General features: G+C 42.3%; 4 protein-coding genes across 12 annotated transcripts; 1 reads left to right on the top strand and 3 right to left on the bottom strand.

The window, feature by feature from the left end:
• Positions 1-66,773: 66,773 nt before the first annotated feature.
• fgf13a (fibroblast growth factor 13a) lies at positions 66,774-155,659 on the bottom strand. Of its 4 annotated transcripts, XM_030115512.1 has the most exons (7): positions 155,198-155,659; positions 154,766-154,928; positions 115,728-115,895; positions 88,836-88,946; positions 83,310-83,413; positions 72,404-72,602; positions 66,774-68,308 (listed from the first exon to the last, which is right to left on the bottom strand). In XM_030115512.1, exons 2-7 carry the CDS (start codon positions 154,812-154,814, stop codon positions 68,172-68,174), a joined length of 768 nt encoding a protein of 255 aa, XP_029971372.1. In that variant the 5' UTR covers positions 154,815-154,928; positions 155,198-155,659; the 3' UTR covers positions 66,774-68,171. The 4 variants fall into 4 exon arrangements, with proteins under 4 accessions (XP_029971372.1, XP_029971390.1, XP_029971401.1 ...); XM_030115530.1 differs by lacking the exon at positions 115,728-115,895; XM_030115541.1 differs by lacking the exons at positions 115,728-115,895; positions 154,766-154,928; positions 155,198-155,659 and adding an exon at positions 93,350-93,961.
• A 12,028-nt stretch (positions 155,660-167,687) lies between these two features.
• On the top strand, positions 167,688-171,176 carry f9a (coagulation factor IXa). Its single transcript, XM_030114831.1, has 8 exons — positions 167,688-167,769; positions 167,930-168,111; positions 168,203-168,227; positions 168,370-168,483; positions 169,121-169,255; positions 169,346-169,647; positions 169,782-169,905; positions 170,587-171,176. Exons 1-8 carry the CDS (start codon positions 167,688-167,690, stop codon positions 171,174-171,176), a joined length of 1,554 nt encoding a protein of 517 aa, XP_029970691.1.
• Positions 171,177-171,545: 369 nt separating this feature from the next.
• Positions 171,546-187,643, bottom strand: mcf2a (MCF.2 cell line derived transforming sequence a). The gene is made up of 27 exons (XM_030114818.1): positions 187,573-187,643; positions 185,747-185,866; positions 185,290-185,406; positions 184,900-185,049; positions 184,664-184,779; positions 184,351-184,465; positions 184,080-184,199; positions 183,673-183,864; positions 183,395-183,586; positions 183,067-183,238; positions 181,730-181,806; positions 181,471-181,556; positions 181,243-181,309; positions 180,989-181,104; positions 180,722-180,791; positions 180,524-180,616; positions 179,935-180,027; positions 179,404-179,529; positions 179,027-179,248; positions 177,897-177,989; positions 177,160-177,238; positions 176,791-176,854; positions 175,245-175,345; positions 174,725-174,837; positions 174,189-174,301; positions 173,892-173,992; positions 171,546-173,812 (listed from the first exon to the last, which is right to left on the bottom strand). Exons 1-27 carry the CDS (start codon positions 187,636-187,638, stop codon positions 173,772-173,774), a joined length of 3,015 nt encoding a protein of 1,004 aa, XP_029970678.1. The 5' UTR covers positions 187,639-187,643; the 3' UTR covers positions 171,546-173,771.
• Positions 187,644-194,742: 7,099 nt separating this feature from the next.
• On the bottom strand, positions 194,743-239,426 carry atp11c (ATPase phospholipid transporting 11C (ATP11C blood group)). Of its 6 annotated transcripts, XM_030114775.1 has the most exons (31): positions 238,865-239,426; positions 221,732-221,851; positions 220,196-220,285; positions 212,497-212,577; positions 211,397-211,504; positions 210,513-210,641; positions 209,866-209,954; positions 209,517-209,567; positions 209,022-209,086; positions 208,859-208,940; positions 208,625-208,775; positions 207,822-208,019; positions 207,232-207,402; positions 206,646-206,857; positions 206,470-206,541; positions 206,289-206,362; positions 206,098-206,201; positions 205,833-206,014; positions 204,757-205,023; positions 204,498-204,675; positions 204,307-204,409; positions 204,084-204,229; positions 203,725-203,784; positions 201,871-201,998; positions 201,221-201,356; positions 201,070-201,135; positions 200,869-200,972; positions 200,605-200,761; positions 198,539-198,647; positions 197,396-197,427; positions 194,743-197,108 (listed from the first exon to the last, which is right to left on the bottom strand). In XM_030114775.1, exons 1-29 carry the CDS (start codon positions 238,889-238,891, stop codon positions 198,543-198,545), a joined length of 3,456 nt encoding a protein of 1,151 aa, XP_029970635.1. In that variant the 5' UTR covers positions 238,892-239,426; the 3' UTR covers positions 194,743-197,108; positions 197,396-197,427; positions 198,539-198,542. The 6 variants fall into 6 exon arrangements, 5 of the variants coding, with proteins under 5 accessions (XP_029970635.1, XP_029970658.1, XP_029970665.1 ...); XM_030114798.1 differs by lacking the exon at positions 198,539-198,647; XR_003933424.1 differs by lacking the exon at positions 194,743-197,108 and having other exon boundaries at positions 197,395-197,427; positions 198,539-199,613.
• Between the last annotated feature and the right edge of the window lie 48,932 nt (positions 239,427-288,358).

Genomic DNA, 288,358 nt, shown 5'->3' with positions numbered 1-288,358 from the left:
CCCTCAGAGGTCTGGATGAAACCTAAACCTTGTGTAAACATGTCAGTTCTGCGTGGATAGAGCTGGATGATATAACATTCAGAGATAAGGAACAAATAACAGCACATTGTTTATCTGTTTATCTCAAAACAAAATATACTTGCATTTCAATCAAAAAGCTGTTTCAGATTGCGTCTCTCGAAATAACAGCGAACTCAGTCATAATGAGCATGTTCACTGGAAAAAAGTACCTGAAGCCCACTGAGGAAAGGTTGTTCCAACCAATATTCAGAAACATGCGATAAAAGAAAAAAGATAAAAGAAGAGATCGTTGACTCTCCCTGGTCCGACTGTTTCTTCTCTGAATCTGTATGTCAGCTGTACAGCCTGTCTAACAAACCAGAGAAACACATCCAAACAAATCTGCTGTGAAACTTTTTATTTCTTTAAACGCAGCTGCAGCGGTAACAGCTCAGGAAATAGTTTCATGCGTCGATCCGTCTTCAGTCCCAGGTTGTGGGATGGAAATGGCTTCTTACCACAAAGTGCAAAATGGAAATTTTGATTCCAACCATTTTTTCTCAAGTTTGAGTTCATTTGCTTAAATAAATGATGCACCGTATCATAATTTTACAATTAAATATTCATCACTGCGAAGAAAAAGCGTTCCTTTCATTTGCTTTGAAGCCAATCGATGAAGATAATGATGTGACAGGTTGATATATATATAGGAAGCAGTTGTATTACTGGCAGAGGGGCGATGGCTTTGCCAGCCTGCCTGTTCGTAGAAAGGCTGGTGAAAGCTTCCGTGGCCCTCGGCGCCGGTCCTGCTGCCGTATGCGAGAGGGTGCAGCCTGCCATCGTGGCCCCCCTCCCCGGGGAGCGCTGCTGCAGCCGGCGGGCTACCTGGAGCAGGTCCGCGTCTCCACCTGCCCCACCGAGCGCTGACACAGCGTCACGCAGGGATGCGTGTGGGCGGACCCGTCTGCAGGCATGTCGCTGTCAGCCCCAGACACACACCAATTTGCCACCATCTTGGAAGGCGAACGCCGCACATCTGATGTATGCAGTGAGCATGTCCAAAACCGCAGCGTCAAAATAGAGATATTTCCCCCTTCTCTTTTGTAACACTTCACAATGGCAGCGAGAAATTCAATCCAGCCCACTTTGGGTATTTTGTGCATCTGCCAAGTAGCAGGCCTGAACAAAATCAGAAAGCCCTTGACTGGATTTTGGCGGCCTGATATTATTCTGCCACCCTGGGCAGCTCAGGTTCTCTTGTTGTGTAAAATAGAGCGAAGGCAACTTTCCGCTTCACATCTTTATGGCTTCATGCGCCGAGTGACTGGCTGTGAGGGTCTGAGTGCTGTGTACTTTCAGCAGTTGTCGTGTGGTCTCAATCTCTTTACACGTTTCACTGCCAGGCTCCTCTCTACCAGGCCTCCCCAAACTGTGTAATCAGCAGATGTCTTTATAGAGCAGCCCACCGCCACGTACAAACCCTGCATTCTTTGCCAATTTCATTTTGGCAATATATAATTTCTTTTTTTTTTTCTTTTAGATTATTATTATTATTCCTTCAAAGCCCAGCAGCCATGTTGATTCGGTACGGCCTGAGGTTGTAAATGTTGCTGCGCTCAGCAGTTTGAATTCAACAGCGAGGATGTTATATCTCTCGTGCACTTAGTCCGGTGTATTAAACTGCAGACCTGCTGATTTGAACAAACCGACGTAAAGTAATACATCAGAATCCCGCGACCTCCAGAAAGACGGAGTCAAGCCACCTGAGCAGGTTTTAGGGATCATCTCACAAGAGAAGGAATATTCTCTTATATAACGGTAGATGGAAAGAGACCAAGGACTCTGCTTTTAATAATGACATTCTGAGGACAAAGACAACTTCCCCAAGTTACTACATAAGCAAAAAAAAAAAGGCGATCCCGTAATACACAGATACTCACGAGTGTGTACCGCACGCAAGAGAAATCTAGATGGGAAAACAACGTGCGTGTGTATGACGCATCATGTTAAATAGTATTTTTCATCAGTCGGTGAAGTGATTTTACATCGCAACACAACATATTTCTAATATAAAATATAAAAGCATGTGGACGTTGTTAGAATATAAATTACAAATTTTTCACAAAAACTGTAACGCCGAAAAAGTATACGGAACGCAAAAATAAAATTCAATGCATAATAAAAAATGGACGTTTCGGTCGCATGTACATATGAGACATGCTGCAAATCGATTGAAAAACTTTATTTGTATATTAATTCCACTACAACCACTAATATTATAATAAATAGGGGAAATGTGTGTGTTCACTTGGAAATGTTTTTCCTTTTAGGTCACTTGCTTGTCCGTCGCTATTTATTTCTTAAATTTAAATTTTTACTTTTGCTTGCAGTTCATTCACAGACGGATCCGTCTCTAACGTTGGAGCTGCCCAGCAGCATTTGACACTGTTAGGCAGTTTGACAACTTACTCCATTTGGTCAGTAACTCTTTTTAAATACTTGAAATTGCTTCCGATGACATCGTGAAATGTGACAAAGTGTCATCGCGCAGACCCCGCTTTCTAACAGTGTTGCGACTCTGTGATAATGCTACTTTCACCCGAGTAGGATCATTTCTCCACCATGGCCCATTTAGATGTCAGAATCTTTTTGCAGAACTAACTTTTTTCATGGACCAAAGTCAACAGCCATCCATCCATTATGGACATGTGACAGCATGCCTTTTCAGAACCATGAGCACCACCTGGGCACCATCAGGGCACCACCATGCCAGGGTTTCTAGTCTGTCACCAACTTCAATATTGCTGCAGAGGGTGGCAGACTTGTTAAGGGTTGGGTACCCGTGAATCGAGTTGTCAAAATTAGCAATGTTTCTGGTTTGTTTAAAATGGGTCACGCACTGAGGCAACAACTATGGCCCAAGAGGGAAGCCATGAAATTCACTGCTGTGAAATTATTCATCACTGCATGTTGTCACATCAACAAGATACTTCCTGGTTTTTCCACATTACCATCTGAAATAACCTGGCAGTTAAAGGAACTAATTATTTCAGATAATTGTGGGACATTAAATCACAGAATGGTGTTGATACTTCTGTCAGTTACTTCTTAATGTCTAACCTGACCTTTGTTAGCGATCGCGTTAATGATGGCTCCATGAATTCACCTTTTTTTTTTTCTTCTTTTTCCTGGACTGTAGATTTTGCTAGCATGGTGACACGGAGATAAGGAGGTGTGTGTGTGTGTGTGTGTGTGTGTGTGTGTGTGTGTGTGTGAGTGTGTGTGGGTGTGTGTGTCTCATAAGTGGTGATGTTAGATTTGTGCACTTGGCAAGCTTTTTTTTTCCCGCTCCATTTGGTGACAGATTGGGTTTAAATAACATTATATCTTCACAGTTGTGACTCACAAGCCTCAGCGTTACAAAGTCAGGGTGAGGTTTAGCACATCAGATGAGGATGAAGGAGGACCAGGTCGCCTCACTTCGTCTTTTTAGTTTATCACTTGGCCTAATCTGGGACTCAGTGAACCAAAGCTTTAGCACCGTTTAAGCGTCTCAATCAATCCACTCTTTTATAACAAAACCATTCTTTCCCCGTCTTGTCACTTCGTAGCTTGAGCTTCTAGTGATAACATGGGCAGATGGACACATACTGACATGAATTGAAGCTGCTTGCAACCCTCTGTTGAAGACACTTTGCAGAAATGTCCTTTCTTTAAAAAAAAATAAATAAATAAAATTAAGACTAGTATTGAGTCCGCAGCTCAGCTGAAGAGAAAAGTTTGCAAAAAAGTTGCGACATAAATTCAGTGACACAGGTCTAAAGTGAAACAAACCAGCTTTAAGAGGAAAAGCAGCTTCATGCTGATTGAGAAATGTTGCATTGTGGGGTGCTAAGCATCACATTAATGCTTCTTAGCTAGCATGCTAACAACAATACAGTGTTTTGAATGTTTGAGCGGGGGACATAGCAGGGTGCAGCTCCTCTCCGAGCTCCTGGGAGGACGGCGTGCAGAGCGAGCTTTTTTTTATGTATACATCGATGCTCCTGGCTCACAAAGTGCTACAAAACAGAACCTCTCTGAGCCTGTATATGCTCCTGTCAGTCCTGACCCCCCTCATCAGCCATGTTTGTTTTTGCTGGTGTTGTGCTATCAAAGGCTAACTGCTTTACAGCACCTCCTGGTGCTCCCTCGGAGGAAACTTCTTCTTTCTAAATGAAGAATTCAGCCTACAGATTTAAAGGTAAAAACAACATCAGTTTGTGTACGTGTGAATTTTTTATTATTGTGTCCTTTCATAATTTAACGAAATGTTGCGCACCTGCGATGATTTCGCTGAAGGCGGGCGGTTCCTTACCACGGTGCCTTCAAAACAACATGTGAGGATTTGGGCGCATGGATTATTTTTCAAGTTTCTAGTTCAAAGATTGACTTCACATACTCCACAGGTGACTTCCAGCCCAGTTACTGGCCTTTAACTTTTTTTTCCTTTCAACCTAAACCCTGACTGTGGCAGATGAAGCATTAACTGTGACCTGTCTTCTTTAAGCAGTGAGTGCGGACGACTTGTTGTCCCAGAAAGATACACTGGAGCGCGGCCTTATGTTCTAAAGCTTTGCTTACGCTCCGCTTTGGAGCACTTGTTCTGTCCTGAGCCTCCTGTCCTTCAAATCCAGGGCTTAGTACGAGGTGGGGCAGAGAGGAGGGATAAGGGCTGACGCTGCTGCTACTGCTGCTGCTGGGAAGAGCAGGCCAGCAGTGCATATAAACTAATAAAGACGCACGCTGGCCGGACCCCACCGGCTCAGCAATGAGCTGTCACCATAAACAAGCTTCAGCGCACAGTGGAAACTTTCTGCCAATGGGCGGACAAATCTTACTTTAAAAATCCCCAAAAAATAAATAGTCAAGCCGAATGGTTATTTGAGCATTTTTCAAGATAGAAATGTCACTGTTATTGACAGTTCTTAGCTGTTTGCATTTAGAGGATTCTGTAATTTATCTAAAATAAACACTTCGCGACAATGAAGGAATTACATCTGCTGCAAACACGTATGTTTGGAAAAGAATTAACTAAAGTTTGTTATATTTGAAAATTGAACTCTTTAAAATAAGCAGCAGCTCTGAGACTGACCCGCACAGGTTGGTAAGCCTGCATGTACTATTAGAAAACAACGAATAACTTGCAAATAACAACAAAAATCGTTTTGTTACCTTCCTCAAAGTAATGGCCGAAGTCCTTTTTTTAAAAAAACAAAAACATCAAAACAATTAAAGAATAATTGAAATTAAAAAACAAAAACAAAAACAGAAACATTGTATTGGGATTTGCACTGAGTAAGTGACAAATGCTGAAACATCGTAACTATGGGCAAAAAAAAAGTGGCTAAAAAATACAATTTCGGATATCAGTGTGGGAAGAAGTTCATTTTTTGGCAGCGCGAGGCTAACATGACCGCTGTGATGTGTTTTTGTGGCAGAACAGATAAAAAAAAACCCCCACACGACTCATTTTATTTTACAGCTTCACAACAGTTAAACTGTTGATTCCTGAACATCCATGTTCAAATGCTAATTATTTTCCTAACTACTCTCATAACAGTTATTACTTCATAATAGTTTATTTACACATCACTAATCTTAAAACTTCCTGTAAGACACTTATCAGGATGTCCAAATTATAACTATGTCAGAGAACAGCCACCAAAAAGAAGAAAGAAAGAAAGAAAGTGCAGAAAGCAGGAATATCACTCATGGGCCTAACATATAAGGGTGCTTTAATTTGACGCTGTGAAATTGGAGCCTCTTTGAAGAACATCCACAAAACCCTTTTCCCTATTTATTTCTCATCAGTGCTGTGACTCCGACATGTCTCTATTGTGCTGTAGAATTATGGTCGGGCTAATTTAAGGTACATTCAAAGAAATATGTGACCAGAACCTTCAGGTGAATCGGTTTAATTCGACAAAATGAAAATGGGGCCTCTGTTGCATAAGCGGGCCTCCCACTTGAATACATTCTCTTAAGAGATACTGATGCTGCACTCTCTGAGCTCTCGCTCATCACCGTCATTGCCATCCACGCCGGTCTGAAACAATGAGAGGGATCGTGATCTATCAGCAAAACAAAACAAAACAACAACAAAACATCGTACTGCAGAACTTGGTTGTTTCCACACAGTAAAGCTGTGAAGCTGCTTTGGGTTAAAATAAACTCTTCTACCGAAGTACTTATGGTGTGAAATGATTATTTTGTAACTTTCATATGAATTCAGGAGTAATAGTTGATTCGCCGCAAGTGTTAAAAAAATGAAGGTTAAATTTGTGATTTCACAGCGAATTTCATAATTTTGGAATATTACTCCGTCGTCGATTTTATAATTTTGGAATCTGCTTCGTAACAACAAAATACAATTATTTTTAGAATTTTAATTAAATATGTTAATTATGAAAGAAATTAATTTAAATGCAAATATAACTTATATAAAGTACATTATTTATCGATAAAACACGGAATACCGTTTAAATTTGTTTAGTTATATTTAGATTTAAAAATATCGTATATATATCGTATAACGCACATTTCAATTTCAATTTGAAAAAGATTTCTTTGAATTTTTAAATCTCGTCCTCAGAAACTTGATGCCATGTCTCAAACACACCGCATCACACACGTTTCGCTCAGGAAAAACAGCCATAATTGCGCATCCGCGATTTTATTCTCATATCTGCTGACTGGGAAAATAAAGTTGTTTGACAATTGCTGGAAAGTTTTCCAGCTTATGTCAGAGAAATGCTCGCTGCAAGACAAATCAGAGAGTAATTATGCATACTTTGTGTTAGTTTAGCTGTTTGTAGAAGAAGCCATCTGTTTGTAAGTTTCTTTGTAATTCTTTTCCATTGTTTTTACATTTTCAAAACTTAATCAAACGATAATGAAATTCATTAGCTCTCTGTTTCAAGGTTGTGTCTAATTGGAGGGATTCTCTTGTTTCAAGTCTTTTTAATTTCTTCAATCGACATTGTCTAGAGTGGGAGGCTCTCATCATAATCAGATAATGTGCAGTGATAAATAAGACGCAGCGTTTTTGATCAAAAAAAAAAAACTGACTCAAATCAGATGTTTATCTTACCCTCAAATGTAAAACTTCTCTCAGTTTGCAAAATGAAAGGCCACCATCTGTTTTGAGAGTGTTTGTCTTTAGAGAGGACATTAAACTGTCAGCAGTGTCCCTCCTACTTAACAGGACAGTTACACAACTCCACAATACAGATCTTCAAGGCTTTATCTGTCTTTTGTTCGGTGTTTATATCGGGAGGTCAACTGTAGCGACAGTACCAACAATAAATATATGGATACTGAAATAAAAGAAGGTCATATTGGTCAGTTTATCTGATTATGCACTGTTAAGTATCTACAAAGTGTTTAATACACTGCTTCTTTCTTTCCATCCTAACCTCCTTTGACCTGTCAGCGAAACTTTACTCAGCATGCAGCTTCTTATGAAACCCAGAAATATATTCACCTCTGCAATCTGAACTTTAAAATCCATGATCAGTGGCAAACTACAGAGAAAGAAACTTACCAATCTTATCCTTTAAATCTCAAAGAAAACTACAGTATCTCTCACATGATTTCCCAAAGTTAACCTAACGCATAGGGAGAAAAGAGGGATAAAAAATGTGAAGGCTTTCCTTGTGTCTTACTATGACAGCTTTCAACTGAAACAACTCAAACAGACTTTTATATGAAGCTGTCACATTTTACTCATCTCATAACTCAAAATTCTGGCTGAAAATATTTATGTAGCCGCTCAATCTAATACTGAAGTCGGTTGAAGTGCGTGCTGTTGTTTTATTTACATTATTTTTCTCTAATTTGTGTAATTTTTAAACAATCCCATGCTAAGAAAGCTAAATTGCACGCGTTTTAAAAGTCAGTTTGAAGCTGTAATGCCAGGAAACCTCTGGCACAGCGGACCGCTTGTGCAATGCGGCATGTGTATGCAGTATATTGAGGGCAAAATACAGCGAAGCAATGAGCAACACCGCGAGAAAAATGTGAAATCCTGCACGAATGCAGCGAAAAGTCTAGCATCTACGTGCGGTTTTCCTGCAGCAGCAGGAGAATCAGCTCCATCTTCTTCCTCCCCGTTAGCTTAGCAACAGCGGCCATTTTGTCTGCATTTGCATTGGTCCAAGCGTCTTTCCTAGGTGAAGACCCATTTCTGTCACATTCGGGCGAGGAAATGCTCACGCAGCTTCCTTTTGAAATTTTGCCGGAGTTGTGTCTGTTAATTTGAGCTCTTAACAAGACATCCTGTGTAAAATGTGACTCAGCCACACGCTGTTCACGTTTCAGGCACTAACATTTATATTTCTCACCCCCCCCCCCCCTGAATAAAACAAACCGTTTTCCTCAAACCGCAGCGCTGCCACACAAAAGCTCGTGTTTATGGGACATCCGCGTACATGCACGCCGACTCCAAGTGCGCGCGTGCGCAAACACACACACACACACACATGCACACACACAGAAGATACGATGAGCTGATCCCTTTCTTAGAGTCTGCGTCAACCACCCGCTGCTCCCGATGCCACACTACGTAGACAACCAACCAGGATGTATAAACCCAGCTGTCCAGAGGTCACCTTGGCTTGTTTACTTGACTGGAGTGGATGCACGGTGGCAGAGTGGACCACCGCCAGCCACAGCAGCTCCTCTACTAACATGTGTTCAGCTCTCAGCTCCTTTACTGGAACCTCAGTCATGCTGTAAGGGTAAGTAGCACAATCTGTACTTTTTACCCAAGTCTGCTGCGTCAAAAAGAAGAAAAAAGAAACCTGTGGTGGACAGGATACTCTTCCTTATGTATTTTAGCTCTTTGAATAACTGTAGTTTACACCCATGCCATCAGCTAGTTGTCATTCTGCCAATTAACATCTTCGTTTTCAACTTTGAGGGAATAATTCACTGGAAATTAATACATTTTTAGTCTGGTGTTTCACAGTACCACTTGGCTTGTTCTACCACTAGACTACTGTAACATACGTTTCTCCAAGACTGATATGAGCCTGAAACAGCGGAGGCTGAGACAATTTCACTGCATCTTTATGAAACAGCAGCTGCCATACAATCACACAAAGATCAATAAATACTTTTTTTCGTCCGATGACCAAAACATGCTGAAGTGTTTATCTGTCCCTGCCTTTCAGAGGTTTCTGGGCCTGCTGTCACTTTGTAGGCCGACTCACCAACCCTGAACACTGTGACACCATTATGCAGACTGAACACTGGCTTGACTACAGAACGCTGTCGATGACATCCCTGCACACACACACAAACACACACACACACACTCAAGCATCCAGCATGCATGCTCAGACACTCACCTCTGCACTGCTGAAACGCCCCACTACAGAAACACTGGAACCTCATCTTATTCGGGGTAAAAGTCCAAAGTGCCCACGTTATTGGTACAGGGGGTTGGAACGGCTGCCGGGGTGAGGGACCCCGGAGACCGGGCTTTCTGTGTTTCCAGAGAGCTGCCCTGACCACCCTGGTAAATATAGGAGAGCAAATCCTTTTCAGGTCGAGAGTATGACATGGGACTGCCACATAAATCAGTGCAGGCCCAGCCCGGCACAGGCTGGGAACGCCATGGGAGTGGTAGGCGGCTCTACGGTGAGGGTTTTGGGGAAGGATTATGGATTGAGACGTACAGCTGGGAGGCTAAAGTTACACTTTTCATTACCACTTCGAGGGGGTCTTGGCTGCCTGGAAGCCAGTCAGATTTGTGAAGACCTCTTTCTCCCCCTGGAATGGTTGTAATTCTGCAGGCACATTCTTCACCTGAGGATAATTGTTTTTGATATGGCCAGAACAATTTGGTGAAACGCAATGGGAAATGCTGGGTTTTTTTCTCCCCCTTTTTTGCCAGTGGAAGAATATGAAAAAAAGAGAGCGAGAGAGAGAGAGAGAGAGAAAGGGAGAGAGAGAAAAAGGAGAGGGTATTGTGAAAAGTCCTCATTCACCAAAAGACCAGAGTAAAGAGAGAGCAGTATGCCCCCTTCTGGCTCTTTTCTTCTCTCCCTCTTTTCTTCTCCTTTTTTCCCTGGCGTCTGGAGATGTGAAGAAATGTCTTTTGATCAGCTCTGACAGAGCCTGGGCCATGTGAAGAGGGTGGCTAGCAGGACTCTGCCAATCCATGCAAGGCAAAAATGTTCCTAATAAGAGAGTAATAAGCTAACGAGTGCTGTGTGTCTGTCTGATCCACATTCTGGGTGTCGTCTGTGCCAGCACACCCAGCGCCTTCTGACGTGTACCCGACTCTCATCAGCCTTTGGACTGTTTGCCAGGTCACCGGATTTCACCTGCCCAGTCCCATATGCTCTCAGCAATGGTGCAATAGTCTGAAATGTAACAACCTTGTGGGCACAACAAAATTGAAAGTGGGAGTATTTCTATTTCTGATTTAACACACATTGCATGATTGTCAGTGTTTGGAATTTCCAATATGTGTTGTATTTGCTTTGCTGGAAATACACAGAAGTGGAAAATAAAGTGTACGGTTGGTTCCGAGCAAAGCAAATTTGTCTCACCTTGCCCACACAACATCAACTTGGGCTATTTCCACAACTGACTGCTTCCATTGTATGTGTGGGTTTGAAGTGGTCACATATCAAAGGGCTCTGTCTCTGCAGGGTGGATTCTCTGGTACTCTGTACAGCACAACAAGGAGATAGTTACCTCTCACAGCTTCTCACTGCAGCATCCCAACCCAAATAAACACATCACCTCCACTGCAGGGGGAGGAGGACAACAGCACAGCTGCCAACTCCCCCTCTTTATCCTACCCAGCAGCAGCACCAGCCAAGTCCACACTGCTGCGGGGCATCCCAGGCATGAACAGGTGCTCTGTTGGTGCAGCCGGGCCCGGTCTTAGGCCCGTCTCCGGGCCGCTGCTAAGATCTGGATGTGTGAGGGCTGGTGAGGATGGGCTGGCCAGACTTTAATGGTGTGTTGGTGAGTCTTGGGCTCAGCGCTGGTAATTATGGTGGGGAGAAGGCGATTAGGCAGCGCTGAGCGGCCCAGTGAGGGGGACGGGCCCACGCCCAGCAGGGAGGGGAGTTCTACCACAGGAGGGACCAATCAAGTGTGAAGCAGAGCGCAGACCCTGGGCCTTGGTTCAGTGGGAAAAGGCTTGGCTACTGGTTCAGAGCGCCGCAACTTTCACGGATTAGTAGAGACACAATTCTGAAGACTGAAAGGGGGAACACAGCACGGAGGCAGCATCAATGCATGTGTGCACGCACACAAACACACAGTCGCTCTCTTTCTTTTCCTCCTGCTCTCTCACACACAAAAACCCACCAACAGCTGGGAGAAGGACTACAGCCATCGCCATATTACCATAGCAACGGTATATCTTACATTTGAGCCTAAATGAAGACACTTTTAGCTGCAACGGGAAATTTATTTTTTTTTTCTCCAGTTAATGGAAGTATTTTAATAGTTTCTCTCAGTGCTCGCAGAGCGCTTCCCCCTGACTGAGTTAATGAGCTGCAATTGGAGGTGCTTAGTGCATCAGACAAGCATTTTGTCATTTTGCAAATTGCAGGATATCAACACTGCAAATTCAGCTTCTGCATTTATGTGGTACAGGTCTTCCATATCTGCTGTGAAGACTTTCAAATTTTTGTTAATCTCCATTTTCGTGCTTCAATCCAATGTGGAACTTTGTGGAACCAAAGAATCGAATTTTAGTGCTGTAGCTCTTTTACACAAACTGATTACAGCTAGCAAAATTAAACAATTTTCACTGTTTGATGTCTTTGGCAGGTCAAACTTTGAAGAAAAGTCTGACTCTGCTCTGCATGTATTATATCACGATTCTTTTCAGTTCAAATATATTTCTTTAAAAGCAGATAGGAAAATGGAGCACTATTATAGTGGAGCTGGATGTTGCATAAAGGACCCTAGTTATGAATAAATGACAAAAAAAAATGACAAATTACTTAAACATGAGTTTTGACTAACCTTTTTTTGTATTTTGGAAAGTATGAAGGTGGTGAAAATTGATTCTGACTCACTGCTTTCAAAGGACTTCACACTTCCTTATAACACTATTTATACAAATAAATAAACGACATTTTACCCCAATGAATTAACAACAATATGAAAAGGAATCAGCAGGCAACCTGGAAAATGGAGACTTTCCTTCTTTAAAACACATCTTTACGCACCATGTATGCAGTCGGGGTACGATAACTTGCACTGTAGTTGTGTTTTAATGGAGAAATGCACGTGTTAATGTACATAAAAGGTCCCTCTGGTATCCTATATATAGGGAAATTAAATTATGTCATATATATACGACGAGGATGTAGAGATGGACCATCGGCACATTAATTCAATTCAAATTTACATATGTTGTGCCAATTACAACACAGTCTTCCCACAGAACTCAACAAAGTGAGGTCGACACCTTACAATAAAACACAGAGCCGGTAATTCCCGCATGAGCAACAAGAAAGAGAAAAAAAAAAATTCCCTTTAAACGGGGAAAAACCACATGCAGGACCAGACTCGGGAGTGGACGCCTGCCTGCCTCGAGTACTTTGGTTCAGGGGAAAGCAACGAGGGACAAAGGGACAGAGAACAGCAAACAGTAAACAACAATCAATCAGCAGATCACAGGCTGATGAGTCCAGGAACCAATGGATCACTAATGCGCAGCTCCAGATACAGCAAACTAGATGTTAGGCTTTAGTATGGGGGACTAATGAGTCGTTTCTTTCAGTCGTGACGCTCCATAAACCTATAGTACACGTTTACCACATATCAGCATAAACTCACATCAATAATGTTTCTTTGTTCTACCTAAACCTGAGTAAACCTTTTTTTAATTCACAAAAGCATCACCTATTAATTGTTATTTTCTTATTTTTGGGACAATGGTATGTAACCAAGTGCATTTTCAGTAGAAGAACTAAATGTCGCAGTCGTCAAACTGCAAGTTTTCACCAATCGTGACAATGTCTTCAGTTTTCTGAGTGTGCTTATTTTCAGTGACTGTTTTGGTTCAGTTTTGTCCTCATTTTGAGAAGAGTAAACACGTAAATGGTGACGCCGGGTTGGGGTAAGATAGCTCAAGTCCTATTCTATTTTGTTTAATGGCTTCTCTTCCCAAGACGGCATGTGTGTGTGATTTAGGATTCTTTGAGATGAGGAGAGCACGCCTGTATCCAGGGGCCTCCCCCCCCCCCACCTCAATTCCCCATCCCATACTTGCTTTGGGTACCATCATCCTGCAAAAGCTTTCTCTCTCTCTCTCTCTCCCTCACTGTGTGACACACATATACACACACACTTCCTGTCTCTCTCTTGGTTTGTCTTTCTCTCTCTCTCTGCATTGCTCATCATGCTTCGACTTTGAAGTCACAGCTTTCTCTTTCCCTTTTTTTTGTCTCTGCTTGTCTTTGATGCACTAACATTCTGTGAATAGTTCCTCTAATGCCTGGATGCTTGTGTCTTATTCTTCCTACTCTGCCAGAGTAGGAACGGTGAGTCTCTTGCCTTTGAAACCACGTCCATAAATTACAACTTGTCAAGTGTCATTTTCCTTGTTTACAGCCATTTTGGGCTTCCACTCCCCCATGTTCCTCTCTTGTGTTTCACATTTAATTGCACCAATAACGTTGGTGGTGCTCACCAGCTCTGCACATGCAGCTTGTTGCCACTAAGGGGGTGCGGAAACTATTAAAATATTTTCCAGGCTTTACGAGTTTTATGTGTGTAATTTGTGTGGATGTATCCCACTGTGTTACCACCAACTAGGAGAACAGAATGAGATTGTGCTGCGGCCTGGGTTACAATAGTGACACGGAGTCAGGAAAAGAGGCTGGGGGAAAGGGCTCAAGGATATGAGCAGGAGCGAGAGAAGAAAACACGGCTAAAGGAAAGATAAAGAAACCAACAGTCCATACAGAAAATCTGCGCTAAGTGTTCATAAAGAGCCGATGCCTTTCCTCCCCTGCACAAACAGCCTAATTTATTGCATGTCTGTTGAAGTCAACAGCCCTTTATAACCCCACAATAATTTCCCATATGTTCCATATATCACCACAGAGAGAGGATGAAGGAGAGATGACTTGTGCAGAGAGAGAGGAAGAGAGGGGGGGGGGGAGAAAAAAAAAACACAGAGGCAGCAAATATGTTCAAGATCCTACACACGTCCGACACAAACGCACACACACACACACACAAGGACTTTCAGCATCATATCTTTGTGGGGCCACTGGCTTGCAGGAGCCCTGATAACCTAAACCTAATATAACCCTCGACCCAAAAACCACATCTTGAGCCGTAAATATATGTTAAATATTATATAATCCTTTATTTTGGTCCCTATCATACGTTGGTCCCTGCAAGTGTGGAGAGCGCTCACTGTTTTCAGGCCCCACAAAGAGAGAAAAAAAGGGCCACAAACAAATAAACAAAGAAGCACAAGCACACACACACACTCAAACACACACACACACACACGCACAGTTGGGACTGTGCCCTCATCTTAATCAGCCCCACATCGATATGTGTGGATGTATGTGTTATTCCCCGCACACCACTACACCTGTGGGTGGGCTATGAAATATTAAACACTCTTGTTCATGTTGTTTACTTTCATCATTAAGGGAGAGTCCTTGATAATAGAAAACTTCTCTCCTCTGGATCTGCAGCAGGGAGTACCTTGTAAGGTTCTGGCACAACTTCCACCTTTCCAGCAGGACCAGTTTGTTCTTGTCAAAACCCATGTGCCACGACGAGGCTGATGAGGTGTAGGAGTTGTAAAATAAGAGGGATTTGAGTCAGCGTGGCTTCCAAACCTCCTTCTTAGTTTTAATGTCTGGAGCGGTGCACCACAGGCAATGTTTTACCTGCCCTCTGATAGCCTTCAGCAGTGCGAATCTCACTTTTTGTGTGACTGTTTGGAGCCGTTTCACTTTATATCTGAATATATATGTGCACAATCTGGTTTTGTAAGTTCATTTCAATGCATTTGGACAATAAATAAAGTAGCAGTCATGAATTTGCATTAAAATATTGCATAAGCATTTTGGAAATTATGTACAGATATAAGGGTATCAATAAACATGATCATATTGTTTTAGGGATCTGCAGTATTAAAATATATAAAGCAGGTTAGAACAGTGGTCCATAAACTTAATCCTTTAGACTGCCTCAAGGAAAGGCTGCTGACAGACTTTCCAATCTTTGACTTATCAAGATGTTACCGTGACACTAAATGCTGGCTGACGCACTCGCTCTAACGCACGAATCCTCAAAGTGAAAACATAAAGCAGTTTCCCAGATCTGCTTTAGATCTAAAAAAAGTTATTTTTTTTTCTTTTTTACACAAATGTAATTTTTGCAATCTCAAAGTAGGCAAATCTTGGACCCCCAAAAGCCCTCTGTAACATGTGATGCCTCCATGAAGGTTTCTGAAGCCAAACTTAAAACTGCTTTCAGAAAGTGCTTTACTAGAATAGTGTTTAACCTTGTTATTCATCAGCGTGTTGTGCACAGCCTCAGTTCAATAACGAACATATTCTGACTGCTACAAATGCAAAACAGGGTGTCATACAATGTGTTTACATCTCTTTCATACCAGCTGTTAAAGACAAAGTCACAACCAATCAGAGAAAAAAGAAACAACAACTTTATTTTCGGTAACAGAAAATTTTTTTCCTCAAAACATATGGACGTATGAAAAAAAATATTTTTTTCCATATTTCACATAGCGTCTGTTTTTGCGGTGGTTTTATAGGTGTATGTGAGTTGGGAGTTTTAGTCAGCTGACGCTGGCGTTCATGTCCTTTGCACCGTCATGACACAGTGTGGACGTGAACTTCACTCTTACCAGAGAATGAAGAAACAGGCAGCCCCCTGTTGGTCTCCTTGATACAGCCCGGGACAGATGGGATTGTGGAGGTGGGGGCCGGTTAGTGGGGGGTTAGGCTGGGGCGCCAGAGAGCTGATCGATCCCCATCTGCAGGTGGCCGAGCCAGTGAACAGCACAAAGTAGTCCGAAACCTGTCCTGACTACCAAGCAATGTGCATACACAGGCACATTCACACACATGTAAGGACTGCACACACCTGCAAGGATTAAATAAGATGCAGGGACTTGAGAAAACAGTTATAATCATTATAATCATTATGATCTTTATTGTGGTTACACTGTAATACAATGACTTCATTAAGATAAACTGAGAAATGTGGAGTATGCAGGCACGATAAAAAAAAGCCATGTAAAAATAATTAAAAATGATGGAATTTTATTAAAAATATCATTTGCAGCTCTCAAAAATATTTCAACAAACAATTTGAATCTCTGCATGACGGTAGTAGATGACAGTCTTTAGCTCAGCTTGTGAATCACGGCCAGTGATTAAGCACTGTGTAAATGAACGCTTAAAAATGTTCTTCATCAAATAATTGGTGAATATTTCGCTCGAAGACTGAGATTACCATTTCCCTGGCCTAAACACAATGGCAGCATAAACACTGTGGTTGTTCACGCACATAAGATAAAGCCATTTCTTTCCATCCATCCATCCACAAATGAGTGAATCATCAAGTTATGTAGCGAGAGCTGCTGCATCCCCTCCAAGTGCTTATTCATAAAGAAATAGGTTAAGCCTTGATGTTTAAATCATAAGCTGAGTATAAATCTTCTAAAATCCTTTCGACCGTGTTAAGACAAAAGGGTCTTGTTTGGGAACATTTATATCAGACCATAGTTTGAGAAAGACAGCATCTAACATTTGAATACCAATAAGATGCAAACGGTGAAGACCAAACCGTGGGGAAAGAGGAGCGTATTTTTCTCTCGAGTTTGTCTAAACTGAGAGCTACGGCAGCTCTGCAGGCACACAAGTTAGCCTAAAATGAAGGGAATGATTTAGAGCTGGAGTCCCTGGGGATGGAAACTGCCTGGACACAGTGTGCACTCAATAGCAGATCAATATCTCTACAATATCAAGCAGACCCAACCTGGCTCCCTCCTCCCACTATTTGAAGAACAAACAACATGAAATGAAATTTTATTTGATGTTGCTCTATGGGCAAATGATTGAAGGTTGCCCAAGGCTAGAAAAGATTTGGTAGGAAAAGAAAACTTAAATACATTACCGCTGGTGTCTAATGACTTACTGTACTCGCCGGCACTGCAGTAAAAGGCACAGATGTGCTTATAACACGCACCGCCATGTCTAAAATTGAGTCTATTGCTCTTCAGCCTCGACACGATATATTACCTTGTTATTGTAGGCCGGTGCACGGACGGCCAGCAGGCAAAGGGGGAGTTTTACTGCCTCTCCAAAAATTGAACAAACAGTCTTTCTTTGCCCTTTCAAAGTGTCACACAGGGAAATTATTATCCCTGACATGCAGCAGTAAAGAAGTGATATTTAAGCAGTGATGAATCCAGTATGTTACAGCTGAGGCTACCAGTCTGGCTCACGACTGCTTATAGGAAAAGGAGGAAGAGAAAATTGGATCCTGCTCGAAAACGCGGCTGCTCACTGGATACTTGATGAAAGCCATTTCCTCAGAAATTTATATTAATGCCCCCAAAGACCGTAAGATGAGGGAAAGATATGTAAGGGGAGCTTGAAATGATTCAGAAAGTGCGACTGCCACTTGTGAGATAAGAGAATTTTTTATTTATTTATTTTTTTTTTTACTCCTCAAGATAGATTCCTGTAACAAACAAAGACACTATAAAAAAAGAGGAAAATCATGTAGTTGATTAGAGGAAATAAGTTAAATGTCAAGGACTTCTCTTTATTGCCAGAAAGGCCTTCTCAAAACTCTTTCTGCTGAATAAGCTTCCGTGAATAGGCTGAAGCATTCACTCACTATCCTATGCAAACAAGTTGTCCCAAGTACCGCATTGTTTCAAAAGACCTTGTGACACACAAAAAAAAGCTTGCAATGTCTTGGACACACATACGATCCCAGACTCTTTCATACCCGGGCTAAACGTTTAGCCACCCCGGCTAATTAACTGCTGTGAAAGAGTGTGCATCAAAGGGAGGCGGACTTTGGAGTTTCTCTGACCAACCCTCGGGTCCAGAGGTCACCCTTCTCCAAGACAGAAGTTAGGACGTCCTGGCCCCGGACCTCTGGACGCTAACCCTTAACCCCTGCCGGAACGTATCAAAGCTCCAGCAGTAGAGAGCTGCACAGACGTCACCCAACAATAACAGGAGGACATCAAAGACCCGGTTGGAAAAAGACGTGACGAAAAAAATAATAAAAGCGGGCCAATATTAAATTCCCTCTTATTCTGCAGATATTCCAAAAGATGAATATAATTAATCTCTCCAAGTTGTCATGGGTCTAAAGGGCTCTTGCTGTGCTGCAGCCTCCTTGGGGCACTTGAGGAGAATTATGTGATTAAACAGACCTGTGAATTCTGGACACAGGCGGAGAGAAGAAAGCTTTAGTCCTCTTCATAATGCCCCTAATGAAGTGGCTGGTGGCTCCGTCATCCCTGGCTGGGCCTTGTGCAGCCTGTTCACAATCTGTCTAATGACAGAGAGGGGGCTGCAGAGCGCACCAGTGCTTCCCAATGAGCCACAAAGGGAGATCACAGGCTCCATTGTGGCTACGCACAGGAGCTTTTGCACTCATCAGACCCAATAAACCTGTCTCTAGTCAGGCTAGGACACACCCCTCTGCCGCTAGCCAAGAGCCCCACACAGCACACTCCTTCAGTTGTCAGTCGTGCAGTCTGTCATTATGACATCAGGGTGTCACGGCCCTATCACCCACCGAAATCCAACATACACTCTTCCTCACTACTGTTTATATTTACGTGTTGACATTGGAATAACAGGCCTTTTAATCTGTCTTGGCCACCGCTGTTGTGTGTACTGTAGTTCAAATAATGCATGGGTATGTATCTGCCTACACTGGCTGTTTACTTGCCTGCCCTTTTGCCTCCATTTTAAACAGGGCCGCTCCTCTTGGCCTGTGCTGCCTCCTGGAGCTCCTGCCAAACGTATGCAAATGAGCCCGTCCACAATGGTGCCTACAGCTGCACACAGTCAGCCAAAGACAGAGGACAAGGCGGCCATCCCTTTCATCCGTAACCCCTGATCCCCTCTCAGTGACACGTCATGTTCACCCCAACACTGTTCCCCGCCAAAGAACCATGTCGCCTCCCAGTTCAGATACCCACTCCCTACAGCTTTCCTCTATACACACACAGATGAGCCTTTGGCCTGGTTCTTAGTATTGGACGGAGTGTCCAGAATCTGCTCAGACATTCTGCGTCGTGGTTCACATACCTCCACCCGGTCAATGGCCCTTGAACCTTTGTCAGGCCAAAGTGAAAAAGGAAATGTGAAGAAAAGTAAACAACCTCAGCCTTTTTTTTTTTTCCCCCCTCTCCACACTTTTTGAGCAGGCTTTTCCTCCCTGGTCATTATTTTGGCTAAAATTACTGTGCAGAGCGGACAAGGACAGAAAGAGGGAGGGAGGCGGGAGGAGGAGGGTTATCCAAAAAAAAGAGTGGGGGTAAAGAACCTGATTGCTTTAATCTCAGTGCTCGCGGCGCACCCCTTTTCATAAAGCTCTTTGGCCGTGTGATTCAGACCCAGGCCCCAGTGTTCTGCGCCCCACTATTGTTCTCACATGAAAATCAATTCCCTTGAAGACCCTCCTTAATCCCGTTTTTGGCGTCAACAATGGCCACTTGTGCATGGCCCTGATAGACTAAGAGCCGGGATGATGCGGCTGTCTGCTCTGATTCCAGCCCATTCAGGTAATGGCGGCCTGCATCACTTTGTAGTGCCAAGTGCAGGACTCGACAGGAAGACGTTTGCGATCATAATTTCCTGCAGAGCAGAGGCCCAGGCACCCTACACACCCACAAGACTTTTAATTAGGGCAGACAACCACAGAGATTAGAGATCAGCCTGTAACAATGACTGTCCCTTTGAACGGGCCTCAGCCTCTGTCCCCACTGAGCCCATATGGAGAGCATAGCGCCATGATCACGCTAATAACGATCACCTTAGCAATAGCACACAGCAGTGGTCTTCACACTGGACCACATGTTCTGCAGATCTGCTCGTCTCTGTCTATGCAAATGCGCAGGCCGAAACATGATATTGGCGTTGGCAGACAAATTCAAAGTTATCGGACTAAACTTCACGACAACACAAGTGTTAAAGAAAACATAAGTTAATATTTTTTTTCATCTAAATTTCCAAAAGAAGAACAAAGGTTCTTCTGAGGTGTCTTCTGGGCAACCGAGAATGGCTTCCTGCAGACGTCGGTTCAAAATTCTGTTTTTGGTTCCAGGTGGGTTTTTTTTTTTGTTTTTTTTTTTCAGATGCCAGGGCGTCTTGTTTGTGTCTGAAGACAAAGACAGCCATGTCTTGGTGTTTCAGGTACTAGTTTTCGACAAGTTCTGATGTCCGCTCTTCTTTTTATTGGTTTCATACATCAAAACAGTGCAGTTTCCATGATTGCTGGACTCCAGATATAAGCTTTGATGCAGCCTTCCTCTAACTCTCCAAAGACAAACAGGAAAGGCAGCAGAGAGCAGCAACACAGCAACAATCCCCCTTAATTACAGTCAGAGCTATATCTAAAAATCTTGATGAGCGATACAAAGGCCTAAGTCTACAGAGGAGATTTCATTACTCGTTCTTCTCCTTACCTTTTCTATGTTTGGCAAAGAAAAGGAACAAAGGAGGAACCCTACTGATTGAAAACTAGCAGAACAGTGAAACAACAGGACACAACTGATCGCTCATGCATGGCTGGGATTAGGATAAAAGTAGAAAGAGCATGGAGAAGAAAGCTCATAACAAAAGAAACAGGGGACTGACAAACTTTTTTTCTTTTTCTTTTGTGGTGAAAAGGATGGAATGAAAGGTCTGGTCATATGAAAAGATAGAGAGAGAACGATTACCAAACAGAGGCGGTCCTTTGCAGCCTCTGTACGCCTCCACTCTCGTTCCTTTTAACCAGCTACATGAAAGATGAAGCTCAGGTCTCTGGTGACCAGTATGACACAAACATACCAGATAAAAATGAATTGTTTATCATGATATTAGTATTAATTCATTCATTATTTGTTTAAAGGCAAGTCTCTTGCATGCCAGCCATCTTCAATGGGAATTTCTAAAAGCACAAGAATGGAACATTGTGATTCCCATTGACCAACTGGCTTGTGAAAGTTGTTCATTACACACTAACTAACAAGACAGCAGTCTTTTCAGCCCCTGCCTCCGCTAAGTGGAGATCATCCAACAATACTTTGAGTGCCTCCCCTGCTTTTGGACTCGGTTCAAATTGTATTCTATTCGTTATTTATCTCCCTGAACAAAAAAGGAGGGGAAGGCAAGTGATTAGAATTTCTGTCTTTGACTTCTCCCCATTTAAGGGGGCATTTGTGAATGTGGGGAGGTGATGGCTACGCCTCTATTGCGGCCGGCTTGTTTTAAGTGGTGCGCCGCTAGTCCTCCTTCAGTTTAGACCAAGGGTGAGTGGGGGGGACATAGTTAACTTGTCTAGAGGTGAGCAAGGTCGCAATGTGGGTGTGAAGTGAAGCGCAGCCTTTCTAGATAGGTATTGAGGACTTTTACAGCTATTGTGTGAACCCAAGTAAAGACTTCTCCAACAGCTAAAACATCAAGATGTTTGTGTTTGTGGATAGTCTGTAGCCAAAATAATGAGGTTTAAATGAGCCATACTGTACACAAACTTATTGTACGCGTTCCTTGTAACAGTTTTATCATTTCAAACTGTTGATTCTAAGAGTTTGCTCTGTCTCTGCACACAGCCCCAAGAAAATTAAAAACTCCGTCCTCACAGTCAGATTGCTTTAAAATCTTAATCATGTTTGAATCCATTGTTTCTTGCCGTTATTCACTGAAAACAGTCTAACAGAACAGATTATAAGTAATTATGATTCCATAAGCTTACTATACAAACATTCATTTAGTTCTTTGTTAATTCAGACGCTCCAACTGTAACAACATTTTAAATAAAGTGGTAAGAAAATGCTATTTAAGACCTTATAAACCACAGATTTAGAAATAACACTAAGTAGATATTTTGATTGTTATAAAAAAGAATTAGGGATATCTACTTTATTTTGTTCTTGTGAGCTGTACGTGACAAAAGATTAAAACATGACTGACTTCAGGACTGCTGAAAAAAGCTCTGTTAGTACTAGCCAGCGATAAAAAACTGATTTGTTATTCTTTGAGACCTGAAACAGATGTCACATGTCCTTTGCTGTTGAGTGTCCAAAATATTTGCTACAGCAATTTTGTGAAATTAAGACATTTATAGGGAAGTATCATAATGTGCTATGCTATGTAATAATAATAATAATAATAATAATAATAATAATAATAATAATAATAATAACAATTATGATCGAGAGTGAGAGGTCTTCAGGATCCAGATACTGTAACTCAGAGTTTTTCAAAAATATTGCAGGAAAAAGTAAATATGACAGCAGCCAGGCAATATACTGATCAAATCATGATATGATTAGTCACAAACAAGTTCAAAAACTACATAAAACATGGCTTCAGCTGAAAATAAACAGTAAAATTTAATTGTACCTTCAGAGCATTGGTAGATGACAAGAATAATAATAAAACTGCAACTCAGTTTGAGAGAGATTGTGTGCAGCACCCCACCAGCAAGCCTCAGGAGTGCATAGAAATCCCCAAAATATACCTCAGCATAAATGAAAGAGATGAGTTTTTAAGTGGCTGCTGGGAGAAAATAGTCTGTCTTATTGACCAGCTGTGCAAAAAAATAAATAAACATAAAACCCTGAATCCCGTGTGCGGTTGGGTTTGGATCTTTAAATAAAAGGCTCCGACTCTCATTAATATGTTGTTTTTGAGTTTTTCAATAGCTGTCACATATTACTATGTATGTACACACATTTTTATGAAATATTTCATGTCCCTGAAATTTCATGCTTGTATCTCTGCGTATTGCGCAAAGGTGTGAATTCTTTACAAAACTCCTCTTTGACATTTTAGTGTTTAGTTAAATAAATCTTATGTATTACTAGAAACTTACTTTGGCTTAAATTTTGCTGAAACTGCTTGGTCAAAGAGACCATGTGTTTGCACGCTTTTGTCGGCCACCAAGAAGTGACAAGGAAAATTATTGGTCCAAGTCTCCAGACCTTCAGTGAACGGCGGAGACATTGTTGCACGTTATTCTTGCGTTTCCTTAAGTGCTCTTTTCTCTTTTCAGGAAGTTCTCTTTATTATCCCGAAATATAAACAACACATGTCATCAAAGTGGCCTTTTGGAAAACAATGGTGTCTGTCCTCGAATTCAGGAGACCGTGGGGGATTTTGTTCTTCTTTTTTTTTTTCAGTGCCACCCCCAATTCTCTTGCATCTTGTAGATGGCTCCTCTAATCGCCATGACTGACTGACCTTTAGGCCAGTCCCCTTCTGGGATTTACAGCTTTCACTAGCTTGACCTTTGCCACCCAACACTCCTACAGACACTCCCTTCACATGAATTTCGGCCTGGAAGCTGGACATGAGCTACTGCCGGCCGATGCGTAGGCCGCCGCCGCCATCTCCACACGTCAAAGCCTCTCTAGGTGGTACGATTCAGCCGGTGGTTCATTAACCCCCACCTCCGACCATCTCATCTACCCCCCACCTGCATGAAGAAAGTCCCCCCCTTTGGCCCGGGGCATGATAGACCTGCTTAAGGCCCGGTCTAATGACGTGTGCCATGGTAGAAGAGGCTAAATGCCACCGCCACATGTGGGGATGATTACAGGAAGTGGTGCAGAGTTGCAGGGGACCTCGGGACTTTGGGGGCGTGGGGGTGTGAGCGACTCGGTCGGGGCATGGAGGCAGTGAATTCCCAGAGGCCATTGTACGGGGCAACTCAGCAAAAGCCCCATCCTGGCCAGGTCACGCAAATTTAGAACCCAATGAAACGGTGGACTGATGGGGGGTAGAGCTCTCTTTATTCTTTAATTAAACAACCCTCATGCTTTGTCTCAGCAGATTTAACAGACAAACAAAAAATGGATTCGGGAGCTTCTTTTGAGAGGTGAATGAGAGTGGGACGACGCAGCAGTTTTTGGGGGCTTTTGAGTGAAACGTGTTGGGCTCAGTCTCAGGTCGAACCTCTTAGTCTGCAAACCCACTCAGCACAACCCTCCCATTCTCAGAAACACAGTAGCTAAAGTAATACAGCATTTCCTCTTTGGGAGGCAGTTAATCACCCCTGAGCAAACATGTGTACTGGAGCGTGAAGGCACCATTTCTCACACACTTCATAATGAACCTTGTTTTACTCCACCGCTCCTCCCTGCACACAGGCCCGTACGACCAAACCAGAGATTGCTTTTCTGTGATTGCCTGTAATAAACCGGAAGAAAAACTGATAAAAGGTTTAAAAAAAAAAAAGAAAAATAGCCAGAGTGAGATAATGATAAAATGATGAAAGCAACAGGTTCATTGTCTGACTGGCAAACTGTTTCAACTGGAGCATCTGTGTCAGCTTTTATGGAAGCTCATTCTTCCCTCTTCTCGGTCTGTAAGACTTCAAAGGTCACAAGTTATTATTTATCGTCTTGTTTGACTGTGGCTAATGAAATCCCCAACGCCTTGATAAAGCAAGTTGGTACCCTCCTACCCAATGAAGTGGTCTTTTCTCCCTTTTCTCACAGACAAACAAAAACAAAACAACAAAGAGAAGCGGCGCATAAAGGAGCTTTGGTCAGATGGGTCACATGCTGTCCATTGAGTCCCCGGTCCATCAAGACCATTCAGCCGGCTCCATAAAACCGGCAGGCTGCTTAAATACCTGACAGTAAGAAAAGAAACAAAAACAAAGAGAAAGAGGGGGAACAACAGATAAAATAAATAAGACAGCCCCTGTGACTGATGTGTATAGATGGTGCCGGAGAGTCACTGACAATTCAAGAAATGTGGCTAAAGCCACAAAAGACGGCTGGAAAATACTGAAGGAGCTTGCTGGGCACATTTTTAGGCCTTTCCCACTTAGACCCCCTTTTGAGTCTTTGTCTGCACTCCAGATCCATGAGAAAAGTCAATCACAGGCACTTGGGTGTAGATTCTTAGTTTTCCTTTCCTCCTGGCAGCTATTCCCCAGTATTAAGCCACTTCCCAGATACTCGATGTTTACATAACTAATTAAAGATGGGGATCTTTATTCCAGCGAAGCAACAATTAAAGGAAATGGTAGAAATACAGAGCTTTTCCTGTCATACCCTGATTAAGATGTTACTCATATTTTAGCCTGAAAATATGGCAACATCAAAAGATGAGTGGAGAAGAAAGATAAATACTGGGCAGTCATTAAAATCCATATTTATGCAGCCCAATTTTCCTTGTGAGGGAATTCAATGTGTTGGTTAGTTGCCTCCATTTGATCTGTGCAGAGAAAAGAGATGTCTGAACCTCCAGGGCTTGTGATCCCAGGCTAATGCATGGGCAAAAACAGTCAATTATATTGTAAATTATGGGGAGTGGGGCATCAAAAATGTTTGAACGGCACAGTTTTTTATTGGTTGAAAAAAAAAAATTCTGCAGAATCGAAAAAAAAAAAAAGGAAAATAAATAGGTTGAGTCAGTGAGCATTCCAAGAATCAGCTTTTGTCAACGGTGACATTTAATTACGGTTGGGTAATCACAGATTTTTTTTGTGCGAGAGTACAACTCCACCCGAGAGGACAAACCAGAAACAACGCGACCTTAAAATATTTCCTCAACCCCATAACAACAATCAGCATTGACATAAGCATTCTTTCAGATTCTATAAGGAGCAAAGTTCACATCAATATCTGAACAACACGCCTTTTCATCCACGACTCTTTTTTTCTGACACGAAGAATGGGCTTAACAGTAAGATGTTATTTGGATCTTTTATTTCCTGATTCCAGTCAAGTAAACCCACTGTAGCACACACTCCCCCTTTTCTTTAATGGAGCCCCAGAAGGATTCAAGCTTCTCCACAACTATGTGCAAAAGATTTTCTTAGTCTGCAAAATAACAGTGGTGGCAAAGTTTACTCTTTATTTGAATGGGAAGTGTTTTCATGCTCAAGCCAAGGAATAAGTGTATAATTTCCCCAATGCCTCATTTTCCTCCAGTGTTAGCTATAAATCAGAGTGTATGTGCCCTTGGGTTGTGTGGAGAGCGTTTGTGTGTCAGGCAGCTCCGTCCATATCTGCAGCCTCATGGTAATTTTGAGACTACAGATATCCCGTAAATTACAAATATTAACTCAGTGTTGCTCTTGCTGTGGTAAAAACCAGCCTGCAGACTTTTTACACAAAGTCTGATTCTTTAATTCGGAACAAGGCATTACTGCAGCGTTATCACACTATAGTGAGCCATAAACACCAAGAATGTTTCTCCCTTTTTATAAAGACCGTCAAATATTTTGGTTATAAGCTTTAAACAGTCCTTGAAATGTTAATCAAGACGTACGGCATATCCCAGTTGTCTTTGAGTTAAAGTGTTTTGCAGTGCAGCGATGCCAAAGCATTAAAAGGAATCACTCTGCAAAACAGCTAAAATGTAAAGAAACAACAGTGGGACAAAAGAAACTACTGAAGCACGGTGAAGAAATGTTCCGCAAACCCAACTATTTTATGAAGATTAGCGTTAATAAAGAGACATTATTATGTGTGCACACTTTCATTAAGCTGGTTTGAGCCCCTCATTTGGGTGCATTTTACACTGTGTGCGCCAAAATTAAAATTCCACTGTGTGACTTTGACCACTGGGCAAAACCTAAATACCAGCTAATTCTCTGCTTGAGATAGCATATAGATGAGTAATCATCTGTCATAATCTGAGCAATGTTTTTCTGTAATGGAAGAGTTATTATGTTATTTCTTGCATGATGAAATGTGGTCGGCTCTTCCTTTGATCTTGTGCACTAACCAGAAAGAGGCAGATTAAAAGGTTCACGAAATCGAAATAAATCTTGAATTGTTTTTTAGGGGAGGGGGCTCAAATGAAAAAATATATAAAAAAAAGAAAATGAGCTTTATGCAAAAAAGGAAGGCACTTGCGTATGGTGTCAAGACCAACATCTGCTTCAGACTCATATAACATCATGTATTTGTGATGTTCTCATCTGAAATGTGGAGCCAGTCGGCCTGCTGCAGATTTATTAAGGGATCACATGCAACCTGAAAATCCACACTTTTAGGTTATGCTTTGACATGTGCTCGGAGATCACAGTCTATAAAATAATAAGCATGTCTTTGGTCATATTGCTGTGTGGTCAGAGGAAAGATGAGGGCTCCTTTTAGTGCAGGGCTAAAATCAGGGGGGCGGCTATTTGAAGTGTGCACAGAGAGCTGGGTTTGATTGGATAAATCTAGGGCTTCACAGAGGAGCTGCCCCTGGTACAGGAGGAGGAGAGTAGAGAAATATATATATATATATATATTTTTTTTTTTTTTTCTTCCTGTGGCATTTTTCCCCATACAAGAAAAAAAGATGGGCACTGGAGCTAGGCTGGAACGTGATCATAGGCCAACACCAGACCAGAGAGCTCCCCATTAAGGTTTTGGGTTATAAACAGCATCTGTTTCAAATGGGGCTAAGACTGGAGGAGCACTCATTCCCTCTTTCCCTCTGCCTGTGCCACCGTTCTGGCACAAACCATCAAGTCTCGCTTCTCACTGTGTCTCTACTCTCCCTCCTCTTTAGAGTTTTATATGCCTCCTGCTCGTTGGTGGCCTTTTTCTTTTTAAAGAAAAAGATTTATTAAGTGGGATGAAAGAGAGAAGAAAGCATAACAGCACAGAAATGTATCCTGTTCAGAGTTTGGTGACACTACTCTATTGTACATTTTTGAGGTTTACAGAACACTTGTCCTTATCGTCCCAGGATAAAACAGGACATTTCAGTCAGAAACAGAGAGGGAAAGTGACACAAAGAGGAGAAAATATTCTTCTCAGGTGCTTTTCAAATTAACAGTAAACAGCCTCATAACATTGTTACTTTCTCAATCATTGTCTTCAAACTGGAACTGGTCCGCCAGCTGAGGCCAAGTCTTCAACACGGACTCTTAAAGAGGCTGTGTGTCGCCCTCTGCTGGACAAATCATAAAACCCCCTCATTTTGTCTGCGGCGCGAATCCTGTCATCAGAAAGTCAAATTAATATTAACAGAACAGAAATGAGCCATGACTGATGATTGATGGATGACTTTAGATTTATTGGACGACATGAAGCTCGATAAATCTTTTCATGAGTTTTCGTGAGGTCAGTACGACACACATCAGCGTGCTTGTGTCAAATACTTTTTGCAAATATCCTGAGACACCACAGAGCTTGTGGCAACTTTGGGTATCTTCTGTGTGTGAGTGTGTGTGTGTTACAGTTGCACCAAGGCCTCACTAATCTTTCCTCTGCAGACTGCTATCAATAGAGTCTAGTATGAAAGTGTTCTTTGCAAAGTTTCTTCTTTCTTCAAATGACATCCATGAGAATATCACTAGTTAAAAAAGTAAAAATAAAAAAAAAATCTTAGGCACAAATGGACACATAAGTGCTTTAACACAAAGTATAGAAAGCATTGTAATTATTTAAATGGATTCACTGTGGAAATTACATGTCGCTGCATTAAAATCTATTGAGCCCTTTCTGCTAAGTGATAAGGTGGCTGATTTTCAAGTTGAAAGGCTGGAGAGCAGGTGAAGGTAGGTCTTTGTTCCCAGCTTGCTGAGTGTGTGTGCAAAGCTCTGAGCTGCACCTGTCTGAACACTTGCATTAAAGTTTAGAGCCGACTGAGGCCCCTGGAGTGAGAGAGGGAGTAGAGAGAGAAATGGAAGAGAGATGAAGAAATAAAAAGAGTTTTCAGAAGAAAAAAAAGAAGTCACTGCTTTGTCTTTTCAGAAATGATATGACACAAAGTTTCTGCTTTGTTCCTCCTGTTTCGCGATGTGACAGCTGAGAAGCAATAAGAAATTTGTACGGTACCCACACAGTTTCCTTAAAGTTAGTTGGAAAAGAGAAAAATCAAGCTTCAAATGTCCAGTGTGTGATTTAAAGGACCGTCTAAAGCCATAAGTCTACCACAGTATAATAGATTGGAAGTGATACTTGGCACGGAAGGTTGGATGAGGACTGGCTTACACTATCACAGGACCCTGTCTGGATTGAGACTGGCCAACAGATGGTCACCTGGCTTAATGGAATCAATTGTTTCATCCCATTATGTAATTAAGGATGGAGTCTGATGAACAGAGAGGGCTGGGCTTGACTTCCTAAGATGTTAAGCAATCTGATTTAATTCCTAAAAAAAGCATCTAGATCCAAACATTAATCGTCCCCCCACCATCAGTATCTGTATTGCATCTAGATAAAATGCTCCACGGTGTAAAGAAAACAAACAAAAATCTCTTAAGAATGATCCAAGATCTATTTAGTGAACTGTGTGACACATTTTCTGAACCAGGTTGTTATTCCATGTTGTGTTGTTTGAATGGTTTTACATTCAGTACAAGGAATGTTCTCCCTGCCGCCTCTGTGTGCGGATCCTGTTTTGCCCACTAGAGGACGCTCCAGTGTAAAAGCAGCAGCTCCCATACAGCCCTCTGATCTGCTCCCATGCATATATTGACTGGTTGAGTGGTGCAGAGGAGATCTGAGGTGAAAACAGTGTTTTGAGGGCACAGCTGATGAAATGTTCGATCACAGGGAGAAAGGCATGACATGAAAGTGTTGACATCTCACTGTTCGCCCCATGCCTTCCTTCCCCGAGATCCGAGAGCACATCCATTACATCTGGATACAGACAGAATTGAGCAGTCTTCATTAGGTGCCTTCCTGTGTTTTTGCAATTGCCTTTTTCAAGAACGTGGAAGTCTGCTTGCATGCTCCCGCTCGCATTATTGTTTAATTAAGCCAGTATTTGCTCATCTGGTGAGGATTTATAATGAGTATCACTGGTGGAAAAACTCAATGAATGATGTAAATGATTTCCTGGCAGGATCGGTGCAGCTGATCTGAGGCTGTCACCAGTAATAACATGTTTCAGTTAGAAATCTTACTTCGGTTAGGATGAAAGCAAACCTACAGCATGTGCACTGAAATGCAGGATGAAACCAGAAGACTTTATACAGATCAAATAAACTCTTTAAAGTACTTTAGCTTTATATTTACACCACTTGTAACAATTCATTTCAAACTAAATTTGTTCTTGACACAAAATACACACTTCAAAGTTGATCATGTCTCCTTCTAATAATTCCAATCCAGCAGTTTCAGATCGTTCACCGAAAAGTGACTCGGTGTTAATTTAGCAGAAGGGGTTAAGACACAGAAACAGGAAACCTCTCAGATATGAACCTTGGCGAGACATCTCCCAGTAGGGGGCACGATCAGTGGGGGGCATGTCCGGCTGGAAGCCTCCTGCCAGTGTGTGGGGGTCACACACACACACACACACACACACACACACATACACACTCAAGCATTTTGTAATCTCAGCTACTCCTATTAATTGCCACTGTGTAATCTCCCAGGGTTTTCACACATATGAAGGACTGGGACTGTGCTCATTTAATTTAATGTAGGTTAGGAGGAGAGGATAAGAGGCAGGAAGGTTAAGCTGCTCTTTCTTGCCCCAGTCCTTTCCTCTGCACCCCATCGAAAACCCGGGCCAGCCAGGAAAGCGGATGCTGTCTAAGACACGACTAATCTTGGCACAAACTCTCCGTCTAGCCAGCTCGCAAACTGTTAAGTGTCTAAGAACTACGCTGCATCTGATTCCACTGATCTTTCCTTTTGTTTACACAGAGACGAGGCATTCGGGGCCGGCTGGATTAGGATGCATGTTTACAGATCTGTGGAGCCTCAAGGTCTGAGTGATGCAAGAAAATATCTCGGACCTCAATGTGGCCAGCAGGGTGTGTCCCGCTGCCCTTTTACCGGATTGGATTCGCTACATCAAATGCATTCATTGCTTTTTCTAAAGCGCAGCTCGCTAGTAGGGAGTTTTGGAAAAATATGTTTATAGCTGCACAATTTAGAGGAGATGGAGAGGGGAAAAATATTATGCCCTCTATGTTTTTAATTGAATTTGTTGAAGTCAGCTGTAAATTCCATATTTAAGATTATAAAGCTTTCAATACACCAAATTGGAGCAGCTGGAGCAAGGAAAATCCAAAAAAATCAAGCAACAACCATATTTTCTTTTTTATTGAACCAGGTGAGTTACTAATAAGGCAGCTGTATCTGCGTTATAGTTAAACTGATAACTCAACAGCAGGGTATATTTATTTTGCTGTTTTCACATACAATTCACAATTAACTGCCATGTGACTGATAGAAATTGAACTTATCTGTTTAATGAAGGTTTCAAGCTGCACCATGATTTAGCGGTCAGCGCTATCAGACCCTGTTGAGAAGGTGAGAGTTTGGTTTTTGGAAGACTTTTTGGAGTTTACAGGTTCTCCTCTGCTTTAGCCTACATTCAGCTGGGATCAGATCCAGCCTCCTGCAACTCCAGGCGTCACAAAGTGATACAGAATGATGGACGTTCACGACAGTTAATGCTTTCCCCCAGAAGATGGCAGCATTGTACATAACATATAATTCTGGAACGTAGACACAAACATTCTGCAACATGTCAGAGTGACTTGAATTAATTCTCCTGCTTTCCTTGATGTATTTTTAGCCACAAGTTTTGTGCTGTTATCTGACACAGGTTCATGTGTTGGTGACAGATTATTTTAATGCCCACATAGCAATGACAGAAAGCATGGAGGCATGTTTTGACATGTTTCTCATGGGACTCCTGCACTGTGCCCCTCTGTCTCCCTATCATCTTTCTCCAAAAGTGACTGTGATCAATGACTGCAAAAAGAGAGGCTGAAACCATCATCTAAAGTTGTTGTTCTTTTTTTCCCTCCCCAGATTGTATGAGGTTCTCCGCTGCAGGAAAAGGATGGCAGTGTGTTCATTTGTGCGCTCTCTTATCAATACCCAACTTGAAATGAGGTCTGTATCTTCACCGCGGAGCCATAAAGCCCTTCACTCTTAAAGAGCCTCGACTTGTTCATGCGTCTTATCACACGGGCCTGCTTAATGACTGTTCAGTGTGAAATGGATTAGCCTGATAGGCTGCGCTCTGCAGGGAGTATTTCCACTTTGCGATGGCTAACCTTCAGGGCCACTTTGTGAAAGCACTAACACGAGCTGTGGCTGGACGTCTCTGGGCTCCTAATGCACCGGACAGCAAACAAGGAGGGGCGATGCAAAAATGCAGGACGAACGAGCTGATGTGGCGTGACGGAGGAGAAGGATGTGGCTTTAAGTTGAGTAGATGAAGGAGATGTAAAGCATGACCTCAATGCATTTTCACATTGGAAAGAAGAGTGTAAAGTTAAATTAGCTGTAGTCTCTGTAGTTAGTAGTTAATTGAATAGGTTTAAGTTTGGAAAATACAACAGGACAAGGTGAATGTCCATATAGATGTACCTGCTAAACCTATTTTTTATTTTATCAGATATCTGAGTTGTTTTTAGATCCCTCTGGGTTTATGCATCATAAGAAATAGGAGTCATATTACTCAATTTCTGCCTCTGGAGGGTAAGAAATTCTTGAAAATAATCTGAAAATGAAAGGCTTGCAACTTCTGTACTTGTAGATTTTGTGCTTACAAAGGAACTTGAAAACTTGGATGACTTCACAGTACAGCACAGTCATTAAAAAAAGACAGAAGGCTGCTGTCCCCGAGGCACTGTTCCATGCTACAGATTATAGCTTAATTTAATCATCACTTCTTAACATGACTTCATTTAAAAGAAGAAAAGGAAGAGTTGGTTAAAAATAATTATGTGAGCTAATACCAAAAGTGCAGATACACATGTTCAGACATGTATGCACACACATGGCTTGTTGCAGGATATAAAATGGCATAACTTCAGTGCATTAGGCAGCAAAGGTTAACTTGAAGTGACAAGGTTTTCTTTAAAGCATCCTCTACATGTGCTCTGTTTGCATCTGTCCGTATTCATCTCACCTTACAGGAAGATGTACTGCACGGTGAGTACCATCAAGCCACTCACCCCAGTCAGTCAGAAGACGGTTTAAATAAATGCTTTTTCATACACCTAAAGTCTGGTCCAATACCTTTAAAATAAAACTCATACGGCTCAGCAAAGAGAAACAGCGTGGTCTTTCTCCTCTCTTTAACTGTCAGAGTTTGCCTCGACTCATCTCACCCTGGCCTCCGCCAATTTCCTTTTCTGCCTGATCTATTAAACATCTGTGCAGTTCAGCTCAAGTTACTCTCTCCTGTTATCGGGGAGTCAAGCTCCACCCTCTTCACAAATACTACCTCGCAAATAATCTTAATTGATCCAAGCGATCAGCCTCGTTTCGAAGGTGCAGCCTGCAGAGACTTTGAGGTTTGTAAAAGCGATCTCTCTCTGCAGTCTGACATCCAGAGCTGTCAGCCTCCACAGACCAGGCATGCTGCGATTACATAACCAGAAGACAAGAAACGGCATATTGATAATAATTATCTAGCACTCCATCCCAGTACTACAACAGCTTCTCAACCCATTGTCTGTACAAGACAAAAGCTCAAGATTAATAATTCTTTAAGTTCTGTGAAAGGTGACAACATATTATCTCATTTGAGAATGAGATTAATACCAAAATAGCCTCTACCAATACAAAGCGGCACCGTTTATGACATTGTTTCAAATGATAATGAATCATTATTTTATCTGACTGAAGCATCACTGAATAATTAATGTGCAGTTAATAAAAGAATGGGTGGATAATTTGAAATACATTACAAAGATTAATGTAATTTTAGGTGAGAATCCAGCATCAATTAAAAACCCACACGCACTCAGAATGTAAAGCAAAAACGACACCAAAAAGGGAGCAATTTGAGTGTACTACGTGTGTATAACAACTTAAAATCTTAATAATTGATTTTCAAGTCTGATTTTCCTCATTTCAAGAACAAGTGGTGCATTGTTGCCTTCCCTCTGTTGATTGATGACAATAACTTTCCCATGATCCAGCTAAGCCACCTGCCATCCGGCTGGTGTAAAATCGAGCATGTGTCGCCGTCGTGGCAGAAATCTTCCCTTTGTAAACTGTGCGAATGCCAACTGTTTATATTCTGTTACCAACTGTGAATAAAAAACCCTCTCAAACTGAGTAGTTTTCATTGTCTTGTCAAAAGAAGATAAACTTCATGCCTGTGGACTTTTACAGAGTTTATGACACATTTCCTCTTCCAGCAGCAGTGTTTATAGGCCTCCCCGTCTCTGATTATGACCCGGCCCCGCTGGGAGCGCTGCATTCGGGGTTAAGTGCAGTCAGAGGTCAGGTTAAGCTTAAGGCCACGGCGGACAAGACTGGGCTTGTAAATCTCGTGAGAGACGCAACAAGACAGAGAGAGACTGAGTATCAATCTGTGTGGAAGGAAGTCAAGCATTTTATGCCCCCTCTGATGGATGTAAAAGTCTGCGACCAAAGGCTTATCGGCGCGACCGTAGCTTAGTGGGCCAGATGGAAGGAGAGGAAGGAGGCGCTGTCAGTGAGGAGCAGACAACGCCGAGACAGACCCCTGGCCTGTCCCCCCTGGAACTTAAAAAGCTTGTGTGTCACCATTAATCTCTGCCTATAAAGCTGTAACTACAGTAAACTTCTTGACTCGCAGACGGTATAAATCAAAGTCATCTGGTTTACACATGTAAATACTGTGCTGTCAAAATTTACTTACACAGTTAAATGCACATTTCACTTAAATACATGCATTTACTGACATAGCTATAGTTGCAGTAACAGAAAAAGGAAGAAAACACAGGATGTTTGTGCAGAAGCTGCTCTACTATAACGGTCACCTGGCCGTAACCAATGGCAACCTTGTGCTAAATAAAATTTCTGTGCGTCAGTGCAAAACTGTCGAAAATGTAACAAAACCTGCCATACGAACTGGTTTATAATCCAGCATTCCATCTCGCCATCCCGTATCCATCCACCTAGTGTCTACATCCTCTAAATGGGGTTAAAGCAGGCTGAAGCCAGCCACACCGCCCACAGATATCTAGACTGGCCAGTCACCTCAAATCATCTCTTAAAATTAAGCTGAAACACCTGGAGAAAACCTAACTCAGTACACGGAGAACATGCAAACCATACAGAGAGGCGCTGTACTTGCTTTCCTTTGAGGTGATGGTGCCAACCACTAATCTCATATTCAGCAGTCAGCAGTGGACTGTTTTTTTTTTCTTTCTTATTTTCACGGCTTGGTAACCGGGTGTGTGTCTGTAATAAGACAAACCGTTGCAATGATTCCCAAAATGTCTTCCCTTGGGACGTGATTGATGAGGTGCAGAGCACATAAAAGAGGGGTGTAACTGTTTCTCACAAAAGATTGGACACGTTGTTGGAGATTTAGCTCTCTTGCAGGCTGAGAGAACAAATGGTTTGAGCTCATCCACATTATGTCTTCTTATTCTGTCACATGGGCGCACTCGAACGCTGTGATTTATCCATAAACGGCAAAGTGCATCCTAAAATAATTCATCTAAAACGCCACAGTCACAATTCAACTGTTGTCAGCGTGGTACCTTCTCGGCAGTGTGTCTGTCCGGGTTTTTGATTGTTCTCGCTGGCGGACCACGCCCAACCCCCCAACCCCCGCCCCCCCTATCTGTTCCCCGAGCCTCGGTCCTCAGTGACGCCTGATCCTCCCACAGGAGTGGCCTCCTTCTCGGCGTCTCTCCCACTGTGGCTCCTCAGCTGCTGTGCATGTTGTCCTGGGTGACATGAATTAATGATAACAGCAGAGGCTTCACAGACCAGGCTCATCCATTACATAACCCAGGCAGGTCTGCTGCAGATACACACAGTTTTTGACACTTTATGCACAGCAGCGTACCGCACCTTCTCCAGCTGACCCTTTTTAACCTTCCCTCCTCATCCACTGCACACAGCATCTGGTGTGGAGGGTTTGCAGCCACACGGCAGATATTTTTCCATATCCAACACAGCTGTATTTCTGAACACCAAACCCACTGCAAAATGGACAGCACTGAATGCCTGACGCTGAAAACTCCCCTCCAGCAAATGCTGGCGATGCTGCGAGCAATATTTGAAAAGAGGCACAATTTCACTCATAATTAGATCAGCAGAAAACTGCAAGCCATCTCTCGAGTGGCGTGAGCCAGCAGAAGGCTTTAGTGTAGGACCATTAATAGAGTTTTATCTGTCTCAAAATCCCAGAGAGGCCTGAATGCCATGGCTTCCCCTGCACCTGGACTCATCTCAGAAATTTTTTTTTTTTTTTTTTTTTGCTGGATATCATTACTTCTGCAGGAAAGTCTTTTAAAACACAAAACGATTGTTGATAATGTTCAGCCTAAGGAATATTTTCAGCGGTGTTCACTAACGCATCAGAGTTAGTTTTCCACCTGAAGTAGGAATACCATCTCCTGATCTTTGCTGAGCCACAGCAGCGTTTTTATTTTTAAAAGTCTGATATTATGCTGTTAAAAAAATACACTCTCAAAAATCAAAATCAAACCATTGCAAGCTTTGAGGTCGACCACACTGAGGACGTTCTACAACATTGTTCCAAAGCAGTTTTGCTCAATCAGATTATTTCTTTTCATCTCACACGGACATTCTGCACAGCAGGCTGATAAAATATTGAGCATCTTCTTGCAGAATAACAAACTACATGCTGCATGCATTTGCTTTCTTGCACTCTTTTTACTTGTTTTGCAGGCTGAACTAAGTCAGCTAACAAAATCAGTTCTGCCCGGGAACTACCAGTGTGGCAGATGTTTAAATCAGCAGGTTGACTGCGGTTGTTCCTTAAAGGACTCTTCAGTTGGCAACAAGTCAAAGAGATCCTTCGAATCTCTTGTATTTCATAATTATCTTTTATCTGTATAATTTCTTCCTGCCATGAAGTGACTGCACTCTGCGATCTGAACAGAACAGAATATGTTGAATTTTCATGAATAAACAATGCACCCCGTTTTCGCCACACTGCTGAGTCAATTATTCTTGCATGTGTCACTGTGTTATTATTTAACACTTTCTCTTCCTTGCAGCTTTTTCTTTGTTTTGTTTTTTTACTTGCGAGAGTGTCAGTTCTCACTGACTTCATTCTCTCTTTATCTCACTTCCGCCCAGTTGGCAGGAGGCTCTCATCCCACCCTCACCCCTTATTCAGCTTTACTGTTAAAGACCACCATTAAAGCTGTGGGGAATGTGAGATGAGGCTATTAACAATGAATTAGCTCTTACAGCTCAATTTTGTCTTACTGGCCATATGCAGTTATCACAGAGTCAACTTGCAGTTATGGGCTCTTTGAATCATTGTCTTATCCGGGAGTGCTGAGCCCGAATGAAGCAATTTCACTGTAACTTACACAAGGCAAACGAAGTGCCAGTTAGTATTTCATATTCAGGCTCCTATATTCCCAATATTCTTTCCATAAAGCCTGATTCAGCTTGGAGTTAATGCGAGAGTAAGAAAAACTACACAGTGGCCTCAGTTATTTCAACCTAAAGAGCAGAGCCTTCAATACACAAACACACGAATGTCAAAAAATGATCTTTATTACTTCTGACCTCTTGCATGATGGTAAATTCGCGCGGCTGTTAAAAAGTAGGAAAAAGCATGAAGAGATACTGTGGCTGTAATGGAAATGTCATGAATAGTTCATTGCAGTTTTCCTGCAGGCGGTAGCATACCTTGCAACTTCTGGGTTGCTGCTCGGCTTTACACTGGAAACTCCTACAGAATTACATAATGCTTGAGAGCTGTTTTTCCTTTTTTTTCCTTCAACAGTATGCTGAAATGTAATCATGTTCATGTGAAACAAAATGAATGTCCCCTTGCTTTCTTGCTCATGTGAACCTACAACCATAAATACTCTCAGCACACACACAGGTACTTATACATATATATTTACATGTGGAGGCGCATGTCTCAGCAGGTGCGACACACTAGATTTATGTGTCCTTCAAGAATCATGGTTCTAAAAGCACAAAATGACATTTTGTACGTATGTTTGAGTGTACATGACAGGAGAAGAACATCATATGGATGCATTTGCGCAGGACTCCTGATCCGTGATACAGATATTTATCATCTGTCTGCATGCAGGGGAGACATCATGGAATCAAAGCTGATAATACTCGAGACAGCAAACCTCCAACGGGACAGGAAACTCAAATGAAGGCTGAACTAGAACCAGTGAGCATTTACCCTGAAATCCCGTGTCCAAATATTCCCATTAAACAAGCCACTATTTAAGCATTACTCAGGGAGGGGGGTCTGAATGTTTGCCCGAATGCTCTCTGAGGGGCTGAACCACAGCTGAGTGGGAAAGAAGTTAATTGAAACTTGAAGAGAGTAGTTGGGAAGCTGACTTCATTGCCTTCGCCACGGCTCGCTGCTTCATCCTCCTCCGACTGACACCATAAAATGGTCATGAACAGCGGCTGAGAGGTAACTTAGCAAAGGAGGATGGCGACGTGAAACCAGCATCATCAGGACAAAATGACCGGTTACTGCTCTGTCATGACTTCCAAATCAGTGTCCTGACTCTCTTCACTGTGCAAACTGATTGGTGAACAAACTTGTGACACTGTTTGTTTTTTTTTTTTTTTTAACCAGTTGTTTACCTTGCGTTGCCATTACATACGTGTCCTTTTTATAACTTAAGGTCATGTGGAATAGAACTGATTCCTGCTGATTGGGCACTCGAAAAGATTATATTATGATTTGTTTACATTCAGCTGTATTAGCATCACCAGCTGACACTTCTGAATAATGACTGAAAATTGATCCTGGTGCATTCTGGCTTTTTGGAGCCGTTTGTGCTGTAGACATGCAATACAAGAACAATTTCTTAGCAGAGCTTTAGGGTTTAAAAAAAGAAAACCAAGTTTGTAAACACTGCTTTCCAGAACACTGAAGCCGAGACAAAGTAAAATGATCTCTGAAAATACCATCCCTCTTAACTGCAACAAGATCCAAAAGAAAAGAGCAAACTGATCTTCTCTGGAAAGTAATCATAAGAAACAAACCAAAAACAATCCGCTCTAAGTTTTCAGTCAAGTCCAGTGGAGGATGCTTGACATGTGCACAGTTGCTGAGGGCAAAAACTGGAAAACCTGCTGCAGAATAAATCAAAATACTAAACACATGCTGAAATGAAATGGACAATTTTCATATTCTCCAAAAGACTCCGGTCATCCGACTGATCCAGATTACAAGACCTTCCCTCTAACATCGTTCCAGACACTGTTCAGAGAGCTTATTGATTGCGGTGGACAGCCAGACATCACAGATATATCCTCACTCATCAACAGAAACATTAATCATATTCTTTTGAGGGCAGGGTATATAATTGTAGTCTGAGTTTGAGAAAGAGAAAATCAAAAATGACACTCAGGTTTTACTTTACAGAATCAGATGAATTACTGCCAAATGAGTAATGCATTTTTTAAATGGGGAAAACCAATTACTTGACAACTCTGTCAACACAGTGAAAGTGCTGCTTAAGATTAAAGTAATGTTCAGTGTTTCTTCATTAAAAAAAACCCTTCAGTTGTCTGCTTATGAGAGATTTAAGCACTGCCTGCAAAACGTACCCAGTTTTGGCAGATTAACAGTCAAGTCACTGTCACTGTATTTTGCGGTTAATGTTTCCATCCTGATTCTTCATGGCTAATTCACTGGCAGTCGGCCTCATCGGTTTTTCACTACAGAGATGCTTGTCTTTGATTTATGCTAATTATGTGGAAGTCTGGCTTATCTCTGTAGTGTGACATTTTGAAGGCTGTCCTCTCTGCTGTACGTCACATACTGCACTTGACTGTGCTCACATCCTCAGACTTTATTTTTCTTTCAGTACACTAAGATGTGAGAAGGCTGCGACACACTGTATACTGAGTGATTCAGCACTTTATAGTGCATTCATGATTTATCTGTGTGCTGCCGATTCGGACAGATATATAATCTACGCAGCACATTTCATTTATCATCCTTTATAGTGGTGCTTTGTTTTTAAATCTTCCCTAAACAGGATTGTATTTACATTTGCTGCATTTGGAAATGTTAGTTTTACGTTTCCTCTGTTGACGCAGCGAATTACAATTCACTACTTTCAACTGAGATCATTTGCCACGACGACACGTTACACCCGGAATAAATTATCTCTGTGACACAGATATTTATCCGACAAAGCAATATTCTCGAGACAGACTGTAAGAAGAAATCTGAGGAGTCAAGTGTAGTCTCCATGACAGCGAGATTCAAAGGTGGGCGTCAAACTATCCACCAGGGTCTGGCCCCCGCAGTGTGACCCTGATCAGTGGAATCAGAGCAACCCAGCTCCTCGCCTCCGTTGCCCTGGACCTGAAGCCAGACTCCGGGACGCCTGCTCCTCTGCTCTCGGCTACATCCTTCTCAAAGGCATATTAAGTCTTGAGTTGCTTCATTATAGACTACAGTCAATGCACAATTACAGCTTCAGTGTGGAACACAGAAGCCAGTGGGCAGAGTGTGTGGGACTGGATCTGCATACTGCACTTAGCTTTCTGTGTGTGAGCTTTTCTTCCTTGAAATTGCTTGACATGAAAACATGCATTTTTTTTTCAAAAGTAGGTCAAGAAATGAGAGATTTGATAATATACATGCGTAGAAGGCATGCATTTTGTATGAATCTGTATTTTTAGCGCTGCTGTGTCCAAATGTTAAATCAAAAACACAATTTTTAGTGCCATAAATGTGTGTGTGTGCTGGCTATTTGAGAGCTTTGTTGATAATTTGTCCAGATGACCTGCGGTTCCTTCCCCTGAAATATCTGCACACACGAACTGCAGGTATCGCCGTGATGTTAAGGCGCCGCCACTCGGCTGGAAAATCACGACGCAGATTGTCTGGCAAGATCGGCTTCTTAGCTGAAGTGGGATGATGGACAGAGTAGGTTTTAGCCCCCCGTGGCGGCGCGGCAGGGGGGCATGTAAAGGTGAAGCTCTGGGTCTCATGGCCCACAATGCGGACCCCCCGGGAAGGGTAATCACCATGAGGCCAGCAACAGTCAGCACAGCAGTGGCCCCTCGCCACAAAGACACTTCTCTCCAGAGACATGGCTGCGCCTTTGTGCTCCCCACTCGCTGAGTGTGTCCCACTCCGGGGGGCTTGAGAGGCACCACAGGGTGCCCATTAAACAATTAGGAGTGGAGGACAGCCCTGACAGCCGGATATACAAACACGCACACACACACGCGCTCACATATGAATGCACAAGCATTCAGAACCTACACACGTACTGTAACTACACAAACGCAACAAAAGCCGAGTATTGTTCACTTAACATCGCTGTCAGCCATTAAGAGCAGAAATGGCAGAACAATCCGTCATTTTATATTTGTTCACTCTCTCATTTGCTGCCTTAATCACTCATTGACTCACTCACTCACTCTTTGTGCTCAAGAGTTTATCACCCAAGTTGACTCAGATTTGTTTTACAATGTAGATGATAGAGACAAACAACCATACAACATGATGAAAGAAAAGGTCAACATAAATAAGTTCCAACCCGACCTAAATCAATGCTACAGTTCACTTATGAAACGCCAAAAACTTAAGACAGAGCGGACAGATGCATCTCAGTGAGATAGAATATCATCTAAGTCTAATCAGGGGAGACTTGATGTAGATAGATAAGGTTCATTCCACACAGGATGATGCATTTCAATCTTGAGGGTAATTTGGGGTGGTGGCTGAGTGGTTAAAGAAGCAGACTTTATATCAGGAGTTTGTGAGTTTGCTGGTTCAGTCACCACTGAGGGTCCCTATTATCATTAATATTAAATCTTTACAGCTAATGAAAGTCAAAATCCAGTATTTCAGAAAATCTGAATACTGTGGAAAAAGTCTAATGTGAACTCGTGGTGTCACAGAGTGAAGCTTCTCTCTGCTGATGAGCTTAACGAAGATACTCATCAAATTGAAATAAATACATTTTTCAATTATATTTCAGCTCATTGAGATGCACCTGTATGATGCTGAATCATCAATCTACCCTGCAGCGGTGTTTAGGTTCAAAATCCTCAGTTGTCCATCAAAATGATCTGCAAGACAAACACTGCATCACGAACTGTGCCGTGCCGCTTGTGATCAAGGGCACAAACTCCACGTCTAAGATGTGTGTGTGGAGGGAATTAAGGGGGTCTCCATCACTGAGGCAATGTTGAATGTGGCTTCAAAGTCAGAGCATTCTCCACATGAAACTCACAATAAGAACGAACTGGATTTTCACAGTATGCACCGCCCTACCGCTGTCACCTCATCAGCACCAAGCTTCACTGAGTCAAACTGTATATTTGATGGAGCTGAAGTCTGTCATCCAGTTATAAGATTAGAAGCAGTGACTCTCATTAACAGGAGCAGATGAAGGCTGGTTTGTGTCAAATCCAAATCATTGTGGAATACATTAAAACTGTTGAAGGAAGAAGCCTCAGTGTTCAAACTCAGCTTGGCGCCGTGCGTTACGACGTCTGGAAGCTTTGACACTAACATCTTTTGCCCTGTAGCTTTGTCTCTAAAATATCTTCGTAGGAACTAACGGTTTTTCAGAGACTTCTGAAATTTGTGATTTCGACATTTATACTGCACTCCAGCTCGCTTCAAAAAGGCTTCAGTCTTCTGACAGCAATGCGACATCTGCCGATGGTGGATGCTCGTCAGTGAGGCAGCGCCGCTCACAAGTTTTCTCTCCGGGAGCTTAAATGAAATTAAAACTGTCCATATCAGCAGTGTCATCCTAATGAATCAAAATCTAACAGCTGGAAATGTTGGAAATGTAATTGCTGCTTTACTAAACCTGTTTTCTTTTAAATTCCCTTTGAAAGAATTCAAATTTTCAAGTATTTTACTGAAAATGTAAAAGCTTTGTGTATTTTATAACATGGAATTACCAAGTTCTTTTGTCCCTGCTTGTATTTTGTTGGAGTATTTTGTTGGAGCTCTGCTACTGCAGGGCTGCACAGTGTTGACGTAGCGACCACTCTGCATCCTCGGCCCTCAGCCCTATAGAACGTGATTGGGGGTCTTTTTATGTGGAGTTTGCATCTTCAGAAATCAATAATTCAAAACTAAAAGCTATGTGAAGGTGTTAAGGTGAGTTAGTGTCAGTCTCTCCGGGTGTCTCGTGAAGGTTTGGTGGAGCAGTGTCGAAGGCGGTTGGATGGATTTCTCAGCCTTTGGTGCATTTTAGTCACTGCAGCAGTTTTAATCTGATTGCTTGATTTTGCAAAATGATGATCAGGCAAGATTGTCACACTTCTGACTAACATCCTCACTAACCGAGTGTTGTTTATAGCAGATCATATGAACAATTATATAACTCTCAACGGCAGTTAATATTAACATTTCGGTTGCGCTGGCAGTGAGTCCATCAGCAACCTGCCTGCGACACTGTCATTTTGTTAAGAGAAGAAAAGCCACACTGTCTGCATAAGGAGTAAATGTCCCCTAAATAATGGCAATGAGACATCAGTTTGTTGCTACTATTTCACTATGAACTTGCCAGCACATAAAGGAAATCATAACATCAGTGCTAAAGCCTTGATAATACACTCCCAGTTCACAAATGTACGCAAAAACAACTTCTTTCTGATCTAATCTGAATTGTAAAAATTGAAGCATGCTAAATCCTTAACGTCACATCTACTGTTACTCTTTTGCAGTTGAATGTCTGGAGTATAAAGGATGAGTCTTAACTCATTAGAAAGTTAATGAGCATCTGCAGGCGTCTAATAACATGAAACACACTGGAATTGGCTACTGAATAATTTTAACGTTAACGAACTCATGTTTCTTCACAACTGAAGCAAAAGCAATGACAAAACATTCAGAGTTAGTTATAGGTTATTATACTCATTTCAATCGTCCAGCTCAGTGAAGATCAAATTGAGTGAGATAACTTTGAAATAGATGCTGAAATGAGAAATATTTTTCTCGTACTGGATTGTGCTTGATACATCTGATGTAAAATTCTCATAATGAACATTTACCTCCATTGAGATGAACATGTTTGATGCATTTCAAATTTAAAAAATGGAAAAGAAAAGAAAACAAAACAAAAAAAAAGTGAAAACTTTACTTTTAACATTTGGGCTTTTAACCATTTCAAACATGCTACCAGTACAACTAGTAAATCACGTGAGACAGCTTGTTTATGTTCTAAAACAATCACACAAGCATGCCAAATTATATTGCTATTTCATTTTGAAGATTCTACAGAAACGGCAAAAGTGAATAAAAAAAGCATGAACTTCTGCTGTGTATTAGATGTGTACGTGACCAATAAAGCATTCTTCTATTGCCAAACTAAGAAAAAACTGTAAGGGCATTCAAGTTTCTTAATGAGGCTTAATTTTTGTTGATCAGCACCATACACTTATTTTCCACCACCAAACAACAATAATCTACATAAATGTAGGAGAAAGTGAGAGCTGGGTCATTTGCACAGGGAATGTGAGACTTTATTAGGACACGGATCCCTCCGAGGGGTGAAGTTTTCCAAGCTATTACAACAAGCACAGCATAAACATAAAGTGCACGGAGAGCAATTTACAGTTGGTAAGACCAGTTTTCCAGAACATGGACACGTCGCATTTATACTGAAGACTGTTTGCTCTTATAAAGACAAACTACTCGCTGAAATGACCTTGCACAGACACGCTGTATCGCCATTTTCCACTTGCAAACATGGTTGCAGCTTCTAGCCTTTTATATAAAGGAGTCGTCCACGGATGTGTGCAGGTTAAGTTGTGCTGATCCAACAGACTGGATGCTTTATCTCAACCAATCTACGCCATTCACTGGTGCAAGTCCTTATCCAAACAGTCTTTGGAGGTACTACAGTGCTCCAGGCATTGTGCTGTCAAACAGGGCTTTGGCTCGGCTGCTTTCATGGGCTGATTTGTGAGCAAACCAGGCGCAGATCACACATTGTGGCTGTTTGTAGTAAAGGCAAACAAAGCAACAGCCTTGCTTAAAGTCGTGAATTATTAAGAAGAACACTTTTTCAAATGCCGGGGTGAAGTGGAACGGCTACAAGAGCATTCAATTACTTTATAAGACCATGGCTGGAGACTTTAAAACAAACTCCCTCACAGAGCAGTGTTACCTTAATACACCTCTCTCCATCCCACACCGGGTACTTCCACTCTTAGTGTTCTTCAGAAAGGCACACTCCTGCAGCCATGATGCCTCCATGCATGTACTCAAGTACAGAAATACCCAGTAGCTGCAAAATAGTGAAAACCTGAGCAAAACTACACGTTCCCTATCAAGGCACACGCCAAATTTATAATGGGTTTACAACCACTGGCTATCCAGATGACATGTGCTCATATACCGGTATAACTTGTGTCTGTCGGTCAGTGGAAAACTGACAAGCTTCTATCACAGCTTGCTCTGGATTGCAGAGTTGTGATCACAGTCTGCACTCATGGAAGAAAAGACAAACTCATCGAGATCACCTATACTTTATAAAGAAAAGAAAAGAAAGCACAATTATGTACTTTGGCCCTTAATACATTTTAATCTTCTTTGTCTTTGGGCTGTTTCATTTAAGGGTTACCACACTGGATCATCTGCCGCTCCACCAACCACCACATCCTTCACTTCTGGGGTCTTCCTCCTCCCCCACCTGCCAGCTCAATCGCCAACATCCTTTCTCCAATTTATTCACCATCTCTTCTCAGCAGTTGTCTAAACTATCTCAACCCGACTCTCTTGCTGTATCTAAACTCCTCAACCTGAGCCGTCTGTCTGTTTTATTTATTTTCAGTCCATTTCACCCTAGTCACAGCTCAATACTTATTTTAAACATAATAGCGATCATATGCTTGAATGCTATGCAAAAAGCATTTAAGAATATGAACCCAGGAATATAGACGTAACACTGGATAAGGATGAATAAGAAAATGGAATGAAGAAATGATGAAAAGAATGATTAATTTCGACAAAAATTAAAATATGGATTATTGTCTTTGACATCAATACTCTTTCACAGATATCCAACTGGGCTGAACTTGGTGAATGTATTATACCGTATCCCATCAGCTCTCTGAGTCCCACAGAAAAAAAAATCAGAATCTGTGCTGGAAATGACAAAAGGCGGGCTACCCTGCATATTACATTACTTCACGGGTCGATCTGTTTTAACCTCGAACGGCTTACAAAGCAGCAGAGAGGGTGCAAGCACACCATTTCAAATTTGCTATAATCTGTGCATTTATGTTCCAGCCGGAGCGGATGTGACCTTTCCAAATGGCAGATCTGTTGTTTTGTAACAAGTATGTGCAGATGTCAACAACAGCGATGATGTTATAGGCTGGCTCGTCCTGTGCTGTTGTGTTCACTGCAGGCGGGAACATCTGTTGACCAATATGCGTGTGTGTGTGTGTGGGAGGATCTGTGTATTCTCATGCATCATGGGTGTGGTCGCGCTGTGGCTTCTAACATTGAGGTTGTCAATGTTTTTTAAACCTTGATGGGTTATTGATGGGTTATTGCATCCTTGTGTAACATTCATTTTGTGCAACAAAGAATAACACAATTTCTGTCATTTCATATAAAGGGTAACATATCTGTCTGGATCACAGGAGGGATGGTTATTCATTCAGCATTATCAAACTATGAAACACATTTGTTCTGACACATCCTTTTATAATAAACAGACAAGAAAAGTATTTGTTGGGAAAAAAAAAATGCCTAGAGGTAATTTATAACCTGTGGCACAAAAAAATACCAGGGGGATTTTCTCTCTGTCACACAAACAGAAAAAGAAACGTGAATGTGAATCAATATGTATGAAAATGTTCCGTCAGCTCGGAATCCAGGTTTTGTGAAAAAGATCTGCAGCGGGCAATTACATCGCATGATTTATAGCTGTTTGGGAAATGCATAACAATCTATTGAAATGATGAATTGCCTGCTGAAACCCCGGTATGAATCGATACACTGGGTTCATACACCAGAGTACTGCACATATTCAGTAGAAGTGAATAAGTTTTCCATACACTACAGCATTTCCATGTCCTCTGTCCATGTACAACATCTGTAGGACTTGATTCTTGCTCTGGTGTAAAGTGCAGTTCAGCACTGGTTACCAGCAGACTGAGGCCTCCGGTGAATTCCTCAGCCTAATTTTGACCGGCCTCCTCCATCTCTGTCATCGCAGGGCTGTTTTTGGACGTGGCTACCACATTATTAATAACGCCGATACATTATCATTTTGGCCCACCGTGGGAAATGAATTATTCTAATGGGTGTAATTCCACCGCCGTTTCAATTCCTCCTGCCCGGCGCTCGGCGCAAGATGAATGAGGTGTGTGATTGAGTGGAACAGTGACGTGGAAGCGGCGATTAAATGTTCTTAAGCCGCGGCGCCGAGAGGGACTCGGGTGTTGATATGTGGTGAGGGAGAAAAATACTGTCCCTTCAGCGATATTTCACAACACATGTATTCAGAAACAGGCTTTTAAGTAGGCAAGTAATTGTTAAATTAATCACAATTAGTACCCATTATGGAAACTCCATGTCATTTTTTTGGAAGGGGGTAAAAAAAAAAAAAAAAAAGCATTTTTTTGGCGAGTTCAACCAATAGCTCACTATGAAGGCTGTAACATTTGGTTTTATAGTTTAATTCTCTCATATGATAAAGCTTTATTGATTTTCTGTATATTATAAAGACAAATGCTTTAGGATTTTATTATCAAGTACTTTAAAATACATCATATGTTTTTCTTTTTTGCTTTTTTTTTTTTTCCAAGATGCGTGGCGTCTCAGCCTCCTAATTCCTCCTGTGTGACGTTATATACAACACCAGGTTCATGTTTGCACAAAACTTGAGCTGCATGACAGCAGGTTAACATGGTAAATGGATTCTACTGCTCAAGTAATCCCAAAAGTGCTTTACATTTTTAATCACATTCACCCAGTCAGTCACTGACGGAGGCAGCTGCCACGCAGAGCACTCGGTCCACTGACAGCAACTCTGAGGTTCAGTGTCTTGCACAAGGACACTTCAACATGTGTGCACAGATGGGGAATCGATCGACCTGGAAGATTCCGATTGCGGGACAACCCACTCTACCAACCGAGCCCACCGGTTCTCACCAACAGCAAGTCAGAAAGCAACCAGCTGTCAGCTTTGTTGTTTTCATCCATTTCTTGTTGATGTGTTTTTGGGCTTGTTAAGTGAAATTCAATTTCTTTCTTTCCTCCCAGTGTCGAGCGGCAGGAAAGCTATTCTACTCCCGACTTTGAGGAATGCACTGTCAATGAGATATAATAAACCCTTGCTAACAGTTGGCACTGTTCAGACTGGTGCAGTGCCATATCCTAATTGGAAACAGTGTCATCGGCTGGACTCTAATTATGGTTTCCATAGCAACAACACTAAAAAAGGTTCTCTACAGTAGAGTCGTGAGGCAAAATATTAAAGACATGTAATGGTATTCTTACACCTACACATACACATATCAATTAATGATTTGGTGTCAGTGTGCATGGTGAGAAGATCACAGTCGATGAGGAACGATAGAACTTCTAGTATTTCATATCTCTCACTGCTTTGCTATGTTTAGACTTGTCTTAGCCACAGTGAGAGCAGAGGTCTGTGAAGTTATTAAAGTTCAGAGTCGTGGGTTCAGTGATCCTCTGGTTATTGTTTTTTGCTGCCTCCTCTGCTCATCCTCCTTTGTAAGCTTTAAAATATAACCTTGCACGCAAGCACGCATGAACAGGCTCACAAAGGCATACTGTACACTGACCTTGGAAATGGCCAGATGATTTAAAATTTTGCTCCTGTCAACCTTCAATTACAGCAGGCTTTTTTATTTTTTTTTGCCACTGTTGGTGCGTGGGTATACAGAGTGTGCATTTGTCAGAAGTCAGCTCAGTTAAATATAGTTTCAGCATACTTTCAGTGGTTTCGATTTCATGACTTTTTTTCTGCGTTAATGAGTTATTTCTAACATAATCATGAGCATTATCAAATGAGATGGTAAGACCTAGGTAGAGTAGTAGTGTGGTTCTTTAAAGTTTGAATGTTTAGATTTATTTCTTTATTGGTGAAATGAAACAGATAAATTCAGGCTACCATAGTTGTCAGATTTAAAAACAATGAACAGTAAACAGTCAAAATGTTGCTCCATTTATAGTGGTGTTCTAAATATTGCCCAAAATATGTTTGCATTCAGAGATATTGGAAGCATTAAATATCTTACATTTTAAAATGCTGTTGATTTTTAATAATTCCACCTCTGTTCTTACATCAAACTGTATTTCTTGCTCCTATTGTAAACTTAGTAAGAGGATGTCACGTCGGTGTGTTATTTGTGGCAAAGATGCTGCCACGTAAAAGGCTGAAAGTCTGCTAAAGGCAAGTCATCAGTCCCTGTGGTGTAGTCTGGGGTCTGAGCATGAGTGTGTGTGGAGGATAATGATGACAGGAATGATATGACACATGTAGGCGAGGGACAGTGCCTGTCTGTTCTTGGAAACCTGCGTTGCTCCATCTGCTGCTGTTAAAGCAACCAGCTGCCTGTCTCCCATCGGCCCAGCAACACCAGCCACAACTACTCTGAAACCATGGCAACCGGCTCCCTTCTGCATGCTGCCCAGAATGACCGACCCTCCTCCTCCTCCTCCTCCTCCACCACCTCCTCCTCCTCCTCTTTCACATCCTCTTTTTGTAAATAGTGTCAAGGGTTCTTCATTTCCAAGATGATCTGTAAACTCCTCGTGCTCCGCTCCCTCAGCATCTGCTTTCAGATGTTGAAAAGACAAAAGCGAACCAGGACGGCTCTGCGGATTATCCAGCACTCGCATTAAACATATGCACTGTGTCAACACAATGTGGCACTGGGAATGAACATCACCAAAAGCAACCAAGCGCACCCACAGGACACGCCCACACATCGCAGCCATCCACTCCAAGGCTCGGTTCCACTCATTTGCAGATGCATAAATTACAGCTATGTACACATGGGCACATTAACTCTGAATTAAATGCCATCCTGTCAGCCAGGGCTGAACACAATCTAATCAGGTCTCTTTCATTCAGTGATTTTGTTTCTGGATCCAATCTCAATTCATCTCTGACATGAAGATTCAATACATGTCTCTAAATAGTGATCGCAAACCAGGGTTTTATGAACCGGTTTGTATTTGCGCAAGAGAAAAATATTGACCGTAAATAACATTTTATCAAAGATAAAAATGACTGAGCGTCTTGTGGGACAGACACAGCTAATCATTCTGGTTCTGAGACCAACGTCACTCATTTCTCAGCCTCACCAAAGCACAATCGACTGGAAATGTCACAGGAACAGGCGCCAGCTGTCATTTTGGAATTACTGAACATACACTGTGCAGGACGCTGAATGATCATATAACTATTTCACACCTGGAAAAAGCCGGTGCTTATGCTCATCTCAGTATGCTGTACTTGTTTCCCCACAAAAATGACGAAGAGTATATGAAATATTCCCCCCAGAAATTAGTATTCCATTCACATTTTGCAAGCCATGAATTATTTGATTGAAAAAAGGGCCATTAAGCTCTGACTATCATTTGACCAGCAACACTCCGCTGAACAACACTATAAGATTATATTGTTTTTATATTGCCTCATTGCTTGGTCCTGTTTCCAGAACATTTTGTCACTTGCATACTGAACTTAAAAATAATTGTTTGTAACGTGATCTGCATGTGCTCTGATTAAACTGCGGAGAGAAATGATGTTGGAGCAGTTGAGGGAGAGTAAACAGCTTTTATGTGGACATAGGCTACGATTTCCTCCATGGTTGTCTGTATTATATGGTGAAAAATGAAAGCCTGACCAGCTGTTGTATTGTATTTGTATTCTGTGATGCTGTTGGGTTAAGCTGTAAATAATGAAGCGCTCTAATCAGATTTCATTATTATTTTCCTAAAGAATCATTAAACTATTCTGTCAAATGCCTTGACAGGCTAATCAACATCGTTTTATATTTTCACTTGGCATAAAACCACTTACAGTTCAGTGCATTATAGAGCTGGTATTGACAAATGTACCAACACAGTATGTCTGCACACACTCCTCTTCCCACGGCAGCAATCAAGCCAGTCAAGCCGATAAAATTTTTGAAATGCTTCTGTACCGTCAATAGCAAGACATTCATTAAGTGCATCCACCAACACTCAAACCTATACTGCAATACACTCTTTATTTTCAGCACACTTTAGTCATGTACTTTAATAAACGTTTCGGGTAAAAATCTTCAAACTTGTATTTTTCCCTGACGACATGGTGGATTTTTTTTTTTTTCTCCAGTAAATGCAGTAAAGACTTTTCACCACCTTCAAGTAACTGTACCAATGAACCAGGGTTCATTAAGTAAAAGTAAGAAAACACAGAAAAAGCCAACAGAGAAGAAGTTCATCACTTTACAAGAAAGTTGATGTGAAAATAACAATGCAAAGACAAAGGCAATGTTACTAGACTTCAGGAAATCGACTGTAACATAACAGAGCCTCTCGGAACGGTTTGTCTTTATAATAAACTCCAAAGAAACTGCTTTGCTGCATTTGACTCAGCGTTCAATGACTTTCTTCTCAACCCATCAAGAGAACAAAAGAAACTCTACGTGGTCGAGTAACTGCAGAAGTCTGGTCTTGAAAGCCCATTGCAAAACGACAGTGCTGGGCAGTCTCGTGTTTTTGTGTAGGCCTGTGTTTGTGAATCTTTGTGCACAAACGTACATATGTGTTGCTGATTAGCAGTGGGCGGCAGAGAGGCCGTCTTGTTGCCAGCTCACCCAGTGATACTGGCAGACTGCACTGCCTCTTGGTGAAACAAGTTAAACTCCCAGTTTCCAAATGTAAACAGTGGATGGCATAATGCAAACATGCGAGCAGATAATTCAGTGAAAACTAATTTTCAGATATTGTTTTAACTTAAATTAAAATAACTAAAATGACTGTCTTTTATATCACCATACATGCCATTAATGTAGATTTTTGAGGCACAGTTGAAGGCATTTTTTGTGAGACCCTGTTTTATTAGTTTGGTTTTCTCTATAATCATGAGTTGATTTTTTTTGTTTTTTAATTAAAATTGAAAGGAAGGTCAACTGCGCCATGGTGTGTTGCAGAGCACAGGAAAAGATAACGAGCGAGCTCTGTTTTCTCTTCTTTCTGCAGTCAACACGTAGGGAATTGGAGGAATATTGCTAACAAACATACTTTTACAAATAAAACAGCTGCTTCAGAAATGCATGCGGTGGGTTATAGCGAAAGACCGCTGTGGAGGACGCAACACGGGGTAGTCTCACGCATCCAGTGGAACATGGCGGGGAAGAGGATGACTAATCCAAGAAATTATTGGTAAGCCCCAACTCCAAGTCCATATTTTCCTTGGACTTAGTAGTTTTCTAGTTGAGAGTCACCCATAATAGCAATCCGACTTTGTTGTCTATCCATACGGATGTTCATGCACGCACCATTATTAATGTTTACAGCGTATTGTTCTGTGTGTGCATGTGTGTGTGATTTCATTACAAAAGCAGCCAACAGAGCCAGCTTGTGGTCTGGCATGCTAACTACATTGTATTCTGATGTTTCTGTGTAAAGGGAAATCATTTTCAAAACACAAAAAACACAACAAAAAAGTATATTATATTATATTATATTATATTATACTATATTATATTATATTTTTTTAAGGAATATACTCTTGGTTAGGTGTCAGAAGTGTCTCGTGTTTTCTGTGTCGATGGGGCGCAGGTCCCAGGGTGTGGCTCCTGACACTCTTTTGTGTTCTTAAAAGAGTTTCAGTGTGGTCACCGGACTCACATGAGGTCAAATGGGGTTCAAAAGAGGTCACGTATAATTGGCCATGACCCTTTGAAGTTGGATTATTACATTTCTTTGTTTGAGAAGAAATAACAATGTTGTAAATGGACTGTGGTGTACACCTCGTCTTCTGTTAAGAGGTTTTTTGCTTCTCAAACCATCTGTCGTCTCTGTTCAAAATGTGAACGTTTGCCTTTTTAAAAGAAGTTTCGGTGAGAATAGACAGCTGAGTTCAGACCTGACGAGTCATTCTTTGTTGGGCATTTGTTCGGTTTAGCATTGTACGGCATGCACCAAAAAGCTATTCAGTATATCCAACCTTGCACGCACATCTGTGAAGAGAGAAGCAATGGCTGCTGCTGTTTGGATTTTGCAGACTTCATGAAACTACGAGCACATTCCAGTTTTACATGTTTCATAATACTCTTTTTATTGAGAGAAAAAAGATGCAGCAAAGCTCCTCCTCGGAGTTACTGCTTCAAAGCAGGAGGTTGGTTCGAATCCCCAGGTTGGTGGCTTTAGCTGCACTTAGAAAGCTAATAGACTGCTGGTCAAGATATTGACATCGGGGTTCATTTAAACTCAGATGTTCAACTATTAATGGCTTTTTAAGCCCCTAATCTTCGAGCCATGTGCATTATTCCTACTACCCACAAAACCCACTATTGATCAGTGGAATCAACACCAAATTATCCGGGAGAGGAACGAGTCTCAGTGATGATGAAAGGAATTTCTACGCCACAGCAGTGCTCATGGGAAGCACAGAGACAATAATCAGGCAGAGATATCCACTACAGATATGACATACAAAGCACAAGAAAGCCGTAGCTGGAGGGAGGGAGGGAGAAAGTGTTTGTGCATGAGAGATAAGAGCGGGAGATGGGAGAACAGAAAGCCACGGGAGAAACTGACAATGGGAGTGTAATGGTGTGGAAGAGGAGGGGAGGCAGTGCCGAGTTATCTGATAAGGAGATGAGAAAGATGGAGATGAGAGAGAGAGAGAGAGAGAGAGAGAGAGAGATATCTGAAATGAAGCACACAATTTGACGTGTAAAGACAGATATTTGTTGTGTCTGATGGACTCATTATTCTGATAATCTAGGAAATGTGACGGATCAGATCAAGTTGTTGGACTGACTCAGAAAACAGCAGCTTAAGATGTTTAAGATGAGAACATGCACATTTGCTGTGCTGCCAATGAATAAGCAGTTGATGAAAATAATATAATACTGAACGGGGAAATCAGATGCAACATTTAGGAACAACTGACTGAAACCCTTGATACAACATGGATCCAGCCTGTTTTTTTGACTAAGTTTATGGCAACATACAGTTATGTCTATATTCTGTCACTGAACTAACAATGTAAAATGGTAGGAACCTTCACAACACCTGGATGGACGTATTCAGGACCAATGGAGGGAATAACATGGCGCACACACTGTATAATTTTGCAGGTTTGGCAGACAAGGCAGATACCAGCTCCCCTAACAGAACACTTTGATTGTTACAGGCAGACAACCTATGATCAAACAAAAAGCTTCCTTGCAGGCAGCTTGATATTTTTGCCCTATTTTCTGCTCTGCTCACTGCACACACTTCCTTCGTCTCCCTTCGCTCTCTTGAGGCTCGTATGGGTCTTAAGTCTCACTTTACCTTTTGTTCATTCACTGCCTCCCCTTGTTGCATGTTTATTGTTGAGGCCAATTATTCGTGTGGCGGTGTGTGTGTATATGCAGACGAGGAAATAGCCTTCTCAAACTGTCATGTTTTCTCGGTGGAACAAATTGCTTTCCTCAAATATCATATCGGTAAATCACGCCGTCCCACCAATACGATAAGGGGAAGCAGAATTGATTCATTGAGGGACCTCGGCTTGTGGTCGTCCAGCAGGATATTAAAGCAGCGCTTGTTGTTTTGACAGAGACAAATATCATAGACTGCCTGTTGTCTACACTCCCTTTGTCTTGCTGTTAACACGTTTTACGTCGTCAATGTAATATCAATACAGAACACTTTTTTTTTTTTTCCCACAACGTGTGCTCTGATTTCAGTTAACACATTATAGAGTTGGTACTTGTGTGGAAGAGATGGCAGGGAGATAAAGCACCGGGAAAAAAAGATATTCTCCCCACCCAGCTGTTTACTGAATGCAGTAAGTGTGCTGTGGCGGCGCGCAGGAGAAAAAAATGCAATTGTGCTGCAGAGCTTCATAAATACTGGATGCGGCTTTTGGCTGCCGACTGCTTCTCAATGCCGGGCTTATTGCTTGACTGCATGCTAAGAGAGGTGAGTGCTCGTTGTCTGACTCTCACTCCCGGTTACATAACGCCTGACCTCATCCACTGCAGTGAGGCAAGAGCTGGGATTCCCTCCTGCACATGGAAACGAGCAATGAGGACAAAGGGAGAAAGAGATGAAGGCGGGGAGGAGAACACTGTTGCACACAGATAAAATCAGGTCCTTCTCTTGGTATGTGGAGCGAGGCAGAAAGACGACTACACTTATCCAGCCCCCACAAAAAAAGGTCACATGCATGTGATCTATTGTAATTGCAGTGAATGAACATCATCAGATTCTTCTCCCTGATGGACAAACGTATTGTTCACTGTTTGAGTGACTGATAACACACACTCATATTGGAGAAGGAATGATAAACAGCACGACACTGTCATTATGTCCGTCAGGCGCAGGAAATGAGTGGCGCACCGAGTGTTTCCTCCGGTCCTGAGGGAAAGACTTGTTTTCTAGGGCTGAGATTTGATGAGGCTGTGGTTAAGCACTGAAACAAATCCAGGTGGAACAGGTACAGAGGTAGTAACAAAAATCAGAAAATTGTTTTTAATCCACCCCTATTGCATAACACTCCATGCTGGTCATTTGGGCATCTCTTGAATGAATCTAATTATAAAGACTTACAGAGTTTAAGGGAGCAAAATGAACTGCTCAGTGAATTGTATTTTTTTTTTTTTTTTTAAATCTAAATTGTTGAAACATGCCAAGAGATTTGATGTCTGATGATAGATGATGAGCGTACTAGAAGAAGCATTGTCACGACAGCGAGAAACAGCAGCACTGGCTTAAAGGAAGCATGTTAAGTGATCACTTAAATGCAATAATATGAAGATTTGTTAAAATGTGTGAAATTGAGGACAATAAGATGTTCTCAGTCTCATAGCTTTTATTAATTTCATGTTTATTGTAACTAATATAACTAAATGGGGAAATGAAATCATCCAGGAAAGTAATGAGAGTCTAATCTATCAATCTCATGGACTTCGCTCAAATAACAGGACTAAGACGTATCCCGACACTGGTTTAAATTTACATACAAGCAGCCAGCCCGTCACAGATCCAACACTGAAACAGACACACACTCACACGTTAAGCCAATTTCGATTCACCGATTCAATAAATCTTACACACCTGTCTTCGGGCTGTGGGAGGAAGCTGGAGTACCAGGAGAAAACCCACACATTCACGAAAAAGAACACCTAGGATCCACACAGAAAGGCTGTGAGCCGAGATTCCATCTGGAACCCCGTTACAGAGGAAAAACTCACGGTGCCACCATGAAGGTACATTTATTCAACACACGCAGTGGGTAACTGATAAAAAAACAAACATACTTACTGTATGTAAAATCTTCCTGACTGATTGGTGTGGAGGAGACTGCCTGAAAGGACAAGAGAGAGTGAGGCCACGGCCTCAGATAGCGGCTGCTATTTGAACTCACAATATCAAAGTAGAGCAAGTGTTTCTGATCTCATGCTGTCATACAAGACTCACAGCTATACACGTCTATCCTCGCCGTCCGAGCAGGTATTCATTTGTTTCTTTGTTTGTTTTAAGTAACACCATGGGGAAGTGAATCTCATAAATCTCACTAAAGCTCATATACCATGCATGTACCACAGCAATGAGAAAAATGATTATGCTTATGCTTGTCTGTGGCCTGTATTGAGATATTTCTCATAAATCACAATGAGCAACAAAGCTCAGATTCTTACCCTTTCATCTGAACTAACAGATTTCACGTTGGACATTCACACTTGGATACAGAAAAGGGAAATAAGGGAAATCCAGGAAAACGCGTTGGCCTCATGGACTGGCTCGATCAGGCCATCTTGGACCATTTCGAGTCAAACTCCTTCAGTTTTAAACTGTATTTTAATGCATCTCTCATTTCTCTCACTCTAAATCAGTGGTCTTGCAGCTTTTATGACCAAATGGAGAATTTTTAATCCTTTTCATCAAATAAAATGCACCTACAAAACTTGTTCATCATTTAAATTGAAAATATATCAGCTCTACACTCAAAAATTGTATTTTTTTTTTCTAGAAAGGAAAAAAAGAGTTGTTTTTTTTCTTTTAAGATTGATTCCCCTGGCTGCAGACCTCTGCCCAAACCCAAGTGGTGCAGCAGAGCCAAAGACAGTCTTTCCTCTCCACTGTCATATTCTTGTTCATGTGGGATTGTTGGGTTTTTCCTCTGGAAAAGTGTTTGCTGTATCTCTCATACTAACACCAACACCTGCCAAACACACAGCAAACATGGAGGAAGGATACTGGCAGCTAATTCAGTGACTCTTACAAACATATTGGAAAACTTTAACTTAGGCTGATGCACATTCCATTTCTTGTTATTGCACTGAGCTCTCACTCCCCATGTCATTTATTTGATGCTTAAAACTCACCTGCAGTTGCAGTTGTTTCTCTGTTGAGCTTGATGGAAGCACATGTCCTCTAAGGACCCCAGAAAGGTGGCTCAGCTGCCTGCCTGTGCACTTTACCTGTTGAAATGTCATTCTTCCTGGTACAGGTGTATGGTGCTTCTTCCAGCCTGCATGAACTAAATCTCAGCGTAATATAAATACAGAATGTGTCTTTTACAGCTAAATCAACAGAGTTTTGCAAACCGTAATCTTAATTAGTACAACAATGCAATCTAACATTTCTGAAAGTAAACACAAGGCATTAGCATTAGTTCCACAGTTTTAAACAGGGAGAAGAAAAGATTTTCCACTGACATTTAATTATCCTTCAGGGAGGAATGCATTTTTAATGAGCCAGAGATAGAAACTGCACACTCCACACCTAAACCTCAACAGACCAAGACAAAACAGCCACAAGACGCTTTAATAACTCTTCTTTGTGCAACAAACTACATTCCAGGCATTCGCTGATTACACATTTCACATTCAACCAAAGAAAAGCCACAGACACCGCCCACTGAAAAAGAGTGTTTCTTTATTTTATTTTTTTTTCTTTTTAATTTAAATATTTGCATGTGGCCTCTGCTGTTATTTCAACAGATAATTTTGACCATTCCTGGTTACTACTGATGTTTTCGGTGTTCCAAACATGGTTACTGAGCCCCTGTGGTCCGTGGTGTGATTTTGTTTTTGCTCATGGCAAAATATGGGTCAAACATGAGACATGCACTTGACTGCATTATATTTCAGAGTCTTTATAATATTACTGGGCTTAAATATCTCAGATAAATCACAGAAAATGTTGCTTCTGGTGACCAAGATTGAGTTACATGATTACTGATGAGTGTTTAAAATTTCAGACATTTTGGCAGTTTAGATAGTTTCGTAGTAACTTTGCCCAACCCCCGTCCATACCATTTTATCTTGCATGGCGCTGAAGACTCATGCACACACAGGGGGAAGATATAGACTCTGCACAGCTCAAACCAAGAACAGCCTGGATGTAGGGCAAGAGAGCTTTCATTTTCCTATGAAACCTAGAGGTTCTTAATCTCAATGGGACCTTCCTGGCTAAATAAAGGTTAAATTAAAAAATAAAATAAAAAATTACTGCAAAATTGTTTGCTTTGTTAAATGGCATAGTTTTGGCAGAATTTGCACCACTATAAATTAAGACTAATGTTCTAATGTTTTATGTTTTATGTTAATTGTTTTATATTGACCGCTGTAACTTTGTGTTTCTGCTGCCGACAGGGTCCCCCTTGAAAATGAGACCCTGGGTCTCAGTGGGGCCCACCTGATAAATAAAGGTTAAATAAAAATAAAAATGAAGACATGCACTCGACATATGCAAAAGTAGAGTGGACGAAGAGTGACGAGCACAAACACTCTGAATTAGTCTCTGGTTTATGTTGACGATCCACTCAGACATGGAGCTAAACTATTGACTGTGGCTGCAGTACGATTCTGCCAGACAGTTTAAGATAAGCTGTGTGAAATGTGGGAAGATAGTCTACGCTCAGGTGGGCACTAACTCAGTTTTCAACTCATGTTGAATAAACGCTGACATGCATGTTTCACCTGACTGAACAGCTTCTATCTGGTTAGATTCTAGGAGCCGATGGATCCCTGCAGAAGGAGTGTCTCTCTTCTCATTCTACACTTCACTGATGCCCACATGCAGCCTTGTATTCTTTTCCACTACTGAACCACTCAGTCGTGTCTTTCTGCCACCTCTGTATTGCAGGTCTCCATCTAGTCATTTATTTGCCTCTCTTGTTGAGAATAGTACTATGTTCATTTTTACTGTTGTCCATATCATGTTTTCACACATATTTGTCACTTTCACATTTAAAAAAGACACTGACGTGTGTTAAAGTGTTATTCTAAGTACATATAATGCAGACTATGTTTGTTAGAGTCACGGCAATACATGTGTATAACTCACCTCCCAAATTAAGTGATAGAGTTCATCTTAGTAAAGTGGTAATGTTGTTGCTTTCAGCCCCTTGAGTTTAATTATTTTTCTGAAGGATGAAAATGCATAATAAAAAATAATGAGATTGACATACTTGCGGAAAACAAACATACATTGTTTCCTCTTTACATTATTTACATAAAGACTTGATTTGTCTTATATTGTTTTTTACATGAGGATTGCATTATTCATTAAAGTAATGGGATGTTCCCATTGTCTGGATTATAATAATGTTAATCTTATTCCGAGCTCGTGAGTCTGTTTCAGTTGGTCATATCTCCGTCGGGCTTCTGTGACGCCGCATCAATCAATTACTGTCCTCCTCTCAGTCTAATTACTCATCATGTATTTGTATAATCTTTGATGTAATGACGGTCCTTGTCAAAACTGTGATCCAGACACCGTGTCCAGATGGTCCAGATGTGGAGCCAAACTACGACAGATGTGCAAATTCGTATCATCCATGGATTTCTGCAGAAAGTTACTGAAACAGCACAAAAGGCTTTTATTAATGGATTTCCAATCAGCTTTTGACAATGGTGTCTAAATGTGTTATCGAAAACAGACGCTGAAGCTGAAAGCTTCCACAATTATGCAATTTCCCCCCCGTCTTCCCAGAAACCCTCAGATGGGCTTGAGAGGAAAAATACAGTGATTGTAATTTCTTCTCTTGAGAAATGGCACCCGATATAAATTAGGTATATTCCAGCTGCACACAGCGCTTTCTACTTTAAACACAAAGAAGATTCTATACACTTAAATTGACCTGCTTCCACACTATATTTTGCTTTTATCGTAAATATTTCATTTAAAGTTTAATCTTTTTCAGCAGAAAAATTAGTTGCAGCAAAATAGGAGTACCAACACAGGCGAGGAGAGAGAGAGAAGAAAAAAAAAACAAACTTATGTGCCTACAGTTTTGGATGTGTGGGTAGACACGCATCTACAATACTGTGGAAAAGTTTGCGGTACTAAAAGTAGGCACAGCTCTCAAATGTAATGCCATAAATAGTTTATGCTTGTCAAAAAACTTCAAGTGAAGTGCAGTAAACTTTTTCTTAGCATGCGAGGTACACGGTGGAAACAATCCACACACAATGAATCACATCAATATTGTACATTTCGATTTATTTGATTAGTTTTCTTTCCACAATTTTGATAGATTGGTAAAGAAAAACCAACAGCTTTATATTAAACTTTGTTTAACACAGTTTTTTTTAGCACTCAGTTTGCTTTATATTAAGGAATAGATGCTCAAGATTCTGTAGTTTTGGAAGGTTTTAAATACAAACCACTGATTTACAAACTGAAAAAAGGAAAAATCTATCATCTGTTCTCTGTGTGTATTACTTGTGGAGAGACGTCTGACTTGGTTGAGTTCAGGGAAGGCTTCACTTGATAAGTCTGATCATTTCCATCTTCCGCAAATCAAACTATAATGATAATGGTGTGAAATATATTTTGATTGCAGCATTTCTCAAAACTGTTAAGATCTGCTGAGATGTGATGATCCTTCAAACTGCATTACAGATACTGCAGCTATAGGTTAGATGGAGGATTTCTTGAAACTTTGAAGAGTATTTCTGAATTTATGTAAGTTACTGCTAATTATTGTGATTTTTTTTCCCTAAATATGACTGATAATTGCAAAAGTGGAGCACATATTATCAGTCAATCGTGTTTCCTGAGGAAAAGTAAAAAAAATGGTCGCTGTGCAACATCAGTGATAAAGAACACAGATTTCTGCTCTTACTGGTTTGTAACAAAACAAAGAGACTGTGAAGGATATCTCCCTTGGAGTTTCCCAACCCAGAATTGGGAGTTGTACTTGATAAAGTCGATTGTCTGTTTATCTGATGTGGATGTAAATAGTGAAACACTGTTTAAATATTGCTTCAAGTCAGCCCTTTAATCTTCCAGTCATTATTCCATGTTAAAGTCAGTGTAGCATGCAGGACCTAAGTGCCAAGACATCCCAAAGCCTACCACTCTGTTTACTTCACTAATCAAAAGTTAGTGGAGCTCTCAGCCCTGATAAACAATCCTTATTAAACTGGCGCTTGAAGAACAAGCAGGAGGAGATGCTGCGGCTCTACTCGCCCCCCCCCCCCCCCCCCCCCCCCCCGCCCCCCCCCCCCCTTCCCCTCGATAATGGAAGCCGAGATGTCTGATGCTATTTCCAGACCGTGTTATCAATGTGAATTCTCTGGCTGGTGAGTTGTACCCATCTTGCCCGTCAGTCCCTGGTGCTCTGATGTGCTGGTGGCACCGACGAGCAGAGGTGTGAGACACTTTGTGCCCGGGGTAATCTGCTGGGAGGACTGCTACTTTTTCTTTGCCAACCAGTGGCGAATGGGTGGGTGGGGGGTGGGGAGTTGGGGGGGGGGGGGGGGGGGGGGGGGGGGGGGGTGGGGATTGTTGTTGTTGCAGGGGCAAAAAAGCATCCGCCTCTATTTGGATTGCGAGCTCTCGGAGGACACAGGGGTGATGAGGGAGCCGGGACACTCAGGGTTAGCAGCAGACCATTTCATTCGATTTCATCAGTTTCTTGACAGTTTTTTCCTGTGTGTGCTAAAGGCGAGCAAAAATGTTTATCCTGGGACTCCTGCCACCTGGAATGCTTGTTTTTTTTGTTGTTGTTGTTGTTGGTTTTATTTAAAAGCTAGGACATGTATGTCGCCGCTGAACATTGGTTAGTTTCACATGTTTCTTGGGGAGTGGTAATCACCGCCAATGATGAAATCATTTTGGCAATTCTGAATGGAATGAAGCTGATGACATAACTTGCCAATAAAATAATAAAATATAAGAATTTTAACAGTCCTGACTGAGAGATGTTGTAGAGTATGTATCTTCAATAAATGAATTATATATTGTTATACTACTGGCTGCAGTTACTGCAGTTTAAAGGGATTCCTTTAATGTCATTTCAGTCATGCAGCATCTTATTAGATTATTGTTAGGACAATGGAGGAGTAAGTGAGTCTGAAAGATCTGACCGACAGGATAAACCCATCCCTCATGGCAGCCAAGAAAGACAATGACTCCATCTTATTACACTATTGGCAAGTTATTGCATTCCGGGCTTTATTACATTGAATAATGTCAACATTACTACATCAGCAGGTATTAAATTATTGGTCATTATTACATTATTGGCTGTTAAAGGGAGACGACATGAACAGATTGGACGACTGTGGAATCCTAAGTCCTTCTTAATTCTTAATTAAAATAAAACGAGAGCATTTCAAAATAAAAGGTACATTAATTTGGATCCCTCAGTCAAGGGGAGGGAGGCCTATTGAAACACTATGAATTATTACGCAAGCTCATTTTGTCAAATTTATTTTTTTCTGATTCCAACTTATTTATTCCATATTTTCTTCAAACTCTTTCTTTGCTCTAAATCCAGACTTTTTTTTGACATTGTATCTCTTGAATTCACAGTCCCACAGTTTAGGATGACTCACTGTGCACTTGGTTTCAGTGAAGCCTCCAGTCAGAGACTATCACTTTTGCAAAATTAAAATAAAACACTTCACCTCTTTTTGACTCCCAAAATGTTTATTTGTCTGTTTCACATGCTAATGACATGTTGTCAGCATGTCAGGTAAATGATTTTTAAATAATAATAATAATAAAAAAAAGAACAGAGTAGAGCAGGAGGAGTGAGCGAGCTGCAGCTGCTCCTCGTGGGAGGTTCCTGTCTGCTTCAAACAGTCAATTACATTCACTTGTCTTTGTCTTCTTCCAAAGATTGAAATAAATAAATAACAAAATAAATTCTGAGAAGCCATTTTTACTTCATATTATACATTAAATTAAGTGTGAGATGCATGGCTGAAACCCAGCTTGTTTCATAATTACAGTAATTTTATGTGTTGACTTCTTGACTGGCAGATGGAAAATTGCTTTCTGCATGATGCCCCTCTTGTGACAACACAGCAAGGAAAAAAATATTAAAAAAAAAAAAGAACCGTGAGGCGAGGCCAAACTTCTAATCGTGATGGATTATCAATACATGAATCTCAAATGAATTTTTGTTTTCAGCTGTGTCTATGAAACTGACAACTGTGATTGATATCATGCATAATGCAATTTCTGTGTCCGCACAGGAGGTTGTGCTGAAAGTTACATCGAAAATACGATTGAGGACGATACGACAAAGACAAAACGAGACAGAAAGAGACCGGGTAGGACAGAAGGAGACTCAGCCTGCGCAGGCAGTGAGAAAGGGTAATGAGCTATAGCATTCACAGGTACACAGTGCTCATGTACAGTATATCACAGCTCGGTCTGATTCGTGACGGAATATTTTATCCCGAATTAACTGAAAATCTCAAACCCTATAGCATCCGGGAGCCGCAGCGCCTCTGTGTGTGTGGCTAGTTGTGTGTGCACATTGCACGCACTCACACTTTGGTTTTTGTCCTTTGTTTTTTGGGAAGTTTGTGATGAATGCTCATTAGTCCAGCCAAGCCAAGGGCAGAATAACTGATTGGTCAGTGAGCGAGCAAAAGAGGGGAATAGAGGAAGATACGGGCCGGGAAAAGTGGCTTCTCTTCACATCGCCTTCTCAGAACAAGGCTTGCAGCCTCTGTTAATGAATTGGACTGTCCCATGCTAATGAATGGAGTCTCGAGATGGGCAAAAAGGAAATGAAGGGAGTAGGAGGATGTCAAACTACATGAACGATGAAGTAGCTCATATCAGGGCCTATATTACAGAGGCCTATTAGTCCTCCTGTCTCTGCTGGCAATGGCCGTAATGAGGTAGTCTGCAAAGACCAGATTGATGCCCGCTCTAACACTCTCACTCCGAGGGCTGAAGAAGAAGTGAACGAAAGGCTGTCATCAGCTTTCTGTCTGTACTGGACTATTGTTCTGTGACGTGACTCAAACTTAGATCTTCAGATCCGTTTTAATATTCTAACTCATCCACTAGTCAGTACAGGTGTTGTGTGCTTATTCATTGTCCTTAATGAAGTTAAAGGACCATATTTCAATGGGTGAAAGTGAAGAGTGTGAAGTCTGGGATACTCTTCCTTTTTAGAATGATCATATCCTGTTATGCTTTTAACAGTAAAACCAGCTCCTCTGATCCAGGGTTTAACCCTCGCCATCTCACAGGTCGTCCCTCCCCAGTCAGGTTTTCTTGCCCATGCTGGAATTGTTCGACTATTGCTTCTTTTATGTTTGACTTGGCTTTACGTTTGATATTAACAAATGACTCTATTGTAATTGTCACTTATTAAATTAAAGGACAAATGCAATTATGAGAGTGAATTCACCGAACAGTTATGAAAGTACCAGCTGGAGCTCAGGGCTGATAGCTGCTCTGTGACAAATGACCGTTTCTGTTATGAAATCTCACCTGTGTGACATTATGTAATGTCCTCTCCTGTCAGACTCTGATCCACACTGTCCCTGTTATTTACCAAATACAATTCCTCATTATCTGTAGGCAATGTCTTCAAAACAATAAGAGTCTACGTGACTTAGGACTCACAATAGAATGTTACAAATATAATATCAAGAAAATACTAAGACACGATTTTAAGACCCATTTCAGCTGATCAATAGTGCAATTGTTCTTCTTTGCCTTGACATCAATGTGCAGTCAAATAGTGACACTTTTCAATTTATTTTATTAAAAAAAAAATCCTCACTTTAGTTTCGTAAACAGCTTTATTTTTTTAATATAGCTCCGGTGAGAGTGTTTTTTTTTTTTTAAAGAAGTAATAACTCACTTTTGCAAACAAATCTCAGACCAGCTTGATATTTTTCCACTGATTGTACCGTTCATCACATTCTGCAACCTTCAGCTCACATTTCCTGACACACAGCAGTCAGGGCAGAGTGATCAAGGACTTAAGCTCTCATTAGATGAAGTGATTTTTCGTGAGCTGACCGAGTACGACGGACAGAGCTGACCTTATTAACAACGCTCCGTCGGTGTCATGCGGCCGTTTATTTTTTCTACCAGCTTGTCTTACCGATGGCAGACTTGCCAGGTAATTAGTATATTCTGTCATGTCTTCTCTGCACAGACACGGACCTCGTAGCACTGAAGTTTTCTAATTTTACTCAGTTGATTTAGGCGCACGACTGGTTATGTGAGGATTGGAGGGTCTGCAGCGCTTATTGCTGACAGAACCGAAAGCCTCCGGCTCTTGTGTTTCATTCTTTAGGAAACTAATTTAATGTTTAGCCTTTAGGTGAAAAGTAATAGTACTTACTATTGAGCACTTACACAGACACAGGAAAAAGCTGCAGCAGAGGAGCATTTTCTTCTTCTTTCATGTCTAAAGGAGATATTGATTTATCAGATGGAATAAACCGTATAAGCCTGTACACCTGCTGTAACCCCGAGGCAATTAAAGGTATATCCCACTTCTAAAAGATGTATCGGCGCCCGCAGACAGGAGTGCAGCATAAGAGTATGTTCAGGAGTTTCTCAAGGGGGAAGGCGAGAATCCAGCAACTCTCCACCACCAATTATCGCCGACCACGTCAACTCCGGTGGATGGGGAAGGAACTGAAGTCATCAGATAAAGAAGAAAAGTCTGACACGTTTTAAAAGTATATCTTAATATAAACATTTTATTCAGTGCATTTTTGTGTATACAACAAATAATAAACAACTGGAAGTTATCAGACAGCTTCATTGTCTGCCTGTATATGTTGTTTTTTATCAGATTTAGCCTGGTAGTTTGGAACACATGATCCAACATGGGTTAATACACATAGCCTACATCATGCAGCTCTAGACCAGAGTTTCCCTGCTTTCTCCCATGCAACAGATAGGTTCACCTAATATAAACCACCTCCAGAGGAAACCAAAGAAAGGAAAGTCTTCCAGAAGCATGTACCAGAAATAAGTTATGTAGCTGAAGGGAAGAGTACATAGCCCACAAAAAGGGGTCCTTTTTGTACATGTTTGTGTTTGTACATGCCCTGTGCAAGAAAGGGAAGATGTTCATTTTTGTATGTTTTTCTTTTTCTTTTCTTTTTTTTTTTCACTTTTACAAATATGACATATCCTATAAAATGTTAAGCCACCTAAAAGTCCACAGTATTCTTTTTTTTAAATATAGAAAATATTGTCACCACAAGAAGTTACTCAAACACATAACAAGCATCCTGGGAAGGGTTTTTTTTTCCACCACGTTCTGTGGTGAACCGTATCAGTCAATAGAAATTGACAACAAAAAAAAAAAAAAAAGAAAGTCCGAGGGGGTCGAGTCGGAGAGTGACACAAGCACGGAGGGAGGAAACAGATCACGAGGACAAGAGCTAGAGACATCGTGACACGGTGGTGACGAAAGGAAATGAGGACACAGAAATATTGTTTCATACCTTGGCCATTGAGCATATCAGCAAAAAGCACAACATCAAGCACGCTACCAACTCCAAAGTGTTTAAAATCACTTCCTTTCGCCATTGTTCTTCTATTCACAAAATCCTTGCTTTTTCCCCCATCGAAAATGTACCAGAAAAAAAAAAAGAAATTCCAGCTTTGCCTCTACACTGGCTTGGTTTTCAGCGGCTTAAAGGGACACTCTTTCGTTCTGTCTTTGGTTTGCTGGAACCCATTTCAGTAATGAAATAAACAGAAAAATAACAAATACTGAACAATGGCAAGGGAAGAGGACAAGAGGAGACAAAAACATAACCAAATAAAAACTCTCGGCTAATTCAGAAAATTAGCAAAAATCAAGGTGCAGCTGTGGCATCTCTGGAAAAAAAGAAATCAAAAATCTGCAAGAGAGCCACGCTGTCCCTTATACTTCAGGTCAGTTAAACATAGGCTTCGTTTCCCCATGCTAGAGAGCTCAATCTCTGAGCGTGTGCACTAGGACGCAGGAGAGCTACCATCTGGCCGGCCACAGTCCCAGTAGCAGTAGGCTGAACCGCACCAGGGAGTTTATAGGCTTTGTATTCACAGAAGCATGGATGAGACAAAGATCAGGGCTTGTTCTTTACCACTGCAGCCTCGTCGACCAGCATCAGTAGCGGCTGCCCTGAACACCTGCGTGTCTAGCTCGCTGTCCCTGTCTGACAGATGCACGAGTGCTTGATGTCTGCGAGACCTTAAATAAACTTTTTGTCCACAGGAAATAAAGTTAGAAAGAAATATAAAGATGAACTAACCTGTATGCATCATCAAAGTGACTAAGATAGTAAATAAATCTCAAGCCAAAAACCAAAATTCTAAACTGTTTCTAGGTCCAGAATGATCTATGTGCTGTTTGTTTTTTATTTTTCCATTTTTTTCCCCCCTATAACCGTTGACTCTGTTTTACAGGTGACTGACTACAATGGATTTCTAACTGTAATTTACTGAGGGTGTCTGGATGTTGATGTGTGGTTTGTTGTCTTAGCTAGTCCTGAACCGCTGATCGGAGAAACAAGTCTGCTTGGATTCATGCTCTGTTAGAGGTAAGGTTTCGTGGTTCGGCCCCAGGCCTGGGTTTGGGCTGATGGGCTACGTCGACTCGTTCTGGCTCACGGCTTTTCCTCCGTTGAGGACGGCTGAAGCGCTCCGACTCTTGGTGGGCGTGCCGCTGCCGGAGCGGGAGAACTCTGTCAAGTCGTGAAGGGATGGCTCTCTGTACATCGCCACTGTGGAAACACACAAGAAGTCCAAGTCAGATGAAGTGCCATTTCTTTTAAATATTAAAGAAGTGACAACTGAGAACAAGACCAGGCATTCATGGCTTTTAACAGTTTGACAACATCTGAGTATGAATTTACTCAGCTTCTGGAACACTTTTTATTTAATCTATAAAACAGGATGGACAGTTTTCCAAAGATCTTAAGAACTCCTTCGCCCGGTGGTTGCTACTTTGGACCATTAAACTGTTGAAATTGAAATGTCTTGGATCTAAAATCATTTACAGAGGCTGAGTTGATCCAAAATGTTAAACGCCTTGTTTGGATGAATGTGTGTTGAAATTGATGAAGCTCTAAAACGCACTATGTCGAAAAAAACAGTCGTTTCTTCTCCTGGTTTTCTCAAGACATACAATCTAACATCAGACCCATCTCAGTCAAAAATAGCCTCATCCAAAAATAACACATTTCCAAATGCTGTTCTTTTCTGTCCATGCTCGTTTGCAGCTTCCTTTTCAAACTGTCGTTCTTTGAGTTTGAAAGTGTTTTCTGTCATCTCTCTCCTTGTGCACTCACACTGCTGAATATCTTTTCGAGGGCCTCACTTCACTTCGCCTTTTCCATTTATTGCCGGCAGTTGAAAACTCATAAAGCCTAATCTAAGTTGAGGTCTTTGGGTCTTGAAATGTTGCAGTACAACTGAGAACTCGCTCCACTCATGGCATTTTAATGCTTTCATAGAAATGAAACAAGCACATCGGGTGACGGCCATTCAGCCACCGTTACAGGAGATTAAGTTCTTTAAAACTTTTAGTTTTATGTCTTTTATCTTTATATCCTTTATCTAAGTCATTCATTGTTAACAGCACATCAAAAATGCTTACTAAATGATCAACTTCCCTTTTTTCAATATATACGTATTTTAGAAATCAATCAAAATTTTCAACTGAAACTTTATAGTTCCTACAATCTGCTGAATGGAAAGATCTCAGTAGATTAGCTTAGTAGTGAAGTTAAAAAAAAATAAAAAATAAAAATCACATATTCACAGCATGGCATTATAAATTCAAGAGTTGCTAGTGCTTTGGCTTTGCTGTGTGCGCAGCACCGACCCAATATGCATCTCAGCAGCCTTTTCAGAAAAAAAAAAAAAAAAAAAAAAAAAATCAGTAATCTGAGGTTCACAGTCTTTGGTTTCAGGATGTTGTCAACATCCTTCTGCCTAGAATGCTATTTGATGTTCAGTCCTCAGGGAGTCTGTGGCTGAAACAGCAAACGCAGGCCTTCAGACGCTTCACTTAGCCCAGCATTTTTATGTTACAGCAGCAATCCCGAGACAGGCCTTGTGTGCGTGCATCAATCATTGGCAGGATTTTGCTGGGAAACTGCTAATGATCAGTGCCAGCCTTGGTCGGGACAGCCTGATGTACGATTATGATGGTCGGCGACTGACCTCAGGATTATGGCGGCACCTTGACACTACGGCGACGTCTCGTTTTTAAACATTAATCCTTGAACTGCAACTAACCATCTCGTAAATTTCCACCGTTTCACTGACAAACAGAACCTGACAGACGACGCACTCTTGAGATAAAGTCAGCCGTTTGCTTCTTATTTCCAGACTTCCTGGAAGAGCTTTAAGAGGATTTTGCTGTTTGGGACTGAATGACACGAGGTGAACTTGCTTCATCTGGAGGACGACAGAATGAGAAGATGCGGACAGTCTTCCGGACTGGAACATGAAGAGTGGGGAGTAAAGCCTGGAGGAGACGCCATCGTCAACGCTCAGACAGCCTCCTAATTGCGCCCTGTAACACCACTGCCTCTTTATGAGCCTCTGGAACTTTTTTTTTTCTTCATTTATTTCTCTTAAAGCTGCCACTGAACTACGAGCTGCATCTGACATTTAAAATACAGGAGAAAAAAGAAAGTTTTTTTATATCGTAGTATGGATATACCAGCACGACATTTAATGTTTCCCTCATTTTTTGATTTTCTGCCCCTCTTTAACAACCTGCTAAATCTGGTTTAAGATTGCCCTTGACTTCATGCAGAAGTCAAGGGCAATGGTCTCTGTCATCTGTTAGAATTACCGTCTCAACCGACCTCATATTCATCCTTGTTGTTCGCTTCTCGTCTTTGAGTATTTCTCTCTCAGCTAAAGCATGGCAGCCGTTCTCCGGCTATTGCCTTTAAGTGTGCTCCAGACCCCCTGGAATGCCCGGTAAATGAAAGTGAAAAGCTATTATGGTGATCTCAGAGGGCAGATATGGATTCTTAATAAGATGCCGGCTGGAGAAGTGTCACTAAAGAAGAATGGAGTTGAAGCGGCATTTTTAACAAAAAGTCAAAAGAAAGAAAAAAGCCACTCCACATCAGACTGCTCAGCACTATAATTTCTGACGGATTACTGAATGAGGGATCTGATCGATGTTTAAACACAAATGCATTGTGTCTTTTGTCGTTAAAATTAAGGATCTGTCAGGCAGTATTTTGAATGGTGCTGAAGTGTTGTGGCTTTTTTTTGTCATTGAAAAACAAACACTGGATTATTGTTAACAAAATTTCTCTGTCGTGGGATATCTTTAAGTCAGCCTGAACACAAACCTTTTGCCATATTAGTCCAAGTAGACCACAGATTTTTAAAATAAATATAATGAAAACATGTACAATTAAACAGCATGTTTTAGTACTGTATTTTTTCAAATTCTGATATCAAGATTTAAAAGTGTGTCAAAAAGAGTGTAACTTTCCAGAACGTCTCAGTATGTTATACAGTTTGATTTATGCTTTCCAAATTACTTTAAATGTCAATTTAATTTGACACTTCAATTATGAATATTCAAATACACAAAGGTTCAAATGTAGTTAAAACGGCTTTCCTGTTTTGTGAGACGGAAGTCGCATTTTGACCACGTCTGGTCTGTCGTCTCCACTGTCCTCAGCCTCTTCTTCATCGCTCGCTTCATCCCTGATATCTTTGCTCTCATGCTGTGGTTCGACCTGCTCCTCTCACTGAGAGATCTTCACTGTACTCAACAATCGCCAAGTTGAAGGAAACACTATTTACTGCAAGCCTTTTATTTCTCCCTGAAACTAAAAAGAAGAGAACGAACGAAAACCTTGGTGGTCTGCTTTTGTTTCAGTGAAGAGACGGCAGACTGTCTCACTGTTTCTGCTCTGCTGACAGGTAAATCTGCATCTTGTTGAAGATGAAAGGACTGTGGCCTTTTCAGCAGAGACAACCGAGCCATTTCTCCCCGTTTCTTTTGTTATCCACAACCACACTGCCACACACACTGATGGGTGTGGCTCTGATCGACTGCACGGTCATGAAACCAAAGTCCTGGATGCTACTATTCATAATTCAGCTTATTGTCTCAACTGTATGCTTGACACTTGTTTTATTGTCATCATACTGAATACAAAATACTAAACGTGTCTGTTTTATGATCTATTGTGAGGAAAGACGTCAACGTTTATATTATATAGTGCAGTAAATATAGGGAATGTCAGTGTCCATTTCTTCATTGTCAAATATATTTAAACATGAACCCAAGCTTTGTAAATGCCTCATGCAGTTGGACTGACTGTCATTTGAGGAGTTTTTGGCCCTGAAAACAGAACCCGACACTCTTTTTTAGTCAGAATAGAGAGAAAGAAAAAAAGTCTACATGTTTTAGTTGCATTTCATAAATGTGATTTTTGAATGAGCTGCTATTTAGTTTCTGTCATATATTTTTGTTATTATAGCCAGGCTTACTTTAAGGATACCACACTGTAAGTCACCAAAACCAACTTGGGTTTCAATTAGAATCTCATCACTGGAAGTGATTTTTTTTTTCAGCCACATGAGCTTCAAGTATATAGAAAATCAAAAACAAGCTGTGGAAAGTAATCAGATCAAATTGTAGGTTGTTAGATTTCTTTTTTTACAATGTTTTACACCCACTCATCATTAACTATATACACAAATGTCAGAATAGTCAAGAAAACTGCCATAATGGATTTTTGAGTTACAGCAACTTTTTCCCAGATGCTGAGGACCGCATAGTTGATCTTTGTGGAAACCGTGAAAGCGCTGAAAGGAATCAGAAAAGTTACCTTTAAGAGGTTTGGGAAGGAAGTGGGCTGCTGGCTTGTTCTTCTTGACGTGGTTCCCCTTCATGATTTCTCCTTCCTTGTTCAGACCGAGGTACCAGCCCCTGCCCGACTGCTGCTGCCGGTATATCATGGAGGAGTATGTCACGTAATAGTTCTCAAACACCGACTCCTTGAATTTGCACTCTGGTGTAAAGTGTTCCTGCAGGGGGAGGACAAGCAGAAACAGTGTACACTGGTTGTCAGACAGTAGTTTTCAAAGTCTCGGGAGTCTTTGACATCCTGTTATAAACTCAAGCGTTTGAAATGCAATAGTTCATTAAGTTAAAGTGCAACTTAATAACGGTACGGTGCACGGCACATTCGGCACACACACACTCTGGAGGGGAGGACGGCGCAGGAACCATCTCCGGGCTCAAGGCCTCTGCTTTCAAATTTTTATCTCCAGAGAATCTTCTGGATCTATTCATTCCATTTACGGTGCTGAATAATGTAGCACTTTATAGCACGGATAACAGTGATATGACAGATACAGAGAGCCATTAATAAAACATTCAGGCAAGATGAATGGTATAGTCTCATTTGGTCCCAGCTTTTAATTATGCATGGGCAGTTCATTATCTTTTAGAGTTTTGTCCGTTGTATTTAAGATTTTGTTGCACAAGTGCACTTCTTGCTGCCATTTGACTTTATTGCTCTGTGCTTTAGTAATGTCCTTTCAAACGGCAAACAAACACAAAAACCAAAACAAAACAACAAAAACGTTTACAATGCTATTACAAGCTGGCTTTAATAAGATTACATGTAATCTAAGTGCACTTCAGTACTGCACAGAAGGTGTTTGTCCACCTTTCTTTTATGTGCTATCTGAGTCTTCCCCCCCTTCCTGCACTAATGTACTTGCTGTGAGAGAAAAAATCCTTAGAGACATGCAAAATTCATCTTCTGGACTCCATACTGTGCAAGAGTTCACTCGCCCTCCCTGTTCGGTTTAGCATCCTGTGCTTCAGTGGGATTTGACCATTAATGCAACAACAGTGGGGCTGAGGTTTATTTCCCCTGTGGCGAGATTTTGTGCATGTGCGTGCGTGTGTGAGTGTGTGCGCGACTGTGTGTTTGTTCAATTTGTGGGGTTGCTTGGGCACTAAGCCTACAGAACGAAGTCTAATCAGTTAGAAGACAATTGCCCCTGAGACACCTTGAGGGACGTCACTCTGAAGACAAGACAGGCCAGTCAGCGGTAAGCCCATTCTGCTTTTTATTTTTTATTCACACTCAGGATGTGCAACACAGAGTTTGAGTATCTACTGGTTCAAACTTGCAATGGACGCTAAAGGCTTGGATGTCTCTGTCAGTCCAAAACTCGTCTTGTTAGGCCAACCCAATTAAATCCATCACATTGGTGAGGCTGATGATTTGTCCCCGAGGCCGCAGACCCACCGTGAGATCAAGACAAACGGCGTGTCACTATCAGACGTGGAGTCATCTGCAGCGGCCTCTCGTCTCTTTCTCAGTTCGACAGCGTCGCCGTTCACGGACAGCAGCAACAGGGTTTCAAAAGACTGAATGAGGTCCGTGTTTGATGACGTGCTTCTACTGAGGCCTTTGTATGTGATGCTGCTAAAACACCGAAAAGCTGTTTGGTGCATAAGCAGCCAGCCGCAATGAGATGGAAAATTTTCACTTGTTGAACTTGTTAAAAGAGCTCCGCTGTGTCACTTTGAGTCTTTTGTCACACTATGCCCACTCGAGACACAAAGCTTCCACCTGCCTACAGTAACTGACAGTCACACTCGTTCGTCATCCCATCTTACAGATTTAGCTTTCACAGATCACAAGAGACGAAAATGTCACGGCAGAGGCAGAGCTGGAGAGCCAGCAAAGTTGTTTCTTGGTGCGCATCCTGTTGAATCAACCCTCTTATTTTCAACTGAGTTTCGGCAGTGGAGATTCAAAGCTCTACTGTTCCACAAATATTAAGCTCATCTAAGAACCAGTCTTAGCATAATGGTTTAATTAAAAAAAAAAAAAAAAGGCAATTGGCATTTATTTCTTAAATTTCTAAACTGTAAAGACATATAAACGCTAAAAAATTACAATGATCTTAAACAGATTTTTCCTTCAAGTATTGGTAAATACACTTTCATGCTTTGTCCCAAATAACACATTTCTGCTATAATACAACAGTCAGGCATAAGTGAAGGGTTATCTGAAATCTCATACTGTCATTAAGCACTAGAGAGGACAATTGTTTGTCAGCACAAGTAATCATCAGTAGAGTAAAACCAGGATCTCATACGATGCACTAAACCCATCACTTTCTCCTTTTAAGTGGGTGAAGAGTCTAACGTCCTCCTGTTATACCCTTTGCAAAGGGCATTAACACAAATAAAGCCAACATTTACTTTAACAACGCTGAAGGTGGCAATTACTTCTAGAAAGATGTTATTTAAACACTGACATCAAGAAAAGATGATTATGTGGATTACCGAGCAATTTCTGTTGTTTTACGACTAGATCTTGGAGAGGATGCAAGACATTTTCCATGACAGACATCAGCCTGTGCTGCATCCTCCTTTCCAAACTGTTAACAGCTCTAGAGCTGGTCTAACACACTCTGGTCTTTTTGATCGGAGTCTTTGGTTTGTTTGCATCTCTGCCACTAAAGCATATGGCCCAGCATCCTGCAGCCAACTGCATTCAAAACAACGCAAGCAGTAAAGGAAATGTGGCGTCTATCTGCGCATATTGAAGAAAGCTGCTCCATCAAGGGAAGGTAAGTGCCTGGACCAAATGAATTACAGGAAGTCTTTACATTTTTTCTGATCAAATGAGTCAGTTTGTCATTTATACAGCAGTGTGCTCACACTCACTCACAGCCTCACACACTTACAGACCCACTTAAATATTAATACACTTGCTCACATGTACTGAACACATAGCTACTGACATTCTCCCTGCTATACGCCGATACACATGCACTTACACACTTGTATACTTATTTACGTATTCATACACATCCACTCATCTATATCCTTATACATGCACACTGAATCATTCCAGTACCTACAAATGTGCTTGTTTTAGTCCAGAACACTGATTCAGTACTGTGGCTGTTTTATCACAAGGAAAGATCGCCTGGGCTCCGCTGACTGCTGGGAATGTGTCCTTCGTCACAAATCAGTCACTTGTTTCTCACTTTATAACATTTTTTAACACAAAGCTATTTGAGCCTCAGAGTTCCAGTGATCTGTGAGTCCTTTAATAAATAGCAGCATCATTTTCACTGTCTTGTACTTCGCATTAGTCTAATTTACTTTATTTTCGGTAACAAACAGACAAAAAGATGCTAACTGTGCTTTTTTTTTAAATACAGGATCATGATCACAACAAGCTTGGCATTATGCCCAGTGTTTCTGTGTACAAGGTAAAATAAATAATTTCTTCGATCCTCTCAACATATTTTTTAAAAACGGCTTTTAATCATTTTGCCTTCCTGTGTGTTTTTAATCTCTCTTCCTTGTTTGTGTCTTAACTGTTCACCTCCCTCAGCTCCTCATTGTCTTCCTTCTCTCTCGCTTTCAGACTCCTTCTTCAGCCTGATTAGCAGCAGTCTCAGGAAGGCTGCACGAGCTGCAGTTGGAAGCAAAACAACAGGCTGCTCCCAAGCCAGGAGTTCTGTTCTACCTCTAATAATGAGCTTATGTGGATTTGGCTGGTTACACTTGTCCTGGAGAATAAAAGAGTCTATTGATAAACAGACACATACAGTTAGATACAGACAGCGCTCCAGCCAAAATGGAGAAGAGGCTGCTGGCTATTGCTGCTGTATTGGAGTGGGTCTCTGGACAACAGGCTCACTCAGACTGAAGCGAGGAGGGGCCAAAATGGCAGGGGGATCCCCATTTTTATTCTTACAGTGACAGACAGAAACATTCAGATTCTTTTGGATTGAATCCGGTCACATCTTCTTCAGTCTAAAGCAGGTCCATTGTTCAGTGAAACCAATCACTTCATGAGGAAAAAAAAGCTTGTATCACTTTAATCTCGACTCCGGTGCCAGATGGAGTGAAGGGGAAACCACTTAAAAATGAAAATCAGGATACAATATGCATAAAAATGTTATCCGTTGTGTCGTCTCTCGCTGCACAAATCTCATGCTTCTTTGGGCCAAATGGACTTTAAATTATCCTATAAAACTAACTTTTTTTTTTTTTTGGTCCAAAATATACACGGCTAACAATGTCAGTCACAAAAACATCACTTTTTTCAAAGTTACATAATAGTGCAGGGGCATCAGTTTTGCGCCCTTTTTCCCTGAAGAAGCTCAATACGAAAACAAGATAAATAACAGATTATAAATGTAGCACATCTATGCATGTATGTTCTCTTGTATAATTCTGAAGAAAGCTTTAGTTCTTCTGTGAGATATCATCTACTCTTTAGTTTATCCTCATTAATAAAAGCTTTTTTCGGTTTGTTTTTAAAGTATCAGGGGTGAGCCATTGTTTTCAGCTCTTGGGCCTTCATGCCTCAGGGACAGAGAGATAGCAGAGGGCGGGAGTATTTAAGGATTTGTGAATTTATGTTTATTCCAATACAGCGTGAACTGCTTAGTTCATATCCATCCATCCCACTGTATGCTGATCAGGCTCAGCAATACATTCAAACTGATTTCCCACTTATGAAACCATTTTTATTTTTTGTATATTTCCAGTGCCTCTCGTACACTGTTTTATATTGAAAAGTACATTTAAAAACATCCACACCTTGTTTTACTGCATTTGTGAACCACTACATCGTGCCCCCCACCCCCACCACCACCCGCGGTTTGATGAGTTAATGTCAGTATTAAGAGCGGCTACAGGCATCGAAAGCTTTTCCTAACAAATTCAAGCATCCTGTTCTGAAATCACTCTGCTCTGTGGTGACAGGAACAGAGTCTGTGCTCACTGCAATGCAAACAAACTGTCAGTGTCTTCACCCCCCCCCCCAATAGCTGCTCTTGCAAACAGATATTTCTTGTACACAAATTCATTTACATCAGTATTTCGGAGGGAATCCCTGCTGGCATTGTGGCTGCACTGGCCGGGCGTTTCACTGTCTAACAGCTGCTTATAGCAAGGAGGCATTTAAAGGCTGTGCTGATCTTACAGCGCTGAAGGATGTCTGCTTGTCATTTCTAATGTCCGTGACTATAAAACACATGGGTGCACCAGCACCGTCGAACACACACAGCCCATCTGGGACACCTTTTGTTCTCACACACAGAACTGCACGATGCAAACGTGGGAATGGTAGCTGTGAAATGAATATTGCATTAGCACAGCAGTCTCATCAAGAAAGCCCTATCAATTATGATGCACTCTCATGCAGTGTTCTGTTGGCTTTAAGGGGGTAATTACACCCCAGTAATGTTTTTCTGATCCAATCAGCAGGGGGAGAAATACTGCCATACGGGATCGGATCTCCTCTGTAAAGATATTGGCTGAACTTCTCGCAGAACAAGCCAGATCAATGCTGTGCGTGGCCCCAGCGTCTTCAGCCGCCACACTGAAACTCAAATGACACCAATTATGCCAATACAATCAAAGCGGAGCGTTGCTCCAGTTTCGTTCCAGTCGCATCGATGCTTGCGAGACTGAGGAAAACTAAAGCTATTGCTGGGCAGTAAAGATAAATCTTGTTAAATCCGGCTTTTCACAGCTCCTGTCTCCTTATGAGAGTGGAAGTGGATTATAAAGCATCTTTTTCTTTGGCTGGAGATGAAGTACACTCAGTGTTGGAAAATAAATTGGAGAGTTTTAATCTAGTGGAAAAGACCCTTGCAAATACCAAACACAAATAGGCACACCCACACAGTGTACACATCCAACCTGGATATCTGCGCACACACACACACACACACACACACACACACACACAGCACAAAGTAGTTAATGACACAGCTCACTGGAGTGAAACCTCACAGCAGTGGTTATTTACCAGAGACATTGTGCCTGCTAAAGAGCTGAAAAGGCAGGGTTGCGGGCCAACAACGTGTCCAACATGAGTGCATGAAACGTGAACGCAGATTGTAAAACGTTGGGGATATACAAGCCTCTTTGGCAGTATATCTGTTTATTCTACAATCAAACTGAAAATAAATAGCATTCGGATTCATTTATGAGATGAGCCTCCTTTTATAAAGCACATTTGAAAAAAATAAAATGAAAAATAAAATCACTTACTGTAATCATTTGTAGAAGTATAAAATATATCTAACCTTAGACAAACACGTGAGGCTAATACTTCACATTGCTTGAGGAAAAAGTGCATTTCATTTTAAATAAACAAGATTTAGAAGATACTTTCCTCTTTTCATTTTGAACATTATATGGCACTTAATGCATCTTCAATGAAATGGCTCATAAAACTTATGTTTTATTGTACAATACTGTATGTCGTGCGTGATTGCACGAATTTAACTTGCACATTTGTTGGGGGGGTTTAACAGCCTGTAAAACCTGATAAATATCTCCACCCTGGGAGCGCCGAACTCTCCCTTTTACACACACTCACAGCAGTCTAGACGAGAATCAACTGGAGCCTCGGTGACTCACACTAATTCAAACATGACCCACCAGCACATTAATAACAGCACTCCACGGCACCTCGTCAGATATGTGCACACTGCTGAATTTAGGATATAAAAACAGACTTCTCATAAAATCTGGAAATATGTTTAAAAAAAAAAAATCAAAGCAAAAAACTTTTGTTTTCCTTCCAGGAAAATGATGTTGACTTAATTATAATTTTACTACTGATTCCACAGATTACACCAACTCACTTTTCCCATTTTGATCAAACCTTAAGACGCTTATGAAGTTCTGAGGGAAGACGTGACCCTCTGCTTTTACAGAATTAAAAAAGGCGAACAGAAAAAACAAAACAAAACAAAACAAAAAAAAACCAAAACAAGATAGTAAGTAAGACACATTAATTTGCTTCTTCCTCTCCCACACATTGACGCTGATGGGTGAATATATTTTCACTGGTACGTTCAGCCTCACCCACACATGGACACTCTTTTTCTCACTCATTTCTCTCACTCTGTTTCTCGGTGTATATTATCTGCTCTCTATAGTTTTCTGCATCCAAAACACGCTAAGCTTCAAACAATACGCGTGTGAGGCGGTCCAGTCAGCTCCAAAAGCTGACAGGTTTTTAAATGTTTGTGCTATTTACTGTTTGTGCGTTTCATGCATGCAGTTGATGCATACACACAACGCACGGCAAGTGCAAGATCCCAGCAGCAGGAGCAGCGCACTTCTCTCCCCCCCCACCCCGAATAATACGTCATCTGTTGTCTCTCCGCCGTTGATTGGGATTCTCCCCCGAATGCTCGCCAGTGATTGGCCGGTTTAACGTGCAGTCGCAGGCAGCACCACTGGCACGACGGGCGCTAATAGGGAGCCAGCTTCTCGTTGAGTTCAGCTCCCTGTCTAATTTAGCTGAAACAGAAAGCACTACAACCCATCCTCCCCCACTGCATTTGTCTAATTTAACACAACAACCTTATATACAGTAATGAACGTGAGGGCTGGTATTTAACACAGCACTGATGCTGCAGGCAGCTTTGGTGCTTACACACTGAAATTTTTCCACTATTGATTTTCTATTTAATATTTAGCTGAAATTTGAAATGAATTCATATCAACAATAATGATTATTGAAGTTGTACTTACATACATTAATGCACTATTAATAGAAAACAAAACAAACAGAGGGAGTTTTAACATTCAACAGCACGTCGGTGTCTGAGCTGGGCGTTGTGAAAATACTCACAGAATCCTAGCAGCAGCAACCTTGAGTATTTCTGCGCCACTGTGCAAATAAAATGTTATGGAGAACTTGGTGCAGAGCTATTTCTGTAACAGTGCAACAGATGGAAGCAATACTAAAACATATGAAGAATATTATGCCCTTTTAAGGAAGTTTTAAACTGTCTGACATCCAATATATTCCTGAGTGCTTGCCAGTGAACACAAGCTGAAAATACAACACTTCTACTGCAGCTACTCCAACTGTAGAGGTTTTATTGTAAGACTCTCTTTTTTTATTTAATCCCACAGCTTGCTTCAGATGCTTAATTACTGACTGTTTTTAAACACATTAAAATCTGTAACCGGGAGCTGTGGATTGGTGGGGGGGCTGCGTTCAATAAGTACAGTAATGTGAGTGTGTATGTGTGGGAAGGAGTTGATGGGGTGTGTTTTACTTCAATTAATTCTGTACATTCCCCTCAGGCATGTTTAGCTGTGGCAGTACCTATGGATATGTTGTCACACAATCACTATAGCTCATTATAAGGCAATCACAGACACACCAAACAACAGCCGCACAGCAGTCATTTGTTTCGCTCTACAAATGTTAATAGTTTATCTCGCATCTTGTGTCAGGGTTGCCACAGTGGATCATATTCCTCTGATAGTCTCTCTCTCTCTCTCTATCCTGTTCCCTCCTTCCTCAGATCGAACTGCATCCCCCTCTCTCTCTCTCTCACAGCATCCATGAGCTTCCTCACGTTTCTTCCGGGAAACTTCATCCTCAGTATTGTTGTTCCCGCATAGTGATCATCTCTCAACATGAGCTCTCTCTCTGATGTACTCTTTACTAATCTTGTCAGTTTTGGTTACTCGCAGTGAAAATCTCAACACATTCAGCTCATCTTCAGACCTCTCACTGCTATTGGAAAGTCCAAATTCTCCAGACTCTCATCAAATTGCTCCCCACTCTTACTGCAGATCACTATGTCATCTGCAAACAACCTCATACATAAAAAAAAGGTGTGTATACCTACTTAATATATTCACCAATTAAATTCAGAAAGGATTTTCTATGTCAGCATAAGTTGAACATTATGTATCCAGGTTGTAACAGAATTTGACTTTATAAGACCCTGATCGTAGCTCGATGGTTATTCTAATGCTCTTGGTCCCTTCTGGGTAAGGATGGGTTAGCTACTGCTTCCTTTCTGCTCATTAACGCTGTTTCATCTATTCTAACACCTCACTAGTGATACGTTGAACCTTTCACCCATCCATCCATCCTCTATCTATCCATGAGGAAAATCCATGTACACATGGGAAGAACAAGCAAACTCCAAATAGGAAGGCCAAGCTTGAATTCAAAACCCACCTTCCTGCTATGAGACGAGTGTGTTTACCACCGTGCAAACCCTGAACCCTTTACTGCTGTGGGGCTTCTCTTTTTATGCACATGATTTCTTTTCTAAATAATTGTTTTTTTTCTCAATTGTGTTGTAATGTTGAATGTCAGATTCTTGTTTACATATTTCATTTGTGCTGTATTCCATTCTTTATAAGACAGCTAGTCACATATTTATTTTATGGAAGCTGACAGAGGTTTTTGACTCCAGCTGTGTTACTCTTTTGGCTTGGAGGGATGATTTACATTTCTGGCAACATTTGGATTATCACAAAACTCATTCTTTCTAATCAGATATGATGTGGATATACCTACTGAATTGTTTTGACAGGGTTTGGTTGAATTGGGATCACATTCAAAAATAAATGGCAGTTCTAAAAGGGATTGCAGCTTGTAGTTAATTTAACAATTGTTTCACATTAAGCAAAAAATCTATTAATGTTGTGAAAACTGCATGTGTTTAACGCATTCACATTGATACCAAATATTTAATAGTAATCACAGATTAGCTCCAAAACGACAGCAAGACAAGAAAGATCAATGTTTCTGTCTGAGAGATCTGTCTGAGTCCGATCATATCAGGCAGCTGAGGGTTTCAGGTAGAGCCCAGCAGAATGGCATTCCCAGTTTGCTACATGTTTGAAGATTACTGCACGTTCCATCACCAGCCTCCAGATGACATTTTCCCTGAATGCCAGATGAGGTACAAACCACAAGCACTTCAAAAGTAATTTCCATATACACTCAATAAACTGTGCTGACTATCAAGCCATAAGACTTGGACATTGATGAGTTTTATCATCAGTCTTTTCAGTGGAGTATTTTGTTGTGCCAATACTTTCCCAGTATTAGCACATCTTGCTCCAGTAAAAGCGTTTCAGAGCCAATGTTTCCTTTTTCAGTTCAGGTTGTGTTTTTCCAGAGCCAGATTTTATTTTCAACACCAGAATTTAAAGTCAATATTTTGGCTCTTTATGAACTTGTTTCTGAAACCATGAGCAATTTTATGTTCATTTTGAAGAGCAAAATAAAGGCAGAGACAAAACTGCCCGGATTGAACTTTTTTCTTCTTCTCAAATATGTTAAATCATGAAAAGTCTGAAAAAATTATTACAGATTTTACTTGTTGCTTCTAATTTTATTGCTGTAAAACAGGAGACATTTACCATATAGAATAGTTCTATGAAGACCGTGCGTGCGTGTTTCCTGTCAGTGCGCTCACTGATGCCTTCCAACACAGCGCGGTGATGGCATTTGGGGAAAAAGATGACCAGGAACACTGCTCGGTTTGCAGCTGAATTATTCATAACCTTGCACATTTAATCAAAGATGAAGAGCCACCTGCCACAGCCAGATCTGTCACTGCTTAGCCTGCTTACACACTCTCTGAACTTTTTGTTGACATTGAATAATATCAGAAAATAATGTTCCCTAATCAGTCAGGATGATGTGTCTGAGTGGGAAATGTGAGATTCTGCTGTTAAGAGATAAAAATATTAAAAAAAAAAAAAAAAACAACACTTTGAGAAAAAACAAAATCTATCAGTCCTCCCTTGCACCGGTATGTGTTCTTTCTCCATCATGTCACGTTCTTTAATTCACACAGAAGCCACATTTTGTAAACACAACTAGGAAAGAAGATCAGGTTCATCCAATAAATGCGTACGTGCACACAAACACTCACTGGTAGGACACTCACCGACGTGTACAGGTAGCCCTCGCTGTTCATAGCCAGATAGAGTTTGGTCTGCACCCCCTGGATCGCCACCACTCGCAGCCCCACTGGAATAAGGTTGAACATGGCTGGAACGAAGCAAAACAGAAGAAGAAGAAAAAAATGAAGGAAAACAACAAAATGCCATTTATCATCGCCATTAAAAAAATTACTGGCACATTATTATTGGAGATTTTCTTACACACATATAGTATAATCATTTGGTAGCAACTCACTCTGTTTAGATTGGTGGATTGTGTAACACCGGTCAATCTAATAACAGAACAACAGCTGCATAACAGCTGCATTAGTGAAGTGCAGCTAACAAATCTGCAGCAACTGAGGTGTCATCATGTCAATGTCCGTCAAAACCTCTACGGAATGTTTCTAATACCTTGTTCAATCTTTAACGTGAAAAAAGGACTGGAAAGGAAAGTCGTACCACACAAAGTGGCGACATTTATTTCTGTCTGTGACCAGCTGGGTGAAACTTGGGAGCTTTTGAGGCTGAGACAGACGACAGCAGCAGCTCAGCTGGACAGTGAGGTACATCTCCACCTAATTACTGTGTGCCTGTAGAGTGTGTGTGTGTGTGTGTGTGTGGAGCCCACAGTTGAAAAAGGGAAAAACGTGTGAATTTCCTTTTTTTTTCTTAAAAAATATTTTAATCTTTATTGAAAACTCAAAATGGTGGCAGGTTTTGCTGACGAGAATTAAATTGCAGCAGTAAACACGTCGTTCTGTCCACGTCTTTATTTTGGAAGTTTGCTGCATTGATGTCAGAATTCCGTCTGTGCGTGTGATGTCTGTGCGTGCCTGCTGCTCTTTACATGTCCCCCTTATGCTCGTTATTGCTTTTCTGGCCACTACGGTCAGAATTCCAAATAATTAACATTTGTGTTTGTTGCTGTGGCATGTAGCAGGTGTGTGATAATCAGATGTTATATTTCTTCTAAATATAGCAACTTTATGTCTTATGTGCCAAAGAGCAGTTAGTTTTGGGCAGTCCCAAAATAGGTGGCGGTGGTTGACTTCTTGAGTCTGCCGCTACCATCCGTCCCGCCCTCTGGGTTCCAAACATCAGTCCTCTGTTCTGTGTGTCAAACCATTATGTGGATCGTCAGTGTCCTCCCTTACTTAAACCTTTCTCTCCCCTTGTGTTGGCCGGTTCATTTGCGTTCTTGCGTTGTGTTGTGTTCTCCTCAGTGTTTTGGTGTTGCTGCCATCCTCACTCCTTAATAAGAGGCACTTTAACTTCTCACTGGCTCCCAGTGGGCTCTCCGCCTCTGCGGGCTCCAATTTTCCCAAGTCTTCAGTTTTTCAATAGGCTCTGGGATGGCGCCTCTCCTCCAGGCCGGAGCTGTCCGGCTGAACAAACTGGAGTTCCTGGAAATCCTCTCCCTCCGTTTTAACATCAGACCACTTGAGGCCAAATTCCCTCCATACAGAAGCCACAGTCTGATGGCTCATTTCTCCCCACTGAGCATCTTCAGGCCTTTTTTAGGCGTTTATCAAAACATCACCCACCGGGGCAAAGATCAGGACAGACCCAAACCCCCAGTAACAAACAAACAGACACATTTCCACTGGACAGTCTACCTGCTTCTCTTTCCCAAAAAAAAAAAAAGGTAACTCCTGCAGTTAATATAATTCTGATTTCTACAAATAATGTTGCAAACAGAGTCATGCCGCACTGCTCGTATATATTTCATCAATTTTAGCATTGCATGTGTGATATGACGTGTTTATGCACATATGTGAAGTGAAAGCTAAGCTCCTGCATCTTTTCGCACTGAAGCTGTGAGTCATGTCCTCACTATAGTCGCTCTTGACGGTCACTTAGTCATATGCATCTGCAGAGTTTTGGTGCAAAGCAACATACTGTATACTGTAGTGGCTTCTTGATTGTATTTGATCTTATTACTTTCAAACTGTAGATCTTTTCTTTTGTCTGTCATTGTAAATGAGGACTAGGGGAATACTTACCATACTACTGGATTAAATGCACACAGTAAGCAGGCACTGCAGTGGAAGGGCACAGAAATCCAAATCACTATCTCCTCTTTGTTCACTTTTACCTCCACTTGTTCACATGGAAATTCTTAATGCAGAGTCTTCTAACAGCCTCGGAGAGAAATCTGAATCTATATACTAAAAAATCTACACCAATTACAGATTAATTGGATGATTGTATGTGCTATGAAGTGCATAAAAATGCAGCCATACACAAACAGTCCATTGTTGTAATCTCTAAAAGCAGAAGTTCTCAGTGAACATTTTTTTCTCTCATTATTTTTTTCTTTTCATACATTACATAATCAGACCTCCTGTTCATTCCTCCTGCAGCTGACTTCAGCTTACTGATACCGCTGCATCCTAAATTCTCAGTGATATTCTCAAGCACAGCGTGGTTGAGTCACGTTGTTAACCGAATTCAGCTCACGTTAAAAGTGCACCGCCCCTCAGATTCACAACAAATACTATTGCAGATATTCAGGAATGACCCTCCCTGGGGAAAGATGCACCACTCAGCCGTGAAGAAACTCAAAATGACAGATCGGTGTCTCTTTTTGAGTCTGCTGTTAATATTGATGCCTGCATCGCTCACAAGAAACTTTCAATGCAATAATGACACTGATAGAGACGATAATGCCGAGCCAAACTGTACTCAAGCCAATGAGCATGATTAGCTAACAACACATTAATACAAACACTCCGTTACTTCCTCCCTTCTAGCCATAAACATGGAGACCAATAGAAAACGGTTCATCAAGGAAAAGACGACTCTTGACCAACTTTATTTCTATTTTTTGGAGGATTCTTGAATGCTGCATTGCGGAGGCTCATGGGTTTCTTGCCAGAAATTCAGGCTACAGGTTACAGATGGCACTATGAGAAAAACTTTCTCCACAGCCATTGTGCAGATTGATCCATGCTGGCTTCGCTGTAAATAGAGCTAGAGGGGATGTGAGGAAGTGTTTTCATGAGTAATCTCTCGCTCTACCCTGGCAAAACGGCAAGATTTGTATTTATTTCGCTGTAAATTAGAGATGTTTGTATCGACATAAATCCGGTGTTTTTGTGTGTTCGTAAAATATTTCAGATTAAATAGTTTCAGTGAGTTGCTTTGTGAGAAGAACTGAGAAGTTCTTGTTTTTATAAATGCATCATTTTCACTTCAACAGAGCTTCCTCCCCCTGGGACTCCAATCACGACGCGCACACACACATCTGCGCTCCTTTCAGGAGGATTACCAGCCAGAGCACTGATGGAGATTTTCAAGAGGGGAAACTCAATTACTTCCTGACTCCTGGAAGCACCTGAGCACCTCGGAGAGGATGACAGGCCCGCCACCCACTTGCAGACCTTTCTGGTGCAAAGAGGCTCGAGGAGCAAGTAGGGTGAAGAGGCCTGAGGGCAGTTTTCAGACGGTCTTTGTGTCTCACTTCCACCTACTAACAACTGAGGAGTCATGACCAATCCAATGTGACAATAAACCAGAAGTCTCCCGACAATAACTAGTCACATTTGAAACATTTGTCACGTCCCTTACTCACTCTTTGGAGCAGCATGCCTGCAATTAAAAAAAAAAGCAATATGACAACAGGAGAAAGTGTTGTTGCTTAAAAGTAAGCTGTTGTGACAAAGCAAAACTCCCATTTAAACTGATTTGTGTCAAGCTGCAGAGGCTATTTGGTTGAAGAAATAACAGAGTAACTTAAAAACACAAGTTTGAGTCAGTTAATTAATGTGCGGCTCCAGTATTTATTTTGAATAACATTAAATATAATTTGCTTGCACAGCAAATCAAACAGAAAGATTCTGAAAAACAACAAAACAGCTTGACAATCTCTGCCCTTACTTCTGGAGACTGTAGACAAATGTTGAGCCATTTTGTACAAACAATTTGAGTCATTTTACAACGACACAGTTTGGAAGCACAATATCTGGGACAAGGCTGAGAACGGACCGCTTCTTCAACGCAGAAACGCTTCACTCAAAGAAATGAATTTCCAGTTGCCTCATAGCTCCTCTTCTCCTACATACCCAGTGGGTTTGCTTAGTCGTGATGCAACACAAGAAAATAGCTGATATTGTATAAAACAGGAGGGAAACAGTCAGATTCATGAGACTTGGATTTGATCTTGCTGACACTGTTTTCCTCTCTCATGAAAATGTCACTCTGGATGGAAAACCTCCAAAGTTGCCCGAGCAGGCTACAGTATCAAAGATCAAATCTTTGCTTTTATTTGTGCGTGTGTGTGTGCGTGTGTGTGTATTTTTGTTTGTTGGTGTGCACAGCCGTCGGAGAAGGTCCTCTCCCACCATCACAAGACACCAGTAGCTCCAAGAGGACTGCGCACTCCGTCACCATGGAGACAAGCGCACCCAGCACCTAACAATGCTATTTTTGGAGCCGTGCAAAGAGCTTCACTCTTTCTCCTTTTTCTATTCAGAAGCACTATTTAATTTTCTCCTCAAAAATAATGTCCATGTCCATGCAGGCCATTTGTTGTGTAAGTCAGAAGAAGGGTTTAGTTCATGCAAACTTGATGGGTGGGGTGGTCAGCGTGTGGAGAAAGGCTTAATATTGCCAGTGGGTGCACATTGGTTGTTATTTCAGTATCTTTGTTTTCGTTGGGGCAAATCTGCAGTGTGGACTGTGCTTTAGTCATCATCGCACATGTGTAGAGCTACTATTTACACTTAAGACAAACTCCATCTCCACACATGAATCTAATGAATACAGAGGTACCAATTTAGAGGCTCCAGAAGTGTTTGCATCCGCTTCGTGGTGGGATTAAACGGAGAGTATTGCATCAAAGCTCCCATTCAACGTCCCATTCAGATCTTTATTTCCCCCTGACAATAATATCATTTTAAAATGATGATAAAAGTGAATTTCTCCTCAGTCGCTAATGACTACGCTGCACCAATCTTTTAAAAACATGAAGTATTTATTGCGCCGTCTAATGAGACAGCAGTCTATTTCTCCTGTGCTGTCGGCAGACAAGTGGCTGTGCTGTCACTCTTCCGCTGATCTCCCCTTTAATTCATTTGAAAACAAAGAGCTGGTGGGTGTTGAGGCAGTGATAGGAATGCTTCATTACATAGTATAAGATCACAGAGGCTCCCAGCACCGAGGCAGTGTGTAGGTGAGTAAAAGCTGGTTGTGATTTGTGCTCAGATTGAGGAAGCAATGACTTGGATTAGATGAAATTAAAAAGGTACTTAGTCCTGCACAGTTGCCTCTGGATGTTTTTTTCTTTTTTTTTAATTTGTTCCATTACCACTGAATACCTCTAACTTTTTAATAGCAGGTACTAAGTACTAATTAATGAAAGAAATTTAAAATGCTGCACTTCTTTTAAGTTGAGGAACTTAGGTTGGATTTCAAAATGTAAAAAATATGGTTGCTTTGTAGAATATCTTGTGTTTTAGTTTAAGGAAAATAGCATGAAATGCCAGTGGCTGATAAACTGCAAAGTGACATATTTGAACAACACTCACTGTAACCATTGTCTTCCTCCTTTGTTCCATCAATGGTCCCATCTGCCTGCAGCTGCAGGTGGAAACCTTGTCGACTGTACAGCTTCGTCACGATCCCCTTCAGCTGGGGCTCTGTGAAAGCAAGAGAGACAAGAAGGCAGGAGAATGAAATGATGATGTCTTTTACTGCCTTCTAATGGGACAATTCCAAGCCCAACTTTCACTGCTTGCTGTCAAGTTAGGAGTTCAAAAACCAGAAGAATCAATTGTAGTCTAAAGGACAGGAAGGCTGGAACGAACAAGCGGCAACAAAGGGCAATTTGAACAACTGATAATGATGAGCTCAGACACCCGTCTGTCTGACAAACACATCACCGGATCACCACAACAACATGTCGGAGTAAATTCATCCATTTAGATCCGACCTTTGCAGTGAAACAAGTCAGACACTTTAATTCAATCATGCGCTACCGGATTACTATCGAATTAGTTTCTGGAAAGCACCACAGAAATGGCAGTTTTGCAATACTGGTCAGTGTTTGTCACCTACTGGCGTGGCAGCAGTTGAATGGTAAATGATTGAGAGTAAAACCTGATTTCATGTGTTAAAAAAAACAGGACAGGTTAAAAAAAAAACAGTTTTCCACTGTGGAACAAATGTGGCTAAAAAACATCAACTCCTGAGGCTTGAAAAGAAATGGATATTATCAAAATGATTTGAGGGCTTTTGGCAAATCAGCGGTTTACAACAGCATTTAGTTGCAATCAAAGCACTTCTGATACAAATCTAGAGCTGAACATTACAACATACTGACGAAGTAAGAAAGAAGCTGCATTATTCAAAAGTCATTTGCTTAATTAAATCAGAAAAGAATGCCTTCCATAAGTATAAAATCACAATAAGTGCTGGTCTGCCTGTCTGTGTAATGTCTGATAAAAGCTAAGTGCTCTTCATTCTCCGGTTACTGTGTCGAGTGGAGTGTCCTTTACTGTGGTTAACCACACCTTTCATCTCACTTACCGTGCAGCGCTGCCGTCACTAGCACCACTGAGCTGCACAGAAACTTAAAGCAGTTATCTGGAGGTATTGTCACGACTTTGCTTTGAAACTTTGCACATTTCATTGTAAAGATAAGATGTTGTCAAAAGAATTGTAGCCCAAGGGCCCGCGCACGCACACAAACTGTAAACGCAGAAAAAAAGATGATAAACTGCATCATATAGAAGATCATACACACTGTCTGCACTGCCTCTCCGAAGCATGGCAGTTCTTTGTGTTTTGATGAGGCACCATGTGTATGTCGCACACAGGCGGCACAGCTTCCTCTAGTATCTCATCGCTTCCTCCACAGGTTAGGAATGGAAAAATGAAAGTGAGGGGTATAAAAAAAAAATGCAGGATAAATATACTGTTATATAAACATTTGCAATTGCCTGAAGGTGCATCATATGGAGAGTTACAAAACAGTTTTAGGGAAAAAAAAAATGAATTGTGCTGGATAAAGTTTATACAGTCATGTTCACAAACATCAAGGCATGCTGTAGACTAAAAGTGAGCTTTTAGTCCGAGTAAGATCAGAGGAGATATCCAGACATGATCACTTCTGCACTGGATCCGTTGGGTCGTGGGTGTGTGGGCTTAAAGTACACTTTTAACACTGCAATAAAATGGCAATATTATCGACACCAGTCCTCACAGCAAAATAACAGACTCTCCACTGCTGTGCTCACATGTCTGTGATTGAGAAATATGGTCACGATGCTTTTTATTTGTTAACTTTATAACAATCAGGTAGGATTTATCTCTACTTAACTGCCAATTTCAGTTTTTAAAAGCTGGATAAATTTCAACAATAAAGAACTTGGCAATCGAGTGCGGGGGGGAAAATATAAAACTGGAGCTAATTGTGAGGTCTGCTTGCAATTCAGAATGAAAGTGAAGAAATAATTAAAATGAGTGCCAACCTTTGCCTGCTTTATTGTACTTTGATTATGAAACAGTCCTTCTATTTTGCAAACAGATATACAGATATTTTAAGTGTCCCCACGATGAACATCTAATAAAGTGATTATTTTTCAGTTTAATTTGAAGAGTGAGTCATGGCTTGTAAGTGAAAGTGATGTCTTAAGTGATTCACTTAATAAGCTCCTTTGTAATTTTATTCCTGTGTGGATGAATAAGTAGACAGTGAAGGATTACAGATCAGTCTAATATATCCCTCCGCACAATCTGATGAGCCAGAGGTGACTTCTCTGTGGATCAACTTGATTAAAAGTCCCCTCACTCTCATCCCAACTTTTGTAGAGTCATTAATCTTTAAAGAAACCGAGTTTGTATATTCCTCTTTAGGAAACTGTCAGATTAGAAGTCATTCTAAAACAAATCGCAAGAGGAGAACACCCGTCAAACAGACCTGGTCGTCTTCTTCGCCTCTTCTTGGAGCCAAAGAGTTTGACCCGCGAGAAAACGTTGAGTCGGCTGGGTTTTTCACAGCTGCCTTTGGTTTTACTGGGGCTGCTCACGCAGCGGCAGGCATTGGACTTCTCCCGCTCCCTCGCCTGCCTCTTTTGCCTAATGAGGGAGCTGGCGATCGCTGCAGCCATAGCCAGTTTGGCAGCGCGCTGGAGGAACAAACTTCCAGAGGTTGAATACGATCAGTCCCTTTGAATCCAGAAAAAAAAAAAAAGCTGGACTCTGAGGGGCAAACCTCCAGGCGCAGCTGCAACAATCTGAGGCGACCAGAGCGATGCGATAAGTTCAGATTTTGCAAAGTGCACCAAAACAGTGAAACGCAATAGTCCCAGCGGTGCGTCGGAGCCAGTTAGATAATGTCCAAACGGATCATTTTTCATGGGTTGCGGCGTTGTGCGGGAGTTGTCCGTTGTATCTCCGTGAAAAAAGTGAGGATTAATGAAAAACAAAAAGCACGCGTTCCACCCGAAGCTGTACAGAGACTTTCATCGCAGCACGTCGCACGCTCCTCCAAACGTCTCATTTTCTCGGTGTCACAACAAAGACGCGCCAAGCCGGTATCTGTGAGCGGGTTTGCTTCATCCCGCCACGCTGCATGGCCGCGCACATGGCAGCCGGGGACGCAGATAGTCGGCTCAGGACGGAAACACCTGTTTGCAGACGTGTTCTCTAATTCTATTTATCTGCTTTCACTAAGTCTACACGGAAGACTTCAACTGCGCTTTGGAAGTGCAACGCAGAGGATTCACACAGGAGTTTTCCATTTCTTTTCGGTCCTTTGTTGAAGCAAAGCAACGTGAGATAAAAGCAGGAGGCGCTTCATTGTGGATCAGGATCCGAGCGCAGCGCAAACACAGAGTCAGCTGAGCTGCTGAGCGCATCCCGCCTCCAACCAGGAGACGGAGCGGTGGGGAGGAGGCGGAGGACAGGCAGACCCCAGCCCATGTGCACACTCACACCATCAATCTCACAAACTCCAGCTGCCATGTAGGATCATTCATGTTAAATACCAACGGAAAGGGGCGTAAATGGAGGAGAGCAAGTGGCAAAACTACACAATCTATCAGATTTGAGCAAAAGGTTGCATTAAAAAAAGAGCCAAGAAAATCTGAGAAGCACTACTTTTAATTGAAAGATATATTTATTAACTCCTGGTGTAAAATGAGTGCAAGGTTATACGAAAAAAAATAGAGCCTACAGATATCTATGAAGAATAACAGCAGGTAGCCATTTGTCTGACATCAGCAGTGTTGCACATCAATATCAATAAGGATTCAATCATATTATGACTCAAACAGCATGATCCCGATGGATTTTACTCAAGAATAATAAATATTCGCATATTTTGCAAGACAAAAACCACTGCAATGATGAAGTATGACTTGGCAAAACAGAAAAGAGATACTTGACAAAGTGTGTGGTCAGAACTATTTCAAGAGCTTTGCAGTCTCACCCAAAGGTTAGGATCAGTCTTTTTTTTTTTTTCAAAGCCTCGGAGCTTCATTACTTTCTCAATTTCACTCCGACAGAGGACGGACCCATTTAATAGACTAACCAATGGTGCCATCTACAGTCCTTGACCAAAACTGTCGCTGACTTTTTATTTATTTATTTTTGCAATTTTTTTTTCTGCTATTCATAAGGGTCACAAGTACACACCTATATGTATTCTTTATCTATTATACATACTATAAAGCCTGCGTTCTTGACTAAAAGTAAATATGACAATTAAAACAATCTCTATGTTCACTTAGAAGATGATCTGAATAAAATTGAGGGGAAAAAAAACCCTTATCTAACGACTAGTCAATACATCTGCACTTCAGCACCATGGACAGCGACAGGACCAACGGCCATGGTGCAGCAGAGAAATGCATGGAAATACAATCAATAAAACACGACAGCAGGTGTTCATAAAGACTTAACAAACAAAAGAAAAAAACCAAATATATTACGTCAAATAAGTAAACATATTGCTTTCAATAATACGAAAACAATATCTGAAGTAAAAAAAAAAAAGACTAAATGTAGTTAATTCAAAAACGAAGATTATAGAGCCTACCTGAAACAGCTTTTCTCAAGGGAAAAGCCATATTTTCTTTACAGCAAAGAGTTGGACTCTCCTTTTGGGAAGCGAAGTGAGAGAAAGCGAGCAGACTACATCCAGCAAAGTTCAGACCGTCAAACTGTCAGAGGCGCAGCGGAGGAGAAAGCATCGAGGCGTGGCCATCAACAGGAAGATCATTACAGGACATTAGCGACATGCCATTATGACTTCTAAAATGCTCATTAAACATTCATTTAGAGGGCTTGTTTATCCGGCAAACACGACCGTGCCTTCAATTGCACTGCTGGGATCTGGCTGGATGGGAGGAAAGCGAAGGGATGGGGTTGGACTTCCTTCTTGGGGCACTGAAGACTTCGCTCTCATGTTACAAAAAAATCATGTAAAATGATCCGATAATGTGCTGACTAAACCGGTTATGCAGGCCCGACCACTTTCAAGTGAAAAATATCGACGAGCAATCAGCTGAGACTACAATGTACATTAGAGAGCTTTCCCCCCTCTTTTTACCGACAACTGTCTGAAACTCTATATTTCTCACATGGCTCAGATAAATACCCAGATTTACCAACATAGAACTTATAAATATTTATGACCGTCACGTCTCAGAAAGTAAATACAATATATATGAACTCTCATCCTGCTTTTCTTCTGCATGCAGCTGTATGTCGTACTAATCTAATTGTGCGCTTAAGTTTATAATATAGACTAAGCCTCTTTAGACTTGATTACAGATTTACGGATAATATCAGCTCACAAACAGTAGAGTCAACTGAGGGGCAGGATGGGTTGACCGATGGTGGCTACAAGTACAGATATGGACACTAGATGGCGGAAGCGGACTTGCTATGAAAAGTATCCCAGGCACTCAATGAAGTACGGTGACAGAGCTCACTGATTCCAAGCCTTAGTTTTTGTTTTTGCATTTGCTGATTGCAGTTAAGGTAAAGGCAGAGTACATCTAACACCAAGGGTGTCAAATACATTTTAGTTATATTTTATATAGTAGTGCCACAATAACCTTCATATTTAAACTTTAAAGTTTTTTGTTTGATGTGGTGCAGAATGGTTTTACAACCATACAGATAAACAATTACAATAGAAAATTCTCAATATAAAGCAAACCTTAATGATACTTTTTAGAGCAAAATGCAGTGAAATGTCCAGAAAGCTTCTCCTATAGCTACTGGACTATGCATTTTTTTATAAACAATCACCAAAAACATGATTTTGAGAAATGAGATGATGGGGTTTCATGTCAATTGTTCAGCTTTGGTCTCTGTTGTTTCCGCTACTGGTAAGATATTTCTTACAAACTCAGTGCTTTCTTTGAAATTCTTACAATTTTCTTGGTAGTTCAGCGAACCACATTGGAGACTCTAGGAGACTCGAGTGGGCTCATTTTGGCGAATGAGCCTTATGTTTGACACCCCTGTCCTAGACACATTCTCATCTAAAGGGAATTTAAAATAAATTCAGGACTAGATATCCACAATTTTGGACCATGAGTAGAAACTAAAAAAAACAAAAACATGCTTTCAACAGGGAGAAACAGTGAACTTGAACTCCAACAAGTCCTAACTGCCGGCCTACTGTGCATCATGTGCAAAGGTTGAAGAAAACATGGTTATTCATAATGTTCAGCACAGAACAGTCTCAGTAACTCTAAAACAGCACAATAATCCACAGCTTCCTTAAGATGACAGACTAATTTCAAATCGACAAACATTTAAAACATCATCTATCTTATATACCCACTTCAGCTTTGAAGGGAGGTGGTGTAAATCCCAGCTGACAGAGGATGAAATCTAAAGCACACCCTTGAAAAGCCCCTCCAGTCATGGGGAAATTAGAACATGCAAACTCAGAGAGAAAAGCCTCAAGGTTGGAATCAAATCGGTGCATTCAGATTGTAACGTAAGGCTCAACAATGCACAGTGACCTTCAAAGGCAGCACACGCACATAACTGAGTAACTGTGTGGAACTGCACTTTTATTTTCCATGATTTCTTAACAAATCTCTAAATCCAGCGGGAAGAAAATCAATGAGGTCAAGGCTGCAAGGAAATAAATATTTCACCCTGAGACTGACCCATAAAGTTGGACACAGAGCAGAAGAAAGTGCGCTGCTGTCCTTGTAAAAGGTTAATTAATTTTAGTGATTTGGTGGAGTTTGAAATGCAAGATAGAAATATGAACTGTTCATGGGTCAATACTATTATATTGATTTACAAAGGATGTGGTTCAAGTGACATAAAATATACTTCACCAACGGAAGGCATCTGTTTTCCCATTTAGCATCACCGATACTCTGCAGATGGATTTTCATAGCAATGAAGAGGAAATGACCTTTGACCTATTCTGAGAGGAGAGGTTGGAGAGGCTGTTTCAAGGTTGAACTCAGTGAGATGCGATGATTTTCTCAAAGCAACTTGTGCCCGATTGTACACTGATATCTCAGCTATTTTTAACTTCACATGTCAAATAATGTCCTAATCTGCTGTCAGAACCAATATGCACAGTTTCCACATTTTCTTTCATTTCCTCCAGCTGTGAATAATTTTATACTCCGGAATGACTGAGAAAAGAAATCTTTTCTGATCAAGTAGTCGCTTTGTATGTGAAACCCTTTCTTCCACTTTCCAAAAGAGCAAAAATAGAAGATAAAGATGGAGTGGATTTTTTTTTTTTTTTACAAAAATAACATCAATCAGCACTCTGTCTTGTTAAGTTTTTTTTTTTTAAGGATTATTTTTATGGCTCTGCATTCACTCGATGACAGTGAGAGATGACAACAAATGTTGGGGGAAATGTGCAGCAGAATGAATTGACTTGAGCAGCTTGCCTGAAGTAAAATTAGCAACAATATTGTGAAGGGGATTTTCACTCATCTGCTATGCAGCAGGAGTTCTGTGATGACTGCTGACCTGTCCAGGTTGTTTCCTTCATTTGGCCCACAGTCAAACTAACAGGCTAACAGGCTTCAGCTCCTCTTGATGCTAAGTTGGTTGTATTTGTAATATGATACACATTATAACAAGACAATATGACACATTTCAATCAAAGCTGGTGTTTGATTCTTTTAAGATAAATAAACTTGCAGTATGGTTAAATTGTAACACAGGACATCAACATGAGGCAGAGGTGGACTAGAGGTCAGAGGAGAACACTTCCATAGCAGTCCAGTGTGAGGAGGCTCAACTATGAATAGGATGGATTACATGCAGGTTAGACATTTCTTTAAGGGGATTATTAAAGTATACTTATTTGTCCACCAAATCCAGCTATCACTGGTTTTACTAACTTTACATCTGTATCTCAAAGTTAAGCTAATTCATTTTAGAAATTACCAAAATAATCACAAACTTGAGCTGTCTGAACGATTCCAGTTGGTAAAATAGAGGAAGAAATAGATTTGCTTTAGTGGTGTTTCCTGTGTGTCATGCAGACATTTGTATGTGTATGATCATTTTAAAAGTAATTCAGACTGAAGCATGACTGAACACTTTACTGTACTCAGATTAGACTAATGCCTAACTGTGATGTAATAGTGCCTCAAAGCAAGATTCATAATAAACCTTTCATTAAAATAAATAAACTACACAAAAGAGCTGTATCGTTCATAAATATCCCCTTACAGCTAGAATATTCCCAGTTCACATCTTGGCTTGGGAGCTTTTGTATGAGGACTTTGAATAATTTGTTGTGCATTCATGTAATCTATGGCTACTCTGGTTTATCTTCCAGATTTGTAAATGTGAATGTGAGTGTGTGTATTTTTCGGTCTCTGTGTTTGACTGCATGAGCCCCGACACCCAACCACCCTCAGTTGGAGAAGACTCTATAAAGAATAAATGGACAGATGTTGCGTATGCTGTCTCTGCCTCATATCATTCAAAACCCTGAATTCTTCCACGAGCGAACAGCTAAACAGCCCTCTCAAAAGGCCGCTGTTTCGCATCACTCCTCCCTCTGCTGATAAATCCAGGCCATCATTCAAGCAGACAGTGAGGCCCTTCAGGAAGACGACTGAGTTTATCACTGACAGTTAGCAAGACGGAGGGAGGTGATGAGAGTCAAGCTGCAATGCACAACAGTGACACTAATCAAGGACAGAAGATGATACCAAAGGAAGAACAAGTGTGCTCCGTCTTGATAATGTACCGACTGCTCTGATGGCCGAAATGCTAACCAGCGTGTTTTGTCTGTTTAAAAGAAATACAGGAAGAAAAATTATATCGGGCTGATATGATGGGTTAATAAACTATGCTGTCAGATATGAGACCATCAAATATGAGATCACTCAACAGTTTCTGTGGTTTTCATCCTAAAACATAAAATGTTTCTGAGTCGAACAGACACAAACATCAAGAGCAGTTCTGCTACCAGCAAGTGTGGATGCAGTAAACAAGAGAGGCCGGTGTACAGGAGAACACACGCTATCAGTGAAACTGCCAACATGTACGGTCCTTGTGTGTGTGTGTGTGTGTGTGTACAATTTGATTGCTTGTGCAGCAGTGTGCCCTGGGTACATTAATTACTGTAGTGCCCCAGATGCCAGTCTACTGTGGCCTCTCAGGGGCACCTTCACCACACTGTGCTCACACACACAGACACACACATACACACAGTAGGAGAGTGAGAAAATAATTGAGAATGGCAAAAAAGGAAAATCTTTCACTCTATGCATCTTTTTTTTTTAAACTTTACATGGAGTAAAAATCTGTGTCATATTAATGCACCTACAGGCTGTATTCTGAAAATAGTGTTTTAAAAAATGTTAATATTATGTTTGCAAAGATATCTAAATGTGATGCAGCTGGGAAAAGTTGACTCCATAATTCAAGCATCCAGCTTCCGACCAGGTATTTCTTCCACAGCTCAAGGTGGCGGCAGCAGAAAACCGAGCCTTTCTGCTTTGATCCTCTCCTCACTGTGCATTGACTGAATGAACATTTCAACGTTGTACAAGGGTCACATCACTGCGCTTCCATCTCTGACCACCAGAGGGCATCACATCAGAGTAGGAGGGGGAATTGCCTGTGGACTGCCAAGGTTGAGCACAGTGTTAACCTTTGTATTATTGAATATAACCTAACAATTAAAGCTATCTTCTCTTATTAATAACCCAGGGCTGTCCTGATAACACCGAGGGTTTAATGAATTTTTAAATTCAGGGAGAAAATTATTCTCCAAGGGCAAACGTGGAGTAAATGGGGTGGTTAACCTTGCTCTGGGTGTTTGATAAAGGGTGAAGTTGCATGCAAGGACTTTGCTACAGGCTTTATCAAGATCTTTAATGTCACACAAAATTATCACTCTTAAAAAAGTGCAGTAGCAGGATTTTTGACCTTTGGCTACAGAGATAGGGGATAAAGCGGAACGTTATCATGGGAAACGAGAATGATCTCTCATAAGCTGAAAGGGTTGCTTCTCGAATCATTCAGCCTGTTGGCAGCATGCTGCTGGCTGTCTGCTTTCTGCATGTGTGCGGTACAGTAAATCCACTACAACAGCAGCTTGCAGCGTGCTCGGCCACCAGTGCCATAGTGATACCACGCGTTACCATAGCGACTGCACATACGTAAGAGGGTGTGTGTGAAAGATAGAGATGGAGAGAGAGAGAGAGAGACTGTGTGTGCTGAGAATGGGGGTTGGGTATCACAGACCTAGAAACCATCAGTCACTCAAGGCTCTGGTGGAGTCGGGGAGGGGGGGGGGGGGGGGGGGGGGGGCTACGACTGCAGCCATAGCCGACTGCCAGACCTCTGGAAATGATTGTGTGATCTGTCCCACTCCCTTTAAACCAGAGGGCTGTGTTCAGTGCATGTGAGCAAGGAGCCTGAAGATGGAGGACATGAGTCACACATTTTTTTTTTTTTTTTTTTTTTTTCCAGTGGGTAATTCAGGTTGATCTCCACCCTGGGGACAAAAAGCATGCAGGCTGCATGTAGAGAAAGTGCCAACAATTCCTCTGTGAGATTCAGATCTCACCGAGGAAAACTCAAACGACAAAATCCTACATCAGGGACTTCTTTCGTTATGATATCATCCATCTCAAGTAGTGACTTAGTGTCTCATCCTGTTTTCAGACGGTGCTTTTTTTGCTCTTTTTCTTTTGCTGTTTAATAGAGAAGTCAATCTTGTTTTAGCGCCGGTTAAAAATTACAAGAAAAGAAACATATTTTTAAACATCAATACTGTATCAATAGGATGCGCTCTGAGCGGTGTGCCAATCCGCTCCTCATTAAACCACTGTCACTTCTATCGCCTCCTTCCTTTAAATGCTGAAACTAATTAGGAACAGACGGACTGCCTGGCATTTGTCATCTAGCCTCTCACCTTTTGTACAACAACTGTCTTCAAAGTCTTTATCTGCTGATTAGCGCTGCCATATTTTCTCTCACGCGGGGAGAATAACGGCAGAGCTTTTTGTTATTCAAATAAAAGGAATACAATTGCGTTTCATGTATCAATAACAGCTAAAAATGGCACCGAAACACAGAACTCGAGCAATTTTCAGGAGCTGAGCATCTGCCAGATACTCTGTGTCTGTTTGTTTGGGAATGATACGAATAGTTGAAGAGGCTCAGGGCTGAATAATTTTCATCCATTAGACATTTGTTTGCAATCTGGACATTCGCAGCTAAGTATGAGTCATTAGGTGGGAGGACGGTAACGATTACCTCAAAAAGTCAACAAACCTCCATTCATGTGCTTCAGCCTTTTGCACAAAACATTACGTATTTAATCATAACATCATTTTATCATGTAAATGCAGTCTTTAAATCGCTAACCTACCCTCTGTAGTATTCTGGGTCAGTGCTGCTGGGAGCACTTTAAACACCAGGATACAGAGATCACATTACTTTCACACTGCCCTCTTTGTGCTTTTATTTTCACAGAAGCAGGGTTCAGTAGGACAGTACCATGACATTCAGATTAAATAGTTTCATTTATTGCAACAATTACAAAAACACACTAACTGCAGACAAGCAAGGTCGAACCTCCACTATGTGCAGTTTTGCTGAAAGACAAATCAACATATGGATGAAGTTGAATAGGGAAACATCTGAAGTTGTCAGCTGAGGCACACTGGCTGCAGTTTATTGGATTAAACTCTTTCAGTCAGCGTCAAGAAAGGAGTTAAATAAAAACTGTTACCTAAATCACACAGCATATTAACACAGAATCTGACAGATTCATAGAGAGAGAGAGAGATCAGAGAGTCTATAGAATTCCAGAAATGAGGCCCGAAATATTTGATAGACAGTTGATGTTTGGAGGTAGAAGAGGTAACTGCAGGTCTTTTGGTTTCTTCGTTGAGTCGGAGTGACTGTTTGATGAGAAGAGGAGAAAGTTGTGAAATCTTGTTTATTGTTAATGAATTCATACATAAATAAGCATGTTTGCGGAGTTTTAATAGATGGACATGGTAAAAGTTTAAACTTTTGAAACAGAGGAGCAGTTGACTCTTGACTCTGTGGGCAAATTTTTATTTATTCTGGAGTACACATACATGTTTATTTTATTAATGCTCACCTAGCCTACTGGCTGCATTAAACTAACATTTTGACTTTCTTTTCTTTCTGACTTTTTAAATTTTTTGTTGTGGTCTGTCAGAGCTGTGTTGCTTTAGATTCACAATGTCCCCGAGGTACCCTACCAGAGGGATCAATAAAGTACAATCCAGATATCCACTGAAAAACATATGTTTTCTATGAGAAGTATTTGATTAAGTCTATAAGGACGTGAGGCAACCCAGACAATATTACAGTGTAAACAGTGTAATATACTAAACCATGGAGTCAGTGATATTAGACATGACGTATTGACTGAATGAGTTTTGATATTTAGATAATACCACAGGACTTCAACACTATTTCAGACATTTTCGATGTGGTTTCCCCAAAACAATCCGTCATCAACTACAACACTTGCTTAATTTTTTTTTTTAATTTCAGTTTTGCTGATTAGTAATTTGTGGTTAATTCTCAGAAATGTTTTGTTCTAAATTTTTGAATAATTACATTTACTTATGTTCAATGTGAGTCTGATCATTTGAAACCATGTTTATTGTTTGTGTTGAGTGAACCATCCAGAGTGTGCACAACCTTTCACTAAAGTCTGCCTGGATAGGCTTTAGCTTTCTGCCGCCACGGATGGGTGGATAGATAAATGGATGGATGGGAGCACATTTGTGCCTGACATTATTCGAAATTTAATGTCCCATGCTGGTGTTCAGTGCAATATCCTCAGAATCACAGAAAGAAGCAAAAACAAATTGAATTCTGAATACATTTTCACCATTTTGACTCTACAAGTTGTCACTTGTTCGTTTCGCTGCATATCTTATCTGGGAAGCATATTGTGGATTTTCGCATGCTATGGCCTCTGCTCTCATTGCGCCCTAAAATCTCAGTGTTTGTGCCTATGTGACTATGTGTGAGTTCCCAGGCTTTAATGATGAGGAGAAATCTCAATCAGAGGCACCAGGCGACGTGTGAAATGGCCAGAGTTCAGAGAGCAGCCTGCTCGGAATGACTAATGCTGCTCTCATTAGGCCAGCACGTTCAAGAGTGTGAAACTACGAGCTACAGAGGCCCCTGTCCTCCGGCCACATGAACCCTATTTCTCTTCTGGCTTCAAGGAAGTGTGCGGCTACTGATGATTAACCTTAAAATCTTGAGGCAATTGACCTGAAATCAGTCACAAAAAAAGAAAAGACAATGATTAACAATAATAAATAACCATGTTTTTCTACGTGGCTCCTTCAATAGGAACATTAAAGCATATTAAAAAATAAAAACCAATAAATTCAAATATTAGTATCATGAAAATGCACATTAAAAATATATATCTGCACACGAGAGCATGTCTGTGGGAGTTGTGTTCATGTGTCTGCAATGCATGATCCTGGAGTTATCCGGTCCCACAGGGGATTGTGGGTAAATCATAACTAGTGTAGTTGTAAGCCAGAGGGAGGTGGATAAAGCCCCCGTGACTGATTGCTGTGCGCAGAGTCCTAGACAGTCAGAATATGTTAAACAGCGGAAGGTCTTTACAGAACTGAACGTACACAATCACACTGATTTAATAAGCTGGAGTGAAGTTAATGTTGTTAGCAGTTCAACTGCACAAAAGTCAAGAGGCTGTATTCAGTTCTGCACGTTTACTGACATATTTCACTACATTTGGTCAGATTGGTCCATTAGCTGCATGTTTTTCGACTACTCTAGAGTCTCTTTAATGACACACTGCTTTCCCATCAGCCTGTTAAGGCGGCATGATCAGAAGATAAGATCATACAGCGCAGTGTATACACACATGAACAAGTGTGTATATAGATGATTCGATAAGCATCCATACAAACTTCACACATACACGCATGTGCATCCAGACAGCCTGCCAAATCTAATATGGGTCTAAATGCCTGTTATCGCTGCACCATCCAGCGTCTCTCCTTGCCAGCATCACAACAGGAGTTAGCTGGAGGAGGAAATCAAGTGCAGGAGACGCTCCCTTGCCAAAATGAATGACTGAACAGTCACACGTGTGAATCATGGATGGTGAGTCAGTGGAAGTCCTTTGGCAATATCCACGCTGGTGGGAACGCTCCAGAGAGACTGCATTTAGGAGTTGAAAGACCATAAATAACAAAATTGCTTTTATTCTCTTTCAACTAATCCCTCCTCCATTACCCAGAACACACCCAGGAAACGGGCGCTCGTCACAGTGAAGAGGGACATCTGGTATCAAAGAGAAATCAAGGAAGTGTGCTGCAGACTTTCTGAAAGTTTGTATTAATAACTCCATGCTAATTATACCCCGTCAGGCAAGAGCGGTCTTAGTCCCAGAATACAGTAAGTGAAGTGATGTTGTCCTACATATCCCCTCCAGTATGACACATCAAGGAAGGGGATGGAGTCAGATTAAAGGCATCGTCTCAGACACCAGCTGGCTTAAACTGTCTACTCGCTGATGGAGACACAAAGGGAAGGCTCTGAGACAGGCAGCGGAGCACAAGGTCATGCTTGATTCCTTAAGAGTGGCTAATTCAGGATACATTGTCAATTTAAGCAAGAATTAATGGAAAACAGAGCTATTTTAAAAGTTATACCTGCAGCTTATATGTTGTCTTGATTTAGAAATAGAACAGAGACGTCTGAGGAGTTAAAAATATTCTGCTTCTCAGAGACACAGGCTGTTTGTCATCCTGTCACAAGTCTCACAGACTCAGATGTTGGCAATTAGGCAGGCCTCTGTCCTCAGAATAACCCCCATCTAAGACTCAAGAATAACCGCGAATATTATGCAATGAGGTTAAATGTGGAGTGCAGCGAACTGGATGTGAGCGTTAATGAACTCATTTTAGTCTGGCCACACACTCTGGGTATTTCTCGCCACTGGTGCTTGTCCTCAGGAAAGGTGTTATGAGTTTCATTTTTTTCCTGTAAGAGAGGGATGGTGCAATTGTGTCCCATGATGCTACAGTGCAGATCAGAGAGAAAAGAAGATGGAAAGAATGCTTGAGAAGCATCCTTCAGCTTTTGTGCGTGTACCAATAGATGAATGACTGTATATGGATTTAAATCTATGGTGAAAGGCCTGAAATTCAAATGATTTTATTTGGAAAATAAATAAATAAATAAATAAATAAATAAATAAATAAAATAAAAAAGCATAATGTGTGTAAACACGCCAGTGTGATTGCATGGTGTCACACTGGCATAGATCATTTCAGTACACTTAAAAGCGTTAGGTGGAACCGATCGACTAAGCTGGAAGTGACACGACAGGAGACATGAGTCAACTGATGGGAGTGGGTGGGTAAATAGGTCATGTTCCCTCCCCAATGCAGAGTATCCCACTTTTCACTTTCATTCCCTCTGCTTGCCAGTGAAGTCGACGCACGGGGGGGGGGAAAAAAAAAGAAAAAAAGAAATCAATAGAAGCATGATGACAATGGATTGTGGTGGACTGGTGTTTGGATCCGAACAGGTGGGAGGAGCTGATAGAGAACCCCACAGAGGTAGGAAAAGGGAGAACAAAACACAGTGGCGAGGCTTTTTCTGGTGCATCGCAGACAAACACTGTGAAATGCATCATTATTAGAGAACAGGCTGGTGCAATCAGACGGAAGCCCATAGTTATAATGCTAAATGTTCTGAAATAGTGGGGCTGCTCACAGTTTTTGTGATATTTTCACTGAAATAAAACAACATGACTCCTCATTTCACTGTTTTGCAACTACAATCAAAGACAAACCCCTCTAATCTATTGAAAAAATGATCAAGTGGAGTGTAATTTTTCAGTTTCCAGTCTTTATATTTAAAGTTTACTTCTGTGATTTATGTGAGACACAGTATATACTGACATTAAAAACCTGCCGTGCTTTGAGCAACAGTATGCTGCTGGATATCAAATCACCTGTGTAAATAATGCACATGCTAAGTAAAATTCTCTGTACAGTAGTGGCAAGAAAGGAAAACTGGACCTCGACATGTTTGCTGTGTGGCAGTATACTTTTTTGTTTTTGTTTTTGTTTTGTTTTTTTTACAGACATGCTGGAATTCAGCTTGTAATGTTCATATACACAAGAAAAAAAATCTTTTTTTTTTTTTTGCAAAGTAGTAAAGTGATATCGCACTATTTTTTTTTATACATTCCAAAGTTTTCATTTTACAGAAATTAAATACTTCATTTATTTTATTTATTTGCAAGCATAAAACCACATTTTACAATATTTCTATGGAAATATTAGAGAAGAATAAATAAAACAGGGTGGATTAAAACCAGTGTTTAGATCACTCCTCATATGACAAAACAGAAACAAATCAGGCTTTAGAGCCAAACCGACCCCCTGTGACATGCGGCGAGTCAAAGGTCAGTCTTTAACATGATTGAGTGATCGCAGTGAACCCTTCGCTACCGTATCGCATTACCCAGGCTACGGCCCTCAAGCGGCGCAGCTGCTGAAGTATTCTGTGTCCACGGCTCAGTCAGTTTGTAAAAGTAGCCGCCGTGAACATGCGCTCATATTCTACAGTCAGAGCAAGTTTGTCTCAGTGCTGCTGCAGGAGATTTGTACAGCAGCAGCATTTCTGAATCTCTAGGCATGACCTGTGATACGCACCATCATCTTTGGTCAGTGTGTGTGTGTGTGTGTGTGTTTGAAATTGAGGAGATAACATCAGGAGATTAGGACATATTAACCAATGCTTTGGCAGTCAGGGGAAGAGATTAGAGATGGAAGGCTGCGTGACATTGGCCTGTTGTGATGATGGTTTTACGTGTGATCATCAGCGCTGCTGCAGGACTGCCTCGCTGCCTGCCTGATTGCTCCCCATTACATCATAGCGAACATGCATCTGAGGCCTGTGACATCCTACTCTTTCATACACACAAACACACACTCACGCGCACGCACACACACCAGGAGTCGAGCCAAGACCACATGCCTGGTATTCATCCTAACAATGAAGCAGCACTCGTGCCGTTACACCACATAAACATTCAGCTGTTGTTTTGTTCACATTTTAACAGTCTGACTGATCATCAACATGATTATTCAACGATATAACCTTTTTTTTTTTTTTTGCTGTGTTTTTTGTGCGTGCATGCGCACAAGTTTGCGCGCGTGCATGAGAGAGAAAGAGCTCAAAAAAAAAAAGAGAGAGAGAGACAGCTGTCATTGTGTACTGGCAGGATTTGATGTTATGTGTGATGTCTAATTATCCCACTAGCCTTTGGATTAGTACACAAACACACTAATGGCTGCAGTTTCTAGGACAACACATGCAAAAAACTTCAACAACAAATGCATGTCAAACTGACAAGTGGCAGGTATTTCCTCTCATAGAAAAAGATGTGTGTGTTCTAAATAATACAGCTAGTTGAAGTTCCTGTTGTTGCTTAAGCGTTTAGAAAATTCAAGGTTACCTCTGTCGGTTGACAAGTGTGCTTTTGTGTGCCTACACATGCTTCCAATTCTACACCGCAGTGTCTTAGCAGCAGTTTGCAGGGTTCAGCCAAGCAACACAGATGCAACACCTCTATGTTATTGTTTATTTGGTCCGGTATGTTGGCTCGTCCTGCCTGGCTGCTTGTATTCGTGCGGCAAAATTAGATTTTGGTCCACGATAATGACTCGCAGGCCTCCGGTTGACGGCATACTGATCTGAGACAGGAGTGAGGGTGAGTGTGTATGCGCATGTGTGCGTGCGTGTGCATTTAGAGTGATGAGGAAGAACAAGGCTGCACAACGCCGGGGCGCTACACTTGAGGAAAAGGGCACGTCGTACAGGGCAATTGAGTTACATCAGGGCTCATTTGACAAACACCTGCAGAAGGTTATGAAGACAGCGTGTACAGAGAGCTGATGAAAGACGGAGCAGATCTGGTCTGCAGAAGCATTTCAATCTCATAAACAGCAGCATATCATTAACAAGTACAATGACCTTGACAAAGACATTGTTGTGAAGGACTGCTTTACACACATCACACTCACACACTAGCCTCAGTGCCAACTCAGTGTCTTTTATTGAATATTATCTTTTACTGTTTTCTTCTGACACATATTTCATGGAGAAACAAAGGAAATCCAGGAGGAATTTATGTGAAGATATTTATGCAAGCCCTGAATCTCAATCAGCTCTGCATGCTCCGGTTAGGAAAACAATCAGAGGTTAGTCATAAGTGAACAGCCCACACAATACAAAAACAAAACGATTAAATCTATAACTCGTCTCTTTAAGTCTTTTAAGAAAGAGATTTCACAGAATACAGATCACTGAGTCAACGATAAACTGACGGAGGCCACTGTAGAATACCCTGGACAGCTTCCAGAGGTTTAACCAGTAGTGAAAAGGAAGAAGAGAAACAATTTTGCATCCGTGCTGCACACAAAACACAAACACAACCAAGAAATGAAAGCTGGGGTTGGGGGTGTAGTGTATTGGGGAAGACAGTGTGTCTGGCTGGCACAGCATTTAACAGCACTGTTTCCACTCCGAGCCCATTCTAGACTAAATGTTCCTGAGTGTCTTACCAACTTTTCTGCCACATTTGGCAATGTGACTGCACAGTACACCCGCTGTGAATGGAGGACAGCACGACTTCTCTAGTCCTTAATCTGGGTTTCGTCTGGCTCTGTGAAATAGCCGAGCTGTCTCGAGGGCTGGCAGGCGACATGATGGGAAAAATTAGGTGTCTTCATGCATCCTAGCCAGCAGTGGCCCTGGCTGGCAGGCTGGTGTGTTACTTGGTGCCCCCTGAGACGAAACACGCAGGGTTTTTACAAAACCACAGGGTCTTATGACTGAGAAACAAGCCATTCATCAATCCTTTTTTTTTTTCCCTACCAGGGGTCCAGTCCCGTGAGATTTTAGTTGCATCTGTCATCTGTAGGACCATCTTTCGGTGCTCTCGCCTACGAGGGTGAAAGAAGGCGAATGTTCTGGTGTTTCCGCATCTGTTAGTGAGGATTTGGATTTTCACTTTTAGAGAATCAAACTGTTCACCCTGGTGCAGCATCATGTTTACAGGACGACTCGACATGATGACGTGGGAAGTGTTTAGTAGCTACTTTACAGAGCTCTTCCAACCACATTTTTTAAATGGCTATTAGTGCAAAATAATGTATGTAATAATGATTTTGAATTTTAGAAAAAAAGTGAATGATTGAATACACTTTCTATTATGTGTTTACTGCATTTTAATCACTGTTTTTAAGACTTAGAAAAGATTCCATGAAGTTACAGCAGCATTTTTAGTCCATACTTGTCAGTAGGTGCACATTCTGGACCAGTTGCTTTCTCCCCACTCTGGACTCCTGCCTGAGCTCAACTGGAGCCAGGCGGAGACTGAGACCACCTGTTAATGCTGATCTCCTGTGAAGGTCCACAACAGATTGTGAGTAGCATGCTCATGCCTGCTTTGTTGACTGGATATTACACACCTGCCTGCTGATGTAAGGGCAATAAAAACAGATGTCAAGATGACCAACCTGTATGCACTTATATGTGGATGACTATCTGTGAAACTCTCCTTCAGTTAGCTATTCAAGATTTTTAAAGCTGCTGTGTACCAACTTTGACATAAAAAATACTGCCTATAACAATAGAAAGTTTTCACTTCACTTCATAAAAACCAAAAGTTGAAACCTCACTACAACTTATGATCGAATGGCCAAAAAATATTCACCTTGGATATCAGTGATGGTTGCATAAAAGCATCTGACACCCATAAGATCTGTTTGTCTTCAAGTTCAAAGCATGAAGCAATCTCAGGTTCATCATAAGAATCAAAAGCAAAGTGACGAAAACAGCACAGGACAGGACGAGTGGGCAGTCCACACTAAACGTCTGTGTTATGACTTGTGGAGAGGAGCAAACAGTTGAATGACTAGCAGTGGCATGCTGCAGTGTTGGCAGAGGACCAAATACAGTGCGGCTTATTGACTTTGGCTGGTATTGAGTGGTGTACGAGACAATGGCGAGAAAAACAATACAATAAAAGCCTAAAACTTTGGGTTTGTTTCAACAAATGTACAAGAGAAAAATATGATTTTTTTTTTTTTTTTTGTCGAGCACAGGATTAAACTCTTTAAAGCATGATTTGTGATTTTTGTTTCTTTCATTATCCTTCCACTAAACAGGAACCAGTTCTCACACATAACTTCTTTTTCAAACAATTGAGAATCAGATGTGTATCAGATGACTGCTGAACTGTTTAGGACAGTCTGCCTTCACTCACAGTCAGCTGGAATTGGATAGAGGACCTTATGACTTAAACACAAGGATGGATAGAGGGCAAAGAAAGAGAACATGTCAGATTTGACACTTCGTCTCGCAGGGTCTGTTGCGACGGAGGACGTCAAACCGCAGGACAAAGCGTTTTCTGCTATTTGGGAGGATGCTATATATTTCATTCTTAATTAGATCGACTAAACTTCTCCTTTCTCCCTTGTAAGTGACACTAAATTGCATCCACCTGTAATCTCCATCCTGGCAGCTGTCAGGGGCCACTTTGCTCGCCTCCTGTTAATGTGGTGCTGACTCAGCAGTGTGCCTCATTTCCCCAATTAAATAGCTTAACGCCTGCTTACTCCTGGGAAAACTCACACACTGCTCTTGTGCCACAGTTACTTTACCCTGACTACTCTACTGGTTGCTACCGTTTAGTTGGGATATAGAGCTGTACTGTTAGAAACTTTATGGAATAAAAAAATACAGCGGGTGCATTAGTGGCATAAGCTGGGATTTTATTGTAGAGCAGTTTGGCATCACTGAGTAAAGCAGTGGGAATGATGGGATAAGCTATATCAGTGAAGCTGGTAATGTGAGACAGGAGAGATGGTATTCATAGTGCTTCTGTTTGTGATATTCAAAACCAAACATCACTAGATATCTTTAAAAAAAAAAATCATGCATGAGAGAGAAGTCATGATATGAGCAATCATTTACCACATGGATGATACTAATCAGAAGCACTGCGCAATCTAAACCTTATCCTGAGTCATTTCAGGGGTAATTTTAGAAAGAGAGGACACACTCAGCCAAACCTGTCTGCTAAAGGACCTGGCAGTAAAGAATGTTGCGTGTGTCATGCCACGTACACACCACATACATCAAATAACGCTGTCAAATGTAACAGGAAGCTATAAAGGGCTATTCTCGTCATCACATTTCTCAATGATGCAACAAATGTTTTACCCTCATTGAAAGACGTTGATAGTAACAGAACATGTTTTATGTGTTTTAAAAGTCGCAACCAATAAGTGGAGAAGACAAGAATGCAAATTAAAAGAAGAAATTTGCGAACAGTTCGCTTAACTGGCAACATTCTGAGATGTGGCTGAATTTAAAAAAGTTAATTCCTGAGAGAGGAGTCTCTCACAAGTTATATAAGCCAGATCAGTGAAAAACTACATCAAAAACTGGAGAACATATTTAAAAAATAAAAAGGGACCTGAACAAAAGAATTATGAAAGCAATAATTTTCCCGAATCTGTAATCTTACAATATCAAACAACTTGCAGAGGTTTCGAAAAAATAAACTGATCAGTGATCGGAAGAATGGCAGATGTTAAAACATGCCAAGCTTTCTTCACCTCAATGGTTTTTGTTTGAGAACACAAAGTAAAAGAGGTTGCAAAAGTAAGATACCAGCAAATACTGTAGATACTGTAGCTAAACACTCTAAATATTTTTTCTACTTTCAGAAATGCGTCAAACCTGTCAAACTACTGCTTTGCTGTGTTATTTCAGATAAAAGTATGTCCCAAGCCAGAAAGTGTTTCAGAGAAACATATGCTCTGCAACAGACCGTTTTTTTAAGACACGGGTCAGAGAAACAGTTCTCCGGTACACATTCCATCTTTCACAAGCATGCCTGTAGAATAATGAGTCCGGGCAAGAACGGGTCGTTTTTACCCTCCCTGAACTCCGTCACATCGTCTCAGCACTTTCCAGACACTCAGCTGTTGTTAAAAGAAAAGACGACGCTGACGATTTTTAACATCTGTCCATAACAAACCACTTCACTGTGTTCCTGACGAGAACGATCCTCGTCGCTGGCTACTTTTTTACGAGCTGTGTGCATAGTATTGCTGAGTTTGTCATGAGGCGAGGACCTCGGTTTGCTTACACAAATAAGAGAGGCGTTAATTAAAGAGACAATGATGGCATTTAATGAGCCTGGCAACTTTACAATGCTTCGTTTCTTTGTCGGTCTCCAGAGTCGCTTCTCGTTAATGTTGTCATGCACACCCACTCCCGCTGTTAGTTTATGCCTTTAGTTTAAAACCCAGGGGAGCTGACGATTAAAACTGACTCAGCATTTCTGCCTCAGTCTGGGAAGACATAAACATGGAAACGCGTGCTTCTCTTTGCTGATGGTGTTCAAAAACCTTGTACCACCTGTGCAGTTAGCTGTTGATTGTGTTGTGCTTGAATATGAATGTCTACACCACATTACTCTTAGAAGTTAAATTCTGTTTGTAGAATGAATCCAAACTTTCTACAGTACCGTTTACACTATCATGCCTTTACCAATAACCAAAGTGTTCAGGTAAGCCTCACAATGAGACACCGACACTTCCCCACTCTCTCCAGGCACCAAATCACATTAGCATAGACATGATTTATTCATGCGTAGTCTATTTATGTATGGGACTAACAAAGTTGTTGCTTTCAAAAAGACAAACTGCAAAGGTAAGAAAGAAAATTAAGCAAGTTGCTATTTTTCCATGAGAGTATCCTGTGGCGGTATATTTTGTGCCATGTCAACACTGCGGTAATGCGCCGGACTTGGGGAGACACCTCGACAAAATGCTCGGTTATCAGCAGCAGCACTGAAGCCCTGCAAAGTAATTGCTCCGTGTCAAGTCTGTAGTGAATCACCGCTATGCCTTTTACATTTGGATGTAGGAAATAAATGGTGCTACGACTCATTCCGGGTTCACTTCTGCTTACATTTACTTGGCTGAGTGTCAATAAAGCTGAAACAGAGTAGATAGAAGCCTGGAAGCTGACCAGGCCTCAGTCTGTCAGGAAGCAACACATTACAGTCATGATTTAACTCTTTCGAAGCACATTCTTGGTTAAAGCAGAGAACAACTGGCTCAAATTACAATATTTGCAAGCGTGATGAAAAAGTTTAAAAATTGCCAAATATATGAAGTTACTGCAGATTATTACATTATCCAAAGCGATTGTGTGATCAGTCAATTTGTTAATAAATTTGACTCACTGAAGTTTTTTTTTTGTTCTGTCAAGAAAACAGGTCGGTTGTGTTACTTTTTCTGTTAATACTTGGCATGAAGATATAAGTTTTCAGAGGTCCACGCACACACTCAGCAAGAACAAAGAGATTTGTTCGATAACTACTGTGTGATTGGTCCGAAATTTTAGATGGACGTGCTTCATGAGGAAAAGTGAACACGGACTGTTCGTACTCCTATTAGGTTCGCACTTGAGTTTCTTGTCAAGTTACGAAACGTCCTGGTGAGAACTGACTTATTTTCTTTCCAGATTGATGATATATAAAATCCAAAAACGTACATGGTGCGACGACCGACTGAATGGTGGCAGGTGTGCGCACACTCGCGATGGTTTCCTGAGCTCTACGTTCGCCCTTTAATCGCTGTTAGTGTTAGACGACATGAGCAAGTCTCTCATTACCCTTCTTTATGCGAATCTATAGAAAACTTTTTAAGTACACAAAGAAAGATGGCTTTTTAGCAGCGTGATATTGAAGAGGAAGCGACTTTGAAACGTATCCTGATGAGTTTGCGACCTCAGCTGAGTCCCGGTGTGAGGTTTAAATAAAGTGTCACACAAGCTTTTCACAGTGAGACGACATTGAATTTTTGTACCCACTTGCATTAAAATTAATTTGGAAGGAAGCTTTTAATAACTAGTATGAAAAGGAGAAATGATTACAGCAAGCAAAACCTATTACAAAGTTCACAGGCCTGAATATGAATGTGTGTGAAATCTAGAGCACGCAAGAGTGTGTGCGAGACAGAGATACGGTTTGAAAGAGAGACAAGCATATGTGTATATCTGAGAGGGAAAAAGCTGAAGGTGGTAAGTATCTTCAGACAGTTTTGTGAAATAGGCAATTCAGAAGTGACAGCCTGACTTTTCATTTTCGCAGTGCAGTCACATTTGTGAGGCGTTTAGCATCTTAAATCTCCTGTAATCTAAATGTAGCAAATGAGAGGCAAAAATTCTCTTGTGCCCATGATAGCAAGCCCTCTAGGTGACTGCACAGAAAATAAAAAAAAAATAAAGTTTTCCATGAACACATCACATTAAATAGAAGGTATTGCTCTATGTAATGAGGAATACTGCTTTTCCTTGCCAAGAATCTCTCACACAAACTGTTTGAACCTTATATTTCTGTGTTTACATCTCTATAGGCGTAGCTGTCTGTGTATACATTGCATAGCCCAGTACTATAAACACAAAGACTTGCTGTATTTTGAATTATGGATAGATATTTACACAGATCGGCCCCTCAGGCAACATCTTTCATTTCTGCATGGAGAGACAGAACAGCGCCAAAGAGAAACAGAAGCAAAATGAAACTTAAAACAAGGATTTGAGAATGAAGAAAAAATAAAAAAAAGGAGAGAAGAGTGGGAACATAAACTGTACCAAATGAAAAATAGAGCCGAGAGCATGACTGACAGTAGAAAGAGCACATACAGTCCGGAGCCCTTAGCCTGAGGTACAGAGATGTGTTGTTATGCTCCCTGCAGCCTCAGCAGAGATGTACTGATCTGATGTGAACTTATCCTCCGAGGGGCCGCAGTCTGAATTCATGTGCTGTCCATGCAGCGTTAAAGCATGTGTCTGAGCATGTGAAACCAGCGTATCGGTCTCTGTCAGTCTCCTCGGCGCCCCGCACCCCAGGAATCCCACTGAATCACAGACGCCGTCAGAGCTTCGAAATCTCAACGCGCCTCAGAGTTCAACCCCTTCAGGTGTCGGAGTCAAGAACTGCAGATCTATGATAGCATCTTGATTTCAGAAAATGTCAATAAAACCTTGCAAGCTTGTTGGACTCCAAGTGAGATAGCTGTCTTTTCTTAAATTGATATGATGTGACCATATCATTCCGAGCTGCAATACACAAGCTCCATTAAATCCACTTCTAATGCTTCTATCTTCAAAAAACCATGAGAATTAATAACAAGTAGCACACAGCATTCAGAAATTTGTTGCTATGGCAACACTGAGCAGGGAACTGGCTGCATTTCTATAAATCTACACTTCTAAATGTTATTTCTTGCTCAGGGATTCATCCAACACCAAAACACCAAACACTGTTTATTCAACAGAAGTCAGGATAAAATACATCACTGTTTAAACTAGTATTATCCTCTTTCTTTGCCCCCCCCCCCCCCCCCCCCCCCCCGGAAACAGAACTGGCACAGTTTCCTGCACTCCCGGCTGTGTGTATCTCAGACCCTGCAGTGCCTCCTCTACACACCATTTAGCACAGTTTCCATCTGCATCATGCATCAACATTAATGACGTCCTCATGAAGCGCTTACGTAAGAGCTGTAGTCTCCCCTCCGTCCTTTGTAAATTCAGTCACGTCCAACTGGAGCTGCAGACAAACTGAATAATACATCTGTACTTCTGGAGTCAGACCTCTGCGACTACAACCACTTTTTTTTTTTTGTTTTTTAATCTGTCTCTCCTCTCTCTTCTCACGCAAGGGTAAGTACATGTGCTTGGATCCTTCAGTGAGGTAAACAGACAGCTTTCAACAGGTTAACTGACGTCTACGTGCAGAAAAAAAGCCGTACCAAACATGGCCCAGTTTTATATACAACAGCAGGCAGACTAGTACATTGCAAAAAGAAACAGAGTAATAGTGATCTCTTACCTATGGGGAAGTCTGAAAAGAAAAGCAATTCCTAAAATCTTAGCACTCTACCAGGGAAAAGATGATAAATGATGGAGTCAAAAGGCTTGAGAGGCAGAAAGAGGAGGGTATGGCAGCATGCTCGGAGCACAAAGGGGTTCTTTTCATTTCGCTCTACGTCCTTAACTGTGCAGGAAAACTGGAAGCTGATGGTATACACACTGTGCAGTCATATCATCATGCTGCTCTGCAAGCGCTGAAGCAGGTAAGTGGGATAAGAGGTGGTGGGGGGGTGGGGGGGGGGGGTGAAGGTGAAGGGGGAAAAAATGTATTGGACAGGGAGAGAAGGAAGGGGAGCAACGAGTGGGAGGACTGCAGCCGCCAAGACCGTAGAGCCGCGGGCAGAAGCACGGGAAGCACAGGGACAAGGGGAGGGAAGCAGGGAGGGCTTTGCTGACTTGCAGTCTGAAGCTGGGTAAATCACTCTTTAGTCATGAATATAAAACATATTCTGCTGGACAGGAAGATAAAAGAGTGTCACCTTCTTTGTTTTATAAGGCCAGTTCAAGTGAAAGCACATGCTGAAATTGGCAAGTCATTGAACTCATTAGGGCGGCAGCTGCCTCCATCCATAACTCCTTTTCTTTCTGCACTTTGTTTTGGTCTGTGCGAGGGCCTCGGGGTGGCAGTGACCGAGTTAATGGTTTGGCATAGGGATGGAGGGGGGGGACCGGAGCTACAGATGCTATGTTCCTCAGTCCAACGTAAGGAGCTACGCAGGCAGACACACACTCATCACGCTGCATCCCGTGCATCGACATGCGAGAAAGGGGCAGAAGTGCACCAGAAGTGCTCTTATTGGGGGCGGGGGGGACTACCAGTTCACACAGAATACGAGAGAGGAGGGGGAAACAAGACGAGAGTGGGCAGGGGAGATGAAGAGCATCAGTAAATATCAGTAAATCAAAACAAGTAGGGGGTGCGAACAAACCTTCGGGCTCTGCGCTCTCTTTGTGGACGGCTTGCTTCAGCGGGCAGCAGAAGATTTCGTGACACTTAGCACGAAATGGGGACCCTTTACTCCTTATATCCGCAGAGTGGATGGAGTCCTGCCGTAACATAATGTACTCCTGGGTACCTGGGGCAGCGTCATCCTGGACTGCGGTGGTGCCATAACAGAATGAACTGGGGTTAGAAAGCTCACCACACGGAAAATGAAAGAAAACAACAACAACAGTAAAAACAGGAGGCAGAAACACAGGCAAATAAAAAGACATCAAACATTACCGACGGCAATAGCTTTAGCTGTAGTAGTGTGTCACATGGTGAGAAGATAGAGAGAAAGGCAAGGTGGCCAAAAGGAAAAAGAAACATAAGGACAGGCAGAGATCAAGAACACCAAGATCACCCAAAAAAAAAATCAAGAAAATCAAAGCAATATCTTCGGGGGCTCCAGTACAGTAATATTCTTGGTCACTGTAAGGAAAAGAATTGACATAATACACAAAGAAATGAAAAAGGGGGAGAAGCACAATTCATTGTATAAAAAAGTGTGATGGCAAGCGTTAAGATGGCACCGAACCAGGAGCTGCTGCATTTTAATGAGGTGATTGTAGTGCTGGGTAATTGTGGGATTGCCAGGCAAACGTGCAATCTGCAGCTATATTCTAACTTAGCATCACTGAAACTTAAGTCAGGTGGTGATTATGCCCCCCCCCCCCCCACCCCCCACCCCCCCCCCCCCCCCCCCCCCCCCCCCGCCCCCCCGACGATCACCGGATAGACACCCCATTAACTGTATGTGCAGGCAAGCAGATGCAAAGGCATGCACAGACCTCCAAGTCACGCCGGGGCGCCTGGATTCACTACAAAGTCATGCTTACAGTGAGCAGCATAAAGGAAAGCTTTACATACAGCGCTCCGCTTGTGTCTGTAGGAATTTTGGTATCCTGTGAAAATCCCCGTGTTTCTGTCTGTATATATTGGACGTACTGCATCTGTCCTCTTCTGGGCACAATCCCTACTTGGCTTCGATCATTGACCCATTTTCTCACTGTTGATGGATAAGCTACAAGTAAATCGCTCCAAATAAACTGTATCTTCTCTTCCTAATGAATTTGAGCGCCAAGTCTCTCCCTGAAATGTTATTACTGAATGAAAACGGCTGTATAGAAGGATCTTTAATGATCTCTATCAGACAACCGCAACGCTTATTTCATCTTTCTTTTATGATGTGTGAAAACAAATGTTGTTGATTTTCAGTTGGGAATGATGGAGTGTTACACGTTCTGAGTGGAGCTGGTAGTCATGAATGTTACTCCTTCAGTTTCTCATTTGCTCATTCAGAGTGAAAACATGAATGTATTCCAGTAAAGTCTCAGTTCCCGGATATATAATATGAAGTAAAACATTTCATACACACTCATCACACACGCTAACTTTTTTTTTCTTAAACGCAAAGTGCCAAAAGTGTCTTTACAAAACCAAGAGCAATAAACACACAGGCGCTTTTCGTGCTGAGTTTGTGACTCAAACATTAAAACACGTATTGGCAGTCCAAGCGTTCTGTTCACACAGTTTTTAAGAGCTTTCAGATCTATGCATTTAGGAGCTTTTCTGCAAATATCCCTAAAAAGTAGTATCATAACTTGTCATGGCGTTAAGTTTTCGCTCAGTTTTCATTGACAAAAATAATCACTCTGGAACCCAAAGTTATCGGATATGGACACATCCAATGTTTTTAATCGTATCTGTCAGTGTGTTGTCCACAACGGCCTATCTTAAGAGGAATCCACATTTTACATGTTCAGAACCATAATTTTGTTTTATTGCTCATACAGGGAATTCAATGCGGTGTTTTTTCTTTATCTTTTTATTTCCAGAACACCAACGATGTTACAGGACAACAAAGACCTAAACAAATAAAAAACACTTTCTATCCCAGAGTCATGACTGTAATAAATACTAAATTAGGTGCACCAGAAATAAAAAAGTCACAAAAAAAGTTTACAAAAATTAAAAAAAGTAAGACTGCAAATACAAGATGAATGAGGACGTTTGTTCTCTGTGTTTTATGTTGGGACGATAGTGGTTGTTCTTTTCTTTATGTTCCACATTTTACTGCACTTTATATTGTATATTCCGTGTTTCTAGATATCCTTTACACCTGCATTAAACTGAACTTTTTATGATTTACAATAAAAATGCTGAAAGAGTCCAACTAAAACTTTATTGAACTGGAGGAAAAAGACATTTGATTCTGACCACAGACAGACGACTTTGATGACTGAAGGCCACAGACATTAATTTACTACTGCCAGAGAGCAAAACCGTGACTAAACACTTCATCCACAATGATTTATGTGAATCAAGTCTACAAATAAAAAAGAAAATGAACTGCATGACCCTATATGAAGTTTTTTGAATCACTCAATATGAATATATTACTTGATCTAAAGTCCTCAATGAGGATTACAGAATAAAGAAATTGTGAATCTGTGCAACACTGACTACACTGCACTCAACAGAGAGCATGTTGCCATGAAATACTGATCCACACGTCCCAAAAAAAATCTAGTTTGACTGACCTGATTTCTAACACAAAAAAATGTCCCTGTCCAGCTCCTGCTTGATGCAAAGCGTCCTCATACAGTAAAGCATTTTCATCTCTCAGCTCTTATGTCCTATTTGCCTCCTAAGTTTTTCTCACAAGTTATTTTGGCTGAAGTGAGCGACCACATTGAAAATCGCTGATTATTGAACGCATATTTATACGATCTGTCTTTGTTTCACTTTTCCCCCCTCTGAAAGATTGTTGTATTGGTTTATAATGGAGCTTTGAATTCCTGGTATTCATCAGCCAGTTTGAAAATATGCCAAGTTGAGAAAAATCAATATGGAGACGCAATTCGAGTGTAGACTCCCTAGCACCCTCCATCTGTCTGGAGTTTGCACGCACGCACGCACGCACGCACACACATATACACACACACACTCAGTCACAATCAATTGGCAAGAAAACTGCACCAATGACAAAACTTACATTGCTGTTTGAATGACAGAGACACAGCTTGATTCTTTTTTTTTTTTCTTGTAGGAATAACATCCCATTCTGCTCCTGAGAAACAGGCCTGCTGCTCTTCCACAGTTATCAGGTTTCTTTAAACCTCAGAAAGTTTAAAAATCTGCACCATTCTAGAAGGTAGTGATGTCTTGGTGTCTGTTTTTTCTTTAAACAGACTTAGACTTGTCCCAACAGTATATGTGAATATATTTACATGTATTCATATAATTATAGCCTGCCACAGGTGCATTTCTTTCTCTGCATCTGTGTTTGTTTACCTAACTGAGGTAGGAATATGTGAGAGAGCGAAGACAGACTTCAGCAAACGCCTAATTCCAGCCACCGTTTATTAATGAGCTGACTGTCAGCTCATCAGATGCAACAAAAATGACTGACAGATGGGCCACGGGGGCGACAACAGGGGGAGGGGGCGGGCACCATCTTTTACGGCGTTCATCCTTGCCCCGGCCTTGATGAAGAGCGCATATTGGAGCTGAAGGAGGCGTGATGGATGATGCATCAGGGCCTGAGACCTCACTCTCTATCCGACCAGCCACTCAGAGTGAGCTGTCACGCTGGTTCATGATAGTCCGTGATCTATAGGCAGCGGCGTTACCACACTGGACCTTCAGCAGCGTGCAATAGATGTCCTTGCCTCTCTGACGGGAATAAATCTCGTAGCGAGCAGAAATGGGAACAAATCAGAGAGATGGGGTCGTGGGGGGGGGGTGGGGCAGTATCTTGTTTTGGTTAGTTGCTCATCTATTTAAGAAGCAGGATGAATGACAGGCGATGTACAGACTTGATGGAAAAATTATTCTGTTTGGATAGTATGTACCATGTGCAGCATGAATCAAGTGAGATTGTGAGTCTGGATAATGCTTTGCGGCAGAAGAGCAGGCATGATGTGAGAGAGCGTCATCAGTGCTCACAGATGCCCCCTACATCGTGTTCACATGGGGTTCAAGGGCGTGTGTAATCAACTGAAGCACTGTCAGGCTCAGAAAAAAAATGAACCTCACTTTCACATATGAGCTGCAATTTGCACACTTTACTCAAGTCGTGGCTCATATCCATCAGTGAGGTGGAGCGCGTTCATCACGGGCCTGACGAATGGCACACTCACTAAATTAGAATCAGAATTAAGCACAGAAACAGGTCTGTTGCCAGAGGTTTCTGTTTCGAAAATAGCCTGGCCTCAATGCGGTCTTACAAGGAGCAAAATCTAGCACATTGTCTTCTGGGATGCCTTTGCTTCGGTGTGGCTTCATCTCAAGAAAGAATAGTTTTATTTTGGTTGTAAGTCACCTTGCAGGCAACGGGGAAAGTGAGTCGAGTTGAACTTGAGGTTTTCTTTGAAACGCAGAATGAGCTTGCATTTTTATTCATGCTTTTTCATCCCTCTGATCTCATTGTTTGTCACTCTCTTCTTTCTCTGCCTCTTTTTTGCCTACTTGTTCTTTGTTGTTTCACATTTTCATCATAGCCAGGGGCTCATAGTGTGACGGCACTGGGGGAGAATATAGCAGCGCTTTGTAACCATCAGATTCATTTGAAGCTAACCAGAACAATGCCAATTAACATGTAGATAAAATGACAAATAAAAGATATGCACTCTTCATTTTTGTTCCCACTCTCTTTAGTCAATGCTGTAGCATTTTTTGATTTTGTAACTTTATCATCATCATTGACAATTGAATTCATGACATTATTTAACATATTTCCTATAAAGTGTACAACTTAATGGATGTTTGCTTGCGCCATTAGTCGTACATTAAAACGTATTCATGATCTTATTCCATTATTAGAAAAAAAAGCAAGATCCATAGTCCAGCTCTAATGTTTTGTAATGACTTAACTGAAGCACAATTCAATTATATGGCTTCAGTCATGCTCTCACTGATAAAGCATTCAGCTTGTGCAACATGTAAGGAAGCTATGAATCTGTGTTTTCATGGCAGTCAGAGGTCTTCTCATTCTATTTATAGGAAAATTTAATTGTGTAGGGCGGCAGCATTCTCCTCTTTCCGGCCTCGGTGCGTCTCATCACGATCAAAACGGCTGGACGTTCACTGAACTCAAACATTACTAGAAATCTGACGCGAAGCAAATTTTTCATGTCTAAACTTTGTAGATGTTGGTGACATGTAGCCGTTGTGTTTTTAGAATTTGATATGAAGTTCAAAAAAATTAGCACAAAGTCATATTGAATAAAGTTCTGTCTCTTGTATTTCTTTTCCTTCATCTGGAGCATTACTACCAGGTGCGGATTGCTTTTTCTGTGTGCATGCAGGCATGTAAGGGTACGTGCACATGTGTTGTGTGTGCAGAACGGGGAGAGGAAGAGTCATACATTTTGCCTGTCTGCAGAGATGAATGGTATCAAACTGTTGGCGAAGGTTCGGTGAGGTGATAGACACGCTCAGTGCTCATATGAAAAAGTATTGATCCAGTGTCAAAAAACGGCCGTAGAGAGAGTCTCATCCTCAGGATCAGAAGTCCACGCTCACACTCACACGAGTCCTCATGATGAGTCAGAGATAAATGTCGAGCGTCATGTTACCAGCATGTCTGTGCAGGGAGTCGGGCGGGTCAGGGACGGGATTTAAATGTTATAATCCTGGTAATGCCTTCAACATGAATGACGAACATCTCTGTAAAAATATAGTTGTTGTTGCAAATGAATAGTCACACTAGCTTCATGTTCAATCTGTGAGAAATTAGCTTCGCTTCCTGTTGTTAGAGTAGGAGAGATGAGTTTAATCACAAGTTGTTGATACATTAGTAATAAAATAATCAAATATACTAACAGATCTAAATAGACTCTAAAACCTGTTTTGTCCGAGTAGCTGTTGAAGATTTTAAGATAATAACAAAACAAGATAGGGGAAACTGGCTGTGGCAGAAAAGCTTTATCTTTTACTTGCTTACCCTACTTGAGTGGATTTTTCACTTTACAGAAGTTCTTTATGAAGTCAGTCTGGAGTTACATTGAGTTGATCAAAGCAGCTCATGGTGACAGTTTGTGATATAAAAGCTGCAAAAGTGGATGAATTGAAAGTTATTTAAATAATGTTTGACACAAGGACTTCATGTGTCGGCCTCAAAAGGAAAAGCAATTCTGAAATAAATGCTTCACTTGAAATTTCTGATCTACAGCAACGAGCACAAACATAATATTGCGTGCAGCTGATCTTATGAGCGGCCTGCGTCCAACAGGTCAGCAAAGTAACTGAAACAACACCTGCAATGTGTTTGCCTTCATGAATGTTGAATATCTGGTCCGTTTAACAGTTTTCTATTTCTGCGTTTCTCTTTTTTGCTTCAAAATGTAGATTTATTGTCTGTGACGCCCCATTATGGCTGACATCTTCCTCCATCAGGGCGCCATCCAATCACGCCATGGTGACTGCATGTAATAAAGCCTGGAAAACTTCGATTTGAATACTACAGTTTACAGAACTTGTGCTACTTGTGTCACTTGTGCTCTAACGTATGTAAAATGAAAGCACATTCTATAGCAAGTTTTACCCAAGATCTTAGAAAATCAAACCCGTTTCACCTCATGAAATCTTCCACCGGGTTATGACTTGATTTCCTAATGAGAAATAGATTGGTTTCAACTTGAGTAATGGTCTGTGTCAGCGTTAATGATTGAGCTGCTGGTTCCACACTAGCAAACTTTGTGTTACTATTAAAACTTAAAAATATGTCTACAAGGCATCAGCAACATCCCTAAAAAGGTTAAGGATGCCTTAAGAAAAGCATTGTGTATTAATAAAACCTGATTTTTTTCTTTGAATTTGGAGGCATTTATGAACGTCTTTGAAGTTTCAGCTCGACTTTTACATTTAGAGGTATCTATACTTCAATTTAATTTATTTGGTTACAGCTTACACCCCATGAAACATATGTTTTCGAAGACATCTGTTGAGAGAATCACTTTATTTGAAATATAAATTTGAAATTAATGATTCTTTCACCGCTATTTAGCTCTTATATCTTCATCACAAGTTGTTCTCACTAAAGTGAGCTATCAAATCAGAAAATAGCTGATTACTGAACACATATTTATAAAAGCTGTCTTTGTTTTCATTTTTCCCTTGAAAAATTATTTGTTGCATTGATTCATTTATAATGGAGCTTTAAATCCCTGGTATTCATCAGCCAGTTTGAAAATACGGCAAGCTGAGAAAAAAATCAATACAGAGAAACTATTTATGTGTATGTAAGCACACGCACACACACACACGCACAGAGTCTGGTTTTGTGGCGCCTTCACATTGACAAAATGTCTTCATTAGAGTGTTTCAAACATTAAAAATCATCATTAGGTGTCTCACTCTAATGCTGGCCTTAGCTAATCACCCATCCGTCCATCTCATAGACTGCTCCATCAGACCGCTGGAGCCGAGCTCAGCTGATTACTCCTAACACCGCCTCTGAACTCCTGCAGGGTCCTGTAATGTTGCTACAAACAGTAAGGCAGGCTGAGGTTGATTCAAGTTTATGTGGTCCGCAAGGCACGCATTTCCACATTTATATTATTATCCTTTTGACATTTTATGGCTGCCGCATACATGCTGATAATGATAAATGAGAGAAAAACAGCGAGTGAACATATGAAACACGCATCGGAACACAGATTACACACACTCAGGATCTCCATCACTATTATGGATTCAAATGTTCATGAATACCGTGTCAACAGACTGGGATCAAACACACACCCCTGCTCAGGCAGATTAATGCAAAGGATCTTTTTCAATGCAATTAGGGACTGACAAGAGCAAATAGGATTGTGGAGCATGCACCTCTGCCTGTCGATCTTTCGGCCTGTGACTTCAGGAAGACTGAAACGTGGGAGGAGGTTCAAGTGTAATAGGATCACTAAAGCCTGAGCATCAAGCGACACCAAGTAGCTTATGCTATATCATGTGTCAAATCCTCTCCGGAAGTCACACGTGATTCACGCCGTATTCACGTCGACTCCGCTCGACGTTGAATGTCACACAATAAGGTTAGAAAGTCTGGACGACGGGTTGCTCATGCGTCACGCCGTGGCTGCAGGTATTCGGAGGCCTGTTTTCATGACGTTGGGTTCATCATCAGTCAAGGGTTTGAAAAGGAAATGCATCTTCTTTTATGCTTAAGACGATTAGCATAGCAACGACCAGCTCTATGAAATGATCTTGAACTTAACATGTTTGGATTTGCGAAGATTAAACTCGACACTGACACAGTAACAGTGCAAATGGAAAGCATCATAAATGTGTTATAATCAGTGGGAAAGGGCTGGATGTGGCTTTTTAGGAAGTCAGCAACGAATCTGTTTCATAGGTTTCAGAGAATATTTAACAAGTTGGAAAATGTCTTAATTATGAAGCAGTAAAATAGAGCAACCCAACCTGCAGATCGCCTTTAAGAAAAGCCTGTTTTTGAAATTCACATTCACACAAATAGCTTCATTATAAGATTATAGGCTGCAAAAGAATAGAAAAGGTCAACAGGAACAATGCAATAAGAGTGTCTCCAGACCGCAGTATACAGCGCTGTGAGAGATGTTATAGCCCTGGTTTTAATCGTTCCAACAATTCAAAAAGTGTACAAACTGAAACAGACTCGGTCCATTTCCCTGTGACTTTTCAATATTACGTGAAGAAAAAAAACAATAAGTAAAGCAATAAAGAAAGTACAACAAGCCCTGAAGAAACAAATCCAAACATCTGCTCTCAAATCATACGCTCAGTTAATTGAAGGTGAAATCTGCAGCAGCTGAATCACTCTGTGCTTCGCCTCGAGCAACACTTAACATAGAAAAGAGTATACCTCAGTATATACTGGAGTCACGAAAAAACTCTTATACCGAGGTCAGTATTAGACACGAAGCACTGTGAAATTATGAGTCTTTGATTTTAATCATATTATGCTCTGGCTTTATTTGAGCACTTTTGAGCATCATCTACACAAAGAAATACACTGAAATGATCTTATCTTAGTCAACAAAGAGAGAACAAGAAGAAAGAAATAACCTGCGCTTTGAAACACTTTGAAGGTTTCAAATATCAGAAATCTGTCCTTCGTTGGTTTGGTGGTTATAGTGGCCTTACAGGCCCAACACACTCACATAGACACACACACACACACACACACACACACACACACATTCACACACACGCGCAAAGTTTGCTGCCAACAGAACGCTGTCGTCTGGCTCGTTGCATAACAGGAGGCAATCTCGGCGTGGAGCCTGCAGCTCAGAGCGAGAGAGACGGTGGGTTTCTGCTGCTTGATCAGAAGGACCAGCATTACCGGTCTGCAGCACAACGGATATAAATCTACAGAAGCCAATAAATCCAAGCCGATAAGAAACCAATCATTTGGCAGTTTGTGAGCTGTGGACTGGCATCAGGATTTGTCATCAGACATTGTTTAAACACTCGTCTCAACCATTTGAATGTTCACTCCTTCCCTGTAAGAATAATTATATAATGAGACCTGGGAACCTTGCCTTCTTTTCTTTTCCGTTGCACACATCAAGCTTTCTGACGGAGTGTACACACTCGTTCTGCTTCTATCCTGATACGAGTCAATGTGGGGTCTTCATCTCTGGTTTAATGTTTACCATCTTCTGTGCTGTCAGAAACTGAAAAAATGAAAGACCTATTTCTACTCCTTCATAACTATTTCTCTCCAAATGGATTGCATTTTCAGTTTGCATGCATTTTGCATGCGATCGGCTAAAAACACCACCATTAGCGACATACATCTTCTGTAAGAAGAAGTGATTGGCCATGGGGTGATTGGCTCGAGCTCGGGATGGAATCTGAAACAGTTTCATCTTCAGTGCGCTGCGTTCGCAGAATATCAAGTAATGTCAAGCTCAGGCCTGTTTATGCTCACAACGTTTAATAGATCAGACCTTAAATCTAATAGATGGTCACATTTGCTATGTAGTTGGATACGAGTAGCAGATATTCATATCAGCACTGAGCCTGCACAGGCTGCGACAAGACTCTTCAATAATTACTTTACCAAAAGGAATTCCTTGATCCTAACCTCTCTGCCAATACAAAGCAGCTTCTCTCTGCCCTCTTCCTCTTTTTGCTATGCTGATTTTTCATGTTTAATAATTCAACAGGATTAAAAGTGTAGCCTTACTTCTAATTGAATGTGAATTATTCTCTCAAAGAAGTGCAATTTAGATTACATTTATTTCCTTTTCAACATTGATTTGCATTTATTTAGGCACTTCAGTTACCAGATCTACAACTCCCGCGCTGTCTAAAATGTATTATTCCAAATTAATAACAAACCAAAATTGAAATATACACTTTATCACTGTATTTATTCTTATTTTGATTTTTAAATCTAAATAAAGCAGGACTGGCATCATGCTACTTATTGTAAACCCAAGCAATACCTTCTTTGTCTCATACGAAGTAGAAAATGTTATTGAAGATCAGACTCTGCCATGTTTCACATCAAAAAGTTTTTGTTATTACTGGCTGTTGAATCCAAATATTAGTTCTGACTTATTCTTACTCCTATTTTTCATCACGATTTCTTGTACAAATAAGTCATGCTAAAGATAATCCTGGAGACATCCTTCCTCCTTTTTATTTTTTTGTAAACACTTTTTCTCTTTACAGTTAATCATGTTCTTGTTCAGTAAGGTTATAACAGCACAGAGGTTGAACAGAATTGGGTATAAATCTCCAGAAAAAGATTAGCACACAGAGGACAAGTCAGCATAATGTGAGACAAAAACACAGTCTGAAAAATTATTACTTGTATTACAAATTTACAAAAAAAATCAAATTTGAAAAATAAAAAAAAGAAATCCTAACAACGAACATACTAGCATTACGGTTCACCTATACCAATGAGGGACGGAGAAAACTGTCAATTCCAGTAGACTGAGGAGTCCCAACAAGCTTGGCCTTGATGCAGGATTACATAAAGGATTCAAATCCAGGCATTGAGAGAGAAGAGATTTAGGAACAGCTAACACCAACGCTATCTGAATCATCAAATATATGGGATTAGCGTTTGATGGCTGAGTTTCCTGATGATGCATTTGAGAGAGACAAAAAATCTATGCCTGTTTCACTCGTGTCAGGTTGGGAAAACGTCCAGGCGATTGTTAGTGAGTGAGAGGAAGTGAAGCAGGGGACTCTGCATGGCAGAGAAAAATAAATAAATAAAAAAAAAAAGACCAAGTTGTGTCTCTCAGTTTGAACTCTGAAGAGCTGAACTATAACAAATGAGGTTATTCCAGAACAGTAGGCATCGTATGAGACGGTAGTTCTCCCTAACATCAGCGACAGGAAACCTCATCTATGCTGCTATTTTCATAGATTGTAACACTGAAAATGTGCTTAATTCAAGAAAAAGAAGTCCAGACTGCTGTTACACTGATGTCAACATTCCAAATAAAACTGATGCTTTACAGGTGCTTCAAAATCATGACACTGTTGATAGGATTCCCTATGTGCGATAAATCTATCAACTTCTGGCTGCGGCACGCCATTTAGAATATGAAATGAATGATATTTTCCCTCTGTTGTCATGTGACGATCGACTGATCCCGTTTGCCTGCAGCTGTTCCCCAGCCCGAGCATTTCCGACTACATTAGCCAAGTCCTCCCAGCTGTTAACCTATCATGCGCTCCACACACTCCCAAACACACAAATCCACAGCGGGCAAACCGTCAGCAGTGTCGATGACGGCAAAATATCTGTGCACACATACAGTGCGGCGGCCACTCCTTGGACGTTCTGGTGGTCAGCAGCGCCCCGGATGAGAACGCCTTGAAGGGACAGCAACACGTCGGTCAACATGACGTCCCACACATGGCTTCACACTCTGGTCCGCTGATTAGTCAGGAGACACTATGCTAAGGCTCGTTAGACTAGATTTCATCAGAGACGCTCCTGTCCTCTGTCTGGTCCTAAAACGCTACGTCTGTCTGAACCTGTCCTAAAACTAAATGTTTTGCTCATTTTCTAACACTCATGTTTCTTTTAAACTGCTTTTGTATCCATGAATCTTTCAGTACTCAACAGAAAATGCCCAAAATGCCCATAAAAATGGGACTGTCTGTCTTTGTTATCCTGTCCAAAAGCTGCACAACCCTCTGAAGTCCGCCTGCCAGTACCATGAAAACAACAACTTGTCCTGTGAGCTCTGTCACTTTGAGGAAATCAAGCCTGAGCAGCGGCACGTAACACCCGCGTCACGACGCGACAGCAGTGACTGCAATAGCCGAGCTGCCCTGCTGCGTGTGGAGAGGTCATGGCCTCTGGTCATCTTGCTTTTCATGATTTTTTTTTTCCCCCTCAGAATAGAATTATGGTTAATGTGAGCGTGTGCCTGGTCGAAAATATCTCAGTGCATGCTGCAGTTTGTGCGAGCAAGTCTTCCCTTATATTACCAGGCAGTTGCTGGAGATCGGATGATCTCTTTTACATCCGCCAATCAGACTGCAGGGCATCTTGAGACTATGTATGTTATTATTCTAGAGAGCAATTTGGAGACAAGTTTCTACTCAAAGAAAGGACAAACGAGAGGATGCATTTCAGTCCGTCCGTCTTCATACTGAGGTGATTTTCAATACATCTTGTAAAAACAAAATATCTGTCTACAAAGCTTTTTAATCAAGAATTCACATCAACATAGTCCAGAAATTAAAATTAACCATGACAACCACGTTCTAAAGTTTCGCATATAATTGCATGCAAATGGTCCGTATATAGAAATCGTCCTGCAATTTTATCATATTGTAAATCAGAAAGATGATGTGTACTGGGTTTGTTTTTAAATGAACATGAAAACTCTTCATGTGACTTTATATACACACAGAAAACACTGAACAAGCCGCCACTGCTAAACAAGAACACAAAACAATGCGGATGTGTGAGTGTTTAACCTGCCGCGTCCTGTGAGCCCTTAAGAGACACACAACCTGCACTGGTCTCACTTCAAGTGGACGTCTCAGAGGCTTAACATTAATTTGCAACAGCAAATAGTCTAAACACATGTGCGACACAGTTCTGGTTTTTTTCACCACCAACTTCAGGGTCCAAATCTCACATCTCTCTGTAGCTTCCAGCTAATCGCTGCAGCTTTAGGAATTATGTTTCTTTTTTCCCCCCCAAGGATAAATATTAGTTAAATAATGAAGGGAACATTAAAAAAATCTGAGATATTTCTGTTAGCATTAAAAATAGGGATCCTGCGTCCAAGCAGGCTTAGCAGTTCAACTCCAGTTTGCAAAAAAAAAAGACTGTTTTATGAGAAAGTTGAACTTAAAACCTTAAAATCTGGCTGAATGAGAAACACCAAATGGCTAGCAAGTGCTGCTGTTTACCAAGCTGTTATTGTGTGTGTGTGTGTGTGTGTGTGTGTGTGTGTGTGTGTGTGTGTGTGTGTGTGTGTGTGTGTGTGTGTGTGTGTGTGTGTGTGTGTGTGTGTGTGTGTGTGTGTGTGTGTGTGTGTGTGTGTGTGTGTGTGTCTAAAAGAGATAGGGTGGGTATTATGATGCCACCCTACCAGCTTTTTTTATGACTACATGAGACCTATTACACAATTGGGGAGTACGGCAGAGCGAGGGGGAGGGCGGGGGTGGGGTTGGTTGAGGGAGGTAGGATTTAGCTCTTTTCCAAGACATGAATTATGCAGTCGGACCATCCAGACACGTAGTTGTGTATCTTTTATAAGGCAAAGCAAGTTTAGTTAACATTTCCTCCCATCACTCAATGAAACAGAGAGAGAGAGAGAGAGAGAGAGAGAGAGAGCGAGAGAGCGAGAGAGAGAGAAGCGGAGTATTCTAGCAGAAGCCTCTGCCACAACATGTGACAAAAACTGACATCCCAGAGCAATGCAGCAAAAAGAGCTCATTCCATCCATCTTATGCAGGCACTGCACTTGAAGGATTTAAAAAATGATACACCGAGTAGAGTTTTCCCTCTCTCCCTCCCTCACTTTGATCCCGAGTGAGGGTTTTACAAGAATCGTACGTGGTTGTGAGCATAAATAGGGCAAAGGGCACCATCTGTGCAAATTTTCAGATGGACAAGGGGGGGGGGGGGGGGTCATCATGTTAAATCCTGCAGATGGTAACCAATCAAAAACACAAGAGCTGCAAGAGGCCACTCATTTTATCAAGTGCTGTTGCGTGCGATTTAAAAGACAATTCGAATAAAAAGAGCGCTCTGGAGGACCGGGAGGCTACGTGTGTGTGTGCATGTGAGTGTGCACGTATATGTAACCACACGTCCAGGTGTCACTGCACCAAACGTAAGCATGAGGTAAATACAGAGAAAGAGAAGAGAAAGGAGAAAATGTGTGTGTGTGTGTGTGTGGCGTGCGTGTGTGTCCAACACTGAGTCAAGCTCCAGGCTAGGTTTACTATCTGGTGTTTACAGAGTCTGATCAGAGGGATTACAATTACACAGGAACTGCTTAAGACAGCTGCTTTACTCAGCGTTATCAAACCACCCACACTTGCCATACGCTGACACCCTACAACACGTATACACACACGCACACACGCACACAACAAGTGGTAATCTACACCCTCTCTGGTATTTACAGGCTCTTGTACTAGCAACAGGTGAGCGTCTCGGGTGCTGGTTGTTTTATTGACAACACCTCTTCAGGGATTACAGGATTCCACACACGCCGAACCGAATAAAGAAAATATTGTCTTAAACACAGTGTTTTGCTTTTTTTAAGACTGCGTGGAACATCAATAATTCCAGTGACTGTTTTATTTAACTGTTCAGTTTGATGGAAGGCATGAGGCTTGCTTCATCAGCAAGCTTTAGTCTTTGTGAAAAATATAAAAATGACAATAGGTGGAGTTTAAAACTCCAAGTCAATATAATGAACACAAATCACAATAATGAATATAAGCTTTATATATAATGTATCTTGGCTAAATGGATTTAATCAAAGACGTAATGAATTTTCTCAGTGACAGCTTCCAGCAGGCTTCCTGTAGCCCTTTTCAATCTGTATGGATCCAAATATCTTGCTGTTAAAATAAAGGAGAAATTCAGCCAAAAAATTACAGCTTCACATCAGGGAAAGTTTGAACCACTTTCTGGTTCAGTTATTCCGCTGAGTGAGAGTTGGTACCCACTCGTCTTCACTGAAGTTTTAGAAGACAGTCATTTTCTGTATTGGTGAAGATTTCTAGAGAGGGAACTTCAATCACTGTGACTGGAGATCAATTTTATCCCTCAACAAAACCGATGTAACCAGAGACACCACACACACACACACACAGGAAGAAAAAACTGAGCACAGAAAGACCCTATTGGCCTCAAAATCAGGATTTTTCCACTGTGGAGGAAAAATATCTGCTATTGCACCATGAATCTCAGACTTATTCCATAAGTTTTCCGTTGTTGTTCAGTATCAGCCATCGATCGTGTTCTAGTCAAGCTGAGAAACGACGGTTTGCAGCAGAAATGTGTGTCACTGGAAAAGAAGGAAAATATTCCTCCTGGTTTCTTCACTCACTAAACTGTTTACAGGAAGTTTAATTTTTTGAAGAAAAAGAGGAATCAGGCAAAGTGGGTTGAGATTAGCTGCTTTTTCTTAAACACGTTATGTATCCAGGTATTTATTCACCTTCACTGATTCATTCATACAAAAAAGTTAAGGAACCCAAACAAGATTATCGTCATTTAAAAACACTCTGAGACAATGACTCATTTGTTCTGCTTTCAGGCCAGTTACAGATTGTTGTGGCAGAAGGAGATTATTTTTTTTTACTTGTCCGTAATGAACCGTTTATGATGTAATGAAATAAAAGTAGACTGTTGCTCGGGTTGTCCGGCAGCTATTTTTAATGCAACACAAAAGGGGCCAAAGTAGCCACCGACGTCATGCCAGACTGAACGACAGCTACAGAGGGGCATGGAGCAAGGCACAGGAAATCACTTCCTGTTGATGGTTTGACTTTCTGAATGAAAACCACTTGTTACTGTGCATTAGTCTGAGAGGCTCGGGGAGTCAAGCAATTTGCATCTTTTTGTCAGCGCCTTCATGAATTTTCATTTTTGTATTCACCCACTGATAGATTGCTGATAGATGAATGAAAAGCTGCAGTGAATTAAATAAAACACCTAGCCTAGGGTTGCATCCTCATCCTCCTGCACAGAGAGATTACTGTGGTCTTTCCTAATTAATAGTCCCCCAGCTGTTGGGACGTTTGTGTGCATTTAAACAGCAAACACTGACGAGCAAACACCGAGGCCACATTAAACCGCCGCACAGTGTTGCAGATAATTGCCATGACAACATCCACAGCTTGGAGAAAGAGAAAAAAAAAAATCACTGCAATATTTGCAACCTTAAATAAATCGATCAAATGAGGCAGTTTTTCCCATGGGATAAGAGCCATTAGTGTAGCCGATACTTATTTAATGAGGAACAAGTTTATCAATTAAGTATTAATTGATACATCACAGATTTCTGCCCTTGTGTCTGCGTAGATTAACAGTTTGTGAGCTTCTAATGCCAATCGGTGCCGCAGTTGATCGTTTCCAAACTGCTGTCACAGATCATTCAACATGCGCATGAAGCAGAGGATTAGTGTACATATTGGCCTCGTACCAAAAGGAAAAAAAACTGTTCGTGTTCTTGACTCTGCTGCGCTGGTGGACTCGTCGCTGTGGTGAGAGAAGCACCGTGCAAAAGTCACCTCAGCAAACAGTCCAGAAGTAAAAGCCATGTTTGTCCACCTTTCCTCTGCAGCAAAAAAAAAAATCCTTGTCAACTCCACTATGGCATGTTAAATATTTGATGGCTATATACTGTATGTGCACCAAAGGGGTCTTTGCAGCAGGCAAGACAGGCTTTGATTCAATCACTGCAAAGTGCATATGTCCTGCATTTCAGCTACCGCAGATTTACAGCAATGGCAGCAGATTTTTTATTAAGGCTATTCTTAAAAATGTCTGTGGGTGTGTATGGGCCCGTGGCTTGGTTACTTTTTAATATCCACCAAGAATTGCAGCTCAGTTTCAAAGCAATGTATTCCACTATGAACTGATGGCTCTAATATCATGTATCTAGGCAGCCGTTTGGCGGGAATAATGCGCTCGGCCGGCGGTTTCATAGGTCAGTTTGTACTAACAGCACTGCCCTTTTGTTTTTAACACCCAACCAAACAGCACACGAGGAACAAATGCCACACTGCTGCACGACGCCACAGAAAAAGGCACGGATAGAGAGATTCTTGATGCAGCATCCACTTCCTCGTGTTATTATGATTACAGGGCCAGATGTCCTATTCAGCCAAGATGAAGAGATACTAAGATTAAACCCAATATTCTCAGTGCTTGGTAATATGACAGAAAAAGACATCATGGAAGCTTTTGAGATCAGCGTGAGTATGGTCCAAACCATATCAGCAGTTTTGTTTTGGATGGAAGCCAGAGTTTGACCTCATGCATAACACAGTATGCAAATGACAGGGAGTCAATTTTAGCTCAGCGTCTGTATTCACCAGACAACCCCTCACATGTGTGGACACATACAGTGTACCGGCATTAGGAAACGGGGTGGATCAGAACTTCTTTTAATAACTAATGTGAACAAAAACATCTACACGTCTAGTTTAAAATGTGTAATTATTTGTATGTCATTTTGATTCATGGTTCACATTCAGTTTTACAGTGTAGAACTTGGGTCAATACATGTTTTAATTTAATTATCTATTAAAATGCAGGAGCAGTATTGTACAAATGTATCAATAAGAGAATCTTGTGATATTATGTCTTAAATGTACTTTAATCCTTTCGAGTCCAACACTCTATATGACCTTGTGTTATAGGATCTTTAAAGGGCATTTCTCAGATTTTAAACTCTTCATTTTTTTAGGACAAACTGAGAAGGGCAATCATTGTCAAACCTTTATGAGATTCCATTAAATTCCTCATCACAATGAGACATGTTTACTATGTAGTTTTTATTTTTTTCTTATCTACCAACCTGTACCGATTGTCAGTGTACAATGATGTTTTAAAGAAGGTGTGTGTGTGTGTGTGTGTGTGTGTGTGTGTGTGTGTTTGTGTGTGTGTATCTTTCTACAACCTAACAATAAAGGCAATAGGAAAGGCCATGAGTTCCTTTCTGTCACACAGCAGGTGTTTTCAGTAATTTGAGGTCACGGAGTCATTAAATGGTTTATAGTAGAGGCTGTTGTCACTCAGCTGTTGATGCAGTAAACCCAAGCTGGTAATTGTAAATACTGGCAACAACATCAAGGAGCTTACAACTGTACACACTTTCCCGCAGACGTACAACTCCTGCTTTTCTCACAGTCTATCGGGTTTAAATCTGAAGCAGACTGGATTAGCCTTTGTCCTTCACATAACCTGACCACAAACACTCCACTATGGCTGGAGGCTATAAAACCCAAAGGGACCTCGGTTCAGTACATAAAGCACCTTTGGACCAGCGCAATTCCCCTAACTGAACTTTTCCATGTAACTCTGATTACTATGGTACGTCAAAAAGCCATTAGGGTCAAGTAGCCATTTTACACAGTGAGGTTTATTTTGTGTATACCCTTCATTTTATCTCATTCTGTCTGTCAATCACTTCAGCTTTTAAAGGGAAAACCTACAGAGGGTTAAAAAAAAAAATGAATTCAGTAATACAGAATGTACCATATAGCAGAATAAGCTCTAGAGCGAGGTTTAACCATATAGGTTAGAAAAACTAATCAACAAAGTGAGCAGCCGTGGCTCCCCATGACCTTTCCAACTGCTGGCCTGCAGTTTCACTATTCACAGGGGATTGTGGGTAAAGTAGTCAGAGATGATGGGGGCTGTGTGTCACGAGAGCATTACTCTGAGATGGAAGAGACAGACTGGCTGACGGAAGGTAAAGACATATGAAAAGACAAGTCCTGAACCAGACAGACTAAATGAAAGATGTTTCCCTCAGCAGCGCATAGCAAGAACTAGCCTTATTTCATTGATGTACAAATATCAAATTCAGAATTTGCTAAAGAAAATAGGCCTGATACACCAGTTGAGTGACCTTTCCACTCTTTATTCCCTCCACCTGTCACATTCCGGCACCTCAGAGGTCATCCCAAAATAAATTCACTACAACCAAAATATAAGTCAAATACACCAAGAGGAATCAGCGACACATCGTCCGTCATCGTCCTACTCATCCATGGCATGCCGGCAGCCCATTCGCTGCGCTGCCCCCTGACCTGTGCCATAAACAGGTGTACCGACACTCTGTAGGAGCAAAACTGTGAACGCAGCATCGAAGAACGAGAGCACGATGACAGCTTAGCGACCGATCAATGATGCCGTAAATAAATCTGGTTCTTCAGAGCAACCGCTGACTCTAACCTTGGGCCTGATGACTGAAACGGATGAAACGCTGATGAGATTTTTAGGAATTGCACTTCGGACCTTGGGAATGCGATAATGTATAGAGACAGAAAAATATAGAATATACTGCATGAGGTGCCTAAGTGATGATTAAAATAAAAAATGCAATTGAGTGCAATTACAAGAAATTAGCTGTAAACCTACGGAAATGTGGAACTGTCGCAGTAAAGAAATATTCTGAGCTGTTTCTCGTTATGAGATAGCATTCTCATTTCAACAAGATAATTTTGTCATTACTGTTCACAGATAAGAGTTTTTGGGTCTCAATACATAACAATGAAGGTATTGAATTATATAATTAATAATAATTATAATTATTATTATAATAATTAATTTAAAAAATCCTTTACATGATATTTTTATAGTATCTGTCTTTACTGTTGCAGCAGTTTGGTTAGATCAATGTTATTTCTGCTGCTCAAAAGACAGCAACTTTTAATAAAATGAGCTTGGATCATAGCATCTATCTGGGAAAGAGGCATTGTTTGGGTGTTGATGACTTTTTGTTAAAGAGTTAGTGACACTGGGGAAGTGAGAAAACTCTCGCATAACGAGAAACAGCAGTGCTGCGTTTCTGTATAAATCAAGCCAGTAGCTGTGCTTTAGCAGTTGCTTTCCTTTTGGTCACTGTTGGAGCGATTACATCCCTCTGTCATGCCCCACTGGCTTCACCAGGGCAAGGTACACACCGCCAAGTGTCTCCTGTGACTCCTATGGACACACATTTGAACCCTAAATGACTGTCCATCTGCAAATACTGACAATTGAGTCTGTGAGGAGGCCTGGCAGAGCCAGATTCACACTGCTGAGAGTTTAACCTCGACCAGAGCGGGGAGATCTTTCACTGCCGAGCCATCTGGGCCCCTAAATGCAATTAAAGAAGAAAAAAAAAAGCCATACTTCAATTGAATCCCCGTATTTAGAATGCTTCAGCTGTACATAAACAGGTATTGAACATTTTGAGAGTTATTGTTGAGCTAAGGTTGCAAATTCAAGCCGGACAAATGAGGATCTGTATAATTAAGCTTTTGGTGCTTATCTGTGTTCATATTCATTGATATTTTTTTACTATGGGACGAAAAACAAAGGCAAACTCAAAACACCAAAGACTTGACCCACTGATTAAAAAAGAAAAGAAATTATATGAGACTTTAAAACCCTTTATGTAGATATTATTTTTAGATCTGAGGAGAGAAAAAAAGGAAAGAAAACCAAAGACCAGTTGTTTGAGTGTTCCTATTTCTTTTGAGTGTTCAAACACAGCGGTCCAGAAATAGCTTGTTGTCTCTTCTTCCGTTTTAGCTGTCATTTATGAATAATTCAGTGAAGGAATCATGGGTGACAATGAGCTCATCCACATATATCCCGAACACGCGTTCACACAATATCAAATACATCAGATCTAAGCATTCATGCTCAGTTTGTGAAACATTACACGATGTGCAGAGCGGAGGTCGATCGCCCGTTTACATTCATGGACATTCTGTGTTTCCATACTTGGAATATATGTGGACGAGCCTATAGCCTACATTATGACCTAGATGGAGGAAAGAGGGGCAGTGAGGAGACTTAAACACTTTTCTCTGTCTACTGTCTCGGTGGAAGTGTGGAGTCCTCCTTCTCGACACACTTAGCCACTTAATGTGGCCTAGTGGGTGCGTGTTTGCGTACGTGTGACAGAGAGGCGCGTTAATCCGACTCCAGCTGCCACCAGCGCCGCGACCACCTCACCGGCCGCACAAGGCCCCGGCTCATTAAAGGCAACTGCCCAACGCATGAGCCAGTGATCTGGCAAAAGAAGGGGCATCTTAGTAAATTGCCTTCTACATTTAGTCCCATCATAAAAAAAAAAAAAAGGGCTGAGCGGCGCAGATTTCTGGGTAGAGAGGGTGAGAACTGTCATCTCAAATAAAGGCAGACTCCTCCGCAATAACGTCCTCGTTGTGAGTTTAAAATGACCAATTTGAGCTTAAATGGAGTGAGTAACTGGGCTAGTCTGATCTGGTCTAATCTAGGGTGGGTTGTTCTGGGTCTGTCTGTTGACTGTCCCCCCCGTTCAGCTCTGCCAGTCGGCACCCAGAGGGCCTGTTATTTTGGGAGCTCAGCTGAGAAGAGATGACAACATCATGGACTGCTTAAGCTGCTTACATTTCCTCAAGCACTCCCAGTGCACCCTGGGATCGACACTCTTGTGTTGCTTCATGTGCATTAAATGTATGTGATCAACCGTTGAGCCATAGGCAAAACCACCCAAATCTAACGACAAAAAAAGTTTTTCAAGAGAGATACAGTGGTGGGAAGGCATAAAAAGACGTGAAATGACAGAGGAATGGGTGTGTGAGTACAGGAGGTCACCAGAAATAGTCACAATTCTGACAGCTGTGCTTATCTGGACTATTCATTGGGGGAAAAGTACAAATACTTATTATAAAAAAAAAGGAGTCTGAAGTACCTTTTCACATACTCAAGCAAAATTAACAAAGGTGTTGTAATAGAGTTTTAGTTTTATTGATGCACACTTCCTTTTAAAGGCAACCTAAAGTGCTTCATGGTGGTAGTGTAAGGTTAAAGGGGGGCAAAGCAATATAAGTATATGTACACACACAAATATAGGTATCAGGATACAGCAGCCTAATAATTATATCTGTATTTAAACTCTGATTTGTGTAATAATCAGTTTGAGCCATCTTTAATGTTTCAATACATTTCTGGCATGTTGAATATCGTCCGCACAGAGGAGGTAACAGGTTAACAGGGTTTAGGCTGTGAACTGTCAGCACAGTCCTACTTCATTATGAGAGCTGATCTTTTAACAGCAGGCGCGGGGCTTGCATGCCTGGCACAGCACTCTGCGGTTATTACCGCCCGCACTGCACTCGTACAACCGGCCCAGATGCAGACAGCGCCGACGCCGTAAAACTTCTGGCTCAGGATATTACAAGCTCATTGCCCAGCAGAGTGACATAAATTTTGACAACTTGAAATCTAAGTATTGCTGAGAGAGGAAGAGGAGGGAAGAGTTAAGTGGCGCGCTATACTGAGTCCAGTGTTAGGAGAGTAAGTTGGAGTGGAAATGATAGAAGGGAAAGTAGACAGGCAGAAAGATTTAAACCCTTTCTAAAACGGGAGGACTAATGTGCTGCTAGAAGTAGTTTAGAAGAAGGAGAAGTAAGTGGTGTGGGGAGAGGTGAGGACAAAAAGTCTTTTGGGAAGTTTGTAGGGGATTAAGAAAGTGGTCATGCTACTGGAGCGTTTTTTTTCTGAGAGGTTAAGAGTATTTTTACTGAAAGACAACATATACGTAGTGTCACTTGTGGCGTTCAAGCCTCAATAAGTTGTCTGACAGGTGAAAGGGTGAATGTGGACAGATAGACGAGCAAGATCAGTCACACATTATCTGTGCAGACAGTCATCAGCCTTCAGACCGCTGCTGGCCTGGACAGCATCCTACAGCGCGGCACGCTTCAAACGGTGGGAGACAGTGAGAAGTGAGAGGAGACGGCTGAGAGAAAGCCTCCAGCCAGAGGAGTCACATGAAGTAACCCTGCAAGACCACATGCATGAGCCTCTGCCGTGCAAATCCTGCACATACGTACACCAGTGGCCACAAAGTTCTCGAGCAGTGACTGAATGCGACTCCTCTGTTTCCTGACACACAATTATATAGATTTATTATCAGTTTGATGCTTTTTGCTGTGATTCTCAGAAATCATACTTGAATTTATGCCTATATCCCGCCGTCTTGTTCCGACTTCATTTGTAGAAGTCGCAGCAGAAAACAACGGGAGAACGCGGATAAGATTGCCTGGATTATTCTGCGTATGAGCACACGCACACACTGCGACTTCATTCATGCAAGAAGCAGGGATATTCACAGTAGAGCGCACACATGTATCTGCATGCAAATGTAACTGTACATCGTCACTTGAACATATAGTATGCACAGAGATACCCACAGCGTATCATGTTAAAACAGACTCGGATATGCCGGCACTCACACTCTGTTTCCTGTAATGTCTTCAGAATATAGGCTAAAAATTACCTGCCGGTTCCCGCTCCATGCTGTGTATTGGATGACACGCAGGAGCACGGGGCCCCTCAACAGCCTCGCGCTGCCCAGACACAGCAGATGGGAAAGCCATTAGGTCTATACTCGCTCTCACAACTCTCCGAGGGCTTGTTTTTACACAGTCTGAAGTAATGGTTCAAACTTTGATCCTTCAAAATAAAACCCAGCGCTTCACTTTGCACTGCTTTATGTTTCTGATTCAGATCCAGCGCAACAAATGTGCGCAGCAGGGGTAAGATGCCTGTTGACTGACAGCCCCATACTTCTCTCAGCGATTCCTCCCACTCCTTGTCAGTTTTACCGTCCTCTTCTATTGGACACAACAATTGCGAGCAGTAAAGTAAACAAGCCAAATATTAATAGGAAGGACTGACAAATGCTGCATGTACCCGGCCATGTTCAAAGTGCTTGAAAATATACTGTATGCACTTTGTTGTCTGGATGAATAAATGCAGCCGTGGCTGTAAAAGTCAAGTGAAAATAAACTTGCGGTATATTGCACTTCTCCATTGGCCATCTGTCTACTCTGCAGCTCCAGACAACAAGTTTTATGAAGATTTCAAAGTACTACACAGCATGGGCTTTGAATAAAATTGAGAAATGCACTTACTGTCCCACATCTATTGATAATTATTTTCATGCATTTTGGCCTTGCAAACACACAAACCTTTTGGTTAAAGATCATGAGCCGGCTCAGCCTCAGAATCCATATCTGCCAAATCACTGCAGCACTTGCATGCATCATTAAATCTGCCTCATCATTTAAAACAACTTTGTATTACCAACAGTGGCCATCACCAACAGTCTATCATTCAAACCTCGAAAAACTTGCAGGATTCTCAAATGACAACTATGAATAAACCTGATCATCATTTACTTTATACAGTATCCTAGAACACTGAAACCCGTCCACATCCAGAGAACTCGCAAGCCACCAAATTTTTTGACATTCACATCTTTTTCCAGAATTTACTATTAAAATTTCATGCTCACCATTGGAAGAAGCCTGGCTATAACCTCAACAGGACCCTTCAGAGCTCCTACACACCTCCCGGTTAACAAGGCCCAACTTGCAACTTCAGCATCTTGCACGACGGCTCCGGCACTGCTTGTTAGAAAATCTGCCACCGCCGGGTCATTTCTCCTCTATTTTTCCGCTTTCATCTCTCCTTCAGTCGGTAGGCAGGGTGCCGTGACACAACTACTCATTAGTAAGCAGCAGTGGGCAGGCGGAGATCACTTTGCGAAGACAAACAACTTAATTAGTGGCGGCAAAGCTTTAATAAGTTCAGCTCAAAATAGTTTGGAAAAGCGAGTGAGAAACATAACATCACCAGCACTGTAATTATATCTGGGCAAAATGTTGATTTCAGATTCAAACAGAAGGCTCCTATTATTGTGCTTTCACGCCGTATTGTTGGCTCTCCTATATGTGGTTTCAACAAGTGTTTATATCGCCCTAATATTCAGGGGTTTCTAATAATGTGACAGTAGTTTCTGGCAGGTGCACAGAAGCATCTCCAGGCCCATTTGTAAACATGTATACTCTATGTCAGCACCAAGGTTATTGTCTGTTGTGTCGTCCCCTCCTGCTTTCTCTCTCCCTCTCTAAGCGTGCAAAAACTTTTCTGAAACTAAAAGGCTCTACTGCATTGCATGTCTTAGCTGCCGAGCAGGACAAGGGGGGAAAAAAAGGGAATGTGTGCTGCTCTGTTCATTCAATTTGAACTCACAATCTGCTGTAATTAGTGTCTCATTATTAAGGTGGTGGCTAATTACACAATCAGGGATGGATTCCAACATGCAGCTCAGTTGGCTGAGTTTGTTCGAGGGTAGTTAATTCAGACAGAAATTTTAAACATCAGGATTTTGCGTGAAGGAGTTAAGAGATTTTAACAGATAGAGGTGTAGTGGTTCGCACTCATCCGTGTTGGCAAGAATATCCCCGTTTGTTGGGTTGGAAGCGTTTCCATGTGAACTAAGCATCTCCATCTTGTGCATTAATAGGTTTTCTCTAGGTCTAAGCACGCACTGGAAGACAACTGGTCACTAGGATACCCGAACAAATGAATGTAAGCCCGAACTGTTGTCCGAATTGTAATCAAGTACATGCATCTTTCTAAGGTCACATTTCTGACTGGCCATTTCATCTAAATGTATAGCAGTTTCCTGGTTTCTTAAACTCAAAAGAGATCACACGCATTCACTGCCAGCAGGAGCAACGTTTGATAAGGATGTTTGACATTTGTCTGTTCATTAGGTACTGCAATGCCATTTAGTTTAATTAAAAAAAACCAGCTGAGCCAGTTGCCTGTCGCAGCGATTAGCATGCAGCTCTGGATGCAGCACGGGTCAGGTCACTTTCTGCAGTGGGGTTAGTGGTTATCGCGGAGTAGGCAGCTTGATTACCCTGCAGGGCAAAAGGAACCCAGATACTTCCAACTGTGCACGAGTGTGTGCGTATGTGTGTGTGAGTGCCTGCTTGTTTGGACTGCATGGGTTGTTGGGTTTTATTATGATGCCACGGCCAAGACAGGATGGAGACCCAGAGCCAGAGAGAAGAAACCGGTAGAGAAACTTGCAACGAGACTGAGCAGCCATCTGTCCCTCTGAGCTGTGCAATGTGGTGTGCTGAGCACCCATCCTCCCACACAAACACACCCAGGCCGCACACATGCTACACAAATTCATTTATCACGCTGGACGCACACACTGTACATTAGTGGAGCATGCCGTCCACACAGCACCTGAGTCGTGGGCTGCGCTGCACCTTTTCCTCGTAAGAACGTTATTGCTCTTTACAGTCCAATAAAGAAAGAGAATAAACAGATGCGTTTTATACAGCTGCTTTGCTTTAATCTGTGAAAGAAACCTTTATTTTGTTTCTTTTGCACTGTCAGGGTATATTTAGATGATAAATCTGTGCACCACAGAATTATAAAGATATTTTTCTTCTTTTGTTCTTGATTAAAAAACAAAGCCAAGAAAACAATAAAGTTCACTGACCTGACAGACAAACTAATATTTTCCCTTCTTTATTTGCTTCTGGTGTCTCACAGCTACAGAACCATAAAAGAGTTTTTTTGTAATGGGTGTGATGACTGATTTTAGAGAAAGTGTGAGGACTGCCTCCACACAGTGTTAACAACACATTCTGTTCAGCCCACAGGGTCCAAATACAGTTTGTGAGCACACACACGCTGACACACACAACAACAACAATAACAACAACAACAACTCCTATCAAAGATAAAACTGTGGCAGCAGCAAGTGCCTACAGTAATAAAGACATTTATAGATTTGAACTGCTTGAAAGGTTATTAATCAAAGCGCCCAGCATAAAGAAACCATGAAAACGTTTAGTCTTTACAGGAAGCATTCGTTCTCACCACTGACCCTAAAGACATACGACAATTCTGTGGCAATACTTGAGTGCCTCCCGATATTCTCGATCACTAAATTATTAAAGGCCCACAATAAATGTGTTTCATGACAATAACAAAGCAAAAGATTGGCGCATCTCGTCTGTTGTTCCTTCATCCGTCTTATAAACTGCTTTTTCTCCGACACGGGGTCGCTCGAGGCTGGGGCTAATCCCAGCTGACAATGGGCGAAGGCAGGGTACTCTCTGCAATTTATCAGTCCATCACAGGGAAAAAATACATGGACACACACAGCAAGCTTAGAGCTGTTAATTTAAATGCATGCTTTTGCACTGTGTGAGGATGATGGAAGAAATTTAAAAATGGGTAATCCTACAACTCATACGGTATGTCTGATGAGGACTATTCTGTTGGCAGGAAGGTGAACTTAAGATCTTCATCTGACTATTAATACATCATTGACTGGTCAAGCTATTATCTAGTCTATATGCATCTTAAATTAGATCCATTATTGTAACCTGACATGTCAGACACACTGACACAGTAATCTGATATACACATATAGATCCATACATGCTCGGCACAAAGCGACAAAAAAATCAAACCTGCTCTGCAAACAAACACCAGATCATCTACGCAGGATATCCAAACACAGGAAGCTCTGCAAATCCAAAGATAACACTGCTGGGTTAGACAGAAAGCGCACGTGCAAGCGCACACATGCACACGCACACACACACAGAGGACAATATGAAAGCAGGAGTCATCTCAGACATGGACGGTTGAGTAAATTTCCTTCTCAGACAGACACACTTCTCTGATACAAATGTGTTTGAACTCTACATACTATGATATAACATTTTCAAAAAGGGATGTCAGTGCTCATACATCTTTGGAGGAAAACTGACCACTTGGTTTCACAGCACAACAAAGGGACTTGACTTAAAGGTCAGCAACACGGACCGACCACACAGCCACTGAGTGCAGAGCAGTACTTAATTTAGACCTGGAAAACCCATCTGCTCTTACGAAATGAGTCAGATCCGTTTCTAAGCAGGGCAATATTATTAAAGTGGAATCAGAAATTATACAGCTATTAATACTTCAGTAGATATTAATCAAGGACCCAAAGCCAGTGCAGGAATTGAAGCAATTTACTATTGTCTCTGTCCTAATTTTCCACTGTAACCTTTAAGCAAAGCTGCAGCATTTTGGCGTTATTTCATGTAACCTTTTCATCTCGCCTGCAGCACACTGTTCATCTTCTTTATGGTAGCCTGCTCAGTTGTTATGGATGACTGTTAGATCACTGGCTGCCATCTCTCTCTCTTTTTTGTTCCTTCGCTTAACTCCTCGTGTCTTTATCTTCCCCTCTCGGTGCAGCAGTGTAGGCAGAGACTTGTCTCCTCTAATTACACTGGATATGATGTGATCATTCACTATGCACAGAATCTCAGTTGACATCTGACAAAACAAAAAGTTTGTCAGGTAGGAAAGTGATTCACGCTTCTCTTCAACTAAAGTTCGTCTCACTATAACAATACGAGTTGTAGAGCTACCGCAGAAAAATGTTATTCATTTCTGCAAAATCCTGCTGAACATTAATTCCAGACACAGCTTGTGTAAATATGTTTAAACAGATATATTCTTCCTTTGGTTTCTATGAGAGCTTTTCTGTCTGGTGGCCAATCGCTAACCCCTCTGCTGAATGTTGGAGAAGACACTGCTTTCAGTGTGCTATAAATAACCGAGGTTCATACAGCAGTCATAATTGGCTAATGTTTCCATTTATTGAAGGCTACTCCGCTGACAGCAAAGATAAAGATTAATGATGCAGGCGATGAAGAACTAACGAGGGGCCCCATGATGTTAAGTTTACCGTTCGAATGTCAGCATAAAAATGTATGATCCCCCGTCAAGCATGCCTCTCATGACTGATAGCATCTGTGTCATTATAAACTATCTGTCACAACATCCTGTAACAATACCAGACACTCCCACGGTCACCATTAAACAAGCAAAAAGTGTCTACTAAACTAGGATTTGTGTGAAAAATGTAAAAGTTGGACTTTAAGGAGTTTTAGAGTGTCATTGCAGGGTATCAGTTGTTTATAATTTGGGTACAAATTCATGAATTTGGGCCAAATCACACTCACGTGCATTAATCTGGTCCAGATTATTCAGACTAAATTCTTTATATCAGATGTTTTTATGCTGTTAAGGCTTTGAAAACCAATTTAAAATTAGAATATCAGGACCCAGCGTCCATTAGTTACAGATTTATAGGGATTTATATTGACAAAAACAGACCTATTAGGAATATTCTTGGATCAGATTTGTGCTCTCCTCTAAATAGTTTGAGAATGAACAATAAGGAGGCGGCATCAAGGCCAGTCAGGCTTTCTCTAATGGTGAGAATATTATTCTTGCATTGTTTCACAGAGACTTTTAAATTTTCTTCCTGAATGTGAAAAATTATGATAATCACATAGTCTTAATTTTTTTCAGTCATACAGTGATGAATGTTTAATTTGGAGCTTTTGTTCGGTTGTTTTTTTGCAGTCACATCCTGCTCAGGGACCCTCTTAGTCTGACACCGAAAGTTATTCAAAAGCATTATCATACATCTCCTATTTGTCATGGCAGGGGTAAAGAAAAGTCCAACATCTCCTTTTACATAGCTATAAAAGAGACTTTAAGCGGGCAAGACAAAAAAATTACTAAAGTGAGGAACATTTAAATTACAGTACCCGTACTGCTCATTTACCGCTTCCTCCCCGTCCTTAATTTTCTTAACAAGTGTGTCTGTCCGTGCGAGGTTCCCTGCGTGGCTCGGCGCAAACGTTTGTGTGAACACGTGTGACGGCATTTGCGGCGCCGCATTCAACGGGAGTGCGTGTCACGAAGGCACCTTGGTATCCGCCACCCATGACTGACGACTCCCATGCTTATTGGGGCTTTGTTGCCGTGGCAGCGTCTCATTATGTAAATGATGTCTCCCTGATGAGAAGGAGGCAGGCGCAGCCGTGATGCTCACTGCTCCAGACTGTGTAAAATTGGCTTCAGGGACCAGTGAAGGATCGTTGCTATATTTAGCAGTCATCTTAACAATGTCTTTCTTCTCCATTCTTTTCTCACATCTTTGAAACAGAAGGCCCGCTTGCATTTAACACTTGCCTCGTCTTCTTCACATAGTGAGTGCTCAAATATCATACTCCCTTTCAAGCACAGTCACACCATGCTCGCCACCATAATTCAATTGGGAGTTTTGACAAGGTTTCATAAACGGTTGTATTCACTGTCCAGCATCTTATCGGATTTTTTCCCAAACTTCCCTGTATTGAACAAGAATTGTTCTGAACCCATCCGTTCCCTGGCCTCATCAAAGCTGAATGAATGTGCTTCCTCTGAGGATCGGTACTAATGGCTTTCTGCTATATATCATCTTTCATGTTGCGGCTCAAGGGAAACAAATACTTAGTGTCTTGGTCATTCTTGACTTTAAACATGACCCAAATACATGAATCCATACAGCCCATGTCCCTTACTTCAAATTAAGTATAGTTATTGCTTTTGTCTCCTTCCAGCGTCTTTACCATAGCAATTAGAGCTTTTCAGCTGTCTGTAAAGAGTGCCACAGATTGCATCCGTCTCCATGACCACTTTGGCCTGCACTAATATTTAGTTAGTGTTGACCTCTATTCTCCATCAGCCAAGACACCTGGAAGCTCAGCTGTCCCTCCAGGGAATGTGTTTTTATCTCCATTATACTGTAACAGCTATTTTGAGAGAGTGACCCGGAGATCAATGCAGTCAATAGCATTATCCTCCAGAGTACACTGCAGCTTTGTGGCGTTAGGGGAGTCCGTCCAGACCTTAATTAATGAGCAGCAACTGAAATTGCTTGCTCCTCCGCTTGACGCTCGATACAGAAACTATGTGCTCTTAACAACAAAACTCATCAGCCATCAGTGAGGCAGAACACAGATGTTCGAGAGGAGATCCTGCAGTAAAAAGTTTGAGAAATTTGCCATTGCAAATTGCTGCAAATTCTAGACATTCAATAATACATAATTCTGAGTGTTTGCATTCATACAGACCTGGATTTCTCATATGTTGTAGTATTAAAACAGTGAAATATACAAGTGGCTGTGCAGAGAAATAGCAAGAGTTAAGATCTGTTCATGTTTTACCTGTGAAGTTTTATTAACTTTTAGAATACCTACAGTTTTATTGGATTTTTTTTTCCTCCATGCGGAGGCAGAAATCATGTCACCATTATTCCAATCCCGATATTTTGAGGTGGTATAGTTTATAAATTAGGCACAACAGTGTTATTAAAAGACATTAGTCTCCACTGGAGAGAGCGAAATGAAGCGAATCAGGAATCTAGTCATTGTTCTAGTAGGATTTATGAAGGGAAAGCAGTTTGGTTTGGAAGAAGTAGATTGAGATTTCGGACACGGTCGAGCATTGAACTTCCTTGAGAACCTGTAAAATATTGTATCAGTGAAATGACGACCGTCAGATCACTTTCTGTTGCATTTTAATCATTTGTTAGTAACTGTAGTTTCAGATGCTGGTTCTGAAATTTCTGATAATGTCAGAAAATAATCTCAGGTTTTATATAGTTTCACGGTGGTCACCATGGCAGGCCCTATACAACAAAGGATCAAAGATTTCTGAGCCACAATGAAAGATGTTTCTGATTTGTTAATCTCAGACAGACAGTGCCACAAAATCCTGTTTTGGTCAGGAATTATGGCTGAAGTTAGGTAATAAATGCAAAACGACTCCACTTTTAAACCTGGACCTGCTCTACTCGCTCTTTCCTGACAGGGCGAATGTCATTAAGCGAGGCTGCTGGCTGCTGTTGTGTTCATGCTGACACATATTCCACTCACACGCAGTGCTGAGCACTAAAGAACACTTTACAGGACTTTAAAGAGTCACAGCTGGACATTTTTTTTCTCCACATTTTGCATAGATCCCCGAGATCCATAGGTGACGATAAACTGTGGATTAGGTTGCATAAAGCCATTTTCAGCCTTTTAAAATCCCTTTATCTTCCCCCGTCTGCCAGTCCATCAGGTCAGTTCAGGATTTCCCTCCTGCTTTCTAAGCTGATGTTTCTTCTCATCGCTACAGAGCCCCGCTGAGGTGGAACACTGATGCAAGCCGAAGTGTGGCCCTCCTTGCAACTTGCTTGTGAAATCAGCCGCAGTAGCGGAGGAGAGCAGAACGCAGGTAATCCTGTTAACCATTCCCTGCACGTTTTGCAAAGGAGATGGTGGTCTGGAGCGCCGCTGTCTTCCCTGTGAATCCTCCCGACAGAGACGACAGCCTTGTCAAGAATTAAGAAACTGTAAATCGCTAATCTGCATCCTGCTCAAACCTGAGACAATCATTTTCCCTCCCCATCGGCGCTGTGAAGGCCTGCTGGCCGGTCAGACGCCGTCTCCCAGGCCCGCTCTGTTCCAGACTGTAGATCCTGTTTATTACCCCTGGTCCAGCCTTATCGCCTCCCTTTCTTACCTCCTCTTAATCCCCTTTATAATTTTCACCAACTTTAATTAGTTCATGTCCAGAGCAACTATTAATCCTGTGCATGATTTAAAATACAGAATCGTGGCGGGCCATAAAACCTTTGAGCACTACATGAGTTTGAGACCTTAGCAGAAATATTTCACTGGTGTTGCTCTAACCATAAAAAGCTCCTCACTTCAATCTTCAGCCTAGAGTGATATTCACGGGGCCGTCTGAGCTCTTTGCGAGCAGTCTTGGACAACGCTGGCAGCCCGTGGCTTCCACCCTAACCTTGTGATACTGTAATTGCTTTTGTGACCTCCTTTTGACCCGGCAACCTTCAGATAGCCCGGCGCAGTTTTATGAAATGCTCTTTTGTCGTGACTTTCAGAACACAGTCCTGCATGGAAACAAAGGGAAAAACCTTCCAGGTATCCCCCTCATGTATTTGCAAATATACTGGATGATTAACTAAATCAAACATGATGAAATGAGCTTCAAAGTTACTATAGTAACTGCAAATACAGTTTCATCTGCCTTTGCAAATGAATCCATATGCACTTTTTCAGACTGTCTGTGGGACCTTATGGCCGGAGATAAATGAAGGAGACACACGCGATGTACAGCTCGCACAGAGCTGCATGCCGCGCCGACAGTCTGAAAGTGATCTCAAGGTGGCGTGAAGGCTTACGGACAGCTGAGTCAACGTTGCCACATGCTCGTTTGAACAGATGAGCTTGTTCGTTCCTCTCACACCGGCTAACAGCTCTGATCCGCAATGAGTCCATCAACACTCAGAGCCGCATCGTTACATGCCTGGCAAAAAGCATTATGTGAGGAGGAACTGATCGTATTTACCACTTGTTACTGTCTCCATACAATGATCATCACAAGAGAAAAGGCAATAAGGCAGCGCCATGAAAACGCTCTATTTCTCTCTCAGAGTCTGAGCGAGAAAAAAAAAACTATTTTCTGTCCTGTTGATGCCATCTTTGTCCGATCCCACAGATAACGACCAAATGGGAAAATGGTCATGTTCTCCGTGTCCTTTCCCATTAAATCCCAGCGTCAACAAGAAAGGCCGTCTACCTCAACTCCGACATTAGCAGTTACGGTAAAGGGTCAGTGCGTCCCACACAGCTGACGTCAACGCAAAGCCTGACATGACATAGTTTTTAATATACGGCTGCTTCATCTGTGAAACATGCCGCTGTTCCGGCCTCATGGAGGGACGCCATTAATTGTTATCTGCTGGTTTGTCTGACACACATATCCACAATTATGGGAGATTAACTTTACATGAGATTAACCACTACATGGAGTGCATTTCTGAAAGCAAAAACTCAGTAATCCAAAATCCACAGGTAGCAGATAATCTTGCACCTATTTGTCATAGTTGCGGTGTATGCCATTATTTTGATTAAATAATTCAGGGGAGGAATTAAATTCTTTTCATGATACATATCCAGCATCAGGGAATCGATGATAAATCAGATGCAGGCCGGAGAGAGAGAAAATGTCATAAGGGTTAAGCCCCTTTAACGTAGATTTTACAGCTTAACTCTGTTTTGTTTGTTTTATTCATTTAATTTTTAATCATTTCTGAACCAGCTCATGTGTGAATGTTAAAGTAAATCACTCTTACTCTCTGTTCCCTGTTAAAATGTCATAAATACACACAAAATCACAAAAATTCAGTTTTGTGAGATTTCAATACCTGAATCTTCTTTTGTATCTTTAATTATGTAACATTTGTCAACCTGCGGCAGAGTCTGATGCTTTAACATACATTATGAGGATTAAACCGCTTTAGTCCCTCTGAGTGACACTAGAGAGAAGAGCAAATGACATGACTAACTTCATGCACGTTGACAAAGTGCTTTCAGAAATGTGCCAATCTGGGAAAGACCTTAGAATTTTAAAGGGCAGTGTAAAAGAAGTTCTGCAGAGATGTCACTGCACATGCAGTCGTCTTGCATACGTACAATCAGAGGAGGCCCGTTCCAATTGAAACTGAGGCAGCAGGCCACAAAGCAGCTCACTTCAGTAGACATGCAGCTCTGTGGATTATCGACGGCTCGCTGACTAATGCACCAAGAGTCAGGTATTTAAAGACTTAAAGAGGAGAATAGTTATGGCTGCAGAGTCATTTGACTCCATTTCAACATGGAGAAATTAAGAGGATGAAAAAAACTTATGCAAATATCTCCTGATTACTCCTGGTTATTGTTTTTTTTTTTTTTTTTTATGGCCAAGCAAATATACTTAAAATAGCTCAGTAAAAACATTCTGAATCTCTAAAAACAGTGTATACCGCAGGGCACACCGGGGTCACTCAGAAAGCCAAGCTGGCAGACAAATTGAAGAGACAGGCTCTCAGCGTTGTCACACAGCAGTCAACAGACAGGTTTGCAATGGAGAGTGGCAGACCACCGATGCCACTCAGAGAAGTGAGTGTCATTAGACCCCGGGACCGGAGGTGAGCCCGTTTCCTGCAGGCCGCGTAGTCGGATCTGCGTCAGTGCCGGAAAGACATCTGACGAACAACAACTTTGCTGTCCTGACACCACAAATATTATCAAGAAAATGTCTCTTCACCCACCTCAGTGTCTTCTTAGGACAAACAGCAAGTGTAAGGCTGTTTTCTTCATGACATACTGCCACAGGTGAACCTTAATGTCCAGAATAGTAACTAACTAGCAGTAGGTCAGTTGATCATTTGAATTTTACTGTTACTAAAACATACACACTTGGCAGTGGGTGATGCTGGAAAAAAAAAACTGACTTTAAAAGCTTTTGCACAACAAAATGAGCTTAAACAACAGAACTGGTGCATTGCTGCAGCCAGCTTGTGAGCTTTTAGCATGTGTGAGGTATATTTAAAGTCGCGACGAGAGTTAAACTACCGCCATCTAATTTCTTGACCACATGCTCCTTGGATAAGTTTCGCGAAGAGCCGGTGATTAGATTGAAATATCTTGATGACATTGTAGAAGGTAGGTTGTATTGCTGATGAGATTAGAGCAGGTGTCAGTGTTGTGGGAGATAGAGCTGACTGCATTGTGATTAATGAAGCAGCTCTAAACTCCTCTCAGGATATCTATCGATTCACTTTGAGATGGTGGCTGGCCTTGTGCTGAATTAATCGGCCTGCAAATATGCAAGACTTATGCCTTCTGCCACACTCGGGGCCCGCAGTTTGAAGCTGACAAGAATTCACTTGCTGACACGCGAAGCCCAGGAGGGAAGTCTATCAATGAGCGACGCTGAGGCGAAGTCTGAGGAGAGCGACACGGAGAAATGCAGACAGTTGTAAACTCACACCTACTGAGCATTTAAAGCATGGATCAGCTGAACAACCTAAACAAAGTTCACAAAAAAACTGTAGGTTTGCTTACTTTTGGTAAAATTGCACAGTGATTAAGAGACCGTTTATAAGACTGATGCAATTAAAATGGAAAACTGTTTACCCTTCAATGGGAAAGTGACTTCATTAGGAAGTTTACGATTAAAAATAAGTGCTAAAGTTTACTTTTGAACATATCAAATCCCCTTTTAGCATTAATCACTGTACAGAAAAGTTATCTTGCTGAGGTTTCAGGCCCTGAAAGTTATAACGCTGAGAGAGCGTGCACGTCACGCTTCGACACATCACGCTGTCTGCACAGCTCAGCCTCACAAGGACAGGGGGACACGAACACACAACATGATTCACTGTTGATACTGAAGCTCTGAAACTGATACACACAACCTCCCACCCCCTGTCTGTCTTCGCATGATCTCTGGTTTTTAAGATTAGAAAATCAACTATGACTGGCATTAGAGAGAGAGAAAACAGAGTCCTGAATAAAATTACCCTCTGACAGAAAGTGAAATCATTACTGGTTTGCATGGTTTTAAAACTGCATGTTTTGTTAGTATGATTACATTTTGAACCACCACAGAGAAAACACATTAAATCATTTAAAATGGAAGGAAATAATGAAGTTTCTTTTCCATTAATCTAGTTTATATTCTTATATTTGGGACTTGAAATTGGTTCCTTCCAATTGAAACAGAACTGTCGCCATTTTAATCTTTTTTCTGAAAAAGTAACATAAAAAAAAATTGGGTTTTTTCAGAAACTGCAATCACATGCTGCAAATGCACGTGTCTTTTTAGCCACACTGGTTTTCCAAGATGTGAAATGGGTAGAAGCAGGGCAGTCACCAGACCCTTCGGGAAGCCAGCAGCTTGCAGGAAAAAGCCACGGCGATGGCAGGTGGTTCCGGCTTTAATGGACTGTTTGCCTGAAATAATTTGTGGGACAGGTGGTTGCCAGCATTGGCAGGGTCAGTGGTGATTTTCCCGGCGCACTTTCCTGCGCTTGTGCCATTCAACTCTCTGATGGAGGACAGCTGGCACCAAGTGGCCCACACAGTAATGCAGAGACTGTTGTCGTCGTCCCCCCCCCCTCCTAAATTTGGAAGGCAGCACCAGCCTGCCATATCAGTTTTTCGATTTTGGCAGTACATCTATAAAAATAGCACAAGCTTTGTTGAATGGACTTAAGTTAAGCAGGAGATGTTTTTTTTACTCCATCTGAGAAATTTCGGAGATGCTCCTGCTGCCGTGGAGCTTAAAAGACTCGGCTATTTACACTCGTGATTGATTTCCAGTGGGAGAAGGTGGGGAGCTGTTGGGGAGGTTAATCTTGAAATCAATTCTTTTAGGCATATTTTTGGCAGTATCGTCTGAAAAGCCTAGCAGGTTGGTACTTCTATCCCCTTTTCATGTTGTCTGGGTTTAAGTCATTTGAAGACACTGCACATTAAAGTGAATGCATTTTGTAAAAGAGACAGTGTGCACCAGACTCAGTTTCTGACAGCAGTGAATGATGGGAAAGGTGTCCAAGCACATGCAACTACATCTGCATTCATTATATTGAGTATAAACTCTGGATCTGTCGAGTATAATCTTAAAGGCAACCTCACTTAAAGTATGATAAACATCTTATGGATGTCTCTTTGAGTCAAGGTATTTACAGTACATCAACCAATCAGTCAGGGAGGAGAGTGGGCAGTGCTTCTGCAATTACATGCATGAATTTATACGACTTACATAACCTGTGCTGTGAGGTACAATAGCCTGTAGTCCAGTAACAATTCTATTTATATGTTTCACTCTGCTCACAGTTAATGTGCAGCATCAGCTTCTGTAGCAGCTTTTCTGTATGCACCACTTATAGTCGGTCACGTCAACAAATGACACCATCGCTTGTAGCCGCGCAGCCAAAATAAGCCAGTTAGGTGTATTGATTTGTTGTGAGCACCTTAAACAGGGCAGGGACATGACAACAGGGAGATCCAATTGTAGCTATACTGTAAATAAACAAGCATGCTGCAGTAGGCAGGCTGCCATAGTGTGAGAGCTGCTTGTTGGTATCTTACACTGAGAAAAAGGAAAAAAAATGTTGAGCTGGTGACCAGAAATATACATTTTAGTAAATAAATATAATGCATATAATGAAGGACAATAGAGCAAAACAATGCAGGCAATAAACATTTCTCAAAAACTGTTTTGGGGTAGAGGTGGGGGTGGGGGGGATCCTTAGTTTGAAGTAGTAAGGCTGCTCAAGACTTGATTTAATTACTTTTATATCTTTACAAACACATTCCTGTTTCACTATGATTTCTAACTATGTACGTAACCAATGTGCTTTTCTGCCCTCAACATGTATTTAATTATCTTACTGGTCTTTTCCCCCCTAAGAAGCAGCATTACAGAGACAAAGGTGCAGTAGCGCGTGTCGGTGCGTAAAGTGCGGCGCACGTCCCCATTGTAGATGTTACAATGATTAGTGTTGCAGCCCTGTCTCTGCCCTGTCTCCATGGCAATGCATAAGGCAGTTTACTAGGGTCTTTTTTTTCCTCTCTCTCTCTCTCTGCTCAGAGGAATAGAGGCTCGTCTTTTTACGCCATAGGTCATAATCTCGGGTAGTGGGACCGAGAGGGGGCTCCGCGCATCGTGGCTGCACAGATGTGACGGGAATGCGCGGCTCGGAAGACTCTGCGGATGCGGTGCGAGCGAGAAACACAAAGGGACCTTTCAACAGGATGCCAGTGACACAATGAGACACCACTGTCATCTTTACAGCGTTATAAAGGACACTTCTGAAGTGAAACGTGATGTTTGACTACATTCTGTCACGCTGGTCTGCAGCATTGATGACTTCAAGCTTTGACGGATCGTCTGGTTTATTTTTCTCTTCTTTTTTTTTTTTTTTTTTTGGCGATCACCAAGTCAATGCAAATGAAGCATGTGATCTCAGAGCAACACATCGTGCAGCATGTAGGCCTACAGGAGCAAATGCTTAGATCATCTCACACAGAAATCACCACATGCACCGTGCTGGGAAATGCTCCACCGTCCACTGGCTGCTGCTGTGGCCAGTCTAACCTCAAAGGGGGGGTTTATAGCACCATGCAGGGGATGAATGGGAGCGTGTTCGCGTTCAAACCTGTCATTGTAATGCATTAAAGCAAGTCTGTGCAAGGCAGAGGCTCGTCTCTTACCCTTGGAAGCATCCTTGTCTTCTTTAGGCTTCGCCACTTTTCCACTCATAGATCCCAGTTTGGATGTGTAATTCCCGATTTGGATAAGAATCGAAATCCCCCTAATTGCCGACTGTCCTCAATGAATTCTTGACCAAAGGATTCAGGTGCTGAGATAAGGGTTCTGTGAGAGGAGAGGGAAAATATTCATCAAAATTGCATCTTGCTGTCATAACACATCAGCAGCTTTTAGCGTTACAGCGGGGCCATAAAAACCACACAATGGACCACGAGAGCTGCTGGATTCATCAATTAGATATCAATGAGAGCATCCAACTCCTGACGCTGTCTAAACACACTCACACGCTTCGACAAAGAGCCCATGTAGTTTCATTGAAGAGCAACATCTCTCCAGGCTGTGAGCATGCCTGCCTCTCCACTGGGTTCACCTACCTTATCTCCTCCACGTTTTCTGCTACATCAATGCACATTGATGAAAGGAATCTCTCCCACCATGAATCCTGTTATTTTGCATATATAAAAAAAAAAATCACGACCTACTCTACTGTGACAAAGAAAACGGAACATTAAAAAAAAAAGGTGCCAAATGCAGCGCAGTTCTCCCAGAGGTCTCCAGCCAAGAAGAAGAGGAAGGAAGAAAAATAAAAAAAAAATAAAAACACAAGTCAAAACATTGAAACGTCCTATCTGACAAACCCCGGGAGAAATGCCATCCAATGCAGCTTCAGCGACCAGCGTTCCTTGTCTGAGGCTTCCCCCCCTCCTGTGCTCCTCTTAAACGCTCGGGCAGGATCAACAGGATACTCGACGTGAGAGCGCTCCACCCGCTACGGCGCACATTCGCACTGTGGACGCTTGTTTTTTGACCTCGGAATCAGAGCCGTGATGGAAAACGAGCCGCTCCATCCGCGAGCGCATGCAGCCAGCCAGAGCGCGCGCCGTGCCGTCGATGCGGTGCAGAATTAAAGCGGGGGGTCGTGCTCGTGCTGCATGGCGCGCACCATCTTGCTGTTGCTCTCATTCAGCTGCGCTTCATGCCATTCACATCCAGGCTGCGCGTTTTCCTCACACGAGGAGAATCCGAGCCGTTTTATTTCATTTCGCAGACAAATATACTTTTTGTGTCTTTGGAAAGTATAAAATAAGAATAAAAAAAAAAATCTGTATAATGAACATTTCTGTTAATTAGGTACTATGCTATCTACATTTTATTCTGGACTGTTACCACCAACTGTTATGTAAAACAACATTTTGCTAATAGGAAGGCATCACTTATGTAACACAAAAATTAAAAAAGAAAGTCAGGTCTTGAAGTTTGGTGAACAGCAGGGAAGTTGAACATTCAGTTTGAGATTTAGACTCAGAGAAGCATAAAACTTCTTTTTGGAATAGCTTTCTAGGTGAGCACAGGCAGAAGTTGAGATGAGTTCAGCTTAATGTGAATAAATAAACCCAAAATGCGTTATTTTATATGCTATAGATGTTTTATCAACATTTGTGTCATATGATGGAGGTGAACTGCATCACAACTATACAGAGATAGGTTTTCAGTGGAGAATCAGGTGGAGAAATCCTAAAAAAAAAAAAAAAATTCTAAATGTATTCTTTTTTTATGTATTCACTTCATGAAAAATGTTTAGGGAAACATTTAAAGACATGAAAGAATATTTTTTGACATGAAAACAAGCTGTATATATTCATGATTTAGTTGTCCCTGTGGGCTTTGTTAACTGAAACTTAAATCTGTCTCACCTTAATGTTTATGAAAGTGATGTGTCGCAGAAGCCTTACCTTCAGACTGTGGAGATGGAGCCTAAAAGATAAACCTCATCTTTTATTTAAACTCACAATAAGCTGTAGAGATTCAAAAAAATGACTGAGCCACACTGACACTCAAAAGTCTGCGTTTCTTCTCGACCTCTCAATCCAGTTTTGGGGTGTTATCTACAGCTGTTCCAAAGTCCAGGTCCGTTCGCTGTCCGATTACCACGGCCGTTATGTCACATCTCCTGGTCCTGCAGGTCTGTGGCTCTCTGAGGCAGCAGAGGAAAAAGACCTGCAGGTTGAGGGTTACCAGATCCATACGGACGCTATTTTTAGAGGAAACTGGACCCCCTTCCAAGTTTCTTCACATGCTCAGATCCTCCTGAGACGTTTAAGGCACACTGATCTGTTTCAACCAGCAGCTTTGGCTCAAAGGACAAAATTATTGTGATTTTTAAAAAAAGGATTTCTGATGTACTGGTGGCTGCTTCACTTTCAGGAAGCAAACCAAGCTCGAATCAAGAAAATGTCAAAGCCTCCACTGATTTTTTTTCCCCCTCATTTTAAATAATCAAAAACATATGAACACACAAGTCCACAACTAAAATACAACTTTGTCAGTGTTGCTGTGTTTCATAAACTTTTCACTGAATATTCCCGGAACATCATGTAGCTTCCATTAAATGTTTGTTTGCGCTAGAACTGTCTGTAATGTATTCATGTCAGTTATCATTCATCTTCCCTTTTCTTATAGAGCTTAGAATTTCCTGTGTGAATTCAAACTTCAGTAATTCCTAGATTACAAATGTTGAAATGACAACCCAGTTTCTATAAATAATTTCAAATATATATAGCTTTTGAAAGAACATTCAAGGGGTTTTAGTGCCATCTGTTTGATGAGTGGAACTCCAAAACAATAATTTTGGGCCAGTTCTTTTTATATTCAGAGCTGATATAAATGCTCTTGAACATCCAGTGCCAGTATTAAGTACCATATTTATCTATGTGGTTGCCACTGCATCGCATCAGAGAAGCTTGATTCAATAGAATCCGACATCTCATGAGCTGGAGGGTCAGGAAGGTCAGTTTTAGCATTTTCATCTCAGGAAAGAATGTAGTCACTCGTTTGAATGTTCTTTCCCTCTCATTTCTTTTATAGCCAGTGTGAGTGTTAATCCTGCATTGACAAAGCGTATACTGATACTGTCAAACGGTGAGACGACCAGGGTTTGGCTCAGAGCATGCCTGACACTGGCCGTAGCCATTCAACCCTCCATCCATCCTTCCGATCCATCACTGGGAAAATACGGAGACGAAGCCGCTGTCTCAGGAAATTTTGAGTCACAAAGAATCCCCAAATTTAAGTTGCTGGACTGTTTAAGGATGCCAAGTTGCCGTGATGAAACGCACAAACAGAAGCTCTAGACCTCTGATCAGAGTGTGTTTGTTGTGTTTCAGAGAAAAACACAGTGATGTTCTCTGTTTACGTTTGTCTGTTTCTCATTGTCACTTTATGAAGTATTCAGAAAGTTAAACGCAGTGACTTCTCACTAACCAGCTCCAACTTGTTCATGAACCGGCATGTTGAGAATGAGGTATAAAGAAGGCGGGTTAGAGAGAGCGTAAATGTCAGTGGGTTGTGTTCCCACTGTGTCTACGGCCTGTAGCCCCCTCTGACCTTTCCGGCAGGGCATCGCACGGCAGCGCCACGTTCATCCCCACCCGGTTTAAAGCAATCCCCCCGGGGCCCGTTCGGCACGGCGCTCCTGACAAACTCCTGACTCACACTCTGTCACCTCTGATGTCACTTCACAGTGCGTGTCCCCCTCTGCCACCGAATAACCCTGAATCACTTCTTTTTCTCCGCTGATTGCAGTATTTCTGCTTCAAAATGCATCATCACCCCAAAGCTCACGTTGCTCTGCGTGCACGGCTCTGTACGTCACTGGCCAATTTAAAATGTCTTTAGGAAAACTAACAAAGAACTACTGCATGGATAAAACTCTAATGATTCAATCCCTTTCTCTATTGATGTGTACAAATATAAAGTATCAAAATAGTCTCAGGTCTCTGCTTCTAAACCTTTTCATTGGAATACAACACAAATACCACTGCTTGAGCTTTTTAATTTCTTTCTTTTACAAATTTCAGTTTGTGCCATTTCGATTTGTAACATTTAAGTGAACAAATAAAAGCCAGTTCAAGTCGGACAAGTTTTCTATTCAAATATCAGGCAATTTTATCATGCTGTAGTCTACAGGCACATGCAAATGCATTAAAATATAACATCTAGCAACCTCCCCACTTTCTTGGAAGGCTGTAATTATATGTTAAGCCCTGTATTAAAGAGGCCAACCATTTCATTAATCCGTCCACCCATTCATCCATCTTCTATACTGCTCCATCCAGTTCAGGGTCACAGGATGCTGGAGTCATTCCCAGCTAACCAAGGCGCGGTACATGGACGGGTCAGTAGTCCATCACAGGGTGACCATGGAGACGCAACACATAGATTCACACCTGTAGTTTCAGTTTCAGCAGTCATCCTGGCTCACATGCATGTTTTTGGACTTGGAAATCAGTGATGTGTTTTTTTGAGGAGAACAGCAAATCAGTCGAAGCAACATAACGGCATTTGGTGGAGAGACCTCGTGTTCAGTCTCAGTTTTACTTGAATTTCCTACAGGTGGAAATCATACAATCAAATATGTCAAGCTATAAATTGAATAATGAAAACACTTTGAATGCAGTCACACCTGTGGGATGATTCATCAATTCTTGTCTGAGATTTGTAGAGTTTGCTCATCAGAGCAACAGTGGTTGATTTGATGATTGCCTGTTATGGAAGGTACTGTATATCAGAGCTCAAACTGAGAAAGGTTAATGAACACAGGTTTCCACCAGGTAGTGTTTAATCTGTGTGCAGTGCCACACAGTATCCAGAGAACATTTGTCATGCGCTTTCCAAAGCTGCTGCGCCCTTCTTCTTCTGGTCAGGTGTATTCATCATGGCCTTTCAAACTCAATTTTCAATCACATGAAACAGGCACGCACTGTACCTACACTTATTGCGGACTGATAAATCAGTTGTATGGGATGAGGCAGCCGAACCAACAGAGAAGTATCTGCTTGATTTGCCGCTCGCCAAGACTAAAAATCACCCAAGGTTATATTAGCGGAGGAGCCTGTGTGGTAGCCGGGGATCAGTCCCAGATATCACTCTCTGGGACAGGCAGTGGGGTGTTGGAAGGTGATTAATGCCCCAATATTGTGCAGCTGGGTTAGTCATTTGCCCCTGATTGTAGGTGCTAGCTGGACTCAAGCTCTGAGAGTAGCTGATAAGGTAATCAGACTGGTGCCGATGACAGCAGACACAAGCCGGTATCACAGGGGTCAAGGAAGTCTTTAGAGAATGTGTCTTTTGTGTAATTTCAATGGGATTCCTCACAAACCGTCTGGTCAATGCTTGCCAAAATCTCTGGCATTTATCCTTATCAGAAAACTGCAGGCTCACTGATCATTGAAAAGGTGATGGAATTTTAGCTTTACCGAGTTATTTTAGGACATAAGAGCAGAGATTGTAATGACCTGAACAGATTTTGAAAGCCGTTTCTTTAGATAGTGCAACCTAATAAAGCAGAGGTCAGTGTCATGTGATGGGTGTTAGGAAATGCAAATGCGATATCCATCTGTTGATCTTGAACGATCATGACGAATAACAAAGTGGCAGAGAAGCAATTTCAAAATCATCGAAGCCAAGGGCTGAAAAATAAAAACATAAAAGTGATGGATTTGATCAAATGCTATTAATACTGACGCGACTGTTCATCCATCTGAGTCTCAGAGCTCAAGCTCACCGACCTTCATTTGAAAGGTCAGGGAAGGGTCGGCAAGTTATTTCAAAACTAACGGGGTCAGGGTCAAAAGGTGAGACATGATGTTGCATTCCTGTCACTTCGCCTCATAACGCTCCACATAATCGACTCGGCTGCTCCCCAGATTGCATCGTCATATCTCCTGTCGCAGTGTCAGGCTGTATTTCACCTGCGGGACAGATGATCTGCCGCCCCAGCCCCAAACAGGCTGAGATGATGTCGGAAATTTAAATAAAAACAGGGTGCAATGATGGCATGGTGGCGCACTCTCAGGTCCCCGGCTTGAATCCAGTGTGGAGTTTGGATGTTCTTTTGTGTGTGTGTGTGTGTGTGTGTGTGTGTGTGTGTTTCATACCTCCTGTGCACCACTCTCAACTTGAAAAGATTGATATCCATAACTGGATTCCACTCAAAATATAAGTTCTTTTTCCAGAACTTTTGTCTTTGTCAACTGAAATAAATCGTGGATGCAGTCCCAGGGCTGCTGTAGCTGTAAGTGAAAAACCTTGAACAGAAAAGACAATTATCAAATGTTACAAAAAGTATATTATGCAAAAAACAAATACTTATGTGGCTTAATGAAAAGTTTAATCCTCCCTTAAACACATTAGTTCTAAATTATTTAAGCACTGACTATGATTTTTTTACTGAATTAAGTAAATATACAACATTAAATATTAAACATTTCAATTCTAAGAAAATCACTTCCAAAAACCAACCAACAAGCGCCAATCCAACAATTACCTCCACAATTACTTTCAGTACTTCAGTTCTTTCTAGAATGCAAACAAACAAAAGACTTAATTTACCAGCTGAGTCTCTGTTCCACAGAGTAACTTTCATACACGCAGACAATCCCGCAGGTGTTCTTCATTAACCAGTCAGGGCTGTCTCATGGCCGTTCTCTTCACCCACAGACAACTACAACCTCAATGAGAGATCAATGCACTTGTATTCACAGTAGAACATGTCAGATGTTGAATGAAAACATTTTCCTATTTAACTGCAAAAAATTATAGTTTGGACGTTGATGGCGAAGACAGACGCACAGGGCGAAAACAATTTGACCCATTTCTGCCTCTCTGACTCTGTCCAGAATAGGTTCTCGCAAATTCACATTGTGCCATATTCTTGTGGAAAACGGTGAGTATCTTGTGTAACTAGGAGGGATGGAAGCTCCACTTTTCATTAACGGTGGCTGAGCACTCCTGAGCCGGCAGCGAATGTCAGCTCGGCTGCATCACGGCTCACAGAACCAGGAGAGGGTCTGCTCTCCGTTCTCTGTGGGAACTCGCAGCAGTGTTGAGTTTCTGGGTCACGATCGGCAGGACCAAGCCTGACTGAGTGTGTGTGCTCCTGTTGGCCTCTCAGCATCGTCTTCATTTGTGTTGTACATACAGGACACTTTGAAACAATTCGTGGAAATACATTACATTCAGGCGCCAATAAATTATACATTCCCAAATAAACCTGTGGATTAATCACACCCATGAACTTCGTGTTGGTAATCTACAAAGACAATTGCTTAATTTTAGGTCAAATGTCTCTTTCTGGAGTGAATGTTGGATTCTGAATGACATACTTTTTGCACAATGTTTTCATGATCTTGCTATCAGTTATCAATCGAGAAAACAGGAAAACTGCACTGCTAAGATCCATTTCTGGACCACATGGTGGGGCAGTGGTGAGCAATGTTACCACACACCAAGAAAGACGAGTTCAAGCTCTGGCCTGGAAAATGAAGAGAAAAAAAGGATAACTTAGCAGAAGAAGAAGAAGCAAAACCATTAAAACAGTACTTTTTTTTTTTTTAAGTAGAAGGAAAATTGCAAATGAATGGAAACTTAACTATCAAGAGGTTCTAAATATGCAGAAATACTCGGAGTAAAAAAACCCTAAAAGGACTGGACAGCCCTTTTGCAGCCACTTCTCTTTCCACTGTGTCTTAAAGTTCATTCATTCTCTTTTACTTGTTAATTGATTCCAGACCATTGCACAGTGACCAGCTGTAAATAAAACGCTACCTCTCTTTAGCTGGGAAAATTCTTGGCTTGGTGGGAAAAGATGTGAACAGATGGTGGAGAAACATCAGGATTGAGATTACAGAAATGACTGTACTAATTAACAGAGAGAGACACACTGAAATATCACATTAATGTCAATGACTTTATCAGGAAGAGGGGACGACGGGTGGGGGTGGTGCTTTCAGGGCCACTGTTCCTCTTTGTACAGCTCCCAGTGGATATTACTGTACTGCACGATACTGAAAATTACCCAGGAGCACAATCTGGCTCTCAGAGTGTCAAAGAGATGCAGCATTTATCTTTATTTAGGAGTACAGTAAAGCTTTCTTCCCCAAGGCTTCAAGACTTCAAAAACACTTTACTGTTGTCATTTTTAAAGTAAAAAGTCACAGTTTAGAGATAAGAAATGTAAGCCGCTGCAGAAAATAGACTTCTATTTTTATTTGCTTGTCTGAAAAGGAAACAAAAATGCTGTCATAATGATGATCAGTTTCTTTATAAGCCATCTATTCCAACACTGCTATGAAGTGAAGTGTAGAGTCAGTGGACAAACCAGCCCTTCTGTTTTCAATCCCGACGCCAGCTCCCACGAACTGAAGTCCCCTTTTGCCTAAACTTGATATGCTAAGAATTCAAAAGACACAATCTGTGATGAATCAAATATCTAACACTGCTGCTCCGGGCTTCGGTTCCCGTATAAATCTTCCACAGCGGCTCATTTTTCCTCACGCTCGCACTGAGCTAATTACATAAAACTGATTCGGCGAGAAGAGGATCACAAACTGACGTAGACAGAGTTCTTGTATGTCAGCCTTAATAAGCCGAACTCCCTGCTCTCAGCTTCTACGGCTTCATGAATATGCACACGCGTGACAGCATTAACATTTACATGTCATGCCCCGAGGAGGCCCGGCGCTCGTGTCGTCCCATCATAACATCTGGAAGGAACGGCTGATCTCGCTGAACATAACTCTTTCCCTCCTGCCCCCAGATATTCTCAAGTCATCACTCAAATGTCAGGCTGCACAAACTCAACACAACTTTAATTATGTATGTATAAGGTTTCACATGCAGTGAACAGTGGGGGACGCGCGTTTTAATGGGTTAATACGGTATAAAGTGACTCCCGCAAAGTTAGACTGTACAAAGATTACTGAAGCAATTTCAAAATGTGTGGAGGATTGGTTTTGTTCTGTAACCATATTTCTACTCAGGGCTGCACAGTGATGCAGTCGTGCTCTTGCGTCACAGCGAGAAGGTTGTGGATTAAAATACCAGCTGGGTCTTACTGTGTGGAGTTTGCATGTTCTTCCTGTGTGTGTGCGCTTTTCGTCTGGGGAGCTCTGTTCTCTCCAATAGTCTAAAAACATGAATGTGAGGTTCCTTGGTGACCTTGAGCCCTAATCAATGGATGGATGGGGTAATGTTTACGTGTGGCATGTCCTGTTGGCAGTTCAACTGTGTTTGTTCTCAAGATTCGAGTATTACAGTATTTGCACCACTTGACAGAGTTTTGTTCTTCCCCAGAACTTGCTGTGCTCTTCAAACACACCCGTTGTAACAGGAGGAGGTTTTAGCACAGGAAAAACATTAAAAAAAAAAAACCCTGCAAATAACAAGACGGCATTCCCTGGTGAAAGGCCGAGGTCTTGACTGGCTGATCGCCCTCGCAGCTCAGGAGATACAGTACAGCAGCGATCAATAGCACTGAGCAAGCATCAGAGTTTGTTATCATCTCCGAGGCTCTGACTCGATCCTCTGCTGTAGTGACTAATCTAATTGGAGCCGACACACACTCCCCAGCTGTGTGGCGCTGCCAAAGAGTGAGCGAAGACAGAGACGTCAGGAAGAGATCTTCAAAAATCAATAGTCAGTCACAATTTTACTTCCCTCTATCCATCCATGTATCCACACCATCCGTCTGACGAGTCGTCGCCTCGGCTGGTGAATCCCAAACCATTGTTTCTATTCTCTGCTCCGCGTGCCATAGTAAGCCCAGTCAATGGTTCATATCCTCTGCACTATTAACGGGGCTGAGAGACGACGTGGAAAGTATGCCGTCAGGATTATTAAGCCTACTGTCTCTCCACAAGGCTCAGTAACAGATTTACATTTAGATATATGACTCAGTCGGAGTGGTGCAGGGCTTGTAGTGTAATAATGTAAGAGTGGGTTTACTAATAGTTTCTGCTTCTAGAGTCCAAAAGAAGGAGCTAAAAACTCTGGTTCCTGTATAATTTTCTTTCTTTCATTGTTTTTTTTTTCTCCACGTCAACACCACCTTTACACTCATCCTCCGTTCTCACTACTGATGACACACACACTCTCATCCTATTCATTCAGTGAAAATTCACATTCAAATGCTCCCTCCATTTTGAGCAATGATAAAAATGTCTTGCATTATAGATGAAAAAAAAAAAGTAGTTAAATTCTATTATTCCAGGCAGTGAGAATCTGGATAAACAGTTTGTGTGAAGACACCATAACCACTCTGTTACTCATCCTGGCAGGAAAAGATTGAGAAGCACTTGTATTGAGCAGACAGTGTTAATTACTCAAGTATGAATTATTCAGTCTCTGAACGATTCAGTGAAATATAAATGCCTCCGGTCAATAGCTGCCAACACTTGAGAAGACTTTGGACTCCCTCCGGGGGGATTCCGCCGCCAGTGATGGGTTGCATCTTAGATGCCAGACCACAAAATGACACCAGAGGTAAATCTTCAGTTGGCACGCTGAATCAGCGCCCTTGACCACAAAGTGCATCCACACTCTGAGTATTGATGGAGAAGTTTGATTGGTTATGAAAAGGAGGAATGAAAAAGTAAAGGGAAAGTTTTACAACAGCGTCTCTTTACTCTCCCACTGGGTGGAATAGAGGTGAAGCAGGCAGCGGGAGGTCTTTTTGCAGGAGCATCTAAAACGGTGCATTGCTGGAGTTTAAAGTGTTGCAGGTGGCAGGCCAAAGTATGTTTGGTTGTTGTATTTTATGCAGGGGTTGCCAGTCCTCACAGCTTAAACCAGAGACTTGGCCAGTCGCTGGTTTTGACCGATCTTCCCATTGCAACCACAGTTTAAACACACGGCCCCCAGAGTCAAGACTTAACTCTAAGCTCTGGAATTTAGGACTGAATTAGATCAAGTAATCATAGTAAAGACTCACTCAGCAGTCCATTTTCTAGACCACTTTATCCAGCTCACTATGGATGAAGGCAGGATACCACCTGAAACAAAGAAAGGACACTTTATTGATACTGGATTGTTTCACAGCAATGAAATTGGTTCATTTTTAACAAGATCATTTCTTCAGAGTGAGCACAGTTTTCAGGTAATGACCCAAAGAATTGTAAAATAATTATAACTTTTGATTTACATTTAAACTTAAACCTAACCCTAACATATGAAAATAACTTTTAGGGACTAGCTGAACATTCTGAATTCATTTGGCTCAGATTATGTTCATTTTAAACCACACGTGATCTGAGTGAAAGACGAAACATTATTCATGAAGCACTGCCTCTATTTTAATCCATTGAGAATATAAATATGAATGTGTGACAACACTGCTCATTAACACGGTGCAAGCAGTGTCAAATAACCTCTGGCAATCTTCACCAGCAGTGTCTGCTACCTTTAGGTCCTGGAATATGGCTGCATATAGAAATAAAATAAATCTGATGCAAGATTCTTTCTGCCACTTTATACAGTAGCTTCAGTTAAGAAATCTTAAGAAGAAACCGTCAAATAAAAGGATCATTACAGATTATTAGATATTAGTGCTTTCATTTTGAAGCCCATATCCACATCTAAAATAAATCCAACCGCCTTCAACATCACTTTATCTAATTCACCGCTGCGTCTGACTGGATGGATTCAGGTTACACTTTGAAGAGACCCTCAAAGATCTGTGTGAGAAACCAGTGGGAAGAACATGCAAGCTCACACAGAAACCCTTGCTGGAACTGGGTAAATTACCATTTTGGAGAGAGAGAGCGCTCACCACGATACCACTGCACTCCCCTCGGCATACATTATGGGCTTGAATTTGAGTTCTTTTGAAAATCATTGCAGTCATGTATCTCAGAGATTTCTAGAGAGATGTGTTGTGTCAATGCCAAAACTAAATGTATTGGAAAATATGCCCTGGTGAAAAATGCCTCTCACCAAGATGTTCTGAGGTGTTTGTACGCCATCTTGTGGTAAAACATTGAAAGTACCTTTTAATCATAGATTTTCTTGGTCTGGCCTTCACTCAGACCAGCAGAGAGCGATCAAAATACAGAATCATGTCAGATTTATCCATCCATCCATCCATTGCAGCCTATCACACCTGAAAATCTTGCATGCGTCTCTCATTCATCACAGAGGAAACACAGAGACACACTACCTCACATATTTCTCACCTGTATAGTCACATATTAACCACAACTCACATTTCACCCATGCAGACTGCTGAGATACACAGATTTTGGAAACAAACGCGCTTTGGGAAAACCCTGAAGTCAAATACTGCAGTAAAATCTGTAAACGCAACACAGAAACTTCAATTACAAATATTTTCACCATGAGGCAAAAGTACCACTATAATAGACTATATATAGAATATATAATTCAAAATTATGTATAACAGCAGTTTATTGATTTTCAAGTCACCTCAACTAAGTTCATACATTATTCATAAAAACTCACCAAAATAAACATAACTAGGTCAACCCTTAATGCAGGAAAAACAAATAACAAGTTACAGTTGTGAAATAATGGACTGAAGTATTTTCTTCACGGTCTGTGCTGACTGGTCGTCTGGTTCCACAGAGTTTCACCACTCAAGCTGAATCAGAATGTCAACACAATGGGACGGAAGCAGAACTTTGAACACAGTTCCAGGATGTGATCTGCTCCCGGGACAGTAACATCAGCTGAACCTGAACATTCAGCCTCTGAGTCACAAACACATTATTCGCCACAGTCAAGGCAAAGTTTGCTAAGTTTTCTGACCCCCATTCCGAGATCATTTGGAGCACATTTTGATCTATTCTGATATTCCCCACTGTTAGTTTTACAAAACAACAACACTCATGTCATGTAGAGGAAATTCCCAGGTGTTTTTATTCCCCTTTTTAGTGTGTGCATGCGGTTGTTGACACATAGTTTTTACAGACAGTTGTTTTTCTCTGAGCAAACACACAGCTCATCGTGGGAGTGAGTGCACAAACACAGATCTTGTACTTTGGAGTGATGGCTCAGTTTGTGTCTGTCAGGATGTCACCTGAGTTTGGAATGGCACTCGGTTCTTTGTCTGTGCTGTCTTTGCTGCTTTTGGAGTTTCATCTGGGCTTTGGAGGTATGACAACATTTTGAATAGTTACTCTCCTACTTGGGGTTTGTGTTATTTGTTAAGTTTAGTAGTATTGCTCTCCACGTACGAACGACAGATGAAAAATTCTGCTTTTTATCTATTTCATTTCATTTCACTTGATATTCTTTCCTTTTGATGGGCTCAGCTCCAGCAGCAGGACCGGTGTTTCTCTCCGGCCAGGTAGCCGACGGCGTCCTGCAGAGACACAAGCGCTACAACACAGGCCTGTTTGAGGAGGTGATGGAGGGAAACCTGGAGAGAGAGTGCAAAGAGGAAGTGTGTGACTTGGAGGAAGCCCGGGAGTTCTTTGAGAACGATGAAAAGACCGTGTGTATTTGTTCATTTTGATAATGTTTTACACAGATCCCTGTCTGTTTTGGCCACACTCACCCTAATTGACTTTATTCTGTATTTCTAGATGGAGTTCTGGGCAGGATATATTGGTAAGAGCCTAAAACTGTTGTGTTCACATTGTCTTTTTATTTTCGTATTTAAACCTAAAATTCTGCTGCTTCCCGGTATTTTCTCTTAAATTTTTCTTCTCTGGGAGTCACTGTTTCACTCGATGTGTTTGCATTTCCTCAGACAGCGATCAGTGTGAGTCCAGTCCCTGTGTGAACCAGGGCTCATGTGAAGACCACATTGGATCCTACACATGCACATGTCCGTCCAGCTTCACTGGCACCAACTGTGAAATCGGTGAGTAAACGTCCCGTGACTGAATCCAAAAATGTGACCACGCAGTATTAGATTGTTCTGCTATGTGGCCCAAATTGGTGAGAACTTGATACAAGGCCCGATCGAATCACAGTCCCAGAGGAAAAACAGCCAGATGCCGTTTTTGCCCCTGCTTGTTTCTAAATTAGATCAATGGCTTTCATCCAGTATCAGTCTCATATTAGGTTCCAAAAATAGGCTGTTTGTCCTTTTAGCTATTCTAAAAAAAGCAGCTAAAATGTCCCCACTATGCAGCTACCTGATTCATTTACCTGAATCAGCTGCCGTGCACGGTCCTCAAAGATAAAGCTCACAATTTTCCAATATACTTTTTGCCTCTTTTCCACATGATACTGACACATTGCTCTAATATATGTCATTATACTTTAGAGTGACACACTGACAACTTCACTCATATGCAACGTCACATCCAACCATCTATCTTCTGAACTGATTTATCTAACTGGGTCACCGTGGCTGGAGTCGATCCAAGCTGACGATGACTAAAGTAAACTCTGAACAGGCTGAACTAGATTTAAAAGAGCTTTTATGACACAAGAGTGAAAAGCAAACGTTTGAGGATGAACTAGAACTAAAGCAGTCGTCTTTCCTTCCACAGGTATTGCAAAAAGATGCGATGTAAACAATGGAGACTGTATGCACTTCTGTGAGTCGATGGGGACCTTTGGAGCTAAATGCTCCTGCGCTCGAGGATACAGGCTGATGGAGGATGGGTTCAGCTGTGAAGCAGAAGGTATTTTCTGAACAGTTCATCTTGCAAATTGTCGTCCTGCGTTGAGCTTTAACTCCAGCGTCAGCCCACTTTCCCCCCGCGTGTTACCAGTTGAATTCCCATGTGGCAGAACTGCCTTGATGGAAGTGAGCATGGCGTCCAGCAGGTCGCTGGGCCAGCACCCGAACACCAGCCTGCAGAACACCACTTCACAGAGCAACGTGAGCACAACCACATCCTCCCCCTCAACTCCGGCCAGCGCCACAGAGTCCTTTCTGGCCACAAATAGCACTGAGCAGATACTGCCCACATGGATGTACAATTATTCCGAGTTCCCCTCGGAGGAGCCGATCCGACCCTACAGGCGCATCGTCGGGGGAGAGGTGGTCATTCCGGGAGAGATCCCATGGCAGGTATCTAAAAGGAGTGAAAGCATTTAAAGCATGCAGCGGCCTCACAGGGGAAATCTGTGAGTGTAGTATTATCAATTTCTTGCAGCTATTCACAGCTTTTTTTTTTTCTTCCCCTCTCTCAATCTTTCATGCAGGTGGCCTTGGTATTACATCCCAGCGGTGAGGTATTCTGCGGGGGCTCCATCGTCAGCGAGCGCTGGATCATCACCGCTGCTCACTGTGTGGTGGAGGCACACGGCTCCTTTGTTGTCAGAGTAGGTAAGAAATAAAGAGTCAGGGTGGAGGAGCGTTAATAAAGTGTAAGCATCTCATCTTTGATATTAAAAAAAAGAGTTCAGTTCATAGGACCTGGAAAATATCTTTGAACTTTACTTTGATTCTTCATAATTTTCTTTAACCAAAAACCAACCTATGTCCAGCACGTTACAAATGCCACAACTCCACTGTTCACGTGATAGAAGAGAGTACATCATCATAATTTTAGCTTCACTTCAATAACAGCATTTTATTATTTATTTCAAGGAGTTAATCATGAGTTGTGTTCAGAGGAAGGGACCCTGAGTATCTACACGTATGTCTGATGGCTGAAGGCCAGATACCTGCAAATGACACAACGCCTAAAATAGGCCATAGGTCTTATTTATTTAACCAGTTGAGAAGAGATTTGCTGAACTGTCTCCATAAACAAACACACTTATCTAAATGTGGTTTGTAAAAAAAAAAAAAGGTTCCAGATTTGGCGTCATCTTTTTGCTTAGCTTGAACTTTCAATTCAGGATTTAAAGTAAGACACAAAAAAACTCTTCTGATTCAGATTTCCATTTGTGGGACTGATATCTTTCTTCACCTTGAATGATTTCCAACCGAATTAATTTAGTTGTTTTCCAAATTAGCAGAGTAATGAAGGAAGTAATGAAGATCTACTATTTCCAACTCCAGGGGAGCATAACGTCCACATCAATGAGGGCACCGAGCAGGACTTCGGCCTGTTGGAGGTACACATGCACCCACGTTACAACGCAAGCGTGAGCTTGTACAACCACGACATCGCCCTGCTGTATCTCCAAAGCTCCATCACCTTCTCCAAGTTAGTGCGACCCATCTGCGTTGGGCCCAAGCCCTTCATTGAGACTCTGGTGAAGGTGTCTTCCCCGGCCACCGTCAGCGGTTGGGGGCGAACCCGCTTCCTGGGGGCAACGGCCGACACCCTGCAGAAGGTGGAGGTTCCCTTCACAGATCGGACAGAGTGCAAGCGCAGCAGCAGCGCCAGGATCACTCCAGTCATGTTCTGCGCGGGATACTACGACGAGGAACAAGACGCCTGTCAGGGCGACAGCGGGGGGCCGCACGCCAACAAGATGGACGACACCTGGTTCCTGACTGGCATCGTCAGCTGGGGGGAGGAGTGCGCAAAAGAGGGGAAATATGGCGTTTACACCCGGGTGTCTCTGTACTACCGCTGGATAACCCACATTATGGAATCAGCTAAGGACAGACTGGAAGTGGATATGGACGATCCCGACTCTTAGATTTAAAAATTATGCATTTTTAGGACAGCAATCATCCAAATGTGTCAAATGTCAGAAGAAACAGTGTCGGCAAACTGAAAACACTGATAGAAAACTGAATGTTTTATATTGTATTGTGTTTTAATGTGTCGTGGAGTGAAGCGCTTTGCGATTTTTACCTGAAAAAAGTGCAAACTGTGTTAAATGAAAACATTTTACTAAAACATCTTTCATTAAAAAAAAAAAAAAAAAAACTTGCATGTATAGATGAAAGGCAGAGACGATACAAAATGTGCTGTTTTTAATATTTTATGGACTAAAATAAAAGACACAATGCATGTCAACAAAATGCATGAATTCATCCAAATGTATGGGTTTACAATCTTTGTGTATTTCTAAGGAGCAAATTGAAAAAGAAAAAAAAAAAAAAAAAAAAACCTTATATGAGTTCAAGTTTTCAAAAAAGGTTGAAAATGTGTCCCATTAAAACTGAATTACCAATTCCTGGTAAGTAAATGCTGAGATAAGGGAAAAGCCTGTACAATTTCATAGTACAAGCCAGTTTCCATTGAAACACTGATAAAGAAAAAAATAGAAATCAGGGTGTTTTCAGGCAAACATTGCTGGGTTAAAACAAGAGCTACTGAATCTTTACATTTCCTCAAAAAAACAAAGAAAATGTTGCAATAAATACTTGAATCTCATCATGATATTTTACAGGACCAAAGCCGTATAAAAGAAACCAGAGCTGAACAGCGTCTGTCCAAAAACACAAACCTGTTCACTGTTGAGTTGCCGTGCCTTTTTCAACTCAAGAATTGCTCAGCAGCAAGCTTTGGCTCTTCAGAATCATTACAAGCAGTTTCTTTATTTTGGTTTTCCAACTTGGAAAATCTGTGCAAATTCTGCAGCATTTTAAACTGAAACGATAAAGAAACAGTCTAATTTTCTATTTGTTTAAAGGAAAGCTAAAGATGCTGTAGTCGAGAGAAGCATGGCTCCTATAAATATATGGAGACATAGTTTCATTTGGTACTACGCAGATACCTCACAATATAGGGAAACAACATGACAGCAAGCTAAATAAATAAATTAACAACATAGGAAATACGTTGAGTGCAGTGGCCCCTGCTGCGTTCCAGACTCATTTCCATATCAAACACAACGAATCAAAGGCAGCCTTCCGACCGGGGCCACAATTTGATGTGGTAAATTCATATAAGTCTGCAATCAATATTTAATTAAGAGTTCGACACAGAAGCTGTATTTCATGTTGGCTCGATGATCCCTTTTAATGGGGAATCCGGGATTAACCGAGCTGTGCTGCTGCAGAGGAAACCGGGAGTAGCCCCGGCGTAAGCTCTCTCCGTCTCTCTCCTCTTTCACCTCGCTCTGCTGCTTTCTGAGCCGTGACTGACAGTCTGCTCCCGGAAGATCCTGAGGAAAATGACACTGTTTCACACTCTGCGGCATGCGCATCCCATTTGTCTGGCGCACACACACAGAGGATTACAGTGCCATCAGTCATCGTCACATATATCTGTGTCTTCCATTACCATCGCTGACACGTCAAACGCCGGCTGCACGCAGGGGTGTGTCTCCCCTGCCTCTCTAACACATCATACATTCAAGAATAAACAATAAAAAATAACAGCAGGAATAAAGGGAGGAAAGCACAGTGGGAGGTATAAAGCATCAAGCACAAAGCACATTCGGAGGACAGAAGACGGATTCTTAGCGTCTATTGTCTTTCCACCTCAATAAAGTGCCTTTTGAATATTTGGTGAGGTCAGTTCAAAGCAAAAACAGGGTATTTGATTTTGCAAACAGTACATACAAGAGACTCTAAAAGAGCGAGAAGGAAAAGGCATTATGGCATGGCACATTTTGGCATTTTGACTCCATCAGTGTAGTAAGTGCCTTTGGGAATGAAATGTTACAAAAAACACACTCCGATTTGAAATGTAACTAACGGCACAAAGATGAAAAAGTGAAATACAGTAAATGTATAAAAGAAAAACAAAGAAAAGAAGAGGATGATGGTATCGTATATGTACAACAGTCTTAAGAAATGGTTCAGGCAAATCCTGGGTCAACATCCATCCAGCACACAGAGAGACGAACCGGAATACAAATACTTGGAGATACTCTAGCCTCAATAATCAGCCGGGATGAAGAGTCCACGGTCCTCAGTGATCCACTGCTGCAATGGCAAACTCACGTCCAGAGTGCATGTGCTGCAGATGAAGCACCAGAGGGCCACGAATCGCGATTTCAGTCAGAAAGAGAAGAGGAAGACCGCGGAAGATCCAGGGACAAGCTGCTGATTGTCCAGGGGGGCTGAGCGTCCCCTGTGCGTTTGTGCTGGTACCTCCGTGCAGCGTCACCATCAGAAAACACCGGTTCAGCCGATCATCAGTCAAAGCCACGGGAGGAAACCAGCTCTGTGGATTCTCACATTTTCCCTCCTCACTGACTGAACCGTGCTGCAGAAAGAAGACAGCAGCAGGGGAGTAAGGAGTGGGTGGCTTTTATGAGACAGCCTGGGCTCAGTCTGCTCTCTCTGTGTTCGTCATCCGCAGGTAAATACCAGATTCACACTCTGTGCTTTCTTCTCTACGGCGAGCTGAGCTTCCTCACCTTTAGGTTCCCAGGGTCTACAAGAAAACACACATCCTTTAAAGAAGCTAATCAAAGAATTACTGCGACTCAACATGAGAAAGATCTCTTCTTTACCCCCTAGCCTGGAAGAGTCTCGTCTGCTGTCTCCTACAATCAGCGGCAGGCTGGCAGATGCTACAAAGCCCTCCTGTCGCCGACTCAGATTTTTCACCAGCCTTTAGATCAGGACCAAGATTTTAGGGGAAAGGGGCAGAAAATTTGAATATATTAATTATACTTTACATCATTTATTTATTTATTTTTACTTATTCATATCTTACACATTGTCCCTTTATGCATTTACATCAGAATAGTCACTTGGCTGCTCCAACAGAGGCGCTTACTGTACACCACATGTGGCTCAAACCTCACCAGCGCCCCCTGCTGTCTTCACATTGTAGCTGGATGACATCTCCACATTTGATGGTGATGCTGTCTGGTCCATTCTGGAGATAGTCAGCCAAAGCCCTGAATCTGCCTGGAGACTGACACAGAGGGAGAAAACAAACCAGCGTTAACTCATTCAGAAACAGTAAATTAAATCTTTTAAAGGTTAATAGACCTAAGAATTTAATGCGCAATATGCGTAATTGCTTGTCTGATTTAGTGTAATTTTAACTGCCTGTTTATGGCAAAGTACAGACAGAGTATTAAATTAGGCTAACTGATACTGTTTTCAGTCAGGGTAGAATTTGTTTTTTTATTTGATGTCAGCACTAAAAAAACATTGGAAATTGGTTTGTTGCATAGAGTGCCTCAAAGTAAAAAATAAGATAGACTCTCTTTTAAGTCTGTGCTGGAAAACCTGTCCAGAATGTGCTAATAAGAAGGTAGGACCTTCTTACTGACACCTAATTTTGAGAAAATAAATCAAAGCGACTGATCATATCTGACGTGTCTGGTCTCACCGGCTGCATCAGAATCTCCTCGTCCGTGTCAGATGGGTGGAAAGTGTCCCGACCTCCAGACCACTCCTCCAGACCCTCGCAGATGTCTACTGAGTGATGAGCTCCGGGCCAACCTGAGACACACACGTGACTTTGGATGTTGAAGGTCTGACTTTTTTTTTTTTTTATTTGTGTCAATAACACATCTGAAAAGACTCCATGTAGATACTTTGTAACTAAATCGACTATTTGACGGTTCCTTCGTCACTTACTGGGAAACAAACAAGAACGTAGAATCAAAAGCTAATCTCAGAGGCTGGAACTTTTTTCCCACAATTCCTCGACAGAACTGGGTCTTCAGGTCAAAGTACACCTGAACTGCTGATGGGAGGGAAAAGTCAAATATCTACATCAGTTAACAAGTATGAGCAAAGTCAGCAACAGCACTACAGAGTCTGCAAGGCACCACTTCCATCAAATTTGACACAGATTTAGTTACTAAGTATCTACTTGATTAGAACAAATGTGTGTTAGTACTCACTCCTTCGGTTGTGCTGGTGCTTAGGCGAGTGAGGCTGGGGGTCTGGACTGCTCCTCCCTGACTCTGTGTCCTCTGAGCTCACTGACGCCCTCTGCTGCTTGCTGTGGGAAATGGCATCAAAAACGGCATCAGCAAATGTCCACACTCACACACACACGCGCGCTCAGGATAGAGGTTGTCCTCGGCCTTGCAATCTGAGGTCAGCTTCTTCAGTCTGACTCATCCCAGAGATTAGCAGAGCTTCCCCTCAGATCACTGTCATGAACAACTCCTTCCCGCTGTGTCTCCAACAACCACAGTCATCTCGGCACCAGGCAAACGGAAACAAACACACAGCAGCCATTTGCAAGCCCCTCCAAAAGGTGGCAGAGGAATTTACACTGACACAGTGTTCACACAAAGGTTCGCATGTGTCAAGGTAAGGGAGGATCTGGTCTCGATTTGTTGAGATCCAGATTTGGAGATTATGATTGCTCAGTAACGAGACTGCTGAAATGCTAATTGTTCTTGATCAGATCTCAAAAATGAGCCCCATCTGGAAAAACAGTTGCCATGAGGAAATCATAAAAATTAATGGAATGAAAATTAAACTCGTCTTTCGTTTGCCCTTTGCATCACATGCAAAATAGCAAATCGGCTTTGCGATAAACAAGAGGAACTGTTTTTAGATATCGTGTTAAATCAAAGCCATGATGAGCTGCAGAGACGCGGGGCTCTCGGCGCAGTAAGGGAGCATGGCAGGTCAGTTATGGACCAGAATGGAGCGTATAAGACAGGGTGCAGCTGACGATCAGTATGCAAACACAGCAGCCTGGAGGGGGGACGGGGGGGACGGGGGTTGGCCCCCAAAACGGGGCCAAGTGGGTCATGCCAGAGTGAGGCGAGCCAGGCCGGGCCAGGCTGAGTTTACCACTGAGCGTTACGGCAGGTCAGTGGCGCTGGGGGCAGTGGCGGGGGCGCGGCCGGGGCCGTTGCCGGGGGCTTCGGGGACGGGGGCTCCGGGACCGCAGGCACAGAAACACGTCAGCTGACAGCGAGACAAAGTCCAGCCCCGGCAGACAGCCCCTGGGGACCCCTCTGGACGGCCGCATGCCCCTGCAGGGAGGGGACGGGAGGCATGGGGATAGGCAACTACACAGCAGTGAAGAGAGAGGGGCCTGCGCCCGTCGTCACACACACACACACACACCACAAAGCCTTGACCGGGGCAACGTGAGGTGACGGTCACACTCCATCCAGCTCTGATTAGATATGGAAACTCAACGGATGCAGGTGGTAGAGCTACGGGTGTGCACACGTGTGTGTTCCTGTTTTTCTTTCTTTGTGGGACGCTTAAGAGGAAAACACAGACTACAGAGGAGTTATCATATAACTGAGGTTATGAAGTTGGCTCTGATAATGAAAATCAGAGGAAGGTTCAGTGGATCACATCAGGAAAAACGGCCCCACAAAGATACAGCAACAAGAATGAGTGTGTGTGATCATGAGCCTAAAACGCTCCTATAATTAGAGTGTGTCTGTGTGTGTGTGTAATCAGGACACTGACCTCTCCGAGAGCGAAGGAGAAAGCTGCATGTGTTCAACCATTTGGCCGTGTTGATACGCTTCGTCTGGGAAAAGAACAAAGTATTTTTTACGGGGATCCACTGAGAGATTTTGGTTTCTGTGGAAGATTCATTTGATCCTAAGCTGAATATTAACTGGGGTCTGGGATGAGCACGTCCTCCCCTTCCTTTTGGGAACAGGATATGGTGAAGAAAGTCTAAAGCACAAAGGCTCACCTTCTAGCTGTGGATCTTTCAACCGTATCTCGAGCTCTCTGAGCTCTGTGAGAACCGGTTCAAAGCTCTGAGAGTTCAAGGGAACCTTTGTGCTCAGACTTTTTCAGCCGTATCAAACCGAGTTGTTCACACACCTCTGAGCAGCTTCTGCTGGTTAGTCAAAATTCTGCGGAGCTCGTTGAGCCAGGCCATCTTCACCTCCACTGTGGGAGCCTGAGCAACAGCCGAGACACAACAAGTCAGTCAGCGAAAGACAGAGCATGTTTCTTAACTACCAACATGAAACTTCCAGGACAATGCCTCTTTCAGGTCGTGTGATGCAGGCAAAGCGGCAAAAATATTGATTACAATTCCAATATTTAGACATGTTCAGTTCAATCACCAGAGTCGAATGCACTCATTTGTGAAATTGAATTGTGATTATAAAAATCACTTAACCATGAACTGTTTTCAATTATTTTGATGAAATATTCAATTATTCATATTAATGTGTTGGTTTAGCTCTGGTGGAAATAGAAACAGAAACTTAAAACATGAGACACGTTTCCATTTCTATTACAGTGATGGTTCTAGATCAAAAGCAACACAGGAAACAAACTGCTGCTCTGAAATGTAACAGAGGTAACAAAAAAAAAGCAAAACTGTAAAAAAATTGAACAGCAAATGGCAGCAATGTTCATGGGCCAGCATTTGTGATATCTAGGTAAGGAAAAGGTTTGTATTTTTTTTTTATTTTCTGGCCCCATTGAAAATCAAACCAATTTGACACCCCTGGCTTAAAACTACAACATTAAAACCAAAAAGGTAAATTACCAGAAAGCGATCATCCCAGATGAACTACTCAGCGTGAAATGATGAGACTCCTCCTCACCTGCACCACATACACCTCCTCCCTGCCGCTGTACCAGATCTCAAACTTCTTCACATCTCCCTTGACGTTCTCTGTGATCCCCACCGCCGTCATCTGCCAGGAGACATATGCTGTTTACCGCGACACGCACACACATGTCGACAGGACGAGGAGCACGAGCAACACGTCGCACGTCAGACTTACATCATGTTACACATCTGTCCTGTCACCACACACACACACACACACACTCCTCGGCTGTGCGACTGCTTCCTTCCCATATCCTCAATAATAAATCAAGAGCAGCAGCTGTTGGCGTGACACCAGCTTTGGCATCGCCCGCCCACCTTCCCGTACAGCACAGGAAGGGTTAGAAGACTGTCGGGTTCTGGGAGCGGCAGGGCGATACACACATGTTGAACCGTTGTATTACAGACACCAATAACATGCCTGTGCCTCAAGCTGATCAATCATTTCATTACAGCTGAAAACAAAGACATGCTTCATGAGCATCTTAGGATTCTAAGATATTTATGGGTGTAATTTAGAAAGGAAAATCTTTAGTAATTATTCAATACTGAGACAGGTGATCACTGTGAAAATCCCTGGTTCAAGTCCAGGTGGGGCTGGATAACCGTTCGATGTGGAGTTTGCATGTTTGGGTTTGTTCTGGGGAATCGGTTTGCCTCCAAGCAAACGGTCTTCATGATAACTGTAGGTGTGAATGTGTGTGTCGGTTTAAGCTGAATAAAGTTAGATAGAAAAAGAACAGAGGGATGTGTTTTGGTCTTCAGAATTAAAAACTAATTTGGAAGTAATACAAAAATAAAACTTATTTTTATTAATTAACTGTGTTCAACTCTACACTGTTGTAGGATTCTCTAGTATGAATTCAGTCGCATCATGAATTTGACAATTTATTATGCAACAGTGTCTTTAAACAAGAGGACATGAAACCTGATGATTTTAAAACTGAATATCTTACATCTAGAATGACTGTGAAGCTGCTCTAGATTAAGGGGGAACAAAGCATCCAGCTATCAGGGCCTCATTTTTGTCCTCCATTTTTTAATTTCTCTTAAATAAAGTAGGTGTGTTCCCATCAGGCCAACAAACAACAAGCCTGACGTGTTTAACAGACACGTACGGACCTTGAGGTAATGCTTGAAGCTGTATGAGGGGGTCTTATCGCAGCCGTCTCCGTGCTCCTCCCGTCGTTTGCACAGCAGCAGAGCCCTCTCATACAGGAAGAGGTGTCTCTGCATCGGCTTGAAGCGAGCCAGCTCCTTCATGCGCGTGGGCCCTTTCTTATGGCTGATCCACACGCTGAAGGAGCCCTGCATGAGCACACGGCCCAGCTCACAGATGTCCCCCTGCAGACAAACGAGGGCACAGCTCAAGATGTGTTGTTAATAGATGGAGTTTTGCTGTAGCTGCTGGTATTCATTTGCTTTTATTGTCATTGAAAAGATTCCTATGAGCTGATAAGGGAAATCAGCAGTAATTGATGAACAGATATTTAATTCACCTCATATCCTGTGATGGCTATCTGGTGCATGGAGTCATTTACTGACTTGAGCAAGTCCAGCATGGCTGTTAGCGCCCCCTGCAGGTCAGACGTGCCCTCACAGTCCGTGCTGTACTTGAGCAGCTCCTGAAAAAAAACACAAACATGCAAAAACACACACATATGGTAACTAAAAGAGCGCAATCGAGTGATGCAGATTTACATTAAGTTGGAAATGCTGCTTATGTGATAAAATGTGCTCAGTCAGCAGATTCTGTGGATTGTGATAATTTATGCATGTGAATCTGGGGCAGTCGTTTCATCTGCTGATTATTTCAGAGTTATAATATTAAAGATACAGAGAGGCCGAAGATGAAAGGGAAGTATTAGGAATGCACTAATCCATTAGCACTGCCCTGATCCAGAGCAGGCTTGCTGGATTTTTGCTGAAATACACATTAAAATGGGCGAAAATCTTTTCAAATCCCACAGTAAAATACGATCTGAGCTGATTGAGCTTCTGTGTGTGTGTGTGCGACTTTGCCCTCTGACCTTGAGCAGCAGCTGGTATTTGGTGAGGCGTTGCACAGGTTTCAACAGATACGAATCCAGGCCCAGTTTGTGCTCCAGCTTCTTTTGACACTCCTTCACAGGAAAATATAAAATCAATCAGAAACAACAATCACAGCCTCTTCAAAGCCAGCCTTCATTTTTTTCAAGAACATAGGTAAAGCACAAGATCTGTCTCCTCTGCCTGTCTTCCTGTACCACTGCTAAAAATCTACTTGATCACAGAACGCTATGCTAAGTATAGCCATGACTGGTTCAGTACAGATATTTGGATGTAATATTCGAGGGAAAACCTAAAAATAAACATGCAGCTAAAGTGTATTATCGGAAATAATCAATATTTTCACAAAGATGTGGCATCACTCTGAGGAAAAATAGTTCCTTATTCATGATTTCTGGTCATAATAGACATCAGCTAAACACACACACACTGTGCTCTTGCTTGAAATTTAATTTAAATGCTTGAAGCTATCTTGTATACTATCTGAAAAGCTGCCACAAAAAAAAAGAAAAAAAAAAAAAAGAAAATTAGTCAATCTGCTGAAAAGAAGAGAAATGAAGCAAAGCTGACCTGAAAGAAGCCACAGTCTGAGAACTGTCTCCACAGCGCCTCAGAGCGAGGCTTATTCTGACAGTAGCATTCATACATCTGGAAGCTTTCTTTCTGAGAAGACAGGACAGAAAATGTAGCTCAAATCAGCTGAATGTAAAAGACAACAGACCAACAGGCTGCATGCTAAAGAAACTGTTTGAATGACCATCATCTCACCCGCTCCAGAAAACAGGCTCCCACTCCTTCAGGAGCCTCCAGGCATCCTTCAAGGTCCTGCAGGAAAACTCTGTAGTTACAGAAAGAGAAAATACCAGGATTCAGATCTACACATGCACGTACGCATGCACGCAATCTGCAAGTGACCTTCACTTATGACCTTATCAGAGGCAGAAATTAGTTTTCTCCTAATCGGGATTCAAACCTCCATTTAAATTTTAATGTAGTGAATGGTGTAAATAGTGTCGTGAGTCTTTAATCACTTGCCTGCTGTGAAAATTGTAGATTTCAGGCATGTTTCCAAAGAGAATGTCCCTCTTACTGCGGAGTATCGGGGGCAGGAGCCCCGACAGAGCGGGGTTGTCCATTTCAGCCCTGTAGCCCTGCAATATTCATAACAGCGCGATCAAGGGAGCATCGTGCGCAGGGGATAAAATATCACCAGCAGCGATTGAAGAAAAAGTAGGCTACAACAAGTGTGCAGATATGGTGGGATCATGAACACGCTGAAGCTGTCTCACCAGTAACACTGACAGCAGCTCTTCCACGTAGATTCTCTCCGTCTCTATGAGTTCCCTCATCACATGACTACGATGAAAACATAGAAACACACAGAAAGAAAAAAAAAAAAAGACAGCCAGAGGGCATCATTAGTACTGACCAAAGAGAATTGCAAAGCAAACAGCATCAAGAGGAGAACGGGAGCCAGACGGACGGACGAATGGACGGGTGGATGTGCCTCCCCTCACCGCTTCAGCAGATCTGGGCTGTCGTCTCCGTCCAGACTGTACGACACACAGCTGCGGCTCTCCTGGTAGTCGTGAATCACCTCTATCTGAACACACCACAGAGAAACTCTCATTCGTCCATTTGGCGCTTTGAGAAAATGTCAGAACTACAGGATAAAAGAGTGAAACAGTAGAACTAGTGGATCAGTGTTTGAGGGTGGTCGTCAGTGCAGTTGGATGTGAGGAAATGACATTTTCAAATGATTTGCTTCTCACTTACTTTCCTGGCGTTGGGGCTTTTTCTGGATGATCTCTTCCCAGGCAACGAGAGGTCGAACGTGAACTTCAACCCATCGCCTGTGAAAAGTCATGAAGTCACACCGTCATCAGAGAGCAATAATTCACAACCATTTCCATATGTTCTGAGGAGACAACTAATTAAAATCAAACTTTTTTTTTAATGACAGTGTGCACAGTGTGAACCCAACAGCCTCAAAGGGGTTCGCTCGCCCTGCCTGTGACCTTTATATGATGTCTCACTAATTTAAGCAAAACATGAATGAGCCACGACGGACGTTCCAGGTAATCAGTGGCGATAGGTTGCCTCGTCCCGGGGCGTGGACTGGATCCGATCTGTACAGATCTGAAGCGTCGTTTGGCAGAACTATCAGAGTCTTTTTGATCCTGAATCCTCACATGACGGTCCAGTGTTGTGCCTGCGTGTTACATGCGTTACATTCATCAACCTGTATGCATATGAAGAACACGTATCCCAGCCTGCACCAGATCAGATCAACCAAGCTAACCACTCGCTCCTTTATCTCCTTTCTTGAACGGCCTATGTACCGACGATCAAAGGATTCTTTGAGCGGACCATCATCACTCACTCATTTGTTATAAATCTCATTAGTATTGCTTTCTATTACAGGGATACAAACCTCAAACACATGAGTGAGCACGGGAAAAGAGCCGATTTATCTTTTCAGCTAAACATTCAACGGGTGAAGGAATACACACAATCACACTGCAGATAACACAGATACTGTGTTAATTTGATACAACAGCACAGGGTTGGCTTTGTTCAGCCTCTCCTGAGACACAGAGGCAGATGAAAAGTTCTTTAATGTATATGAACCACATACGGTCCTGTGGCACCTGCTGGAACTAATAGAGCAGTCAGTTATCTCCCAGGGGACTGATTATACCTTGTATCCTTGTTCTAGCTCATTTGTAACAGGGGTGCGTTAACCCCAGGGGCCATTCAGAGAAACCTCGGCGCTTTGCAGTGAGACCCTGTGAAGTGTTAATTTAACGGTGCCTAAAGAAAAGATGGAAGGGTTGGAGAGCGGTGCGCGCGCCACGCCGCGAATGCCGAGATGAGACCCCATACTGGGCCTGGAAAACAGAGGACGGCGAGGATCTGGAGCCGGCACGTGGAAAGCAAGAGCGTCTCCGCCGCACGTGTGGGAAGCTTTCTGTGAAGCGGCGCCGTTTCATCTACCGTCACAAAGATCTCTCTTTGAATGTTGCAAGCACGAATGAAAGAATAGCTTCTTCATTTCAACAGCAGCTCTCTCTTTAAAGTCGAGATATGAAGTGTGTGTGCCGGTATTGTACCGTGTTTCGGGGAGAAGAGCGGGGACTTGGAGCGAGGGGGGTTTTCCGGCCTGGGGGCCACCAGTTGGACCGGTCGTATGTGTTTGTCAGCCAGCTTCCTCAGACAAGTCTGCCGGTTCTGAAACATTTGTTGTACCGTTGCATGTTTCTCAAACGTTTTCTCAATCTGGGCCTAAAACGGGACAAACATGGAAAGAGGGTGCAGATTGAATTTTGATGGAAAGCTTTGCATCTCTGACACTGTGAGACAATCAGACAATATCAATGATAATCCAAGTCATGAGAATCGCGGTTTGAATAGCTCTTTTTGTGACATGAAGTTGCTAACCTGAAGGTGAGGCGTGATAACAGCCTCGTACTCGATTGTCAAGATGTTGAGTCCTGAGCTCAGCATGGGCGGCGACCCCTCCAGGAACTTCTCAATGTCCCTCAAAGCAGCCTGGGCCCCTTCCTTCGACTGGAATTTATCCACCAGCTGATTGGCCAACAGATATGCTCCATCATCACACCAGGTTTGGGCCTGCAGGTTCAGATCATGTTCATCAGTAAGGCACATACAGTACACGGGTCAGGTGACTGTAAAATAAAATGCACGTTTCGCATTACCTGCCCGAGGCAGAGCAGCAGTTGGTGTGTCTGCAGAAGAAAAGAGTGTTTGGACTTCAGAGCAGCACTGAGTGTGTCACAGTAGTGGCGAAGCTCATTGCAGCGCTGCATGATGAGAGCCATGGCGTAGTGGTGACCGGCTGACAGCTGGTGTCCGTGAAGAATGATGATCTGGGCTCGAGCCATCACCTCCTGACACACAAGAGGGAGGAAGATGGTTTTATTACACAGAGATCTTCAAGTCCTGAGGGAGACCGCGATATAAAAACACATTGGCACCTGTCCACAGACCCATCCATTCATCATCAATGCCAGTTTAATCTGCGTTATGATCTGAAGCCTGTTGACACTGAACCAAAGGGGGGGTGCAGCATGAAGAAAAGAAAAGAAAAAAAAAAAACACTGACCTGTGCATTGGATTCTAGATTATCCAGTTTTTTCAGAGATTGTTCTGTTTGTGCCAGCGTGTTCACAGATATGGAAAGTTCTCGTTCCTGAGCCATGAGGTGCTCCAGACACAGCTCGATCTAAATGGAAATAAAAACAGCCACACACACGCACATTAAACAAGAAAAAAAAAAAAAAAAAAACAAGACGAACAATATAGAAAAGTCAACCTGATAGGCTCTAGAGACGTTTGAAGTGAAATGAAGTGAAATGAAATGATGAAATCCTTGCCTCTTGAAAGCTTTGCTCATATTTGAGCAGCTGGAGGAACTGATGAAGCTTCAGGTGATGCTTCTCAAAGAAGCCATCAAAGGCTGACTCCATGTCTCTGAGCTGCGCAAGAAGCCTGAAAACCACAAGCAGACTACTCATTTCTACAGTGAAGTGCTGTGTTAGTCATTTAAAGTTCAGTTTTTCAGCAGAAATACAATATAGGCAACTTCTTCAACAAATGTGGGCAACGGCAACCATTTCTGAATTTGTGACATTTATTTCAAATAATTTAATATATTGCTAATTAAACCTAACAAAGACTGCAGATTACCTCTGTACCGTTTCCCAGTCCAACTTCACATCCCACAGCGAGTCGTCCTCCTTTACGGTGATCTCTAGGCTGGAGAGAAGATGACGACCCTCTTTGGACACTGATCTGATTGCATCCTTCAAAAAAAAAGAATGATAAAGGAAGATTGCACATTAAGAGGCGGAGTGAGATCAGTGTGATCTATATAAGTGATCATATTGGCCAATGTGATTTGTGTGGAAATGGGGGAATCGTACCTTGAGTCTTTTATACTTGTCAGTGTGAGACTCGAGGAGACGCTCGATGGTTTTGGCGTCATCGAGCAGCTCTGTTTCGGCCACCTCGGTACCGAAGCCCTGCAGCATCTGAGCAATGTCTTTCACTGTTACAGCAAAACTTTCAATCGCCTGTCGGGGAAGCAAAAACACTGCTGTGAAGTGACGCTGCAAGCACAGCAAACAGCACGGCTGTATTGTAGATGGAAGACAATTTCCTCTTCTTTTCATTAATATGCGCTGAACTTTTGGTAGCAACTTAAAGAAAGTGGTGTAAAATTGTGGCTGACTCACAGAAAGAGTAATACAATCACAAAACAATGATTAAAAAAACTTCTATCACTTATCGTCTCGGTGAAGTTTGCTGCTTACCGTTCGTAAAACAATCCAGTCGCTGTGACAGTAATCAAGTGTGCCTCCGAACTCTGAAGTGAGCTGGTTCTCATCGATGTATCGCAGCAGGTCTGTGACAGAGCTCAGCATCACCACCTAAACACGCAGACCCAGTCTCAGACTTCACAAACAAAAACTTTGCATCATAGATTGACTTATTTATTAATTTCTGCACAGGAGAACTTTTGTCCACAAAGTCCATCAAATGTAGACAACTGGAAAAATCCTTCAAATCAATTGGTAAAGACAAGAAACACCCAGTTTTAGGTAATCATCTGAAATGTCAGAAACAACCATCCAGTGTAGTATAATGTTGCCCTCAAACGTAAAACAGAAATGTCTGCGTCTCTTTGGACATGTTCTCTACAGAATATTGTGAAGAGAACAAAGTGTACCTTGTTGTGGTGTGAAACATGTTAGTGAACTGCTGCCTTACTGGCATCTTGAGCATGAAGTCCTCCTGGCTGAAGCGAAAGCCAATGTCAGTGACAGTACGGTGGAAGAAGCTGGTGGGTCGGAGGACCAGGACCAGGTGGAGGTTCCCCGGAAAGGAAGCCTTGATGGGAGAAAAGAGGTTCAAAGTTGGAGCTGATGCTTTAGACTGAGGAGGATTCGGCACAAAATTAAAACTACCGTGCATCAGTCATTAAGTCCTCTATTGTCTGTATGTTGATATTGTGTTGTACATCATTACGTCTCCGTCATCAGCCATAACATTTCGACTGCCTGTTTAATATCAGATAAGTTCACTTTTTGTTGCCGAATAACCCTGAACAATCACAGATTTCACTAAACTCCTTAAAATGTGAAGTTGTATCTGGTTCGAAGATGTTAGCAGGAGATCCTTCAAGTCCTGTCGGTTGTGACACGATACCTCCATGAGAGGTGTATCACTGAACCTCGGACACCCACAATCCTGAAACAATTCACCCTTGAACGACTTTCAACCGATACTTTGCCAAATTTGCTAACTTCTGACACGTCGAGTCTGAGGACAAAATGTTCCCTCGGTGCCAAATATAGCCCGGTCCCGATCAGCTGTCATGAAGCAGGAATCCATCCATCTATCCTCTCTGTTCCTTTTTTCAAGTTAGTGTCACAGCTCTGGAGCCGATTGCAGCTGACTAAGGGCAAATGTAGAGTATTCCATAGTTATTTCACTGGTCACAGAGAGGCACACACACACACACACACACAGACACACACACACACACACACACACACACACACACATTTACATGTGTTTCATTAAGATGCATCAATAAACCTGAAACGCATGTACACTGATAGGAAAGCCACACATAATGTGAGCAAACAGCACGACATGCATTTAACAAAAGGACAAGATGGACATGATGTTATTAGGTTTAATTTCTGGCAAAGTTTTTGTTTTGTTTTTTAAATATGAATTGTCTAAAGCTGTTGTAACTTTCCTCACATGCATGTTTTTGTCTGTGTTAGGGAACCAGAGTACTCCCAATAAACATGCATGCCCATCACAGAAAGACCCCTAAGCAGGAATATTCTCACTGTGAGCCAGAGGTGCTACACACTACATCACTATGTGATATATTTTTTAAGAATGATTAATTCCACAGAATAAATAAGAAAAAAAAACAGAAGGGTTCTACTGGGTTTTCATCCTGCAGATCTGACAGGAGAGACCTCCAGTCCCTATTGGTCTGTCACTCTGCAGATTACTGTCAAGAAAGTGGATTCAGTCACTCTGCTGCTTACACACACCACACTGCGCACTGCTCATCCAGGTTCTTTCAGGTCATTATTTGACATTGCAGGGAACATGCATACTCAGCAACTGCACAGTGACCAAACAAAACAACAACAAAACAGTCACAGTCGACCACAATAAATCCACGATCTTCTCACCAGGCAGTTCATTAGATGATGCAATCTATATTTTAACTGCAGTTCCTTAACTGCAGTTGTAAATGTTGCTGCCCTGCAGCAGCCGTATCTGTCTCCTGTGTTTTCAATCAGCTGTAAAGTGACGCAACTTCTGACTTTCATTTGGATTTCCAGCACACACATGCAGGTAAAGTGAGTGGTAGTGGGCGCGCGGCGGTGCAGGCGGGGGGTCTGAAGTTAACGCGCAGCCGGTCGCGTGACTAAGCAAAGCGCGCCTCGCGCCGCAGCGCGTCGCCTCTGCCGCATTCGCCCTGCCCGGCGGTGCCCGCCCCGAAAAAACTTCGCCCTCAACTCTTCAAGACGGCTCTGCAGCAAAACCAGCGGGCGGCTCGTTACCGGACTCCTGCGGATCCTCGGCATTCCTTTCCGGTAAAAGCAGTCAGTCATGGCGTGAGAAGCCATCTCGGTGGAATCATGCGGCGCGCAGAGCTCCGTGCGGCTGGCTGACCGGGGACCGCAGCCGCAGCTGCTGATGCTGCCTCTCAGACGGAGGGTGGCAGCGCTGTCTGCAACGTTTCCCCTCTTTGTATCCCTCTCTCTCTCTCTCTCTCCCTCTCTCTCCCTCCTCAGCACAGCGTCATCTCACTCCTTTTTGCTTACTCATACTTTAGCATCAGTATGCACCGGGACGCCCGGAATGTTGACAGTCCCCTTCAAAACACTCACCCTTCATTTCCACGCGGAACTGACTGCAGTGACTGCTGTTCGTGTGTTGTTTAAGATTTCAGCACCATGGACAGCAAATAAACAATTTAAACATTCCGCTGCAGGTGAGGTGAGAATGCATCTGAACTGTTCATTTGCAGCATAAAACATATTTCAATGCGGGAATGAAACAGGAAACTTACTGCTATCCTGGCAAGTGCAGTTTTGATGGAGGCCCATGTATCCAGTCTTCGGTCTAAAATAATGATGAATTTGACCCCAGGTTGCCTCGTTCTGAAAGCATAAGCAAGGATTTGTACAATCATGTGCAGTAATGAATGAGTCTTAGACACGACATAAACTAGACAGTCTTAAAGAAGCTGGATGATGCCCAACAATCAATAGAGGGCAATCTGCCTCTTTATAAAGAATTTTATTGCATTTTAATGAAAAGGGAACTATGAAGAAAAGATGTCAGGACATAGAGGACATGAGGGGGACATCTGATCCTGGTCTGGAGAGCGGTGAAGGCCGGCACGGCTGTGCTCAGAATACAAGCAGTAACTTTTGGTGCAGTGCAGAAAGGGAGCGATAGAAACTCAAACAGCCGTACCGAGGGATGAGAGTGAGGTATGTAAACACTTTGGCTAAAGCTTCCTCGGGAATGTCACTGAAAGCAGAGCATTCTGGGAGGGTGATGATGACACTGGAGTCTTCTCCACGCCCCCCTGAGGAAAAGCACACAAGTGATCACTTTATTTTAAATTATTTATTTATTTATTTCTGCACAGGGCAGCCAAATATCAGGGGAATGGCCGGTTTGGAAAAATAGGCCTCACCTGACAAGTATGCCACTTGCTTCTGTATGTAGCCTCCCACCTCCTTCATGCTCACAGGCACAGTCACCTCTGGACAAGGAAAACACAAAAACATGCACAATCGAAACAAGTCTCTCAAATCAGATCAGATGTGCTTGAATTTGGATGTCTTTAAACTCTTGGGGAAACATTTGATTTAACTTCAGACAACGTCAGGAAATCAAGTGATCGGTCAATCTTTGTTTCAGATTTCCAAGCATATGCAACTCCAACTTCTTCACAAGAAAACAAAAGAAGGAACAATCTACAAAAATACGTTCTTGCATTTTTATGTACATTCACTATATGCGTATATCAATGCATATTATATATCCAGAATATTGAAATGAGATTAAATTAAATGAGAGCATCAAATAATATGAAAGTGGCCATGGAAGGCAGCAACTCGCACTAAATATCACCTTTTAATCCAAAATTAGACATCAAGGTTCTCTGAAAGCTGAAAAGCTTTCTGTTACGTAATCGTTGGTGCAGCAGTTGTTTTATGATCACAGTCTTTAAAGCTGGAGATGCTGCACTGTGGATGGAAAACACACATCTGGTGCTCTCGTTCGCCGTGCACAAATTGAATCAATGGAGAAGGTGCATTCCATCTGAGTGCCATTAGTCTCCCTGTCTGAGTAGCCTATCCTAAAAAGAGGTTAGTGCACAGTTCAGAACACGCTTGCGTGTGGTGCTCATGGAGCTGCAGCGTAATCGGTAGAAATGCTGAAGTTCTTCCATGTCATGTGTTCATTCTGCATCTGAAGCTTCTCATAATGTTGATTCAGCTTAAAGAATGAATCACATTGAAAGCAACCGATTCAAAACCTGATTTTAATATAAACAAGTTCCAAAAATTAAAATATTTAAGTTTTCTCTCAACAAAATATGTCAATATTAGACATTCTTTATAAATACCAATTTGTTTGTTTAAACAAACAAACAGATAAACAAACTTTCTCACAATCGATCGCTTCCTCAATCGTAATGGGAAAAAAACCATGGAGGCGAGAGATAGAAAAATACAGTCAGACAAAAAAAAAAGATGAGAGAACTCAAAGAAAGGAAGGAAGAACAAAAGAGGTGTTATTTTCCATGAGTCGACTGCAGGAGCAGCGTCCATCAGGGAGATAATAATGAGCCTGACAGGTACCTGCTGAATATTTGATGTGTGTCTGTAACGGAGCCGAGCGGGGCCTCAGCAGGACCGGAGGCTGGACTCTGCACGCTGAGACGCAGGGTAAGGTTACTGTCACACTCAGTTACATAATCATGCACAGCCAGTCCAGACTTTCCGGAGGGCACGAAGTGAAAAGACATACAGCTGCAGCACGCAGCCGGACGGGCTGACTGTGGTGCACGATTGTAATCATGTATCATAACCATCAAGTGAGTAAATTTTTACTGTATGCAGGGATTTGAGCAAAAAGAAACTGTTCCAGCAGTTTGGCTGTTCGGAGGAGCGCTACACTACACACTGCAGAGCTCCTGTACCCAACGTGAGCAGCACAGCCTGTGCAGCAGACTGCAGTGTGGATAATAAATTTGCCAGGTTGTGGAAACACCGCATCCCCCTTTTCACCCTGCCAGCTCACGCCATGATTAAACGCATTTAAAGACTCTGCCAAATATAAAACACCTTCATCAATCATATACCTGACCGTGCACCACACAGTGGAACACTGAAAGTGTTTTTAAAGCACGCAGAAATCAATCATTTTCTCAGAACGTTTACATTCTAACATTAAATAGTAATTACCATTTATACAATAATCAAATATCATTATATCGCTGAGCAGTTATTATGCAGCTTCTCCATTTGGGAACACCTGGTTCTTCTTCATGACCTCTCAGTGACCTTCAGGACAGCGTGTGCCAGTGCAAGTCGAATAACCTCTGTTTGATCTTCTGTTCTTAAACACACAAAGAGAGTAATGTTTTCCGACGTGGATGGAAACAGAGATTTGTTGCCAGATTTCAAATCAGCCCGACTCCTCTCAGTCTGTGTATAAAGCTGAAAGCAGGGAGCTTACCTCTGTTGTCCAAACAGTGACAACCTTCAACACTGTTTCACTTCACATGACTCCTGGAAGCAAAGTTTCACTGGACTCTCTCTGTTTTTATTGTTTTGCGACACTAAATTACATTTTATTTTATCATGATCACAGGAGGAAAACGTCAAATCATTACAAAATGACGGAAATATGCATCTGACAGGTGGTGCGAGAAGTCAGCATAAAACATCAGGGAATTAAATGCAGCAAGTTGAAGCAGGTCTGCACAGTGATTTAGTGGTTAGCGCCTTTGGTTCATAGCAAGAATGTCACCTGTTTGAGTGCGGGGTGGGCTCGGGGGAATTTCTCTGTGAAGTCTGCATGTTGGAAGGGAGCTCAGGCAGGTCAACCTGATTATTAGTTCAACACTAACTGAACTGCTTTGTGCCGGAAAACACGTGAAGCGATTGGCCTTTTCACATCCAGTGACTCACGGTTCACGGAGCTTGACTGGTCACACAATGCTGCACCTCAAGTCCAGAGTGCAGAAAATGAGAGTGAATCATACAGAAAGAGAGAAAATGCAGGCTGGTGAGCCCGGCACAGCCACAAATTATGTATTCAATCTGATATTAGACACCCAAAATACAAACGCATGTAATCCCTCGCAGGGAAGAAATCCCCTCTTACACATACAGACATGTCCGTGGAGCACAGCCTCACACTGCTTTTAGGTCAGGAATTATTTGGTAAATGAAGCTTTAAAAGCCGAGGGGGATTAGACCGGCGGGCGGCGGCATTCTGGTTGTGGAGAACATGAACAAAATACACTGGTTTGAAAACATGAAAGCGCTGAAGATTGTGGGGCAGACAAGCAGAAGCTAAGATCAACACGTTGAAGCTTTTTTTGTGGTGGAAATGTGCTTTTTTTTTCAAGCTTTTCTCAGTTTTTGAATATTTTTTCCAATCTAACAGCAACATTTTCTACATACTAGGCAGCACAGTGGTGTAATGGTTCGCAGTGGTTACTTCAAACAGCCTATACACATGTGTCATTATTTTCGCCATTTGAAGAAGAGTTGACCTGTCTCCAGTCAGCTCCATCTTTACACACAGCCAGCTGGGATCCGCTCCAGCGCTGCACTAATAGATCACTGTCGTGCTGTCATCTGGTGTCGATCATATCTCTGTTGGTATCAGCACAACCGTTCTGTCTCTTTGTGCTTGACAAGGATGAAAACTGCAAAGGAACCTCAGGGGGAGTTCGAGTCGGAGCGTTTACAGCAGTTCAGTTGTGAGCTGAAGTTAAAGCACTAAACATGCGTTAAGTGTCATACTTGGAAAGAGTTGGTGTTATTTCTGAAAGCATCTGAATTTTTAGATTAAAAGAGTAGCTAGGAATTCGAAAAGCTTTGTGAAGAGGATGAGATTTTATTTATAGTTTCCAAACAGGTGATTTGTTTTTCCAGAAGAGTTCAGTCTCAGTTTAGGAATCATCCAACAACAGTCACGAGGTCTGATGCTACAACAGTTGCATAAATTGTGGGTTAGGTTTTAAATTTAATCCTTTATGAAAAGGAAAACAATGTGGAACAGGAGTGACTGAAACAGAGTGATATCCTACTGACAGCAGTCTAATGGGGCAACAAAAAGGAACGTATGGATCATGAAGCTATTATCTTTAAATAACTCAGGTGAAACAAAAAGTTGAAATCCCCACAAGAAAACCCTCACATGATAAAAATATAAACCCAGCATGGCATTTTTTTTTCCTTCCACACTTCACAGCGGGTACAGTAACCCACGGGAGACAAGAGAGGCAAAGACTCATCAATTAGGCAGTAATTCAAGGCTGCCAAGATCCCAAAGCAATCACATTATGCTCAGGAGGACGCCGCTTTCTTCACATCAGTCACATCAAGTGCTATTTCTGTTCATCTTTTCTCTCTAGTTTGAAAGTCATTTGCATAATAAATCATTGAAATGACTGAAATATAAATAGGTCAAAGAGTTTAAAAAGTTACATCACAAAACTCAACATTCAAGTTTCCTTTACAGTAAAACTACATGCAGCTGTAACAGTGGGTATTACATACAACACCTCCATTAAGTGACGGTTTATTATCCGACATCGCAGAAGAAAATCTCTATTTTTGCCCTTTTTTTTTTTTTATTTAGTCGACATCTAGACCATGACTTCTTCCTCCATCACTGCCCATTTATGATTTACAACCGCCTGCATTTTCCAAGGCTACAAATCATTACTATGGATAAATATCCATCTGTGGTGGCTTAAAATAGCTGACATAATCCCTGCAGTGGCCCACTGGTGGAGCAAAGCTGCAGGAACTGGCACATCAATAATACTGACGAACCGAGCTGCGTTTCTCCAGTTACATCTTGTGAGGGTTCACGGGTTACAAATGTGTGCTGTAAATCAAACTGAATGGACCTCTGCAGTCCACTGCAGCATGAAAAGAGAGATGTACAGAGTAACAAGAGAGAAGGGCCTGAGAAGGGTCAACATGCCGTACTCACGCTGCAGAGTGCTCTCCAGCTGGGATCCAGCCTGGAGGAGGCTGTGGTAGCTCTCCATCTCCTCCTTGGACTCTTTCCCTTGCTGTCTTTCCTCCTGCAGCGAAGCCGGGCCCATTCCCTTTTCCTCTGACTCAGGATCAGGCCGGGAGAACCGATGACACACCGAAAGCCGTCACATCCTTCCCAGCGTCCTCCGGCCCGTCATGGTGAAAAGTTTGCTCAAGCAGCGGCAGCGGCGGGGAAACTTACACCCACACGTCTCTGCAGGTCCCAGGATCCGGCCGGGACGGTCCCCCGAGGCTGCAGCTGGCTGCTCCTGACCTTGAGCTGCATAGAGTGGCTCCACACTGCGAGGCGGTCGTGTCCACATCAGCTCAGAAACAGTCCGGTTGTTTCCCAGACTGGGTGTGATGTGTTTTGCTCCTCCAGCCTGTCCTGCTCTCAGCGGCACTCCGCTACTTCAAAACAAACACAGCTCCATCTGGCCACTGCTGTCTCTCTCTCTCTCTCTCGCTCCCTCTCCCCTCCCTGAGCTTTAATGCGTCAGCTCCGCACTGTGCAGCACTCCAGAGTCTGTCCCTGACACTCTGCCAAATCCCTCCCAACTTTCTCCTCTCACTTCACACTCTGTCATGCTCCTTTTGGCTTTCTGATGCCTTCAGTGTACGTCTGGCTGTACAACAGTAGGCTGAACGTTATGCAGTCTGGCTGACATCGGCATCACCCTTTCCATGCCAGCTTCACCATATTAAAGATGCACAGACGCGCCGTAGAGTGGAGCCATTGTTTAAAATAAAAAATAAAAAAAATAAAACTGTACCACACCCTCAGCCAACAAGCCAACAAGTTTGGCCTGTGTGAAACACAGCCTTCGATACACAACAATCACATTCAAACAGAGGAACAAATATGAATGGGTGTCATTGTGTACATACTGTGATACAGAGCAACTCCGCTCCCCACTGCTCAACCCACCACTCCTCTGAATGAATCCGTGCTCATTAACACTGCAGGCTACAGCGAGGGGAACACATAAATTCCCTCTGTGAACTCGCAAAATGTCGTTTTCCTGATGAGAGACCACACATGGAGCAGCAGCCACTCAGCTGATCCAGCTTAGCTGCTCAGCATCTCATTACCGCACAGCATCTGCTTAGTGTGGTCAAATGTGCAAACTCACTCACACGCACTCAGCCGCCCCCACACACGTTCACGTCAGAGAAAGACAGACGACTGGTTTATCTTCAAAACATTCTGCTTTATTACAGAAAATCATCAGCTTTTGAATATACTAGTTTGAAAGAGGTACATTCAGCTTGGAGGTTTGGAGTGTTGAAGCTGGAGACCCGGAGGGCTGGAGGGGGCAACGTGTCCCTGCTGCATGACACAAAGCTGCTGGAGTGCCTGAAGGTGCCCACCTCCACCCCTCACAGACTGAGACCACAACCACTGAGCCTCTCGTGCTAGGGTTTTGTTTTTTTTTTTTTTTTTGTTTTGTTTTTTTGTGACATTTTAACATTTTTATTTCTTACAAAAGTGGCTGGAAAAAGGTTGCATTAAAAATACAGTCCATTCTTCTTCTTTTTTTTCTTATAACTTTGAACAGGCAAAACATTAGATTCAAACATATAATCGGCTTTGAAAATAGCATTTTTGATGTAAGTTAAAGGTTTCGTCTTTGTTAAGAAAGCAGGCAGCCCCTCTCGGTGTGTCCTCTCACAGGGTTTCTGACACAGTGCAGTCTGGAGGTGACACACGTCTGTTAAAAAAAAAACCGCCTCCTCTTTTTTTTTTTTTTTTTTTTTTACATGAACGGCCTTGGTAGTAAATGACACTCGAAGGCATGGAATTGTTTTGTTGTTGAAAACAGCTCAACTTCTTAAATCTCCATTTGGCATCATGACATTTGCTGTTCAACAGACGTACCGTAGCAACAACGTCAGGCTACAGTCTGCAATTTCAGCAGAAGGCCGGTACTGGAAGGTACAGCAGGAGTCAGCGAAGTGAAAATCATCATACCCCAACGTCTTCATGAACATTTAATGATGTGAGACGAGGTCAAACACGGCAAAAAGGGAGTGAAACTGGTTCTGAGGCTGATTTTTTTTTCTTTTTTGGTAAGTAGGGGGTGTGTTTGTGTGGGGCTGCCTGTCTCTGTACGCAGGACAATGACAACAGGACAGGATTCACATCAGGGCTGGAGTAAAAGAGGCTAACTCAACAACTCAACTCCAAGCGGTAGAACAACCGAACACGCTCCACAATTTAAAAAAAAAAAAAAAAGATTTATGTAATAAAAATATAACATTTGTGAGTATACTTAATAAATACACAGAGTAGACAATAAATGTGTGAAGAAGGGAAAATAAAAATCAAAAGCAGTATCAAAAAGTGTGTGAAATCATGTCTAAATGGAATGTATGAAGCACAACACACGGGAAGAGAAGAGGAGGAACAGGAAGCCAGAGTTTCCTCTCGGAGAGAGCGGAGTGTCGCGGTGACATGAACTCATGACTCTGCAGATCTGGAGGGAATTTTCTTCACATTCCTGCTCACGCTTGACGGAGTAGATAATGGCTGATGAACATAAATACCTCATTTTAGGCTTCAGTGCATGTGTGCAAACTCTTACACTGTGTGTGTGTGTGTGTGTGTCTGATGTGTGTGTACATGTGTGCTCAGGCATACACTGATGTGCCTTAGTGACCATCGAACTGATAAATAAACCAGTTTCTGTAAATAGTGCAGGAAATGTCAAACTGAACTATATCGACAAAGTTCAAGTAATCCTGTTTCTTTTTTTTTCCAAAACACGCAGGCATTTGTGGCTATTCTCATCCAGCACGCGCACACACACACATACACACACACAAACGCACACGTGGACAGAATCTGATCGTGTTTACGTTTCTCTTTTTGGCTTTGAGCAGATGCTAACAAACATCATTCAGCTATATACAATATAGCACATATATTAACTTTCTCATATTAATTTCACTTTCATAAATTATCTCTGAGGTTGGAGGTTTTAGGTCATCTCTAATCTATCTCTCAAACACACACAGGCGCACACGTGCTTTTTGGACTGAGTGGTAATATATTGCCTCTGTTGATTAATCTTACATTAAGCGCTCAACAGAGACTACAGAAAAATAATCGTCATGTAACTGTCAAACAGCAGAAGCCTTCTGGATGCTGCTCCCAACTAGAATAGACAGAAATCTCCTTCAGTAACTTTTCATCACAACTCTGAACACGAGCGCTCGCAAAATATGCTATAAGCATGTAAAAATAACTATTGATATTAAGTGGGAAGTAGAATAGTTTCTATAAATATAACCGTTGGGAGAACGCTGTGACTGGATATTAGTGGAGTGACATGTCCGGAGAGCCTTCTGTCATGCAGATGGTACCATTCTTGGAGAGGATTTTTTTTTTTTTTTTTTTTACAACCGCTGGTTGAAGTACAGCAGTTTGGATAGAGCTACTGAAAAGGCAGCCATGTATGCATTCATCTGTAAGCTAGTATTAAAAAGAAGTGAAAGAAAGGAAAAAGAACCATGCCTGTCGTCTGAGGAGACCGCTTATAAAATAACGCAGGGCGCTGCTCTGCAGGCATGCATGGGGGGGGGGGTTGAGGACGGAGAAGAGCCGGTCAAGAGACCGCTGAAACCACTTTAGACCCCTGGAGACACCGGATTGGGACGACAGGCAGCTCCGGCTGCAGCCGGACCCTGAACGAGGCTCGTGGCGCCGCGGGCGTTGCGCGTCCTCGCCGCCGTTTTCACTCGCGCTCCTTCAGGTGCTTGTAGGACAGCGGCGTGACTGCCGCACTCTGGAAAAAGCAAGAGAAAACACGATTTCGCTCTGTTTTTTTCTATTTTTTTTTTTTAGCTCGAGCCGACAAGAAGACGAGGACAAAGACGCACTGAGATCCCCCCAAATCATTTCAGAAGAAGCAGCGATTGGCCACACACACATGCGCGCAAACACACCAGAGATGATTAGACCGCCTCCGCCACCAGAATCAAAATTAGTGAAGGAATTTATTTCATCCGAAACTGATTTGAGTTCAGCGGAGACAGTGAACATGAACAGAGGGACACGTCTCTCTCCGTTTACCTGGATGTTTGCAGGAGGCCATCGTCTGACGGCTACAGGGGGAATAATAAAAACGGAGGTTAAAGAGTGAAAGCTGTCGGGGAAGAAAAAGGTGGTGAATCAATCAGTGAGGCTGGTCAACAGGAACAGAACGCTGTGATATTCAGCCTTACCTGCAGGGGGGGACGGACGGAACAACTCCAAAGACAACAAACACACAATCCCACAGCAACGTGGCGCATAACACTTTCCATCATCTATTGACAATTTGAGTTATTATTCAATAGTTTTTCTCATTTTGCAATCTCAGTATCTACTTATGATTGTTGTTTTGTTGTTGTTCCTCCCCCCGCAACAGCTTTTGGCCTGAGGCCGCACCGGTGCCACGTCATGCACTGAAGAAAAGCACTGCACAGATGCATCCAGAATTTGCCGAGCACACAAGCAGGCAGTGACCACCGACACGGGTTTGTGTGTTTGTGTGTGTGTGTGTGTGTGTGTGTGTGTGTGTGAGACACAACAGAGAACGCGACCTGGCCTGAACGCCATGGTAAGCAAGGGAAGTGGAGACAGGTTACGCCGACAGACCAGTGCTGTTTTTTTTTTTTTTTTAACACACCGTCGGGCGAGACGACAACAAAACTGACACCGACACCAACACCTCACACCCACACACACACTCCTGGTCCAAAAAAATGAGATGTACAGGCAGTGAAAACACTCAAATAAATAAATATTGGGTTTGAAAAGCGCATGCAGTTGGTAGTACAAGCTGGGCATCCAAAGGGAGGCTGAAAGGAGCTTGTGTTTATACAAAAACATTTCTGAATTTAGAACATTAGGGCGAAAATCACGTCATCTTGTGGAATCTTAGACGTTACGAGACAGCAGCAATTGCTCAGTTAGACAAAAATGTTGACACAGAAATAGCAACATTAACAAGTGCATCTCTTCAGCCAGCCAGAATCAGCTCACACAACACAGAACGACGCCCTGGCTCTTGTTGGATTGTTGGCCTGCATGGCGGCCGTGTCTTTGATTTCCTTGTTAAAACTCAAAAGTTAGAGAGAGAGAGAAAAAAAAAAACCCCGCCGGAGAGGTTGGAGGGAGGCCGTGGGAGCGAGTCACTGATTGGCTTAAAATGGCCCGGAGGTGGACTGGTACCTGTTTAAATGACAGTATTGGACTCATCTGAAAAGGTTCTCATGAGCAGGGGCCTGGCTGAAGACCGGGGAGACTGGAGGCCCCCCACGCTCGACTGAACCAGCTTCTTCTAGAAAGGCGAGGCAAAAGACACCGGTGACGTCACTACGCTGGCAAACCCACACACACACTCTGACTCTCTCCATCCTGTGCTCTCTCTTAGAAACACACACACACACACATATATAGACAAAGAACAGACATTTATATAAACACAGACTTCAACAGTGATGAACATGAACCCAGATGCCTTTTCAGGGAACTCTTTCTTTCTAAAAAGTTGTGGCGATTCCAGAGCTACTATCCTTGTGTATTTCTCACTGCAACGCACAAAATATGACACTTACAAACACACACAGACAGACAAAATGCCTGCGGGAATTAGGCTGAGGACCCGGGATGGGACTGCGGACTTGAGCCTCATGCAGGTAAGTTTTGGGTGCTCGGGCGTGCTGCGGGTCACCTGACGGAGACATGCGAAGGCAGCAGGCATTGGAGCAGCACAGGCAGCTGGGAGGAGACATTGACTTGTGTGACTGGACGGACAGGGATGGAGGACTGACTGCACGCGCTCAGCAAGGACACCCTGTCCTACTCCACACTGCTGCCAGAGCTGGGCACACGCCACCGCTCCAGGCTTAATAAATACATCTACAGGAAAGCACTCGAGAGGAGAGGTTTTAAAATGGGTCCCTTCCAAGGATAGTATCCCTGAGGTTGGAAGTCGTATGGATTGTCTTGAAACTTTACAGCCGAGTGTGAGACAAACAAATCTACAGAAACCCCAGCCTGAACTAATACAGAGTCAAGGAGTCAAACAGTGGGAGAGGAAGGACACAACAAGTGGGGTGGGGGTGGGGGGGGGGGAAACAAGCAAGTCTGGCAGACACAGGGAATCTGCACAAAGAAACTTCAGTACAAATGCTGACAGAAAGAAAAAGAGACCTCAGTCACTCCATGAGAAGCTGTGAGTGCTAGCGGTCTGTGACAACATGAAGATAGTAGATGTCCCCGAGGAAGGAAGGCGGTGTTTCATCTTTGAGAAGCAAAAGTCCAGAGGGGAAGAGAGAAAACAAATAAAGAGGTTGAAAATAGATGAAGAGAATGTGGCAAAGTGCAAACGCAATAGTCCTCGTTTGGAGAAAACAGCAGAATAGTGGAGGATGGGCAGAAAAAGAATTTAAAAAAAAGTCAAACAATATGCTGAAATATTTGTAAATCAAACGAGGCCGCTCGTGAGAACAACCATCATTTAAAGCTGTAGACTGCATGACTGGTTGTGTCACTGCTCACTGGCATGAATGTACAGCAGCATGCATCGCAGTGACCTTTTTATTGCACAAATGTGCAAATTGCATGGTTCTCCTCAAAGACGTGCAAAAACGTTTCCCCCAAATAAAACAAGTCTAGACTCAATAAAAAGAAGAAAAGAGGGATATATTTAAAAGCACTTGCACACAACCTCACATTTCCAGCTGCTTGGAAAACACACCAGTTTCACAGGGAGTGAACTGAAAAGCTGTGCGAGTAAAGTCCTCTGGAAGAAACGTGAGTTTAATCAAATCAACCCTTTTCAAGTCATTTAACATGGAACAGCTGAACTGTTAATTCTGCATCCCTATCTCAGTAACTCAGAATCTCTTTGCATACTAGTTGCAAAAATCCCTTTTAAATAAGACAAACATGTGATTCAACGATACAGGAAAATCCCCAAATAAAAACAAAATAAATGACTGTACCACGAGGTTTAGTTTCACATTCAGTACTGTTGGTTTTTTCAGTGTGTACATGATGTTCTTTTTTTCAAAAGACATTTTTACAACTCAAAAGTCTTAAAAAGTCTTTTTTTAGATCCCTTGTAGAAGGAAGTGCGCGTGGAAAGCTACACTGCTTTTGCATCAAAATTTCTTGTTTTCAACTTCATCTCCATCGAGATCTTTCAATCTGCACTGAAATATGTTCAGAAGTGGCTCCAAAAAGACATTCGAAAGGAAGGAAGGAGGGAAAGGAGGAGGACTCGGGCCTACCTGGCGAGCGTGGGGGCCGCGGGGTTTGCGGAACACCACCAGCAGGATCTCTGGCAGCAGGCTGAGCACGATGAGGAGGATGATGACCAGCCAGGCCGTCACCGAGCTCAGCATGTTGGCGAACACAAAGTACAACCGCTGCTGCCTCAGGAAAGGCCTGCGGGTGAGAAGACGCCTCACTGTGACAACCAGCCACGGGCCAGACTTCAATGTGAATAATACCAAAACGTTAAGCACAGAAACCAGGCCAACATATGCTCTGACCATATTATTCCTCCCCAGAAGAAACTGAAAAACACATAGAAAGCCAGGGAACCCCAGATGACGAAGTGGTTGATCCACGTCCAGTGCCGTGTGTCCAGGGCCAGCTGGAATGGAGCGAAAGTCAGGGAAGGCAAATGTCAGAGATCCAGCAACACGTCTGCTCCAAACTTTATGCTTAAGAATAAAAGTGTGGGAGTTTACCTTCAGCGTCACAGTGAAGACGAGGACGGTGAACACAATGGTTCCATATGACCAGTTTCCAAAAACCTAGAGGAGACAGAGGAGCATGCTGATGCAAAGCCCCATCATCCAGGACACATACCACCGGTTCAGAAAATAAGTTGGATCAAACCTGGCCGTTGTCCTGCAGCGCCGAGTTACTGAACAAAAACCGAACACCGAAAAAGAAAAGCAGGCCGTGGAAGACCCCCAGTAGCGTCCAGTAGAGGAACGGCCCCCAACGTAACATTGCATTCTTGGCAATCTCCCTGCAATAGAAAGAAAAAAATCACAAATGCTGACAAGAAAAAAACATGAAGAGATCATTCAAAACCATAAAGCTGAAATATAAAACTGACACTCATACAGCTTTGAATATATTTATACAAACTTTAAAATGGTCCACTGAGCATATTAGTGCAAACAAAGAGTTTCGGTGTAAGACAAAAGATACAGATAGTTAAAAAACACATTAATTTCAAACATAAATCCTGAGAAACAGTTACTGGAGTAGTGATCTGAACTTTAAATAGTTTCAAAGTGATGGGAACATTTTGTTTTATTTTGTGCTAAAAAGCTGAAATATTTAATGTTAGTTCATTAAAATTTCAATATGTTGAGCTTTACTCCTGAAAGGCATCAAGTTATGTCTTCTCATTTGAATGGGTTCACTGAAAACTTTATTTCCAAATTGTTCATGGACTTAGATGTATTTTTGCTTTTTTCACATCTAATGAAAAATCAGTGGACCAGGAAAAAAAAAAAAAAAGTCCCAAATGTTACCTGTAGAGGGTGGCATTGTCCAGGAGAACCTCCATGCAAATGTGCTGCTCCAAAAGGCTGTAAGCCAGGATGGGCATAGAGGTGAAGCAGATGTTGTACATCGTCAGATAGGCGGCATCATACAGAGGCTGGGGAGGAAGGATGGGAGCCGAGGAGGGTTTAAAGGAGATGGGGCGGTAAAGGAGGGGGGGGGGGGGGGGGGGGGGGGATGGGAAAACCAGGGGTTAATATTGTGGAAAAGGACCAAACCCATACACACCACCACTTTAACGTATCATATAAGCAAGCTTATATACCGCTTTCATCTATTCATGAAAGGTTCATGTCAGCGGTTACGTGACATGAGGGAGAAATAAAGCTCACTTTTCACAAACACACAAAAATCAAACTAGTTTCATTTTGCGCTGACGTTACTGCTATAATCACTAACTTCAACAATACCTGTGGGACACCTTAATGGAATCACATTTACTGTTTTATCAAAAATAAGATATATTTTTATACTTTAGTTTATGACCTGATATAATTGCAGCTTACAACTCGTGAAAACAACAAAAATAAATTCTCCAATATTTTAATACTTTTCTGTGCACAGCACTTTGTGTCACCTTGATTGTGCTTTATAAATAAAGATGGCTTGGAGTTGATTGGTATGAGATGACAAAGAAAAGGCAACAAGGACCTGTTTTATTTAGTTTGCGTATAGGCTACAGCTTTTTTTTCTCCTGTCAACTGATGAGCTCTGTTCCTGTGAAAAATTAAAAAAAAACAAAAACAACTCTTGATCCAGAAATGTCTGTCCATGGAAGGACTGAGCCGGCAGTGACACTGAGCTGTTATGGAAACGCAGGTCGGAAAGACAGACGTCTTGAGCTAATAAGTCTCCTGTGTCTGGTTTCACGTTACCTCTCCTCAGACAGAAACCCACAGATCGGGTTGGACCAGTCTCGCCGCCCACGGACCAAATTTAAATTCAACTTTGATCTGAGAAAACGACTTTGGATCGCTGAGCCGACGTGAAACACTTCTCACACTGGCCTTTGACATGAGAACTGTGACACTCCAAGTGTATCATCTACATGTGTGTGTGTATCCGTGCCGACTCCATCGTTACTCGTCTCCGCCACATCTTCTTGAGTTGACAGTTTGACGGTGTTTTACAGGCCTGTTGCTTGTGCATCTTTTCTTACCATGAATCATCCATGATGTCTGTAAACAACCAGTTCTCTCACCAAGGATCATCTGTGGGCTATTTTCCTTGTGGAGGGTGGAGATGAGTGTGTGTTCTAGACAAATGTTAAGTCAGCCATCTTTCCCATTTGTAGTAAAGTATAATGAACCTGACTCTGAGGGTTTACAGCATTTATAATGCATAATCAGTGATTAATGTATCCTTTATTGGCATTTTTTTTTAATTTATCAGGCTGTAATGATTAAAAAAAAAACACAGGTGCTAAAAACATTTTAGTTTACACAAGTTAAGTATCGAGAATGCAACATTTTCACTTCCTGAACTCACTGTCACAAATTAAAGATTACAGTCAGTATATGTTTTGTTAAATCATCTTTTGTCACAAGGCGCTTAATATTTATGCGTCAAAATTCAGCATTACAGAGACATTTTGCAGCATGATGGCAGCAGCCGGCACCACTGTATTACTTGAATACTTCTGGGGAGTTTAAGTTATCGTACAAATCTATGAAAGCTCAAACATCCCAGGGGAGGTGAGGGGGGGCAATCTGATGGAGGGAGTTTGACATTCAGGGGGATGAGGAGGAGTGGATTTAAGGGACTCTGCCTCCTTTGATGTTCAGAACATCTTTGAACCTCAATGGGACTCAGGACACACTCACCTGCTGGGAATAGCCGCAGAAGAACTGGTACAAAAACTGCGGCAGGATGAAACAAAGATTCTGCAGGCAAAAACAGACAAGAGAGCCAGATCACTGTGATGGAGACGACGATCAAAGAATATCAAATCATTTCATAAACCCCTCTGTGCTTTTCACGCAAGTCCAAAAGTGCAATATATTAACCTGCGTTCAACCTCAAAAAACTTGTTAAAACTAATTCTGGCAAAACTTTAGTCCAACACGCCAACCAACCCCCAAAATGTCTCAGTTTGTTTGAGAAACAGTTTTAAAAGAAACACAAAACAAATACTGAACCTGACGCACAACGCAAGTCAGTGAGATAAATGTTTCACACCCACCTTATAAAAGAAATACTGCACCAGATGTGCAATGCGGACGTAGTAGAGATGTCCGTGAGCCAGCAACAGTTTCTTAAGGTGCTTGAGTTTGGGGATGGCATAGTCACTGTTCCTCACTGCTTGTCGACCCTCTTTGCCCTTAATGCCTGAACACACCGAGACCAGAAATTACACTGTGGAAGTCACGCTTAGCCGCAGTCCACCTCAGCGTGACGTCTCTTACCAATGCCAACATGAGCTTCCAAAATCATGCTGACGTCGTTGGCTCCATCTCCAATGGAGAGGGTGATCGGGCTGCCTTTAGAGTTCTTCACCATCTTAACGATCTGCAATCCCGACAACGTAAGATTCAACAATTTCAAAGATCTGGCGTTATTTCAGCCGCTTGATGAATTCCCAGCCGTCCGTTCTGACCTGTGCCTTTTGGAGGGGAGCCATGCGGCAGCACAGCACGGCCGTGCAGTTCTGACAAATCTGCAGAAAAAGGTTCTTGTAGCGACTCGAGTTGGATTCAGTGGACGAGTTGAGCACCATCGACAGAGTGGCTCCGTCGATGATGAAACCGTAATCCTGATTGGCCACAGACCAGCTTCTGCAGCACATGTGGAAGAGTGTTGAAGTTCAATCATCACGACGAGCAAAATGGAAACAACCTCAGGGTATTAACTCCCACCTGGTGACGCCCCCCTTCGCTGGCGGTGCATCCTGTACGGCTTTCTTGTGGTACTCCAGCAGCAGCTCGTGCAGTCGCTCCTCGCGCCTCCGGCCTCCGTCCTCCAGCGTTCGCACCGTCAGCTCCAACAGCTCGGTGTTCCTCTGGAACAGTCGACAGGCGTAGCAGGTGGACTTGGCCGTCTCCATCTTGTCGCCTGTGAGGACCCACACGTTGATGCCGGCCCCCTGCAGGGCTTCCATGGTCTCTGCAGCCTCCTCCTGAAGTCTGTTGGACAATGTGGAAAAGCGATTATTTTGACAAATCATAGTAGTTCTGTAGTTCAAACATGAAAATTAATGGAAACTGGATGATGCTGAATATTTTACAATGCTTTTTTTAATTTAATGACTTTTTAAAATCATGACAAGATGTATTTGATTTCAAAAAAAGCTAACTACAGATACACATATTGTCCTGTATCTTGAAAATAGTGCCAAATAAAAACCAACTTAAGACAGATCTCTGTAAAGGTCTAGACCACCAAATATGGTGTTGAAGAGGGACAATGAAGCTGCTGTTATGAGAAGTGTGACCCCAAACTGCAGTTTCTTTTCATAAAACTCATTTAGATATATAAGATACAGTTAATTCTATCACAGTGAAGAGAAAATACCTTTCTGACACAAAACCCAGCAGGGCAGCTGTATCTTCAATCAAAACAATAAGAACTGGAAAAAGAAAACGCTGATTTTGTTTCTCAGAAGTGTCTGAAAGATCTGAGTTTAGATGTAGAAAATACATCCCTAAGAAAATATGCCATGCTTTCATTGCAGTTGTGTTACTTTTTAATCACTTTCTTTTTTTACTAAAACCACAAAACGTAAAAATGGTGACATGGCATTAAAAGAACAAACCAAAACCACCATCCTATTAAATATGCATCCAGAGAGACACTAAACCGGCCAACCACAAGAGGGCGGTATGAGCTCACAATGAAAAGCTACTGGCTTTTTGTCAAACTGGCCAATGAAATGCAAACAACATCAATCACACGTGAGCTCGTCTCAGTTGAAGCAGAGTTGAAGTGCACCCACCGGTCCTCCACAGCGGTGGCTCCGATCAGGCTCATACCCGTCTCTACTTGGTTGTAAACAGCCATGAGCTTTTCCTCCCTGTCCTGCAGAGCCAGTCTGGCTTCCTTCAGTCCTTCATCTGCCTGGGCGTACTCCTCTGCGCTCAGATGTTTGTAGGCCACGCACAGTGTTCGGTAGCCCTCCTGAACAGTCACACAGCAGGCAGAAAACCTGTTTAGAAATCAATGTCGCGGTTTGGGGAAGTCAAGATGTTACTGTCACTCACTGTTGCGTTCCGCTCAACGTGCAAGCGTATCCGCTCAACTTCCTCTTGTCTGACTCGGGGGAAAATGGAAGAGTCTGCTCCCTTACAGAAAAGCAGTGTATCACCTGGAGGCACAATCAGAGACAATATTGCAATAGGCGTGTGCGAAAAACCAGTGGGTGTAATAAACCGGACAGTAATCTCCAGCTCACCTGATTTGGTTCGGACTATCACACTCATGCGCCTTCTCACAGGGTCAAAGTTCAACACGTGAAGCAGCTCATAGCTTCGGGGAGGAGACAACGGGCATTAAAAGAACATCGGCGGCGCGCATGTAGGTTATCAAATTGTGACTAATCTCAAAAGGCTTCGCCTGCATAACTGCTGACTCACATTTCAACATCGTTGCTCCTGTTGAGGATTTTCATCGTTTTACTTTCCAGACCTAGAAATGTGAAGCCGTACCTGCAGATGGAGACAAATCACCGGGAATTACCCATTTATAAATATTTATGTTTGAACTCGTGCAGTGCTATTGGACTTCACTCTGTGTCGTAACAGCTTCTCACCTCATCGCACCCTTGACCAGAGCAACCTCATCAGGCGAGGAGGCTATAAAGCCCCTCTGCTCCTGCGGTCGATGAGACGCATCTCCGTCTCCCACTAAGCCATCTATCTGGGTTATCTGTCCGTCCACTTGGCTTTGACCCTGCTCCGTGGACTCCTTCACCTGGACTGTGTGGCACAGGCACAGGGCTCGCAGAAACAGCTCTTCCCTTTCCTGAGAACACAATATGGCAAAGTTTAATATGATACAATGTCTTCTTAAAAAAAAATGGATGCAGAAACCACAATCACGGATGCATCCATACATTGTCACATACAGCAACGATACATTCATGACTATTCATTTAAATTCTTATCAGCTGATGAACAAGGTGTTGACATGCCAGGCTGTCAAGTGCTATCAGGTATGGCTGCTGAGAGCAAGCAGCCACTTCATCCCGCTCCATGCCAGCTGCATATGTTAACATGTCGAGGAGGCCGTGCATGACTGACCTACCAAGGGTCTTTCTGAGCAACGAGCTATGTAATGTCCGTATGCTCACGCTCGTGTGATTTTAACAACAGATGGAGGGACGCCACGGCACCCACCCTGCCAGCTTTCTGCTGGAGTTTGCTCACAGGTCCATCTGTGGCGCAGAACCCGTCCAACTCGGAGCTCGCGTCCCTGTACTTGTACTGGAAGCCGTCGATGCAGCACTCGATGAACTCCATGTTGTTTTGGGTGAGGGTGCCCGTCTTGTCTGTGAAAACATACTCCACCTACAGGCAAGATGGTGAGAAAACAAAAACACATGACAGATTCTTCAAACTCTGCTTCACTGAGTGTTTTGTTATAGTATCAGAATATTAAACCCAAAGGCAATTTCTTTTTTTTTTTTAACTAGATTATCTGTGATTTTCCTCTTAAACTAATGTAATCCTCGGGCAAATTAGGCCTGAGTCATCGGTGACAACACTGTTTGGATTAGAGGAAATGTCAGAAAAGTGCTGATGATCTATTAATCCGGGAGCTTTTCCTCTAACCACAGATTGCTAAATGTACTGGTCTGAAACTACAACTCTGAAAATAAGAAGATTCCACTTTTTCAGACCTACGTCAGGGAAAAAAGTCTCGTCAATGAGACAATTAACTGTAAAAACTCATAATACATTTCAGCCCCTTCGGTCATTGGCCTGACCTGTCCCAGCTCCTCGTTGAGGTCTGAAGTGTTGACCAGCGCCCCCTCCTCGATTTCAGGGTCATAGAAATCTTTGTCCCAAGTGATGAAGAAGGATCCAAGAAACTTTTGCATCTCAACCGTGACGTACATGGACACCGGAATGATGAAGTTGAAGAGCACCATGAAGGACAAGAAGTCGGTGAACATCTTAAGATACTGTTGGGAAAAAGAAAAAAAAAAAAGAAACATGTTTAAACAACTGTTAAATTATGAAGAATATGTTTACAATTACACCATAGTCTGTGTGCACAGCAAGATCTGTGTGCTTAAGTTGGGATCGATAGCCTTAGTTTACACATGCAATAAATATGAAGCCTTAATGGCAGCCACAGCGCACAGTTCACTGAGGACAGGAGTGGAGGATTAATAGCAATGAAATGGACCGTGGCACAGTTTTGGTCTGCAGTCACCATTCCGCTGTTTGACTCGAGCAGACCAGAAAAATCTTAAGGCCTCTAAAATTGTTTTAGATAGATAGAGATACTTTATTCCTCCCTTTGCTATTTGTGTTCTTTCCTATGGATCTGGATTATAATGCATAACGCTGCAAATGCAGGTATGCCCTCAACAGACAAATAAAGATCTTGAGTAAAAACTCGGCCTAAGAACAGAGTGCTCTCCTGGTATAGCATATTGTGTATTAGACATAATAAAAGAAACTTCCTGTTTTCTGTTGTTGGTGATTCACGTTTGCTTATGAAACAGTAAGATCATCGTTCATAATCTCAGCATGTACAAGATTTCAAGGTGTGTGAACTGACCATATTGGTGTCTTTTTCTCTCTGTGTTTTCTCGTTGTACCAGGGCTCGTCCTGTCCAGGCTTGCTCTGCCACACGTACTTCAGTACAGTGCAGACCAGGGCTTTGCTCACCAATATACAGAGGTAAACCAAAAGGAAGGCATTGATCGACCTGAAAAGACGACAAATTAATGACTGCCGGAGACTCATCAGGCTGTTTTCAACCGTCTTTCGCGCTTTCGTCTCTCAACCTACTTCTCCACAGCAGAGCGTTTCTGAGATTTGCCCTGGTAGTTAAGAGCCATCTTTGTTTCCATGCCTGTGTAAACTGCAACACCTGGAGAAGAGACAGGGTCAGCAGTTTAGATAATGAGTTATCCTCAGTAATACACAGCGTGTTGTTGTAGTGAAGCCTCACCACAGATCTTCTGAGTGTTCTTCAAAGTCGCCCCCTTCAGCAGCAGATTTTCTGGTCCGAGCGACCTGCACAGCCGCACGGGGAGACCAAACCGTTCAGTCATACAGGGGTTGAACAATCCACACACTTTTCTATTCTCTAAATGGAAACCTGGCAGGCAAGCTGGCATTCGCTCTAAAATACGCAGTGACAGTACACAGTATGGCTGCAGTCTGGGCTCGCGCCGGTTCCAGTGTTCTTGAGAAGGACACTGGCATTTGTTTATACGGCCATTACAAAGCAGTCAATGATAAATGCCTGTGGGAGTGATTTGGGAAGCAGCGGCTGAAGGCCTGCCAGCCCCGTTTTAATTTTAATGCTCGTCTGCTATGGAGGATCAATGGAATAGTGATTTGTTGGTGATGCAAAGGGAAACAAATGAGTGCTTAAGCAACTGTGTTTTGATTTAGCTCTCACTTAAAGAGTGCCGAAAACGGTCGTGCGCGAGTCTCTCACCTCACTGCGGGCTCCTGATTGCTTTTATAGATGTGCATACGTCCGACAAACCTGGAACACAACGAAATGTACACTCAGAACGCCGACTCATTCAGAAATAATACACAAATTGTTATTCAAAGAGTAAAAAACAGTGGGCTTGTAACTGACTTCCAAATATATAAAAAGATTCTGAACTCTAAGAACTCTGAAAACTAAGACCGACTGACTAAAACTCTTAATCTTTGTGTTAATATCAGAGCTTTTTCGGGTATTTGCAGGGGCCCTTGAGGTAATTCGCTGTGCAGCACGCCACAGGCAACACATGCTTCTAGTGTAAATCCGTCGGGACCACATGATGATTGCCTACTTGTAAAGGTCAGGCTGTGGCTGTTCGCACTCAATGGTGGCGTTGAGGGATTCCAGGTCCTTCTCTGTGTCTGGCACTGTGTAGTGTGTCTGGACAAGTGGAAGAGACAGAGAGAGAGAGAGGGTGTGTGTGTGAGCTGCGGCTGACTGAGGTCAAGTGATCATTTGTGACTCCCCTTACTTTTTTACCCAACGACAATAAAGGAAATCTAAGAGGACAAACAGATGATAAACAAACACAATTGATACCTTGATTCATTATGATGCAAACAATATGCTTAAATACTGCATAGCAAAATTACATCTGGCAACAGTACAGTACATTAATCTTAGTGTCTGCTGGATTTATCAGTGTAATCAAGTGCAGCTAACGTGATGTGCAAACTTTGGGAAGTTGTCTTTGCCTTCACTGTCCGTCTGACGTGTTTTTATTGGCGCCAAACGTTGAATGTGTGACAAGTATGTGTCTGTCATAGAAACTAGTTCTGTGAAGTGGGAAGATTTGAATTTTTGTCAACATGTTTTGGGAAACAAAATGTAATCCAACTTCAGGGAAATTATATTTTGAAGAAAAACAGAAAATACAACAAAAACAAACCCAATATAATAACGATGTGATAATATCAAATAAAAGAGCAGCGCATTTACTTTATGGTTGGACTCTCCATCCAGACTTGCTGTGGTAACGAAACACGTGTCGTCGTCGCGGCTCGACTGCAGCAGTATTAAATCACAGGGAAAGGTCTCATCTTCCTCCACCTCCAGAACATCTCCAACCTGAAGAAACAACCACATTTCAGGGCTTGTGTCAGAAACATTTGGCATCAGGAGAAACTAAAAGGCTTAAACATTCACAACTTTAAGCAATTTTGCCACTAAGTAGCAGGAAGGCTCCAAAATAAGCTTCACTGCCAGGTTCCTATCAAGCTGTTTTGGCTAATGTGTAAATGGCCGAGTCTATGAGCAGTAAGAGGAATCCATCCAAAGGCACGTCTTATTACTGGTCAATAGTCACTTATCTCAGTATTGTTTGGCCAAAAACGGGCTCTCTCTGTCTTGCTGAGTGTTTACTTAAGCTGGAGGCCACTGAGCACCAGGAGGTGGTTTACAGTTCACGCGTGTGAGCTCCTGTGCTGGAAGCAGCTGTCTGCAGCCTTAAACAAAGCAGCACTGTTAAGGTTTTGACAGCTGGATGTAGATTCTCTGTGATGTTAGCAGCACTGGCCTGTGACCACTACTGAAGTGACTTCAGGTCCAGTATGTTTCAGTGTTAAACTCAATCATCCTTTAAAAATACTTTTCACCAACAAATGCAAATAATTTGTACACTGCAGAAACCACCTGCAAACAATACTCTGGACAGATAATTACCATCAGACACATTAAGCATCGAATCAAGAGAGCATGCTTTCCCCTTTGCAGCCAATCCAAAAACAGCCAAATCAAGATTTCAGCAGCTTCTCTCTTGCTGTGTCTCTGAAGAATTATTTATTCCGATTGATCTTACTCAGCAGGAGTCGACTAAAATGTACCTTGATCTTCTCGCTCTCCTTTTGCATCCTCCGGCCGTCTTCTAGTACTGTCACGGGGCACTTATTCACCTCATTGTCCGCCTTGTGCCGTAGCCAGTCTTCATATCCCTGCAGCAAAGCAAGACAAACAGAGATGAGCAAAAAAAAAACAAAAATGCTGTCGGGGGAATTAGTAGGATACTGATGAAACACAGAAAGAATAGCAGTGGTGGTCAAACAGAGACTGGCCACAAGGACACAAAAGTCTAACAGGTGCTGTCACCCATCACATGAGTGCATACAATTCCTTTTTTTGGGCATGAATGCGTACAACAACAGACCAGGATGGTGAACACAGAAGCACATAAAAATACAAATGAAATATGAAATAATCCTGAAACATAATCTACAAGGGCAGTGATAGCTGCAGTGAACGACGGCATCGGGAGACTAGAATGTGGACGATGACTGAGCTGGAATGAAAATGCAGGTTTATAAGAAAAAGTGATGATTTCATTTGACTGATGGAGAAACAGAAGAGAAGATGAGGCTTTCTCCGAGTGTTCGGTAGAATTATCTCGCTCAGATCGGCCTGACTAACAAGCTCGGGCAGCCTGCCTAGGTGTCCCACTTCAAAGCTCGGCTCAAGGCGGTCCAGCACTATCACAGCTTCCGATATATTTTCAGAAGGAAGTCCACCCACTATTGTGCATTTCAAAGTCGCAGCAGTAGACCGACTTAAAAAGCCAATCTTTCAACAATACTTCTGAAGCTGGGACATGGTAGAAAGGGGAGTAAAAGAAGCAGACACTCCCCATGACAATTTGTATCTCTGTAATAGACTCGCTCTCTCCATTTACTCACAGTCCCCTCGAGCCCACTCTGTCGTCACCCTAATCAGAATTCACGGGCAGAGCACATTATTACAAAGCCCGAGAGACCATTAGTCGCATACTTTATACAAAAATCACAGAAGGGAGTTCTGAATGCAGGGGGACATTAAATGTTACATGGAGAGGAAAGAAGGAAATGCACTGAAAGACAACGCCGGCAAATGAGGCCAAGATTTCAATGAAATCACATATTTCAGCGCTCAGCTGCTCCATTAGACACAACCTTACCTGCTTGATAGCAGTTACTGTGATCACAAAAAATAAGGGTAGGCCACTGGTGACTGGGCTGGTGGGGGTGTCCACTATCACCTGTAGAGGGGAGGGGAGAAGAACGTCAGAAACATTCAACATTAGGAACATTCTACAGCCATTTTTCTGCAACTTTAAAATAGTGTTTTGACTTCGAACAGCAGTGTAAAAACATCAAGCAGGATTAAAGGGCTCGATCAGGTCAGTTTGCTGTCCGCTGGCTTCTGATGAATTATTCTCAGGTAATCTTTCTTTACAGGGTCGACCATATAAACACTAGCATTTAAAGACTTAATGCTTACAGCATCCTCATTGAAATGCATGAAAATTAAAGCCCAGGGTGGCATTAAAGAATATTTTAAGACTTGGTTTCATCTCATCTTTTTTTTTTTTTTCCATATTTTTCAAGTCAGCCTTGATGAAACAAATTATGTGGCTTTTTTTTTTTTGTTGTTAAATTAAATCTGTTGAATAGAATGAAATTAAAGTTTTAAGATTAAAATATTCTGCAAATGGGATATATTTCCCCATTAATTTCAGAATTAATACGCTATAATGTTGATCCAGTATGTATAGAAACTTTGAGAGAACCAGACAAGTGAGAATATATTTGAAAACTGACTTATGTCGTCACTTTTACTAGTTTAAGTGTTCTGTAAATTCAACTATGTTGATATTTTTTTTAGATTTTTTCACATTTTTTTTTTTGAAAAGACTAATTAAGGTACATTCGGTCATTTCAAAAACTTTAAAAAAAATAAACTCAAAGAAAAATGGACGCTAGGGGAGACAAGTTAAAAAGAAAAAGACAAAGAAAAGCTTTTCTAAAATGCATTTATAACAGTTCTGAGAAAAAAAAAAACAAACTCCGGCATTCATCATGTTAGTGCTTAACAATGAAAACAAAAACTTCAAAACACAGAAAGAATAAATTCAAACTTGCAGCTCTTTGTGCTGCGGTTGCAGGGGGGCGGCGCACAGCAGTGTTTTGACAGATGGGACAGGGCCTCTAAATGCAGGGTGTAGTCCTTACTTGAGAGAGATTCCTACTCATTCTCGTACTTTTTCATCAGTGGGAAACACAAGGGGGAATTTACATTTTGGAAGGAAGTGTGAGGGGTTCTGGACCACAGAACTTTTAATCAACTGAACCAGGGACGGAGCGCTTAATCTGCAAGCATGCCAACAGTTGTGCGTCTGTGCCAAGGAACAGGAGAGGGCCAAAAGAAAGCTTTGTCACACTCACCTTAACTGCCTGAGCTACTTGTGAGGGAATTTGAGGGCATGGTGTGTCTACATGCGTTTAGGAAAAATATGGAATTAGTGATCAGGTAATCCCCCAACAAGCACTTCAGGAGCAGCACCTGACCAAGGCTCTGAGGTAAATCCACAGCAAACAAACGCTGCTGCTGTTTGTGCGTCCTCTAAAACAATCTGACGGATTTACCCTGGAACGCCTGACCCTGCAAAAATGCTGCTTGGTCTCCCCCCGCGAGCCGGCGCGCTTATTACAGCACGCACATCCACAACACACTGGGCTCATTGATATTCTGACCAGGAGCATTCCAAAGTGCCAGATAGACATCAGCTCAACTAAAGAGTCAGAGATGCGTTTTGATGCAGTCTCCAGTGCTTTCCTCACCTGTGCTTGAACTTGAAATGAAACAAACCGGCCGCTCGCTCAGAAGTCGGCGATCAAGATATGAACGCCAACTAATTCTCTGCCTAATGAAATGCACACTGACGCACATACTACAACGGTAGTGAGCTAATAGTCCTAACGAGCTCTGCTGTGATTACAGTTAACTGTAGGAACAAATCAATTACCACGCCGAGATGGACTAGTGCACATCGACCACTCGGAAAAAGTGCAGATACAGAGGAGAGTCTGCATTATGTTTGCAAGAGCTGGCGATTCCAGCGAGACAGAGGCGAAAGTAATAATCCTGCCGCAGTAGCCTCAGGTGTTGCGAGCCAAAAGTGAGAGCACTCAATGCTTGAAAAGAGCAGTGTGTGTGTGTGTGTACATGCGAGTGTTATACGGCGCTGCGTGTTAAAAACCCTTTAGACCCAACGCACCACTCTGGGCGGTGTAGTTAGTGGATCAGTGAATGTCTGTTGGGAAAAGCCTGGTGACTGGTTGGCATGTCCAGATCCTCCTGTGAAAACAACTATGTAGAAAAACCGTGGAGGGGTGTATGAAATGATCATTTGTTTTGCCTTTAATAAGAGAACATCATGTATTTCTTGTTGGATCCTGAGGTGGCGACTACAGGAGGGGTGGAAATGTGCACACGGCTGACAACAGTTAACCACAGCACACAGAAATACTTTGAGCGTAAATGTGCTTTGTTCTTGATTTATCTTTGGCAACTGTTAATAGAGGTCTAAAAAGAGACTTGTGTCATTTATAATATCTGTTCATCAAGTGATTCCTGCCCCCCCCCCCACAAAAAAAAAGACAGCACAGCTTTCACAGCTTTTATCTTGGGCTACAATAGTGTTTGAAGTCAGACTTGACAAGGCTGCACAGACTGACAGTATCAAAGGCTGCTCACTTTTCAATGAGCATGGATGAGGGTTGTTAGTTCCCAGTCAATGCATCGACTCTATTATTACAATAGAAAAAGATTTGGTTCCTTTATTATTAGATTGGTGTATTTTTAGTACCAAGTGATGTTTAACACCAGAAAGTTCAAATTTAAAGGCGTCGGGTTGATCAGTTCGAGGTGTTGTTGCCTTTTGGGAAGATGAGTTCTTCTGATCATGCTGCGGTGAGGTTTTACCTTGTTTCATGTACATCTCACCTGGACAACTGGTTGAATATCAGTAAGTGTTGCTGAACATATTCTAAATCACTGTCACAACAATCCTGGCTGAAAAAGTGACTGAGATTGTTGAGGTGCAACAAATAAGTCTCTATATATTACAAGACAAAACGCTTCAGCAAACGAAAACCCAAAACAACACCTTCAGCTGTTGCGACTTTACCAAGCAACACAATTTTCCTTGTGCTTGTGTTTTACAGTTTAGCCGCGCCGATTCCCAACAACCCCTGCCGAAAATTCCAGATGGACGAATACCTCTCCTCCGCTGCACCAAAGGCAAAGCCAAGAAATCTCAGCAGCAGAAGTGAACTGATCTGCTGATGTGCTTGTGTGATATCAGAGCAGCAGAGCAGAGCAGCACGGAGCGGGGAAGTGTGTCAGAGTGAGCGACAGACAGCGGGTCCCCGGGGGTCTCAGGGCAGCATCGTGGGTCTTTCGTTTCCTCCTACTCCTTTGCCCTGTCCCCATTCTCCCTTTTCCCCCCCCCCTTTCTTTTGTGTCCTGCTGTCTCATCACCGTTTCGCTCGCTCGCTCTCTCGCGGGGCTCTATTCCCATTCAATCAAATTCAAGCAAAGACATGCAGGGCTATTTATAGGAGAGTGGTGCTTTTTTATCAGCCTGTGTCTATTTGTGGCGCCGAGATGTACAGAGGGCTTCCTGGCTGCTGACGTCAGCAGTGCAGCGCTGCAGAGAGATGGGGGTTATGCTCGAGACAGTAGGAGAGAACGGCAGAGGGAAAGACAGAAGGAGAGGGAGCAGATGACAATGCCAGACAAAAAAGGGAACCAGAACAGAGTTAGAGGAAGCATGACATTTGGTTGTTGGTAGAGAATTTGCATGAAGCCTCTCGGGGGGGGGGGGGGGGGGGGTTTATTTCGGTCTGTGAGATGCAAATGCGAAAACGAGCGCAAAATCTGTGTACCTGTTTCCCCACTCTGTGATATAATGGCAGGCTGCATGGGGAAAACTGCGCGCTTCGGATAAGGAGCCCCTCAAGAGAGACCGGATTAGTGGAGAAATGCCAACCACGCTGCAGCTTGGGTAAACACCATCAGCAAACCCAGGACACCCACCGACTCATGCGTCACGTGCGTAAGCACGCACACATACATTTATTTGCACGCAAATAGTCTGAACTGCACACACGACGCATGGAGAACCCTTGTGCTTCGCACGCCGCAATAGGCAATTTGGTGGTCTTCTCCCACATGAGAGCACTACATCAGGTCACAGCGGCTTCGCACGTCGGCTCTCAAAGAACATCCAGCAATTCATTTACACTCGCTGTAGATACTACAGGAGTAAACCACATAAACCCAAACCGTGACAGTTGGATCAAGATAAATGGTGTCACTAAACTGCTACAGCTTGAATTTGTGATCATCTGCAGCAGATATTTCGTATTTCGTTTCGTAAAGCGCTCGCGGGGCCTTCTGGGAGCAGTCACTCTGTGAGCTCATTTAGCCAGCATGAAAATAAAGGAAGCACATCTTTTCTGTACAGACTCAACACCTGTTTACACTGGAGGGTTGTTTGCTTCCACAGTTTAGGTTACAGCTAAAAGGAGAGGTGAGTTTCCATTACTGCGGTTCAGAAAAGAAGACAGAGAGGCAGGGATGACGGAAGAACAGGAGCAGATGTAAACAGCAAATCTATTTGTTTTTGTTATCCCGCTGCAATTATCAACTGTCAGATCCCAGGGGGGAGCGGGTGGAGGATCATTTAAGAGAACAGAATTAGGGATGTCAGTCAGTGGAAGGTAGTCAGCATTCTAGGCCAGCTCACAGTTTCCACTTGTGAGTGTAGGCATGGAGCCACGTCTCTATCAAAAAGGATGAACGCAAACACGAAGATCCCTACAGAGACTTTGGGATCGACAAACAAATGCGTATCTTCACAAATATCTGTTGATTGTGCAGCTACAGTGTGCTTTTATTTAGTAATTCTCATAACATGTGAAAAAACCTGAATTCTCAGTAACGTTTTCCTTAATTTTAAGCCAATTGCATGAAATGAATGTTATCATGGTCTCTTGATATCAGTGGACAAAGTCTTTTTTTCTTTTTACATGCATCACCAATTACCAAGTATTGAGCAGACCAGCTGGCCTCTTAGCCTTGTTAGTGGTTCGTTGTTGCTGCAAGTCCAATCAATTATCAGGTTTAGCTGGACTGTTACAGAAGCTAACGAACCCGGTGTCCAAAACAACACCTGCTAATTGCATCAGAGCGAACCTGTGTATGGAGCATTAATGGAATGTCACTGTTTTAAATAAAGGTGATTTCATGTGATCATGGCGTGCAACAACCGTGCAGCTTGTCTGCAGATCCTCATGTTAAACAGCTTGTAACCAACGTCGATCGATCCCTGTGCTGGCAGTTTATTTCATTAACCACTGTTTGGCGGTTTTTAACAATGCGAAAGTGTACTTCATTAATGCTAAACACCTTGAAGCGACAGGTGGTTGAGTTCTAAGCTTCTGGAACAAACTCTCTAAACCGAGCATGAACATAGTTTCTAACGTGTGTATTAATCTATTATCATATTTAGCATATATGTTATATGCAGTTGTGCACTGATTACATTTTGAGTATGCAGATTTGTTTTCATTTATATACAACCATCCAAATAGAAAGGTGGAGTGACTAAAATATTTCTGAAGACATGCAATCATATGGATTATAAAACGTATACAATGAATGGTTCTGTGTGCAGAATTCCTCTTGAGACGAGTTGGTAGATAGGGCAGGAGGCCACACAAGCCAACATAAAAAAAAAAAATAAATAAAAACATGTTTTGTGGGAATGACGGCACTGCATGACTGCGAGGAACTAAAGTGTATGTGAGATACAACCTTCTGACATGCAACTTCTGACGTACGGGTGCAGCACACACTATATAAAACAAAGGGTCATGTTATCTGCAGACCCTGGAACCCCAAAAGGAACGCGCTGGTGTCTTGGATGAGAACACTGGACGGCTACGGCTCAGTGGGCAGCTGTGGCTGAGTTGGTGATGTGAGTTCAGTCAACTCATTTCGCCCTCTCTTTATGTCAAAGTGAGCAAAACACCAGACTGCTGTCGACTGTGGTGTGTGTGTGTGTGTGTGTGTGTGTGTGTGTGTGTGTGTGTGTGTGTGTGTGTGGGTTACTTGAATGGCTAACAGTGTATTGACGGTCTGTGTGGTTGCTGTTCTCATGCTAAGGGTTTCAGAATGAGCAATTTAGAAAAACACAAGATCTTAGTAACGCTGGCATTAACAGTATGTGTTACATTTGCTCAGAAAGCCAGAGTTAAAGTGACTGTAAGGTGACTCCACAAAAGGGAAATTAAAAGGGCTAATCAACAAAAGCCAGGCTTGAAATAGCACAATAAGTTCAAACCAGTCTGTCAAGTTTCACACATGTCAAGCCTGACTGAGGAAGAGCAACGCAATCAAGCCAGAAGCAACTATTGGAACACGCATTCACTTTTTTTTTTTCCATATGACTTGTGAGGAAGATCCCAGTTTAAATATGCATTCAGTCAAGACAGTTTATCGCTAAACAAACTACTCTTGGTGCGCAAGCAGCCAATTTACTCAGATTTCTTTCCCTTTCACACTAGAAGATTGTCACATGCAGAAACAAAAACAACACACACCCACAGCCCCAACAGCATGTATATGAGAGTTAATTGTTGTATCTAACTGAATGGTGAATGTGGCTGGTTGATTTTCTTGTGACGGACAATCAAGCATGAAACCTGCCATTGCAAACTGACCTCAACTCCAGAAAACACTGGGGCCACAGAAAACCTCATCAGAGAATGAGAAATAGTATTAAATTACACAAATTAGCAAAACAAATAAAATAATAAGGTAGATTGACGTTTAAAAGCTGCAAAGAAAATACACAAGAGCATAATTTTGGGTTTCCATCTGGGTTAAACTTTTATTTAATCCTCATTGTGATGAGTTTGATTTAGTTTCAAACTCTGTCTTTTTAGCCTGGTCAATGGCAGGATAACAGCACAAAGTGAAGACATGCAGCTCTACATTCGAGAAATTAAGTCATCGAGAAAATGATCAGAGACAACTGAAAAAAAAAAACCTGGATTCATCCTGGGTGTGTGAAATAGCTCTGGAAGATTCAAGCAATATTGTGTTACTCTGGCACTGCTGTCCGATTTGATGAGAATAAAAAAAAAAAAAACATTTCAAATATCAGAAAAAATCTTGAGGTGGCGTTCACAGTTCTATTTCCTCCATTCTTTGGTATTCATATATCCCAACAGCAACAAGGCTGAATTTAAAACAGCTGAGATTAAATGTAAAATACAGACCTATTTAACATATACAAGGTACTTTTACATTATTCTGTATTGGCTTGTTTCAATAACCTCCTTGAAGAAGGTTGTATTTCTCATGAACTCAGTTTTCTGACAATGACCAGTCAGATAGCGCAACAGCAATTAGTGCACCTTTATTTAAGAAATGACTTTTTTTTTTTTTCCCTTACAGACCACTTTTTAATACTGTCACGTTTCTCAGCCCTGAAGAAAATGAGGCAGTTTCACACAGAAACATTAGAAAAATGCACAGTTCACACATCATGTCACCGTCTCACACCTGCCACAGACACATGCAAATGGAAACACTTTCTCAAACCTATTTTCAGAGAAGTGTGGGCAGGGAACATCACAGAGATTATAAAGCTGGTGCGCACACACACACACACGCACCGGTTCAGACCGATCTACAAAAACGTGACTTTTTTTTTTTTTTTAACAGAAAACAATCATAAACACAAAAACCTGACAACATGTCTGGAAACACGACAAAGGACGGGTAACAAGAGTTGTTCTTACCTGCACCAGGAAGATGATAAGGAAGTAAAAATTGGCAATTCTTCTAAACTGTTCAAAGAGATTCTTTGGTAGAAAGTTCCAAACTGTATACTGCGGGGAGGGAAAGAGAAAAACAGGCGTTTCACTTACAGAGAAATAAAACGGGTATTATGATTTGTGGAATCCTTTATGAAGGTCTTTGCTTTCTAAGTCTCCCACTCTGGGATGACGTTTTCAGACACATCTAGAGATGTTATGAAAAGGTTTAGCAAGGGAGGGGTTGGATTAGAGGCTGTCAATATTCACAGTCTTGTATATGTGTATTATTTCTGAGCTCGGAAAGGAAAACAGGATAAAACTTCAATAGCTCCCGGTCTCTTATGTGTGCTGACTGGAAAAGGGGGCTCTTGGGGGAGCAGAGGTATGCCATTGCTTTGGATTAAGCGATTTATCTGCTTAATTTCCCTATTCTGGAATGCAGAGCCGATGAACTTCGCCGGGTCGGTGACTGTTGGTGTGTTTTGTTCCTTAAGTGGCCGCTGCTGCCGATACCGTTGGGGCAGAAGCGATACTTTTATCTCCTCATGTCCCAGAGAGAGGCGGGTCAACAATGCCCCGCTGTTAACTTTGTGCTACACAATACTGTGCGGGCGTTGAAAAAAACTACAAATACGAACATGCGGCTGCACACAAGCAGCAATGGGGCGCCATTTATGAAGGGGAATGTCTGCATGGGGAGCGTTCAAATGCAGCGGCAGCAGAATGGCCCATCTCATTTTGCTGGAGAGAAAGGAGAGTGAAAGTAATGAGAAAAGGGGGGGAGGCGGCGGCGGCGAGGGCGGGGGCGGCTGAGTGTGGTGGTGCAGTGGCAACGGGAGCATGAAGGGAGAGGCGGAGATTGGTCATTCCAGAGTGCAAAAGCAACAGGATGATGGAGAGTGGAGGCATGGAGGAGCATAAACACTACAGCTGGAGTAATTAAAGACTGTTTACCCTGACACGCTGGCAGGAGGCAATTGATCGGCCCTTCCTCGCCGGGACCCTCTCTGCACCACCATAAATCCCACGGCCATCTTACTCTCACTCCGCTTCCTTCTCCTCATCACTCGTGCCGTTCATAACCAGAAGCAAGCCGGCAGCTGTCTGAGCTCGCCGTTTGACAACGGAACGAGGGCTCGGTGGAGGGGGAAGTCCATCACGGCCCCGTAAGAAACAACCAAACCCCCCCCCCTCCCCTCTACTACGTTAACAGCAGCCACGCATTTCACCGCTACAGTCGGCGCTCCCCTGACAGACAAATAATCGCCTTCCGTAGGGAGCTAAGACAAGTATGTGGAGAGGCAGCGGGAGGAGGAGGAACAGAGAAGGGAAGACACGGGGAAGCTCAGGACTGTTCAAGAGTGCACTTTGCATTCCAAGTGTTGAAAAAAAAAAAAAAAAAAAAAAAACTAAAGAAAAATGCCTGCAGGCAGGTGGAGCATAATATGCAGTCGAGCCGAGGAACAGAGGAATATGAATTTCATCTGTGTGTACGGTTAGAGGGAGTGTGCTTCTTACCTTGGAGGACACGATCCTGTTATCACAGAACTTGGGTGGGATGAAAGCCTCGTTGGCAGGACACGACCGATGACCGACGTAGATAGTCCGACTGTCAACTCGTCTCTCATCGCCGCCAAGCTGCAGGAGAAAACGGCACAGAAAGGAGGACACGTTAGTAACTCCGGGCTCCTCTTTTCACAAAACAGAGATAAGGCACCGAAACTTGCCTGGAGAAATTTAACTAAAGCTGAAGTGTGGATTATAAAAGAAACAAGAATGACTCAAGGAAAGTCTAAATTTGACCCACCATTTGAAGCAAATGGGGGATAAAAACGGGGCATTATTATATCGGGTACAAATCTATGATCACAAAGGATTTGTTCAGGCGATAAAAAAAAATGTACAGTCTGGGGAGGCCTTAAATTCCTCTCACAGAATGAGGAGATTAGATTTTCTACTGTGGAGCAGAAAATTAAAAAGACCTGAAAAGCACTCCACTATAAAACTATTGTGCACAAGCCAATAATTCAAGAAGGAGGTGGAAAAAAGAAATATGACAAGGGTCAGTGGGCCAGAATGGTGATTGTACGGGGACTATAACTTAATTCATTTTCTCCCAGTTGGCCATCCATCACTGATAAACATAAAATATAGACGAGCAGCCATTAGTAAAAACACTGCTGTTAGATTTATGGGTTGAGCTTTTATTTATTTATTTGAAGCACTGTGATATGTGTATATATTACTACTCACTAACACCATTGCCCGACATTAGAAAGCGTTCAGACTGCCGGACGCAGGTCAGGAGCCAGAGGCATGCTGGACAGCGAGCCGAGCCGCAGAAACCAGGTGCGTGTCATAATTTTACAGGAGCTTCCTGAAACAAATTGTTTAAACCTACCTACCAAAAAAAACAAAAACAGATTCAAAAGCTCATGTTTTTTTCTTCTGTGGTGAAATAAAATGCACTGCATGCGTCTGCATTCTTTTGAGATAATGAAATGTTTGATTACAAGGTGCTGTAAAAGGTTATCCATCTGCACTGTTGCAATTTTATGACAGTGGTTCAGAAAAATGATTTATGTAGATCACCGACATCCAATCGCTTTAATAAGGCCAGTATGTGCCAGAACCCATCCAGTTTTCCCAGATTAGTGCATCGGTGTCATAATTAATGTCACTGCATGGCAAATTTGTGAATTCAAGCACACTCTGTGTCTTAAGATGTAACAAAATATTGTATCATCCATCAGTTATTTCGATTCCGCCCTAAGTTTCCAAACAAAAAACATTCCAAGGCTTTGTGTGGAAAAATACAACAGGCTCCAAGAATGTGTGAACTGAACCAACATATTCGATCATCCAGAGCAACAATGCTCATGTTTGCTTCCATGGCGCATCTGTGGTTTCCTCCTGGATGCTCCTTATCCGAGAGAAGATCTAAGGAATAAAAGCTATTTTGACATCTATCAAGGGCCGACCAGCTGACCAGTCAATAAATCCCTGTAAGATATCACAAAGACAAGTTGATCTTTTCGAGGAGGAATTAATAGTCTGCTTTACCTCCATGAGTGTTTTCCTTTCATTGCTATTCATAAAACCAGTAAGGAAGTGAAATTTAAGAAAACTGACCTCTATAAGAAAACATCGAGTTCTCCAACAGTTAGGATGACATGTTATTGTGAGTGTCCTGCTGCTGTAATCACGTTGAAATGATCCTGATTGTGAAACTGAAAAACTGACTGAACTGATAGATTTGATTATATATTTCATTCTTCCACTTCAGAAATCTCAACACACTTCAGTCACATTCGACCATCCACACACTGTTGGCATTAGATAATATTAAATAAACATGCTATGTGTAATAATACTGGATGTTCAAGGTTTGTGAAGGAAACATGGAAGTAGATGATGCTAATGTCTTTACGGTGCAATGTCCCTTCTACTTTTTTTTCCCCCACCAGCTGTGACTGGGCTCTTTCGTTTTTGTTCTTTCCATCACGTATATCTGCCGTTCACACCAGCAGCATTCAGGAGTGGAGCAGTTTGTTGTTCTGGTCATTTTGCTTTGCTTTTTGTGCTTTTGTGCATCTGAACTCTGCGTGAAATAAAGAAATGAAATTCCAATCTGTTTTTAACACACACTGGTTTATTTTGAAAACGCAAAGATCCTCAATGCCTTTTGTGTGACGACTTCCTGTCTGGCTCAATCGTCTCTACGCGACTTGAAGACGCTTCTGTAAATAACAGACATATTGTCCTCGGTGGAACAACCGAGCATTGTGCCGGACGGCCATGAATTGCACTGAGTGTTGCAGCACACTCATGTTTCACCAGAACCACGGCAGATGTGACTTCAGGGCTAGCCACAAGTTCTTCTTTGCCCAAATTTTCTTTGCTCATCAACGGTAGTTTTATCACTACAAGTTCCAGAAACTCTGAGCCTCGGCCACTCGCATCTACCAGGTTTGGAGACAGAGTAAAGTTCCACCTGAATAGTGGAATATGCATCTTAGGCATGCTAATGCTACAATATATTGTGCAGACTTGCACATAATCACACACCAATGATGACTGTTTTTCCACGCAAGGTGCTCACACACCATCTGTGGCAATTCATGGTTTACTTCCTTGCCTGAGGAACTTTCAGACATATGCTCAGGGCTTGATGGGGAAATAAACCCTCACTGATTTAGACACAGCAATTTTTAAAAACCAAATTGAGAAGTATTTTATTCACTAACATTCTCTCTTTCCCCTCATCCTTCTCTTCCTTTTTATGCAATCCAACAGCTAACCCAATACATGGGAAAGTTGCTTAATAGAACGAGAAGCACTTTAATTATTCACATGATAAGCTCGTCTGGCCACAAATCCACTGAATGCTGTCAAGTAGTCGTCGCTTCTGAAAATTTGTCAGCTCCACATTCATAATTTAGGTCTCCTGTTAAACCATACTGATGTTGCTCAACTGGATTGGGAACTGGTGACTGCGGAGATCATTTGAGAACAATGAGCTTGTTGTCATGTTCAGGAAATCAGTCAGATTATTCAAGCATTGTGGTGTGCTAGATGCAGAGGGCATGCAAATACTGGCCTTAGCCGAGTGTTCACTTCCCTTTCCTGTGACTGGAGAGGCACCAGGTGTGGTCCTCTGCTGCTGTTCATATGCCTCCGGGAGTGCTGATGCGTGCAAATCCGAGTACATCAACAATTTGTGAAAAACTCAGAGAAGTCCATCTGGCACCAACAATCACACTTTATCCAAAGTCACTTATATTGCGTTAATAAACCATTTTCAACTGTGATCTTCATCGATTTATCTTCACCAATCATCAACATGACAGACAACCTATCAGTGACAGACAACCTATCAGTAATAAATGCAGCAGCTTCAAAACTTCACAGCAAAAGTAGAGCAAGGTTCTCTCTTCAACAGAGGACAGAAGACTCACAGCCAGAGACATTAAGAACCACCTTTAGTGAAAAATCAAAGTAGTCCTGGAAGTGATTAAGTTTGGAACAACAACCTTCCAAGGTTTCTCCGAATTCTACTTCGAGGAATTGATTATTGATCGAATGCAATGCTCACATCAATCGGTCCATCTACTTTGCATTTTGTCTGATGACTGACAAAAGTAAAGAAGAAAAAATGCAGGACAACCGGTGCCAAATGCCAAGACAAGACTGGTTGCGGCGCCAACAACAACAATACTAATGATGTGTGACTGTTATGCAGACCTTCCTTGGACTGGTGACAGTAAGGAGCCATCTTGGAATGTAATGTGTTTTGGAAAAGACGGCAAACAGCTGATGATCTGTGAGATGACAATGAGATATTGGTATGCTGAGTGTTTGCATTTTATTCTGGTCAGTGTTCCGACTCCAGAATAAGTCAAACTTTCCAAGCCTTAGAGGAGGCTGAAGAAGTCTTGAAAGACCAGATTACCAAAATAACTACCAAAAGGAAAGTGTGTGTTACTTTGCGCACTGTTGGGCAAACGTACCTTGCTGTTTATAAGAAGCACTGCCATGTATTGTTTTTGCAATGAAACCACACACACACGCAGAAAATTGTATACTATAAACACTGACGATGACAATACACTGATATTAATGTGGATAGATGATGAAGTTGGATTACTGCATCAGGTGATTTTCAATTTTTAAATCATCAAGTGAAGGGGAGAGAATATGGACTGGTCGTTGTTGTTAAGAACTATTTACTCCAACCGTGGAGCACAACTACAGCAGCAGAAAAGCTGTGCTTTCCCTGTTTTCATGGAGCTGGAGTATTTTCAGAATTTTCCATCTTAGAAGGCATTCTCAAAAAAATTGTTTTCAGTGTAAACAAGGCCTAAAGCTCCCAAAAATCCCTATCATGACACACACATATCACACACACACGCATCGAACCCATAAAACATTACTCTTGGGTCATAGCTCCAAACTGCAGCAATTTTATGTGCCCAACTGAAAGTCAGTCAGCAAATGCTGTATCAGTAGTTTGTTCAAGTTCTACTGACAGGGGATCTGGTTCATTTAATATGAAGGACAGCAACATGTGGATTCGGGGGACACATTACCATGAACATCTGATCCTGGAAAAATGCCAGGGAGCATGTGAATTGAGGCCACCTGGAGCGCAGGCTGCCCAAAGTCTGTTTCTGACAAGAGGTTAGATCAAAGAATAGCCTCAAACCCTCAGAAGCTTAATTTATGCATGTGGGGACAAGAGCATTGCCTACATAACTCCAGCCTGCGCAGTCATTTGTTTCTCATTAGTGGTCAAGCAACACAAAAACAAAGGCCAAATTATTAGCGTTCGTACTGAATTGTTTCCCATCTTTTGTCTACTCTACATGAGAAAACCGAGCTCGGAAATCTTGCGTAATGCTGCTTTACACATGGGCAGTCATGTTCGCGTCTCGGCATGGATGTCAACCGTACCGTTCCCCGCACGCTCTGCAGACACCGACACTCCTGCAGGACCGCAAAGACCTGGCTGCCAGAGAACGATGGGAGAAAGAGTGGGAGGAAGAGAAGAGTGAGAGAAAGGAAGCACAACAAGATCCAAGGACAGAGGCAACGCCAGGTTTTTCCTATATCAAACAACAACCAGCCCCCGGGAGCAGCGAGCCAAGTGCACTCCCGTGGTCTACATTTGTTTGTTTATTTGAATCAGATACAACGTTTCTACAAGTCGCCCTTCCTCCGTATAGCTTGTACTGCTGACAAAGCTGTGAATAATTAATAATACATTGAGTAATGATGCAGAGCCAGAGGGATGATAATGTGCAAAAGTTTGCACAGACAAAACAAAAAAAAAAAAAAAAAAAAGCAACTGAAGACATTATCTGCAAACCAAATTAGCCTTGAGACAAAGTACAAGGTACAAGTGAAGGGCTGCGGCTGGTACTTCAGGTCAGACGGGCAACCGTGTGAGCTGTCTGGCTCCCACCAGCGCTTGTGCCCAAGTCGTAAAAGACGAACGTGCACAAGAGCCGAGCAATAAATACGCGTCCGAGTTGAGAAGCTAATAAGACGATCGCTCATTTTCATGAGCACTCATCTTCACTCCACAAAACCTGTGCGACATCCTGCATCATCAAACCTCAAACCTGGACCACTGTACGATTACAGTGGCCTCTTAATGCTGGCAACAAAACACACACACACAGCCCATGCTGAAAATGAGAAAAATTACTTTGTCTGCAGCCAGAAAGTAGCCCATGCCCTGGGTCGGAGAGATAAGAAAAGAACTATTGAATGGCCATTGATTTAGTTGTGGAGTGACAATTAAATATAATAAGGGTCAGGCGGAGGGGCTTATTTCATTTCTGAGCGGTTACGTGATTGCAATGCTCAGTTTCAAAGCAGTGATGTAAAGGCCACAAAAGAAATGCTAATGTAGGAGAAAAAAATAATAAAATTGATTGCATTTTCTTTTCCTCATTGTCAAAAAGGTCAAACAAAGCCATTCGACGCCAACGATGTTAGTAAGTAAAGCAGAGAGTCAAGTGGAAGTATGTCAATATCTAACAGTAGATTTATCCTGGACAAAAAAAAAAAAGCCACAAAACATGAATAGAGATCAATAAATACAACATCCAGCGATGAATTAAGCTGGTATGTAATTGCCCAGAAAAAATAAATGGTGCATTAGAGAATTGAGTGGGGCGGAAAGTTTGCATTAAACGATTCTATAAATTAAATTATGCACATATTGTAAAGGGAGCAGAGGCAGAGACAGGAGAGGAAGGTGCTCCACTGAGAGCAGAGAGATGTAAGACTGCATTCAGCTCCTGCCAAACTCCCAATGATGACTTTGGTCTGATGACACTGCGTCCTGTCACACCATCTCACTATTCAGTGACTCCACTGTTTTGTCACAATCTGCATGCTGTTAGCTGAACAAACGCAATGAGTAACCAGAAAATTACAAGGCCTGTTTGCTGTGCTATAATCCATCACAACAGTAACTTTGGGCGATAACTGACGGCAGAGTCTCTGCCAAACTCTTCACATCATATTTAATTTTTTTTTTTAATGTTTTTGGCCTTGTGTCCCAGATTTCTGGTTCTGTAATCTGCATTGTAGAAATGAACTAGATCACAACTCCTCTATAAATGTACGTAAAGGTGATAAACATCTCAGATTAGAAACTGAGTCAGCCTTGTAAAAAGTGTTTCCGTTATCAGAAGATCAAAACCAAGTCAGAAGCAGGGCGAAGCCTCATGTTTCAACAACTAGTAATACATACATGGGGGGTTTTTCACATCACATGGTAACAGACCACAAATCGTTTTGAATTTTCATGAAAGCACTGATCTGATTTACGCTCCTCTCTATGAAGCATTCACTAAACAAGGCACACATATTACTTCATCTATGCGTTCATAAAGTCAATATGCATTGCTCATTAGACTAAGGGAGGTTTCGCAACCCAAACTCAGCAGGTTAGAAACTGAAATATGATGTGAGCCCGGACTTTCAGTCTCAACATTCATGATCAAAGCTCATTCAACAGGAAGTCTTCATTTCTCTTTCCGGTGGGCAGTTCAGTGTTAATCCATGTGGGGTTGGTGAGTTAACCAGCGTCTCAGGATTTTGCCATTGCTGAATCATTGTAATTAACACAAAACCACAAGCAGGACAACATGTTTGCTGTTGGGACTGAATTATGCATCACAAAACACAACACCACAGCTCTGCCAGCCCCACCCTGGAATTTTCTAGACCATCTGACAACACTTCCTTTTGATCTGGAACTGTTTCTAGGGAATAAAGCCATCTTCTCAGACCTCTAAACGAATTTCTCCAGTAGAGTCAGATTTTTCTGGGGCAAAGTTCAAGCAAATGGAAATGCATAACCTTCCAGTCAAATGTAAATCTGACAAGAATATGACAACAAATCCAGTTTTCTTTGACATGGCATGTCTTCATTGATATAAACATGTTCCCATTTATGGTCTGAAAGTCAGTCACACATACCACGGCTGGTTCTGGCTCTCAGGACTGCGCGGGACAGTAAAGTGTGTTTTGATGTTTGCTCCTTCAGTTGTTAAGCTGCGTGTTGAGGATTAAGTGAAGTGCGGCTCCAGCAGCCAACATGTGTACTATATCTCCAGAAGAGGCATCGAGATGACACCATGAGCAGGGGGGAGAAGAAAGAAAAAAGCTTGTCACAGCAAGTGTGACAGTGCTACAGTGAGTATTATTTAACCTGACACAAATAGATTCTGTGGTCAAACAAAATCGATGCCTCAACTTTTTCTTACAAAAAGTGCTGAATTAAATTGAAAAAGTAAGTCTGAAAGAACACAGGAGGTCTAGCTTTGTTCTGAACACCCCGTTTTTGTGAGTTTTGCAACTTCTGGTACGCGGGAGGAAAAACACTAAGCTCCACCAGCGCATAATGCAGGGGCTGTGCTATTAAGCTTCAAAAAAATGCACCCACAAAATCTACTTAAACACATTTAATGAGGTGTGAGGGAGCTGTACAAAGAAGAGAGAGCACCGGGGACCAATGCTTGTACTTCTTTATATCCTGCACGTGTACCTCGAACAAACTGTACTACATCTACAATGACAGATTCATTGTTGAGTCCATGTTCCCGTCTGACCTGAGAATTGACTCCATGTAATTCTCTCAGCCAAAATGAAACACGCTCCGTGCCGTTTGGTTTCTCGTGTAGTTAAGCTGGAAGAATTGTGTGCTCTGTAAGCCACTCAGTCCATCAATAACATTAAACATCAGCTTTAACTACATCCTATCCTACCTGTCATTAAGAGGCTGTTGGAATTTAGGTGTATTTGCAATAAGATGAATGGCATTAAGTAATATAAGCCTGGGAGTGGGCGACATGGTCGGTTCAGATGTAACGTACACAAAATAAACCACATTCAATTAAAGTTTTAAAAATTATTCAATAAACTGATTTCAAATAATTAGAATCAATAAAAGCACAGCGAGAGGAGCTGACATCCTGACTACAACCAACTTATTTCAATGCTTCATTTCAAACAATAGCAAGAATTCTTGCAATCAATCAAATTGTGATGTATAGAATTCAATAAAGTAATCAAAGGAAACGAATTGTGGATTTTTATCCTAAAATGTAACGAAACAAACAATAACACAATGTTTTCTCAAAAATGTCAACAAAAATGGTGTTTTGGACCAGCAGCGTTTTCTTCACACAGCAGCAGTGGAGGGTTTTTTTGTTTGTTTGTTTTAATCTCGACTTTAAAACAGATTTTAAAAAATTTTGGTCACATTATCGGGTGTACACAATATTAATTTCCCTGCGGCGTTCTCTGATCCATAGCATATGTTTAGCTGTTGCGCTGTTTGTGTGGGTGTGCATGACACAGGAGCTCTGGGCAGATGGAGGCCCCCACTTAAGAAACGACGAATTCCCCTTGGCCAACAACACCGCAATGGTACTTTTTATAACCAAAATTAACTACTTTGTTAAATAAGTATAGTAGCCCTTTTAATGACCTTCCCTACTGTGTCCTTTCTTAATAATTGTACACAGCAATAAGCTCAAAAAAAGAACTGGTGACGTCTGTTGTTGGGAATATCCGAAACAGTACAGTAAGCAGAAGTTTAATGAATTTTTAATTGCAGTTACAATAAACAAGCAAAGATGTTTACATGCAGCTTTTACGAGCTGGAGTTCAATGTTTTTAAGACTTTTTTCTCCCGTGACTCCTCCAGACACTCCTTGCAGTCGTGTCCTCACTTGCATGGTTTTCCGTACTGTGCACTGATCTGAAGTTGACCGTCAATCATTACCGCAGCAGCGTCTGCAGTACAGAACGTCTTTTCTCGCCCCGCATGCTCACGTGTGTGTTTGAATTACAACTACAATTGTGCACCAGACTATGAGATACTATCAAACCCACTCAGAACCTGTTCTGAACGCTTGACTGCTGTTGCTAAACAAGCTGCTCGAGCTGAACAACAAAACACTGAACACACTTTCAGCAGTGGCTTTTCTTGTTCATTCCGCACTGTGAAAACACACCTTTAATACACACTTTTTTTTTTAATCCTGTGTTAATGACAACAGAAAAGACGAGCTTGCAGGAGCTCAAAGTTGCTACTATGTTAGATTGAATCCAGCTGAGTGATGAATGTTTGGGAGGAAGACGTCTGTGTGGCGTCAGAGCTCTTCGTCGCTGCAGTGCTCTATCTGGCACCAACCTCTCCTTCATTCCCTCTCTTGCTTGTCCTATTCCACCATGCCCACTCTGTCTCACTAATTGTGACTCTCTCAGGTGTGATTACACATCCAAGTACTCATTGCTGTGGCTGAATTTACAGAGGCTGCGAAACCTTTTGAGGAAAATATAGCACAAAGACACATTACTGTCAAACCAAAACGAGAGGAGTGTCACTACAATGGCTTCGCCAAGTGCTCACCTCTTTCTTGCATTCTCCTGTGCAGCAAACGTGTTCTTAATTAAGCTCCCTCACTTGGACTAATTTGTCTAATTTCAGTACAAAGGCCCTCTGCAATAAATAAGCATAATTAAAAATCTTTTTGACTTCAGAAGTATAACCACAGCTACTGTATTCAACCAGAATCATATAATAGCTTTCTGTCATTTACATCTTCAGGTATCAGCGACAGCTTCTGAGCTTAATTTGTGAAATATTTTACATTGTTATTTATTCATACAGAAAGAGAAACTCTCAATATCAATCAGACAAAATGGACTCATAAAATAAAGACCGTAAAATGCTATCTTCATTACCTTGGCCGATAACAGGACTTCTACACCGCTTTATCCAAACAAGGCAGGTTGCGACCACAGATAGTCACCTTGTTACGGTGCACAATTTTGGACACTGGGAGGAAAGTGGAGCACCCAGAAAAGACCTAAACATGCACAGGGAAAACATGCAATCTCCACAACCAAAAGGCCCCCCTGTAACCTAGACTCGAACCAAGAGAATCCAAGCAACTACACTACACCACAATCACAATCAAACGTATTATATAATGTCTGGACTGTAGGAAGAGAGTCTGTAAGGTTTAGCGACCCCCAAAAAAAAAAAGCTAAAAATTGCCAAAAAAAGATCCATGGTTTTAAAAACAAGTATAAATAAAAATTTGTAAAAATAACTCCGGCCGGTGATTGATCCACACACAACAAATAGAGTCAACTAGGAAAACACTGCATTGCTCTGCCCTCCTCAATTACAATATGATCAATTCATTTCAAACAGAAGAAACTCAATCTGAAGTTCAGTCGCCTCATGCTGTACTAAAGTCACCAAACAGTTCAAAAATACAAGAGCATTTTGATAGTTGAACCGACTGGGGTAGATATCAACAGGTAAAAAAAATAATAATAATAAGAGAGAGTTAGCATCAGTAAAGCAGAGACAATACTCCATAAGGATACTGCAACATGAGTTACCTCCATTACAGGTTCACCAACACTTGGCCTATGACAAAGTATGACGACCCCATATTAAAAGCTACTCTCTCCTCTGTCCTCTGTCAGCACACAGTGATGAATAGCACCACAGAGTAATTATGGTCCAACTTGAACTGAGGGCTGATCCTAAGGAGCTGTTGTGGATAGGCAAAGGCTCATTGTTCTCCGAGCATCCCTGCAGCTGTAGCAGACACAGAGCGTACTGTACCATGGGCTGGTACTGGCCTACATTACGCCGTGTCCCTTGACAATGGGGAGGAGGGGAAACTCATCTACACCCCGCACTGGGAGCCACTTCCTCAATCATTTGGTTGCTTCAAAAAGCCACAGACAGCTTTCGTGCCAACTACTGCTGCAACGCGGGCTTTTGAGAAACATTTTAAACTTCCAACATCTGAAGAAATATTGGACTTTTTGAAAGCGGGTAACAGGTGGAGATGAGCTCAACAGTTTCCACTAAAAGGAAGAGTGAAAGAATTGATCGTAATCTGCCTAAAACACAGAAACCATAAAACCCTTTCAGTGGAAACCTCTGAACATGGTTATTGTTCAAGAAGAGAAGTGAGAATGAGAGAAAAAAAAAGGGCATCGTTCACAATAACTGACTGTGGTTTCACAGGAAATGTTCAAGAAAGACGTAAAATGCTGACATAGGTCAGTCAGACATAGACAAGCTGTTCCTCTAAAAATAACCTCAAATAGACCCCACAAAGAGCATAAATGCAGCTTGAGCATGCAAACCAAGCATATTTTATATTCAATCGCCAAGTTATTTTTTAACTGCGTAAACAGTCTTGAACATTCATTTACAGAAGATCTGATTTGAAGATCATGTTACTCTTCCTTGTGGAGTACGAACTTTGCCTCTGCAGCTGCTTTGGTCTGGAAAAATGAGTTCAGTAAGTGCTGCTGAGAATGACAAAAGTGCATTATTTTCTGGAGTTCTCTTGCAGCAAAGCGCGACACTGTGTTTTGAGAGGGCTGGTAAAAGGGAGTGCATCTGGAGCTCCAGCCTCGTCACACTTTAATCTATAATTAAAGAGAATTTAAAGTAGCGTAGCCTTAAATGGAGTATGGTTTTTCCAGCCAAGTACACAGGCTCTCTGTACTCTGTTTGCATGCGTATGTGTGCGACAAATAACCAGATTCAGCTACTTAGAGGAAGGTGCTTGATCCAGCTGCCTTTTTCTACGGCGAGTGTGGGCTGCTGTAGCTTAACCATATTGAACAACACTACAATGGTCTTCACGGACAACACCATGTCTGGCACGGAGCCACGCAATATCAACAAAAAGGCATCTGAAGCACATCGTAATGCTGACGAGCCTCAAAAAAAAAAAAAAAATCCCTATCTCAGCTGCAGTCCTACTGATGACATTATCTTCAATGATGTACCGAGCAACACTGAGTGTAATTGCCATTTGATTAATTATCCTGAGACGCTGCATAGGAGGGCAACAAGACTAATGACAAAAATCAATATGATCCTTTCCTTCTCATGCTTCCCCGGCTAAAAGAGCATGATTGGTTTTCCTTGTCCTCCCAAGCGTTTCCTCCTACTGAACTGTGACCACATGGATTTTGTTCTTTCCTTGACTGAGCAGCACCGCCTGCCTCGCCGGGAGTTTGGAGATGAACATTATAGGCTGTTGCTTAACCTCGGTGTTGTGCACGCGGGAGGAGGGGAGGCATGCCCGCATGTCTTCAAACACTCGTTAAATCCTCACAGGCTGTTCCCTCTTTCTCCCGTGTCAGCGAGAACCCCTTCGTTTCAGGTGACAATGAAAAAAACGGGGATGATGAGACATCACAGATGCTGACGTCTCTCCCCTTTTCCTCCGAGCTCGAGCAGAGAGTGAGACAGACACGGAGGGGGGGAGAAAAAAAAAAAATAACACGCAGTCACACCACAAACACACACATCTCAGCATTCTCTTCACATCTCACTGCGAACGCACTCCGGGTAATGCTGGAGCCGGAGTATGGCACAGAAAATCTCTGGATGAGCCTTTATACATATATGGATGATGAGGATGCATTTTGAGTGCCACTAGCGTGGCGAGGATCCGTGGGTCAGGAATGGGAGGAGTAATGTGAGGAGAATTCAAAATAAATGAAGCTACCTGAATTATTTAGAGGTACAAACTGAGAATTCAACCTAGCTTTTAAAGGGAAGTGGAAAATTGCCACAAAAAGCCATCCATGGTCCCCTTATAACCAACCTGAAACACCCACTTCAATGTTATCCACTGCAGGAGGCTCGGAAAAAAAAAAAATCCCCCGTCCATTAGGTGGAGAAAGAGATGGAGAGGTGCAAAGAGGCTACAGTCCCACCCCCTGGTTTCATTCCACTTTCTCAGGTTTGAGTCACGCAGGGCTTTCGGGTGTCCCTCGCTATATTTCATCAGTCTGCTATCCCATAGCCGGCCATTATTCTTTCACACGACCCCCCCCCCCCCCCCACCACCACCACACACACACTAAATATATTTATTACCCTGCTGTGTGTTGCAGATGAGTTCCTTTGGCCGTGTTTCCGCTACTGGACAGAGAGCAGGAGGCCAGACGGAGAAAGGAAGGAAGAGAAAGAGATCAGAGTAAGCAATTCTGTTTGCCAACCGGTTCACGGTTGCAAGACTAATGGCGGCAAAACGGAGCACGGCCGTAATCGATACGCATCTCTCCTAATCAAACAGGCATGATAAATCAAACAGCTCCTCATGCGCTGTATGCTCCGTTGGCTGTCAGATGCACTCTTTCCCTCTCTGCTCACTCAAGGGTGACAACTTTGAGGACACTTGTATCTCATCACTTGCTAAACGGCCCTAATACTTTCCCAACAGGTGTTACCAGCTGTTCTCTAAACGAAAATACAGCAAAAAAGAAAGTACTGAACATTACTGAAGGTTTTACAACACTGAATGAGGGACTCGATACACCTACACTTGAGGTTAAAACACTTAACTGCAGAACAAAACATTAGCTTTTGCAGCAAAGAACAGGTTTTTTTTTCGGCTCATGTGTTTACAGTGAGAAAAGCGCTTGGCACAAAAATAATGAAATGTTCAAAAGTCGTTTGTGCTAATCTCGATATCTGGCTAATCCTGCTTGTTTTGGATAGAGAGAATGAATGTTTGCATGTTCATCCTAGACCTGCGGGTATTTTTGCCTGACCCTGGAAACAAGTTTGCAGAGCCCTGGGGCTTCAAAAAGCAAATGACCTGCGGCGCTGTAACGTCTCCTGCTATGTGAGGGTCTGCTTATGATCACTTGAGCCACAGTCAAGTCAGGACAGCGCTCGAGGTCACACAGCGAGGACTGTCAGCCTGCAGCTACATGCAAAGACTAAAAACAACTTCTTTGAGCGTGCCTTTGAACAACAATCACCAGTTAATTTAAGGCATTTTGGTCTCCTTTAAGAAAAAAAAATCAACCTGAAAACAAACAATGTTTCATATTTGTTATTTAAAAGGTCTCAAAACAATCTAAAATAATCAAGTTTTAGCCAAAAATCATAGAGAATCCAAACACTGGTCTGGCTGACTCAATGGGATCATTTCCTGTCTTTGTGCACAGAGCAAAAGCACCTGCAGAGCCAGCATCCTCCTAATGGGAGAGTTCACAGGAGCCTGGGCGTACTCCTCCTGCGCTCACTACTTGACCAAAGGAGTCTTTGCTGCATTACTGTACAAGTCAAAATATAAAGCAGAAACTTCACACGTGTAATTTTAACCGAGCAAGTGAGTAGGAGGAGATCTACTAGTTACCATGGTGCAAAAAAAAAAGATACTGAGGTGCTGCCTGGGCGATGGTGTTTTCATGTGCCTGTGCTGTTCTGCTTGCACTCAAGGCAGGGGCTCCCACAATGAATACTATCACATTTCCGCCAGGCTCCACCTCTCGCAGATCACACTGCTGCCTTCAAGGGCTTGAACGAACATCAAAGGCGACTGTGTGATTTTGCATTCCTGTCAAGAGCATTACAACCTCTGGAGCTTCCCCCCCGATGAAAAGCCCTGCCCCACTCATTCCCACAGCCATCTTTAATGATTTTCCAAAGACACACTCTGGGTTTAGTAGCACGGCGCATCACAGTGGGAGAGTTGAGAGAAAACACGAGAGGTTTCCTGCGTGCTCCTTGGATTTGAGCAGTCACTCTCTCCGTCTCCCCCCACCCCCCCACCCTCATTATGCACGTGTACCTCTTGTGGGCAAGAGGAGGGTGGTGTGATTCGGGAGGCAGGGAGCCAGAGCCTGAGATAACAGCGCTGTGTGCATCAATGACAGTGTGACTGGCTGCTCTGCACAAAATATTATTTACAGCTCACACTGGAGAGAAATTACAGCAGCAATCCTCTCCAGAAGGAGGAAAATCAGCTGACCTGGCAACACTTAGAGAGAGGCCAGGAGGAGGGTCAGGCACTATAATTATTATATTGCTTCTCCTTATTCATTGTCAGTATCTATACTGCTCACATAGTGTTTGGGGAATCGGCCCAGTGACGACAACAGGTTACTGGTGCATAAGAGGATGATAAAGAGGCAGTAAATGCGGTTTAGCATTTATAAACCCAGTCTTGCAGATAGTTACTCCACTTTCAACAAGCCCTCATATGAAAAGGGCAATGAAACCAATGGATGAACTTTAAAAGGGTATGCATTAAATTGACCAATCGTGAAATATGATGGCAAAGCAGTTCGTGTTGGCAAAATACCAACTTCTTATGGTGGAAAAAAAAACCCTAGTAGTTAGACACAAAACAGCATCTCAGCAATAGAGAATAACAGTATAATAATGGAGGGTTTAAAGTAACAAATGTTAGGCATCCTAAGGGGCAAAATATTTCTTAAAAAGAATGTAATTACTAGTAATACAAATTAGAAGTTCAGTTTGACACATTAAGTAGGATATATTTAGAGCATCGGTGTAAGATTGAATTCAGTTCAGAGGCTTAACAATAACACAATTTAAATGTTATCAGTAAAATGCAATTCTGAGACCGTTCCAAAAGTTGCTTTCTGTATTTCAATGCATAGGCTTGAATGAATTATGAAAGTGCTTAAAATGTTTCTGTAATTATGTTTTACAAAGCCTTAAGAAGTAAACACTCCAAAAATTAGTGCAATTTCAACATCTTGCTCTTTTTAATGTATCCTGGTGAGCAGACCAAAAGTCACACCCTCAATCTGTGGCAATGCTTTCACAAATTCACCCTCACAGTATGGCTTTAATGCTACTGGGAATTGTCAGTGAGTTAGTTTTCACTGCTGCATCACTCATGTATTGGCTCGGGTCTCCGTGTTGTTAATAATCTGCTGCAATTACAAAAACACACCGATTCCCAATAAAACAATGGGTCAGGTTTTTATGAAAACATTGCAGTGGATGTTATTTTTATTTTTACACTGTGAAATATGTGACCCTGTAGGTCAGACTGGACCTTTTGGTGAGCTGGTTTTTTGGATGGAGGGAGTCCAAGCTGATGTTTTCATGTTTTGTCAGTGGGACTGCCCATTACCCACACTGATCAGTTTAAAAGCACACAGCATATAAACATCTGCAAGCATTAAAAAACTTGCACCTAAAGTTTTAAATAACCCAACTGGTTTCTGATATGATGTGTTGGGCCACTCCTTATTTTAAATGAATCTACTGAAGCATAAAAAGCCACAGAGGTTTGATGAGTGTCACAGCGGCTTATAATTGAGTGTGTATTTTTAGTATATTAGACTCCAGAGAGCAGGAGCCCACTTCTCTGAGATCAGGTATGAGTTGTGAGGTTGTTTTCCTCCAGTGTACAGGTGGGACTGCCTAGAGGGGGTCGAGCATGTCCGGATTTACCTGAAATTCCACTTCAGCCAGCATCAGCCATGCATCTGTCGTGACTTCCTGGCTGGCGAGAACTTAGCCAAGTAAAGTGAGGCCACTGTGGCAATGAGAAGTAACAAGTTTTGGGGCTTTTTAACTGTGAAGCTGAGTCTTTCCACATGCGTTTCGAGGGGAAATATGTGGGACGCGGTAATTAGAGGAAGCGGCTGCTTAGCAGTGCATTCTTTTAGGGCACAATCACAGCAGATAAAACGCTAGCAGGAGCAGCTGGATGGCAGAAGCTAACGGTATGAGGAGAGTGTGTGTGTGAGAGAGAGGGAAGAGTGTGTGAGAGAGATGTTGATGCCAGGCACACGTACCAGACGGTTCAGTCTTCTCCGCAGCATCTTCCGATTTCTTTGATTTCACAGCACTGATGAACTCTTATGACTCAACAGACGCCTCCGGGCTCCGCTTCAGCTTCTCCGGGGAATAACTTTACATGTATGTTAGTTGACGCGCTAGCTCCTTAGCTATCTATTTCCTACTCTAACGTTAGTTCTAGCTATATGGGGTGCCGCAGCGACGCTACATCGTTTCCATTTTGTTTGATTTCGGTATCTTCGCACCATTCGCATTATCTCTCCCCTGGATTTTTTCCGCGTTGCGGTGTACTAGTCGCGCTTCCCGTTGCTCAAGGCTGTAACAGTCCCTGACATTTCGCTCCGTGCCCTGTTGCTTACACTCCTGCAAATCATTGGACGCCGCCGAGTGTGGCTCTCCCGCTGACTCGAAAACTGCTCCCCGACACAGTTGCAACTAACTTCTGCTGTCAATCGCTGCGCACAGGTCTCCAGACCTCCCTGTCAAACAATTTTCACTCCAAACAAGCAGCGGCAGCAGCAGCAGCAGCCCACCAGCGTTCCCACGTTCACAGGCTCCACCCGGCGAAGGTGCGGCGAGCTTCGCGCGCGGGGTGTTCTGGGAAATGTAGTCCTCAGTCTGCAGAGCCAAACGGCAGAAACTACAAAAAAAGACCGATTTATTGAAACACATGACAGCAACAACAAGCAGCTCGTTTAGTTTGATGATACAGCAGCTTTCTCCATCTCCACTCAGAGGAGGAAGGACAATTGAAAATGTGTGTTCTAGAGTGAAACTATTAAACAATTATGAACTAAAAATAAAAATACTTTACTATTCCCCTTGCCCCGATTTCCACATTTACCCTTCCTCCATTAGGGTGCTACAGGGAGCTAATGGAGACCAAGGGTCTTGTTTGGGGCCTACAGTGATGACTTGCCTCTTGGAATTTAAATAGGATTTTTTTGGGGTGAAAACATTAATCCACAACAAAAATAGTCAAGGACGCTTACCTGCAGTAACATCACATTAACATTTAAACATATTCAGCGATAAAAACAATATGAATAATATGAACATATAAAAATGATACGTTGGCATGGTGGAGCAGTGGTTAGTATTCTCATCACAGAAAGAATTTCATGGGTTCAAATACTATCCCTATCTTTCCTTTTGGAGTTTAGATGTTTTTCCAATGTACGTGAGGGTTTTTTTCAGGTTCACTGTTTTCAACCCACTTTGCAGAAATATGCATATGAGGTTAACTGATGGCCCTAAAAAACTGAAAACAGTTGTTGTGGCGAGATGTTTCGGTCCTCCTACCAGAGGGGACTGACTCGACGAGCATGTGAGGAGGGTGTGAGGGACTGGCCAACATGACTGCAGGTGTCTCACCATGAAATCATTCTCTTTGGGGTCCATCCTAAGTGGAGTTTGCATATTACAGATGTGTGTAGGGGTTTTTATTCCAGCTTCCATTAACATTGCAGAAACAGGCACAAGAGGTTAACTTGCTGCTCCTTAATGTCTCTCCGGTGTTGTGATGGTGACCTGTCCACTGCCTCCATTATTTCTCAGTAGTTAACCCATCTTTCTCTAGTTCATCTTATTAGCTATACATGATAGGAGCAGTGAGCTGCCACAGCGGGGCAGCCAGGGAGCTGTGAGGGTCAAGGACTCACAGTGGTAGCCTGTCAGCAGCAGGATTTGAGCCTGCAGACCTCTGTGCACAAGCTCATTTCTTTAATCGATTGGCTCCAGCCCTGTGCAACCCTGAACTGAATGGATAGTGCAGGTAGGCTCAAAATACTGCTGTTCAAAACTAAAGTGAGTGCACAAAGTCTTATTTTATTAAATTAGAGACCAGCTAGAGAACAGGGGGAACTAGACTGAATTGAGCCAAGTGTCAGAAATAATTTTTTCTTAGTAGCTATGTTGAAGAGTAAGAGAGCAAGTGAGGCTGGCTTTGTCATTTGGTGTAAGACTGCGGCACTGACCGAAAGACATGGGACTGAAGGTGGCAGCGCTGGGGTGTTAAGGATTTCAAAGTAAGTGAGGACAGTGGGCGCAATATCCCTTTATTTGGAAAGTGTTTGTGTTTGTTAACTTCAGAATCTCTTTGTGTTCTCCTCTAAACTGCCGATGGGAAAATCAAAGAAATGCAGTATTATTGGAAAAATATAACACAGTATTGAGAGATGTAGTACTTCCTGTTCCAAGTTGGTGCAGCTGGTTGATATATATTCATGGAAGGAAGATGACATTAGAAAAATTGTGCACATCAACACAGTACATGGAACATATTTGTTTTTACAATTTAAGCTAAATGCATGTTTTGCAGTGAAAGTTTGAAACCTTTTCAGCTTAAGTGGCACGAGAGTCTACCAAAGACACCAAGACAGTGTGTGAACACAAAGAGTTTATCCTCAGGGAAAAGGAATACACAATACATAACAGAATACAACAAATAAACTGTAATTCAAATATAGTGTGTTATGAGGTTTCTTCCACTTTTTAAATTTTTTTGTAATTGTGCAGGGGATACAGAAAACAGAGGGTTTTGGAAGAAGATGATCGATGAGAAGATGCCAGATAGAGAAGCAAAACTTGTAAAATGTCAGAGCACATTCTGAAATAAAGTGGATTAAAGTTATGTTATGTCAGCCAGTGAGAATACAGAGACAGTTGTGGAAACAGAATGAAAAAAAAGTAAGGATTTCATATCATGCTCACTTTTAAAGCATCAGATAAACATCCATTATTATAGCATTAAAAATGAGCACGACAGCTGAGGTGAACATTAATGGTAATGTCACTGTGGAATATATTAGACAGCGAGAGACCTGTCATTTATTGAGTTTGACGAGCTGAAAGCAGGGGAATTTCTAAGTGCTCAGAATATGCTGTGGTTACAGTGGTGTCATTTCAGACATCTGTGCCTGCTCATGAAAAGTATAAAGCTTATTCTAAAGATCAGTGGCTGGTCAGCAGTGTTTTTTCAAGCTAGAATGTGTATGGTTAGAAGCTCCTGACTGCTGGGTCCTTACGTTGTGGAGTTTGAATGTTCTCCAAGGGTTTGCATGCCTTTTGTCGTTCATGCATGTTGGGTTAATAGGTGACTCTGACAGCAGTTGTGAATGCGTGTGGCTGTCTCTCTGTGTCAGCCCTCCACTGGCGACCTGCTCAGGGTGTACCATTGCCTTTCGCTGGGTGTTGGCTGCAGTGCTCTTAAGCCATCTGCTCCCTTTAGTCTGGATAAAGCAGGTATAGAAGATGGATGAATGGTCACTGGCCCAGTCCGCTCCCTCCTGCAGCCATGCAACACTCCTTTATGCAGAGACGTTATTCTGGTGAAAAAGAAATGGCCTTCCCTTCCTCACACAGATGGATTGCTGACATGATTTCAGTTGCACAGATGGGAAAATCAGGTTGTTGAGAAGTGACCCAATTCAAAACATTCCCTGCTATCTGGGAGACCCAATGTTTCCCTAATGAGACAAGATGTGAGAGGAGGAACGACCTGGCAGTTCCTTGAGATTATATGTTACCGTTTAAAAAAAAGTCCAGTGAAGCTAACTGATACGAAATAATAGCAGATTTTTCTCAGGTGTTTTTGCAGATATTGTTGATGTATTATATGCGGGTTCATGAAAGACATACATGTGGCGTAAAATAAACAGAGTGGCTGAGATAAGAGAGCTCGCAGGAGTTAAACAGTACATTCCCTTGTGGCTCCCATAGGCTTATTTGTTTTTGGCATGTCATCGCATGAGCGACCTTACCAGTTATTTGCATGTGGCATCATGCTTGAATGTGCACTTTGGCAACACCCTGCCAGTGAAATGTACCGTAAAAAGCTGAAGTGCAGAAAAAAAAGAAGTGACTTTCAAACTGATGTTAACACACTCAAAGGCAGAGCTATAAAGTGAGAACTGCAAGTGTGTGAAAAGTGTACATATAAGGAGGGGACAGTGGTGTATCTTTATTGAGTTTCATGTTTTATGATCATTCGAAGATCATCATATCATTGCATTGTCAATATTTAAGTAAGCATTATTTGTAGGCAACAGTGTCTTTTTCATCAAAGTTAAAACACATTATGCTATTTACTTTGTATTTACAGTTGATTGAGGTTACTGCGTCTTGTGGTGACCTTCACAGGTTCAGATCACACACCTGATAGGTCACCGCTGTGGCTCCCTGAGCAAGACCTTTGACCTCCATCAGCTCCCTGGGTGCCGCACTGTGGCAGCCCTTTGCTCCTATTGTTAAAGTTGAACATGAATAGGATGTTATCAGGTTACAAGCCACCGACTGCCGGCCTGAGACATGCAAATATACCACAGGATACCGAGATGTCACGTGAGGTACTGACATTTTGATTAAGCCTAAAACGATTCTCACTGCACCAATAGTTTAGATTTGTCAGTGTGGGCTTTATATTGGATATAAAGTATATCATGGTTATAAAGTAAACTGAAGTTTGTTGTAAAATAATACATTTAGAAATGCTTCACTCTGAAGCTCCACAAGCATCTTTATCCTACAACAGACACACTTAGAGGGAAAAATTCTGAAGGATCATTTTGTTTGGATGACTTTACGTATCAGTGTGTAATATGATCCTGCATGTAGCTTATATGCACAGCCTTGACACATCAAATCAGCAAACGTCCTTGTACTTTACCTTGGCTGTGACGCAGAGAAAACTGACGGTAAGTCATGGCCGTATTGTAATCTTTCTATAACTGTAACAATCATGGCCACTGATAATAAATGCCAGTGAGCATGTTTGCATTCTTTATTAAAAGCATAAACATTTAAAATCTATTGCATGCAGCCTGGGTTCACATGTAACCTGAATAAAACATGAATGCTTAAAAATAAACTAAGGAATTATGCTGAGGGTTTATGCCCTTTCCTCACATCAACAATATCCCAGGTCCAAGCTCGGTCTGAGGGGCCTTTCTGTGCAGATTGCATGTTACCCATCATCAGCTGATATCTGCCGTGGGACCTACAACTGTAAATTGTTTAAAACTAGTGATGGATGGTGATATATACCACATTTCTATTAAACTAACCTAAAATCAGAAAGGTGCTATTCTATAACTCCCTCTGAAAGCCTTCTGGTCCTCTTGTTTGCTTGATGTTTTTCCATTTTCAATCTCAAGAAATCATGAAAATCTGGAAGCACAAAGACCACATCTTACAACATTCCAATTAAGCTCTCTTACCCACTTAATATATCAATCACTGTACGCTTTGTGTCTCTTGTCATTTTATGGCTGACACATTCTCTGTACAAGTTCGCTAAAGTTTTTTTTTTTTTTTTTTTACACCAATAATTCCACAAATTATAGACGTTGACGTGATAGGCATTGACGTTCATCGGTGGAAATACAGCACGTGGACAAATTGGACTCTACTGCCATCACGTGGATACATTCAGGAATGACACGTTTAATGTCGGTAAAAATACAATTTCTTCTTATTTTATCAAGAAAAAACGAAAAACTACGACAAAGCTCAGTGTTCAGTTAGACTGGTATATATTTTTTTAAGGCAGAGAGTTCTTTTTTATTTTTAATTTTCATTCTTTTTTCATGAAGGGTGTTGTATCTACAGGTAGTTTTGACTTTCAATAATCACTGATGTAACTTGAAAGTGTTGTTATCTGCCAACTCGATGTGGATAACTGATCCCTTTGTCAAAATCTAGGAAGTGGAAATAAACGTATTCAGGGATATCTACGGTGTGGGACATGTTGTGGATTACCTCAGACAAACAGACTCTTTGTGGAGTTTACAACCCACTTTCCTTCAATAATCCCAACACGTGCTTGGTAAGTGTGCCTCGTTTATTTCAGTTTTACCATTGTATAGTATTACAATATAATATAAAGAAAACTCGTCAGGGTCATTGTGAAATTCTCTCCAAAAGTGGAGAACAATAGCCTACAATTTGTTTGATTCATTTTTCTCAGTCTATTAGCCTCTGTGTTGTATCCACTCAGTCACTTTAAAATCATAGTTATTCAAGGAGTTTTTGATGTGATTACACGCTAATTCAGACCTGGGCATGGCCATACTGACCCTTTAGCTCTGTTTGACAGGCTGGGTGTCACTGGAAAATGAAAATTACTCTTATCATTGGCTTTATTGCGTCTAAAATGGTCACATTTTTCACGTTATTAGGCCATCATTACATTACTGACTGTGTCTGGCACCTTAGCTAGAGGAGCTAGCAATTATCTCAGAAAATTGTTTTTTTGTACTGAAAAAAATGCTGAAGTTTTTATTGCTTATTTACTAAACTTGAATTTTTGAAAAATGCAATCCTTATTTCCAGACAAAGGCTGAGAATGAAAAAGTTACACAGAGCAATAGTAAGTCATAGAAATGAGAAAAAAAAACCATGCTTTTTTTTTAAATCAAGAAATGATTCTTGTTGAGCAAAATTCAAGTCGATTTGAATCTTAGCCCTCAATAGCGTTTACTTTTCGTGTGGCTCTTTGGGAAAATCAGTCGCCCTTCCCCGCTCAAGTTTATTTGTCAGCAGTGTTGTAGGGTATAGGATATATATATTTTTATTAGTTTCAAATGGCTGCAGATTCACAACAATATGTCATTGTCAATTTATGCTTCAATTGACTCCCCACGTGGTCATTTTTTAATCCTCCATCCAGCAACCAGGCCCATTTCCCTGTTTGCTGCAATGCAGGGTCTGGCCACATGGTGGCAGCCCAGTAGCATCAATAACTTATCACTAACCTGTTGCACTGGAGAAAAGACCAAGTAGAGCTGAAAATAGTTTGTTTTTAAGCTGTATTTGGTTGAAAGTTTATGACTTTCAGATATCTCAGTTGGCATGTTAAGTTTCTTAAAATATAAATAATTACTAGAATTGCTGTTTAATCCTGCAACTGAATATATGAAGCAACCGCATTGAATCTTCATTTAAAGTCTCTAAAACATTCTGTATGGTTAAGGTTATTTGCATTTATTAAAAAAAAAAATACAGAATAAAGCCAGAAATAAACAAGACATGAAATATAGAGGAAAATGATCAACACAGGTTAAACATGAATAAATACATAACTCATATATTTACTGTGAGTTATTTGCAGATGCAGTCACAGCAAAGTGAAAATCATCCCTAAGGGATTATGATAGTATTATTGTTTTATTTGTTTTGGATATTCCTGTGCAGATAAATACAGCCTCGCCACACAAATTTCAGACACTTAATATTTTTTATTAAAAAATTACATCTTTTGTCATGGTCTGCATTCCCGGCTGTATTCAGCCTAATTTCTATTTTAGATCATCTAAATGATTTGTTTTATAGATATGTTCTGCAGCTTCTGCTTTCTTGGGTGAAATGTACAGTAGTTGCTGAATTTCGGGGGCATTCCTGTAGTTGCTCCTGCTCCTGCGTGTCTCATCCGTAGTTCTGAATCCGAACTGACAGCCCCTGTGGAGGAGTCGGGAGACTTCCCTAGCCATCTGTCTTAGAGCAGCCCCCCTCCGACACCCCCTTCCCTCCCTCCGCACATCCCTCATTCCCACACTGGGTCTTTGTCAGCAGTTCCTGTCCCTGGACTAGGCGTGGCGTGCGCAGAGGCTGGGGCGACCGTGGGTGCTTTCAGAGGCACCTGCAGATGGGACAAAGGGCCAAGGGTGCTGGGGCTGAAGACAGATTGATGCTTTGTGCACTGAGGCTGGAGAGAGTGAGAGAGGGAGAGAGAGAGAGCAAGGGAGAGAGAGAGGGTAGTGGGGGGATAGTTAGCTGAGAAGTTTTTAGGGAGAGGATTTTAGGGGGGACCGGGGTGGGTGGAAAGGGGTGCAGTGGGGGGGGAGGTCTGTCACTCTAGTCTGTGTGAGTCCAAGCTTTGGAGGACCCGGAGAGATTGACAGCTTTTGTGGACTGCATCTCTGCACAATGGTGGCGCTTTAATGGGCGGTAAAGCTAGAGTAGAGCTTTGGGGAAGGTTTGGAGGGGAGGTGGGTCTTGGTAGTGGTTGCGATGGTGGCGGCGAGGGGAGACTAAGAGATGGGGGGCCAAAGGCTTTACTGCTTTGCTTGGTGGGGACCAATTCATGGGTATTCAGTCCAAGGCTCGTTATTCACTGAATGCATCCAGTGGAGGAATGCAGTAGCATCAATTAGAATGTGTTAGCAGATAGCAATGCAGGGAAGAAAAACCTTTTTCTCCCTTTTGCTCACAGGACAACACAGTCCCACTATAGGAGGTGTCAGAGCCACAAAGCCTTTTTTGTGGGTCTCTCTCCATTACATTACCAGTGCAATATGTAAGGTGGGGACTCTTTTGATTTAAATTAAGTGGAAAAAACACTAAATCCTATTTTTATTCAGCAGGGATAATGGTGTTATACTCTATAAAGGTCTTTAACTACTTATCTGTGGCTTAAAATCTTCCCCAGCTCTCTTTTCACTCCACCTCAGTGTCTTACTCTCATTGGGGGCATTATATTTATTCAGTGGTGGAGGGTCAAAGACAGACTGTTAAACAAAGTTGCTTGTAGCCTTAACTGCCGCATCACTTCTAATTGTGTATCACTGGGTCAGCGGTTTGTTGTGTTGTCCCCCGGTAAGAAAGGACGAGCGGATATGAATTTAAACAGTATCTTGTAAAGCATTGTTTGGAGTGGGCTCAGGCCACCACTTCAGAACCAGAGGGCCTTTTTGAACAAGACTCTTTTCCTATAACTTTCTCGGCAGTGATATAAAAGAAGAGGAAGGAGTGGAAAACAGTTTGATGGCGATCACATGTCAGGGTTGACACGCCATTCTGTGTTCTGAATGTAGTGAGGCCAACCGTACATGCCATCCGAACTAATTAGACCGCACTTAATTGAATGCTTTGTCAACTTGCAAACAGCAAACATATCCTGTATTTGAAAACAATGAAAATAGCTTTAATTTCCTTCATCTGTGTTCCTTAGTTTTGTTTTGTTTTGTTTTTTTTCACCCACAACCTTCATGCTAAATTTCTAATTCATGATACTTGTAAGAAATTTAGAAAACAGGCATCGCATCGATGGGAGGGAAAAAAAAAACACGTTTTTTTTTTTTCCCTGCACTGACTAACTTGAACAAACTGATTTTTAAGTTTTCCATCCATGCACTCAGCATCCATTTTGTGTCCAATTTCCTTGCTTTTAACACAAGATGATACAGATGGCATGTGTGCTGAAATGAAATTGGGAATTTTTGTTCTCCTTAGGTTTAATGAGAACTAACTGGCAGGAACCTCTTGTAGAAAGGTGTGGATTTCAATATGAGCAATTATGCTTCATTTGAAGCCAAATGAGCCAAATTTGCATCCCCTGAAAAGAAAACCAGAGTTAAACTGTATGAAAAGTGCAGTAAATTGGGGCAAACATCGCAACGTGCAGAAATGCATCTCCGCTGTAATTGTGTAATTGTAGAAGAGCTCTAAATGCACAGCCCAATTAAACTTGCTTCTTCTGCAAGGCAAAGAATTGGCAGGTTATTATGCAGTAAAGTATCAGCAGATTTAAATAGCTGCCTTCTTCATGGGTGGGGATGGAGGGTGAGATCATTTGCAGCAAAATGGAATATCTGATCAAATATGGACAGATGTCTTCATACATGTGGAGCGGCTGTGAATTGGATTGGAAGAGGCGAGATAGATGGATGGCCTCCTCTAAGAGATAGAGCTTCCTGCCCTGAGTACTGAGGGGGCACAAGAGGAAGAGGGTGAGAGAGGGGGAAGGTTAGGCTCTCAGTGGGGGGAGACATTTCGCTGAAACACCAGTTGATGGGTTCTCCCACAAAGGGTGGAGTGACGCAGTCTGCACTGCTGCAGAACAGCCTGGTCTCTGTCTGGATTAGGCCCTGCAGCACACAAAGGAGAGCTCAAGTAAACGGTTCATGAATGTTGATTAATTGATGCCATTTTTTTGCAGTGTGCCATGGAGATTTAGAGGGTAGGGTGCATGAGGGAGGTTGTTGTGTGCAAGGAGGGAGGACTGTGGTCTGAGACTGGAAATGTGTTTTTGTGAGTGTATTTTTCAGATATGCAAATCTTAAATGGTTGCTATAGATCACAAAGTGACACAACTCTGATTCATAACTTCTGCGGAGATTCCTTAATCTTGCTGGCTTCAATGAGAACAACGGCTTTCCATTAAAAAAAAAAAAGAAAAACTTCTAAGAGCTCAATCACGCTGGCACGCTGTGACTATCTTTAGTCTTTCTGCTTTGACTCCGAATGGTGTTGTCAGATGTGCCCAGCTGGCACAGTGAGCAGCTCAGGTGGCAGCGGTCGCTCCGAGGTTCCCACGATGGGGTTTAGGGGTACAGGTGTCCTGGGAGAATGAGGGTGGCCTGGGGCAAGGAGGGGCAACGCACTGGCCCATAGCCCACCTCAATGGAAGGATCCCAGGGGCCAACTCAATAGCCTGGGTTCCACTTGATGGAGAGAGAAAGGAACATTTCAGCCGCTGCCCAGCAGGAAAGATCTGGTTGTGGGAGACCTCTTTCAGGACTCACTGTTTGTCTGAAGGCTGTCACAGCAGATGAGTACTCAGCAAACAGCGTGAACAAGGATTTGAACCAGAAAACCAACAGAGCCTTGACAATATTGTGATTGGGCCTTGTCTCTTTAGAGGGGGCTGAAAGCCGAATTGAGAGCAGTAACAAGTGCACATTCAGCGCAGGACGGGGATGCCTTTGGGTTGTGTTTTATGGTTTTGAGGCTTGAATGTGGTGGATAAAGCAAAATCATGTTAATCTCCCTTTTCTCTCATCTAAAAGCAGAATGGGAGTGAACCTGTGGCACTTTAATGGTCTGACCAAAGTCTTACAAAGTCATTCTTCAGTAAAATGTGAATGAGACCTCCGTCATCTCTTGACCCAAAACACAGTCATTCTTTAAAAATGTAAATATAAGCGCGGAAACAGTAACTTTAAGTTTGCTTTCAACTTCTGTCTTATGCATTGCGTATCATCAGTAGGCCCTGTTAAGGAACGCGAGGGGAGACGTTCAATACCATTTGTAGAGTTTCAAAGTTCCATCTGAAAAAATGCAGCCGTAGACTTGAAACTAGCTCCTCTTTCCATGATCTCTATGTCTGTCTTCCGATATGTCTTTCTCATTTACTATTCAAGCAGGGAAATATAAAATCTGTGCATGTTTACAGTCACCCCTGCATACATACTCACATTTTGTGAATCATTTAGACGTACAGGCGTGCTTTGTCATGACATTACAAAGCTGAATAAGCTTTGAGAAGAAAGCTTGTCTTGGTAAAGAATGAGAGTAAAATGCTTTTGTGTGATTATGTAACAGATGACACTCTCCAAAATATAGTTGGAGATTATATGTTTATATAAAAGGTGGAAAAATTGATAACATAAAGCAGATGTTGAAATGGCTTCACTGTTGTCGGCTAAGTTTTTATTTTTGGTCAAGCGGTCTGACAATAACAGTCCATCGGCCCCCGACGACCAACAGAATGGAGGAGTGGGAATCACTGAAATCAGATTACACATAAAACAAACCAATTATATGCTTGAGTTTTGTTTTGCCTCTGACTTTGTATACATTTATCGACCTATTTATCCGTTTGATGGTGAAGGAGAGGGGCACACAAAGAGCAATGTTGTCTTTTGGAGAAGTTGGGCTAACTTTGAAGGTTTCTGAAGAGAGAGGCTTGTGATGGAATGGGCCGGGAAGGACTGTGACTTCTCCATTGAGAGTGGAGAGGCACGCTGGATTAGCTTGATTTGCCTGTGAATGGGCGCCTTCCATTATTCTTGTTAGGGAGCTGTCACATCGAATTGAGAAAGTGAAAACCTCCTTTTATCAACCTTTTCCAAGTGAAACTGAACAGGCAATCAATAACTGAATTCAGACCCAGGGGAAAGTCAAGCAGAATGATATGGGGCTGTTATAAAGGGGGTATTTGTCAAATCGCTAATGTGAAAAAGCGGATAACTGATGTAATTTTGGCTCCAGATGCAGCTGAGTACAGCCGTGAACTAAGGAAAATAGAAATAAAGTTAAAGACGCACAAATAATTGCGAGTTTAGAGCAAAGTTCAGAACAAGCAATAAAATTGTAATTAGAATTGCATTATCACAATACAGCATCGAGCCCTAAAGCGGCTGGCATGACGGATGATGAATATGACAATATGTCATGATTTTAAATTTGAGAAAATACTTTTTTTTAAATCCCAATAAAAAAAAAATTCAAGGATGTCTTGCTGAAAAGAACATCTTTTTTTTTAATAAATCACATTCACATTCAAAGTAAAAAGTCAAAGAGCCTATTTTTAAAGACTTAAAATGTATTATCTTCCTGCAGTGAAGTTTAACTGCGCTTTCATTGTCCCTCGAATTTCATTTTTATTTATCTTTTAATAAAACAAGTACTGTTCAACAATAACTATTACAAGTCTAAGCAAACCACAAGTGGCTCACATTTTATTATACCGAATGACACCATATTGTTTTGGAGTTTCATTATATTGACCTTATTGTGCCATTGTGCTTGTTCTGACACCATGATAATGCCTGAATACAGGGGGAATTATGCCCTGTATAAATAGATCCCATAGTCAAAGATCGCCTCAATTATCCCTCTACACATTGACAACATGAACAGAATAAAAACTAAAGCCGTAGTCCAAGCTGGTCTCAAGGCGCTCTTCAAACATTGTTTTGGCCATTGTTCGAGGGGCAGAGGAACATCATCAGCATCAATGGCAATAGAGAAAAGAAAAACATTCATTTGATACATTAACCTCTTTTACGCAATACAAAACATTAATTGAGAAAAAGGTGCTAGGAGAATAAAAACTTTTAATAGCTTTGGCTTTTTAAGGCTATTTATATAAACATGACCTTTTTATTCTTCTGTAAGGCTACTCATTACCAGCCTGTTTTTTTTTTTTTTACTGCTGTTGTTAAATTTAATGTCCAATTCTTATGTCTTTGTAAAATCTTATCCAATAATTCTGAGTGTTTACTGGGATTTTATCATGTTGAATTGCACATGTTATTATGGTGAGAGGCTTCTGCACATCGGAACCATTAATCAACAAATTTTCTCATTTTGCTGCTCCCAGTTTTTTTTTTACGCTGGATGAAGAAAATGAATCGGATCATTTGGTCTCATCAATCACATTGGTAATTGATGTCTTAATCATTATACAGTTAATTGAGCACCTTGATTGTTGCCTGTCATCATTCAAAAGACTGGAATATATTTTCCGTTTTCCAGCAACCAGCCAGCTGCATTTTTAAGGAATCCCTATAAAAGAGATTCCTCTAAAAATATGTCTACATAAACATGTAATACCACATTTAAAGATATTTAGAAAACATCTTAAAGCAAACGGATTATTTAGTGGTTTCATAAATTGCAGCTGTTTGTAGACTGCAACTCGGAAATGAAGGTGAAACGATTTTGTCGAGCGCTCTATTCCTGCCAAAAAAGGGTATGTGAGGTTTTCATGGGCGTAATTGTTAACCATCCATCTTTTGTGCACAGTGAGTTGATAACAGCCTATGAAAAATGACTCATGGCTGTAATCAGTGTCTCACCTCTTAGTGGTAACCAGGTTCACGGCCCTCCGTGGAACACCGGCTCTTCATTTATTCCACTTCACTGTCTTCACTCCACCTTAATACACCATCTTACCTCCAGTTTGTCCACATAGCAGATCCTTCTTTCTCCACTCCAGACTTTGGTTAAACACTAAAAAGCCCGGGGCCAGGTGACTGGGGCTGCCGGGGCCACAGGCTGAAGACAGACTGTGATCCTCTTCAGGTGTAGGATAGCAGTTAGGGCTCAGAGAGGAAGAGTCCTTAATTGAGTTACAGGGTACTTTAATTAGGGCTGTTTCTCACATTCCTGCTCCGTACGCTTCGCACACAATATGAGCCACTGAGGAGGGGGTGGGGTTTGGTGGGGGGGCACCCAGTTTCAGCCCTGTAGTGCAGCTGCAAGGCAATTATCATCAAGCACCCCTGCATCTGTGTACAAACAATCTCACAGCTGCTGCCATTGATACTGTACATGCAGAAAAGGGCGGAGAGAAACCCAGGTTGACCCCGGGGCTCTGGTATCGCCTCCAGGACCATTCCCTATTCATTTGGGAGGTGTTTGTGACACCTACGAACACTCGACCTGTTTACAATTTTAAATTAGCTGTCACATACTGTTTGCCACCGTGTGCCAGCCCTTTGCAGACAGGGAACATTGTATAAAATGTGTTTGCGTCATTACTCAAAATGATAGCAACAGAAATCATTCGGTGTCGGCTGAAGCACCGGCAGTGTGGCATAAACTCCTGTTTGCTTTAAGTGTTCTGTCCACACGGATGAAATCCAACAGCTCTGCAGAACTTATACTGTCTTTAGAAATATAAAACTCTCATGTAAAAGTTTTTACGTCTTTATAAGGACAGAGTTTCCAGGGGTTTTTGTTGTGTTGTCCGAATGTTGGAGCACAAGCTTATGCACCGTAATTATTCTGAAACTACATGTTGGAGTGTTTGAAGACCTGTCTTCATTTCGACATTTTTGGCTGTCATTGGAAACTACAGTATATAGAAAGGATGTGTGTAAAGGTCAGTACTGAACATAAAAAAAAAACTTCACTGATATCCATATCTTGATATTTTTGCCATCTTCACAACCGTAAACACATTTATGCATTCATTGCCAGGATTCTTTGTTTGCCAGCAGGGTGGGCATATGTGTGTCTGAGCTGGATGAATGTGTGACCAGGAATGTGAGTGGGCCCATTGGTGAGGGGAGCATGAGCCGAGAGGACCACTGTGGGATAGCGGGGAGATGGAGGGATGACTTTATGACACTGAGGGGACAGGATCAGGGGCAGAAACAGACAGGCCCCGGCGGAGGCGGTGGTGTGATGGGAAGAGGGGCTGCCCAAGCTGTCAGCTCTGAGGGGCTGCTGGAAGGCTCAGCGGGAGCCCAGCTTGGCCCCCGGGATGCCTTGTCACCACGGCGAGGCCCAGGAATGCACCAGCACACAATGAGCTCCCGGGGCTTAGAGGGCACTCCGATTTGATAACCACATTAAAGTCCTAGCAACATCTGTTGGGGTGCGGGAGAAAGGCCTACTGGCAAGCTTTAACCCCTGAAACTGGGATCATTAACCCTCAGCCCTGTGAGAGAAGGAGGACAACAGCCCTCTATTTGTCAGCCGCCCTGCACAGGGCTGCGGGGGCTAATATTTTACCAAAAACAGCGTGAGAAGAGAAACGGCCGCGAGCACCATGGAGAGTGCTCCTTCACACTCTACACACACACATTAACTGGAAAGTACAGTTTTGCTCACAAAAGTAGCTCTGCATTGCCTCAAAAAGTGGGATTTTTTAAAAAAGTAAACAGAACGAATTTAGTAAATTTGGTCCTTCTATGAGCATAAAATATTTTAGTAAATATATATATATATTTTTCAAAAATCTCCCCAATTTGTTAGTGTTGTTAAAGGAGAAGGGGGCCAAGTTGATGGAGGATGGAGAAATAACAGGTGTCCTGTCACAAAGACACGTCTCAGGCTCCAGGATGCTCCGGTGCTTCGCGGGTCAGCTCCAAGCCTCATCCACCTCCACAGGTTTCAAAGCGAAGGCCACCTCTCTGTAATGAATAATTAAGGAAACAAAAGGCCCCGGCAGGGTGAGAGGGTGGAGGAGGAGGGGGAAGCCGTGGAGGGCCTAATGCAACTCCACCAGATGCAGCAGGGAGAGCTGAGGTTTTTGGCCCTGCGCTTCATAGAAAACATCATCCTAAATGTATTCCCTGGAGATGAGGGCCTGCAGGAGGTGCCCCCGATGCACAGGGTCCTCAAGTACCTCCACACAAGTAATCCCATTCACTGCAGCTCATTACATGGGCAATTAAGTGCTGGGGTGGAGGAGCGGGATGCGGCTGGGGGGGGTTTGATGTGTGTTGAAGTGTGTATGTGCGGTGCGTTTCTGTCTATGAGAGAGAGCAGGGTACGGGAGGGTAACAGGCCCATCATTGGGTTTTAAGGATCGAAATCCTTCCCAATCCGACGCCCTCTCACCCGGCTTCACCCTCACGAGCCGCCCCCTCCCCGCTCCTTCACCTGGGCTGAATCTCTGTGGACACCTGCCTCTCCTAATGAAGATCCATGGCTTCATTTCCATTTCTGGAGTCATATCAGAGACTACCAAGCACAAAACAGGCCTGTTTCCTCAGAGGCCTGGAGAGCCGGATAGAATGACACGGCTAAGTGCTCTGGCAGAGCAGGGCAGCTGCAGAGCCTGAAAATGGGATTTGGTCGGGGGTTCTGAAGTGGGGGGCTCGGGCGGAGAGGACCTGATGTTTGGATTGGCCACAATGGCAGCCGTGTGCTACCTCGGCAGCTCCTTGGTACTAATGAGGCTTTCTGTGGGGACGGAAGGAGAGAGGAGAGAGCATGAGGAGGTGAAGAGGAGGCAGGAGAAGGGGTGTACCACTACACACCTACCTCACACTCCACTCTCACCTCCTCTGCTGAGATAAGCTATAGTAACTAAAGACACAAAATCTTCTTAGATAGCACACGCTCAGCTCTCAATATTTATATCATCACCAAAATGCTCGTTTCAGCTCTGAGCAGCTGATACGACAAATGTTCTCTTCCAACAAGACATTCACACGTTCTGTGTTTGTTTTTACTCATTTCATCCATTCAGTCATCCATCTGTCCATCTTCTGTACGTTTGTACCTTACGTTTTGGTTCCGCTGGAACCAATCCCACATTCAAATGTAGGGCGCAGCCTTACCTGGAAATGCAAGGGAAACCCTGGACAGGCCATCGGTCCGTCACAGGGCGAACACAGAGAAAGAGCTGCACACACTCACATTCTTACCTACAGCCATGTAACATTCACCGTATATCTTGAGATTCATGGTTTTGGACTGCGGGAGGAAAACCAGAGCATCTGGACAAAACTCACACACAGGAAGAACATGCACATTTTTCACAGACAAACTCCCCAAACTTTCTGAAACAGGGGACCTTTGCAAAATAAAGCATTGTAAAGCATTATGAAGTATTTTATCCAGAATTTACAGACATATTAAATCAGTATGACTGGAAAATTCGGCTTTCAGCTCGGGCATTGTTTTACCTGCTTTAAAAAGATGATTGCTTACCAGGCATGACCTCTCCCCGCCCGGCTTTGTTAGCCCGTGTATGGCGAGCACAGTGCCTTTCAGTGCAGTGGTTGAGGCTGGCCTTGTTAACATGTTCTAGCTCACTGACTCCTCTCAGCACCCGAGGGTAGACGGACTCAGAGCCGAGCCAGGTGAGGAAGGGGACGGAAGGAAAACAAACAGGGTGACACCTTAGCCATGTCACAGCTGCCCACTGCAGGGACACATGGAAGCGAGGCTTCTCACACATTCTGTTATGAGTCAATAAATTAAGGAGCCTCAATAATAGCACTGAGTTTAGATTATAAAGCGACAAGCTTAGAAAAATTGGCCGTTTTAAAGCACAAAGGTGTGAAATAAAATGTTGATCATTTTAAATGAGCAAAATGCATTCTGCGTCCACAATAAAGAAGAAGCGGGTCAGTGCATGAAGCATAAAGGTTACCTGTTTATGTGTGTCGAGGTGGAGCCTGACAGAGAGAGGACAGGTTCGGGTAAGGATTGTGTATGGTGTCATTTTGCGGGCCCCTCTGCACTCACCTGGAACAGAGCACTTCCCCTCCCTCTGTCTTATCAGTTCCCAGAGGAAATACCTGCTGCAGGTAAACACGACCCTTCGACCCCTCGGCCATCCACTCTGGCCCACTTTCAGCAGACGACGCTCCATACCTGGAGCCTGTCTCAGCCCAAATCCGAGGATTATCTCCACCGCAGCCTTTAACACCCGGCTCAGAGGCTCACCTCTGATTTTACCCCAGAGTCTGTGTCCAGACCAGGTCTTACAGACCGCCCCTCGACCCCTGCCCCAGCCACCTTAGATGTTGTCCTTCATGCACCAGTAAGGAAAACTTTATCCGCAACCACCCCCTCCCTTCCTCCATCCCCTCATCCCTCTGTCTCAAATTTAATCTTATCTACATATCACCAGGTGTAACTAAATATCCCTCTTATCAACCGAGGTGTCTCCAGCTCTGTTTTGCATTGTCATACAAGTGATTTATCCAGGAGGAAACCAAATGAAATAATGCATCATACGTCAAAAGAATCATGGTATTTGTGATGGGAGTTAGCGTCATTAGAGTGTGAGAAATATGATGAACTTTCAAAGTGATCACGTTAAAGAATGATTGTAATTAGAAAGGAGACGTGGCCTACTTTTAATGACTTTGGAGTGTAATTAATTCCCCTACAGTATCTATAACAGATTTTCTAATAAATGTGTGGGTGGTGATTTATTTTTAATTACTTCCTTAAGAATTTTGAAATAAGAGTGGGTTTTTTTTTTCTATGAAATATGATACAGTCATAATGGTGGAAGAAATGCCACACCCTGCTCATTTTACGCTTGACACATATGTTAGGCGCTCAGACTTTTACACCCATGTGAATGAACACATAGGCTACATATCTGCAAAATGTGAAAAAAAAGACCTGTAACCTGTGACAGGTACATTCTTTATCGTCGGTGGTGTTGAGGAGAATATGATGAGGATGAGGAAGATGAGAGTGGTTTTTTTGCTGAAGCTGTACGAGGAGGCACTGCCAAGCCGGACTATCATGGCCGCCCTTCTAACCTGATACAACCCTAGTGCTTCCCCAGTGCTCCCAGAACAGGTTCAGGGTTACTCTGCCCCCCCCCCCCCCCCCCCCCCCCCCCGCCCACGGAGCCGCCTACACCCCCCACTCTGCCAATCCCCAGCCCCTCCCCCTCTGTCACCTGAGCCACACAGGTAAATGCTTGACTTTATTTGATGGATGCAGTTTCCCACGGTGACAGTGATGTATAGAAGGGCCCGAAGCCCCTCCCCTCCACACTTCCCCCGGCGTGGAGTCTGGAGCTCGGAGTGGTGATATTTTTTGCCGATAACCTTCCTGGTGCAACCCGCGAAGGAAACCGGAGACGACAAGACATCCTGTGTGATGCACCTGAGTGTGTGCCTCATCTGCCTGAAACAAATACGCCCCAATCCGAAACCAGTCCCAGGATGAGGAAAACATCAGACTTTACTGCTCAGCGAATCTGAACGCGAATTATTGGAATTATTATTGGAAAAATCTGGGAAAATAATTCAAAATTAAAGTAGTAATGAAGTTATGTTAAAGATTTTTTGGAGTGAATACAACGCCGACACACACCACAAGGATGTTGAAATCCACATTAATTAGGAAAAAAGTCCCTTTGTTCTTTATCAGTGACACTGCCCTCCATCTCCTCCTCATTATTAGCACTGGCACTACATTAGAGATAAGCTGCGACAATGGCCGGAGTGAAGGCCTGGATCACAGTTGCTTTTTATCTCTCACCTCATCTGCAGCCTGTGGTGTCTCTGTCAGAGGATGTTGTTAAACCAAGTCAAACACTCAAACATCCTGTGGCATCATCCTGCCTATATGGCCCACCGCCCCACACCCCAGCCTCACACACAAACACATGTACACACATCGCTCTTTTATGGCTGTTCACACTTGCCTGGCCACTGTGGCCGGTTCACAGGCCAGCGGAAGCCGTTCGGCGGGATGAGCGGACGCTAGATTTACCATAACTGACATTCGTCGTCGTAGAAGATTAAACAGACAAGTCAGTTTTCCAATCAGACAAGTAACTTTAATGTAAACACAGTTTTGGTGCTCATGTTTTGTTACAGTCCATATATGGTGAATTATCCATGTGTGTGTGTGTGTGTGTGTGTGTGTGTGTGTGCGTGTGTGTGTGATGTGTCCAGGTGTACCCTGCATGTTGTCACATTAAATTGGATAAAGCCATTTTAAACCACAGATGGACGCATTACAAATTCAGGTAGAAAAAAAAAAAAGTGTCACTTTAAACTGAAAATACAAGAAAAACTAGTCGAATTTAAAATATGACTTCTGGCATTGTGTAAAGTTTATCAACTTCAGTCAGAGTTAATTTGTGAGTAAGGCTCTTTTTAGCCAAGTTTTATCAGTACTAGCCTTCGAAATTATTACACACATACACACACACTCACACATACACATACACATACACACACGCACCTTCTATGTAAAGGGAGGAAGCCCCGGTGCAGGCAGGTTAATATCAGGGCCACTTGACAACAATAGTGTGTTATGAGGTGCTGCAACGGTAATAAGGTCTTTGTTGGGACTTTAGAGCACAGCCACATCACATCATTACTCATCCTGGGAGACCAGTTGCCAGTCGGCATGGCAACCGGGACTTGGCTGAAGCCAGAAGCAAGACCAGAATCTCAATGTGCCCAGAGAGGGAACCCACACACAAAGGATGTTCTAGTGGAAGGAAAAAGTTCACAAGTGGCCACAGTGACCCCAGACCAGTGCCTCCGAGATTGGAGCCGATATAAGACCCAGCAAATTAAATCAAACTGGTATTGTGTGCCCAGAAAGGTGTCTCACAGTCAACAAGTGTGCGGTAATTTACTCACTTATTTACCAAATAAATTTCACAGTCTGTTCGAATTTCAGTCTAATGTTGGCAACAAAGTTCATGTTGCACTTTTACTGCAATAAAATCCTTCAAGTTCCTCTCAGAGCTGGTTTCCGATGAAGAAGACTGAATGCATTACACAATCAGACAGGAAATTGATTCAATCCACCCCCTTTGAGAGTGTGAATGGACAGATTAGGAGTGGACAGTGCAGTCAGTGGAGGTATGCAGCGGTGTGAGAGTTTCATCCTGCAGGTTGATGGGAGTGTTGGGTCAGTGTGGAGCGGTCAGCAGCTGCCGCTTGGCCTAGGTCCCACAGTTCCCAGGCTGGGGGGATTGACAGGCCAGTAATAAAATCAGGCGCCCTGGTTGGACTGTGTGCGGCCCATTGTTCCCTCAGCAAGGCCCGCGGCTGCTGTTTACTTTCTCCCATATGCATTATTCAACGGCACAGGAGCTCCCGGAGAAAGGGGCCCCATTCAGGGATCCTCTTGCCCTTGTTTTGTTTTGCTAATTTTCAATTAAAATAAACCATCTCTTGCCAGTGCCATGGCTGAGTGGGGAAAGAGAGAGGGACACTGTCCCTGCCATTTGGGCCGTCTGAGGAGATTAGACAGAATGTGTAAATGAGAATAAAGTGGGATGTATCATTTATACTGTCAGTGATATGTTTTTCTATAGTAGGATTTGAATGTAGACAATGAAAGGGGGTGCCGTTTCAGTTGAGAACATACGCTGGCCTCTTATTAATGTTGTTGTTGTTGAGCACCTCTCCCTCTGTGACCTCATTTTTTGAAATAAAGAGGATTAGATATGTAAACGAAAAATCAAACATCCTTACATTTATTTTCAGTTGATCAACAAGCGCACTTCTGTCCTGCTCTCCGGATTTCACCCTTGAGGTTGCAACAGGAGGATTGCCATATGATGAGAGAAAGTGCGAACTAATCACAAAGACAATGACTCTCCAATAATGACTCCCAGAGGTCATTAAACGAAGCCAGCCGGGGCAGCCCGGACTAATCAATAAGTCCAGTGATAGCTCTCCTTTTAAGTCGGCCTTTCTTCACACAGGAGGGGGCAGAGCCAACTTTACAGAGAGCGGGGACAGATGCAGCGACAGTGGGGAACTAGCAGAGTTAAAGATTCACCACACATCTGTCACTCGGGCCGGGGCAGGCGGCGGCTCAGAGGCTGCCCCCGCTGACTGCCTGCCTGCCTGATGCCATGCCTACCTGTGGCTGGGGTTTGGTCTGTTGCCGAGGTTCACCATATGCCTCCTCTTTAGGATGTCTGTCTGTCTAAATCTCCTTAACTTTCTCCGCTCTATTTTAATTCTTCCTTTGGTAAATCCCCACTAATGCTGTACACACACACACACACACACAAAAAAAGAAAAACACCCGATATGTCACATCTTCCTCTACAATTACCTCTTGAAGGAAAAAATAAATAGATCTGGAAAGCAGTTTTATTTGGCCTCTTCCCAAAAGCCCTCACTCCCTCTACCTGTCAAATGTGGATAATTACAGAGTTTAGCGGCAGCTTGTTCTAGCCTGTTTTGAGTCTTACAGAAGCCAACATTCATTGAACAAAATCATTTACCGCGGCCCGCATGTCCCGTCATCATCTGCGCTGTCAACCGTCAACTTGCCGTTGTCCGCAAAGAGAAATAATTCCTCTCTGGTGGACCCATGCTAGCCTGTTAGTGCCTGGTGAGTGGGGATGTGAATGTGGAGGGCCTCTTGGCTTGGTTGGACACAGTATGTTCTCCCGCTGGGTGCAGGTGAGCTCTCAATGCAGCCCTCAGCACCTGCCCTCTTTGTTCCCTTGTTGATGGCTTTATGGCGTGAAGGGGATCCGTCTGTCTGGCTCTCGTAAAGCCAGCAGCGCGAGGCCTAGTAAAAGCCGCGCTACTGCCAGGGCATTGTGCGGGGGCCCCCGTGGTCCCAGAGTGACCCCACCAGCTAACTGGGAGAGCTCGTTTTAGCGCCCGCCACAAATTGCGCACGGGCTCATCGTGTACATCTAACTGGGAGTTTACATTAGCGTCAACGGACACGCTGAAGGAAGTGCATATGTGTGAGTGTACGTGCACTGAGGCGTCCAGCCAGAAACATCTTTTACACTGTACATATTGTCCGCTTTCATCGTAAAATCCCACTGTAAATTCTTTTATAGTGGGATTCTTTCTATAAAACTGCAAATGAATCAAATAGCCTTATCGTCACTTTTTTAAATGCTGTACTTCCTTTGCTTTTCATTCCACGCTAAATACACTTACATGTGATAAACTCTTGTCATTGGAGTATCCTCTGGTTACTTTCGGGGAAAGTACATTACTCTGTTAACCTTAAAAAAAAACAAAAAAAAAACATTTATTTAAGTGCTGAATTTCGAGTATATAGTGATATAGATCAGACATGTAACTATTGTTATATGTGTTTATTGAGAACATTTACAAATAAGATGATAAACAATTCAAAAAAATGCTTGTAAAAATAATGACAAACATTATCATTACTAAGATTCAATAACACTGATTGTACTTTTTTTCTTGGAGAAAATGTTGCAGTTTTCACTCAGATGTTTATTGAGATTTTCTTGTATGATCCTTGTGGGAACAGATGCGCTGTTACATATTAAAAAATACCAAACTCTGCACAAAGTTGTCGACAATTGTGCTAATAATCCGAGTTAGTCTGATCAGCAATCACCAGGAACCTGATCACAGGTCAAATGAGCTGAATGATTCAATCTTCTTTTTCTGAACTTACTAAATAATAAAACTAATGCTTGTTAAAACCTCCTGCTATAAGAAATCAGTCTTTGGTGAAGCTTTGGTAAAAAACTTAAGTACGATGATATTTTGCCTCTGAAGTGTGCGCCGCACTCAGTGTTGAAGCCTTCACATCAGTTTGACTGACAAACAGTGAGTCCCAAGCCCTGATAAAGTGGCTCAATGGCTGTTGGAGGTCAATGATTGCTCAGAAATAAGCCTGACATTAATGTTTAATTTATATGATTTTCCCGGATATGAAATCTTACTGATAAGCTCAAGCAAATTAAGTGGCTGAAAGGAGGGTCATAAGCAGCTTGCTATTTGAAATCAGGTCTTTGAGTGGGAGCATCTTAGAAACCAATTACCAGACAAGAAATAGATCATTATTTTTTCTTAGAGGATTGGGTTGTGGGGATGTGGAGGGGGGGGCAAAGGTGGTTGCTAAAAGGAAGGGAGGGTTTTCTAGATTGAGGAGAGAGGGCACAATAAAGACATAATCATCTACCCTCAACTTTTCCTATCCAACTTTCAGATTTTAATTTGCCGTCTGTGAAGTGGTACCTAATTTACTTTCGCCTCATCCCTTCAATGCACCATTGTTGCCGCTGCTGAGATTCAGAGCTTCCTCTCTTAGCTCACCTCGGCGTGAAATTGGTTTAATGAAGCTGAAAGGTATGGGGCTCTCACAACACTGTGGATTCCAGTGACACTGCTTGATCCACCCACCCCTCCTCTCAGTGCACCCCCTCCCCACGCACACACACACACACACACACACACACACACACACACACACACCATCCACCCCAAGCTCCCTGCACACTCACATTATGGTACAATTTATAACGCACCCACAAAAGATCCCTATCGCTCACATTACATCAGTGCATATTACTGTCCCTTTGAGAGCACCGGCCCTCAGGCAAACGCTGGAGGGGATTAAAAAAAAAAAAAAAAAAAAAAAAGTAAGTGGCAGATCAGTTTGGTGCACGAGGCACTTCAAATATTTCAGACACCGTCAGGATTGAGGCGGATCATACATTTTCCTGATGAGAGCGTTAGCATAGTTTTAAGGTGGAAAATGGAGCACAACGCAGAGGTTAAAAACAATCATCAACCTTGCCTGCGTTTCCCACCTCTTCCAATCTGACCCTGTGAAAGGTGTTCTCGTGTTACCTGTCCTCCTGGGTGTGGCTTCTAATGGGAATGGGAAGGAAGTCCTGTGGGATTATTGTGTGTGTGTTACATTAATATGATCCCCTTAAGTCATATCACTTACTTCTTCTCGTCCCCTTTTAGGACAATCGAATGGAAATGAATCCGTAACTGAATATTCCAGTTTGTACTCTCTTGTTTGTGGTTTGAGGCCCAGTTTGAAGCAGGTTTCGGGAAAAAAAAAAAAAACTAAGGAAGAGGAAAAGAAAGTAGGACACGTGAGTATGTGGAAATAGTGGAATTTACCAAGACGTCGAGAGAGGTGAGGTCAGAACATGAGGAGCGTTCAGCAGTGGTTCATAATTTGTGAAGTATGTTTGAAATCGACAGCGAGGTGACTATAAGGTCACAGAAGCGGCTCAAGCAGCTGTGTTCATTCCTTCTAATCAAACTGATAATAAAAAATGTTTCATTTACCACAAAAAATAGAGCGTAAAGTATTCACAAGTTTATGTAAAGCTCCTAAATAGGTATGTCATTTCTATTCCATTCTTTGAGATATCGCCAATACATTGCAAATAAACATGAATTCATTTTTTTTTCTGAGAAAAACTGGACATTTCCTGAAATATTCTCACTTTTTGAATATTTCTGACTGATTTGATTAACTCAGATAAGCTTCATAAATTTGAAGTTTTGGACCGAAATGTGGCTCAGATTCAGTACATTATCACTGAAAGGTCGTTAAATGGCACAAAACACTTCACACGGTCGGTGTGAAAATTCAAACTGAGATAATATTTGGAAAATATTCGTATTATTCCCTTCAGTTAAAAGACGGATCGTTGAAGGTTTGAACTCATAATTCAAGCGAATGTCTTTCTCACACTGATAAAAAAAAAAAAAAGAAGAAGAAGAAGAAGAAGAAGAAGGAGCTTTGATATTTTATTGGTTTCAAAGAAGGAAAAGAAAAAAAGAAAGAAGCTGTGCAAGTTCAAAAACTTTAAGACAAAGAGAAGTGGCGAGGACGACCAGGAAAGGATGGCGTTGACTTACAAAGGTTCCTTTGCACTGTAATGACACGGGCATTATGCTGAACTTTGCCCACCGTAAGTCAAAAAGAATGAACACTTTCACTGCAGCCGAGCTCGGGCCAGCAGCACGCACTGCTGTTTGTCTTTCAAATGCCATTGTGGGTGAGGCCACTAGAGTACGCAGAAAGTGCCTGTTACAACTTTCCATTCATTGTGGGATTGTGAAACTCACAAAGGAATGTCAAATTATGGCCCTGTGATTTTGTGTCACTCTGAATGACCAGCCATCATCTTGTCGGAGTTGGCAAATGATTTTTTTTAATCACTTTCCTGTTTCCTGTGATTTTATAGTGGCTGAGAGCAGTTTAGTAATGGCACGCTGTGGTTGTGCATACACGATACGCGCCTCACACACACACACATACACACACACAGGGCGCTAAACTGTTGTATTTAGTCTCTTCCCAAGCTTAAACCTGATCCGCAGCGGACAAAGATGGGAAGATTGCGGCTGAACGGAACCACGGGAGTGCTATCTTTTACAGGTAATTACTCAATTATCAGTAAACACCGTCGCAGGAGACACAATGCCATCGAAGGGATCACACAAACTGCTGAATGCTTCACTTCAACACCACAACAACGCGCATTCACAGAGCGGAGAGTTTTGGAGAAAGGGAAAAGTCATTACATCCACTTGTCAGTACATCCATTTTGCTTGATGCAAGATAAGAAATGAAATGAAATGTACTAAAATAGAGAAGTAAATATGTAGTAAGCTTATCTTATTACATTTTATTCTCTTATTAGTCCCATTACCTCTTGCAGAGATAAAACTAAAAATGTTTTTGTCACTAAATAATTTAGATTTCATTTCACTCCAGCTGACAACAAGAAAACGAGACACCCATCCCACCCTGTTGTAAATGTTCTACAGAAACAAATGAAACAGTCCATTCACCTTGTCAGTGGGCTTTGACAGTGCTCCTGTTTCACCACTAGTGGGAGCTAGCAATCTGATGACATGAGGATCCCCCTGCAGGCCCCAGTGCTGAAAAAGTTCTTGTTTGAACAGTGTTGAGAACCAACAGTGATTTTATAGGTTTGTTTAAAGACACAGGTTAAGACACAGACAGGCAGGTAGTTAAATAGATGAGTTTGAAGGGGCCGGGTGTTAGATTACACTCAAGTAGACTGAAAGGATAAGAAAACTCACAGTCCTTTCATTAGTGTGTAAACATTTACGCAGCATTAACAGAGTGAGAAAAATGTGACACTTGCCCTGAAATTCTGAGGTGTGACAGGGACGACTGATGAGTAGACGAGTAAATTTAGAATTTGTTTTTTCTTTTTTCCCCCACTCAGGTTTACAGTCTTCATATTTTAAGACGGTCCAGAGAGCCAGTCAGAGCGCTGCTCCTTTCCACCCGAAGCATGAAGCCACACGTGCTCACACACAACCAGGGATGGAAACCCCATATGCTGCTGTACTGCTTGTGGTCGACGGTAACACACCTGGCCCCAAGCCACAGTCCACGGTCCTTCCCTGTGGTCGCACATTCACCGCATCGGTTAACACACACTCAGTCAAAAACCTCTTGTCCACTGGAGCAGCCCCGGAGGCCTGCTAAATCTCCCCTGAGACAACCTGCCGTGAGGTAATGAGGAATTAGAGGGGAGGAAGGAGGTCTCGTGAAGATTTACAGGTTTTAACTCCTGTTACTGTCACCCAAGAAGAGCCGCAGGCCTGCGGCTGTCAGTGACAACAACAACAAGCGCCTCCTCGCCAGCACGACACATCACAGCTAATGGGAGACTTGTAAAGTGGGTTTTAGTGGACATGCCACCCATGAAAAAAAAAAAGAAAAAATCTAACCTGTCATACACGCTGGTTCGTCAATCGCCTATTAAAAGCTTGAGTGTGAGTCAATGTTATTTTTTACTGTTCGGCCTCATGCCGAAACACCCAACAGTCACAGGTCACACTAATACAATGGCATTTAAGACGTGGCTAAAGCTCAGTGTTTTTTTAATATGTACTTGACAAATCATTATTTCAATTCAGTGTTTCACCTGTTTTATGGCTGTTTACTCCATCAAAGCCTGAACTAAAGGCTGAATCTGCAAATTACCTATTGTTCATTTATCATTACTTAAATCATGCATTGGATGAGATTCTTTTCTCTGCACTCCAAATTAGGTGCTCAAATGATGAATATTATCATTATTATTATTATTATTATTATTATTATTATTATTAATATATTTATTTCTGATGAAAAATGATAAATATATGAATAAATATGACAATATTTTATAAAGATATGAAATAATTAAAACTCTCCATCACATCAGACAAGGTGTGTCCACATTTTTTGGAAGTGAAGGCCAGATTTGATCATGAGAAAAAATGCAAACGCCAACAACCCATTTACATTATCATAAAGGTGTATCTCAGTATGTCAAGACAGAGCTTCACTTTGACATGCTAATGTGTGAGAAGTCAGCCCCAGGCCAGCAAACTCCGTCTTCTTCATGGCGAAAATATGAAGTTGTAATTGAATGACATGGAATTGAATGGGACTGACAGCAAGGATGTGGTTGGTCCACACATTACATAATTTAAAAAAAAAAAGCCTTTCAAGATCAGGCTGCCAACATGAGTTCAAGATAGGAATTGCATGCTGCGTTTCTTTAATCTGATTGTGCCAAGACAAATACTTGCCATGTAAATCTGAACTTGGACCTGCCTGAAAATGAGGCGATCAATCATCTGGTGCAAAATGAACCAAAAATAAATAAGTCATTTGAAATTAAGAATTGATATGATAACGTGTTGAAAAAAAAAATCTGACTTGTTTTTTTACAGTAACGCTGAGTATTTTTAGACGGGAGTTGTGTGACAGACTTTTGTGGCCACTCCTCATTCCAGTTTGCTTCTCCCTGGAACGAACTGTTAATACTCTGAAATTACTTTAATCTCTGTTTGTCTCCATTCACTTCTAGTTTTTCTTAATCCATCCTTCTCTATTCTAAACACAACAAAAAACAATTTTTTACATTTCACTGAACTTCCTCAGTAAAGTGGCTTGAGCGTTCAAAACCACTTTCTAAATCCTTATCAATGAAAAACGCTCACTGTTAAAGTCAAAAAGTGAATGCTGCTGTTATTAGACAAAACATTTTGCACCAACACATGCACGCACTGTCTTTGAGTGGGTGTTTGATGAGCCGTGGGATAAGCAAAAGAGGACAAGAAACTGGAGATAAGCACCGTCTCCGATTTTAAAGATAAGAGGCTGACTGATATAAGTCCAAGGAACTCAAAAATGGAAGATATTTCCATGTTATTCTTGACACATGTTGTGGTTTTTCAGACGACATATCGTACAACCACAGTTGTCACCTTCAGGAAAACACAGACGCACACCGAGGCTGACTCATTCTCATGTCACGAAAACAACTTCAGGAGGAAGCAGTGAGCTCCGATTCTGACTGTTTCAATCGTTACGACTTCACTTTGGAAGAGGAAATTATTTTATTACCTGACATCTTAAGTTACCAAGAAAGAAATACTGGTTATTTCACCCTGAACTTTTGACTGAAGTCTTTTGAAAGATGAATTAAATAAACTTTATTAACTGTGTGTATGCATCACAGAGATGGGGATGCACTCTCTGACTGATACTGACTGACAGAGAGGAGACTCCCTCCTTCAGCTCCAACAATATAGCGAAGCACCGAACAGAGGGGGCCCCATGTTCAGCGCATGGGCTTACACCCTGGACAGGTATGCACTGTGCAATTACCGGACGAGTTCAGAGCATGCGATAATCAGCGGGTGCTGTACCATTAAGTTCGGGGGTGGCGGTGAAAACAGCTTTAAAGAAGGGACCACTAGTATCAGGTGTCGAGATTTACTTCACCCGGCTAATTTTTTTGCCCCCTTACAACTGTGCAGGGCGTCCTCCAATACCAGGACAGACCTGCCGGCATGACATGGGCCACAGTGGGTGTGGCCTAGCCTGGGAGAATGTGTGTAGGTGTGATTACAGTTTTAAAAATAGGCCATGCCTGAGAGACAACTGACAAGTCAAACGTAAGAGCGTGTGTCTGTTTGTTTTGAGAGAGGCTATGTGAATGTATGCTCAGTCGAGTCTGGGTTTGACACGTGACGTGAGAGTGTGGGACAACTCCATCAACAGAGCCAGAGATAGACAGAACGTGAAGATGGCAAGAATGCGTGTGTGTGTGCGTACAGATATGCACGGGAGAGGGTCTTTGGAAGATAATGCCGGCTGTTGCGCCGACTTATGAGGAAGGACAGCATGCTTCATTGCTCGAAAACACAAAAAAAAGGAGATAGGCGCAATTTTTCGACATTTCATATGTGTGCGTGTTTATGTGTGTATGCATGCGTGTGTGCTCAGCCATGTCTGCAGGGTGAGGTGGAGGCCGCTGCTTTGGCAGCAGGTCTGGCACGTCTTTCAGGCCCAAACCTGCAGAGGAGGGAGAGAGAGAAGCAGAAAGTAAATAGGTGTGAGAGCCTGCCTGACTTCATGTGATATGCTTCATTTATACTTTACCATCACTGAAAGTTCCTGACACAGTCAAACCAAACAACGAAACACTGGGTTCTGCTTTGAACTTGGGAATCAGTCATTAAAGGCTTGAGCAATCGAAGAAAAAAAAAAAAAAAAGTGCATTACGTTAGGTTAATTCACGTTCATACCCATGGACTTGTTTGTTTCTGGCTAAGTGGTTACAATATTCGCTTGATTTTCGCTTCCTTGTATTTTGGTTTAGATCAACATCCACTCAGGTGGCCTGAGAGCAGACACGTAGATCATCTGTTCAGTCAGGCAATTTGTTATTAAAGCAGTGTGCTTCAAAAGTATTCTTGAAATTTATTCAAAACGTATCCCTAATGCTGTTTTACCTAATTTTACCTCCACTGTTGTCACAGTTTGGCGTCTGCTTTGATTTAAGCCTCCTGGTATTGTTACCATTCAGTGGTTGTCATCAAGCTAGTTACCTGCATTGTGATCAAGATTATAGGTTGCATTTCAAATAAAGTAAAAAAACTGATGCGGATGTTGTTAGATAAAAGGATTTTGTGAATAATAACCAGATAATACCTTCACCTTCACAGGAAGACTTCTGAAGAGAGTATGCGTCCCCTAAGGCAGTGAGTAAATCACTGTACATTGTGACCAGGGCATAAAAGTGACGTTGTAGAGTGTATCTACTCCATAACCTCAAAGGAAATCTCTATTCAGAGGCCATAAAAGAGCGCCCTAACCCACTATCGCTGTGGGGCCGGTTACAGAAAGAGAGAATGGATTAAGAGAGAAAACAGAGGAGAAAAGTGGAGAGTGTACAGGTGAAGTCCTATGGCTATGGAGGTTTGCTCAGCTGTGTGGTATTCTTTTCTGTGCCCCACCCAGTAACCAAAGGCTGGGATATCTTTCCATTTCACGCTTCCCCACCCTCCCTCTCTATATCTCTCTCTCTCTCTCGCTCTCTCTTTCATATTTGCACAGGTGAGAGGACAGCAGTCCAATAGGTGTGGGTGGGAGACTTGTAGGGCAGGTTTGCCTGCCTGGTGGAAGGAGTTCAACTGTGGACCGTAGATGGATGGAGATCTGATGACAGGGGCCCAGCCAGCCTTTTGTCTGGAGAGACAGACAGCAAACACGCCGGAGTGCAAAAATGGATGAATTTCCTCAATAAGCAATTCACCCCGGAGATCCCTGAAGATTAGAACGGCCTGAAGTGACTCGGACACGACTGCGCCGACGATTAAAAAGAGGTGGTGCACGCCACAAACCTGTCAGACACAAATAATTACAGAAAGACGAACAGGAGCACGCAAGGGAAGAGGGAGGCACCCGACAAAGGAAGGGCGCAGGACGCGGAGGCAGGTGGAGCCGCCGAGGAGTCATAGGGGTGGGGAGGTGTTGCTCCCAGGGCCAAAAGTTCAGAGCGAGGCAGGTAACCCTAGCCACCATGAGCCAGAGTCTCACGTGTTCAACTCATTGTCTTAACAGGCCAGAGCTCGGGTTTCTGGGGCATCACAAGCTGACGTCCAAGGAGTAGACAGTGGAGGGGTGCTCGGGCCAGGCGCCGTTGACTTACCCCCTCACCTGTTTACCCTTTGGACTCCATGCCACGCCCTTCAAAGGTAAAATACACACAGTATGAGTGCATGCATACATAATAAGTCAACACACGTGAGAATTGCGCAAACACTGGAGTACAGGCTCGGCACTGGCACTTGGCTTTGTCGTGCAAAGGTAAAAACGAGCAAGTGGACAAACAGTGCACTGGGAGTGAAAATCAAAGTGAGGCTTTTCTTATTAGACAGAACTCACTCAGTGCCTTTGCTGGAGGAAAAAAAAAGAAAGAAAGAAAAAAACACACTGTGCAATAATATGCAAGCAACCAGAGGAGCGAGTTGTAAATCACCATAATTACCATTACGCCCATGTCAGGAGAGTCGCGCTCAGACACATGAGGCGGGATTATCAGACATGAGGATATGTACACCAGGGGCAATTTCCTTCCCTCCCTCTCTCTCTCTCTCTCTCTCTCTCTCTCTCTCTCTCTCTCTCTCTCTCTCTCTCTCTCTCTTCCTCCTCATGTGCAGTTCCTCCAGAGGCTCTTTATCTGATTCATAGCTTAGTCAGTGAAATGTTAGCCTTCAGCACCCTCTGTCATTGTTTGGTTTGAGAGCGCCTGAGTTCAAGCGCCTGAGTTCAAGCTCCTTCACTGCCACCACTGCGTAGTTTCACACAAACGGTGTGCAATATTAAAAACTCAGGTCTGGAAAACTGATTGGATGTCAGATGCCAGATTGGAAAAAAATCTGAAGACAAGTAATGAGTGTACTTCTGTCAAAAGCTTTAAGATGCTTGGGAAAGTAAAGGTCACCTAAACGTAGGTTTGTCTTTTTAATGCTTTAATAATTACATGATTAAGTGAAACATCCCACAAGGTGTCAGCACCATGTGGCACCGTTTAATGACTGACTCCCCCATTAAGGTCAGATTAAGCTCATTAAGAGAAAGTACCTTATAATCTTGAAGTCGATGGTCTTTTGAAGGAGGCGAAGCAGCAACAAAGCAGTTCAGGGAATCTACAAACACACAGACAGGTGTGATTAAGTTGATCTAACATACAGTGGGTAAGGCATAATGTTAAAGTCTGTCACTGAATGAAGAGGTAGAGGTGTTTTTGGGGTTTTTTTTGTTTGTTTTTTTTGTTTCATTAGTGTACTTGAGGACTGTCCAGGTTGTACCCTGCCCTAACCCATAGTTAGCAGGGATTGCCACCCTGAACACCACAGCAGTACAGAAAATGGCTTGATAAAGTACTTCGGTAGATTTTTTGGGGTATCTGTGGTTGAGTATATATTTTTCCTTATGACTTTTTACTTTAATGTCCTACATTTCAAAACAAATGTCTGATCTTTCTGCTCTTTAAATCCTCCAGACTGGCTCATGACTTGTGTTCACCTCTTTGAGGACAATTCCAATCCGTGGTGAAAGAATCAAAGATAAGCATAGTAAATTTCAATAATTTCAAGCTGCAGAATGAGACAAATGCAATTTATTGTATTTGAGATAAAGTTCAGTGAGGTTATTACTTGTTTTTAACTTTGAAATGGATTTTGTTTCTGACTAGAAACTATACTACACCTTGAACCGTGATTAACCTGCTGTAGGCTCACACGTTTATCTTGACATATTTCTACAATTCCAGTAGTTATCATATGCGTGCACATGTGCATAGAATCCCCCTCTAACCCACCACAGTGCAAAGGGCATTATGCATTAATGAAGATAAGCATTCATTTCTGACTTTTCATTAAAATAATGAAGTTCATCAAGTACTTTTATTTCTACAGGTGTTTTTTTTACACTGTTAACCTTCTGACTTCTTTTTGATACTGTCAGATGCTTGCCTGCCTGGCAGTGACAAAATCCCCAGTTGAACTTCTGACTATGGGGATCCTTTTTGTGTGGAGTTTTCATATTCTCCCATGACGTGTGTTTCTCTGTTTGCCTCCCACAGAGGAAATTCGTATGATTGTCTCTCTGTTTGTCCTGTGATGGACTGTACAGGGTGTACCCTGCCTTCACCATGAAATTTATCATATTTTTTTCACAATAACACTGAAAGGTAAGCCACATTGGTGTTTATCCAATGCAAATTTTCTCATTTATGCCACATGGCACTGTAAAACCACCACGCAAATACATGAAATACAGTGAACAAGACATGGATAAGAAAGAAAAGAGCCATTCGTGTAGACTGGCAATGTAGCACAACTTCAACTTCTGGTCACACTGGATTATTAAACCAAGAAATTAGAAGAGAATGTGAAAAATCTGTTCTAAAAGCCACAACAGGCTGAGTAGGTTCTGTAGCATGAACACTGCTCTGATCCACCAATGTTGTGTTGTTAGTTGGCAGGGTTACCACATGTAGGTTAAGGGAGGAGAACTTTCATATTTCAGCTTTTAAGCACTTTCACAGTGATGAGGGAGGCGCTGAGTGAAGGGTTTCATATTTATTCACTCATAATTTAAAATTGGAAGTTTCGCTCTCTAAAACTGCCAGCTTTATGTGGATGCAATGCATTCAAATAAAACTTGTAGGTACAAATAAACCTGTTTCTGCATAATCTGGGACTTATTGTTTTTTACAGGGTGACTTGTAGTTTAGGAATACAGGTACTCAGTGTCCTCGTTTGACAGACAGTGTCGTACGTCGTTCCTTATTTCTCTGATCACTGATTTACTGTCATTTATGTGGTGACACCACTTATGAAGTCAAACAGGATTGACAGTTTCTCATTGCATAACACATTCACCAATACTCATGCTGACTTTGTTTAGTAACTTTCCAACTGATTTGGGATTAAAAACTGAAAAGTACATGTAATGTAAAGCATAGCGGCAGTTTTAATTTGTGGAGTCACGATGATGGACGAAGGACTCAGATGCAGGCATCTCAACTCACAGGCAAAAGTCCCTCTATTGAAGGAAAGTAGGCTAACAGGAAAGCAGGAAGACAGGAGATTAACACAAGGGATGCCAGGAGCGCAGAGCAGGTAACGACACACATATACACACACACACACACACACACTGACCCAGACACAGACAATGAACCAAGAAGCGGGGCTTAAATAGGGACATACACAGGTGCAATGCATGAGGCTGACTGATCACAAGGAAAAGACGATCGGACAACAACCACACACAAGAACCGGAACGCAGGGAGGATAGGCAGACCAATGGGAATATGTTTCCACATCCATTCTTTGTACAAATAAAGGATCATATTCACTCAACACTACAGAATGAAATGAACAAAGCTTATAAACAACATAGGAAGTCGTAACAATCTCAACAAATTTTATATGGAGATGAAAAGAGGAATTGCTCAAGGAAATACAGCTGCAACCTGCACGCCATAAGATAGAGATCTACGTCTTTAAAGGTGCAATAAGTCAAATTACATCACATAACACACTTCTCTCCTCTTCCTCCTCCTCCCTTTCAAAGAGCACCATGCAGGTTGCCAGTTTGGAAGACTTTAAGTGAGTTTACGCAGTTCAGGTATGTTGCGCTCGTGGCGCACAGTGCGCATGGCCGGAGTCTTGCGCACACAACCGACGCTGCACTCATGTCACGCAAGTGCGCGATTAGCGTGGTGCGCAAGCGCATGGCTGGTGGCCCTCAGTGTACGGCGGCAGCGCGATCATAAAATACTTAATGTAGTCCTGCTTGTTTGGCAACCTGGGGAACTGATTGGCTCCGGAACCAGGAAGTGTAACAAAGTGTGTGTGTGTGTGTGTGTGTGTGTGTGTGTGTGTGTGTGTGTGTGTGTGTGTGTGTGTGTGTGTGTGTGTGTGTGTGTGTGTGTGTGTGAGACAAAGACATTGTTTATGGAGATGAAAGACTGTTTAAAAGGAAATTTCAATGACAGGTGAAAATGGGAATGATTTTCATAATTTTACAGTAAATTTCTTGCTTATTTCACATTTAACTTCACAGCCATCAGCACCTGGACCTGTGACTCTCCAGTCATTTTTGAACATAAGCATCACAAAATAAAAGATTTGTTTGTTTGTTTGTTTTTTTGAAGTTTCCCCCAGTCTGCTGCTGTGTGGGTCCATCTGTCTCATTCCAGTGACTTGAGCTGGATTTGTGATCCCGGTGATCTCTGAACACACACAGCCTGGAATCACCATGATGTCACCAGGATTCCATGAGTCCTACACAATGACCGTCTCCATGACAACAGAACTCGCTCAGCTATGGGATAGAGAGAGTGTGTGTGTGTGTGGGGGGGGGGGGGGGGGGGGGGGGGGGGGGGGGGATGAAAACAGCAAACTTTCAATGTGTTTTAGATGTTTATCTACACAACGGTGTTGGGGGGGGGGGGTCACTGGCACTTTAAAAAAACAAGGCTTCCAGATTGAAACATTTTCCTCAACACAAAAATCTATGACTCTATGTGAACTGTGGAAATGGAACTTTTGAGAAACACACATGCATACTACAATCGAAATCATGTTTGTCGAGTAGATCGACAACAACAATTACCGATTCCAGAGCAATGCTTGTACTACTCTTTTCAGTTTAGCAGATCTCCAACATGACAACATCATCTGGACCACACGCAGGGACAAATGTTCTACATGCAACAGATACTGAGTGGGCCTATATGATGAGGAAAGACAGTATTAATGTTTACACTGCACCCCAGTGAATGCATGGATGATTATATTACAGAAAACATAGCACTAACTAGTGGCCTGACACACAAACTACAGCCTTTCAGTGTTTCTGGCATTTCTGTGATGAAAAACAATGTCATTTCCAGTCTGTCCTTGTTGTGTAAACAGGGCCTTTGTCAATGAACTGTTCCAGAAAGCATAAATATTTTGAGCTTGCGTGATTGCTTTGTGTGTGTGTGTGTGTGTGTGTGTGTGTGTGTGTGTGTGTGTGTGTGTGTGTGTGTGTGCAGGACTTGTGCAGTCCAGTAAACCCTGTTGAGATCGAATACTGGACCCCACAAGCTCTATATTATAGATATATAAATGAGACTGAAAGGAAAATAATTGTGTGAGTATGAAGACTCAAATTTGTGCTAATCCACCTTTTTTAAGTGAATTAAAAACTCTCCGCAATGCAAATCAGTGCATGTTTCAATAGACTTTGTGTAAGACTAGCTATATTATGTGAACCAACTTTTTCTATTTGTGTTATAACAAAAACATTTTCATATCTGACCTGGTCCTACAGTGGAGTGAAATATTGATTAGTATGTTTGAAAATTAGTATTTAGAGTCCATGTTTCCAACAACAGAGGCAAAACTGAAAAAGTATGGCCTGAATAAATGGATCGAGAGGCGACAAAAACTTTTAACGCCAACTACAGCCAAAAATACTCTCAACTAAAATGCAGTTCAGCTAATATCTACATATCAAAACTCCAAAGTGAGATCTTTACCGCATGCGTCCATACCCCCTACGGCTGCATGCTACAGACAACGGTCTTCACCATAACATCTGCATAGATAAGCATATCTCTCTCCATGGGAGGCAATGAGATGCCTGCTACTGGTGCTGGGGCTAATGGTCCCCCACTGTGAGAACAAAGAAACCTTGACTTCAAGCTAGCTACTGGGCAGTAGGTGGGAAACAGTCTCACCTGATCAGCTAACGGATGTGTCGGTATCATGATGTGTGAGGAGGAAGGAAAACTATCGGGGGGGTGGGGAGTAAAAAGTGGGCCATGTCCATCTCCAGAGGCGATAGGACGGTGAAGCGAAACTGGATCTTTGGAAAATTCCTTCCAAAAGCACAGAGCCAGGGTAACAATGTGTTCTCTGGTTGAAGAAACTTATTGTTTACCTGCAGTTTCACTTTAGTGTTTACATGTTAACATGTTTACTTAATAACAGATCAATTTAACAACGAATAAAACAAGAGACACTAAAAGTGAGAGAATGCTTTCAAATACCGGCAAACATTCAAATTTCTTCTCAAAATAAAAGAAATGAGCCCTGAATGGAAATGATCTGGATTCAACCAACTGCTTTCACTAAGTGCTGGTCAGACACAATATTAAAATATTCATGTTTACAATAATCTCTGAATTCTGCTGTGACACTGGCTCACGTCTTTGTCTTATTCATATTTTCTATTTTTAAACTGCTGTCAATTGAAGAAAAAAGAAAAAAGAAAGAAAAGAAAAAAGACAAAAACAAGGAGTAATCAGATTAACATTAATGCTAGTGCTCACGAACACTTCTTGTTTCAACATCTTTAGAAACACTAGATGTAATAAAAGTCAGTATACTGTGTTCACACATCTCAAGGCACAGTGATTTAAAGTGATGCAAAGTGACCTAAAGTGATGTGAGGCGGCCCAGAAAACTGCATAAGGCGCAGAGACATTCCACGATCCCAGTCATGACTCCACCTCCCCAACCGTTCAGTAAAGAGTTATACAGTCACATTGCCAAGAGGACTAAAGATCATCCTTACTGTAAATATTGTACCCTAAAAAGACAAAACTTTTGTTGCTTTTGTCAGCAAACTGCAGTATGGAATACTACTTCTCCTCACCCAAAAGGTTGAGGGTTCAGATCTGGGCCAGGCCTTTCTGTGTTGGACTGCAAAATACCCTTAGGTGTGAATATTATTGTGTGTTCTTTGTTCTTGTCACTTGTACACTGCCTTCACCCTTCATCAGCAAGGATTTCAGTGTCCCACAACCAAGAACTGAATAAAGCAGTTTAAGAGATGGACGAATGGATTGATTCTCCAGGGAGACAGTAAATCCTAAAAACCTTTAAAATCTGTCTTAATCCATGATATTCACAAGCAAAACCTTATGGATAACTTCAGCTCTGACCATATAACTAAAGATTTTACGTTCTATTTCACCCAGAAAGTTAACCAAATACGACTGAGAGTCATCCAGTCCACCTCAGGCGTTATGACTGTAACATCTGTGCCTCCAGCAAAAACTGTGCTGTCGAATCTCGCACTTTTTCACCCTTCATACTGTGCAGCTCTAACCAGCATTGTCCAGCACCTCAAACCCACGACTTTCAGCCTTGACACTCTGCCCACAAACTTTTTCAAAGATGTTTGGAACGGTTTAGCTCCAGATGAACTTCAGATAATCAACACCTTTCTCCAAACAGACATTTTTTCAAAAACTCTAAAGTTATCACATTTTATTTATTTATTTTTTTTTTAAGAAAAAAGAGCCATCTGGATGCATCACAAAATAATAATTATCAGCCCGTATCAAACCAGCCTTTACTAGTCATATTATTGAAAAGGCAGGTTTTATACAAGGTAATGTTTTTTACAGAACAAAACAATAACCTTCCAGGTTTAGGTCAAACCAAAGAACTGAAACAGTATTTATTAGAGCGCCCAATGATGTCTGCGTGAGCAGTGACACTTCTTTTAGTGTGACTGGATCTCAGTGCTGCTTTTGACACAGTTGACCACAACACACTGCTCTACAGATGTCAAAATTTGTTGGAAATCTGTGGCACTACATTAAGTTTTTTTGAATCTTACTTGTAAGATCATGACTATTTTTGGAGTGAATGAAAATCACTCAAAGCTCCATCCTGGGGCTTCTTGAATTTAACATGCTGCCTCTGACTCAGATCATACAAATCTCTATCATATTTTTGCAGATGGCAAATAGTTCCATCTATCAGTGTTGTGAGTAATCACGGTCGCTTGTACCTGTGGATTGCTGAGACATTTACTTTTTTTAAAATCAGGACTTTAAACATTATTTGCACAGGCTTTCAAATAAATAACACATTTTACAACCTTAATATTAATAAAGCTCTTTATTTATGGTTATTTTTATGCTGTGAACTCATTGAACCATTTAACTCATATTGGGAAATGTGAGTGTTTTGAAAATTGCTGTTTAAAATAATTGCAGTTTTTCAAGAGATGCAGTGAAGAGCTTCCTCCGCTCATGTAACAATATGTTATTTCTATGTTGAATGTGTCGAGTGAGTCCATTTTTTGTGAAGGTATCCGGAACAACGTGACTTGTGGGGTTCTCTGATGAGAGGATGTAATATTTGAGGATGATTTTGGACACCAAGTACAGAATTTATCTTAAGTATCTTAGCTATTTGTTCTCCTGTTTTAACTACCTTTTATGTTTTAAATGCACTTGTACTTTCTCAATATCTTGTTTTATTTGCATAATTTTAATGTAAATGTTATGAATTTCTTTGCCTTTGTGAAACACGGTGCATAAATGGTGCTATACAAATAAGCTTACCTTATCTTGCCTTGCCTTGAAATGTAGTCATATGAAATCTACAATTAGCTATAAATCCCTTTTAATTTACTGCACTTCTATGTTTGCTAAGTTTTTACTCCACTTAGCAAACAACTGAAGTCGTATCCATAAAGAGCGGACCCTTTTCTTCCAAGTTGCACTGAAAATATTTAATGTCTGTTTCCAATGAATACATTGAATTATATAATTGATGATGTGGTATTATGCCTAACAAATATTTTCTGTTTATTCTAGTGACTCAGATGCAGATCAGAGCATATTCCGTGACCAGTTCATGTAGGAAAACAGAATATTTCAAAGGAACGCATAATTGTTGGCCACAGTAGCAGCACAGGTACGTTCAGTGTGGACAAATGAAGTTAAATCTCTTGGTGCACAAAATCAACAAGAAACTAAAGCTCTCCGCATTCACAGGGTACATCAAAGCTTCTCTTGTCTAGCATAAAAGAAATACCGCTCTATAGTCTTTGATGTAGCTGGAAGCCCATATTTTTTTAGGTCACTCTGTGGTATTTTGTCCACCACCTGCATTTCTTCTGCTCTTGCAAAAGTCATCAAAGCGATGGGTGAAGTCCGGCTTTCCTCCACATTTCGAAAACCTCCAGGGAGCCCTGCGACTCTGTGTGGTGGCGTGAATGCTAACATGAGTCAATCTGTATGCCACAGAGAAAAAACAATCCATGCTAATCTGCCACCACAGACAGGAGTTCAGTTAGGCCAATCAGCAGACGAATCATCTGGAGTGGAGAGGGCTCAGAGAAGCATAGTCAGGGCCCTGATTGCGGCAGGGTGATTTACAGCTCGAGAACAATGATGGCCGCCTGGGTCAGCACTGATGGAGGGGCTCCGACTGAAACAGCACAGACAGTTCGTACTCACCTGACATTCATACCCTAATGTGAATACACGTAATGTGCACATGCGCGCAAGCGCTGCACACGGCCGCCGCCAAAACTCCCACAGCAGCACAAAAAAGTGTCGGGCTCAACCTTGGAAGGTTCACTCGTTGACCTAAGCGTGCCCCCGAGGCTCACATCTGACCCCTTCGCATTTCACGAACAACGCATAAACCAAAACAACCCAGCAAGCCACTTCCTATGAACTCAGCACAGATAAAACGGGGAGATACCTTTGCCCCGCAGCGGCGTATGCAAATACGACGGGAAAGGCTGAGGTTGGCGTGAATGAAGAAAGGAGGGGGATTCAGATGTTAAGTGCGCATGGGGGCAGCGGGAGAGAGAGTCGGGGAGCTGGGGGTGTCACCCTGAAGAGTTTTCTTTAGAGAACCCCTTTGATCTGCTTGGTCATCATTTTGGAAAAGACGAAAGACCACAAGGAAGGAAAGGTCTCCGCGAGGTGACCCTGTGGTTTCTGGGGCACAGGGTACCTGAGTGGTGCTTCAAAACACTACTGACCACACCGAATGAAACACAAACGAGTTAATTTAGTTTTATTCATGAGAAAAATCTATATGGAAGATTTAAAATGAATAAAGTGAATTATTTTAACTTTTTTTTCTCCTAATGGGAAAATCTTTCCAATCTCAAATTCCATATCTTCATGACAGAGACTGAACATCGCAGCGGAGGGGATGCTGATTAACATCCTGCTCAGCGTTCGGCCATCCACTGAAACACCACAGTTTCTGGATTCAGTGTTGAGCATACGGCCAAAGCGATCAATAAATGTTTAGACAACCATTAAAAAATCAAGTTTAACAACTTTGAGAAATTATATTAAGTCCTGCCATAATTAGGTGCTTATTTAAAATTGATCTGTTCCTACTTGCACTTGGAGCAGCCGGCGATATTAAGGGTTTTCTTTAAAGTGGCCGCAGTGTTGCCCCAGGTCCTGCGTGGGAGTGGAGAGGTTGGTTTTGACGTGCGATACTGCACAGACGAGATTGCTCCCAGCTTCTGGTATAGACAAGTGAGTACATGCACATGTGCCCCCCCTCCACCATGTATCCATGTTTTACACACAAACATGGAAACAAACTCACAGGTGACAGTAATCGCACTCATTCACAGGTCTGTTTTAGGGATGTTCCATGGAGGGAATTAGATGGGAAAACACTCTTTTATATATTGCAAAAATACTAATACTTGAGTTTTAGAGTGTTGTTAAGTTGTGAGATTTCCAGAGTGTTTTGTAAATAAAGCTACAGCGGGCTAATGAGACGTCCCTGATTGATGACGGATACTGGAAACCATGACTACGTTTGGCAAATACATCCTGTTTTACACCTTAAGGGCATGACTCACAACGCCCAAAACCAACACCTAATAGTTTGGAAGTTCTGTTTTTGTAGGTTCTCCTTTTTTTCACGCTGCTCAGAAGATGTGGTAAACTCTCAGTTGGCCGTGTACTGTACACCCCAGAGCCCGGGGGAGGTGGAGTGTAGGTGAGAAGGCAAAGGGGGAGGTGACGGTGGAGGAGATTTTTAGGGTGCCTCAAGTTTTTGGGGCTGAGTGGGTCTATTTAGCCCCCAGCAGATTGCCTCCCCTCCACACCCCCCGCCCCCGCCTCCCCCCACCCCTCTCCTCCCCCTGGCTTTGTGTGCCCTGAGCCCACTCCTCCCCCTTTTGTCACCCGGGCATTCCGCTTTGGTTAGCACACACAATGGGCGCTCAGTGCTCACCCTCCTGACACTGCATTCTGCCTGTGCACCAGGGAGTGGGCACGGGAAGGGGGGCCGGGAAAAAGAGGGGGTCCGGGGGGGAAGGGTTAAGGGATGACAGCAACTCACCCCATGTGACCAAAATGCCATCAAGTATCAACTCCCTCCTCCTCCTCCTCCTCCTCCACCTCCTCCGACCCTTTTACAAAGACCATCGTCTAACTTCACCCATCCATACAGATGGGCAGTAAAACCAGTGCCAGCGGGCCCGGTTGGCACCGCTGAAAACAAAACCTCGACTTCGCTGGCCAAACAAACGAACAGGTGTCTCTTATGGCTGACTGGCGATATGGAAGCCCGCCCTCACCCGCTCGCCTCTCCGTGTGCCCAGCTACATGTGTGTTCCCTTCATCTTTATACCGCTGGGCACACATCCTAAACGGAATTTTAAGACCTGGCTTCAGACATTTTTGTCTGAAAATTAATCCCCTGCATCGACAAAGTAAAACTGGCACAGTTGCAAGTCCAGGCTTTACTGCCTTGACATGTTTATCAAAGATTTGGAACTCGTCCTGGCCTCCAGCCGTTTGCCCTGCTGATATGATGGCAGAGTTAAGACACCTAATGGCTTATGTTATTTGTTAAATAGCTGCGTGTGCGTGCATTACTAAAAGATGCTTCCAGATTTCATGTGTGGGAGAGTCTGCAAGCCACAAACATGCAAACGGATGCAAACTTTAATGAAAACGATTCCATTTGCAGAGCGGCCTGGTGCGATTCTTCCTCATAGTGCAGCGTGATCGTGTGTCACCCGGAAACTGCTCAGGTGCAACAAGTTGAGAATAACTTACAGAGCATGTAACTGAGTTGACGTTTAATTCCTGTTTAAGGAAAAGTAACCAGTGAAGTGCAAGAGGGTGACTGGATCTGTACGTGTGTGTGTGTGTGTGTGTGTGTGTGTGTGGCAGCAGCTCAAAGGCTGCTGGGGGTTAGTTTGGGTTTCAAAGACCCTGCTTGTTCGCCCATATTTCACACCACGGTGACATCTTAAAGCCCAGACAGGCCTGGTTGCTTCACCCTCTCTTTCACTTTCTGAGAGAAAAAAAAAAAAACATGTGAGGGAGGGGGGCACTGAAATATATGCAAATGGTCCCCCAGAGGGGATGCGAATTTTATGGGTTTAGAATTTAGTTCAGCCAACCTGAATAATCAAATGTGGGAACAAAAAAAAAAAAAATCCAGTCCCCCTCCACCATCCCTGCATCAAAACTCCGCACCTCCAGCTTCAACCCCCCACCTCAGGCCTCATCGCCGCTCCCTCCTGCCAGGTCTTCACATAAGAGGAGCTCGGCACATCCAAACTCTTATTAGGATCTCCTTACGGGGCAAGGGAAGGAAAGAGAAATGAGGGGAGGGGGAGACAGGGAGCGAGAGAAGGAGGGGTTTGAGGAAACGAGAAGAGGGGCTAGTGTACCTGATCAGGCAGAACTGCTGGCTCCTGATTACGACACCATTTTCTCAGCGGGCTTCCCAGCCTCATCCTGCTTCTGTGAATATGGAGCATAGGGCCAGCCAATCCCCACAGCGCTCCCTCTCATCTAATGGCAGAATTAAGACCGTTTAGAGTGATTTCCTCTGCCTTCATGGTCGCTTTCTGAAAGAGCTGAATCTTTTTCCTTTACACCGATTTACAATGTGGGGGGTCTGGCATGCAACTGGTGAGAGAAAAGTTCTACATGACTGAACATAACATTACAACAGGTGGGGAATTGAACAGAAACTCCGCAGAACATGGCTGGGAACAACTTTACCCCTCTTTTATATATTCGTATTAACCTAAACTACCTTTTCAGTTTGATCATAAAGGAACACAATGGCAGCACACTTACCTTGATATGGGTTTCTAAGTATCCAACCAGACTCCCGGAGCAACACTCGGAATTAGAGCCTGTATATCTGAACAATGATCCATAATAAGACACCAGATTAAAGGTACACATACCAGTAAGAGATTTCGTTTCTATTTAGAGTAGGAAGGATTGGTCGGGTAAAATTCAAGCTGACATCGGCTCTCATTTTTAAACGATTTTCCTGTCTCACATTTTCGTGTATTTTCTTTGTTCTTTCCATCGGATTTGTTGGTGGAGATGAAAGGATTTCAAAAAGTACTCTCAAAACCAGTAAAACTTGCACATTTTGCAGGTGAATTGCCACTGAAGCTGGAAACTTCAACAATCAGTTTAGAGTTGATGTGATAATAATTTAAAATGCAGAAAGTACAGAGAGGAGAGATCAATATGTTTAATGATGTATTGATGAATTTATCTTAGGTTAACCCTAGGTTTGCAATTTGCTGCAGATTTCCCAAAAGCAATATCAAAAAACATATTAACCTCAGAATACTAATTGTCTTTTGACTTCTACTCTGTTGACTCTTGATTTAGTTAATTTCTTTCAGATAAACCAAAAATGAGTCATTTTTAATTGGCTGAAAAACATGTCTTTAAAAAGACACACAGATCTTGAAAATCTACAGTTACAAAGGGCTTAACATGAGCAGGAGTTAAGAGAAGTTTTGAAAATTCACATACATCAGGCCACCACATGGAAGTGCCCAGCTTTAAAAGCTCATCATGAGTAGTTATAATCAACCTGATTCGTACTGACACTAACCCAAACAGAGTGCAAATCTGGACCTAAATCTGCTTAAACTCGCTCTCTCGATGTCAAACTGCATTACATCAAGCCCATCACTCTGAAATATGGCATAGCACCATATCAAACAACCACAGTTTGAACCTGTTGCTTTTGTGTTCCCCATGCCGTCTAATGATCGCCCCACTTTTCCTCCAACCTCCAGTAGACAAATCCTTCAGCTTTATTGCCCAGACTCAAGGGCTGCAGGTGCACGGGCCACAAAAGGGAGGAGGAGGGAGTCCGGGGCTGGAGGAGGGGAAGGGATGGGAAAGAGAATGGTCAGTGGTGAGATAAGAGGGGAAGGAACAGAGCCCCCCTACCCTGGGTTAACCTCCATACCCGCCCGGCCCTTCCCTCCGCCGCTGCCCCGCGACACCTCTCTCTGTTTTGCTCTGCTGGATTGCCACACGTGAGCGGAGTGCAGAGTGCGAGTGGCGCTGCCTGGCGCTACCAGGCCTTCCTGGGTGTGTGTGGCAGAGGACGGGGCAGGCGTGGCAGACTGGCCATGTGGCGGGAGAGGCCCTTTTCTTCTGAACCAGCAGAGGAGCAGTAATGACTGTGAGCTACAGCTGTGCCTACTGAGGCTTGCCCTACCTTGCCCTGCAGTGGCCTCCCAGCCTCCTCTGAGCACGCTGCCTTCTGCTTCTGGCCACTGCTGCTACTGGGAGCCACAAACTTCAATGTAGGGAGACAGATTCAAAAGAAACGACCTTCGTGGTTTAGAGAGATGCTACGATGATGTTCGCTCAGTAAGAAATCAGTGCTCGGTCATCCCGCTTTTCTAAACAGCACCATGTGCAACGACAAGAGTTAAGATCACTGACTATAACATACAGACGCAAAATAGGCTTTTCTGAACACTTTCAACTGATATGTTGTTTATTTTTCTAAGATTACTATGAAGAGAGATGAAGTACAGAGAGTCTGAGTGAGTGAAATAATTCAAGAACAATTTATCTCCTTCAGCTCTTCACCTGAAACATATTAAATGAATGTCAGAAGCTGTTTTATGCACCTTCATTTGAACAGTATGTAACAATGCCAAGGTGTTGATTATGTATAACTTCAAACAGAAAGGCCTAAATGTCACTAATACTGATCAACAAAACACGATCAGTCAAGCACTTTTTTCTTTTTTTTCTTTTTTTAATTTACATAATAAGTTAGTGCTTTCACCCTGGAGGCATCTTTTAATCAGCTCATATCTTGTTCTCTGGCATCAACATTTGAATTTGTGCCTATTTACAACCAAGCAGACAACTGTGGATTGTCTCTTCAATATAAACGCAAAATGTAAACAACATCAGAGCTGGGCTTGCATCCAGAGAAATGCTTTCTTGTTAAACAGGTAAAGAAATCAAAACAGATTTGCTGTCAAACAGGCTGTGAGTGTGCTTTTAAAATGACTAAGTTCATTGGAAGGCCTGAAGGGGACACACCAAGTCACGCGAGCGAGAGTAAATTTTTAATGTGGTGCCAAAGAGGAAACGCCAGCTGAAAAGAAAAATCATTTAAGATTTTACTACAACAGGTCCAAGTGCTGCCTGGGTCTCCACCTGTGGACAGAAAGCCACATGAGATGCGCTCTTTTCAGCAGTCGCACCGGCTCTTGATCACACCAACATATAAAAACACTCGGATGCGTCTGTGTTATTGGAGCTGCCGCTGTGCTGGGAACACGCCCTCGGGGACAGGAATAACAGGCCACTCCACAGCATGAGGACATCTGAGACACAGTGGCACCACACAAGCACGATGACTCTTTAACGTCTCCTCGTCTCCATCCTGAAGCCCGGGCCGCTTCAGCGCCGGCTGCTGTTTACACCAAACCAAGAGTCAAGAGCGAAAGCAGAAAATGGACTTTCTTAATTCTGAGAGACGTAAGTCCACTAGAAAGCCATTGAGGACGGTTTCTAGTGCGGAGGGAGCCTCATATTGAATAAGGATTGAAATTTACATGACAACTTAGGAAAAATGCTTTTTTATTACTCATTCATCCCCTAAATCACTTTACTCCCCCACTCTTTTCCTCCGCCGGAGCTATTAAATCACCATCTTGACCCTGCGACCTGGGGCCGCAGCCATAAAGAGCCCCCTGTGGGTCAGAGGCCTGATTGTAACATTTGAATATGAAATGGACTGGTTGGGCCTGGAAACAGCCTCATGCACTGAGACACAGGCTGACCCCCAGGAGAGAGGCCTGCCTCGGCCGCCCGAGGCCCGCAGGCTCCCTCTTCTCTCAGCCAGGATTTACTTGGACTTGAGATGGAAGGAGAGAGAGAGAGGGCTGAAGTCGGGGGTGGAGGGTGAAGACGGGCGAGGATGAGGAGGAGGGGGGGGGGGGGGACTGAAGAGGGGTAGGGGTTGAGAGAGAGTGAGGGAGAGGAGAAAGAGAGAGGGCAGACATTTGAATAAGACAAGAAGCGAGTGGTGTTTGCATGACAAAGAAGCCCGCCATCTCCCCTGATTGGTGTCACAGCGCGGCACTAAAGCCATGCAGCCCCCCCGGGGTGGGGTGATGTGTGGAGCGCAGGCATGTTTATGCATCCAAGGTGTGATATCGGGGAGGGATAGTGGGGGCTCGTCGTCAAGTTTCGGGTTAAGAAGTTTATGTGCATATCCTTGAAGGAGGGAGTTTGCATTTTTCTGACGACGAACGACTGCAAAAGAAAATCAAGTCTGTAGGTTTCGTCTTCTCTTTTTGAGGGTCGAAACAGCTAAGTTTTAATTATATTTTTGTTCTTTAAATGTTCACAATTGAGGGCGAAATTTTCTTTCTTTATATTTTTTATATTCACAAATAGAAGAGATCTAGAAATGCATTCATAGCAAGTCAAAAAAAACCTCCCAAAGTTGCATGTTTGATTAATAAATGAGTCAACAGAGTAACAAACATGTCTTATTTTTCATGATGAATTATAATCAAAAACAAAAAACTGGATTAAGTGTTCTGAATTTGTCGTATCAAAAGTGAACCAGAGTCCTGAGCGAAACCTTTTCCACCCACATTTATCACTTCCTAAATAAGTTTGGGCAATCTGGGAGTTGTATGAACTTGCATACTGGTCTGACATGTCTTCGTGTTTCCTGATCTCAACTTGTTGAATCCAATTTTAAAGCCAGAGAATGAGGTCAGCCGTTTTAAACTGATAACCTTCATTTAAGAAAAAAAAAAAAACCCTGCTAATGAGAGTTGAAACAGAAATCCTACAAAATTTGGGATTTTGTCTGAAATGTGGTCAATGAAACTGAAAGAAATTATGTAACAATACACTAATCCCTAATTTTAACTGAAAGTTTTAAGCACGTAAAATGTAAAAAAAAAAAAAAAAATCTTAAATTTGTCTGATTTGCTGGGGCATTTTGACAGTTGTGAATTATTAAAAAAGATGGGACACTGCTCAACTCCTGAGAGTAAGTAACATGGTTAAAAAAAAAAAGATATAGAAAAACAGCATCACAGACAGGTCCGGACATAAAGGTGTGAATGCAACATAGTGAAACAATAACAGAAAACCATCCATCATGAGGCGCCGCAGCCAATCCCAGCCGACTATGGGCGAAGGCAGAGTTCAGGTCGATCACAGTGAAAAAGAAGAAAGAGACAGAGACACACTCGCAGTCATGCCAACAGGCAACTTCCAATCATCAATTAACCTCAGATCCTTGTTTTTGGATCGTTGGAGAAAACCGCTGCGCCTGGTGAAAAACCCACAGAGAGAGAGAGAGAGAGAGAGAGAGAGAGAGAGAGAGAGAGAGAGCATGAAAACATCAAACAGAAAGGCCCCAAACTCAACCCAGTGATATTCTCACTGTGAGGCAAGAGTGCTAACCACTACACCACTGTGCGACTACAATTCAGGAAAATTCAGCATGAAATTGTGAACATTCAGGAGAATCTTGAGAAATTCACCTTGTGCGAGGGACAAGGTCACAGAGCAAAATTATATGGCAGCTGTCTGGCCTTCAGCTGTTTATTTGCATAGAGTCAGTGTACAAACTCAAGTGAAACACACGAAAACCTATGTTGACTTGCTGCTACCGCAAATGCAAATTAAATCTCAACATTGCAAACAAAAAGAACATATTAACAGGATGCACGGATGTAGCTGTAATATTTGAATGAGCTAATTCACTGACGGCTAGGTTAAATCATCAAACTGTGTTGTTCTGTGGTAAAAAAATCAATGAAACACTGAAACTCTTCCAAATGTCTAGGACAGAACAGAA

The sequence above is a fragment of the Salarias fasciatus genome, chromosome 2 (genome assembly GCF_902148845.1).
Source record: "Salarias fasciatus chromosome 2, fSalaFa1.1, whole genome shotgun sequence".
NCBI lineage: Eukaryota > Metazoa > Chordata > Actinopteri > Blenniiformes > Blenniidae > Salarias > Salarias fasciatus.
This window is presented reverse-complemented; position numbering and strand designations above follow the sequence as displayed.

Coding starts and splice junctions, on each gene's coding strand:
- fgf13a (XM_030115512.1), bottom strand. CDS start 154,814: ATGAGTGGAAAAGTGGCGAAGCCTAAAGAAGACAAGGATGCTTCCAAG. Junction 115,896..154,765: donor AGACAAGGATGCTTCCAAGG/GTAAGAGACGAG, acceptor GCACCACCGCAG/TCCAGGATGACGCTGCCCCA. Junction 68,309..72,403: donor CCTTCCCAAACCTCTTAAAG/GTAACTTTTCTG, acceptor GTGTTTCCACAG/TGGCGATGTACAGAGAGCCA.
- f9a (XM_030114831.1), top strand. CDS start 167,688: ATGTCACCTGAGTTTGGAATGGCACTCGGTTCTTTGTCTGTGCTGTCT. Junction 167,770..167,929: donor GTTTCATCTGGGCTTTGGAG/GTATGACAACAT, acceptor TGATGGGCTCAG/CTCCAGCAGCAGGACCGGTG. Junction 168,228..168,369: donor GTTCTGGGCAGGATATATTG/GTAAGAGCCTAA, acceptor GCATTTCCTCAG/ACAGCGATCAGTGTGAGTCC.
- mcf2a (XM_030114818.1), bottom strand. CDS start 187,638: ATGGCTTCTCACGCCATGACTGACTGCTTTTACCGGAAAGGAATGCCG. Junction 179,249..179,403: donor TAGCCATCACAGGATATGAG/GTGAATTAAATA, acceptor GTTTGTCTGCAG/GGGGACATCTGTGAGCTGGG. Junction 176,855..177,159: donor CCAGCAGAAGCTGCTCAGAG/GTGTGTGAACAA, acceptor TTCTTTTCCCAG/ACGAAGCGTATCAACACGGC.
- atp11c (XM_030114775.1), bottom strand. CDS start 238,891: ATGCTGCGGAGAAGACTGAACCGTCTG. Junction 221,852..238,864: donor GGAGAAGACTGAACCGTCTG/GTACGTGTGCCT, acceptor TTTCTCCTGCAG/CTTGGCGGCGATGAGAGACG. Junction 211,505..212,496: donor CAGTAACTGCTATCAAGCAG/GTAAGGTTGTGT, acceptor GCTTTGCTGCAG/GGATATGAAGACTGGCTACG.